Source organism: Lissotriton vulgaris, chromosome 8, assembly GCF_964263255.1.
Source record: "Lissotriton vulgaris chromosome 8, aLisVul1.2, whole genome shotgun sequence".
Classification (NCBI taxonomy): domain Eukaryota; kingdom Metazoa; phylum Chordata; class Amphibia; order Caudata; family Salamandridae; genus Lissotriton; species Lissotriton vulgaris.
In genome coordinates this window covers 1,424,431,705-1,424,720,062 of record NC_141696.1, presented here as the reverse complement: position 1 = coordinate 1,424,720,062, position 288,358 = coordinate 1,424,431,705, and the positions used below count along the sequence as shown (strand labels likewise).

Below are 288,358 nucleotides of genomic sequence, written 5' to 3'. Positions count from 1 at the left end.
AAAGTCATTGAGAAAACCGTCAACAGTCAGCTCGCCGCCTTCCTCGAATCCAACGGCTCCCTCGACCCTTCACAGTCCGGCTTCCGAGCCAAACACAGCACCGAGACCGCCCTCATCGCAGCAACAGACGACATTCAAACTCTACTGGATAACGGAGAAACAGCTGCCCTCATCCTACTGGACCTCTCCGCAGCCTTCGACACAGTCTGTCATAGCACCCTTATACAACGCCTCAGCAACGTCGGAATACAAGGAAAAGCATTGAACTGGATGATCTCCTTCCTCGCCGGAAGAACCCAGAGAGTCCGCCTCCCCCCTTTCAAATCGGAAGCCACCGAAGTCATCTGCGGCGTACCACAAGGATCATCACTCAGTCCCACCCTTTTCAACGTATACATGAGTCCCCTCACATCCATCGCGCGCCAACACAACCTCAACATCATCTCCTATGCAGACGACACCCAGCTGATCCTCTCCCTCACCAAAGACCCAAACACCGCCAAAACCAACCTACACAAAGGAATGAAAGAAGTAGCCGAGTGGATGAAGAACAGCCGTTTAAAACTGAACTCGGACAAAGCGGAAGTCCTCATCTTAGGATCATCCCCCTCCGCTTGGGACGACTCATGGTGGCCACCGGCCCTGGGCAACGCACCCAAACCAACGGACCACGCACGTAACCTGGGCTTCATCCTAGACTCCTCACTCTCGGTGACCAGACAAGTCAACGCCATTTCATCATCATGCTTCAACATCCTACGTATGCTCAAAAAAATCTTCCTTTGGATCCCCACCGAAACAAGAAAGACGGTCACCCATGCACTGGTCACAAGCCGACTGGACTACGGAAACACCCTTTACGCCGGAACCACAGCCAAATTACAGAAAAAACTCCAACGTATCCAGAACGCCTCAGCCAGACTCATCCTAGACATCCCCCACCATGCTCACATCTCCGGTCACCTAAGAGACCTCCACTGGCTCCCCGTCAACAAGAGAATAACGTTCCGTCTCCTCACCCACGCACACAAAGCCCTCTACGACCTAGGACCCAAATACCTCAACACGCGCCTGACCTTTTACACCCCCACCCGCCAACTACAATCGTCCAATCAAGCCCTCGCCGCAATTCCACGCATCCAAAGATCCACCATGGAGGGAAGATCCTTCTCCTACTTAGCGGCCAAAACCTGGAATTCCCTCCCCACCCACCTCCGCCTTACACAGAAACACCTCTCCTTCAGAAAACAACTAAAAACTTGGATATTCGATAAGTAACGCACCCCCCCTCCCTCAAGCGCCTTGAGACCCTCTGGGTGAGTAGTGCGCTATACAAATTTTAACTTGACTTGACTTGACTAAAATGGATAAAATATATACATACATAAAAACATTGACTAACAGACTCAACTGATGCTTCTAAGATACGCCTTCCCCAGTGTACCTGACCTAACCCTAATACGTGGGAAGGAGTAAGTAAGAAGCAGTTTTAAGTTAAAGTTAGGTTTTTGCCAAGTATCGCAATCAAGAATTCTCTCTAAGGTTTTAATCAGCTCCGTACCTTGGTTATAGAATGAAGGAGGTCTTGTATCTTGCTTCTCAGGACTCAATCTCCCAGCAACCCGCGAGGGTAACTTGGGAACACCGGAGCTGGATTTCTCGGCGTGAGGAAGGCAGCTTCTCCAGCGCATCAAAAAGGGAGGGGCGGCTTCCTTCGGCTCTGGCAACAGCTGGGCTCTCGGACAAGCAGAACGTCGCTCTGCTCCCCACCACCGTGTGTTTGCTTAAGGCAACGTTGGTATATTTATACCTGAAAGGTGCCGGGTTTGACGTAAGGTTGTACATAAGACGTCACTAAGAACTAACAGTTCTTTCTGGACTCCAGGAGTTCTTGTGCAAATCAAAACAAAAGCAGGGGGAATTCCCGGCCTGCTGGAGGCTTGGTTTGTTTAAAGAACGGGTTGTGCTTTCTAGGAGTCTATGGGAGTAGCCTTGCCGTGCTTTGGACTGTATGGGCTATTACTAAATTTGGATATGATTCTTATGCCTTTATAAGTATAATATTTATTATAACCACATAAGGGCATGAATGTGGAATATTGAATTAGGGTCCTAGATAGAAATACAACACCCACTCCACGTATTAATGTCCATCATTACTAAAAATAAGCAATATTAAACATACGATGCATGTGTGTTTTCCAACCCACGCCAAAATACATAATTGCATTTGAAATGGTGTATGGTTTATACACGAAAATGAGTATTGGTACTGTACGTTTTTTCAAGCAAGGTTATCATTCAGTTAAATGCATATATATATCAGCTGAACGAATTCCGAAAATTACAGATGAAATGGCTCTGTATACAGAAAAGAAGGTCAAGACCATTCCATCACATATTATTATACGATAGTGTACATGTGCTAGACGCTGAGGTAAAATATTGTCTCTAATGTCTCTAAAAATAGTAGCTCTGGGGCATATTATCAAGGGGGTTTATCTCCGCTTTTTTGGCTTTTAAAGCCAAGAAAGCGGAGATAAAATTATCTCCCTATTACCTAGCTGTCGCTAACACCAGTTAGCGACAGCTAGTAGGAGATAGCGACCATCTTGGGCCCCACTTTGCATGTCAGTGATATTTATCACTAATGACATGCAAAGTGGGCGTGCCAAGATGTTAGCGACTGGAAACAGTCGCTAACATCGCTATCTCCTATTACCAACTTTTGGAGATATTCGCGCTAAGCGCGAATATCTCCAAAAGCTAACACCTGCCCTGAGCAGTTCTTAGCCATGTTATCCAATGGGAGGTGGATAAAATGGCTAAGACCATTAGCTCGGTACTGCATGAATATCGCTGACTTTCAGCGATATTTATGCATTGCGGCCGATTTTTATCGCATTTGCAATAAACCTTGGTAATACCAAGGTTTATCTGCGATAAAAATCGCCGCAGCTCAGCGATAATTTTTTCACGCTGACCAAGCAATAGAAATAATTATCGGTATTGCTTGGTAATATGCCCCATCTGTTCTCTAAGAATAGTTCTACTTTAAGCAAAGTACCATGTGCCGGAAAAAATGGTAAATATTTTTTATTTGAAAGAAAAATAATTTCGCTTTTAGGAGAAAAAATAGTTCCAAATGTTTTCAGTTGCTTTGTTTAACAGAACTGAAGGCCAAATTCAGAGTTCAGGGAACGCTGTGTGCTTGTTGTTTTTAAAAAGTTATTCTCGTTGTTCAGAGGAGAACATCATATCAGATAGGCTTGCAAAAAATTGGTCTACAACATCAGGTGAAAGTTCGGCCAAGTTTGAAAATACTGAAACTGTGCAGTTCTGTGCGTGATTGCTATCATCGATGTTTGGATCAGCAATGCTCACAGAAGGTTGTACCTGTTTGGTGCTGCTTTCCTCTCGTACTTCACCGCCACCTACTCGTAGTGGTGAAGTCTCAACGAATTCCGTCATCAGAATAGGTAGCCGCTGGGGACAACACATTGCATGAGTCGTTACAGGACAAAGCAAAGTATCGATATCCATTGGTACTACTGATGGTAGTGTAAGACAGACGTCCAACACGCATTCTTCTCCGCATAGCAGACATTGAAGCACAGGTAAGATGCAATCCTGCCAGATTTCGGGCTGGACAGTTCCCATGAGGCACAGGGTCAGACTGATTTGCATATAGCCATGTCTGAACTGGGGTGGCAGAGTGGGCTAAAGAAAGGTGATGGATTAAACCCAGATCTTTTGACTGGGTGTGAGTGTTTGATTGATTCAGATGCTCCGCCCATCACCACCCCCTTTTGTACTGCAGATTGGTCTAAATGACAGAAACCAAGTTGTACTCAGATCTCTTAGCCGGGCCAATCCGAGGAATTTAGTGATACGGTCTTGGTATCGTATTGCTAGGATCGTTTCTTCCATCATTGCCGGAGTCTTGTCTTTGGATTGGCTTGCCATATCGGAGCAGAAGGAACAAAAATAAAATTCCTGCTAGGAGTCCCAAAATTAAAGGTAGGCCGCCAAAGACAGAATGGACAAAATTCGGGAAGATGCCCAGAACTGTTTCAAATGGTGTTAACAGTCCCGAAAAAATTGTCTTAAATACATGTGCGATGCCACTGGTATCAGACATGTTTAAAATTTGGCTTAACATTTCTGCGAAATGCACGGGGCAATTTGTCGATAAAAGGGTATGTATCTCTGCCGCAGTCCTTGCAACTTGCAGTTCATACATTTCTTTGGATGAGGTCAAAGGCACAGTTGTCTGTAAAAGAATAGACTTCATTCTGCTTAAAGTATCAATTTGAATAGAAGAGATATTCACATGAGGCCATATTGCCGCCTCCATGTCTGGATTGCTGTTTGGATACAATACTTGCATACAGCAAACGACCCTGGAAGTAACAGTTACAAGATAGCATTCTCCTGGCACCATTCCACAACAGCTGGGGTCAGTTATTACAACGTAGCTACCGTTGGAGAGTTGTCTGAAGAATGGTTCTATCTGTGTTGCAGGAGTACCTTGCAGGTGACATGAAAGGTTATTTGAAGACCCTTCGCAGGCTCCATGCAAGTTAATACCTTGACACAGAAGTGTACCGCTTAGTGATTTTTTACAATTATTGCCTCTAAGGAATACCTCCTTTTTCCCTTCACTATAACATTTGTGTGTGTAAGGTAAATCCCAGGTTGATTTGATGTAACCTTTACCCAACCTTTCATACTGGCCTGCTGGTATATATTCTTGGCAATATTTAAACTGGAAAGTTGTTATTGGCATTGTAAATGTTCCGTGTATTATCCATTCAATGACAGGTCTCTCTGACATTGTCAATGGTAATCTCTCAAGTTGTTCAATGCTCAGAATCGTATAATCTGCTCCTTTTTGTGCCAAACTGATTTGTTTATCAGTAAGGTTAAAGATAGAAAATAATGACGTTATGTTGATTAGACGCCATGGCACATAGCCTGAACGCAGGTTTTGCAACGTCCAGACAAGCTGTACAATAGAACGCAATTGGGACTGACCATGTTGTAACATTAGCAAGTCTTGCTCTATTATATCAAAGGCAGATGATACAATACTGTCCAGTGAATATATTCTGGAAGACAGAGTTGTTACCATATTGTCCACAACAGAAAGTGATTTTTCCAAATTTATACGATCAATTTCTTGTATTTTTTCTGCTGTTTCAATTTGCATTACTTTCCAAGCTTTGTTGTATGCAGCGTATATACCGGCCGCTATGAAACGTTTTTGACGCTGTTTGCGAGGTCCCATTATGAAATCTCGCAAGTCAGCACCTTCTTTAAGTAAAGTCAAGTGTTGCGTAATTTCAGCCAGTGTGGATTTCTGTAGCCACTCAAGGCATAATTTCCCTACACTGTATGTTGTAACTATCCCTGGATGTTGTCTCTGGGAATATATTGGGTCTGGTCTGGTCATTTTGAACCCCTGTCTTTTGTTCAGGAATCTATCTTGACAGTTGTTTGTGTCTGTGGGCCAGATCAACCATTTTTTCCAATCAGGATTTGTTCTGTTTTGGTGAAAAATATGGGATATGTCTATTTCCATATCCGTAGTACTATTGCCATCAGGTATGGGCTTCGGAATAGACGGTTTATTTAAGTCTTTTATCTTAGCTAAACCAAGACAAGTAGTTTGTTGAATGGTATCATTCAGGAATATTATTTGTTCTGGGACCATGCAGGCTCTAAATAATGATTCTAGACCTTGTACCTGCCAGTCTTTTGTTCCCCAGATAGTTTTTGTTTCAATGTTGTTTTTCGAAAAATCAAAACCAAATGTTGACATTTTGTCATTACATTTTTTAGAATAAATCAGTTTAGTATTTGTCAACATTGTTTTCATTCCTGTCTTATTTAACATTTTAAAATAAAACGTTTCTGCATCACTGGTGTTAAACCCTGAGAAGTATGGAAATTTCTCATAAAATGTTTTAGAACTTCCTTTTGGTGGAGTCGGACAATGTTCCCATTGATTATAAGTAAAAACATTTCTAGGTTGTGCAGATTTATGAAAACAGTAATGACCATAGTGATTGTAACAGTATAATTCTTCATAATTTGATGAACCCTGTAAATAATCATGTTCTGTAAATTTGGCTGACATTACTAAATCTGACATCATATTATTAATATTTTCAAAATCCCAATAATCAGAAAAAGATCTTGGTTTCACAAAATCACTTAAGGAAATTTTAAACTGGTGTGGATACTTCAAGAGCTCAATCGGGCCTAGTCAGTTCTGTCCCATGCAATACCCCCAGGTATTGGGTTGGCTGTGATGTTTACTGATGATAGTTCTCTTTTCTAGATGTGAGAGGATCTGTGAGACTTTAGGACCAAGTTGATGTTCTGACTTGCTGTGTCCATTGTACTATATTTTCCATCAATGAATCTACCCAAACATAAAACCATGATGAGCCAAAGCAGGAGGAAAAGTACACCTAACACAATCCAAAATTCAATCCATGGTGAAATCAGATATGTTTCTTTTAGTTGGTGAAACAGCTCGGTCATTTTGTCTTTGAAAGTTTTTGTTGCTGGCTTGTCTCCATGTTCACTTGGATCATCAGAAAAGTCATAAAAGTTGATAAAATAGCCAGATGCAGTTCTGTCAATTGGTGGGATCGCTTCCGGATTTCCATTGATCTTTGCATTTTCTTTTGTTACATTTGTACATTCTGATGCTACAGCGTTGTAGATTGGTGTATCATCACGAATTGTTGCAATTTGGGTTTCAAGAGGCACAAGTTCCATGGCTTTGTTGCATAGTCCCTTTTTATTTACTGCAGGTTTTTCGAATGTGATTAGTCTTTCAGTTTGAACCTCTTGGATTGTAGCAAAGTTTGGTCTTCTGCTATTTCTTGGTAGTCCACTGGGTCTGCTATTTATTATCGGCCACATGTTTGTGGTTTCACCAGATCGATGGAAACATTTCTGTTTTCCTTTTTACCAGCAAGTGGCGGTAGTACTACTGATCTTGTTCCACTGACAGCTAAGACAGGTACTGCTTTTCTGTAAGAAGGCCCAAATTTATTCTTCACTGGGATCTTTTCTCTGACTAGATCCCCAATCTTTGGAATCCAGACAGGTCTTGCTGGGACAGGTGGTTCTTCATTGGTTGTTGGCTTAATCTTTATGTTACTTAGACTCTTTCTTGTTTCATTCAAGTCCTGTAAAACAGCCAAACGATCTTTGATATCAAAAGTTTTTTCTTGTACCACTGAAGTTTGACGATCCAGATCCTGGATAATCATTCTAGTACCAAACAAAAGTTTGTACGGACTGATACCTCCCAGAGAATTTCTTGGCATGTTATTAAGACTGCGTTGGACACTTATTAAATGTTTGACCCGCCCATCACCCGAACCTAATACCCTCGCCGTTATGGATTGCTTTATGTCACGTTTTTTTCTTTCCACTACTGCATTTCCCTCAGGATGGAAGGGAGAAGAGTACCGCAATGCAATGCCCATGCTGGTCATGGCCTCTTTGTAAGCTCGAGAGCTAAACGCAGGACCCTGGTCAGAATGTAGCATGCCAATTGCGTATGTGCCGATAAAGACTCGCAAATCTTTTGTAACAGTTCTGGCGTCAGCCGAGCGCTGGGGTCTACATTTCTAGTGAATCAGGTCTTAATAATTATGGGACCGCATTTGTCCGGTGGGACTTTTGCGCATAGATAGCCTGATGCTATCCAATAGTGGTGTCTGGGCTGGTGTCTGGTCCGGTTCACAACTGCGATCTCTGTTGCAGTCCTCACAATTGTTTGCAAAATTGTAAATATCTACGCTCATTCCCGGCCACCAGTATTGTGATTGTAATTCTGTCAGAGATTACAATATCTCTTGGTGCCTTAGACCCAATCCCATGTGTGCTTCTTGTATCAAGAAGATTCTCCGGTTCGTGTTTGGAATTATTCTATCCCCCACTCCATGGATTTGAGCGAAAGAATGAATGAATGAATGAATGAATGAATGAATGAATGAATGAAAGTGAATTTATAACAGCGCGATTGCTGCCCTGAGGCGTCCAAGCGCTAAAAAAGGAAAGGAGGGAGTTTGCATCAATCATAAATGTATTACTGAGTGGATAGTTGAGAGGTAAGGCTGCATAATCGCCTTTTAACAACGCTTTTACCTCCAGCATGGTTTCTCCATCTATGTGTTTTTCTGAACGCTTTTTTGTGGCTACGAAAGGCGGTTGAACCGCTGCCGCTGTGGCTTTGTTAGCCAATGAATTCCCTGCAACGTGAACGCCATCACGTCGATGACTCAGTGCGTATATCACGTGAGTCTTTTGTAGTTCTTTCTGTAAAATAACTACTTGTTCCCAAAGCTTTTTATGGTTTATTGTGGCACCTGTGTTATCTTTGTAACCGTTTTGCTCCATGTCTGCATGTCAGTGTTATATGACTTGACGCAGTAATGCGAATCGCTCACTATTAGTGTGGGGAATTCGCGATCTGCATTTTCAAGCGCCATCTTTAATGATCTTATTTCAGCTCGCTGAGCTGAACAGTTTCTGAGTGATTCAGTTTTGGTTATCATTGGTTTGAATTTACCAGAGCGCCAGAGACCTTTAACAATAGCGCACGCTGCATTGTAGGATTTTTTCTCTACATCGTAATGGTGTGCAAATCTGTCCATATAGATCACACATGTATATTGTTCGAGAGGCAAAATTTCGATTGGCAGAGGATATTCTTGTTCATATTCTAGATCATCTAGTTTTTTCAGTTTCGGGTCAAAATAGTATTTCACGTCTTCTGTAGCAAGAGAATTTTCCTATTGTATCCATTTTGGATCTAATGCCACTGTATTCAGATTGCGTGGACTTGTTAATGCCTCAAGGGCTGATTCTGCTGTTATTCTCTTGCCTTGGGCTAGGGCTCTTTCACTTGCTACAGCAGTTTGAACCGCTGTCAGAATTTTTTCTGTAGAACTGAATTTCATTTCAGCCTGTGTGTACAAATGTGATTTGTAAGCTATAGGTACCGTTTCTCCCTCATTATTTATTTATTTATTTTATTTATGGCATTTGTATAGCGCTCTGTAACCCTACGGGCATCCTGGCGCTTAGATACGTAGCTAAAGCTTTGTGGGGACAGGAGCATGAACGAGATGCTGAGCCGGGAAGAATTATTTATTACGGAGGGTTTTAGGAGGGTTTTTTGGGAAAAGCCAAGTTTTTACCTTTTTCCGAAAGGTTAGAAGATCATTAGTTATCCTGATGTCAAAGGGGAGGTTATTCCAAAGGTGGGCTGGTATGTGAATCCGCATCTTCCTGGGATGACTCGGATTACAAGGTTGCATACGTTTTCACGAGTTTGCAGTTTTGTTTTAGCTAACATGTCTGTCTGTAATGATCTCAAAATTTCTGTGTGTTTTTGAGTCCAATGTATTGGTTTGAAATCAGGTTTTATTAATTCATAGAGAGGTTTAACCCTCTCCGCATAATTTAGAATGTATGTTCTCCCGAAATTCAGGAAGCCTAGTATTGATTGTAAATTTTTCAGCGTTTTCGGTGCTTGGAGTACTGCACACTTCTCTAAGAAGTTGTCTGCCAGGCTTTTGCCTTCACTTGATAATTCATATCCTAAAAATAGGACTGTTAGATGGGCAATTCTTGACTTTTTGAAGTAGAATTTGTAACCCTCTGATGCGAACCCAAGAATTATGGTGTTCACTCTTTTTAAGTGAGTCTCCAGGTCATCGTCTGTAAGATAGATGTCATCGACATATGATAATGCCTCATCATCATATATTTGTAGTAATTCTGTTACCCTTGTGAGGTGCATGTTTCAATCACCCCTTGATATTCAAGTTGATCTAAGCTCTCCCTGACTTGCTTTTTTGCTTCTTGTTTAACTGGGTACTGCCTTTGTGCAGTGGGTTGATTTTTCAACTGGATTTTGTGGGGAGGAGAGTCCTCATCCCATCCTACATGATTTTTGTATAATGCAGGGGCTTGGGCCACTGCCCATTTTCTTGCAAATGTGTATTTTTTATGAATCGGGATATTATTTGAGAAGGCAGGCATAATCATTTCTTCGCCATGAGGGCACTCCCTGACAAACTCTGGTGGCCAGTCTTTTTCAGCTAACAGTCTGTCATAGCTTTTAGAAAGATTCTCCCAAAAGAGACCTTTTATTTTCCTAGTTTTATCCCCCTCTATACGTAATTTTATTTCATATAGTTTATGGGACACGTTAACTTGTGTGTCTGTAGTTTCCACCTGAATGTATTCATTCGTGTCCAATGTCTCCAGAAGATTCATCAGGATCTTACGAGCTATGGTCACTTCTGCTGCACTGTCTAGCATTGTCTGGGCCCATTCTCCGTTTTTCAGTTGTGTCCTCAGAATCCTCGGCATGCCTAATTTTAATACTTGCTACCTTCTTTCTGGGGAATTGTGATTTTTTACTTTGATGAGCAGGTTCTTTGTCTTTCTACTTGACGTGCTCTTCCTTGTGTTCTGACCGTCCTCTTCTTTCTGATTTCTGTGAAGAAGTCTGAAAAGAGCGAGAGGGACGTGTATCAATATCTTGATATCTATCAGGTTTTCTCAATTTATCCCTATCTCTAAGATTGTATCTTATCTCAGAGGGTTCCCTTTGGGGAGACTTGCCTCCTCGGCCAGGAGATCTTTCTCTCCGTTGAGGAGACCTTCCTCTGGACTGGAATCATTTTTCCTTGGGAGTGGATTGTTTATTACCATCCCAACTCTTTTTTGGGGTATTTAGATTATTTTTAATAATTTTTTTTCAGGATTTTCAGTTAGTTGGGGTTTTATTGGTTTCCCACCCAAACTATCTCTTCCTAGTTAGGATTTTTCTATGATTCTGGCAAGTTCAAATGGTTGGTCTGTTATATCTGTCTCCTTCAATTTCTGGAGGTGCTTTATATCGTCCTTTGCCAATTGAACTAATTCTCTATATGCCTTTGTTAATTCTTTTAATTTAACTAGGAGTTCTTCGCTTGACATTGTTTCAATGTCTGGGTGTGTTGTGTAGCTGGCTAGAACCGGCCACGTGGCTCCTGGTCTACCTAGTGGACCGTGCCTGGTGATGTGATTTTGATGTTTTAGGGCGCCTTTAAACCAGAGCAGGTGCTCTTGGTATGTTAGTGGAATTTCAACATCCTCGAAAGGAGTGTATATATCCGGAGGTTCCTCTATTTTGTAATAGTGGAAATCTTTTGTCACAGCGTGTGCTGCTGGAAAATGTATCCATGAATAGAATACCTCTGTCTGCCGATATTCATGTGCCTCTATCACGAATATGACTGTACCACCTCTTGGTGATAGTCCATTTTCTATGAGTTTAAGAGTTATAGTTTTTCTTATATTGACCGGAATGATTATAGCATTCAGGTCATCTTGCTGGAGACTTGTGTCTTCCTCTCAGAGTCGAGTTGCTAAGTCTTCTCTATCTCTTTCTTCTTCACTTTCCGTCATTTTATTGAAAGAAAGTTTTTGTTGTTGCAGATCAAGTTTCAAGGAAACAAAGATTAGGTGCACAATATTTTGGAACACTGTATACTTCAACGTTGACTAAACCAAGAACTAATACATAGGATTCTCATCCTACTAAGTTCTGGCGGATATTAACCTTTCACCCACTCCAGACGTCTATTGGAGTTTTTACGGGAAAAAGGGGTCTGTGTGAAAAGCACAACTGAGTTACTCTAGTGTCTTGCGTTAGATTATCGCCTTACCAAACGTTGGGCGCCATGTAGTGCAGTTCCTATATTCCCAATAGGCTATGCGCATTGGAATAACATAAACAGCAGTGTAGACGTAGGACTGAGGTCATCTAGGTCTCTACTGACTATGTTAGACTTAATTAGTTTTGCCAGCTAGCTCAGAGGTCACTAGAAACTTTCTCGAATGTTCAGGAAAGGGTTAACCGTCCTGATTTAGACAAGAAGGGGTTAGTTTCTGACAACCGCATAAACATGACAACTTTGCTCCCTCAGAATAAAGAGTGTATCTCTAGAGTCGTGTGAAAACAATAGACAGCTATTTCACTCAGTCAATCGTGCATCTTAATTTCACCAGAGTGCAGAGAAATAGAGAGACGGGCGTTTTCAATAAAAAGGTGTTATTTTATTGAGCAGTCTTCTTTCTCATGCAAGAGAAATGAATTGCCACAATTGCAATACTTATCATAAAGTAAAGTGCGTACAGTAAAAGTAGTATTATGAAATAATACTGTAAAAGCATTGATATGGATTCTTAGCCATATGATACTTTAAAATGGATAAAATATATACATACATAAAAACATTGACTAACAGACTCAACTGATGCTTCTAAGATACGCCTACCCCAGTGTACCTGACCTAAGCCTAATACGTGGGATGGAGTAAGTAAGTAGCAGTTTTAAGTTAAAGTTAGTTTTTTGCCAAGTATCGGAATCAAGAATTCTCTCTAAGGTTTTAATCAGCTCCGTACCTTGGTTATAGAATGAAGGAGGTCTTGTATCTCGCTTCTCAGGACTCAATCTCCCAGCAACCCGCGAGGGTGACTTGGGAACACCGGAGCTGGATTTCTCGGCGTGAGAAAGGCAGCTTCTCCAGCGCATCAAAAAGGGAGGGGCGGCTTCCTTCGGCTCTGGCAACAGCTGGGCTCTCGGACAAGTAGAACGTCGCTCTGCTCCCCACCACCGTGTGTTTGCTTAAGGCAACGTTGATATATTTTTACCTGAAAGGTGCCGGGTTTGACGTTAGGTTGTACATAAGACGTCACTAAGAACTAACAGTTCTTTCTGGACTCCAGGAGTTCTTGTGCAAATCAAAACAAAAGCAGGGGGAATTCCCGGGCTGCTGGAGGCTTGGTTTGTTTAAAGAACGCGTTGTGCTTTCTAGGAGTCTATGGGAGTAGCCTTGCCGTGCTTTAGACTGCATGGGCTATTACTAAATATGGATATGATTCTTATGCCTTTATAAGGATATTATTTATTACAACCACATAAGGGCATGAATCTGGAATATCGAATTAGGGTCCTAGATAGAAATACAACACTATACTGAGTCCTACCATGTGTTAGTGGCCTTATTGCCAGTGGCAGACCTACATTTGCCCCTACCAATAACCCACTTTCCAACAAATCCAATGCTATCCATGGCCTAAAGGAAGTTTAAATGGCTAGCCACAATACATTTTTAAAAAATGATGAAAATTACAAAAAATCTAGTTCCAGCCACTGCAGTGCCCAACCAAACAAACAACACCAACTTACTTGTAAAACCTCAAATCCAAAAGTCCTCAAAACAAATGATAAATGATGCAGCAGACAGAAAGAGTGATCCTTCCAGCTCCAAATCCAAATGAAAAGTGAACAGAACATGGACAAAGCACTCGGAGGAGCCTGCTGGACAGGAATAGGAAGTTGGAAACTGGGGCACTTCCTTCCTCTCCCCAAAAAAAGTAAAAAAAGAAAAAAGACTCCTTGCACAAAAAAATACAGCCAAATGTCAATCTGAGGAGTTGTTTTCATCCAAATCTTCATTTTTGAGAACATTTTGCGTGTTAGGCATCGCAAGCTTCACTGAACTTCCGCCGGAAGTCAGATGGTGCATCTGAATGACGTGTTCGCGATCGCACACTCTCGCGGGACAGTGCGGCCAGCTACCAAATCTCGCGGTGCACGCGAACGGATAGGAAATCTCATCGGTGAACGCAGGGATCACGGTAAGTTGCTACCAAGTGCGTGAAAATGCATTTTGAAAGCACGAAGAAGAAAAAAACTTCGCTACGCTGCGGAGAGCAGAGTTTTCGTTAACTCTGCATTCTACACAGAACGCGGAGTTGCCACAAATCCGCAAACTCTGCGAGCAGTGCGGATTTGACCACCCTGAGTTATTAATTATGACAGGCCCCTTACTCCCACAGGTTTTTTGTCACTTTTCCACAAGTAATGCTAGCATTGTTCAGGTCTATTGCACATGTGACACTTTAACAGCACATATGGCAAAAGGTGTGCCCTGTGATGGCAGTACATACCACAGAAACTCTATCAGATGTAGTATGATATCCTATTAAGTAGTCCACATGTCCACTATCCCCAGAGAGGAAGCTCTCAGTGACACACATGCTGTAAATGTGTCTATACAATAATGCACAAGTAGCTTACCCTTCAAAAGGTCACACTGGTGTGTTGAATTTAATAATAACTCACATCACAGTATGTGTAGGATGGCCCTGGGCTACATGATATTAGTGGCCTGGCTTAGTCTCTGAAGGTCATGACTAGGTTTGAGGATAGCAGGCAGATGATGACAAAAGTGTGTATTCATGTCTTTGTAGTGCTTAGCTTGTTTTGATTACAAATGTAGTGTGTTTACTATCCATTAATGCATGTGTTAGGTGTATACAAAATGTGTGTCAACCAAACAGATTTCCTAAAACTTGTAGTTATAATCTGTTTCTTCATCTATTGCATCAATACAGGTCAATGTCAATCAGAAGCAATCTATTAGGAAAGCTATCGCCTGGGAGGTGCAGACCCTTTGGACCTATCACCAGTTCAACATTAATTACAGGAAAAGGTGGGAGGATTTGAGGAGCTGGAACTGGAAGATCACGGAGGTCCAGCTGGGGATGTCCTCCCAACATGGTAGGGTGCGTGACTACCCCTAACACTCCCTTATGGCCCGCATACTGGCAGTGGCCTACCCGGAGCTTCATGGGCAGTTGAGGGTCTAAAAGAAGCTATAATGTGGTAAGTTCTGTTCAGAGTCATACATGTTGGATTGCCAACTTTTTGTGTTACAGGCAGGCATTTTTGATTAATATTGGGGGTGGCCCATGTGCGACAGAAAAATAGTTATCGACAGAGCAGAGTCCAGTTCACTACCAATTCACTGTTTTGAACAGATACATGGCTGAGTAAAGTGATTAATCAGCTCGTATTGTTTGATATTTAGTGACACTTGCACCAAAGGGTTCACTTGTCTTCGGTGTGTTTGGACTGGAGGGATGCTTCCTCATTATTGTGTCTCATGTGATGGTAGCCCTATCACATATGACATAGCATGCAGTGCCCTATGGAAACATTCACTGAACAATACTTTCCCTCAGTAAGTGGGGATTGTACAGTAACATGAGATAGCAAACATCACTGGTGCATCAGTATTGCTGTTGACTCTATTTTTGTAAATTTGCACACTAGCATATTAGTTGAGGGTCACGCCCGACATCTCGAACATGAAATAATATGGTGAAATTTATTTCTTTAAACGTTAACGGATTGAATAATGTTCGTAAAAGGAATGCTACTGAGTGCTGGCTGAAAAACCTTTCACCAGATGTCATCTATTTACAAGAAACCCATCATAAAGACCATGCAGAGTCAGCTAAACTCTTCAAAAGCTGGGTGGGCTATAACATATCTGCCCCTGCTGGGATGGCTCAGAGAGGAGTTTCCATACTAATAGGGAGACATGTAGGGTTTAATCTTGAAGGGTCTTGCACGGACATTAGAGGTAGATGGGCAGTTGCACACGGTAAATTAAATAACGTCAGTGTTATTCTTGCTACAGTTTATGCACCAATTCTTGACGACCCTCAAGTTATTCTACAAGTAAAACAGGCAATAACTGGTCTGCCCGGGCCAATAATCTGGGGGGGAGATTTTAATTTATTGCAAAACCCGCGATTGGACTCGACTAAGAAAGATCGTCGTCAGAATAAACCCCAAGTTGCCTTAGCAGTCCAAAGTTGTAAAATAGATCTTGATCTTATTGACCATTGGCGAAAGTTAAATCCTATCAAGCGCGAGTACTCATGCCACTCAGCAAAATACAATTCAGCGTCAAGGTTAGATTTTTTTCTGTCATCCCATGATTTAGTATTATACAATTATGCCCATCTACCTAATGCTTTCTCGGACCATGCAGCTCTTTGTATTGAGGTCAATCTGGGGAATCATGAAACTAGATCTAAAAGTAGATGGTTTTTTAATAAACTCAATCTTCTTGACCAACAATGGTGCACAGATATTGATGAAAGGATTGAGCAATTTTTTATACAGAATAGAGGTTCAGCCCCATTAAATATAATCTGGGATGCTTTTAAAGCAACTCTTCGTGGAATAATTACATCTAAAGAAATCCCTAAGTTGAGGGCAAAAAGGGAGGAGAAAATCAAACTCCAAACTGAACTCTCACAGGCAGCCCAAGAGCATTTTAGGGTCAGATCTAAGATCTCTGGTCACAAACTTAACATGGCAAAATGCAAAATGAAGAACTTTTATTATGAATTAGGCGAGACAAATAGCAACCTATACGCACAAAAAATATATGAAGAGAGTGAATATACAGGAAAGCTTCTGGCCTGGCAATCTAAAGAAAAGCAGGTTCACAATAGAATAGATCAGCTATTAGATCCTATTACTAAAATACAAGTTAAGACCACCACCTCTATTGGCGATCTGTTTTTAAAACACTATGAAGGAATTTATCAAGTATCTGAAGGGGCTACATCTGACTCTACCTTGGAAAATTTTCTAGAACAACTTGAAATACCTAAATTAGATCCTGAGGGCATTAATTATCTTACTCAAGACTTCACATTATTGGAATTAGAGGAAGTGATAGAGTCTTTCCCCAACGGCAAGGCCAACGGTGAGGATGGCCTTCCCATCGAATTTTTTAAAAGATTTGAGGGAACACTACGCAAAGAACTTCTGAAATTAGTTAATAACTTACTCCAAGGTGGTCCCCCACCGGATTCCTTCCATATAGCGGTGGTGGTCAGTATTTTAAAAAAGGGCAAGAACAAGGAAAAGATAAATTCATACCGCCCGATTAGCCTTCTGAATACAGATTATAAAATTTTTACAAAACTTTTAGCAAACCGATTAAACAAAATAATAGGATCCCTGGTAGCTCATGACCAGTGCGGTTTCATCGCAGGCAGACATCTTCATTCCAACACTACATTTTTATTGGAGGCACTAGATTATTTTAAAACTAATAAGGTGAAGGCTCAAATTTGGTTTTTAGATGCGGAGAAAGCCTTCGATCTAGTCTCTTGGGATTGCCTGTTTGCAATTTTACGTAGTTTTAATTTCCCGAATGTTTTTATTTTTCTCTTACGACAATTGTATGTGAATTCTAGGGCACAAATTATCATTAATAATACAAATATTGGGTCCTGTAACGTCACTAGAGGTACGCGACAGGGATGTCCCCTGTCGCCAATTTTATTTGCATTATTTATCGAACCTCTTGCAATTGCCATCAGGAATATTAAAGCTGACACAGCCCCAATATTAGGAATGACAAATATAAAACTGTATGCAGATGATATTGCCCTTTTTATAGATTCTAAACCCTCTAGTCAACGGAGGATTTTAAAAATCTTCTCTGATTTTCAAAAGCTGGGGGGTTATAAAATTAATGTAAACAAAACGGAAATTATCCTGGTGAACTGCACTATAGACACTTTAGCTCCGGAATTCAGGCGAATATATAACACAAATCCCAAAAGATATCTTGGAATATTTGTATCAGATAGCCTAGACGACCTTTTTGCACTAAATTTTTTACCTTTATTAAAAAAGGTGGGCTCACTTTTAGACCGGTGGAATTTGTTACCCCTGTCTATTATAGGACGGGCATCGCTAATTCGTATGTCGGTATTACCCCTCTTTAATTTCCTTTTTTGTGCAATTCCCTGCGCAATCCAGGCCTCTTATTTTAAAAAAGTAGAAGCGCTGATTTCCTCTTTCCTATGGGCAAAAAAATCTCCCAGACTTGCACTGAGCACTTTGTATTTATCATCTACACAAGGAGGGTTGTCCCTCCCAAATATTAGAGAATATTATTTTGCGTCTTTTGCACATTATAGTCACAGGTTTTCTGTTTTAGATTTTCACGAGACGGATGATTTTTTTATCAAAAGGATGCTGCTGGAATTGAAAATTTATGACCCAGTAAGAATCACTAAAGATCCCAAAAAAGTACGCTATAAATCCCTGCAGTGGATCTTTAAGGTGAAAACTCCGTTTTTTAAGTTCTATGGATTACCTAATTTTAGCAGCAAGACAAATTTAATGAATTTTAGCTTAGGAGACGCTGGATGTATGGACAAATATATATTAACTATTTGGAAGGAGAATGGCTTCGAGAAAATTGAAGACTTCCTCTTGGGTAACAGATGGAAATCCTGGGATGAAATCAATAGTCAGTTAATCCATTCGCACTGCATGCTGAACTGGTCCTTCTTCAGGATAAATCCAAAATTTAGAGAACTCACTATAGGAAATCTATTTGTGAAAGAAAATATTTCCACTATCCTTAACAACAAAATACAAAAGAAAATGAGTATTTGGATTAAAACACTAAGAGAAGGTAAAGATCAGGACCTCTACAACAAGATTACTGAAAGATGGAAAAAGAAGGAAGATATTACAATTAATCAACAGGTATGGGACAAAATAAATAAGTTTAATAAAACCATTTTTCGAGGAGCAAATTTTAAACGTATGCAATTCTTTAACAAATGGTTGATATATAGAACTCCGTCCTTTTTGCATAATATCTTCCCCCAAATAGCTGACAAATGTTTCCGATGTGAAGAAAAAGGCACGTGGAAACACATTGTTTGGGAATGCCCCAAAATCCAGGTATTATGGAAGGAAATAGAAAAATATCTCTCAATTGTCCTTAAAACTAATATTGTCCTGGATGAATTGACTTCCGTCCTAGGTTGCTCTTCTATTCACACCCAACACGATGAGTCCCTTTTTATAGCTTCTTTAATAGCAAAATCCCTTATATTACAGTCCTGGAAAACAGACCTTGTCCCATCTTTTCAAGCATGGAAGATAAAATTACTCCGAATCCAGGATAGGGAAAGAAAATATGCTTTAAGATCAGGGGCTCTGAAAAAATATGATACATTTTGGAGTGGGTTTGATCCTTAAATTTGCCTTGCTCCTATTCAATCGGATTTAAAATTGGATTACTGAGTTCGTTATGCATATGCACGATGCACTTTACAAATCTAGACATGAAAAATTAATGGAGAAATCCGACAGGGAGTTTAAAGTTCCTATATTAGCTTAATTCTAACAAAATCGTCTGATTATTTGTGAAAGTCTGTTGCCTGTTTGCTTTTACACAATTTTGCACTCTATAATTTAAATGTTATAACTAAAAACTGTATGGTTTTCAAGATTTTTTTTTTTTTTTTTTTTTTTTTTTCTTCTTCTAGACTGTATTAATTGGATTTCAAATATGTTATGTCTCCTGTACTGTACTGTATTGTTATATATGAACTCTCAATAAAAAAAAAAAATAATAATAACTGGTGCATCAGTATTAGTGCCTACATATTGGCATGTGCACCTTTCCTTATTGTAGCATCCTCTGCACTACCATTTCTTGCATGATCTATTTGTGTCTTCATATGCTGATGTCTGATTCCATCACAAATGTATGTGTAGGCCAATCTGTATTTGTAAATAGCTATTTGTGATGGGTATGCCGTTAATGTGTTACCACAGACAGCCGTGAATAGACATTAGTGGTTAGGTCACCTATAACCTAAGCCAGTACCCAGTGTCATTAGACAGGTTCAATTGATGAAGCAATGAAGGAAATGAAAGGTAGACTTACAGTAATTTCTGACAATGTGAATTTCCATACAATTGATGTGAGAGTACTGTATTCAGTCATGTGAATTGCACATGTGGATTTGACAAGGTTCATTTGCTGACTGGTGACATACATCAGGGAGTAACATGCAGCAATGTAGGGATCATATGTGAGTGTTTACACTTAGTAATACAATTGAATTTGTGTTTGTGTGACAAAAAGGTACTGTGATGTGCCCTCCTATTAGGACACAGGTTAAACCACCTCTTCATGTAATGCAGATTCCCTGAGCCTCAACAACATTGGCTTTTAAGTATGCAAGGTAGGAATGGTGTTCTTACCTGTACCAATCTGTACTGGGGATTTCCCTAGGCCTGGCTGATTCAATATGCTGTGAATATTTATAGATTAATCTCCACGATATTTAGGACAGATTGACTCCAGTCTACTTTTTGAACTACATGTGATACACAGTGAAGCTACTTAAGCACAGCTTTCCTGAGACTATTCTGACAGTGGACATATGAGGAGGTTTCCATTAGGAAGTGTCAACAGTGTGAAATGGACATTTCTATGTCACCTTCTTCCAGCTACTGTACATATTGGTACAACATAGCTATATTAGTTGACCATCATTTCATCATGATGTGGTATTAGGTATATACCCATTTGCTGATTGAAGGGTATTGAATAAGATCTGTAGCGATTAATTTGTCATTGCCTTCCTATTTGATGACATCAGGTTACCAAGGTATACTAAAAGAGCCAGCCTATACAAGGTGATGATGTATCCTATTAGATACATGAGGATAGATATCAGATTACTTCACTCATGCAATTGGAGCTGTCTAAAGCTATGACTTAGCTGTGAGCAACTGTTTACAGGTTATGTAGCATGCATGCATGTGCTCATGCAAATGTTGAAGCCTATGTAGTGAACCATACAGCAGATGTGATCCGTGCACGTCTTTTATGTTGATATCTGATGGGCAGGTGTGGTAATGCCGTTGCAATAAACCAATGTTGTCTGGCATTTCAGATTCATCCTGTGCAAGCGAATGCAAAGGGGCCAACATCGTTGGTGACACTTCTGGTCATAGTGGTTCCAGTTGTGAGAGTACAGACATGGGACCCAGTGACCAAAAGGGTGAGGGGAGTGCCACGGAGGATGAACGTTTGACTTTTTCATCATCAGAGTCATCCTCCAGTGGACACTCCTGAGCAGCATCCAACCCCACAGGATTTGTTCCACCTTCATCCTTGTCGCCCACCCCCAGTTCCATCTCCACCCTCCCTATTGCTCCCCACCCAGTTAGCCAAGACCACTCCCTAAGAGGGCAGCCATCTCCTTCACTCCAGGCACCTCAGCTTCTGCCCCTGTTATCCCTGCTGCCCTGAGTAAGGAGGCTATTGACTTCCTGAGAAACATCTCTTTGGGTCAGTCGGCCCTATTGCATGCCACCTAGGGGCAAGGCACCCATCTGCAACAGATGGTGGTCTACCTGGATGGCACCCACAGTTCTATGTCTGTCAGCCTTCCACCCATCCAAAACTTCCTCCCCACCTCCTGCTTCTTCTCCATCCAAAGTCCCTATACCCATGCCTGTCACAAGCACACTCACATATACTCAAATACGCACTTCAACAGTCACAAGCAGCACATGCAAACAGAAACACCAGAAAACACACAAGCATGCAACCACTCACCTGACACTAACCCCTCTCACCAACACCCACCCAATAACCCTGCAGATATCATACCTGCACCACCAGACCCATCAACCACCTCAACAATTCTTCCAGACACCACACCTGGACCACCTGGCCTATCAACCACCCAGAGCATTCCCCCAGACTCTGCACCAGCACCATGAGACCAATCCACAACAAATAGAATACCCAGCACTACCACATCACACACACCAAAAAAACACAAACACGCACACTCACCCACACAACAGACACCATTAAAACACAAACAAGATACATCAGACACACAGACACCTGCACCAACAACACACCCATCTACACCTAACACTTCCAACCCCTAGTCTCCTTCCCGAGCATCCTAGTAATTTTCCCAATGAAAGTGTGTTATTTGCCCTTGCCCTTACCCATGTCGAATATGACCCTCCCAAAGCCTAAAGAACATCTTCCATGCTCCAACTCATCCTTTCCACAACCCAATCCACCCTAAGAAATCTGCTCCCCACCACTAAACCCAGCCGTACCCCTAAGAAAGACCAAAACCTCTCTCAAAACTAAAGACACCTCCCACAAAGTCAGGACCACCTCTCCCAAAACCAAACCCACCCCTCCCAAATGCTGACCCCACCCCTCCCAAGTAACATCATCAAGGTGCCTGTCATGTCCAATGGATGCCCCTTTGTGAGTAGGTTCCTTGGCAGTGTCATGAAGAACATATTTAGTGGCAGAACAGTGTGCTGGGCGACACATTTTGTACAAGGACTGGCCATTGGCCTTTGGATTACTCCATCTGTTTTTTTGGGAGAAATGCTAATATTTGGTTGGTTTATAACTTATTAGTCCTGCCATTACTTTTCTACCTAGGTAATGTTATTGGATACTTTGGGATGTGTCACTACAGGTGTGCTTGTTTCACCCTGATTGTTGATCCATTTGAAGTGGTTAGTATGGTCTAACCTTGGAATGTGTGCTGGAGTCACACAGGACAAGGGGGAAGGTTTAATAGGTGGATATGTGGAATAATCCCAATTGGAGCTGACGTTGCATTGGGTGGTATTTCATATGGTAAGTATTTCAGCTTGGCCAATGTTAACATCATGTAGCTAGCACTTCTCCCTATGATGTAGGCTGGATATGTGTTTGATGTGTGCAAGTTAGATATTTGTTTATCCACACATGGAGGGTGTTACATTGAAATACCTTTGTAGACATTTTTATGGACAAGTGTCAAATTTTCTGTGTGTACCTTACTCTTACTTTATATAAATGTGTGACAGATGCTGTTACTGATGTGTTTGCTTTCATGACTTGCACTAACACATTACCCATATATGCATGTCAATTGGTTATGTTATTGGTTCTCCCTGATATAATTCATTTTGCAGGTCCTGTGCACATAGAGGCTTTGAAATCAAAACAAGATGATGATGGATGGAGTGCTGAAACATTTCAGACACTCAACCCCAGTCACAGATCTGGGTTGAATCCATCATCGTTCTTAAGCTCACTTTCACCACCCCAGTTCAGACCCACCCATATGCAAATTAGTCTTGACCCTGTTCCTCATGGGAACAGTCCACACCAAATGATCAAACCAAGTCTTCCCTTGACCGGAAACAAGCCTCATAGGAACACTTTCGGGTAACACCCCTCATCAGACCAGCTAACTTGAATCCAGTGGCAAAGTGAGCACGGGCCCATATCTGGGCGTACCCTGCCAACTTAGGGTGAACAAAGTAAAGACAAGGAGATGATGGACGGAGAACTGAAACTTTTCAGACACTGACCCCCTGTCACAGATCTGGGTTGAATCCATCATCATTCTTTAGCTCACTTTCACCACCTCAGTTAATACCCAGCCATATGCAAATCAGTCTTGATCCTGTTCCTCATGAAAGCAGTCCAGCCCGAACTGCCAAGCCAGGTATTCCTGGACTGAAAACAAGCATCCTGGGCCCGGTTTTAGGTAGCAACCCTCATCAGCCAGACTAGCTTGAATCCACTGGCAAAGTGAGCAAGTGACCCACATCTGGGCATACCCTGCCAAATAAGTGATTACAAAGCAAACAGAAGGAGATGATTGACGGAGTGCTGAAACCTTTCAGACACTCACCCTGGGTCACAGATCTGGATTGAGTCCATCATTGTTCTTTAGCTCACTATGCTATCCCAGTTCAGACCCATCCATATGCAAATCAGTCTTGACCCTGTCCTCATGGGAGCAGTCCAGCCCGAACTGGCAAGCCAAGTCTTTTCTGGACCAGAACAAGCATCCCGCGACCTGTTTTGGGGTAACATCCCTCATCAGCCAGGCTAGCTTGATGCCAGTGGCAAAGTGTGCAAGGGACCCACGTCTGGGCATACCCTGCCAACTTAGGGCGAACAAAGCAAACACAAGGAGATGGTGGACGGAGCACTGAAACATTTCAGACACTCACTCCCAGTCACAGAGCCACCATCTTTCTTTAGCTCACTTTGCCACCACAGTTCAGACCCAGCCATATGCACTTCAGTCTTGACCCTGTTCCCCATGAGAACAGTCCAGCCCGAACTACCATGCCAGGTCTTCCCTGGACTGGAAAAAAGCATCCGGGGACCGTTTTCTCTGTAACACCCCTCATTAGCCAGGCTAGGTTGAATCCAGTGACAAAGTGAGCAAGGGACCAACGTCTGGTTGTACCCTAGTAACTTAGAGCAAACAAAGCAAACACAAGAAGGTAATGGACGAAGCGCTGAAACATTTCAGACACTCACTCCCAGTCACAGATCAGGGTTAAATCCATCAGCGTACTTTCGCTCACTTCGCCACCTCAGCTCAGACCCAGCCATATGAACATCAGTCTTGACCCTGTTCCTCATTGGAACAATCCAGCCCGAACTGTCAAGCCAGGACTTTCCTGGACTGGAAACAAGCATCCTGAGACTGATTTCGAGGTAACACCCCTCATCAGCCAGGCTACCTTGAATCCAGTGGCAAAGTGAGCAAGGGACCCAGGTCTTGGCATACCCTGCCAACTTAGGGTGAACAAAGCAAACACAAGGAGATGATTGAAATCATGACACTACAGCTTGCTGGATAATTGCACTTGTGACTGCCTGTTTAGTAGTAAAATATAGCAATATTAGTTTTTTAATGGAGTTCTGATAACTTGTGGGTGCGTTGCCACTGCACCTGCTGCACCATTCAAATAATGACCCAGTTCCCTGAAAGATAACTGCACTTGTTGGCTGTTTCGTAGAAAATATAGCAATATTTGGTGTTTAGTAGAGTTATGTCAAGATTTGGCCCCAGTGTCACTGCACCATTTAAATCAAACCCCTTTCAACTGTAAGGTAACTGTAATTGTGACGGCCTGTATAGTAGTAAAATATAGCGATATTTGTTGTTTACAGAAGTTCTGACAACTTTTAGGCACAGTGCCTCTGCACCTGCTGAACCATTCAAATCAAGACCCTTTTGTCTACAAAGTAACTGGGCTTGTGACTTCCTTTTCATTGGTAAAATATAGCAATTTTAGGTGTTTAGTGGGGTGTCTAGAGCTTTTAGTCCTGGTGTTACTGCACATGCTGCACCATTGAAATCATGACCCTGTTATCTGCAAGGCAACTGCACTTGAGACTGCCTGCTTAGTTTAAAATGTTAGTAATAATCTGGTTTTAATGAGGCCTCTAGAGCTTTTGGCCCCAATGCCATTGCACCTGCTGCACCATTCAAATCAAGTCAAGGTAACTGAAATTGTGACTGCCTGTTTAGTAGTCAAATATAGTAATATTATGTGTCTAGAGGAGTTCTAACAACTTTTAGACCTGGTGCCCCTGCACCTGCTGCACTGTTCAAATCATGACCCTGTTGTCTACAATGTATCTGCACTTGTGGCTTCCTGTTTAGTAGTAAAATATAGCATACCTCTTGTATAATAACTTTTTTTTAATGTGCAATTTTAATTACAACATTTAGAATTTGATCATGATGACCAATTAGATTACATTAGAAAATCAATCCGATAATGCCTACAAAGTGCAAAGAAAGGTACTGAGGAATGAATAGGAAATGCCACAACATTCTAAGGCTAAAGTGTCTGCCCCACACAAGTAAGTAATTAAAAGCAGGTATTTCTGTACTGCTGTTAGAAGCTGACTGCCTTTTCTGGAGGAAGAGATTTTATCTTGACAGTGAATGGGGCTTAAACAGTGTGAACAGCTTTAGTAAAAGTATTCACAAGCACAAAGCAAGCACTATGCAGGCAAAATCAAAAAAAAGGTAGCTCCCTGATGTAAGAAAATTACTCATTTTGCATGTTTTGCACTGATGCTGTTGATTTTTGGACTCTGTACACTGGGATCTTGCTAACCAAGCCCCAGTACACGTGCTCTGAACAATAAAATTGTCACATTTAACTTACCTGTAAGTCCTTTGTAAATGGTACCCAGAGTACTGAGGGCCTGTAAGTTAAATGTCACTTGTGAACTGCAGTTCCTATTGTGCCAATGCCAAAGTGACAATGCAAAGCATGTCTCTTGGCCTGCCTCTGAAGCCTGAGTGTGCAGTTGTAAACCTGCAAATTCAACCTGGATAAATGAATCTTTTGCCAGGCCTAAACCTTAATTTTTATAGCTTATTAGTCACCCTAAGTTAGGCCCTATAATGCCCAAAAAGCAGGGTGCATGATAGTCAAAAAGTAGGGCATGTGTACTTAAGTTTTTATGTCCTGGCCATGAAAAATCCCCAGAGTCAGTGTTTACTGTGGCAAGCTTTTCCATAGAAAATCACTGGATTACATTATACCACTGATGCATAACTTCAGTTACGGAATAACTAGAGCAATGACTTAGGGACTCAAATAAATAGCAATTTAAAATCCAAGTGAATAGTCAAGTTAGATTTTAAATCACTATTTTGGATATGCTACTTTTAGGAAGTTGACATTTTTCTGCCTAAGCCAACCTTACCTTTCTGCCACTGTCCACTATCACCTGACTGTTAATGACTCTCTTGTGGCTAGATTTGGAAAGCGGTGGGTGGAATATTTTGTATCACCTGAATAATTGGTGGTATTTTGGTCACTCAGCGTTACTCTTTAATGGTCAAATTCTACCAATTACCTGCATGAGGCTCCAGAAAATGTGAGCTTGTGAGTGTGAGAGAGATTTGGGGTCCCATGGGCGGACTTTCTAATGTGGGGGGTCGCAGATAAAGGGCCACTGTTTGAGTAGATTTGCTGCAGCTTGAGTAGATTTTCAACTCAAGCGACAGAAAAATCAACTTTAATGGCCTCATTCTCTTGCACAATGCATAGTGCCATTCACACTGATTTCCAGTGCTGCTCGTTCTACTGACGCTAAATTGCAGCGCAATATGCATATTTTCTGCCTGGCAGCGGAACTCAATGGAATCCCTCAGAGTTTTTGTTTAACTACATGGAATTCATTGGAGTGAAACCCAGCAAGTTCCACCAACCCCTAGAGGCTTCCAGAGAGATGACAAAAGGCTTGAGTGCGGGGAGAGGTTTTTCCCCCTGACATGATGCCTCCTGGGTTGTGCCCAGGAACCTAATTAAGCTTCAAAAGGTGCAACCCCGTCACAGTTAGATGGAGTTCACTCCTAGGCCTTCGCCTTCTCCGTCCTGATTGGCAATTTGGTAACAATCCCAAACGGAGAAGGGCTGCCATGGATTGGCATACAGTGACCCCAAGGGAGGGTTTGTCCATTTGAGTAGCCATGCCTCTGGGAGGACCCAGGGAGCTCCATCCAAAGGTTCGGCCATAATAGTTTTAGGTAGAGAGTGGCACTGAGTGATAACATAAAGTACAACACACTGGAAGTTGCTGCAACAGTGAGTAGGGGCTCCTCTTTAAACTTGTAGCCCATTGGTTAGAGAGTGGGCAAGGATTTCCCCTATCCATAGACTGACACTGGATATAACATTTTCACCCTCAATACCCTCTTCAGAACACCTCTTATACTGTGGAAGACAGAAGAAAGGACTGCACATGCTGTTGAACCTGTGGTAGAAACCCAAAGGGCTGGACCTGATCCCCACTTGCACCCTGGACAGAAGAGCGGACCCTTTATGCAGAGAAGAATGTGAGGGCCAGACAAGGAAAGGGGCTTAATTATTTCACTACAATAGCCGCCCAGCTCGGCCTCTGACGATGCCCGCTCTTTAAAGGCTTATGAAACAGCAATCAAAGCAAGGAAAGACAGCCTTAGATTAAAAGCCTGGGAGGATGTGCTGGAAGCCTCATCCAAGAAGGACTTCTGGAGTATTATTAACCACCCATTTCTCAACCGTGTACAAACTCAGATCAAATAGTAAAAGCCATCCACAAATGGGCTGCTTTTTCCAGGGCGGTCTACTCTAATAATAATGGCATTGGCTGTGTTGGTGATTCTTCAACACCAGCAAAGGGATGTTTTCTTCCAAAGTATTACCTATTGCTAGAAGAGGTGCTAGTGGCAGTTAGGACCAGCCCTAGAGGCAAGGCCCTGGGCCTGGACAGGGTTCCCTTAGATTTGTGGGCCCTTTAGCCATCAGCTCCTCTTCTAAGATACAGTCATGGTCTAACCCAGTAATAGCGCCTATCTTTAAAAAGAATAATTGTGAGGATGGGGATGGAAGATGAATGTCTCAATTTCTGCCTCTTTCTAGGGAAATACACTATTGCAAACTGTGGGATTTTGCACCTGGGCTTTATGGATCTGTGTAGTGCCTTTAATTGTTTTTACCTTTGTAGACTGTGGGGCATATTGGAAGACCTGGGCATTGACGGATCCATTATTAATACCATCAGAGAAATTTACTTTGACTCCAGGGCTGTTTTAAGTAAGTGGGTGAGTGGTCCGAGTGCTTTAGGGTGTGCATGGGTGTCAGGCAGGGGTGTCAGGCAAGGAATTGTCCTCGTGCATTTTCTATTCTCTCTCCAAGTTAATCATCTGGAGAGACAGCTTGTAGCTAGGTGCTGCGACATGCCTCAGATTGGGAAACGCCCAATACCAGCTCTATTGTATGCCGATAATGCTGGTATAATGGGCCGCACACCTGTTGCTCAGCAGCAACTCTTGGATGCTTTGAATCCTTTATGGATTGGCTTGACATGAGGATTAATATCAGCAAATCCTTTGTAATGTCCTGTGAATACAGGATGGCTGGAAACCAACTTTTGTGCTCCTCGCCATCCCTATCAAATATGTGTAGAACGAAAGCTATCTAGGGGTTACGCCGAACTGCAAGGTATCCTGGCAGCCATAGTTGGAAATTAGGAATAATCAATTGCCAAGGAGCACTAATACTGTCTTCTCCTTTTCAGCCAAATTAGGCAAACAATAACTTGCCCATATGCTGGCCATATATAGAGCAAAATGTGTTGGCGTAGAAAGATATGGAGCAGGAATTTAGGGCATACACGTGGCACCTACAATACAGATTACAGAAAATAAATTAACACGCAGTATACCAGCTCTACCATCGACCACCGCTTCCTTCATCACTCATAGGGAACTAGGGCTTCAACACATTGATGATGTCCCTAGAACCCACCCAATGTTTTATGGTGCACGTCCTGGATCAATGAAACCCTCTCTCATAATAGAATGCTATTTGAAAATTGTCTGACCCTGTCTTGAGGACGATAGACTTCGTGGTAGAGGGGGATTAGGGACCTGGTCATGGCCCTGGGCAGGCAGGAATTGTTTACAGACCCTCTATGATCCATGCTAACGATTGTCAAAAGAAAACACCCAAGGCCACATGTAATACTGATTTTTGTGTTCACAAGTGGGCCTATTCACAGAATCGGCCCGTTTGCGAACGCAAAAAATGCTTTTGACCTGTCACCGAATCACAAAAGGGGTTTGTGTTTCGCCATTTGGAAGGGGCTTGTTTAGGGCGTCTCTTCCAAATAGCAAATCCCAATGGTATGTATGAATGTTTTTTGACCTTGAATGCAGTCGCAAAGCATTTACATTCTGCCACCTACTTTGGGAATGGCAGCAAAAACTTCTTTTCGCTGCCATTTTTGCTTTTCAGAGCAGAGCGGGCAGTGGTCCCACAGAGACCCCTGCCTCTCTCTTAGAAAATGAAAAAAAAACTTTTCATTTTTTCTTTTTTAAATGCAACATGTTTTCCTTTAGGGAAAACATGCTGCATTTAAAAAAAAATGTTTGCTTTATTTTAAAGCAATCACGGACACACAGTGGTCTGTGGAACACAGCAGGCCACTATCCCTGTGATTTTAGCGAGTCGCAAATTGTGACCTACCCCATTAATATTCATGAGGTAGGTCTTTTCCCCTAGGAATCGCAGAAAGTGTTCCACACTTTCATACATGCCGTTTAGTGATTTCCTAATTGTGACTCGCAAGGAGTCACAATTAAGGAATTGCACAACGGTTCCTACATACATCTGGCCCTTAGAGCCATGAGTTATGCTCATTGGGAGGGAGAGAGATGGGTAAGGGTATTAGTACTCCTGACTCTGGACTCATACATGCAACTTACTCCATCGAGGGGCATTCAGCCATTCTTGCTGTATAACGCACCACATCACCAGCATTTTATCATTTGCAGGTTCTGGTTGAGTCTTTTCCATATATTAGTTACCTTTCCCCAATGCAATGACTTGACACATGACCTGTCACTCTGTCGATGCTATCAGCAATCAGCACAGAGCACTTTACATGTCATGTTTTTATGTACTTTTTATTCCCAATACAGGTCTTCTCTTTTAAGGCCCTTAGTGGTTAAGTACTCATTGCGTCATTGAACCGATGCACTGCACTTTCTTCAATCAGTGGTTCAGAGGAGATTATTAGTACAGTATACCCCTTCTAGAAGTTGATGTTAAGGACTAGGAAATTGCTTGGGTAACTCAATATTATAGCTGCACCCTTTTCGTATGCCTGGATGTAACATCAGTTTCAAGTTTCAAGTTTATATACTTTTTTTTTGTTTAAGAAGTTTTTAATTAAGTTTTAAATACATAAGAGGAGTATAAGCCATAATAAAACAGATCCAGTATAATAAAATAAAAGAATCAGGCAAATAACATGTGGTGAAAGAACAATATTATTAGAAAAAGAGAAAGGAAATAGAAGAGAGTAGAGAAAAAACAAAAGAAAGAGGAAGAGAAGAAGAGAGACAGAGAAAAGAAAAGAAAAGGAAGGATCAAAAAGGTGTGGGGAAAATATTATAGAGAGAAAGACGAGTTAATGTATAGAAGAGTGAGAGGAAAGATATGTAGTAAAAGGAAGCCAAAGAAGATCAGATTTAATTGAGGAGGAAACAGTAGAAATCCTGTGTTTATCACAGATAAAATTCCACCAAGTTAGTAAAGATGATAAAATAACTTTAAAAGCTAATGCAATAAAAAGGTGAAATAATCTGGAAACAGAAGATGCAACATTCACATCAGGTGATAAAGAACCTAGAAAAACATTATGTAGTGTTAAAGTAACATTAAATTTAAAAATAGACATGCAAGTATTCCAGACAGACCACTGACTCATTATCAGTGAAATTGCTCTCCCACCCTCGCAGCTCCACCATTAAGTGAGGTGCCCCTGCCCCTGCACTCTTGAGTGTTAGTGATCGAGGCCCTCCTCCACCCGCAGGTTTCCCTGCGCCTCATCCCTGGTGGTCCAGTGGACCTCTGTCTCCTTTCTCAATGTTTCAAGCTTTATTACAAATGTCACAAAAAGATGCTAATATTTCACTTCTGTTCTTGGATTTTCGTCACAATAAAATACACTGAACATAATCTTCATAAAAGTTAATTACAAAAGTTTAAGCTATTGCCATAAATTACAATAACTTATTTAAGTATTAATTATTAAAACAAATTAAAAGCCATTGTTATTTGTAATATCAATACATGTAAGTCACATAAATACAACACATATTGCATTGCAAATGCTATAGGTGTCACGTTTGCGAAAGTTAAAACTATTGGCATTGTAAATGACAAAGCTATTAATTTCGCTATTTTCAAAACCAACACATATAAAAAATTTGTCATTTACAATACCAATAGCTCAAACTTTCCTAATGCGAGACCTATGGCATTGCAAATGCTTGTTTAATTTGTCTGTCAAGTCTTTTAATGTTAGTTTAGAGGTACAAGTAGATCCATGCAGTATGAAGAAACGTTGTTCAGCCAAGATCCGATTGAGATTGCCACATCAATTTCTTGACTCAAGATGAGTTTGGCAATGTCGGAAGCATGCTACACTGCTGATCGACAGTTAAATAGGAGACCAGAGAGCAGAGAGGCAGAGTTCCCCGGGGTTGAGTCGTGGGTAGGGGTGGATAAGGGTATTTGTTTTAGATTACTGCTGATTATCCCTGTTTTTGCAACTAGAGGATCTGTTTGTGTTGATTGAGACCGTATTGATCTTTTTTCACCTTCCTTAGCTAGGGGATTAGAGGCAGCAGGTGTCACCTCATAGGATAGAAAAAGAGCTAGGGTATCATCCTCTAATAGATAGTGAATTTGATTGCGAGGGCAGTATTGTCTATTAGCCATCAACAGTGGTTGAAGAGAAGGTTTAACCCCTTTACTGCTAAGGCATTATTCTTCTGCTCATATAATTTCCATTGAAATCAATGGAAAGTCCATGACGAGTTACCCTTGTCATTAGCGGCGAAGAGGTTAATATGCGGGCAGAGTACTGAATTTAGACTATGCTTGAATTTAGCGAGGGAGTGTTACAGTAATGAGTGGGAGGTTCCTCAATTCAAGAGTCGCGTATGGATGCTCTGAGCTAGACTGGCTGTTCGGAGGTTCAGAGCTTCAGGTACGTTAGTTAATAGTGTACTAGTGGTGAAAGGACAAAGGAGTCAGGGCTTGGGGTGACATAGTTGGGGATCCTGGTAGGAGAATTGGAGTTCAGTTCTCAAGTGGCTGCGTTTCTGTATGGAGACGTGAGCAGAGGGCCTATTGTGCTATGCAAAGAGGTTGGGGTGCCTTTGGGGGGAGTAGGCAACAAATTCTAGATGGTCCGAGCGTTTTCCACTAGGGATGTGGGATGGAGACGACGAGCGATGGTGTGGTTACAGGCATTGCCTTTTTGAGGGGTTGAGGCGGTAATGGATTTATTGGAAGATGGAGGTGGTAGGGTAAGTGGTATTCCATTGGCTTTGGGGGAGAAGCTGCATTGAGTCTTGTGCTGCAGGGACAACTCAGTGGGGAGATTAGTGCCAAACCATTCTTTGGGAGAGGGTGATAAGGAGTTAAAGAAGAGAGTAGGAGTAGCTTGTGCTTTGGTAGATGTGGGCAGGAGGCTCCTACCCTCCGGAGCTAACTTTGGGCTGTAGTGGACACTGCTCCGACATGCTTTGGGTTGAGACAAGGGTGCGTTAAAGGGTGGGAGGCAAGTACCTGCCCAATTAGGGTGGGAGAATGGACATCATATTTTTTTGGATCCTTTTGAGGGGCTTGGATCAGAATAGTGCAATTTTTATAGATTGTGATGTTGAGGTCAGCTCTTAGGTTTAGGCATTGTCTTCCACCCACGTCTGGATCTTAGAGAGAGAGGAGCTTTGCAGAAAACCTTTTGTAGCGGGTCTATCAGACTTATAGACCTGTAGTTGCAGGCCTCTCCTCTATCCTCTTTTTTAATATATGTAGACCACCTCTGTCCCTTCCAGGACCCTGGGACTGGAGCACCACTCGCTATGGTATTAGCGAGGAGTAGAATATAGCTAGCCCAGTTGGCAATGTCAGAGAGGAAGAGATCCCCAGAATGCCATCTGGCCCTGGACTTTAGAGGGTACTATTCGGCCGATGGTACCCTGAATCTCGCACAAGGTGAAGAAGTAGCCTCCCGACGACTGAATAGGGCAGACAACTTTCTCCATCTGGTGAGGATAAGCATTAAACTAAAGTTTTCTGAAGTGTTCATATCAGGTTTGGGCTGCAATGTGGTTAGGGGGGTGTGCCACTAGATCGTCAACCCAAGTAAATAGGGCCTAGTGTGATCTAGAATCTTGGTCCGTGCAAGGTTCCTTAAGTTGCTTCCAACAAGACTCATCCCACACCCTTTTAGCATGGTGTAGGGTTTCCTTATAATGCCTTCTAGAAGTTCTAATTTGGTCAGTGTCTTTTGATTTGATGGCCAGGGCTTGTTTTAGATGTTCGGTTCTGCAGTACTTTGTGTACCAAGAAGCTGGCCCCCCTTTTGATTTGCTCGCCCTTAATTTACTTCAAGGGGCAGTGAAGGAGGTGCTTATTCTATTGAAGAGGCAGGAGTCTGCTGAATCTACTTCTGCCATTCCTCCTGCACTTTGGGCAAGAACGGTAGTTCAAGTTTGCCTACTACCAGTTCTTGCTGTATATCCATAATCTTATCTTCATATAAGACTACATTCCTCCATTTCAGTCTGCGGCAGTTCATCATCAAACCACGTTATTCGGTTACTGAAAACCATAAAAGTACTATTCATTAGATCACAATACATTACATAAAACACATACAGTACAGAGTAAAAACACATATATTACACCTATTCTTCAATAATAGGGCGATTTAAGAAAATTAGGGAGGGAATAAAACAGAATTCATGAATACATTAAATCTTCAGTATGGTTAAAACAATAAAGGCAATACACCATTACAATACAAAATAATTTAGTGATAAAAAGGCAAGTATTAAAAAAGTAGTAACATGGGCTTTAAAGTATTCTTATACCAGCATGGGGTGCTGGATTTTTCTAAGTCTCACTGCTGCGACAAGAAGGCTCGCAATATTAAAAATCTCCCATGGATTTTTAAGCTTTTGTGAAGTACAATAGACCGGGTTTAACCTGAATAAAGCCTCTCCCTTTTAAGATTGGGACTAAAAACCTCCTGAAGATAGCGCAATAATGATCACAAAACATAATAGAGTGCATTGTGTCCTATATCGAAAAATTATCACAGGTACAGGGACCTAGATCACACATCCTGCTGCAGCCTTGTGAATTTCCCTGATAAATAATGAATTAAGTTAAAACGGAATCTCGTTAGAAGCAGGCGGGAAAATGGTTTGGCAACAATCCTCAAATAGGGTTCAATCGCAGGTATCGTTTTTAACAGGAAATGGATTTTAACCGTAGGTTTCATTCGTTCAATCTCCTCCCTCTCTACCTTCATCCGATCCAATAAGTGTATTTTTACCCATACCAAATCATGTTTAGTTACATTTTCCGGAGAATTGAATAAATCTGGACGACCAAGCTTAGTTAAAATATTCTTGACATAATTCAGCCATGGAATTTTGTTGACTTTGTCCAGGGTGACACAATCCCTGATTATCTTATGGTTCAGCGTTAATTTGGGGTTAAGCCAGGTTTTAAGCCAGCAGACCACAGGAGCCTGCCTCAACCTGTCTGTCACATAGCCAACCCCTAATTCCCGGTGAATTGAAAAAGTAGGAGTGGATTGGGGTACAGACAGTAGGGAGCGTAGGAATTTATTTTTAACTGTTTGTATCTCCTCCATTGGTTTATATCCTCATTTGCTGAGCCATACAATGCAATCGCTATACATTTAGATTTATAGATATTAAGCATTGCATCCATCGGTTTAGCCCCCAGTCACTACGCAAAACCATTCACAGCAGCTGTTGACCTAGCCATCACATTAGCTTTAACTTTTTGTTGAGGTACCCAGGAACCCTTCCCATCAAAAAGTACTCCCAGATAAGTGAAAGAGGTCACCTTAGTCAATTATAGAGTATCACAAAGAAAAGTTTTTGGTTCTTTGGGTTTTTGGCCCATAGTCATTACATGAGATTTGGCTATATTTATCGCTAAGTCCAGAGATTTCATGTAGGCCCCTGAAAGCCTTTGGAGCTCTATTGCTGTACGGGTCAATAAGACGGCATCATCCGTGTAGAGGAGCACTGGAATGTGCCTGTCCCCTACCCAAGGTATGTCCAGACTAGCCATTTCTAAAAACTTGCCCAGATTATTAACATACAAAGTAAAAAGTAGTGGTGCTAAAATACATCCTTGGCGGACACCTCTGCCTGATGTAAAGTGTCTTGTGCATTTTCCTTCTTGATTGACCCTCACTCTTGCGGTGAGCTCCCTGTGTAGGTCGGCCAAGAAGTAGTAGACTAAACTAGGATCAATGCCAGTATCTAACAGGATGTGCCAGAGCTTAGACCTATTTACCAGGTTGAAAGCCGACGACAGTTACATAAAAGCCAGCTGAAGCATCCCTGCTTTAGCTATAGTGTATTTACCAGCTAGTAAACATAGATTAAGACACTGCAGCAGTTGGTGGATGGCAAGTCTTCCTTGGGAATGCTCGGGGAGTGAATTTGGTTAGGATGGCCGCCCCAAAGTGCCTTCATACTCAAACAAAGATGGTTATGGTCACTATCGGAAGTGCACCCCACAGTCATGTCGGCCACGCTTGAGCCTAAGATCTAGAAGAATGTAATCAACATGAAATGGGCTACTTATCCTATTTAAGGTATTCACACCCAGACTATCAGATGGCTTTCTCCTATTCGCAGCCCTTAATCCATGCTCTTGGTTTAGAGCATTTACCTGATGCACCAACTGCGTCCATTTCTTAACTGGGGGAGATCTAGGGAAGGAACGGCCCACTTAAGTTCAGATCATCTTTGCTTGTCCCTACTATGTAATCTTGTCTAAGGTTTCAAGGGTGGTTTTGAAGTCACCCGCTATTATTAGCCTTGATTTTGGGGGGCTCCTGACTAGTAGCTCCTCCAATTGCGTGAGTGTATCAGAAGGTATGCCCCCTCCAGTCCCCCTCATAAATATGTAAAATAACTCAATGGGTTTCCCCAGGGGGCACTCAATGAGCATTCCCAGAATATCCAAGCTACCAGTAACAAGAGTGGTAATTTGGCCACCCAATGTGATCATAACCCATATTATCAATCCCCCTGCCGGCTGTCCTGGATCACTGACATAATATTGAATACACAAATATAGAATTACCAAAATATCGAGGAAAAAATATAGAATGCAAAAATATCGAACTCCTATCTCCAAACAGGTAAGTACAATAATATCAAATCAAAAATATCGTTTTTAAAAATGTAGTCAAAATATCGAATTTTTTAAAATGTCTTAAAAGTAATTTAAAATTAATGAAATAATAAATATATTTAACTATAGAATACTTAAAAATACGTAAATAACCTTAAAATTATGAAATAATCCATTTAAGTCATAAAAAACGAACACTTTTTTTTAATACATATATATTTATATATTAACATAATATTAATACAAATGATACAATATTTTTACCGTAGGATAATGGGAGGGTAACATTTACTATTACCACTCCAGTGAGAGCAACAGTAGGGAAAACGTTGGATACCGGAGGGGTAAAAATTACTATTCCCACTCCAGTGAGTGCAACAGTAGGGAGAGCGTTGGATAGCGTAGGGGTAAAAATTACTATTCCCACTCCAGAGAGTGCAACAGTAGGGAAAGCGTTGAATAGTGGGAGGGTAAAAATTACTATTTCCATTCCAGGGAGTGCAACAATAGGGAAAGCGTTGGATAGCGGGAGGGTAAAAATTACTATTCCCACTCCAGAGAGTGCAACAGTAGGGAAAGCGTTGGATAGCCTTGGGTGTAAAAATTACTATTCCCACTCCAGAGAGTGCAACATTAGGGAAAGAGTTGGATAGCGTAGAGGTAAAAATTACTATTCCTACTCTAGTGAATTTAACAGTAGGGAAAGTAATGATTTAATATATTAATAAAAATAAATTAAATATCAATACCAATAAAACATTAATGAAAATTAATTGCCAATTTAATATCATGTAATAATTAATGAATTATAAATGCAAATACATATCAGTTATTAAAATTAATTACCTATTCATAATTAATCAAAAACGAATTAATTTTCAATAATAAAAATTAATACCAATTAATAATTAATTACCAGTAAATTAATTATTAATACGCCTAAATTATTTTTAAGATGTAATTAATTACAATTAAATTACTTCCCAGCCTGTTTCCCTATAAACCCACAATATGCTACAGAAAATAAATTAATACAATTATCATAATTATCAATTAATAAATTAATACAAATTAATTACCAATTAACAAATAATTAACAATAAATAAAAAATCAATACCAATAAATAAATAAAAATTATTTACTTAATTACAATGAAATTACTTCCCACCCTATTCCCCTATAAACCCACAACCCGCTACAGAAAATAAATTAATAAAATGAACATAATTATCAATTAATCAATTAATAAAAATTAATGACCAATTAAAAATGAATTAACAATTCATTCAAAATGAATACCAATAAATAAATAAAAATATTTAATTAACTACAATTAAATTACTTTCCACCCTATTCCCCTATAAACCCACAACCCGCTACAGAACTAAAATGCAAAATTAAATTAAAAATAATTAGTAATTTTTAAAAATTAATATTTAATTTAATATAATTATATTACTTCCCACCCTATTCCCCATTAAACCCACAAAAAGCTACAGAATTAAATTACGCAAAAATTAAATAACATAAAATTCATTACTTAAAATAAATCACAAAAATAATATACACTTTTCACACATATACTAACATACAAAACACTTTTAAAAAATGTGATATTATAAAATATTCTATATATTTTAATATATATATTATAAACTTCGATATTTTGACTTTCTATATTTTAAAAAATCGATATTATATTACTTACCTTCAATTCAATATTTTTGACCACTATATTCTGTCCATTCGATATTTTGTCCATTCTATATTTTGACTTCGATATTTTTGGTAATTCTATATAGTGAATTCAATATTTTGTCTTGTAAAAAATGTCAATTGATACTTGTATAGCGCACTACTCACCCGCAAGGGTCTCAAGGCGCTTGTACGAATACCGCTGTGGAACCCATCCTGGCTTTCCCTGTGAGGCGTCCACTCCGGGGCACCCCCAAGGTGGAGGCCAGGCATCCTTAGCGTTGTGGGGGCCGTTGTGGAGATTAAGCAAGCTATTGCCCAGAGTTGCAGAGTGGGACTCCATGATTGGAATAGGCATTGAGGCGAGAATTATCAGTTCTGTGGAATTTTGAGCCCAAGACCCTCCGAGGCGGGGAATTGAACCCTGGTCCCGGGCTAGACCTCTGTATCAGGGTCTGCCGCTCTAATCATTGAGCCGCACTTCTGTTACCGGTTGTCCTATCCCCGTTGTAGTTGCTGAGGTGCAATAACAGGCCTACCCTGTTTTGTATAAGGGGGCAAGGCTCCAGCTCTCCTGGAAGATGCATATATCAAATCCTTCAGTTAGTTTGTTCCAGTGAGGAAAGGACCGTTTGCTGCTTAGCCCTGCCATGTTACTGGATACTATGTTAAGCTGGCAATTGGATGCTGGGCTAGGATAAAGTATAATGCTCTGAATGGCTGGGGAGGAACTAGTGGGGGCCTGCGTCATTGCTGTTAGGCTTGGACCCCACCTGAAACTAATCCCCTATAGTTGTTCACTAGACCATGCCTTTTTGATTCTTGAGTCATGTCTGTCTCCCTCTTTTGATTTGAGAGCTGGGTGCCCTCTTGGCTGGCACTAACAATAGGTTTTATGGAATGAAAAAGAGGGAGCCTGTCCTGCTGATGATCCTTTGCTAGAAGTCAATCAATGGCCCCCAGGTGTGAACTGAAAGTTGTCCAATCAATAGTGAGGGGAGATTAGTGATTGGGCAGCTTCGGAGTTCTAGGGCAAGAAGGTTTTCAACTGGTCTGTCTCCTTTAAGGCGATACAAACAGTAAGCTGGTCAGTGGCTGTGCATCTTCTTGCCTTTACGATATCATAGCGGATCACACAGCCACATCCTCTACCATGGCGGATCCAGTGGATTGCTTTGTTAGTCAGTGAGTCTTCTCCCTCAAACCCCTTCCTCCCTCCCAGTTTGAGGAATTTTGCCATATGTTTTGGACAGGCAACGGTAGAGAGGGAGTTAGGTGAAGTACCTGCATCCTGTCTTGACATGCCGGGCTGCCCCCGATGTGTGATGTTGTTCTCCAGTAATTGCTTCAGTAGCCCTGCGAGGCCTTCAATCATGGATCTCATTGCCCCCACTTCTGCCCCTGGGTCACTAATGAGTTGATGGGTGCACTGGTCCCAACTGTGGGAATTCAGTGCTGGCTTATGAATTGCCTCAAGTGACTGGTGGATGTTATTGTCCTTCGGATCCTCTGTTGCTACATGGGGATGCTGGGACAGGCTGGTTTGAGGGATGGATGTTGATAGAGGGTGGGTGGATTCTTGCAATGTGTATTGCAGCTCCCTGTACTCTGTGGGTGGCACTCATGGTGGCACATCTTTTAAACATATCTGGGACGACCAGCACACTTCTAGGGCTGGTGTTATTGGTGGAGGTCTGACTAGCCACAGTGCATGGGGAGGTTGCTGATTACTCTAGAAGGCACTCGCAATCCCCTAACAGGGCATCAATGCGGTCTAAAACGCAATTGCTACCTGCGCATTTGGCCGATTTCTTGACTTTTTTCCCCTCTCCCCGCCCGCCACCCAAGCCCTCCACTACTTTCCTTTTCCCCATCACTATTTGTTACCCAGTCCAAAAATAAGCGATAGAGGGGTGCTGAACTTATATGTGCATGTCGCTGATCACAACTAATAGTCCACACTGCAAGAAATCCCCAGAATTCTAGAGTTGCAAGAATTGTATATTTAGTCTGTGGGGGCCACAGACCCAGGCTCAAACAAAAAAATAAAATTAAATTGCAATACCTCGTGGGATAGCAACTGAGTCCCAGGGTCCTCCAAAGAACGAATCGCAAAGGAAGTGGCAATGACGGGCAAGGATGGGCCCGCCCTTGGCCAGGGTTTGCTCTGGCGCATCATGCACAGCTGGGCCTCGTGGGTGCTTTTATGCACCTCCTGCCGCCAATTATGTAGCGGTGGAGCCTGGGGGCTGTAGTCTCCTGTCTCGGCTCGTGGAGTGATGGGTCCTATGCAGCGGGGCCTAGTGGGTGCTTTTATGCACCACTGGTGCCAACACAGTGAAGTGGTGCTGCCTGGGGGCTGTAGTCTCCTGCCCCGGCTGATGGCGTGATGGGTCCCTGAGCAGATATGTCCCTTTAGTATTCAGGTCTATTGCTTCATATATAAGTGCCAGGGAAGCCATAGAGAGTACATGGGCTGGGACCTGACAACTCGAGTTTCACTGTGCCATGATGGATTCACTGAACCCTGGGGTGTTTGGTACCAAACAGATCCTTGTAATAAATTCCCACTGATGCCAGTGTGAGATTTATTAAAACATGTACTCAGAGGGTACATCAGAGGCGCCCCTCAAAACCTACTGAACCTGGTGTGAGATGCTGACAGGCTTTAGGCAGCCTGCCACCCACAGATATGTTTTGGACCCCTGGATGGAGAGCCTCTGCTTGCTGGGACAAGAAACAATGCACATCCTGGACAGTTATCAAAGACGGAAGCTTCAAAAGCCTTCCGCCTTTGTACTGCAACCCCTAACCTCTGCTGCGAGCAGCAGATAGCAGCCCCTGATTTACACCCCCACTTCGGGCCGTAAAACCAGTGGGGAAACTTAGAAGAATAGTAGGTGTGCCCATCTCTGCCAATCCCAGCGGAGAAGCGAGGTGACATACAACTTTCAGTCCCTGCCATCTTGAAGATGAGGGGACCCTTCCGATCAGGGCTAGGTCTATGCCCCTCCCACAGGAGGGTGGCATAACAGTGGGTGTAGCCACCCCAGGTAAGGTACCCATTGACCCTAGCTTCTACTCCCTTAAAAAGTCCCTAAATATAGTATTTAGGTGGCTCCCCAATACCAAGAAATTAGATCTGCGATGACCTAAGAAGAGAGAAGACACCATGGAGCCGAAGCCAGAAGACAACAACTGCCTTGGCCCCAGCCCTACTGTCCAGCCTCCTGCTTTGATGACCCTACGGCCTGTCTTGAACCAGCGACCTCTGAAAACCCTGAGGGGACTGTCGCCTTCAATAATGACTCCAATCTCTCGTGGACCTGTCCAGAAGATTTGATGGACCAAAAGAAGAAGACATCAGAAGACGACAGCTGAAGGACCAGGAACTGATCCTCTGCAGGAAAACCAAGCTAAACCCCAGCCACCTGCGAACAGCTCGACCACTGGACCTGCTAGCCTTCCAGGAATGCTGCCATCCCTCCAAGAAACCCCAGAGACCTTGCAACCTTCCCCAAACTGCCAAGAACATCCCTTCTGACTAGAGGCTCCAGTCCCCGGCATCAGCCCGTACAACAACAACTGCAATGAGGAACGACACTTCTGTCGGCGTGACTCACTGCTATGAAAGAACGCCCGACTGCAATGGTAGTAGACCAGCACTTGTGTCGACGTGACTGTACCCTGCCAAAATAAAGCATCTCAGCCTCACGGCCTCCATGACGTCGAGGGATCTCTCGGCCCCACGACCCCAGCTGTGCCCAGCTCCATGTCAGAGAGCCTGTGCCCTCTTGCAGGGGGACCTGTCAGTCCCCCTTCGGTGCAGCCTGCATAGCTTGCCTGACCGAGACTGCTCCATCAGAATCCGGTGACGACAAAACTCCTCCATCCTATTCACAGCAGTCTGCTGCCGACAACTGTGACAGCAGCTGTGTTGGCAGTTTGCTGAATAGATATTGAATCCCGCACCTCTTGGGTGCCTGAGCTCCCGTTGACCTACATTAGCCACAGTGTTGGCCTGAGACACCCGCACACTGTACTGGAACTGTAAGTGGCATACTTGCTTTTTACATCACAAAATTATTGTTTTGCCCAGGATAATAGTATACTGAACTGTTCTTAGATTGTACTGTCAACTTCTGAACCTGAAAATCATTTCTAATTGAAAATGTACTCGCTGATCAAGAAGACCTTGGTCTTAATATGAAGTGCAAATACAGTTTATTTTTCAGAAATTTGTCTGGAACTCCTTCTTGAGACGTGTGTCCATTGTTTATCACTGTTGCACAATGAATGTCTTAGACCACACTACCACAAATAGAGCACTTTGGGTTTTACATTAAGCCCTGTACACTTTTTGGGAACCCCTGGACCCTGTGCACAGTGTTACCACCCAGTGGCAATATCATACACAGAGCCAGCTCCCTGTACTGTGGGAGAGAATGATAAGCAGGGCTGAATAGTAAATGAATTGGAATGAACGATTACTCTTGTAAAGGTGCTTCAATTTTACATTCATCTACTTGTTGCCTTAGTACATTAAAAAAAGATTTGGTTTATGTTGCTTCTTTTAATATATTTGAGCCTGTTCTGATTGATACTTCTAACTGCAGAGTTCTCACCGTGCAAATACTCTCATATGTCAGACTCTTTGTTCAGTAATGTCATTTTCTTCCTCTTTGCACTCTTCAATATAGACCCGAGGTGGTGTTTCCAACTTTGTTGGTTTTCCAACAACCTAATTCTACTACAACAGTGAGCCAGGAAAAATGTTTCCATCAATGATGACAGGCTTCAAGCCATTTTGGAGCAGTAGGAACCCTTGTGTCTCTGTTGCCTGGGCTCTGGTCACAACTGGAAATTATGGGACAAGTGTGCCTGTATGCACCCAAGGTCATCTGACAATGGATGGTGAAGCTCTATGTCACTGAACATAAGAAGAGGTTTCAGTCGAAGCACTAGTCCCTCTTCTGCTCCAAGTCTTTGGGCCACTTATAGCTTCAGTCTTGAGAAAGTAACGGGCAAATGTCAAATCCTGGTCAATGTAATCCAGGAGGTCTAATTTCGCAATGCTTTATGAACACAAAAAGTAAAGCTGGACTCAAACCCATCCCATCACTTGAATGCTGGCAGAAGGTGCGAGGAGGTCAAGCTAAAATTGTGAATCATCAACATATCATCCTTCTTGTAAGCTTCAATTCTCTTCATGTCCACCAATCTGGTTTTAGGCCTATAAACTCCACTGAGTAGGCCCTACTTGAGTTCTCAGAGACTATTAAAATGACCCTGGATGCTGGGAATGATGCCGAATTGATACCGTTGGACCTCCTCGCAGCATTCAACACCAAGTTTACACACCATCCTACTCAGCGAATCCAAGATGTATGGACCTCCCTCAAAGCACTATCCTGGTTTAAATCATTCCTTACTGATAGGAAACAAACTGTAGTCCCAAGAGAATTTTCATCCAACTAAAAACTAATCACTAGGGGTGTACTGAAGGGAGCATTCTTCAGTGCAGCTCTTTTAAATATCTATATTGCCCCCCTGATATCTCTGATTGACTCTGATGGAATCGCAACCACCTCTTAGGCTGGTAACACCCAGTTAATCCTCTTGCTAGACAAGAAGTCTACAGGTCCTGAATTTTGATTTCCAAAAATGTCTTTCCAATGTCATTTTATGGATGCAAAACAACCATCTCAAGTGTAATTCAAAGAAAATGGAAATTCTTCTCTTTGGAAAATCTAAACTTTTCAATCCTATACGTTGGTGGCCAAACTCAGTCCTCCCTCCACCAGACAAAGTTAAGGTAGCAAAGAATGCTGGGGTCAAATTTCACACCAAACTCACTGGCGTAACAAAACTTTAGTGGGGCCCCGCAAGGCACAGGGAGGGGTCCCATCTAGACTCAATCTGAAGATCTCCCGCCAGGGTACTGTGCAGAGGTGGCCCTTCACAGCTGAGGAGCCCACTGCACTCCTGTGGCTGCGGGGGCCTGTGTTACACCACTGACCAAAGTCTTTTTTCAACCTCGAGTGGCAGCGGTATCCCGGATGTGTTTCAATTTGATTAAATCTCTGAGAACCTTTTTTTGTTTCCTCCCTCCTATCACTAGGAAAACTGTAGTCTTTGCCCTCATTACATCATGACTCGAGTACTTCAACAGCCTATATGTGGGCTCCTCAAAACAACTAGTTTAGAAACTTCAGATGGTCCAACACACAGCAGCCAGAGTGGTGCTACAGCTCCCTAAACAGAGCTCTGCATCAGCTAGATCAAAACACCTTTATTGGCTGCCAATACATAAAATAATCTTGTTGCTAGTATTCTGAGCTTTCAAAGCTATGGGGCCCAAATACCTCATGGCCAGATTCAGCCACCACTAGACCTTGAGAACATTGAGATCCTCAAGTGCAAAATTACTGAAGCCCCCATCCTTCAGATAAAAAAAATCGAGGAGGATAGTCCTTTATGGTGCCAGGCACCAAAGTCTAGAATCAACTGCCATTGCACCTCCGATAGACATGGAAACGCATTTAAAAAAAATTGAAGATCTGGATTTTCAAGCCCTGACACACTCTGTACATACTCATTTATTTGATTCTACTGCTTAGAAGAGTACCAGAATGCTCGTCCATGAGTGACAATCTCACTTTAGAAATGCCCTATTTATTAATTATAAAGATCCTACCACTCCAATGTCACCCGAATCTGACCCAGTCCCAAATCTAGTCCATACTTTTCCAAATTCACAGGGCTGTTGTTGACCTTTCAGAAGACAGCAGCCTTGAAAGAGGCCATATTGTAAATATTAAGTGCTTCTAGCTCCCTCTGGTGTACATTTGGACCCCACACCGCGCAATCACCACCAGTTGGACTTCCAAAGGTAGGCCTTGACTCAATGCCAACTGGACCCTCGGAATCCCTTAACGGGGCTATACCAAAACCGGTTTAGACGGCCACACATCAACCTCTATGTTCAGGCCATTTCCTTGGCTGTTGACACCAACACCGACTCTTTTTCCACAATCCCAGGTCCAGAGCCGGTACCACTCTCTGACCCTGAATCAAGGTCTATGTCATGCAACAAGTTGACAAAAGTGCAGCAAGTTAATATGCAAGCAGACTCTCATCCTCACCCTCTGTGTCAGTGCCAGTATTACTAGAGGCTTGAGGCTCTCTTTGTTACTGATTTTGATGAGGTTCAGAACATGCATACTGTTCCTCATTGTAATTTACTTTCCTCTCATTACACAGATGATTGCTTATATTTGACCTACAAAATGCCAGTAGCCGGAGCACGCCCCTCGGATGGAGCTAGACCAGTGCCACCATTGAAAAAAGGGCCTAGTTTGTAGTACTGGTATGAGGTGCAGCAGAAACCTACGGGCCTGATTTAGAGTTTGACGGATGGGTTACTCATCATAAACGTGATGGATATCCTGTCCGCCACATTACAAGTCCATTTTATCCTAAGGCACTTGTAATACCGCAGATGAGATATCTGCCACATTTGTGACAGAGTAACCCATCCACCATAATGTAAATCAGGTCCTAAGTCTCAGTAGTCTTGCCCCCCATTCGGACAAAGGTGAATTCACTAACCTAAATTCTCCAACCTAGGTCCACTTTATCCAAATCAGTCTTGCCATTCAATCGAGCCCTTAAGGAAATTTTGATAATGACTAAGACATGTTCTCTGGCATCTGCAAGGCAAAATACGCTAGATCTAAATTTCTTAACTAGACTATCAACACCTTGAAGCCTTGTATGGTCAGGCTTGAACTAGCAAGGTCGATCCAAATTATTTTGGGAGTCAAAAAGCTTGGACCTCGGATTTCTCAATGCAATATGCCTTTGGGGTAGGTGCACCCATGCTTCATGGGTTATTGCTAGAACTGTTATGCTGGACATCCTGGGTGACCTCAGGACCTCATTGGAACAAACAATACAATATGAACAGGTCACAGTCTAGTATGTTCTGCGTACCAGCCAGGACATGACAGGCTGCATAGGGAGAACTATTGGCACCAGTGTAGTGCTGAGAAAGCATGCCTGAAAACCATCAAGCAAATTTTCAGGGGCCTTGCAAGTGTTGTTGCTAGATATGTTTTTTGATGGATCTAGATTGTTTAGTTCAAAGCCGGTTGAGCACTACATCAATTTAAGGTTAGGTAAATCACAGCACAATATTGAGATTATTGTCTCTTGCCAAGCAGTTTCACCAACAATACCAAAAAAGTCAGAGGCCATTCTAGAGGGCTGGCTCACAAATAACGCCACCACTTCCATCCTGTAGCACAGCAGACCGCATCATTTTGAGCAGGATGTGGCAGCAGCCGAGGAAGCTAGCACCAGCAGGGATAGTAACACTCCTGCATTGACCTAAAAGCCATTTTAGTTTGCACTCACGGGCACAAGACCTGCCGGCACAAGGAAGGATGCTTTATTTTTTCCATAGAGATCTATCACACCAGACAGGTGGGTCTTGCAATTTATTCAATATGGCTACACCCTACATTTCATTTCCTCCCTACCCATTTATTTCGTTCACACCAGGGTGACTTTTAGAGGATCACTCTGCAATCTTGATGCAAGAAGCAATGCTTTCTCTGTCCAAGGGTGCCAGTGAGCTGGTACTAGACTCGGACAGAGGAAAAGGGTGCACCTAGTATTACTTACTTGGTTCAAAGAAAGACGAAGGCCTTAGGAAAACACTTTGTCGCCAGCCACTGGATACCTTTTTAAGGAAATAGATGTTCAAATTACTCACTCTGTCTCATCTTCTAACCACTCTGGATCCAAGAGACTGAATGGTGTTTGTGGACTTGCAGAATGCTTACTTTCATATACCATCCTGTAGTCTTGCAGGTTTTATTTGCAGATCCTGGAGGGGTCGGAACACTTTCAACCTGTAATTCTCCCCATTGGCCTTCCCTTGGTCACTGTGGAAAAATGATGGCAGTGATTGCTGCCCACCTTTGGAGGTCAGGGATAAACGTGGTGCTCTAGCTCGATGACTGGCTTTACCAAGGCGGGCTTGCCACAGTTCGCTGAATGCTGGCTGGCTGATCCCTCAACATCTTTGGTGTTCTCAATTAAGGAATCAAGGTCCCACGTATGCCCCACTCAGAGGACACCCTTCACTGGGGCTGCCCTGAAACAATAGTGTTGAAGGCCTTCACACTAGTACAGTGAGTCCAGGACATTAAGGTTATGATCCCAATATTTCTGGCTCAATCCTGGGTCTTGGTAGGATCACTGAGGCATCTTAGGCTCCTAGCCTTCTGCATTCTCCTCATCCAAAAGCCAGATGGCATATGCAGACCATGTAGTGAAACCTCAGATGTCAGTGAATCCAGCATCAGGCTGCCTCTCACTCTCCATCCAGGTCCCACAGAGGACAGCCCAGGAACTCCGGGGCATATTATTAACAAATAGCGATATTTATCGCTAAGTAGGGTTAGCAGCAATTTTTTTATCGCCGCGCATCACAGGATTTTATCGCTGAGATAACGTGCTATTAGCAACGTTTATCTCAAAAGCGATAAAATTCCCGACGATAGCCGCAAAATCCGTGAATATCGCTGAGAATACAGCGATATTCACGCATTATCGCTAACAGGGTGTTAGCCATTATATCACCTCCCATTGGATATAATGGCTAAGAACTGGTCTGAGCAGGTGTTAGTTTTTGGAGATATTCACTCTTCGTGCGAATATTTCCATCGCTACGTCTGTGTTGCTAATAGGCGAAAGCGATGTTTGCGACTGCTTTCAGTCGCTAACAGGTTGGGTACGCCCACTTTGCATGTCATTAGCGATAAATATTGCTGACATGCAAAGTGGGCCCGAACCGCTCGCTATCGCCTACAAGCTGTCGCTAACTGCTGTTAGCGACAGCTTGCTGATAGGGCGGTAGTATTATCGCCGCTTAGCGGCCAAAAACATCCACTAAAGCGGCGAAAATTGCCCATCGCCCTCCTTGATAATATGCCCCTCAGTGTGTTCTGTGGTGGCAGAAAAATGACTACCTGACCTGTAACTCTCCCTCCTCCACCTAGACTTCATGGTTGTTACAGAAGCATCGCTGCTGGATTTGGGGTCACCTGAGAGAGGTGACGATCAGAGGCCTCTGGTTTCGGACAGACAGGTAGCTCCTCAGAAACCTTTTGGAGCTTCAGAAACTCCATCTGGCCCTGAAAGCCTTTCTGTCATCCCTCAAGGGGAGGGTGGTGCAGATCCTCATCGATAACATGACTGCAATGTGACACTGAAACAAGCAGCGTAGAGTGGGGTAATGGGTCTTGAACTAGAGGATCCTATGTCTATGTAAGTGGCTGATTCAGCTGAACATCTCTCTGGTAGTCAACCATCTGGCTTGATCTGTGAATGCCAGAGCAGATGAGCTGAACAGACTTCGGCTGGTGGATCACAAGTGGCATCTACACCTCAAAGTGGCAAAGGGTATCTACGGTAGTAGGTGCTTCCTAGGTTAGATCTATTTGCCATTGCTCAAGAATGTACAGTGTCTGAGGAAAAACAGGACAGTGTCAGCCCAAACCATCTTAATGGCCCCAAACTGGGCCAGAATATTGTGGAACCAAGAGTATACATTTTTGCCCTCTGAACTGTTACCACTTCCAGAGGATCTCCTGTCTCAGCAACACATAGCATACCATACACCTCAGTGGCAAATGAATGCTTGTAATATGCTGACTATGGTGATTGATGTCTTCCTTCTTACCAGACGCCCTCCCATGAAGTCCACCTAAGCTGGGAGGAATGTGTTGCCAGTTGTGATGCACGACACACAGTCTTTCAGCATGCCAAGTTATTAGAGGTTTTGTTATTTATTATTTTATCGGCCCAGCAAGGCCTTGTGGCGGGCATTATAAAAGGATATTTACACCCCCCTTTCACCTCTTTGATAGTGATGTGTCACATGAAAGTTTTGACTCAAATGTTTCTCCCAGAGGCATTTAGTATGCTGCAATGGGATTTAAATGTAATGCCGACATTTCTCATGTGCACAACCTTTGACCAATTGAATGGTGACTTGATGCAGCTTCTGATGCTTAATACTGTTTCCTCATTGTTATCACATCAGCCTGCCACATGAGCGAACTGCTGGTATTTTTGTTACTACTGCCAGACACCACCTTTTTAGATATGGCGTTAGCCAAGACCTTTTGGTTTACCTAAAATAATATGTATGATATACTTAAATGGACTTTCAGCCAGCTCTCTTCACTCATTGGTTGGAATAGTGTCATTCCCATTTTCCTTCTGCCTGCGAAGGCACACAGCAGGGGGTAATAGGGGTGCCTACTTCAGCCTCTGGTTAACGTCACTTTGAGGGACTGCCCTTTGCTCTTTCACCAGGTGCACATCCATGTACAACGGGCTCCATTTCCTCCCAGGGTTGTCTAATGTGACAGTAGGACACAATTAAAGTGAGCACATGGCACATTCCAACTTTATCAGTTCCTGTCTCTTTCACATACTGTGTAAATTCCTTTTGAAGTGGACAGCTGCTATTTCACACATACCCTTTTGTGTTCCTGGACCAAGGTTCTTTGAGAAAAGTTGTCCAAAAATATAAAACCAAACTTTATGGTGTTAAATTTGCAGCACACTTCATTTCATTTAAACATAGGTGGGGTGTAATTTGGGTTTTAGTATCCAGGGCCATTATTTATGAGAAAGCCACCTAGCTGCGCTGTGCTTCGTGATAGGTAATGGGCAGGAAAGGGCCATATTGTAAGAATAAGACACATTCCTGCCTTTGTCCCTGTGCGGGTGCTGTTTTGGCTGCCCGCGGTACAAAAGGGGGTGGTGATGGACGGAGCATCTGAATCAATCAAACACTCACACCCAGTCAAACGATCTGGGTTTAATCCATCACCGTTCTTTAGCCCACTCTGCCACCCCAGTTCAGACATGGCTATATGCAAATCAGTCTGACCCTGTGCCTCATGGGAACAGTCCAGCCCGAACTGCCAAGCCATGCCTTCCCTGGACCGGAAACAAGCTTCCGAGGACCGGTTTCTGGCATTTCAGCCGTCTTCAGCCGGGCTTGCTTTGGCTGCCCAGCGCAAATGCAGGCACCCGTGCACTGTGGTGCAAGGGTGCCTGCCTTGTAAGGAGGATTGTTTTGTGCGGTGGAGGGGCACTTTGCTGCACAAAAACAATCCCCTGAGGCATTTTCCTCTTCTGCAGGACATATGGAAAGAGGAAGTAACAAGGAGAAATCAAGATGTTTCTCCTTGTTATGCTTCACTGGGGGGATTGTATCTTTTTGGCGCATTCCCAGGTCTACCAGCAATGATAAATCTGGGAATACGTCAAAATCCATTATGGTTGCGTGGGAACACCCATTCAACACCCATGGTATGCATTCCCAGGGCAGAGGAACATTACACAGCGCCTTGTTCTGTGTTACATTACCCTGGATCTATGAAGCTACTCAAGGCAACGCAATGTGGCCTTACCTGGCTTCATAAATTGCATTTTGGGCTTGCGTCGTGTATGCGACACATCATGTGGTGCAAGACTGACGCAACCCCAGTCATAAATGTGGCCCCCAATATTTTATACTGCAAACCCTCCTTCCTTCCTTCTTTCCATCTTCTTTCTTTCCTTCTGTCTGTCTTTCTTTCTTTCTTTCTTCCTTTCATTCTGTCTTTCTTTCTTTCCTCTTTCATTCTTTACTTTTACATTTCCTTCTTTATTTCCTTCTTTCTGTATTTTTGCCTTCTTTTTTAATTCTTTATTTTGTTTTTGCCTTTCAATTTTCTTTCCTTCTAATTTTTGCCTTCTTTCTCTTTTTTCTTTGCTTCACTCCTTCTCTCTTCTTTCCTTCATTCTTTCATCTTTACCTTTTAATTCATTTTTCTCTTTTTCCTTCTTTCTTTCACTTTTGCTTTCCTTCATTCTTTTTGCTTCTTTCTTTCAATTTTGCCTTCTTCCTTTTGATCTGTCTTTACTTTGTTCTTTCTGTTTCTGCATTATTTACATATTTTTTCTTTCCTTCCTTTCTTTTTTGCCTTCAATCTGTTTGCTTTCCCTTTATTTCTTGCAATCTGGCCTTTTTTAGGTCTCGGCCTGACCGAGCGCATGCGCTGGCCTCGGCCGAGACCTTAAGTAGGGCTCTGAGAAATGGTACTTAGCTGGCGATTAACTTGCTAGAACGCGCACAAGAGCGCGCACATGCGCGTTATAGCAAGTTGATCACTGTCAAAGTAGCACTTCCGGTGACGCGCGTGCACACCACACGCGTCACCACTCGTGTTTTAAATTTTTTTTTATTTCACGGCCGAGATTTCAGCCACTTGCGTTTTTTTTTAATTTCATTGCCACTGGCCTGTTTACCTTGCTTTACAAAGTGTGTATCTCTGGCAGTGTTTTGGGTTGCATCTTCCCCCAGTGTTTGTAGTCTGTCCGTGTCACAGTTTGCTTACGTTGTTTTGTTCGTGAATAAGCTATTGGTTGGATGTGTTGTCACCCCCAGTGTTCTGTACCCAGGATTGTCCGGGTTCCTCCCACTGTGCCTACTTGTCCTTCTGAGTTTTAATTTGCAGATGGTTTAGAAGACCGTAGTGTTTTCAGGAATGTCCTGCAGGCGGCACATATTAACAAAGACTATTCGCCTCAGGGACTATTGCATCTCTGACTGTTTTATTTTGCACATTCATATTTTCTTGGCTGCGGCTGCCTCCTCCCTTAGTTCTACCCCTGTTGAAACCGTGTTTTTCATTAGAAGCAGATGACTAAACACCTGCTGCATGAATGATTTATTTTATTATGTTCGTCTTTGTTCACCGCTTCTTTCTTCCCTGCCCCGCTTCTGTCATCTCACTGTCCTGATGTGTCCATAAACATACCGTTCTTCAATTTCAATGTGAACTTAGATATCTGAACCGGAGACAGATATTATAGAAAATGTATAAAAACTTTCAAAATGTATATATGGTGTGGCACCATTATTTATTATTCCCACAGTGTCTCTACAGGTGTTTTACTCACTCATTATTTTGTTGTTAATTTTACAGGATCATATATTCAGTAGTAGTTCACAAATGGAATGATATTGTTCTGTTTTTTATTTTCTTCATTTATGCATCTTTTTTTTTTTAGGCCCAGCTCCCCCGCTCACTATCTGAATGCTGGATCACTCCCCTCCAGCACATCCTGCTCTGGTGCATCCTCCTGCATGTTCTTCTTTCTTTACATTTCTTGCTTCTTCGACCATTTGTGTCCTCACATGAGTGATTATGATTGTACTAAGTCTATGTGCACCAAAGTGGACTATTTTTAACCTTTTTATGCACTGTGTATATTTTATGTGTGCTGGTTTGCTTTTATAACAAATGAAATAAAGATAGAAATGAGAGGAGTGTCTCAGACTAGACCTGCTTTGCCCTGTAAATAGTGTGCCTCTTCTGAGCCTAACTGTTGTACCTTTGGTCATCTCCTTGTTAGCTGCTCAGCCAGTATGAATGTGACGTCTGCGTGGAATGTTGAATGCTGGATGACAGAGTGAGTGGAATGTTAGGGTTTTCTCCTGTATATCCTATTACCATCTTACTTGAATAAAGGAGCTTCAAGAAACTACATGACTATCCATCCTTTATTCACAACACTAACCTGCTGAGGAACTGGAAGCTCCGCAGGCCTCAAAGTCTGCCTAAGGCATGTTGGGCAAGACCCGTACTCTCCATGATGTCAATCAGATGTTTAGCATCCTTGTTTAGTTAGAAACATAACACCTGGTAGCACTATTTATATCACAGTTTTACACAGGTCACCTGTGCAGTCGATATAATCTCGCGCCTCGCTTTTCAGTGCTTGCTCACCGGCCTGCTCCTATGTGAGCGAATATTTGTCTGCGTCACATAACACAGGCATTGCTGTTGGATTAGTCATCAGAGCTAAGTGTGAGACAACAGTGCGAGGATATAAGAAAATGCGTCCTCCGAGTTCTGCTTAACAAAATAGAAGGAATGAATAAGACTGTCAATGCTCCTTGTGCATTTATGCGGGCACATTCTTCTCACCTGGCCTTTTATGGTGTAATTAAAACTATCACCTTCACGACCTGACCAGAAACTTGGGTATGAAGCCGCGGATGTTGTGTTTGTTACCATTACAATTTGTGGTGTGTCTTTCAACAAAGGGTCTGACAAGCTTGACTGGTAGGTAAAGAATTTAACGCTAATTATCTTAAGAATACCAGTGGAAATGGGACAGTGACATACTCGGCACATCAGTGAGTGGTTACTGGGAATGCCGTTGTATGCTCCAGTAACAAGCATGAATGGAGCCCCCGACCTCCCCAGCCCCCTACCCCCCCCAGCTGAGGTGTGAGGAGAATGGCACTGCAGGGCTGTCTGCACAATGGTGCACAACCCCACCCCCACACAACCCCCACACCCCCACACAACCCCCACACCCCCACCCCCACCCCCACATCCCCCACACACACAACCCCACACACACCCACAACCCCCACACACACACAACTACACACACACACACAACCACACACACACAACCACACACAACTCCCCCACACAACCCCCCACTCACAACCCTCCCACACACATCCCCCCCACACACACACAAAACCCCACACACACAACCCCCACACACAACCCCACACAGATACAACCCCACACACACACAACTACACACACACACAACTACACACATACAACCACATGCACACAACCACACACAACCACACACACACACAACCACAAGCACACACAGAACCACACTCAACCACACAACCACACACACAACCCCACACACACACAACCACACACACACAACCACACACACACAACCACAACCATAAACAAACACAGCCACACACAACCATACACATGACCACACACAACCTCACATAACCACAACCCTACACACAACCATCTATCTATCTATCTATCTATCTATCGCACTCACTGTATCAATCGCCCTCACTCTATCTATCTATCTATTGCCCTCACTCTATCTATCTATCTATCACCCTCACTCTATCTATCGCCCTCACACTATCTATCTATCCATCTATCTATCCATCTATCCATCTATCTATCGCCCTCACTCTATCTATCTATCGCCCTCACTCTATCTATCGCCCTCACTCTATCTATCGCCCTCACTCTATCTATCTATCGCCCTCACTCTATCTATCTATTGCCCTCACTCTATCTATCTATCTATCTATCTATCTATCTATCTATCTATCTATCTATCTATCTATCTATCTATCTATCTATCTATCTATCTATCTATCTATCTATCTATCTATCTATCTATCTATCTATCTATCTATCACCTTCTCTCTATCTATCACACTCACTCACTCTATCTTTCTATCTATCTATCTATCTATCTATCTCTCTGTCTATCTATCTATCTATCTATCTATCTATCTATCTATCTATATATCTATGTATCTATCTATCTATTGATCTATCAATCTATCTACCTTCGGCCCTATATCTATCTATCGCCCTCTATCTATCTATCGCCCTCACTCTATCTATCGCCCTCACTCTATCTATCGCCCTCACTCTATCTATCGCTTTACTCCATCCATCGCCTTCACTCTATCTATCTGTCTATCGCCCTTACTCTATCTGTCTATCTATCGCACTCACTATCTATTGCCACAAAATTGGCAGAATCTATAAGATTCATATCTTCCTTCCTTGGTGGATTGTCATGAGTTGCCAGAGCCAAGCATCTATCTATCTATCTATCTATCTATCTATCTATCTATCTATCTATCTATCTATCTATCTATCGCTCTCACTCTATCTATCTATCTATCGCCCTCCCTCTATCTATCGCACTCACTCTATCTATCTATCGCACTCACTCTATTTATCGCACTCACTCTATCTATCGCATCATCACAGCATCACTCAGCACCACCACAGCATCACTCAGGGGCACCACAACATCACTATGCGCTACCACAGCATCACTGAACGCCACAGCATCACTCGTCGCCACCACAACATCACTCAGCGCCACCACAGCATCAATCTGTGCAACCATTCAACAAAAACTTGTTCAAATATGTTCTCTGTTTCAAGCTTTATTACAAATGTCACAATAAGATGTTAATATTTCACTTCTGTTCTTGGATTTTCATCCCAATAAAATACACTGAACATAATCTTCACAAAAGTTATTTACAAAAGTTTATGCTATTGCCATTATAAATTACAATAACTTTAATTTAAGTATTAATTATTTAAAAAAAATAAAAGCCATTGTTATGTGTAATAGCAATACATATAAGTCACGTAAATACAACACATATTGCATTACAAATGCTATAGGTGTCACATTTGCGAAAGTTATAACTATTGGCATTGTAAATGACAAAGCTATTAATTTCGCTATTTTCAAAACCAACACATAAATAAAAAATGTGCCATTTACAATACCAATAGCTCAAACTTTCCTAATGCGAGACCTATTGCATTGCAAATGCTTGTTCTTTCTTTCCTTTTTTCTTTCAATTTTTTTGCCCTTTTCCTTTTTATTTGCATACTTTCTTTTCTTCTTTCTTTTTACATTCCTACCATTTTCCTTTCCTTCTTTTTTCTTTTTTGCTTTCTTTCTTTCCTTCCTTCTGTCTTTTTTGACTTCTTTCTTTTTTCTGTTTGCCTACTTCCCTTTGTTCTTTCATTTTGCCTTCTTTCTTTCTTTCTTTCTTTCTTTCTTTCCATCTTTCTTTGCTGGATTATTTTCTTTTTTCTTTCCTTCTGTCTTTTTTGCTTTTTTCCCAATTTACTTCTGTCATTCTTTATACCTTGCTTCCTTCAATATTTGTTTCCCTCACTATCTTCCTTCCTTTTTTCCCTCCTACCTTACTTTTATGCACTTCTTCCTTCCTTTTTGTCTGATTTTCTTCCTTTTTGTTAGCCTTCTTTCCTTTTTCCATCCATTCTTCCTTACTTTCTTCCCGTATTTATTGGCTTCTTTCTCAAAGCCAAGTCTGATGGCTTTTTTAGGTGTGCGTTAGCCAAGACATTTTGATTTTACTAAATGTATGTACAACACAGTTTTTTATAAGGTTTTCAGCCAGACTTCATGAATTAGTCTGTGATTGTGTCATTCACATTTTTCTTCCACCCGCACCAGCATACATAAAGGGCCATTTTTAACCCACTTCAGCCATAGACTTACTTCATTATGAGTTACTTCATGATGCCCTTTCACATGGAGCACATCCACACACAAGGTAGTTCCCTTTAGTGCCGGGTGCACCATGATAGTGTTTACTTTTTCAAGAATTTAAAACACTTTTGCCTTTAGCCATTGATTTCTTTTAGATTTAATGAGGGCCCACCAGCTTCCCAAACAATACCGTTTTGCAAAAATCCAACAAAACAAAACAAGAATTGCCTAAAGTTTGGTGAGCAAGGCCTAACACCAGACCTATTAGCTTTGCCATTGCTTGTTCCCAGTGGTGAAGAGCACTTGGAGGGGCCTTCTGATCAAAATGTATGATTTCTCATTGGCTAATCGGTTACTCTGACAACGTTTTCATCTGTCCTTCACAGCTCTCATAAGAGGACTAAAAATGTCATTGTCTCAAATATTGAAGGGCGCTGAGCTTCTACATTGCACAAACCAAGGACCATAATGTAGAAATTAGCTCTTCGTAGGGTTTTCTAGAGCAAAGCAATGGATGGTAGGGCAGAGCTTGTCAAGCTGGATAGTCCTCTACATCAAAATCTATTGCTCATTGGCCAATAAACAGCCTCTCAAAGGTTTGCAGGCTCATTCCTTTTGAGCCAAGGCTTTTATGGTGGCCCCATGTGAAGCAGTATCTGTATTAGACACCTGTAGGGCTGCAATATGGGCACGTGTACTCCTGAACACCATTTTAAGGTCCCAGTTTCGTTGTCATCAACATTTTGTAAGACGCGTCACGGGTCAGGTTGCAGGGGAGGCACTGTCACTTCTAGGGCGGGATAGATTCACTGCAAAGCCACATAGTTCCACCTTCCGATGCGCTAGAACTTTGCTGGGAATGTTCTCTGGATTAGGTCTGGCACTTGCGAATGTTCTAGAGGTGAGGAATCTGTAGTTAGATATCCACCCGAATTTTTTTTACGGAACTTTTTCTTCCTTCAGGGGTTTTCTGTACTGTATGAGTATAAGGTGTCTGTGCGTTTTGGGGGAGGGGGGTTAAAATATTAAACTGCATATGGAAACCTGTATGAACTTGTTTTTGCTCAGCCAATTCTCATGACATGATTTATCCTCTGTTGTAATATGATGTTATGTTCTAGTGAGTTGGGTAATACTGCAGAACGTAATGCTGTAGGCTAAGATAATGACCTAGTGATATACAATCTCGAGTTATACCTTTAAAAAAATATTGGAAGCATTATTTGTTGGGCGTCATGAAAATGTCCCTAGGCACCGTATTAACACTGCCCATATATTATCTGGTAACCAAATATTTTTATTTCCAAAAATCAAGATGAATTGAGGGTTCTGAACGGATGGGGGGTCTTTTTGACTTTGCATTTGCCTCTTTTTGTCAGTGCTTTGGCTGTTACTCACAAGCAATTGTGAAAACGTGCCATGCAAATGTACACCATCAGTTACTAGGCATTGACATTTGTTGCTCACTAGATGCCTCATTGTGCACAGCTTTACGATTCATTCTGAAACATATCCTTGGATATTTGATGTTGGGTCTGTGTGGTGCTGTGCATAGTGTACACAACACACTGCAACATATTGATCTCATTTAGAAGCATACATGATGGCACTTACCTAAAAGAAAAGAAGTGATCGAGACACAAAATCATCAACATTGAAGAAATATTCGGATACAAGGTAAACAAGGTGGGGTTTGATGCGTCTTCTGAATCTCTGAGGTGGGGACATGGATTCATGTAGTGATTCCAACTATTTGCCCCAAAAGAACACAAATAAAACACTTTCAGGATAGATCTCAAATTGAATTTTTATTTAATTCACTAGCCAATGAAATCATAAAAGCTGGTAGAGAGTAACAGCCTCAATCAGTTTCCATTGCACCTCATCGAACCCTGCAGATTGAGAAAACAAAAACAAAAATTAGCTGGGAATAACAGACCATCATAGTGTTGACAACAAAACATATTAGGTGTAACAAGGTAAGGTAATTTGGTCTTAGCCGATCTTGTGGTCAGTACTAATTGCGGTGAGCGTGCAGTTCATCTGCAGTATTGGGTATTTGTGGGTTAAATATTTTTATTATCATTTTCAGAAAATACAAGCAGCCTGTGTTAACCATCACAAGCCTAAAAATGTCCAATGTAGTGCATATATCTGTATTCTGTTAACATCCATAAATTCCAAATAACAGTATTAGCCTCCCTAAAATCCACCCCAAACATGCCGCCATCCGTTTAGATGTCCACGCCAACACTCATCCGATCTGGAGCATAATTTGTCCTCCTACCTGTCTTTTATGCATTCCTAATAACAACCCAAATTTGGTCTTTTTCCATAAATTCTATTGTTCTGATCAAGTTATTTAAAGCACTTTACGAAACTTGGACAAGGGATCTCCAACAGTTTAGTTGCCAAAATATTCACGTATAGTTTCCACATTTTTGCAAATTGTTCTCCCTTCCCTTCTACTGACATAGACATTTTCTCCATTTCTATGAGCGCCCAAATCTTTCTCAACCTTGTCCTATAACTAGCTCTACCCCAAACACCCAGGAATGCCTGCATACCTGCAGAGAGGGGCAGAGTAATCAGCACCACCTCAGACAATCAGCAGTGTATGATAAATTGTCTGACACCCCCAAAATGATGTAATCAGCAATCCAATCAATGGAGTGTTAAGCATTAGGGACCATATTTATGGGATTTTGGCATAAGGCAGCGCAGCGAGGCACCTTGCTGCGCTGCCCTACGCCACAGAGAAAGGGACAAAATTAACTCTATTTAAGCAATACAGTGCATTCCTGCCCTTTCTTCCTGTGCTAGTGCACCTTCCTGCACACATTTTTTTACCACACATGAGTAATAGGAAATAATGAACATATTTCTCCTCATTACACCTCATATAGGAAGGCGCATGGATTTGGAGCTTCCCACACATTTACATCACTTTGTAAATCTGGGCAGCGTCAAATTCCATGAGTGTTTTGTGGTAGACGCCACCACAATGCCCATGGAATGCCTCCCGGGCAAAGAGTAAGGCAACACAGCAGGTTGAGCAGCTTCACCTTACTCGTGATCTCCTGGAGGTCAACCCACTAGGCCCCACCTTAGTGTGGAAGTTGGGTATGACGCCTATTGTGATTGGGTTTCTCGTGCTTTAGATGCTCTAATCCCCGCCGCCTGGACTAAATGTCGTTCTAGAGAACCCAGCCCATGGTACGACAGTTCCCTGGCTCTGTTAAAAAAAGCCTGCCAACAGGCAGAAAGGGAATGGCGGAAACCCTATGAGACTGGGAAAAAAACTGCCTATCTCTCCAAAATTAAATCATACCACAGAGCGGTATGTAGAGCTCGTGCGGCTTATTACGCCCAGGAATTTAGAAATAGCCCCAATCCGTCCAAGCTAATCTTCAAAGTCCTTAAGGACTTGATGGCCAAAAGAGCCACGGCAGCAGAAGTCTGTTCTGTGGATCACTGCGAAAATCTGGCTGCTTTTTTTAGGGAAAAGGTTCAAGATATTTATCGCGCCTTTCCCACCAATAATCAGGGAGATGAGACCTCCAGTTCCACACTTACCATAGGTGAGGTTTTATCCTCTTTACCTAGTTTGTCGATGGAGGCATTTTACAAACTGGCTTCTAAAATTAAATCAGGCTCACCAGAGGACCCACTGAAGCCTGCCCAGTTTAGAGAATCTCGTGCTGTCTGCCTCCCTCCAATATGCCACCTCATTAATCTCTCCCTCACTTCGGGCACTGTCCCGATAAAATGGAAACAGGTCGTTGTGACACCCATACTCAAAAAGGCCACCCTAGACCCCCTTAAACTTGAGAGTTATCGCCCCATCTCTCTCCTTCCTTGGGCCGCGAAAATTGCGGAAGCCCATGTGAACGACGTGCTGAGTAAACATCTTGCGAGGGAATGTGTTCTGGATCCTTCCCAGAATGGGTTCCCTGCGGGCCACAGCACGGAAACTGCCCTGCTCTCTATGACGGAACATCTTCGTTCTGTGCTTGACTCCGGTCAGACTGCGGCACTGATACTTCTCGACCTAAGTGCCACGTTTGACACGGTTTCGCACAGAATTCTACTTCAACGTCTACGAGAGGCAGGGGTTGAGGGCACTGCTCTAGATTGGTTCCGCACCTTCCTATATGATCGGACCTTCAAGGTTGCCACTCCACTGTTTGAGTCCAAAGTCTATCCCCTGGATCTGGGTGTGCCTCAGGGTTCGTCATTGAGCCCCACATTATTCAATCTTTATGTGAGGCCGCTGGCTGATGTCGTCAAGCATTGGGGTCTGACCATGGCCTCTTACGCTGACGACACGCAGATGACGGTCACCCTGAGTGGGGACTCCGACCGTGATGCCCCCAGATTTCGGGAAGGACTCCTGGCAGTGGCCAGCTGGATGAATACCAACTGTCTACCTCTAATAAAAGAGAGAGGGACCCCGAAACCAAAGGGATAGGGTTCCACAATTGACGCAAGTCAGAAAGAAATTCCCTTTGGGCGAATTTACAATAGTACGTAGGTACTCACAAACATACAATAAGCTACCAACACCTCACATATCACAAGGAAGCAATGTAAACAGGTGAAAATTACAATATATGTGAAAACACTCTGGCAAAAATAAAGTATTAAAACAATTTATTGAACATACATTACATCAATTAAAAGCTAAAAATTGGGAAACACATACAATTTCTTTCTGACTTGCGTGAATACCAACTGTCTCCAGCTTAATGCCAAAAAAACGGAGGTCATGATAGTGGGTAAGCAAGCGGATCTCTGGGATGATAAGTGGTGGCCCCCTGAGCTGGGTGTAACCCCTACCCCAGTGACAGAGGTAAAGAACTTGGGAGTTTGGATTAACCCTGCCCTCAACTTTTGTGGCCATACGAAAAAAGTAGCGGCCACCTGTTTCGGCATCTTACGAGGGTTGAGACCTATCCTGAGGTTCTTTGATGCCTCAACCAGGCAGCTGGTCATTCAAGCATCTATACTATCACGGCTTGATTACGCCAGCTCATTATTGCTGGGTGCCAACCAGGCTGAAATCGCGCGGATGCAGCGCATCCAGAACGCTGCAGCCAGAGCCCTGGTGGGGCTACCGAGATTCTGCTCTGCTGAGAGTACCATCCGCTCTCTACATTGGCTGCCGGTGGCACAGAGGATCCATTTTAAGACACTGTGCCTGTCGTTTAAGATCCTCAGGATGGCCTCCCCCCCGATTCTTGACAATCTTTTGAAGCCTCATGTTCCCTCGTGCCCTTTAAGATCCATGGGCCAAAACTTGGCTGTGGTTCCGCGATTTAGATTGTGCAGAGCGGGAGGACGCTCCTTCCGAGTCCTGGCTGCGAAGCTGTGGAATTCTTTACCGCCCCACATCCGCGAAATTGATGTGCTGCTGAAATTCAGGAGAGCCATCAAAACGCATCTGTTCCCCCATTCCTCTTAGGATTCTGTTTTGTGTGCTTCCTCCATCTTTCTGTTGTGTTGTGTCTGGATTCCCTTCCAGAAGCGCCGGGACGCCCCTTTGCTGGGGCATCTGTGCGCTACAGAAGTGCTATTAACATAACATAGAAGTGTTATTAACATAACATTTATGGGGCCACTCAAAGCCATTCATGGTGGCTTCATCAATTGAAATTAAAGCCCTGTGCCACACATTACGTGGTGCAAAAGGGGCGCAGGGCACTCTTAAATAAGCCACAAGTTTATTTATTCAATTACTTCTGCCCATTATCTTATCCGCTTTGGGCATTTTGCAACAAACATAGCAAAGGTCCTGTATTTCCACACACCTCCAACAGACAACGCTTCGACCCCCATTCCACTGATGGATCCGTGCGTAGTGTAGTACCAATGTGCTGCTATGTTTAAAGGGTTTCAATCATTGCTTCCCTGAAAGCACTAGTTGCAGACCTGATGAAAATGCCCTTCCAATTTTTGCCAGTCAGGTATCGCCCCATTTCTTGTTCCCAGCTTTTCTGTCCTGTGGTTTCTTGGGTTGACGGCATCATATTTATGAATCGAAGACAGAACTCATTTCTCATCACTAGTATTCATCTCTCAAATGGAGTCAACCATTGAATTATATATTTAGTTGTAAATTGTACTTGTAGATAGTCACTGACGTCTATATTTATTGATGTAAATTATTTCTACAGTGAATTGCAGCACTGATGGTCTTTTGGGTGTCTGGACCATGTGTGATGCCAGGTAGAGTTAAGGGCAGTTTCGAGGCAAAGTTCTGCAACTTTTGGATGCTATTAATGAATGGTCTTGGTAGAGCGATTGTGGTATGAATAGGGCTCAGTCTCTCTTGTGAGCTTGGTGATGTCTGTAAAAGTGTCAAAGGATTCCATGCGGAGGGCGGTTTTCGGGGGATTCTTGTATGTATGTGGGTAGGTATATGGATTTACATAACACAAAACCAGCACCAAACCAATAGGGAAAATAGTAGATCAAGCAGAGGGGTGGATTGATTGGATAGAGGCAGGGAAACAGGTGAACTCAGCAGGTAGGTGTCTAAGTGTGATGACAGGAGTGACAGAACTGGGCATGGGGAGCTACTTCGAGCAGGGTTGAAAGAAACAGATGTGTCATGAATGGGCTAAGCTGTGCAGTAGATTCAACTGGTGTGCTTGAGAATCGTGGGCCACTTACATTAGAGTTGTTCTACCACATTTCTTGTACTTGGATCTGAAATAAATGATTAATTTAGAATTTCCAGACCATGGTTGTGGCTGCAAATCTACTGGGAAACAGATACCCCTTGCTGAGAACACTAAACAGCCTAGCATCGTTTAAGAGATGCATGACATTTAATAAGGCTCTGCTATTTCCCACACTGGAATCTTTTGGCATGGTATAGTATTTACAGATTGGTGGATAGGGTGCCCGGCCATAAATGTGGTGGAGTACCCTCTCCACCAAACTGATGGTCCACCCTCTCTAGTTAGAGTTGAATGAACTATCATAATTAGCGCTGTGAAGCCCCCCCGGAGAAAAACATTTGACTAATGATCCAACGGACATCCAGTTATCATTCTAAATATCTCAGACCATTCTCCCCATTCAGGGCAAAAAATCTGATGTATTCATTTCCCTGTCTGAGCCCACCAGGAAAAGCCTGGTGGGCCTACAGATTTTTTTAAATGATCACCCATAACCTGGGGTAATTTCCCAGAGAGTATTGCTCATTCGTTTTTGTTTCTCAAATACAAACTCCTGCTTTGAAAGTTAGTTTTAAAAACCAAAAAGTTAGCTCAGAGGCCGGCTGAAACATGGCGGCTGCTCAAAAACTTACAATGTCTTCTGAGCCCTCATGGTGGCGGTGGAATCTCTGAATGCACTGAGGTCTGCACCAGGCAAGCAAAGATCTCTAAATATGGCAGGCGGTTTTCTGCCAGGTTGGCTCAAGGTATGGCCTCTACCCTACTGATAGATGGCAGGCCACCCACCATAACTCTTACCAACACCCACAGAATGGGCGACTCAAAAAGAAATACTAACCTCTAGAGGTTTCCGAACCAAGCAGCTAGACTCTGCTTGAGTTAAAAGAAGCCAGATAATAACACGCTGCTTTAAACCCTTCCCAATTTTTGCTGATGTGTGGTTCACTTTTTCATTGACCCCTCATACACTATGTTTTATTTTTTATCCATCAAGGCCATACCAGAGCCTTATTATGTTCAATGTTATTGTCTATTTGCATGCTGAGGAGCACGATTCTTGGCAAAATGATTGGAAAGTTTTGACTACTCAAGACAGCTACCATTTGTTTTGAAAAGCAAAGGTGCGGGCCACGCCAGACTCCTATATTTTATCACTGTATTTTGGGTGGCGGTGCATCTTCCAGCTCTGGGGATCCTGGGAAACAGTATATGTTGCCAATGCACCAACTAGTACCGCAGAGAGTATATTTGATCAATAAGGTGGCCATGGCAATGGTGATTTGTTAACATGCTTCTGATGAGAAGAATTAAATCAATTTCCAGGGAAGGTCTGCCATAAACAATATGATTACTTAAACCTACTTCCATTGCGTTACTAAATTCTTACCATGCTGGAATGAGTTATCCAAGTTGGGTCTCATTTAGTTTCTGGACTTGATTGTGTCTGTCTCTGTGCACAGAAATAAGAGATTTGAATAAGTTAGCCCATGTTTTGTCAGTTGCCCAAAGCTTATAAAGTCCAACTAAGTCATACAATTATCATGTAGAGCTACCAAGAAAGGCTGACTGTAAAAAACAGCACCTGACAATGCAAAGCTATCAGAAAAGAAACAAACATACAGTAATGGAAATGCATTTACATTTTCCCTAAAATTACAAAATTAGGTTTCAACAATCTAAAATAATTGTAAATGATATTGAATATATTTCTAGAGTGTTCCTTATGCAAGAGCATCTAAACAAGTAAAATAATTTGCGTTGAAGGGAGCTGTTAGAGCCAGACACATACCAGTAAATAAGTTAAAAAAAAAAAGGAGGTGCAAATCATTTTGTCTGAGGTCATAATAGCACCTTTGAAATGAGTCCGAATTGCACTCACTCATGTGTTTGAGCACCCTTTTATCATCAGTTGTAACCTAGGCCCTAATTATGAGTGGTCCGTCAATGCTTCAGTCAGTGTGTGCGCCATAAGGGATGGAGGCCTCATGAGACCAAGACCATGTTATGCCAATAATGAAGATGAATTGTAAAGGTCAGTTTAATATATGTAGTTAGTCATTTAGAGTATGGCAGATTGTGTGAACGCTGTATTCGTTTTATTCTCATTTCTACGCATTCAAGCTCATAGTAAAATAACCTTTAAATTTAGAGGTGGAGGAATAGGATGGTTTCCACCAGAAGCCTTAGTTTATTTAACAGGTGAAAACTCTGTGGCTGATGGCCTGTCACAGCTACATGGTCATATTTTGGTTAGCACTGTGACAGTTCCTATTTAAGCCTCTTCTATTTTCATTCCGAGCTTGCTTTAAGACTCTGTTATCTCTTTTTAGGAAGGTGAAGGTTTTAAACACAAGCAGATATGTTGACATCATGCCTGCATGTTATGTATGCTAACATTTTTCATTGTTTTTAGGTTGGGCCTAGCACTGCAGCGCACGCGCTGCTCGCTCTGTGAGGTATGCAGTAGTCCAGTATGGGGAGACAAGCTTCCCTCACTATGCCCATATTTTTCATTGGCTTCTGTGTTTGTCCTTCCTAAATTCTGTCTTCTGATTGATAATGAGGTTTGTTAGTCCCGCCTTATCATGCCATGTTGTCATTTGTATCCTTCTGGGGCCACTGGCACCTTTACTTCGAGGGTTACACTATTATTTCCCGCTCCCCCACGCACACTCCATTGTCCTTGCCTTCTTACACCCCCGCCCCCCCATCCGCAGAAGCAGAAAACAAAAGTGTAGCGGCCAGGAGGCCCCTGACTGGACGATAGGTGCCTGGCTGCACAGGGGCCGCCGTCGCTGCTACTGCACAGGAGGAAGTGACATGAACCCGGGCCTGCTGCACACAACACCAGCGCCGCTGCTCAGCTGCAAGTAGGTCCCTTGTTCCTGCAGGTGCGTAGCGGCCCCTCTGTAAGAGCGCTTTATCTCTCTTGTTTTGTTGGTAGCTTGTTTTGGCGGAGAAGGGGTCAGCCTTCGGTTTTGGTTTACAAAACTGAGAAGGCAAGCGAGAAGGGTCAATTCTGTGTTGTTTGCGCATTGGTAGGAAAGTAGATAGACAAGTGTTCTGTTCGGGTCTGCGCTCAAACACAGTACAGCAAAGACCTGCTTTAGCTTTATTTCTGTCTAGGATGTTTCAAAGATGGCTAATTAGAGTGCTCTCAACACCTTTACTTTTTTATGACATGTACACCTTTTTGTTCATCAACATATTCAAATGGCACAGAAACTTTCGGGATTTCAAGAGAAGGGTCCGTCTAAATGTAATTTTTGCCAGGGGAAGAAAGCACTTATTTTCAAAACCCTGAGAAGGTGCAAAGCATTTGCTAGAGCCACCGCGTTCCCCGCAACCCACGTCCCACCGAGATCCAAGGCGTTTTGAAGAGATGAGTGCGAGGCCTCTTGTTTTTTGAAATTTCAGGACGCAAATACTTGGTATCCGATTTAAAAAAAAAAATGCAATAATCATACTGGCTTTGTGCAGATGTGAGTTTGTTTTGGGGGTTGCCATCTTGCCATTGCATTCACAGGACAATGGGCTCGTAGAAACACTACAGGCCTGTATGCTTTGCATGTGCGGTATGGGTACCGCCAGTCAGAATTTTACAGGCCAGCTGTTTCCTTAATACCATAACAAGTGGTCCTTACACAATCAGATATCTAGTACGATAATATAGACTGGTATCAGAGCTATATTTCATATGTCCAGCCGGACAGTAATTTTAATAATGCGAACAATTGGACAACCATAGCTGAGAACATTAATCAAGTGGGACACAATCCTGTATACTCTATGGAACATAACAGTTACAAAACATACAAAAAGACATTTCAGGCAAGACAGGTATAGCTTGTCAAGTCAAGTCAAGTCAAGTCAAGAAATACTTTATTGGGTTCAATTTTCAAAACCATAAAAGTACAAGACGCACATAAAAAATGGTCCAGAGATCACAATACATCATTGAAAAAAAAAAGGCAAGCATTAATAAAAACATTACAGAGTAAAATACTAGATTCAGTTATACAATAGGCAAAGTTAGTAATGGGTATTCTACATCCAATTGATCTTTTTACCCAGTCTCACTGCAATGGTTAAAAATTTGGCCACATTATAAATTTCCCAGATATCAGTTAACATCTGAAGGTATAATAAAGCTGGTTTAACCTGCCTGAACCCTCTCCCCTTTAACAGGGGAATGATGAATTTTTTCCTTATTGGCTTTGAAGTGGGTACAAAAGAACAGGTAATGGGCAGTGCCCATAATTGAGTAGCCATCACAATTACATATGTTCAGTTCAGTATAGCTTGTCAAATTCCAAATTCTATCAAGCTTAGTATAGACAGTCAGTGCACTTGTTTTACACAGTTGATTAATGCACAAAGCGGTCTAACATGGGTCGATGACGTTTTGATCCTTTCAACACGATAATAGGATCATCTTCAGGACAATGGTAAGTACATGCCGGATTCAATTAAGAAATTGCCTGTGGGAGAGGAGGAAGGGAAAGGAAATAGGAAATAGAATTAGGAAACCTAATGGCGAAATCTCAAAACCAAACCAAAAAGATACTGATGTCGCGATTATTACGTATCCAAACAATTGTGTTCGTGAGAATTGGGGTTTAAGACCAAGAAATGCTGTACCCAAAGTAGGTTTGTGAATGGAGTTGAGTGGTGTCAGGAGGGAAAAGTGTTCCAATTGTGAAGGCTGAGTAATTGCGGGTGGCAGACAAAAGTCGGGGGTGCCTAGGAGCACTAAGTGAAGGTAGTTGAACAATATTAATCATGCGCCTACTACAATTGTGTGAAGGGACGAATCTTAGTCATGCACCTACTTCAATTTTGTAAAGGGATGGATTAAAAGGGAAGAGAATCATGGCACCTACATTATAAGCATGGGTAAAATAACAATTGACATGCGCACAGTGGACAATCACCGTGTAACTCTTTGTAACGTGCCAAGTCTAAAAACACCATGATCATATGGTAATTTAAACCAACCTCAACATGTGAGGGAACCAACTTAAATCGTCCGTTATATCGGAGATCCAAGGATTAAGATATTCAGATGAATGGTAAACCTGTTCTGGCAAAAGAGAGATAAGGTTTTAGAAACCGTGTACTATGATAAATTCCAAAACACTGGGCGGAACGGGTGCAGGCTCACCTCGGTAAGCAAAACAATTCGGGGAAAGTGATTAATGAATCCAGAGCACGCATCTGCGTATTAGTGAAAATGCACTAAATGGGGGAGAGAATTACGACCCGCTTTAGAATACGCCCAATTTAAGGTGAGCTAAGCATATCAAAAACAAACTCAACAGCGTCTACAGCGTTACGGATAAAACAATTCCGGGAAAGTAATTAATGAATCCAAAGCCTGCATCTGCGTATTCGTGACAATGCACTAAACGGGAGAGAATTACAAACCGCTTTAGTATACGGTCAACTTGAGGTGAGCTGGGCATATCAAAACTAAACTTTAAAGCGTCTCCAGCCTTACCGATAACACGCAGCGTCCTCGCTGAAGATCGATGAGTGACAGTGTGTGAGCGGGATGGGAGTGATTTAATAGTAAAAACGCTGGGGCGTGTGCAAGGAATCCTGCAACGCCATCTTGGGTGAGGAAAATAGAGAGAGAAAAGATACTGGAGTTGAAGGGACCGGCTGGGATTGCCAAGGTTTCAATATTGCAATCATGCAGTTCGGGCTGGACTGTTCCCATGAGGCACAGGGTCAGACTGATTTGCATATGGCCATGTCTGAACTGGGGTGGCTGAGTGAGCTAAAGAATGGTGATGGATTAAACCCAGATCAGTTGACTAGGGGTGAAATTTTGATTTGCTCAAACACTCCGTCCATCATTCCCTTTTGTTTTACTTTGTTTGAGGCATACATTTATGAAGTGAACACATGTAGAAGAAGACCAGTGCAGGGACTTTAAAGCAAGTGCTTGAGAACATTCCACAAGAAACTGCAATCAATGATGATTATAAAGACTGAATAATTACTAGTCTTCTTAAAGCACGAGACTGCATAAGGAATGCTTGCATTATGTCAACATCTTTCACTCAAGCAGTCCTCTTTGCTAAGATCTTGACATAAAGCCCTTGAGGACTGACTCAATTTTGAGTAGGCCCTTACACCATCGTAGATAACGGGAGTTGCCATATTCTCACTTTTATGCAGAATGATTATCTTATCTGTCACTGTCGCAAATGGTGTCTGAGCTTATCTTTCTTAGAACCATGAAACTGTCAAGTCATTCAGCTGATGACGTAGATATAACATCTGATTTAACATCAGCCTCAGACAAGTGTCTACTGATCATCATGGCAAGGTCAAATAAGGAATAATACAGACATATAGCTAAATTAGCATAGTTGGAATAGAAGTCTGTTCACCTTATATTTGATATTTTTATATTTATGGGTATTTGTAAAGAGCAAACTTTCGCTCCGGGAGGAGCATCTTGGCGCTGAGCATGCGTGTAAGTGATATGTGGTGAGAATCTAGATAGCTGCCAGTACAGAGGTGTCTGATTGTTGATACACCCATGTCTTCAGGAGTTTCCTGAAGAGACTCTCCTTTTCGATTAGTCTGAGGTTAAAGGGCAAGTTGTTCCACGCCCTTGCTGCCAGGACGGTGAAAGTTTTCCCACCCCTAGTTTTATACTTGAACCTCGGGATCGTGATGAGATTGGTCCCTGAGGATCTCAGACATTGTGTGGGGTTGTAATGCGTGAAACGATTAGCAAGGTAATAAGGCCCTGTATTTTTCGTAGATTTGAACACAGTGAGTAGAAGTTTGAAAAGGATTCTTTTATGAAGTGGCAGCCAGTGGAGGAAGTTTAGTGCTGCTGAGGCTGATGACCTTCTAGGGAGTTTCAGTACCAATCTGGCAGCCGCGTGTTGTATACTTTGTAACTTCCTAAGAGTGGACTTCTTTACTCCAGCCATTAAACCATTGCAGTAGTCGAGTCGGGAGAGTATTAGAGCTACCGCGACCGATTTTCTAGCTGCAATGGGGAGGAAGTCGAAGAATTTCTTTAAGGATTTAATAAGTCCGAAGCAGCGCCCAGCAGTGATCCTGACGTGGTCATCAAAAGAGCGGGATGAATCAAATTGGACGCCTAGGTTCGGCGCGGAAGACACTGCACTGGGTGGGGCCTCTAATCCTATGGGCCACCATTCTTTCGGGCAGAAAGATAGGTCTTTACCCAGCGGTATGATTTCGGTCTTCGCACTGTTGCACCTCAAGTGGTTTTTGTTCAGCCACTGGAATACATCAGTGAGACAGTTCCGAAATCGCAAGTCTGCGCCCGTACACTTTTTATCGATGGTGACGACAAGTTGGGTGTCGTCGGCGTATGACGTGACGAGGATCCCATGAGACTCTATCACAGCGAGGAGGGGAGCCATATAGATGTTAAAGAAAAGTGGGCTTAATATGGACCCCTGGGGTACTCCTGATGTAATGGGTTTTTCGCTGGATAGGTAGGGACCCAATGACACAGTTTGGGACCTTTTAAACAGGAAAGATTTTACCCATGCCAACACTGTGTCGGTCACACCAATCTCTCGCATTCTATTAATCAGAATGACATGAGAGATAGTGTCGAACGCTGCTGTTAGGTCAAGCAGGATGAGGACGGCTTGCCTTCCCTCATCCTGCAGGAACTTGATGGAGTCGGATAGTTCTATCAAGGCTGTTTCGGTGGAATGTGTTACATTATCTCTGGTGGTGTTTCTTTAAAGATTAGAATGTTAATACATTCATGATCTGAGCCAGAATGTTGTCCTGGCACTTGAATCACGGCTGTTCTTGTATGAACATCGGTGTGGGGGGAAGACAAAAATATGCACGACAAAATCTTGAATGGTGTGTTACATAAACTTCAGTGTGCTGGTTTAACGGTTGCTGCTGAAAAATGTAAATTTGCTACCAATGAAATTGAATATTTGAGGCACACCTTGTCAGCGCAAGGTGTCAAGCCTAAGAAAAATTTATTAGATGCTATAAAAAATGCTCCATATCCGTCTGACAAAGATCAACTTCGTTCTTTTTTAGGGCTTGCTGAGTATTATTCTAAATTTGTGCCGAATTTTGCTTCCAAAGTTTTTTGTTTAAGATCATTAATGAAAAAAGGTGTTAAATTTGTGTGGAGTTCTGAATGCCAGTCAGTCTTTCAGGATGTGAAAAAAGAGATAATAGATGCTGTTGCACTTAAACCTTTTGATCCCAACAAGAAGTCGATCATTGTTGTTGATGCAAGTGCATATGGTTTAGGAGCGGTTTTGATGCAGGGTAAGGACAAATCAGAATGGGTTGTAGCTTTTGCTTCCTGTACTTTAAAGGGTGCTGAACCTTCATATTCAGTTATTGAGAAGGAAGCCTTGGCTTGTTTCTGGGGTGTAAATTATTTTAGGAATTATGTGTGGGGCACAAATTTTGAATTAAGAACTGACCACAAACCCCTTGTAGATATATTTTCAACCAAAGGTGCTGGGAAGGCTACTCCTAGAATTGCAAAGTGGATTTATAAACTACAGGAGTATGATTTCTTAATGAAGTATGTACCAGGCATTAAAAATGTTAATGCCGATTGCTTATCCCGTCTTCCTATTTGTGATGAGGATTCTGTATCTGACCAAGATGAGGAATGGTCAATAGCCACTGTACAAAACATTTGTAATGGTGCAATTGATGAGGTAGAGTGGAAAAAAGCAGTTCAAGATGACCTTATTTTGAAGGAAGTAATTGAACGGTTAACCTCACAGTGCAATAATTTCTCATGGAGTGATTGTGAACTATCTGAATATAAAACTGTGTGGCCAGAATTATCTTATAACGTAGAAACGGGTATTGTCAGGAGAGCAGATAAACTTGTGGTACCGTCTAGTTTACGGGATAGATTGTTAGACCTTGTTCATGTGGGACATTCAGGAATGGCATGAAAAGAAGGTGCAGGTGTGATTTTTGGTGGCCTGGTATGGATAAAGATGTGGAAAGGCGTGTGAGGAATTGTCCAGCATGCACGTGTAGTGATAAATCTCATGTTTCCCAAGAATCTAACATTAGTTCAGTTGTGTTTCCAGACAAACCATGGCAAAGATTAGCTATGGATATTTGCGGTCCGTTTAGCATTGGTAACATTGCTGGGAAATTCGCCATCGTCTTAATGGATTATTACAGTAAATGGCCTGAAGTAGCGTTTGTGAAGGAGATCAAAGCTTCCAATATTGTCAATTTTTGTGACGAATTGTTCCATAGGGAGGGTTTTCCTGAAACTATCACTACAGACAATGGTCCACAATTTGTAGCTAGTGAATTTCAAGGATATCTACGCTTATGTGGTGTGAAACACATTACTACTGCAGTTTATTGTCCAAGAGAGAACGGTATGGTTGAGAGATTCAACCGTGTGCTGAAGGAATGCATACAATTGGCCATGGTTGAAGGTGCTGATTGTAAAGTTGCGGTAAAGATATGATTTGGAGTTAAAGCAATACTCCACATTCTGCAACCTTGGTATCACCTTTCCAACTTCTTAAGGGACGTTCTGCGGGTAATAGGGTAACCCCTGCATGGATGCTCAAAACTTCTAAAAGTCTTATTCATAAAAAGAGTCTAAATGATAGGATGCATGTTTACCAACAGAAATATGTGGATAGACACAACAATAGAATCAAGAAATTGGAAAGACCTTTTCATATAGGTGATCTTGTAAGATCGTCTCGTTTTGGTTTGTCAAAGGATGGTTCCTCTAAGTGGTCTCATCCAAAGAAGGTGTTGGAGGTTATGGGAAATTGTGTGCTGTTAGATGATGGTCGCAAATGGAATTTGTGTAACATTGTTTTATGCAATGAGTTGGAACGAAAGTTATGGTTAAACAGAAACAGCGATATTTCTACAGCCAAACCCAATCCAAATGTTGTGTCACCTAATTCTCACACTATTCCTCCTGTGTTAACAGAAACATCTCCTAACAACGTTCAACAAACCTTTTTTCCAATTCAATCAAGAGAGATGTCCCTTGTTCAAGGAGATTATCTGGAAGGATTATTGTAAAGCCTGTCAAGCTCAATGATTATATGTTGTAACTATCAAATTCTATGATTATATGTTATGTTCTTGATTGTATTATATACTATGTTTTTATTTATTTTGTTTTTTTTAATTAATTTTTGGAAGGGAAGATGTGTTACATTATCTCTGGTGGTGTTTCTTTAAAGATTAGAATGTTAATACATTCATGATCTGAGCCAGAATGTTGTCCTGGCACTTCAATCACAGCTGTTCTTGTATGAACATCTTGGGGTCGTTTTCCTGCTAATAAACTTCAAAAAAGCATCTCTGTTCTGCTGTGATTTCTACTTTCAAAAGAATGGCCGGAGCGAAACCCCGACTGTTGAGGATGCAGGATGTTGTGAGTCTCTACAAATGTTTTTAACTCTCCGTGCACTAACTGTTCCGTGATCTTACCTAGAACAGGTAGTAGTGAAATGGGGCGCATGTTGGTAAGATCAGTTGGAGATTTGTTCTGCTTCTTCATCAGGGGCTTCACAATAGCCTTTTTCCAGTTGCTGGGCACTATCCCTGAATGAAGAGATTCATTGATGATGGCATTAATGCTGCGGTTTACTACCTAGATTAGATGGTGTAGAATGCTAGGAGGACAGGAGTCGGTTGGGGCTCCTGATTTGCAGGCCAGAATTGCCTTGCGTGTTTGCTGGAGGGAAACAGGTTTAAAGCTGCAAAGAGGGGGATAGTTATCAGTTACCTCATGAGGAGTGATCGAGGGAGGGGGAAAGTCTCTCTGAATATTAACAATTTTATCCACAAAGAAATCTGCGATTTGATTACACAGAATTTCGGACGGTGGGATTTCGGGCATGAGAGCTTTGGGGTGGGTAAAGGACTTGACTATTGAGAAGACAGTTTTTTGTTTTTGGTGAGCTTCATTTATAGCCTTAGCAAAATATTCCTTTTTAGCCGCTTTTATGCTGGAGAGGTATAATTTCCTCTGCTGAACATAGAGTGTTCTTGAGGCCTCATCATAAGTTTTTCTCCACTTCCTTTCTAGTATTCGGCAAAGGAGATGGCTATCGGTTAGGGTCTGGGTGAACCAGGGTGCATTCAGCTTTCTTTTGTGACATTTCGCATGGTGGCCATTGGAGTCGGAATTATCCGAGACGATTTGGTCCATCCTGGCATGGAAGTTGTGGGAATCGGCTACTACTTCTCCAACTAGTTTGGGGGCCAGGGGTTGGGTATCCAGCTTAATACGGTCAGTCACTTTTCTCCAGTTGACTGTGAAGGAGGGGTGGGAACGCTTAGTGCTGGGTAAGGCGTGGGCTTGTATCTCGATGTCAAATGGAATGAGACAATGATCAGTCCAAATTTGAGGAATCGGAGGGGACGTGGTCATGGTTGTAAGATTAGAGCAAATGCCATCGAGAGTATGGCCTGCACGATGGGTAGAAGCGGTAACAAGTTGGGATAATCCAAAGATGTTTAACGAGTGTTGGAAGCAGATGGTGTGGGGATCGACACACGATTCTAAATGTATATTCATATCCCCTAATAAAGTGAAGTTGGGATAATGTAGCATAAGTGCCCCGAGAGCATCATCTAAGGAGTCCAGAAAGGGAGTGGCATTGTTGGAGGGCGGTATATCAGTCCCCCCGAGAAGGAGGTGAAGGCATTCATTTTAATCGAGAAGCCAATAGGTCTGTCCCGCCTAAAGATAGTGAAGTCTGAAGGGAGGGCAGTTGCCAAATCAGGATTAGATGAGTCATTGAGCCAAGTTTCAGTAATAAAAAGAGCATCCAAATCGTGACATAATATTAAATCATGTATGTCTTGGCAGTGGCAGGATAGGGACCTGGCATTAATGAGACCTCCCTTAAAATTATTGGGATTACACTTTAATGGGGAAGACGTTTCATATGCTTCGAAAGCTGTCACAGGGGACATCCATTTGCAACGTATACGGAGCAGAAGGGACGTATTACCTCCCGATCAAGAACACTGCAATAAGCTCACCGAGATTAAATCAACCTCTTGGTCAACGCTGGGAAGAAAATTCGGTTTTATTTACTTCATCCCCACAAGAACCCCACTGAGGGTTGGAATTATCACCTCAAAATATATCTACGGAAAGAGTGGAGAATAGCCTTGAGAAAGTCGGGGGTTACATTCCCCAAACCGACGAAACACGTGTTGGCTGTGACGTCTCCTGAAAATAAAGCTACAAACCAACCCTGAACAAAAGGATTGTGAATCTAATTTTATGTGAACTGTATGGTGGAAACACATGTATATGATTGAATGTAATTTACCAAACGTGTGCTAAGGAGTTTCAAACAATTTTGTGGCTTTGCCTAACCAGAAGAGGGTAGTGGTTCTCTTCTCCTTGTAGCACCGTGTAACTATATCAATTGAGTACCCAAATCTTGGATAGGTCCCTTATTGGCGCCAATACCTAGTAAAACTACCACTATTCCAGTAACCAACCATTTGCAACGTAGGCATGAAAAGGGGCCCCAGAGGAGGTCGATAGGGGGGCAACCCTTACAGTGATCACCCGTTTCAGAGAGTAATGCGAGTAAATATAAGGAAATGTCCCGGACGTACACCTTGATGCACATAATCTATGTCAGATGTTCCTAAACCTATGTCAGAAATTCCAATCTCTGATGGGATTTACTATATAAAGACTGGTACTCAACCACTTGAGAGTAGAGGTCCTTTACCCAGATTTTCGCACAAAATGCAGTCTCACCTATTGGCAATGCATTTCAAAGATGCTGCATCTCGCCTGATGCTGATAAGGCTGAGTCACAGAAGAAGGTAGCTACCATAGCACATGTTTGTCTTTCACAGGGAACACTGCCTTCATGCATCCAATGATAAAGACATCTCTTGCTGTCAGCAGGGTATGCAGTGCGTTGCTTCTCCCTAAAAAACTCAAAATAGCGCGTTGTTCTACTCTCCATTTTCTTCTAGTGTAGCGCATCGAAGTAGGTTTTTTAACCATGTTTGAAATGTTCATGTTGATCTTGTTGTTTACAAAGTGCCTTCTTGCTGGTTTTGTGATATATTGTGTAGTTATTTTAGATGTGCTGAGAGACAGGTTTGTCCTGTTATAATAAATGCTTTTAGTTAAATCAGTCTATTCTTCTTAGTCCTTTGTGTGTATGTGTGTGTGTAATATTGTAAATAACGAAATAGGCTTGTTTTTCTTACCACAGTGCCACTGATCCTGTTGCAAAAGATTGTTAATAACTCAAAACCAATAACTCTATTTCAACATGTTTTGGGTGGGGACTGGGGTTGCTAAAATAACCTGTCTTTTACATTTAGCGCTGGTTCATTGAACAAAGTTTAACTGTGTTACCTGTGGGCTGGTAAGTAAACCTTGTAGAACTACGCCAAAGTTGTACTTTACACAACAATCTGTACTACTCTTTTGCTCACCTAAACATGGTATTCTGGGAGATAGCAAATGGCAAGTAAGGGGAAGTTCCTCATTTCCGGTTCTTAAAAGCATTATCTGCTCAAATGCCACAATTTAAAATTAAACATAGTTCTCTAACAAAGATGCAAATAAGAAATGTAAAGATGTTTAAAAAATTGTACAATGTGCACCCTCATTTAGAGAAGGTTGGAGCTAGGAAAACATTTTGTACATTGTACATTCAGTTGATAAGCTCACCTTCCATTGTATGGCATGGGAAAGCTGTGCTCCTTAATGTTAGTACAATGCTAGTGTTAACTTCAGATCATTAAATGTGAAAAACAGGCAGAAACACTGTTGCCACATGTCAATCTTATTTTAAACTTGATCCACATTAGTATCATGACTACTGGATGCGGAAACTCAATAACTGATTTGTGGATTTTTCCCAAATATTCCAAAATTCTTTAGCTATGGCCATAAGCTAGTGTAAAAGTGACATTTAGAAAAGACTAATCTATAAGAGGAACTCAAAGATCTAGGACCCTATTGAGTACGGGCCAGACAATCGTTCATGGGAAACCACTGCAAATGTTCACGTACCCTGCCTTTTGCAGTGCTTTCCTACCTGCTATCCCACCAAACTCCATCCGGCAGGTTTTTCTTTGGAGACGAAATAATTAGGTTATCTCGCTCCCTCTTGTGTGATTTGTGTCCTGGGATTTAGTTCTGTCACTCCTATTGCCATCACCCGGGCCATTTGTTCCGAGGATCCTTTGTGTTCCAGTAGATCATTCCCAGGGCCCTTTTATTAATAAGACCTTTTGTGCTGCCATAAACTATCCGAAGGGCCTTTTGTCTTTTGCCCATTTTAATCCGATCCATTATTAGGGCCTTAATCAGCCCCTATGACACTTTTTGCCTACTGGTGAAAAGGTCATCTAGTTGAGCAGTGTTTTGGAAAAGATCACAATATTTGGCCCACATCAGAGGGAGAATTCCACACCGTCTAAACATTCTGCGCACAGTAATCATTTAACCCCAAGAACGAAAGGTCTTGCCTATGTATTAGACTCAAGAGCTAAATCTCTCTCTTGAAATCTCCCAATAAATTACTCAAATAAAAAAAGACAAACTTGAACCTGTGTGAGCAGTCGATGGCTCAGAGCTCTCATCAGATATAATCCAATATCAAACTCTACCTTTTCGTTTGTGAAAATGGACACACACAAAGACTTTTGTCGTCATAGAGACTTTCACCTTCGGACGATTTTTGGTGGTGCCTTGGTTGCAGCTCGACAACCATCAAATTGATTGGACTCTGTGTCTCATGGCTTTGGGTTTGTGAGATTGTCAACCATATGTTATTCAACTGCTAAAGACCTAACGTCTCCTTTGACCTGTGCAGTTATTGACCAGGGAACTATCTCAAACCGATCCATCGAATATCAAGACATACAGGATGTCTTTGACAAAGAAAAGGCAACTCAGCTACCTCCCCATAGAAAGTTTTACTGTAGAATTGATCTAATTCCCAGGGCCATCCTGCTGTGTAGTAGAATTTACGTCCAGTCTGATTCAGAAACTCATCATCTAAAGAACTATCTAGATGAGTTACTAGACATTCATTTAATTCACCATTCTTCCTTACCTGTGTCCTCCCCATTGTTATTTGTCCCTTAAAATGAATAGAAAATTGTGTGTATATTGATTACAAGGAGCTTGGCAAACTCACTGTAAACAAGCATTGGCATAGCCAATAGGTCTTGCCTTTGGGGCCTTATAAGTATTTAATTATGAAGCACTTTATCCTTGGTGCAACATCAACTGTTGCATGGCTAAACACTGATAATGTCCCAAAGGCAAGACCTATTGGCTATGCCAAAGCTTGTTATATTAAGCTGTGCCTCATCAATTTTCACCCCTTCCCTGTTTTCAGCCTGGCTCTATCCTTGACATCGCACCTGCATAAACATTGGTAAAGAATCTAGATTGGGACATTGTAGGCTGCTCAAACATGCAAGGTCAGCACAAAAGAACAGCTGATGTCTGCACTGAGTTTTTTGAACAATGGTATAGCCTTCTATAAAGTTTGTTCAGATAGCCTATCTTGTTGTGCAGCTTCAGGACGCGAACGTTACACAAGACACCAAGGTTGTTGATTCTTACTGATTGTTTCATTTGTGTGTTCTTCCCAAAGGTCTATTTACCTCTGAGCGTCCCTTGTCTGTGATCTTTGCTACAAAAACCCATGTAACCATTTTTCAGGGGGCTCTCTTCTTGAGTATCTCTATGGTGCTTTTCGGACGGAGCCCCATTAATGAATGCGTAATAAAGGACCTATGGTATGAACTTCGCTCCAGTGTTGATTCCTTCTTACTTATTATGAACCCGTGGACGAAGTGGTGAGCCTGTACCAGTTGATTATTAGTTATCCACTCCACAAGTTCTAAGACTAAAAACAATGCTGTGAGATCAATACAAAACAGGGACATTTAGTTGTGATAGTAAAGCTGAATAAAGGTTTTGGGCCTTTACAAACTGCTAGGCTTTATGTTTATTTTTCACAGTTTGATATACCCTGAAGATGTGCAAAAGTCTTTGACAAGGTACTGACTGTGTGCGCACCTCGAGCCTACCCTTGATCCTCCACTGAGGAACTCCATCATAAGTTTGCTAAACACTTTGTGGACACACTTTTCCAACTTTGATATCCATCATCTGTCCTCACCACATTATGATGCAAGCTACCACTGACCTCTACACAAGTAATCACTGACGCTGTTTTAGGCACTTGACTAAAAGAGAAATGTCAACAAAGCGCCCCACTTCTCGTTGCTGCTGCAAGGCAAACGTTAGAGGAAAATTCTTCATAATGAAATCAAAGGTTGTCCAAGGTCCGGAGTGAAAATTTTATCCAGTCTGGTTTTTGTCTTTACTTATGGTCACTAGTAGTTTTGCTATTCTACTTTCGCTTTTAATTGAGGAGCGAATCAAACCTGATATGCAGCAAAGTTCAAACTCTTAATACAATTCTGTTTGTATTAATTATTGATAATTGGCATTCGTACAGCTCGCGACCGGGTGTTAATATGGCACTACAGCACTTGCACACATGCACAGGCTGTTGGAAATGCCAGTGCTCTGTGAATGTCCACTGATGCATAGATTCTTGATGGCGTATATACCACACCATATAAAAGGCGCACACCACAACCCTGAGGAGAGGAACGCATATTAATGATCGGTGGAAGCCGCTTTAGGAAGGAGGGCGGTTACTTCTCTCTGCTTTATTCCCCATTGGGCTCTCCCTGCATCCTGTACAAAGTAATTGTTGTGAACAAAAAAATGATGTGTCCGCCCAGATGCATGAATCTTTAATGGTGCTGCGCACTTAGCGAGAATGAGTATCGGCCTCGTTGCGAGACCATGGTCTTCTTAAGCACCTCAACCGCACTCTCACGCAGGCTTCCAGGCGACCCCGCAGGTCAAAGTCTGTCGTTCGCTTACGCTTGATTCAAGAAAAAAAATGCAGGTTTACAACTGCAACGCTGCAAAACATTCAACCTGTCAAAGCATGCCAGGGGAAGCACGTTCCAGCTCTGACTCACGCAACAGGAAGGGCGCACACACGAGAATGCGATGTTGAATAATGTAAAACGTTTTAGAAGTGCACAAACACCCAACAAGTGAAGATAACAATATAACTTCTCTCGCCGTGGGCACCTTGTGGGGCAACCAAACAACCCGCCAGAAAAAACATTGGTAACACACGTACCTCTGTGAGACAGGGAGACCGCTCTCCTCCAGATTCGTTCCTCCCAGTCACAAACTATGGGTGGCGGAACAACAAAACATAAGCAATCCGCCAAAAGTCTCATATGCCCCTGTTCGCAAATAGTCAAGTGGTGGGGGCAGAAAAAAACTTTCGAACATACCCGGCAAACTCTCTCTTAACCCAAGGGATGTGCTTGCGCGCCGTTTACTGTGACAGACAGGTCTTCACAAGCTCTCCTAATGCACAAGTCTATCGTTGACTTAAATACAAGCGGGTATAGGTGAAACAAGAGTTTCCACTGCTGCTCTAAGCACACGTAAGAACAACAAGTTTGACGAGGAGAGGAGGAGGCAGCAGGTGGAGGGGAGAAAGGAGGGACCTGCGCCTGTATCCATTGCGGGCGCGAGCAGGAACCATCTGTTAATTACAAGCAGATGGTTTCAAAGCTCGCTCCCGCAAGGGAATCGCCAAACGTGCACGCGTTGCCATTGAAAGCAATGCAACACATGCACATTTTTGAGCCAAAAACTGAATCGATTCCTAAAGGTCTCCTCCTATGTAGCGCATGCCTGCTTCGTAGGCGAGACCTAAAAATTAGTACCCTTTACCCTTGGTCCTGTGGGCTTACCCCCTCATCAGATTTAAAGAAGGCAATGAATGGAAGAGGGTCTTCCAAACTAAGTTTAGCCTCTTTGAATACATAGTAATGCCATTTGGACTCTGTAAATCCCCAGCGGCGTTCCAGTTCTTTGTTAACAAGGTCCTAAGAGACGTATTGCATATCTGTGTCATTGTGTACATAGATGACATCCTAATTTACTCCCAGAACCTGATTGAACACATAACTCACGTTGGGCTATTCTATAATGTCTCTTTAAAAACAATCTATTTGCTAAATTTGAAAGATTTACCTTCCACACTTCTATAGTAGAATTATTGGGTTATTTTCATAACTATGGATAAGAAAAAGGTAGCTGAAATTTTGGATTGGTGAGCACCTACTAAAATTAAGGACTTACAGGACTTCCTGGGGTTCACCGTTTTTTGTTTTTTAAAGGAGATTTATTACCCATTAATCTGAAATTATTACACACATTACCAGACTGTTTGAACAGGAAAGTAACTTTCCACTGGTCCGAGGAAGCTGATCAAACTTTAGCCTTGCTTAACGACAAGTACACACCAGTTCCGGTGCTTAGGCACCCTGATGCTATGCAACATTTTTTCATCAAAACAGATACCTTTCAAGTAGTGGTGGGGTGGAGGTGGCAGCAAGATAATTCTACAGGACATATGCATCCCATAGCTAAGTTATCTAAAAGCTGTTACCTGCAGAACAAAACTACATGATTGTTGAGAGAGAGTTAGTCACAATCAAGTTAGGTATTCAAGAATTGTAACATTACTTGTTGGGAGCTGCTCAAACTGTCATGATATTCATAAAAAACAAGATTTTGCATTTTTATTAATCTCTTAATGCTTTAACTCAATGAAAATTCTGTGGCTACTGGTTTTATACCAACCTATCACCCAGGGCCCCAAGAAAGAAAAGCGGATACCCTGCCACAGTGGGGTTATACCTCCCAAGATACATACATCATGCCCAGAAATGGTTCTAGGAGGTTGCCAAAAATAAACCTTTCTTAAAAGCGTAAGGCAGGACGCCCTTCAGATTGATAAGGGAAATGGTTGACTGATAATGGGAATAGAATACAAGATGGCCTCTTTTACAATAGAACAATGTATTTCTAACACCCCCAGAGCTAGTGCAGGAAATTGTATATCCTTCTCACTGGACATACTGGTATTTAGAAAACCATAGTAAAGTGCAAAAGATAGTTCTGATAGCCCGGACTGTCTAAGGACATGCACAACTATAATCATTCATGTCGAACACACATTCAAAATAAGATTCCCTACTCAGTGCCAAGGGCTCTTATATCTTCTCCCAGTATCTCCATACCCATGGCATACCTTAAGCATGTATTTTAGCACAGCCCTTCCCAATTTCAATGATCACACTACAATCTGGGTAACTGTGGACCTGTTTTCTAAAATGGCACACTTTGTACCTCTAATGAAAACTCCTCACATTGAAGGATTTGTTCTCTCATTTCTTTCAGATTGTCGCACTGCTTCATAGTCTCCCTTCTGTTATAATTTCTGATAGGAGAGCACAATTTATCTCTGAATTATGGCAGAGCTTGTGCACTTCAGTGGACATTTATGCTCAACTCTTGGTTGCCTATCACCCACAAACTGATGGGCAGGCAGAGCAAGTAAATCAGTAAATGGAACATATTTTTTGATTTTTGTTAGTCACTAATTCCGCGGAATGGGAACAGATACTCCCTTTAGTAAAATTTGCATACAGTAGCTCTCAGTCTTGTGCCACTGGTACTTCGCTATTTCACTGTCTACTAGGTAGATATCCACAAGCTCTATCTTCAGATCCACCAAGAACTCCAAACAATATTCCATCTATCCAGGACTATCATGATCTCTAATCTCAAGTCCAAAATACATTAAACAAGGGTTACAAGAGTTGAAGGAACACATGAAGTTGCAGACCAAGAACCATCAAAAACAGCAGCCTGAGTACAAAGAATGGAATATGATATGGCTGTCTTCCAAGAAGCCTAAAATGGAATGTCCCTGCGAGCTCCAGCCCAGGTATCAGGGACATTGGTCTATCTTCAGGGGCATTAACCCAGTGGCATCAACCCAGTGGCAATGACACTCCAATTGCCAGATGGTTTGGCACTGCATCCAGTGTTTCATGCTCCTTTGCTTCTACCTTATTGGTCTCAAACTTGGCTTAAGGGCCCCTCCTCTCTGATATGAGTACATGATCAAATGAAGTTTGAGGTCCATCGCATCTTGTATGCCAAGAGAGTCATGGGTTGTCTATATTATTTAGTGGATTGGAAAGGGTACGGGCCAGATATTGGTTCATGGGAACCGGCTGCCAATGTCTGCACATTCTGCCTTTTGTGATGCTTTCATGGCTGCTATCCCACCAAGTCGGCCCACCAGGTCACTGTTTTTGCAGGGGTAGTTAGGGATCTTGGTTCTTTCACTCCATCTTTTGTGATTTTTGCAAGTAATTTTGTTCTGTCACTCATATTGCCACCCCCACAGGTCATTCCTTCTAAGGGGCCCTTTATGTTCCAATAGATCATTTTCCGGGTTCTTTTAATCAAAAGACCCTTTATTCCACCATCCATTATCTACAGGGGCCTGCTGTCCCTGTTGCTCCAAGCCCCCCTTAAACCCACATTAATTCCTCAGGTCCTGTTTGCCTACTGATTGTCTGGTACACTCTCCCTAGGAAAAATCAATGCCACACAGTAGCAGTGGCCATCTTGCTTGACAGCGGTATAAATACTGCGCCCAAATGACAAAGCTCTGCATGACTTTATTCCTTTTGGAGAGAGGGATCTCTCTTCCTGTAGCTTGAAAATCTGCATTCCCGCCCAAAGATCTCCAGCCTGGAAGCTTGATAATCCCCACAAGCTTCTTACCTGAATATGTGCCTCCTTTCACCTCAGGAGTTCTTCCTGTGAGAGGAAAGGGAGAAAGAGCAGCATTAACGTGTATGTTAAGGATTCTGTACCAAGCAAACTGAACATTAAATAAAGACTAAGATTAGTGCACTAACATTGAAAATTCCTAAGAATTGAAAACATGGGGCTAACTCTTGGGAGACATTTTAATCTAATGTACTGAACTAACAATTTTATCCTCTCCTGCTCAGTATTGAGAAAGAGACTCTGATTAATAGCAAATTTCAAGCAGGGGGTTCTCTACCCAAGTAGTGGTTGCAGCGTATCGACCGTAGGCACACTGATATTTGTACTGAATGATTGTTTGTGTGAAAGGATATCTGATGTACAGTAACTTGAACAGATTGGGTAAACTAAGGTCTCTCTCTCCCTTGTGAATCGTTAACAGGTATAGACGGGGAACAGTCTGACAAAGCAAACACAGCAAAAACATTAAGAGAAGTCTTTCTGGAGGTTCCCCTATACAAGATCTTGATTAAGGATCTTTCTCTTTTTTCTTATCTTCCCCCATTCTCTTCTGGGACACCTGCTGATTTGGGGTTGTAGCCCTGGTCGGGATTTGTCCCAGAGGAGAGTAGAGGTCCAGCATCGACCCGCAGATAAATATCCCAAGTTAGAGGCCTTAACAGAAAGCCAAGGTACAACAACCTTTTCCACTTGGACAATATGGACCCTACTGATCATATAGACAAACAAGATTTAGCCCTAACTTCAATAAAGGAGGCCCCTTGTGCACTGGACCTGGTCTGAGCCCTGGCAGACATGCAAATTGAGGACCAGACCTTATGGAAGGTGAATCGGACATTTAGGGATGAGTTAGGGATCATTTGCGGAACACCCCATTGGTTAAGTAACTTTGGAGCAATGTCAGAAAAAGACACATTTTGCACACACTGATCATAAACCCAAGTCTTTCCCTACCCTTGGTGGGAAACAGTCTTTTAATGTGACCGGAGAAGACCATACCCCTGTCCCTCAGACCCCACCGAGTAATTTTATGGGGGCAGTTCCAAATGAGATGCCTTCTGGAGCTAATGTCTGTTGCACTTATTGTACAATCCTGGCGCATTCACTTCAGATGCAACCAAAGTAGCATTCATTATTCCCTGTCCGTCCAATTGCAGAGTGTGACTTGTCACCCTTGAGGCTATCCAGGAGCTGTCAGGGTCCAGGGTCTCAGTCAAAGAGCCAGGTATTTTAAATCCTACAGAACTCCTGCACAGTAGGGGAAGTCCCAAGGAACAAGGGCAAACCATTGTAGGCTTTGATTGTGAGGTAGGTGAGGGAGCATCCTCCTGCTCAGCTGCGTTAAAAGCAGGGGGTACGAGGCAGCATGAGTAAAGAAGAGTAAGGACGTCCATAGAGGGTCTGGAATTGTGAAGTGCCTTAAACATGCGAGTGAGGAGCTTAAACTGGCATCTTTCTAAAAAAGGAAGTCAGTGGAGTTTTTGAGGTGCGGGGTGATGTGGGTGTGACAAGGGAAAACCAGGATGAGCCTTGCTGCAGCTTTCTGGATTTTCTGTAGTCTTTGAAGTAGGTGGGCCTCGATTCGCACATAGAGGGTGTTTCAGAAGTCCAGTCAACTGTTGACGAGGGCCTGGTATCTCGTGTTTTGGGGAAGAAACTTGAAAATCTTACATAATATTGTCAGGATGAAGAAGCAGGATGATGACATTATGTTGCTTGGGACTTCATGGTGAGTTTGCTATCCAGGATGATACTGAGGTTCCTGGCATGCTTTGTTGAGGTTGGAGTGAGCCCCAGCTCTGTGTGCAACCAGGAAGCCTCCCACAGGGAGTTGTCACTGCCTAAGATCAAAACTTCCATATTGTCTGTGTTGAACTTGAGGCAGTTATTCTACAAACAATTGGTAACGTTGGTTATGCATTCTTTAAAGTTGTTTCAGGCAGCGGTGGAATTTTCAGAGAGGGAGAGGATGAGTTGCGTGCCATTGGCACTGGATATAATGTTGAGTCTGTTGGATCTGACTACATTGCCACAGGTGGATATGTAGATGTTGAAGAGAGTGGGTCTGAATGATGAGCCTTAAGGAACTCCGCAGAGGATTGGTTTGGGTTCGGAGGTGAAGGATGGAATGTACACTTGTTGTGTTCTGTTGGTGAGGTAGGAGGAGATCCATATGAGGTTAGCTCTTTGGATGACTATCTCATAGAGTCTTGCGATGGGCGTGTGTTGGAGTTGATGTCGTAGGCTGCTGAGAGGAGGATAAGGGTGGCTGTCTCTCGTTTGGCAAGGAGGGCCCAGATGTCGTCTTAGGCCGTGATCAGGGCTATCTTAGTGCTGTTGTTGCTGCACAGGCGCAGACAGGCGCACATGTGCTTGCCTTTTGGGCATCTTTGGTGTGCCAACAATATGCAAGCTGCGGGGCCTCACTGCAGCCGGCATTATGTAGGTCCTGGGAGGTATGTGGGCGCTAGGAGGCAATAGGCAGGGCTTGAAAAAAGGCGGGACAGAGAGGGGTATGTGGGAGGAGGCAGGAGAAAGAGGCAGGGCAAGGGAAAAAAGGGTCAAAAGCAGACTAAAATAGCCCAAAGAGGGCAGACAAAGGCAACATAGAGTAAAAAGGATTAAGGAACATGGTGAGAATGTAGCAATAGTGAAAATACTGAATGGGAGAATATGAAAAATGGGTGGGAAACAGGTGGGAGTAGCAGGAAAAAGGGCATGAAAAACAGCAGGAGCAGCAAACAGTGTGGGAAAGAGAGCACGAAGAGGCTTGAGAAGAGAGTGACATATAAGCAGGAAGAGGAATAAGAATGGAGCAGAGGAGAGGGGGCTTGCAAGAACACAGAGCCTGGAGCTGGCTGAGGGCCAACAGAAGTAGATGGAGAGCTGGACCAGGGCACCTGCTGACTGTAGACTGATTGTTGAGACCCAGTGTCTGGAAGAAATAAAGGCTTCTCTCTTCCATAGGGGCTGAGGGACAATTTAAAGGAGTCCCTAGATCATATTGTTGAACCCCAACAAATTGCTATGAGTTTATAGACCAGGGGCCAGATGTAGGTCGGCAAATACCAGTTGGTAACGGCCGATTTCGGCCGTTACCGACCAGTATTTGCTAATGGAGATGTAGGGGCCTTAAAACATACAGAATCGGTATATTTACAGATTCGGTAAATTTGCCAATTCTGTAAAATACACAATCGGTAAATTTACCAAATCGGTAAATACAGATGTAGGTGGCACTGAAAACAGTGCCACAAGGCATTACCGACTCGTTATTTACCATGTAATACTATTACATGGTAAATAACGAACTCCAGTGTACATGCACATCTGTGCATGTACACCTTTGCCATGTGGCACACAGACATGCCCTAAGGGCATGTCTGTGTGCCACATGGCACACAAGCCAGTAACAGGGGGGCAACAGGGTGTCAAAGTGACACCCTGTCCCCCTTGTAAAATCTGTAATTTTTCCGATTCAGTAATGACCAAATCGGTATTTGCTATTGAATCCTATGGGCTTCAAGGCCCATAGGAATCAATGGCAAATACCGATTCTGTAATTACAGAATCGGTAATTACCGAATCTTACCGATTCGGTATTTTTACCGATTTTTTTTACCTACATAGCAATTTCCGAATAGTGAATACCGAATCGGTAAAATTCGGTATTTACCATTCGGTAAGTTGCTACTTCCTACATCTAGGCCCAGGTTGTCAAATTTGATCACCAACTACATGAGAGAAAAGATGAATGACAAGAAGCAAGACTAAATTCCTTGTAGTAAAGAAAGACAGGAAAGAAGTGAGCAGTATTCTCCCTGTCACCCTAGAAACTATGCAGATAGGAGGAGTTCAAGGTCCCTTATCAAGTGAGGGAAAAGAGTGAAGACACAAGTTACATTTATGCCTCTATTACAGCAAGGCAGGGTACTTTACCTGGGACTACTTAATGGAGCCTAAAACTATGTGAAAGACAGTGGGAGTTGTCAATAAACAGATTCCAGAGAACTAGAAAGATCAGCACTGAAGAGGTTGCCTTCTCGAGCAGTATTTTGGAAAAGACCTCCCAATACTTGGCAAACACCATAGGAAGTATTCTATGTCAGGTAACCAGCCTTTGTTGCAGTAATCATTTGACCTCAACAAAGAAAGGTATTGCTTATGTTACTAGATGAGTGAAAGAGCTACTGACAATTTCTTAGATCTCACTCTTACAACCGCCTTAAAAATCCAATGAATTAAAGAAGACGAACTTGAACCTGTGTGAGAAGCTCAGTGCTCCCATCAGATATAATCCAATATCAAACTCTATCTTTTCTTTTGGTTTGTGAAAATGGTCACACCAAGACCTGATTTTTGACCTTATAGACACTCCCACCTTCATGGCAATGTTGGGGGTGCCTTATTTGTAGACCCACTACGCTCATGTTGATTGAGCTCTATGTCTTGTGACTTTGGGTTTGCAACATTGTCGATCTATGTTCTATAAAACCGCTCACGACCTTATATCTCCTTTGACCTGTGAAGTTATTGACCAGGGAATTATCCCGGACCTACCCACTGTATTTCAAGATTTCCATAATATGTTTGACAAAATAAGGTCCATAGGGAGTTTGACTATAGATAGAATCAATCTAATTCCTGGGGCTGTACCACCAAGGAGTAGGATTTACGCTCTGTCTGATTCAAGAACTATGTAGATGAGTTACTAGACATTTGTTTCACACACCACTCTTGCATACCTGTATCCTCAACTGTATCCCAAATATTCTTTGGCGACTTCAATCTCCATTGGAGCAACCACAACGATGCAGTGGTCAATAGTCTTAAAAATGTCCTTGATGCTCAAGACCTCACCCATATTTGCAACAGCCCTACACATAAAAAAGGCTCAATCTTGGATTTAATAATCTCCAAAAGTGATTCCATTCAGCTTGTCAATCCAACCCTGTGACTGGTCAGACCATCATAATATCACCTTCTTTATCAAGAAACAGTGAAACTTAACTCGGTTCAATCCACAAGACCAAAAGTATGGAAAAGAGACTTGAAAAAACTCAACGCTAACATATTACCTTCTTCCAGCTACAACCTACTTCTGCCCCCTGCAGGTTCTTCCGAAGTCCATGATCTCACCAACCACTACCTCAATTCCATGACCTCGTTAATAAACAAGGTAGCCCCCCTTCAACTAAAGAGAGTCTCCACAAAAGACTCTAAGCCCTGGTACAATCGTCTACTCAACAAGGATAGATGGTCTCTCAGAACCTCTGAATGCAATTGGAGATCAGTCTATCCGCCAATCACCTCAAGATATTATGGAAAAAGAGAAATGCATATTATCGAAAGATCAAGCGCACTAATGTAGACTTCTTCAGCCACCAACTAGACCATGCAAGAAATCGTCCCAAAATACTATTTGAATGATTCAAAACCCAATCCAAGGATGCACCTCAACATCTATAAGACATAGCCCGCCTGCAACCCAACTGTGAAGAATTTTCTGCCTTCTTTAATCAGAAGACTGATAACATCAAGAAGGATCTTCTCAATGACCTAATCTTACACTTGGGTCCTCATACGAAAACCTCCCCAGCACTCCCAATTGCGCCACAGCAAATCCCTACAAAGTTTGTCCTAAACAATGATGCAGCTTGGTCATCCTTTGCTAATAACACTGAAGAAGCTATATGCAAGATTCTTAGTGCCCTGAAGCCTGCCAATCACCTCACCGATCCCCTCTCCGCAAACACTGTTAAAGAGTTAACTCCACTGCTTCTGCCTCTCTGGACCAAGATTCTCCCTGTCACCCTAGAAACTATGCAGATAGCAGGAGTTCAAGGTCCCTTATCAAGTGAGGGAAAAGAGTGAAGACACAAGTTACATTTATGCCTCTATTACAGCAAGGCAGGGTACTTTACCTGGGACTACTTAATGGAGCCTAAAACTATGTGAAAGACAGTGGGAGTTGTCAATAAACAGATTCCAGAGAACTAGAAAGATCAGCACTGAAGAGGTTGCCTTCTCAAGCAGTATTTTGGAAAAGACCTCCCAATACTTGGCAAACACCATAGGAAGTATTCTATGTCAGGTAACCAGCCTTTGTTGCAGTAATCATTTGACCTCAACAAAGAAAGGTATTGCTTATGTTACTAGATGAGTGAAAGAGCTACTGACAATTTCTTAGATCTCACTCTTACAACCGCCTTAAAAATCCAATGAATTAAAGAAGACGAACTTGAACCTGTGTGAGAAGCTCAGTGCTCCCATCAGATATAATCCAATATCAAACTCTATCTTTTCTTTTGGTTTGTGAAAATGGTCACACCAAGACCTGATTTTTGACCTTATAGACACTCCCACCTTCATGGCAATGTTGGGGGTGCCTTATTTGTAGACCCACTACGCTCATGTTGATTGAGCTCTATGTCTTGTGACTTTGGGTTTGCAACATTGTCGATCTATGTTCTATAAAACCGCTCACGACCTTATATCTCCTTTGACCTGTGAAGTTATTGACCAGGGAATTATCCCGGACCTACCCACTGTATTTCAAGATTTCCATAATATGTTTGACAAAATAAGGTCCATAGGGAGTTTGACTATAGATAGAATCAATCTAATTCCTGGGGCTGTACCACCAAGGAGTAGGATTTACGCTCTGTCTGATTCAAGAACTATGTAGATGAGTTACTAGACATTTGTTTCACACACCACTCTTGCATACCTGTATCCTCAACTGTATCCCAAATATTCTTTGGCGACTTCAATCTCCATTGGAGCAACCACAACGATGCAGTGGTCAATAGTCTTAAAAATGTCCTTGATGCTCAAGACCTCACCCATATTTGCAACAGCCCTACACATAAAAAAGGCTCAATCTTGGATTTAATAATCTCCAAAAGTGATTCCATTCAGCTTGTCAATCCAACCCTGTGACTGGTCAGACCATCATAATATCACCTTCTTTATCAAGAAACAGTGAAACTTAACTCGGTTCAATCCACAAGACCAAAAGTATGGAAAAGAGACTTGAAAAAACTCAACGCTAACATATTACCTTCTTCCAGCTACAACCTACTTCTGCCCCCTGCAGGTTCTTCCGAAGTCCATGATCTCACCAACCACTACCTCAATTCCATGACCTCGTTAATAAACAAGGTAGCCCCCCTTCAACTAAAGAGAGTCTCCACAAAAGACTCTAAGCCCTGGTACAATCGTCTACTCAACAAGGATAGATGGTCTCTAAGAACCTCTGAATGCAATTGGAGATCAGTCTATCCGCCAATCACCTCAAGATATTATGGAAAAAGAGAAATGCATATTATCGAAAGATCAAGCGCACTAATGTAGACTTCTTCAGCCACCAACTAGACCATGCAAGAAATCGTCCCAAAATACTATTTGAATGATTCAAAACCCAATCCAAGGATGCACCTCAACTTCTATAAGACATAGCCCGCCTGCAACCCAACTGTGAAGAATTTTCTGCCTTCTTTAATCAGAAGACTGATAACATCAAGAAGGATCTTCTCAATGACCTAATCTTACACTTGGGTCCTCATACGAAAACCTCCCCAGCACTCCCAATTGCGCCACAGCAAATCCCTACAAAGTTTGTCCTAAACAATGATGCAGCTTGGTCATCCTTTGCTAATAACACTGAAGAAGCTATATGCAAGATTCTTAGTGCCCTGAAGCCTGCCAATCACCTCACCGATCCCCTCTCCGCAAACACTGTTAAAGAGTTAACTCCACTGCTTCTGCCTCTCTGGACCAAGATCATTAACAGTTCTCTTCAACAAGGTTGCATCCCGGACACCCTCAAAGTTGGACAGGTATCACCCATTCTAAAGAAACCCACGGCTGACCCTACGAACCTAAACAACTATTGCCCTGTATCCAATATTCGACTTGTTAGATCTGGGGGTCTCTAGTTGGCAATGGTATTCACATTTGTCCAAATAGGGACCCCATACTTCTAAGTCAGGATAAGGGTATTACACTCCTTAGTAACCCCTGCTCACCCCCTTGGTAGCTTGGCTTATCTCAGAGGCAGTGTGTTAAGCATTTGTGAATATACACAGTAATTCAGTGCAAACACTACAGATAGACACAAATCAGGTTTTATAAAAAATAAGTATTCTTTATATAGACTTAACACAAGACCACATACGACAAAAATCCACAATACTACACTTAGGATTTCTTAGTGATGATAAAATGTTGCTTAGTTCAAGTTGATGATAAATGCGACAAAGTTCTCAACAAAGTACCCGGATGCGTAACGCAAAGTAAACAAAAGGCTCACAAAAGGGGAGATGCATTGGTTCCGTGATCCGGGGAAGATGATGCATCGTGCCTCAATGCTTGCGCAGCGTAGGGGATGCGTTGTGACCCTTACCGGTGTGGAGGTGATGCGTAGATTCTCGGCCTGCAGGCCAGTTGCGGTGCGCAAGATGGCGCCTTGATGCGATGCGATGATCCAGTTGTGATGCAAGAAGATGGCACCCTTGATGCGGCGATGCCATGACGATGCGTAGATGTCCTGGCAGCCTTGCGATGACTCTGTAGTTTGGAGCCGCGACAGGCCATGCGACACGCTTTTTCAGTTATGCGATGGCGACTCTCTTCATGGCGTCATGCTTCTCCAGGGATGTGACAGCAGGCAGCTTCAATGAACACACGCTTCCAGGGAGATGCAGCGAAGGCTCGCTTCTCCGGCGATGTGACGATCTCGGCTACAGCGACGACACGCTTCCTCTCGATGCGTCGCGCTTCCAGCTCCCAGTGACACGCAAATGTCTAGAGTCGAGAATTCCCTGCAAGGAAATTCAGAGGAGAGCTGGAGATGAAGTCTTTTGTCCCTGAGACTTCAGCAGAAGGCAAGCACAGTTCAAGCCCTTGGAGAATATTCTGTAAATGATGAAAGTCCTTAAAAAGTTCCTTCTCCTTTCCTTGGCAATGAAGCAACCAATGCAGGCCAACCCAGCAAACAGCACACTGGCAGAGGGGCAATAAAGACTCCTGCAGCTTCCTTGGTTCTTCTCCTGGGCAAAAGGTTTCTTGTTCCAGAAGTGATCAAATTTCTTGGGATCAGGGTCCCAATATTTATACCCCAAAATCCTTTGTTCACTGAAGGCAGAGAGGCCTCTGCCTAGTCCAAACCAGTTCCTGAGCACTTTGTTTACAGGACTCGCTGTGCAGGGCTGAGACATCAGCCGCCCCACAGGATGTGGAGCGAGCACAGAGGAGGGAAGATACAGCTCTGGAGCACTTTGTTGACAATATTCCTTCTCTCCTTTCACAGTGCAGGGCAGAGACGTTAGACACGCCACAGTAGGTGGAGCAAGCATTGTAGAGGGAAGGCCCAACCCTATTCAGGTCCCAGGTGCAACTCCTCCCTCCCATCTAGATGCACATCTCTCTATTGACCACCGTGCTGCCCCAGCCTGAATCCTGGAATTCCCTAGCCCTGTCACTCACAAACCCAGACAAGGAATACACAACCTGGACAGTTAGGCAAGAAAATACCTACTTTCTAAAAGTGGTATTTTCAAACACAGAATATTAAAACCAAGTTTACTAAAAGATGTATTTTATCATTCTGATTTGAGGCATACCAAATTCGAATTTCTACCATGTTCCCAGAGTCAGTTAGGATAATAAGAATGTAATAATCTAACTGCCCATTTTAGCCTATGGAGAACAGGTAGCCTTCAACAGTGAAACACGAAAATGACTGTAATTCACTATTAGGACATGCCTACCTTATACTTACAATGCACCCTGCCCTTGGGCCTCCCATAGGGGTGTCTAACATGAAGCAAAGGGAAGGTTTAGGGCCTGGTAAGTGGATGCACTTAGCCAAGTCGACATGGCAGTGCTAGACTGCCCATGGGCCTTGCAATGGCAGGCCTGAGACACACTTTACAAGCTGCTTCTGTGGGTGGCACACCCAGTGCTGCAAGCCCACCAGCAGCATTTGATTTACAAGCCCTGGGCGCACATGGTGCACTGTACTAGGGGCTGACAGGTAAATCAAATAACCCTATCATGGAATCACCAATTAGTACATTAATCTAACATAGGGAGCACTTGAACAGATTAGCAGTGACACAGCGCCCAAAGCATAAAACCAGCAAAAACATATCAAAACAGAGGAGGCAACCCTTCAAAATGGAAGGGAGACTCACGCCAATGATGCCAGGTCTAACACCTACCTTGACCAAACTATTGGAAAAATATGCACACCATCAACTGACAAGGCATATCGATCACGTTGACCTTCTTAACAAAACACCAATCAGGCTTCAGAGCAGGTCACAGCACTGAATCAGCCATGACACACATAATTGACGACGAGCTACAAATCCTTGATCAGAACAGAACATGACTACTCATCCTGCTAGACCTCTCATCAGCCTTTGATAGGGTCAAACATGAGAACTTGATAGATCTTCTGAAACATAGAATGGGTCTATCAGGGTCAGTGCTAAACTGGTTTACCTCATTTCTCCAAAACCGGACACAAAAATTCAAGGTCAACATTACCCTGTCCAAACCCCATCCCAGTAACGTTGGGAGTCCCACAAGGGTCGTCACTATCCCAACACAGTTTAATCTTTTCATGGAACAACTCACCGAAATGCTACATGCGTCTTACGTGCATTTTCACATGTACGCTGAAGACCCAAAACTATACCTTAAGATCCACACCCTAGAAAATATTAAATTGCTAAACACAATGTTTAGGAATACCCAGACTTGGCTGACAGAAAACCATCTCAAATTGAACGCCCTAAAAACCAAATTCCTCCTAATAGCTCCGCCCACCAAAGTCCCCATAATGCTAGACTGGATCAAACATCTCAATATTCAACCAACCATTGTGGACTCTGCAAAATCACTGGGAATAACTCTTGACAGTAACCTCAATATGCAAAAACACCTTAGCAACGCAACAAAGGGAGCAAACCTCCATATAAACACACTGAGGAAGTTGAAATCCTGCCTGCCAGTCAATGACTTCAACTTGGCAGTACAAGCTCTAGTTATTCCTCAAGTGGAGTATGGAAGTGTCTATCTGTCTGGCCTTCCAAAAGCTACAACAGCACCTCAAAGAGCATCAATAAATGCTTCAGCCAGATTCATCACTGGTTCGAAAATAAGTTCCCACATCTCCCCAGACTTAAAATCCTTGAATTGGCTACCACTGGAAGCAAGACTTCATTTGAAAATAGCATGTATGACGCATAAAGCCATGCATCACAATGCACCCAGCTATCTGGCACAGAAACTGACGATCTCTGGTGGGATAATATCTTCAAGAAGTGCGGAAAACCTACTATTGAAGCCGCAAAGATTCAACAAGAAGAAAACATATAAACAAACCTTCCCAGGGATGGTGCCCATGATATGGAGTGCTCTACCCCCAGAAACCAGACTGAACTCTTCTACTGCATCTTTCCAAAAGGAAGTAAAATAGATTCTCATGGCAAAATTCACCTGAGCATAGACTAAAGAAATTTCGAGATCAAACGTACCCTCGCTACTAATCCTTACTATGACAAGGGTCCAACTTGACAACCTAGACATTATATCTATCCTTTACCTGGTTCAACTGGATTGTTCTGTGTTGTACCCTACTGCATTACTTTTACAAGATGTTATGTATACGTGTTTAACTTGCATTTATTTTTTGTATAATTAACCTTACTTATTGTAAAGCGCTCTGATATCCGGAAGGGTCTTGTTCGCGCTCTATGAAACTTTCAAAATGAATAAATACATTTTTATTTGTCCTTTAAAAAGAATGACAAATTGTGTGAGTATTGATCACAGGGCGCTTAGCAAAGTCACATTAAAAAATTGCTACCCTATACCCTTGATCCTGGTTCTATTTGATCAGGTCTGGAATTGAACCATTTACACCAAATTGGACTTGTGAGGGGCTTATCACATCATCAACGTTAAAGAAGGTAATGAATGGAAGACACTCTTCCTAATTAAGTTCTGCCTGTTTGAATATATTAGCAATGCGGTTCGAACTCTGTAAATCCCCAGCGGTGTTCCTGTTCTTTGTCAACGAATTCCTAAGAGACTTATTGCACATATGTGTCATTTGTACAATGATGACATACTCATTTATTCCCAGAATCTGACTGCCCATGTAACTCCCGCTGAGCAGTTCTACAACGTCTCTTTGAAAACAATCTGTTTGCTAATTTGAAAAGTGGGCCTTCCACACCTCTATAGGAGAATTTCTGGGTTATTTTCTCTCCCCACAAGGCATACTATGGATAAAGAAAAAGTAGCTGAAATTTTGGATTGGAGAGCACCTACTAAAAGTAAGAACATACAGGGCTCCCTGGGGTAAGTAGTTTTTTACCAGCGATTCATTACCCATTTTCTGAAAATAATACAACCATTACCAGATTTTTTAACAGGAAAGTACCTTTCTTCTGGTCCGAAAAAGCGAATTAAACCTTTGCCTTGCTTAACAACAAGTTCACATCAGGTCCGATGCTTATGAACCCTGATGCTATGCATGTCCTCTCTTTTCCTTCAGCTTGTCACGCTGCTTCATGATCTCCATTCTGTTACAATTTCTGATAGGAGGGCACAATTTTTCTCGGAATTCTGGCAGAGCTTGTGCACCTTGGTGGACATTGATACTCGACTCTTGGTAGCCTATCACCCACAAAGTGATGAGCAGCCAGAGCAAGTAAATCAGTCATTGAAACAGATTATTTGTTGTTTTTTAGTCAATAATTCCACAGAATGGGAACAGATACACCCTTTAGTAAAATTTGTATACAGTAGCTCTCAGTCTTGTGCCACTGGTGCTTTCCTATTTCACTGTGTAACAGGAAAGCATACACAGGTTCTACCTACAGATCCACCACGAATCCCAAGCAACATTCCATCTATTCAGGACTATCATGATCTCTAATCTCAAGTCCAAAAATAGATTAAAAAACAGTTGCAAGAGTTGAAGGAACACATGGAGGTGCAGACCAAGAACTATCAAAAACAGCAGGCTGGCTACAAAGAAGGAAATATGGTATGGCTCTCCACCATGAAGCCTAAAATGGAAGTACCTTGCAAGCTACAGCCAGGTATCAGGGTCCTTTGTCTATCTTCAGGGTCATCATCCCGGTGGCAATGAAGCGCCAAATGGCGGAAGATTTGGCAATACAACCTGTGTTTCGTGCTCCTTTGCTTCTACCTTATCGGGCTCAAACTTGTCTTAAGTGCCCCTCCCCTCCGATATGAGTAGAGGATAACGTGAAGTTTGAGGTCCATGGCATCCATGTATGCTAAGAGAGTCATGGGGCGTCTATTTTATTTAGTGGGTTGGAAAGGGTACGGGCCAGACGATTGTTCATTAGAACCCACTGCGAATGTCTGCATGCTACACCTTTTGTGATGTTTCCAGGCCTACTATCCCACCAAGTTCGCCTGACAGGTCCCTCTTTTTGGGGGCGGAGGGCAGTCAAGGATCTTAATTCTCTCACTCCCTCTTTTGTGATTTGTGCTCTGGAATTTTGTTCTGTCACTCATATTACCATCCCCCCAGAGCTATTCCTTTCAATGACCCTTGGGTTCCAATAAATCATTTCCCAGGGTCTTTTAATCCGAAGACCCTTTGTGCTGTCATACACTATCTCCCAGGGACTTTTGTCTTTTGTCCCAGTTGTTCCAAGCCCCCATTAAGTCCACATTCATTCTCTGGGCACTTTTTGCCTACTGATTGTCTGGCACACTCTCCTTGTGAAAAATCGGTGATACCCAAAAAATCTAGAGATTTTGGGCATTACACAGTAGTGGTGGCTATCTTCCTTGAGCACGGTATAAATACTACGCCCAAACGATGATGCCCTTAATGACTTCATTCCTTTTGGAGACAGTGGTTCTCTATTCTCGTCCTTGCTTGAAAATCTGCATTCCTGCCCAAAAACCTACAGCCTGGAAGCCTGATACTCCACTTGTAGTCCCCACAAGCGTCTTACCTGAATTTTTGCCACCTTTCCCTTTGTGAGTTCTTCCTATGAGAGGAAAGGGAGAAAGAGCAGTGTTAACATGTTTTTTTTAAGGATTCCGTACAGAGCGAACTAAAAATTAAACAAAGACTAAGATTAGTACACTAGCTATGTTATCGTGTTCAACTAACATTGAGAACTCCCAAGAATTAAAAACATGGGACTAACTCTTGTCATGCAGTCTGGCAATGAGCATGTTGTTGGAGATGGTGTTAATGGCTTATGAGAAATCAAGGAGGATAAGGGCAGCTGTCTCTCCTTTGTTAAGGAGGGCTCAGATGTAATCTGTGGCTGCAATAAGGGCGGTCTTAGTGATGTGGTGCAGACTGGATTGCCGTTGGCGCACTATTGGCTTGTCAGTGGTGTGCACATAGGGCAGCTGCACTGCAGCCTCCACTAAGTAGGTCCTGGGAGGTGGGAGTGTCACTAGGAGGTAATAGGCAAATAGGCTCGAATGAGAGGAAGAGGTGGGAGGAAATGGGAGAAAGGGGTGGGGAAAGGGCAAAAAGGGGCAAAAGCGGATTAAAAGGGCCCAAAGAGTGAAGCAAAAAGCAAAAAGAGAGCACAAAAGAATGTATGAACAAGTTGAGAATGACGCACTAGGGAAAAGACTGAAGAGGAGAGTAAGACAAATGGACGGGAAACGGGTGGGAGAAGAAGCAAAATGTGCAGGGGAAAGAGTAGGAGCTGCAAAAAGGGCAGAAAAGAGAGCAGGAAAAGGCATGAGAAGCGAGTGGTACAGAAGCAGGAAGAGGAAGAAGAATGCATCAGAGTAAAGGGGCCTGGAAGAACCCAGACCCTGAAGCTGGCCAAGGGCCCACAGAAGAATCTGGAGAGCTGGACTGGGGATCATGCAGATTGTGGACTGGTTGCTGACAACCAGTGGCTAGAGTAAAAAATAATTACACACTTCTATAGGAGGCCGAGGGACGTTTTAAATGAGTCCCTAGCTCATATTGTCGACCCCTCCAAATAATTGGTCCGAATTTATGGACCATGGGCCATATTATACAAATGGCACATTTTCATTGTTTGCGCCAGGCGTGCCTTTTAAAAGGGGTGCCCAGCGTAAACTAAAATAATGTGCTGAACTAACATGAATGCGCTGCCTCTAGGGCAGCCGCAAACCTGCGTTGCCATGGGAGTGGCTGCCTCAGAGCTTTGCCCTCTTCAAAGTGCAAGCCGTCTGCACTTTGAAGGGGGATTATAGATCCCCCTGCAGGCGGGTGTGGTGAGTGACTGCACCCGCCTGCAAGGGGATGTCTGGGGGTCTGTAGAACCCCTTTTCCCCCTACAGAGGGCTGCCATCAAGGGGAGCACTGACAGCTTCTTTGGCTCAGCACCCGCGCTGGTAGTAATGCATGGGCATGGAAGCAAAGGGATTTTCTCATTTGCAAAGGGACGTGCCCTTTTAATCTGGCAATGTTCCAATCATAGTACTTGATGTGGCGGCCAAGGTCTTCTTTGCTCATGAATGTTACAGTGACACCTTGATGGCACATTAATCTGGCTCAGACTTTCATGGGCAGAAAATTATTATACTCTAGCGTCTAGTGCTTGACCAATCTGGTAAGTAAATTGTGCTGCTCTTGCCAGGTGGTGTGTTTTTATTTCTGAAAAGCCCCAGTCTGATGCTTCCTTGCAAGTTCTAATGCCAAGAGCTCTGAGAATGGGATGAAGCAGCCACTGACGATCGCAGGTGAGTTTGGGGCAAGAGCTAGTAAGTGGAGCCAGGATTCTCGTTGGTAATTGCATAGGTGGCATGAAACGGCAACATCTGTTCGTGCCCATTCTGGATTGAAGTCCCTAATTCTAAGTGACGTTAGCCTCAAAAAAAGGATTTTTATGCGTGCCTGGGCCCCTAATACTTCACTTAGGTATGGTTGGGCTTTCCCCAAGGTGTAAGATTCGTCGAATGCCTTTGTATAGGTGTTGTGTCGCAGTGCAGTTAGATCCTTATTGTATGAAATGAAGCGGACCTGCCATCTCCTGATGTTTGACCAATTCTTAAGCGGGATGTCTGTTAGGGACAGACTGTTGGAATCTATATTTAGGGTCTCTGTTGCTTTACCCAGTTTGGTAAACCAGGGGGAGTCCTCTTCTCTAAAGATTGTTACATGATGGTGTTTGAGAGAGTTGTGTGGTGCTTTGAGGACTCTGATATAGTATTTTATTAGTTCTCCCTGGAGGGCCAGTTGGGGTCTGCAGAGGACTAATTCAAGGCATAATCTCGTGTTCCTTGAATTCCTAGGTGCTTGCAGCACAGTCTTGTGGGCTTTGACCTGCGCTGCTGCTATAAGTTTACCTAGAGCTCCTGGGAATGCCAAATGACTGTAATTACGGTCTTGATTAACTGTCAGGTGATTCTCCTTGTTATACTCCCCCAACTCTTTAAGTGCTCTTTGAGGCCCACTCTTGTGTGGTCCATCACTACAGTATGGTCTGCTTATTTTAGAATTGCCATGCTCGCCTTGCCCAGTCCCGGTGGAACTAGACTTGCCTTTTCAGGGCTCCCCCATATCTGCTGTATAAAGATTAAATAATAAGGGGGACAGGACGCAGCCCTGCTTCAGTCCGTTGTTGATTTCAACTTTTGCAGATAGAGCTGTGGGGCTTAATTTGACTTGTACCCAGGTCTCCTCATGAAGGGATATGATGGCTTTCAATAACTTGGGGGGCACCCCCCAAGATGACATTTTTCCCCAGAGTTTGCCCCTATCGACTTTGTCAAAAGCTGTACAGTAGTCAATAAAACAGCAGAACAGCGGAGGGTGCCTGACTTTAAAAGCATGTTTTGAGAGGTAGGCTAGGGCCATGATGTTATCAGGTGTTGCACTGTTTTTCCTGAAGCCAGTTTGAAAGAATGGGAATATTTCATGGTTATTAGCCCAGTTCTCTAGCTCTCTCAGTAATTGTTTGGCAAAAGCTTTGGCTTCTACATCAAGCAGGGCTATTAGTCCGTAGTTTGCGGGGTTGATGTGGTCGCCTTTTTTGTGAATGGGGAAGAGGATAGATCCTTTCCATGAGTGTGGAATTGTTGCTGTTGCATATGAAAAGTTGTATAAGGGGTGAGGACTATGGAAAAGAATGATTGGGCTGTTTTAAAGCCCATGGCTGGAATGCCATTTGGACCTGGCGTTCCGTCATTCCTCATTTTCCTAATCTCCATCATTATTTCAGCTTCCGTGAATCCCTCGTACTCAAACATCCTTTGGCCTCCCTCTTCTGTGTGCCTGGGGAGAGTGGCAATGTGGGAGCCTGTTTCCCGAATGTTCAAAGGGTCGTGCTGGGCAACTAGTGTACCTTTGGTATATAATCCCCTAACTTACTCTTCCCACTCGTTGCTTTCAATATTGTTCTCATTACTCCTGGGTTGAGAGCTCAGGCGGTTGATATACCTCCATAATTTAGCATCATTCTTTTCCTTTAGCAGGGCAAATACTGTAAACCATTTTTGTTCCATCTCTTTCCCCTTCTGCTCACCTACTTTCCTCCTGAAGGCGGCTCTTAGTGTTGCTATGGAGGCCCCCTCTGCCGGTGTTCCTCTTTTCTTCCTTCTTCTAAGTGCCTTCATTAGCGCACCTTTACTTTGTCTCAGGCTCTTCGATGTCTGTTGGTTCTTTGAAGAGTGAGCCTTATGACAGAGTTTTTTAAAGGGTTTTTCATCCAGCTTCCACCACAGATCTTCTGTCAGTTCCTCACAGCAGCCAACCAGCTCTATGTCAGTCTCCCGTGATCCCCGAGCCTGCCACATTAATACCCACTCCTGCATTTTCCCTTCAAGCATGGTTGACCATTTTATTCTTTAGATATCTCTGAAGCGTTTGTCCCATGTAGTTTCTCCCAACATTTTCTGGAGGTTTGTTGCTTCCATACCTAAGTTGAATCTTGCACATAGAGGCATGTGGTCACTTTCCCCTCTATCATCGACCTGGAAATCCTCCAACCTTTCCACTGTTTTCTCATTCATTAAAATATAATCTATGGTAGATATATTCCAGAACGATGGTTTGGAACACCACAAGGGTAATCTTAATTTCATCAGGAAGTGAGTTGAGTGGAGTTTAAAATTTTTAAGAAGACAAAGCAATGGGCCTGCCTTTTGCTGTTTATTTTGTTTTACTGGGGCGTTTTCCAAGCCTTTCAAGTTAAAGTCTCCTACAATGATTACGTTGTAGTGCTCATATTTTAATAATATATCTTCCAGCGTGTTGGTAAAAGATGTCATACTGGCCATAGTCAGAGCAGGGTTAATATAGCAGTTTATGAGCAGCAGATTAAACGACAGGTGGCCCTCCCGTAGCCCAGCGATTGTCATTGTTGCAGGTTTAGGGAGTTTACACTTATTTCTGTGGGCTTGAGCTTTCTTGTGTTGCTTATAAAGATAGAAAGACATCCGAAGATGGGTTTTTTTTTTTTGCATTAATCCGATGTTCGTGAAAGCCCACTATAGGTGTTGAGGTCATTGACCAAGTTCGCTGACAGCAGATAATGTCCCCTTTTGCAGAGTAGTCCTGTACTTCCTTGATCCCTGCTTTTTTTATTTAAGCCTGCAATGTTCCATGACATGAGGGTTAAATCTTGGTGGAGGTCCAAGATTTGGCCTTGGTATTGATCTTCCCGCACCAGCCGGTTTTTGCTAGGGCTGCTGTTGCCAGCTGTCACTTCTTGTTGGCTGATTCGTTTGACCCAATAGCACTCGTCGTAGGTTGTCTCTTCCACATATGAACAGTAGAATATTTGGGTTATTCTCTACCCCTCAAAGACATAACTATGGATAACAAAAAGGGAACCACAATCTTGGATTGGTGAACACCTACTGCCTTTAACGAAATACGGAGCTTCCTAGTGTTCACAAATATTTATAGATATGTACTACCAATTTTTCTGAAACTGTTACTCCCAATACCAGGAGTTTGAAGAAGAAAGTACCATTTTACTGGTCCAAGGAATCTGTCCTACCCTCGCCTTGCTTAGCAAGAAGTTCACATCAGCCCTGATGCTCAGGCACCCTGATACTATGCAGCCTTTATTACTCAAAGCAGATGCCTCTCACATAGCAGTGGAGGTGGAGGGGGAGGGTTATTTGAAAGTTAGATAATTCAATAGGACCCATGCATTTTATTGCTAACATCTAAAAAGTTGTTACCCGCAGAACAAAATACACGATAGCTTTGAGAGAGTGACTTACCATCAAGATGGTTTTTCAGGAATTGCACCATTACTTATGAGCTTCTCATATTTTCATGATATCCATAGACTACAGGAATTTACAGTTTTTTTAAATCTCTGAAGGCTTTACACCCGAAGAAAATTTGGTGGTTAATGTTTTTTTGTGAATTTGAATTTATAATAACCTATCACCCAGGGTCTCACGAAACAAAAGTGGATACCCTGTCACAGTGGGGATACACCAACTAAGATATGGACTTTGTGCCTCCACCAATCATCATCTCTCCAGAAAGGGTACTAGAGCCTGCCAAACAGAAGCCTTTTTCGAAAGAGTAAGACAGGAGGCACATCAGATTGACTGGGGAGAAAGGGTGACTTATGAAGGGAAAAGTACATAGGATGGCCTCTTTTACAATAAAAATGTATTTCTACCTACTCCAGAGCTAGTTCAGGAAGCCTTAGTTTGGTGTCTTGATACCCTTGCCACTTGGCATCCAGTATCTAGTAAGTCAATAATCATCAAAAATAGCAGCTTGATTACAAAGATGGAGATCCGGTTTGGCTCTCCACCAAGAACATTAAAATGGAAGGACCTTGCAAACTACAGCCCAGATATTGGGGTCCTTTGACTATCCTCAGTGTCCTCAACCCGGGGGCAATGAAACTCTAATTTCCTGATGTTTAGATAATGCATCCAGTATTTCATCCTCCTTTGCTTTTACCTTAATGTGCTCAAACTTGTCTAGAGGGCCTTCTCCTGCAATATAAGTAGATGATCACATGGAGTTTTAGGTCCATCGCAAAAGAGTCAAGGGTCGTCTATTTTATTTGATGGATTGGAAAGGGTACGGGATAAATGATTGTTCATTGGAACCTGCTGCCAATGTATGCACACTCCGTCTTTTGTGGCATTTTCATGCTTGCTATTCCACCAAGCCACCTGGTATGTCGGTCTTTTTCAGGTGAGGAGACTGTCAAGCATTTACGTTCTCTCACTCCTTCTTGTGTGATGTGTGCCTGGCATTTCATTCTGTCGCTCATATTGGTATCCCAGGCCATTCCTTTCAAGGACCCTTTGTGCTCCAATAGATGATTCCTTGGAGTCTTCTATTCCAAACAGCCTTTATACTGTGAAACCTTAATCCCCCGGGACATTTGTTTTATGTCCCTATTATTCCAAGCTTCCATTAAGGCCATATTCATTTCCCAGGGCCCTTTATGCCAAATGATTGTCTGATCCAGTCTACCTAGAAAAAATTGGTGACACCCAAAATTTCCCAAGAGTGTGGGTGTCCTGCGTTAGCAGTGGCCATCTTGCTTGAGTGTTGTATAAATACTGCGCCCGAACCACAATGCCCTGCATTCCTCCATTTCATTTGTAGAGAGAGTAGTTCTCTCTTTCCTTCCTTGCTTGACAATCTGCATTTATGCCCGAAGACATCCAGCCTGGAAGCCTCATACTCAGCCTAGAGTCCCCACATGCTCCTTACCTGACTGTCCATATCCTTTTGTTGGGTTATCCTCCCCACGTGTCGACATTCCTCCTGAGAGAGAAAATGAAAAAGGAGCAGCATTAACAAATTTTTGTAGGATTCTGTACAGTGCTAACTTAAAATTAAACAAAGACCAAGATTAGTGCACTAGCTTGCTCTGGCACGAGCATGTATAAACCCTTCTGCAATGAACACCAAACTATACCTTTGTCTTTGGTTTATGAAAATGGTCACACCGAGACCCTGACTTTTGACATCATAGAAACTGCCAGCTTTGTGACAAATTTGGGGGCGCCTTAGTTGCAGACCCACAACCCTCATATTTATTGAGCTCTGCGTCTTTTGACCTTGGCTTTGCAACATTCTCGATCCATGTGGTATAAAACCGCTCATGACCTAATATCTCCTTTGACTTGTGCTATTATTGACCAGGGAGCGAATCCGGATTTTCCCATCGAATATCAAGACTTACAGGATGTCTTTGACAAAAAAAGGCCACTCAGTAACCTCCCCATAGAAGTTTGACTGTAGGATCAATCTAATTTGTGGGGCCGTTGTACTGTGTGTTGTAGCATGTACGCCCTGTCGGACCCAGAAACTCATAATCTAAAGAGCTATCTATATGAGTTACAAGACATTGGTTTCATCCAACACTTTTTCTCACCTGTATCCTTCCCACTTCTGTTTTTCATTAAAAATAATGGTAAAATGTACACTTGCATTGATTACAGGGCCCTTAATAAACTTTTGGTGAAAAATCACTATCAATTACCCTTGATCTCAGTTCTGTTAAATCAAGTGTGGAATAGAACTATTTACAGCAAGTTGGACCTGTGATGGCTTACCACCTCATCAGAGTTTTAGAAGGCGATGAATGAAAGATATGTTCTTCCACATTAACTTCTGCCTCTTTAAATATACAGGAATGCCGTTAAAACTCTGTAACATATATGCAGAGGTACAGTTATTTATTAACAAGGTCCTATGAGACTTTTTAAAGATATGTGTAATTGAGTGAATAGATGAAGTCACTATTTACTCCCAGATTATGACTGACCATGTAACTCATGTTCAGGTAGTTCTATATTGGCTTCACGAAACATTCTATATGCTAAATTAGAAAAATATTCCTTCATACATATGATTGATGGATAGATTAATTGATTGATTGATTTTATTATTCACTGTTCGATTATTTAAAACCATTACAGTAAAAGCTAAAATTAAAACCCAACACCCTTACCATCCAATCGTCCCCCCCTCTCCTATGACCTCCTGTGAAATTTAAAACCCTGTTTCCAACAGTCAAACTTGTGTTGCACGGAACTTTCTGCCTTTAGTCCAGTAGCTTAATTTTAATCTGGCAATGTTCCAATCATAGTACTTGAGGTGGCGGCCGAGGTCTTCTTTGCTCATGAATGTTACAGTGACACCTTGATGGCACATTAATCTGGCTCAGATTTTCATGGGCAGGAAATTATTATACTCTATCGTCTAGTGCTTGACCAATCTGGTAAGTAAATTGTGCCGCTCTTGCCAGGTGGTGTTTTTTTTAGTTTCTGAAAAGCACCACTCTGATGCCTCCTTTCAAGTTCTAATGCCAAGAGCTCTGAGAATGGGACGAAGCAGCCTCTGATGGTCGCAGGTGTGTTTGGGGCAACAGCTAGTGAGTGGAGCCAGGATTCCCGTTGGTAATTGCATAGGCGGCATGAAACGGCTCCATCTGTTTCGGCCCATGCTGGATTGAAATCCCCAATTCTAAGTGACGTTAGAATCATAAAAAGGATTTTTTTGCGTGCCTGGGCCTCTAGTGCTTCACTTAGGTATTGTTGGGCTTTCCCCAAGATGTAAGATTCGTCTTTGTATAGGTGTTGTGTCGCAGTGCAGTTAGATCCTTATCGTATGAAATGGAGCGGACCTGCCATCTCCTGATGTTTGACCAAACCTTATGCGGGATGTCTGTTAGGGACAGACTGTTGGAATCTATATTTAGGGTCTCTGTTGCTTTACCCAGTTTGGTAAACCAGGGGAAGTCCTCTTCTCTAAAGATTGTTACATGATGGTGTTTGAGAGAGTTGTGTGGTGCTTTGAGGACTCTGATATAGTATTTTATTAAGTCTCCCTGTAGAGCCAGTTCGGGTCTGAAGAGGCCTAATTCCAGGCGTAATCTCGTGTTCCTTGCATTCCTAGGTGCTTCCAGCACAATCTTGTGGGCTTTGACCTGCGCTGCTGCTATAAGTTTAACTAGAGCTCCTGGGAATGCCAAATGACTGTAGTTACGGTCTTGATTAACTGTCAGGTGATTCTCCTTGTTATACTCCCCCAACTCTTTAAGTGCTCTTTGGAGGCCCACTCTTGTGTGGTCCATCTCTAAAGTATGGTCTGCTTATCTTAGAATTGCCATGCTCGCCGTTCCCAGTCTCGGTGGAACTAGACTTGCCTTTTCAGGGCTCCCCCATATCTGCTGTATAAAGATTAAATAATAGGGGGGACAGGACGCAGCCCTGCTTCAGTCCGTTGTTGATTTCAACTTTTGCAGATAGAGCTGTGGGGCTTAATTTGACTTGTACCCAGGTCCCCTCATGAAGGGATATGATGGCTTTCAATAACTTGGGGGCACCCCCCAAGATGACATTTTTCCCCAGAGTTTGCCCCTATCGACTTTGTCAAAAGCTGTACAGTAGTCAATAAAACAGCTGAACAGCGGAGGGTGCCTGACTTTAAAAGCATGTTTTGAGAGGTAGGCTAGAGCCATGATGTTATCAGTTGTTTCACTGTTTTTCCTGAAGCCAGTTTGAAAGAATGGGAATATTTCATGGTTATTAGCCCAGTCCTCTAGCTCTCTCAGTAATAGTTTGGCAAAAGCTTTGGCTTCTACATCAAGCGGGCTACTAGTCTGCAGTTTGCGGTGTTGATGTGGTCGCTTTTTTTGTGAATGGGGAAGAGGATAGATCCTTTCCATGAGTGTGGAATTGTTGCTGTTGCATATGAAAAGTTGTATAAGGGGGTGAGGACTATGGAAAAGAATGATTGGGCTGTTTTAAAGCCCATGGCTGGAATGCCATTTGGACCTGGTGTTCCGTCATTCCTCATTTTCCTAATCTCCATCATTATTTCAGCTTCCGTGAATCCCTCGTTCTCAAGCATCATTTGTCCTCCCTCTTACCCTAAAACCACACTCAGAGGTACCCTCATCTACAGACCACCAGTACCCCGCACACAATTCAGCGATGACATCACTGACTTCATCAGACCACACGCCCTCCCCTCCGAGAACTACATTCTACTGGGAGACCTCAACTACCACCTGGAAAAGAAAAACGACTCCAACACCACCACCCTTCTGGACAACCTGGCCAACCTCGGACTCAAACAACTTGTCAATACCCCCACCCACTATGCCGGACACACGCTCGACCCAATCTTCACCTCCAGCAAGCACATCTCCTTCAATCACACCACAGCCCTCCACTGGACAGCCCACAGCTGCGTCCACTTCAACTACAAAAAGACCATGACCCATAACCCCCCCTCCACAACCTATTCCTCGAAGAAACTGGAACAAAATTACCACCGACCAGGCTCTTCACATCGCTACACCAAAACCCTCCTGCCAAATCATCGGACCCAAACCAAGCAGCCACAAACTTCACACAATGGATCACCCACAGCGCAGATGAACTAGCACCCTTGAAAAACCATCAAATCAAACAAGGTAACAAGAAAGCCCCCTGGTTCAACGACAACCTTAAAAAATCCAAGAAGTTATGTTGCACCCTCGAGAAAGCCTGGAGAAAAAACCCTACCACTGACAACCTGGCCACCTTCAAGAACGCTACCCGCAAACACCACCAACTGATCCGATCCACCAAGAAATCAACATTCAAGGATCGACTTGACAACAACGCCCACAACAGCAAGGAACTATTCAACATCGTCAAAGAATTTACCAACCCCACCGCCGGCACCAACGACATCACTCCCTCCCAAGACCTCTGCGATTCCCTAGCCTCTTTCTTCTACAACAAAATCGCCCACATACATAACAGCTTTGAAAACCAGTCCGGGGATCGGTCCACTGCACCCACCTCCAATCCAACACCCCCTCTAACAACCTCTGCGCTTGGAACCCAATCACCACTGAAGACACCATCCGCCTCATGAACTCCATCCACTCACGATCACCAACCGACCCATGTCCCCACCACATTTTTAACAAAGTAGACTCCATCATCGCACCCCATCTCCGTGATGTCATCAACTGCTCCCTCAACTCCGCTACCTTTCCGGAAAGCTGGAAACATGCCGAACTCAGCGCCCTTCTGAAGAAAACCACAGCAGACCCCACTGAACTTAAGACTACCGCCCCATCTCGCTCCTCCCATTCCCTGCCAAAGTTATTGAGAAAGCCGTCAACAGTCAGCTCGCCGCCTTCCTCAAAACCAACAAATCCCTCGTCCCCTCACAGTCTGACTTCCGAGCCAAACACAGCACCGAAACCGCCCTCATCGCAGCAACAGACGACATCCGAACTCTTCTGGAAAATGGAGAAACAGCTGCCCTCATCCTACTTGACCTCTCTGCAGCCTTCAACACAGTCTGCCATAGCACCCTCATACAACGCCTCAGCAACGTCGGAATACAAGGAAAAACTTTGGACTGGATCATCTCATTCCTCGCCGGAAGAACCCAGAGAGTCCCCCTCCCCCCTTGTAGATCAGAGGTCTCCGAAGTCATCTGCGGCGTTCCACAAGGATCATCACTCAGTCCCACCCTCTTCAACATATACATGAGTCCCCTCGCATCCATCGCACGCCAACACAACCTCAACATCATCTCCTACACAGACGACACCCAACTGATCCTCTCCCTCACCAAAGACCCAAACACCTCCAAAACCAACTTACACGAAGGAATGAAAGAAGTAGCCGAGTGGATGAAGAACAGCAGGCTAAAACTGAACTCGGACAAAACGGAAGTCCTCATCTTAGGATCATCCCCTCCGCCTGGGACGACTCATGGTGGCCACCGGCCCTGGGAACCGCACCCATACCTACAGATCACGCACATAACCTGGGCTTCATCCTGGACTCCTCCCTATCGATGACCAAACAAGTCAACGCCGTCTCATCCTCATGCTTCAACATCCTACGCATGCTCAAAAAAATCTTCCGATGGATCCCCACCGAAACAAGAAAGACAGTCACCCACGCACTGGTCACAAGCCGACTGGATTACGGAAACACCCTTTATGCCGGAACCACAGCCAAACTACAGAAAAAACTCCAACGCATCCAAAACGCCTCAGCTAGACTCATACTGGACATCCCCCGTCAAGCGCACATCTCCGGTCACCTGAAAGACCTCCAATGGCTCCCCGTCAACAAGAGAATAACATTCCGTCTCCTCACCCACGCAGACAAAGCCCTCTACGACCAAGGACCCGACTGCCTCAACTCACGACTATCCTTCTACACCCCCACCCGCCAGCTACGATCATCCAATCAAGCCCTTGCCGCAATTCCGAGCATCCGTAGATCCACCATGGAAGGAAGAACCTTCTCCTACTCAGCGGCCAAAACATGGCACTCTCTCCACACCCACCTCCGCCTTGTACAGAACCACCTCTCCTTCAGAAACTTAAAACTTGGATATTCGATAAATAAACTCCCTCCCTCCCCAAGCGCCTTGAGACCCTCTGGGTGAGTAGTACGCTATATACATTTTTGAACTTAAACTTCTGTGTGCCTGGGGAGAGTGGCAATGTGGGAGCCTGTTTCCCGAATGTTCAAAGGGTCGTGCTGGGCAACTAGTGTACCTTTGGTATATAATCCCCTAACCTACTCTTCCCACTCGTTGCCTTCAATATTGTTCTCATTACTCCAGGGTTGAGAGCTCAGGCGGTTGATATACCTCCATAATTTGGCATTATTCTTTTCCTTTAGCAGGGCAAATACTGTAAACCATTTTTGTTCCATCTCTTTCCCCTTCTGCTCACCTACTTTCCTCCTGAAGGCGGCTCTTAGTGTTGCTATGGAGGCCCCCTCTGCCGGTGTTCCTCTTTTCTTCCTTCTTTTAAGTGCCTTCATTAGCGCACCTTTACTTTGTCTCAGGCTCTTCGATGTCTGTTGGTTCTTTGAAGAGTGAGCCTTATGACAGAGTTTTTTAAAGGGTTTTTCACCCAGCTTCCGCCACAGATCTTCTGTCAGTTCCTCACAGCAGCCAACCAGCTCTATGACGGTCTCCCGTGATCCCCAAGCCTGCCACATTAATACCCACTCCTGCATTTTCCCTTCAAGCAAGGTTGACCATTTTATTCTTTAGATATCTCTGAAGCGTTTGTCCCATGTAGTTTCTCCCAACATTTTCTGGAGGTTTGTTGCTTCCATACCTAGGTTGAATCTTGCACATAGAGGCATGTGGTCACTTTCCCCTCTATCATCGACCTGGAAATCCTCCAACCTTTCCACTGTTTTCTCATTGATTAAAATATAATCTATGGTAGATATAATCCGGAACGATGGTTTGGAGCACCACAAGGGTAATCTTAATTTCATCAGGAAGTGAGTTGAGTGTGTTACATTCTCATGTTATGTTCCTTTAATGCTTATTGGAATGTTTACACGTTCATGATTCTGGTGGGGAATGCTCCTGGTCACTTATGAAGTGGACTACGCGCTGTGAACTGCTGGGATCCTTTTTCCTTCAAATAAACTTCATCTGCTGTGCATACCTGGTTGTGTTTCTCCACTTTTTAAAAGTGGCGACGAGGATGGGATACAACCCAACACATTATCTTGGACCCTACGATCTTGCTACTAGATCTCGTTTTATTTTTTAAAAAAAAAAGAAGAAACGGTAAACTAAACCTTCTGCTGCAATGCACTAAAGAACTGATTCTGACTACGTTTCATCTGGATTCATTTGCGTGAGTAACCTGTTTCTTTATATTTATGGTTACACCGCACCGCAAAGCGCTTCAGACATTACCAAAACGACTTTCACACGCTTTAACTTCTGCGTTGGGCAAGCGTTGAGCGTTTTGATTGGCGGCAAAAGGAAAAGATAGCGAAACGTTCATCTTAGCGTTTCAAGTGTGGCACTTTCACAGTGTTCAATTAACGCCCGCATTTCTTGGATGTTAAAAAAAAAAAAAAAATAATACCGTTGATCCTTGTGAGTGTCCTGCAGTCGACGCTGGATTCCTCGCGTTGCTGAGCGCGCTAAGACTGGCATTTCAGCGGACGCATTGTTCAAGTTGTGTTCCTCGCGTTGCTGAGCGCGCTGAGACCGGCATTCCGGCAACGACATCTTAAACCTACGACGTCCTGTCTCCCGATGCATTGTGGGTCACGCTGTGCATTCTGGGACATGCTTCCTTAGCAACCACGCCGCAACCAATCTACATTGGCAATTTCTTTCGTTTTCAACCTGTTTTAAACTGGATTCATTCCTATTGCAGCGCTGCTTTAAAAAAAAAAATGAAACATGAAAAAGAGAAACCATCTACATTCTAGACAACGGTGACTACTTTTGTTTTGTTAATTTATTATTTTTTTTTCTCTTCAACCATTGTTTCATTATTATATTTTTCATTAATTTGTTAAATATGGAAAGTAATACAATTTTGGCTCCACCAAAATTCTTACAGGATCCTGGTGTTCCTCCTATGAATTGGGAGGATTGGCGTGAGTCTTTTGAGACATATTTGGAGGCTACAGGTGGAGAAGTATTTGTAGCTTCACGCAAATTAGCGCTTCTCAAACATAGTCTTGGTGTGGAAGGTAGAAAAGTGTTAAAAACATTACCTATAAAATCCATTAGTCTTCCTAAAGTATCTGTAGTTGGTGAAGATGATCAAAGTGACGAAGAAATAGTATTTGATTCTTCAAAGATTGAGACATTTGCTTCCGATGAATATCTTGATTCTTTGAATGCCTTAGAGGAGAATTTTGGTAAAAAAACAAGCATTGTCGTGGAAAGACATAAATTTTTCTCAAGAGCACAATTACCTGGTGAATCTGTAGAACAGTATGTCAATATTTTGAGAAGATTAGCAGTTACTTGCAAGTTTAAAGACTTACATGAAGAGATCATAAGAGACCAATTCATTAATAGAACCAGTAACATAAAAATACAAGAGAAATTATTGGATTTAAAAGATCCGTCTCTTCATAAAACCATTTCAATTGCCAGAAGAGTTGAAAATAATTCCCACTATGTTAAAGAATTGGGTGCACATAGCAAGGACTCTAAGTTTTCTGATACCAAAGAATCCAGTGGTGTATGTAGCGTAGTTCATAACAAATCAAAATCGTTTGATAATAGATATAACACTAAACGTGATGTTAGAACTAAACCTCGAACATTTTCTAGTGGCAATAAAAACACCACGTTGTATAACAAACCTTCTTCTAATAAGACACAAAATTTTAACAAACAGTTTTGTTTCAGGTGCGGAAATGCAAGACATACTTCTGAAAATTCCTGGTGTCCAGCATCAAATGTAACATGTTTTAAGTGTAATAAGACTGGTCATTTTGCCAAAATGTGTAGATCGGATAATCCTAACGCTTGGAAAAACTCTGTCAACTTTGTTACTCAACCCATTTGTTCCGATAGTGACTCTGACATTGAGGTCATGGCAATTTGGAATGAGGTTAATCATATTTCGGATGAAATTCAACCTCCCAAATGTGAAGTTACAATTAATGGTCATAAATTATCTCTTTGGGCAGATTCTTGTTCCTTATACACTATCATTGACAAAAACATGTGGGAAACTTGTGGTAAGCCAAATCTTTCATGTTCTCCAAGAACTCCTGTAGGTTATTTGTGTATCAAATTACCTGTGATTGGATGTTTTACATCTGAAATCATTTTCAAAGACAGGGACATTTTTGGAATTGTGTATGTAGTAGAAAAAGGCAGAGCTTTATTGGGATGGAAAGAATTGTGGAATTTGGGTTTAACCCTTGATCCCAACCATCCTGATCAAGGTTTATTATCTCCTAATTGGCACAAGAAACATTCTGATGAAGTTATGGTAACTCAAGAACATGTAAGTTTAGAATGGCATAAAAAATTCCCAGAATTGTTTAGTTCAAAGTTGGGGTGTCTTAAAAAATTTGAGCATCGCATTATTCTTAAATCTGACTCTATACCAGTTGTTCATAAGGTGCGCAATGTTCCTTTTGTGTTGAGATCACAACTTAAAGTTGAACTTGATCGTTTATGTCAACAAAACATTATAGAGCCCATCGAAGCTTCCGATTGGCTTAGTCCAGTAGTTTTGGCGCGAAAACCCAATGGCAAATTGCGCATGTGTGTCGATTTGAGAGATCTAAACAAGAACATTTGGGTGGATCGCTACCCTTTACCCAAGATTAATGAGATGGTAGCATCTGTTAGGGATGCTAAATATTTTTCGTCAATTGACTTATCGAACGCATACCATCAGATAAAACTACACCCAGAATCTCGCCATTTAACTTCCTTTGTCACTCCTGAGGGGGCTTTTCAATTTTTAAGGATGCCTTTTGGGTTATCTTCGGCATCAGCTGTTTTTCAAAGAGTCATGAGTAAAGTTCTTGAAGGTATACCTAACATGCTTGTTTTTCAAGATGATGTACTGGTGTGGGGGGACAGTAAAACTGTTCATGATGAAATTCTAAATATGGTGTTACACAAACTTCAATGTGCCGGTTTGACTGTTGCTGCTGAAAAGTGCAAATTTGCGACTAATGAAATTGAATACTTGGGGCACACGTTGTCTGTGGAGGGGGTTAGACCTAAAAAGAATTTATTGGATGCTGTAAAGAATGCTCCATCTCCATCCGATAAAGACCAACTCCGTTCCTTTTTAGGACTAGCGGAGTACTATTCTAAGTTTGTGCCAAATTTTGCTTCCAAAGTTTTTTGTTTGAGACTTTTAATGAAGAAAGGTGCCAAGTTTGTGTGGAGTGCAGAATGTCAGTCTGTCTTTGAGGATGTAAAAAAGAACATAATAGATGCCGTCGCACTTAAACCTTTTGATCCCAACAAAAAGTCAATTATTGTTGTTGATGCAAGTGCATATGGCTTAGGGGCTGTGTTAATGCAAGGCAAAGACAAATTGGAGTGGGTTGTTGCTTTCGCTTCCCGTACCTTGAAGGGTGCTGAACCCTCATATTCAGTTATTGAAAAGGAAGCTTTGGCTTGTTTTTGGGGAGTAAATTACTTTAGAAATTATGTTTGGGGCACTAATTTTGAATTGAGGACCGACCACAAACCCCTTGTGGACATATTCTCAACTAAAGGTGCTGGTAGGGCAACTCCCAGAATTGCGAAATGGATTTATAAGTTACAAGAGTACGATTTCTCAATGAAATATGTACCTGGCATCAAAAACGTCAATGCAGACTGTTTATCCCGTCTTCCTATTTGTGGTGAAGATTCTGTTTTGGATCAAGATGAAGATTGGACTATAGCTTCTGTAGAAGAAATTTGTAATGGTGCCATTGATGAAACAGAGTGGAAAAAGGCTGTTCAAGATGATCTTGTTTTAAAGGAAGTTGTAGACCGATTATCTTCACCATGCAATACTTTCTCATGGAGTAATTGTGAATTGTCTGAATATAAAACTGTGTGGCCTGAACTATCTTATGACATGGATGCAGGTATTGTTAGGAGAGCAGACAAACTTGTCGTACCTTCCAGTTTACGTGACAGATTATTGGACCTGGTCCATGTGGGACACTCGGGCATGTCCGGCATGAAAAGAAGATGTAGGTGTGATTTCTGGTGGCCAGGTATGGATAAGGATGTAGAAAGGCGTGTTAGAAATTGTACGGCATGCACCTGCAGCGACAAGTCTCACACTTCCCAAGAATCCAACATCAGTCCTGTTGTGTTTCCTGATAGACCGTGGCAAAGATTAGCTATGGACATTTGTGGTCCGTTCAGCATTGGTAATATTGCTGGTAAATTTGCTATTGTTTTAATGGATTATTACAGCAAATGGCCTGAAGTGGCATTTGTAAGGGAGATTAAGGCGTCTAACATAGTAAATTTCTGTGATGAGTTGTTCCATAGAGAGGGTTTTCCTGAAACCATCACTACTGACAATGGTCCACAATATATTGCTAGTGAGTTTCAAAACTATTTACGCTTATGTGGTGTGAAACACGTGACTACTGCTGTTTACTGTCCTAGAGAAAATGGTATGGTTGAAAGGTTCAACCGAGTATTGAAAGAATGCATACAGTTGGCCATGATTGATGGTGTTGATTGTAAGGTTGCTGTTAAAGACATGATTTGGAGTTATCGTAATACCCCACATTCTGTAACCTTGGTGTCACCTTTTCATCTTCTCAAGGGACGTTCTGCCAACAATAAGGTAACTCCTGCATGGATGATTAAAACTGTTTCTGGTCAAGTTCAAAAAGAGAAGTTGAGTGATAGAATGAATGTTTATCAACAAAAATATGTGATGAGACACAACAGTAAACTCAAGAAATCAGGAAATTCTTTCCTGGTTGGTGATATAGTCAGGACCTCTCGTTTTGGTTTGTCAAAGGATGGTTCTTCCAGGTGGTCCCATCCGAAGAAGGTGTTGGAAGTGATGGGTAATTGTGTGCTTTTGTATGATGGTTGGAAATGGAATATTTGCAACGTTGTCTTGTGCAATGAACTAGAACGGAATTTATGGTTGAACAAGAACTGCAGTTCTTCTGTTCCTGTACCAAAACCCAATACATCTATGCCACCCAGTCCTATCGCTATTCCTGCTGTTCCTCCGTGTAATGTTCAACAAACGTCTTCCAATTTAATTAAGGCGGATGTTCCAAGTTCGAGAAGGTTATCTGGAAGAATTATTGTAAAGCCCAGCAAGTTCAATGATTATATGTTATATTCTTAATGGTTTTTATCTTTGCAAGTACAATGCTTGTATGTTGTATTCCTATTTGTTTTTATTTTATTTTATTTTATTTATTTTTTGTTTTTGTTTTCGGAAGGAAGATGTGTTACATTCTCATGTTATGTTCCTTTAATGCTTATTGGAATGTTTACACGTTCATGATTCTGGTGGGGAATGCTCCTGGTCACTTATGAAGTGGACTACGCGCTGTGAACTGCTGGGATCCTTTTTCCTTCAAATAAACTTCATCTGCTGTGCATACCTGGTTGTGTTTCTCCACTTTTTAAAAGAGTGGAGTTTAAAATTTTTAAGAAGACAAAGCAATGGGCCTGCCTTTTGCTGTTTAATTTGTTTTACTGGGGCGTTTTCCAAGCCTTTCAGGTTAAAGTCTCCTACGATGATTACGTTGTAGTGCTCCTATTTTATTATTATATCTTCCAGCGTGTTGGTAAAAGATGTCATACTGGCCATAGTCAGAGCAGGGTTAATATAGCAGTTTATGAGCAGCAGATTAAACGACAGGTGGCCCTCCCTTAGCCCAGCGATTGTCATTGTTGCAGGTTTAGGGAGTTTACACTTATTTCTGTGGGCTTGAGTTTTCTTGTGTTGCTTATAAAGATAGAAAGATCCCCTGATGGACATCCGAAGATGTTTTTCATTTTCTTTTTTGCATTAATCCGATGTTGGTGAAAGCCCACTATAGGTGTTGAGGTCATTGACCAAGTTTCCTGACAGCAGATAATGTCCCCTTTTGCAGAGTAGTCCTGTTCTTCCTTGATCCCTGCTTTTTTTTTATTTAACCCTGCAATGTTCCATGATATGAGGGTTAAATCTTGGTGGAGGTCCAAGCTTTGGCCTTGGTATTGATCTTCCCGCACCATCCGGTTTTTGCTATGGGTGCTGTTGCCAGCTGTCACTTCTTGGTGGCTGATTTGTTTGACCCAATAGCACTCGTCGTAAGTTGTCTCTTCCACATATAAACAGTAGAATATTTGGGTTATTCTCTACCCCTCAAAGACATAACTATGGATAAGAAAAAAGGGAACCACAATCTTGGATTGGTGAACACCTACTGCCTTTAACAAAACATTGAGCTTCCCAGTGTTCACAAATATTTATAGATATTTACTACCAATTTTTCTGAAACTGTTACTCCCAATACCAGGGTTTTGAAGAAGAAAGTACCTTTTTACTGGTCGAAGGAATCTGTCCTACCCTCGCCTTGCTTAGCAAGAAGTTCACTTCAGCCCTGATGCTCAGGCACCCTGATACTATGCAGCCTTTATTACTCAAAGCAGATGCCTCTCACATAGCAGTGGAGGTGGAGGGGGAGTTATTTGAAAGTTAGATAATTCGATAGGACACATGCATTTTATTGCTAACATCTAAAAAGTTGTTACCCGCAGAACAAAATACACCATAGCTTTGAGAGAGTGACTTACCATCAAGATGGTTTTTCAGGAATTGCACCATTACTTATGAGCTTCTCATATTTTCATGATATCCATAGACTACAGGAATTTACAGTTTTTTAAATCTCTGAAGGCTTTACACCCGAAGAAAATTTGGTGGTTAATGTTTTTTAGTGAATTTGAATTTATAATAACCTATCACCCAGGGTCTCACGAAACAAAAGTGGATACCCTGTCACAGTGGGGATACACCAACTAAGATATGGACTTTGTGCCTCCACCAATCATCATCTCTCCAGAAAGGGTACTAGAGCCTGCCAAACAGAAGCCTTTTTCGAAAGAGTAAGACAGGAGGCACATCAAATTGACTGGGGAGAAAGGTTGACTGATGAAGGGAAAAGTACATAGGATGGCCTCTTTTACAATAAAAATGTATTTCTACCTACTCCAGAGCTAGTTCAGGAAGCCTTAGTTTGGTGTCTTGATACCCTTGCCATTGGACATCCAGTATCCAGTAAGTCAATAATCATCAAAAATAGCAGCTTGATTAGAAAGATGGAGTTGCGGTTTGGCTCTCCACCAAGAACATTAAAATGGAATGACTTTGCAAACTACAGCCCAGATATTGGGGTCCTTGGACTATCCTCAGTGTCCTCAACCCGGGGGCAATGAAACTCTAATTTCCTGTTGTTTTGGCAATGCATCCAGTATTTCATCCTCCTTTGCTTTTACCTTTTTGTGCTCAAACTTGTCTAGAGGGCCGTCTCCTCCAATATAAATAGATGATCACATGGAGTTTTAGGTCCATCGCAAGTGAGTCAAGGGTCGTCTATTTTATTTGATGGATTGGAAAAGGTACGGGATAAATGATTGTTCATTGGAACCTGCTGCCAATGAATGCACACTCCGTCTTTTGTGGCATTTTCATGCTTGCTATTCCACCAAGCCACCTGGTATGTCGGTCTTTTTCAGGTGAGGAGACTGTCAAGCATTTACGTTCTCTCACTTCTTCTTGTGTGATGTGTGCCTGGCATTTCATTCTGTCGCTCATATTGGTATCCCAGGCCATTCCTTTCAAGGACCCTTTGTGCTCCAATAGATGATTCCTTGGGGTCTTCTATTCCAAACAGCCTTTATGCTGTCATACCTTAATCCCCCAGGACATTTGTTTTATGTCCCTATTATTCCAAGCTCCCATTAAGGCCATATTCATTTCCCAGGGCCCTTTATGCCAAATGATTGTCTGATCCAGTCTACCTAGAAAAATCCGTGACACCCAAAATTTCCCAAGAGTGTGGGTGTCCTGCGTTAACAGTGGCCATCTTGCTTGAGTGCTATATAAATACTGTGCCCAAACCACAATGCCCTTCATTCCTCCATTTCATTTGTAGAGAGAGTAGTTCTCTCTTTCCTTCCTTGCTTGACAATCTGCATTTATGCCCGAAGACATCCAGCCTGGAAGCCTCACACTCAGCCTAGAGTCCCCACATGCTCCTTACCTGACTGTTCATATCCTTTTGCTCGGTTATCCTCCCCACGTGTCGACATTCCTCCTGAGAGAGAAAATGGAGAAGGAGCAGCATTAACACATTTTTGTAGTATTCTGTACAGTGCTAACTGAAAATTAAGCAAAGACCAAGGTTAGAGCACTAGCTTGCTCTGGCACGAGCATGTATAAACCCATCTGCAATGAACAGAGGTGTGGGAGGAGATAAAAAATATTGGAGCAAAAGTCTTGACCTAAGTAATATTAACATTATTATCCAAGGGACAGAGCAATCCCACATAGTTTTTGAACAGGGCTGGAGATCTAAGGCCAGATTCACTTAAGACAGACTTAAGTTAGGATTTTGTCTTAAGTCTGTCTTAAGTTTTTCTTAAGTTTGTCTTAAGACAAACTTAAGACAAAATCCTAACTTCTGTGAATACCAAAAGTAGTAAGATCATTCTGTGAATACCAAAATAGTAGTAAGTTTAGGATTGAGTCTCAGTTCATTCTGTGAATCAGGGCCCTAGAGTCCAAGGGTCAGCCCACACGTGTCCCTCTTCTGTGATCGATAGCTGCATTAAATTGCCTTTTGAAAGATGTTAGAAGTATTTATTTTGAAGTTTACAAACCTGTGCTGACACGCTGCTGATGATTAAAACCTTAGATTAATTCTCCTGAGCGGCTCAAATTGCAGTGCATTAAAATAGATAACCATTAGCTTTTAGGTACAATTTAAACATTTGTCAGGAGCGCAACCCTGATTTTAGGGATATGGGGGCATGTTACCAACAACTAGCGATAATTATCGCTGTGTTGGCTTAGCGGCAATATTTCTATCGCCGCCCTTCACCCTTTTGTATCGCTGAGATACCTTGCTGTTAGCAAGGTTTATCTCAGGAGCGATAAAAAACTGGCGAAATGCGTGAATCTGAAAGCATTAGCTGTATTGTCTTTTACTGAAAAAGTTTTCGCTCATAACGTTTTAAGAGCAAAAATGGATTATATTGTAAAAATGTAAAATGTTGGGAAAGTGTCTCTAACAGTAGAATGCTCTTCCTCACCTTGTCAGAAAAAAAGTATTGTATGTTGAGAAAATGATATACCCCCTACAACAGGTTTTGGTATTTAAATTCAAATATTTAATTGAAAAGGAGTAGTCAGGCAAAAAATACCCCCACTCGAAACACGTCAAGTTGTTTTGAGCAGGAAAAGTTCTCCTGCAAGAATTCTTGTGGTAAAATGTGGCCACGGTTTCATTCCGCTGAGCATCATAATACAGAGGTTTTTAATAAGCAACACACAGATGTATGCAAAGTTATCTGCCACAGATACGCTAACTCCTGAGCGACCACGCCGCCCCTCCTTCTCACCATGAGTTGTGAAACCTGGTGCACCAAGCACCCATACTGGCCAATCAACGTCAACTGTGTCTACTTCTCCTACGGCCCATACATTGTCCCAGAACTGCCTGGGAACCAGGACCTGACACCACTCTGAGCCAGTCTCTCATAGAGCTCTCATCCTCTTGTTGCAGATATCATATACCCAGAAAATGATATGCTTAAACCCGCTAAGCTAAATTGGACCTTCGGTTGAAAAGCCTTAAAGCAGGATTCTCTCAATATCGTCAGATATTTGCAGAAAATATTTTTGTTATAATGATTTCAATGCAATATGAAACTTGTAATGTTAGCAAGTATGCATCAGTTGTCACAGGCCAGGGAAGAGGTACACTAGCAAAGTTATTTCTATGGATTCAGTGCTATTCTAGCAGTTAGTCACCTAGGGGCATACTACCAAGGTGGGGCGATAGGCAATTATTGCCGATTTAGCAGCCGTTTTTAGCCGCTAAGCGGCGATAATTCTATCGCCCTATTAGCAAGCTGTCGCTAACTGATGTTAGCGACAGCTTTTAGGCGATAGCGAGCGGTTTGGGGCCCGCTTTGCATGTCAGCAATGTTTATCGCTAATGACATGCAAAGTGGGCATACCCAACCAGTTAGCGACTGAAAGCAGTCGCTAACATCGCTATCGCCTATAAGCAAGGCAGGTGTAGCGTCGGAAATTTTCACGCTAAGCGCGAATATCTCCAAATACTAACATCTGCCCAGACCAGTTCTTAGGTATGTTAGCCAATGGGAGGTTGATAACATGGCTAAGAGCATTTTGTCGCTAATGCTTGAATATCGCTGTGTTCTCAGCGATATTCACGCATTTCGCCGCTATCGCTGGATATTTCAGCGCAATGGAGAAAAACGTTGCTAATAGCATGCTTTCTCCTATAACATATCCAGCGATAGGCAGTGATAAAAAAAATCATCGCTAAGCCTATTTAGCTGTAATTTTTGCTACTTGTTGGTAATATTCCCCCTAGATCGGATGTAAGGCCATTGGCGTAGGTGTCCCAAAAGACAGAGTAGTCGAAATGTTTGAAGCAGTTTCTAGTTTTCTGCTCTCATGGCTCCCTCTGACCCCTCCTCCTTTCTCCTCATCCACAAGTTATTGATTGTTTTTTCAAGGTACATAAGAAGTCTTCCAAAAAAACAGAGGGAGGGATACCACACATTTAGTTATTCCAATAACTAAGTCTGTTTTCTCTCGATTTCTTGTCACATTACAGGCACACGTGGCTGAAGAGACAGAGGGAAAACTTGAACAGAGCTCCGATTCAGTGTTGGGTTTTGAACAAGACTCGGACATCCTTAGGAGCTGTTCTTCTGTTGCATGCCTTCTCTCGATCCCTGTGATCACCCCATGCTACCAACCTTTGCTCAGCCTTCACTGGTGTTTGTGATGACAAGTGCTGGTCCAGCCGGGTGCATCATCAGCATGTTACTGCTACAGTGCTAGTGATTCACTCCACCCCACTTCTTCTCCTTGTGAAAGATGAAAAACTCCATGGGGTTTCAGTGAGGAATGCACATGTGGACCACACCCCCCAAGAATTTGCTGTGCCTTAAGTAACCACTGCCTGTGAACCCTTGCTGGCTTCCCTGTTCCGACAAGTGCTGGGGGCATTAGAGGCTGTCTGATCCTCCCAGCGGACCCCGATAGCAGCCCTCCTGTCCCCGCTTCAGCTGACAGAGGAGGGGCCTTAGGACACTACTGCTCTTTTATGGTTTCACCACTGAAGTTCAGCAATGAGCTATTGTGCTAGCATCCTTTAAAGAGGATAGAGCGCACATGAGGCACTTGTTGACACCATGTTAAGAGGACTGGATATGTTGAATTTACTGCATTCCGTATAGAGCAGACTATTGGAAAGGAGAAGCAAAACTATGGACCTAGTCACATTGTTTTACACTGGGTGATGGTGCCATTCTGTTTCCTCATCTGTTTCCCCAGTATATCCATTCTCTTTACCACTTCATCAGTTTAAAATGAGAATAATGCAAAGCATGAAGATTAAAGAGGGCATACCCTGCCTTCAGCTTCTTTGACTGTGTGCCCACACTGGTAATATGGCACGGGGATGAAGGCTAAGGATTTTCTCATTTGCAAATGGCCACGTTCCCAAGCAAATTAGGGAGCAGTCTCTGAATATAGCGCCAGTCCTTTATGTCCGCCAGCACAATCGATAGTACAGATAGGACTGTACTAGTGTTTGCAGCCCCTTCTTTAAAAGTGCCCCGGCTGCATGCAAAGCAGGCGCAAACAACTGCTGTGACCCAGGCCACTTCCATATTAAAGCCTCAGCTTTTCAAATAAGATCACTGACTAAATTAGAAAAAAGGCAAACAACCCTGAGGCAAGACTGAATCCCTTGTAGTAAAGACAGACAGGGAAGAAGTGGACAGTATGGTCACTGATACCATAGAACCAATGAAGATAGGAAGGGTTTGAGGTTCCTTATCAAGTGAGGGCAAAGAATGAAGACAAAGTTAAATCTATGCCTCTTTTGCCGCAAGACGGGACGCTTTGCCCGTGACTGCTTAACGGAGCCTAAAGCTGTGTGCAGGACAGTAGGAGTTGTCAATCAACTGATTCTGGAAAACTAGAAAGATTGGCAATGAAGAGGTTGTTTTGTCGAGTGGAGTTTTGGAAAAGACCCCCAAATATTTGGCATTAGCATGGGAAGTATTCATGTCAGCTAACCATCCTGGTCACAGTAATCTTTTGTTCTCAAAAACGAAAGGTCTGGTTTATGTTAACTGATTCAGGAGCTACTGGCAATTTCTTAGATCTCACTCTTGCAATCTCTTTAAAAATCCCTCGAATAAGAAAAGTACCTGTGTGATCAGTCGACAGCTCAGAACTCTCATCAGATATAATCGAAGACATTGAATACCTTTGTTTTGGTTTGTGAAAATGGTGATAGAGACCCTGACTTTTGACATCCTACACTCCCAGCTTTGTGGAAAATTTGGGGGAGCCTTGGTTGCAGACCCACAACCCTCATATTTATTGAGCTCTTTGTCTTTTGACCTTGGGTTTGCAACATTCTCGATCCATGTGGTATAAAACCGCTCATGACCTAATATCTCCTTTGACTTGTGCTATTATTGACCAGGGAGCGAATCCGGATATACCTATTTAATATCAAGACTAGAAGGATGTCTTTGACAAAAAAAGGCCACTCAGTAACCTCCCCATAGAAGTTTGACTGTAGGATAAATTTAATTTTTGGGGCCTTTGTATCATGTGGTAGAATTTTCGCCCTGTCCGACCCAGAAACTCATAATCTAAAGCGCTATCTATATGAGTTACAAGACATTGGTTTCATCCAATATTTTTTCTCACCTTTATCCTTCCCATTGTTGTCTGATCATTAAAAATTATGGTAAAATTTACACTTGCATTGATTACAGGGCGCGTAATCAACTCTTGGTGAAAAATCACTATCCATTACCCTTGATCTCAGTTCTGGTAAATCAAGTGCGGAATAGAACCATTTACAGCAAATTGGACCTGTGATGGCTTACCACCTCATCAGAGTTCTAGAAGGCGATGAATGAAAGGTATGTTCTTCCACATTAACTTTGGCCTCTTTAAATATACAGTAATGCTGTCCGAACTCTCTAACATAAATGCAGAGATACAGTTTTTATTTACAAGGTCCTATGAAACTTATTAAAGATATGTGTAATTGGGTGAATAGATGAAATCACCATTTAATCCCAGAATTTGACTGAACATGTAACTCATGTTCAGGTAGTTCTATAATGCCTTCATGAAAACATTCTGTATGCTAAATTAGAAAAACATACGTTCCACAAATGAACAGTAGAATATTTGGGTTATTCTCTGTCCCTCGAAGGCATAACTATGGATAAGAAAAAGGGAACCAGAATCTTGGATTGGTGAACACCTACTACCTTTAACGAAATACGGAGCTTCCTAGTGTTCGCAAGTTTTTATAGATATTTACTACCTATTTTTCAGAAACTGTTACTCCCATTACCAGGCTTTTGAAGAAGAAAGTACATTTTTACTGGTCCAAGGAATCTGTCCTACCCCGCCTTGCTTAACAAGAAGTTCACATCAGCCCTGATGCTTAGGCACCCTGATACTATGCAGCCTTTATTAGTAAAAGCAGATGCCTCTCACATAGCAGTGGGGGGTCGAGGGGCATGATTATTTGAGAGTTAGATAATTCTATAGGACACATGCATCTTATTGCTAACATCTAAAAAGCTGTTACCCGCAGAACAAAATACACAACAGCTTTGAGAGAGTTACTTACTATCAAGATGGGTTTTAAAGACTAACACCATTACTTATGAGCTGCTCATATGGTCATGATATCCACAGACTACAAGAATTCACAGTTTTTTTTATCTCTCAAGGCTTTAAACCCAAAGAAAATGTGATGGCTAATGTTTTTTAGTGAATTTGAATTTATAATAACTACCACCCAGGGGCTCACAAAACAAAACAAAAGCAGATACCCTGTCACGGTGGGGATATACCAACTAAGATATGGACTTTGTGCCTCTAACAAACATCATCTCTCCAGAAAGGGTTCTAGAGCCTGACAAACAGAAGCCTTTTCGAAAGAGTACGACAGGAGGCATATCAGATTGACTGGGGAGAAAGGTTGACTGATGAAGGGAAAAGCATATAGGATGGCCTCTTTTACCATAAAAAAATGTATTTCTACCTACACCAGAGTTAGTTCAGGAAGCCTTAGTTTGGTGTCTTGACACCCTTGTCACTGGACATCTAGGTAATTAGAAAATGTAAGCAAATTGCAAAAGATGGTTCTGGTGGACCAGCCTGTGTAAGGACATTCACAACTATGCTTATGCTTTTCCAACACGCATCTGAAATAAGACACCCAACTCAGCACCAGTGGGACTCTCATTTCTTCTCAAAGTACCTCCATACCCATAATGTAACATGAACATGGATTTTATCACAGGGCTTCCCAATTTAAAATGGACACGCTACAGTATGGGTAACTGTAGACCTGATTTCTAAAACAGCATGCTTTGTACTTCTAAAGAAACTCCTGACATTGAAGCATCTATCCTCTCTTTTCCTACAGCATATCATGCGGCTTCATGGTCTCCCTTCTGTTATAATTTCCGATAGGAGGGCAAAATTCATCTCTAAATTCTGGCAGAGCGTGTGCACTTCATTATAAATTGATGCTCGACTCTTGCCTGCCTATCACCGGCAAAGTGATGGGCAGGCAGAGCAAATAAATCAGTCACTGGAACAGATTATTCGATGTTTGTTAGTCAGTAATTCATTAGAATGGGAACTGATGCTCCATTTTGAAAAATATCCAAACTATAACTCTCAACATTGTGCCACTAGTACTTCCCTTTTTTACTGTGTAACAGGAAAGCATCCAACGAGCTCGTACTGCAGATCCACCAAGGACCACAAGCAATATTCATCTGTTCAGGTCTCTCATGATCTCTTATCTCAAGTCAGAAATCACAATAAAAAATGGTTACAAGATTCAAAGGAACACATGGAGGTGCAAGTCAATAAACATCACAAATTGCAGCTTGATTACAAAGAAGGAGATCTGGTATGGCTCTCCACCAAGAACATTACAATGGAAGGACCTTGCAAACTACAGCCCAGGTATTGGAGTCCTTTGTCTATCGTCAGGTTCCTCAACCCGGGGGCAATGAAACTCTAATTTCCTGATGTTTAGGCAATGCATCCAGTGTTTCATGCTCCTTTGCTTTTACCTTATTGTGCTCAAACTTGTCTTGAATGCCGCCTCCTCCAATATAAGTAGATGATCACATGGAGTTTAAGGTCCATCGCAAGAGAGTCAAGAGTCATGTATTTTATTTGGTGGATTGGAAAAGGGACGGGCCAAATGATCGTTCATGGGTACCTGCTGCCAATGTATGCACACTCCGTCTTTTGTGGCACTTTCATGTCTGCTATTCCACCAAGTCACCTGGCATGTCGGTCTTTTTCAGGTGAGGAGATTGTCAAGGATTTACGTTCTCTCACTCCTTCTTGTGTGAGGGGTGCCCTGGCATTTCATCCTGTCGCTCATATTGGTATCCCAGGCCATTCCTTCCAAGGGTCCTTTGTGCTCCAATAGATGATTCCTTGGGGTCTTCTATTCCATGCAGCCTTTATGCTGCGATACCTTAATCCCCCGGGACATTTGTTTTATGGCACTGTTGTTCCAAGCCCCCATTAAGGCCATATTCATTTCCGAGGGCCCTTTATGCCTAGTGATTGTCTGATCCAGTCTACCTAGAAATAATCGGTGACACCCAAAATCTCCCAAGAGTTTGGGTGTCCTGCGTTAGCAGTGGCCATCTTGCTTGAGTGTTGTATAAATACTGCGCCCAAACCACAATGCCCTGCATTCCTCCATTTCATTTGTAGAGAGAGTAGTTCTCTCTTTCCTTCCTTGCTTGACAATCTGCATTTATGCCCGAAGCCCTCCAGCCTGGAAGCCTCATACTCAGCCTAGAGTCCCCACATGCTCCTTACCTGACTGGTCATATCCTTTTGCTCGGTTATCCTCCCCACGTGTCGACATTCCTCCTGAGAGAGAAAATGGAGAAGGAGCAGCATTAACACATTTTGTAGGATTCTGTACAGTGCTAACTGAAAATTAAACAAAGACCAAGGTTAGTGCACTAGCTTGCTCTGGAACAAGCATGTATAAACCCATCTGCAATGAACAGAGGTGTGGGAGGAGACAAACAATATTAGAGCAAAAGTCATGAACTAAGTAATATTAACATTATTATCCAAGGGACAGAGCAATCCCAGGTAGTTTTCGAACAGAGTCCAAGGCCCGCCCAGACCTGCATTAGATTGCCTTAAACATCGCTATTTTAAATCAGATTGCTCACAAACTTTTTTGTACGATGTCAGAAGTATTTATTTGGAAGTTTACAAACCTTTGCTGACATACTGTTGATGATTAAAACCTAGGATTAATTCTTCTGAGCAGCTCAAATTGTAGTGCATTCAAATGGATACCCATGAGCTTTTAGGTACAATGTAAACATTTCTCAGGAGCGCAACCCTGATTTTAGTGATATGAATTTTAAGGTACATTCACCATGGCAACATTGTTCATCTGCAAGCATAAGCTATTTTTTCGTTTACTGAAAATGTTTTTGCTAGTAACATTTTAAGAGCAAAATATGGATTATATTGTAAACATGTAAAATGATGAGAAAGTGTGTCCAACAGTACAATGCTCTTCCTCACCTTGTCAGAAAAAAAGTATTGTATGTTGAGAAAATGATGTACAACAGGTTTTGGTATTTAAATTCAAATATTCAATTAAAAAAGAGTAGCCAGGCAAAAAATACCCACACCTGAAACACGTCAAGTTGTTTTGAGCAGGTAAAGTTCTCCTGCAAGAATTCTTGTGGTAAAATGTGGCCACGGTTTCATTCCGCTGATCATCATAATACAGAGGTTTTTAATAAGCAACACACAGATGTATGCAAAGATATCTGCCACAGATATACTAACTCCTGAGCAACCACACCCCCCCTCCTTCTCACCATGAGTTGTGAAACCTGGTGCACCAAGCACCCATACCGGCCAATCAACGTCACCTGTGTCTACTTCTCCTACGGCCCATACATTGTCCCAGACCTGCCTGAGAACCAGGACCTGACACCACTCTGAGCCAGTCTCTCATAGAGCTCTCATCCTCTTGTTGCTTGATACAGATATCATGTACCCGTGAAAATGACATGCTTAAACCCGATAAGCTAAATTGGACCTTCGGTTGAAAAGCCTTAAAACAGGATTCTCTCAATATCGTTAGATATTTGCAGAAAATATTTTTGTTATAAGGATTTCAATAGAATATGAAACTTGTAATGTTAGCAAGTATGCATCAGTTGTCACAGGCCAGGGAAGAGGTACACTAGCAAAGTTATTTCTATGGATTCAGTGCTATTCTAGCAGTTAGTTACCTAGGGGCATACTACCAAGGGGGGGGGGGGCGATAGGCAATAATTGTCGATTTAGCAGCCGTTTTCGGCCGCTAAGCGGCGATAATTCTATCGCCCTATTAGCAAGCTGTCACTAACTGATGTTAGCGACAGCTTTTAGGCGATAGCGAGCGGTTTGGGGCCCGCTTTGCATGTCAGCGATGTTTATCGCTAATGACATGCAAAGTGGGTGTACCCAACCAGTTAGCGACTGAAAGGAGTCGCTAACATCGCTATCGCCTATTAGCAAGGCAGGTGTAGCGTTGGAAATTTTCACGAAAAAAGGCGAATATCTCCAAATACTAACACCTGCCCAGACCAGTTCTTAGGTATGTTATCCAATGGGAGGTGGATAACATGGCTAAGAGCATTTCGTCACTAATGCTTGAATATCACTGTATTCTCAGCGATATTCACGCATTTCGCCGCTATCGCTGGATATTTCAGCACAATGGAGAAAAACGTTGCTAATAGCATGTTTTCTCCAATAACATATCCAGCGATAGGCAGTGATAAAAAAAATTATCGCTAAGCCTATTTAGCGGTAATTATTGCTACTTGTTGGTAATATTCCCCCTAGATCGGATGTAAGGCCATTGGCGTAGGTGTCCCAAAAGACAGAGTAGTCGAAATGTTTGAAGCAGTTTCTAGTTTTCTGCTCTCATGGCTCCCTCTGACCCATCCCCCTTTCTCGTCATCCACAAGTTATTGATTATATTTACCTGATTGTGTTTTCAAGGTACATAACAATTCTTCCAAAAAAACAGAGTGAGGGATACCTCACATTTAGTTATACCAATAACTAAGTCAGTTTTGTCTTGATTTCTTGTCACAGTACAGGCAAACATGGCTGAAGAGACAGAGGGAAAACTTGAAGAGAGCTCCGATTCAGTTTTGGGTTTTGAACAAGACTCGGACATCCTTAAGAACTGTTCTTCTGCTGCATGCCTTCTCTCGATCCCTGTGATCACCCCATGCTACCAACCTTTGCTCAGCCTTCACTGGTGTTTGTGATGACAAGTGCTGGTCCTGCTGGATGCATCATCAGCATGTTACTGCTACAGTGCTAGTGATTCACTCCACCCCACTTCTTCTCCTTGTGATAGATGAAAAAACTCCATGGAGTTTCAGTGAGGAATGCACATGTGGACCACAACCCCCAAGAAGATGCTGTGCCTTAAGTAACCACTGCCTGTGAACCCTTGCTGGCTGCCCTGTTCCGACAAGTGCTGGGGGCATTAGAGGCTGTCTGATCCTCCCAGCGGACCCCGATAGCAGCCCTCCTGTCCCCGCTTCAGCTGACAGAGGAGGGGCCTTAGGACACTACTGCTCTATTATGGTTTCACCACCAAAGTTCAGCAATGAGCTATTGTGCTAGCATCCTTTAAAGAGGATAGAGCACACACGAGGCACTTGTTGACGCCATGTTAAGAGGGCTGGATATGTTGAATTTACTGCATTCTGTATAGAGCAGACTATTGGAAAGGAGCAGCAAAACTATGGACCTAGTCACATCGTTTTATACTGGGTGATGGTGCCATTCTGTTTCCTCATCAGTATATCCATTCTCTTTACCACTTCATCAGTTTAAAATAAGAATAATGCAAAGCTTGAAGATTAAAGAGGGCTTACCCTGCCTCCAGCTTCTTTGACTCTGTGCCCACACTGGTAATATGGCACAGGGATGAAGGCAAAAGATTTTCTCATTTGCAAATGGCCACGCTCCCAAGCAAATTAGGGAGCAGTCTCTGAATATAGCGCCAGTCATTTATGTCCGCCAGCACGATCAGAATTACAGATAGGACTGTACTAGTGTTGCAGCCCCTTCTTTAAAGGTGCCCCGGCTGCATGCAAAGCAGGCGCAAACAACTGCTGTGACCCAGGCAACTTCCATATTAAAGCCTCAGCGTTTCAAATTAGATCACTGACTAAATTAGAAAAAAGGCAAACAACCCTGAGGCAAGACTGAATCCCTTGTAGTAAAGACAGACAGGGAAGAAGTGGACAGTATGGTCACTGATACCATAGAACCAATGAAGATAGGAAGGGTTTGAGGTTCCTTATCAAGTGAGGGCAAAGAATGAAGACAAAGTTAAATCTATGCCTCTTGTGCCGCAAGACTGGACGCTTTGCCCGGGACTGCTTACGGAGCCTAAAGCGGTGTGCAGGACAGTAGGAGTTGTCAATCAACTGATTCTGGAAAACTAGAAAGATTGGCAATGAAGAGGTTGTTTTGTCGAGTGGAGTTTTGGAAAAGACCCCCAAATATTTGGCCATCAGCATGGGAAGTATTCATATCAGCTAACCATCCTGGTCACAGTAATCTTTTGTTCTCAACAACGAAAGGTCTGGTTTATGTCAACTGATTCGGGAGCTACTGGCAATTTCTTAGATCTCACTCTTGCAACCTCTTTAAAAATCCCTTGAATAAGAAAAGTACCTGTGTGATCAGTCGACAGCTCAGAACTCTCATCACAAATAATCGAATACATTGAATACCTTTGTTTTGGTTCGTGAAAATGGTTATAGGGACCCTGACTTTTGACATCATAGACACTCCCAGCTTTGTGACAAATTTGGGGGACCCTTGGTTGCAGACCCACAACCCTCATATTTATTGAGCTTTTGACCTTGGGTTTGCAACATTCTCGATCCATGTGGTATAAAACCGCTCATGACCTAATATCTCCTTTGACTTGTGCTATTATTGACCAGGGAGCGAATCCGGATATACCTATTTAATATCAAGACTAGAAGGATGTCTTTGACAAAAAAAGGCCACTCAGTAACCTCCCCATAGAAGTTTGACTGTAGGATAAATTGAATTTGTGGGGCCTTGTATCATGTGGTAGAATTTTCGCCCTGTCCGACCCAGAAACTCATAATTTAAAGCGCTATCTATATGAGTTACAAGACATTGGTTTCATCCAACATTTTTTCTCACCTTTATCCTTCCCATTGTTGTCTGTTCATTAAAAATAATGGTAAAATTTATACATGCATTGATTACAGGGCGCATAATCAACTCTCGGTGAAAAATCACTATCCATTACCCTTGATCTCAGTTCTGTTAAATCAAGTGCGGAATAGAACCATTCACAGAAAATTGGACCTGTGATGGCTTACCACCTCATCAGAGTTCGAGAAGGCGATGAATGAAAGGTATGTTCTTCCACATTAACTTCGGCCTCTTTAAATATACAGTAATTCTGTTCGAACTCTTTAACATAAATGCAGAGGTACAGTTTTTATTTACAAGGTCCTATGAAACTTATTAAAGATATGTGTCAATGGGTGAATAGATGAAATCACCATTTACTCCCAGAATTTGACTGACCATGAAACTCATGTTCAGGTAGTTCTATAATGCCTTCATGAAAACATTCTGTATGCTAAATTAGAAAAACATACATTCCACAAATGAACAGTAGAATATTTAGATTATTCTCTGTCCCTCGAAGGCATAACTATGGATAAGAAAAAGGGAACCACAATCTTGGATTGGTGAACACCTACTACCTTTAACGAAATACGGGGCTTCCTAGTGTTCGCAAGTTTTTATAGATATTTACTACCTATTTTTCAGAAACTGTTACTCCCATTACCAGGCTTTTGAAGAAGAAAGTACATTTTTACTGGTCCAAGGAATCTGTCCTACCCCGCCTTGCTTAACAAGAAGTTCACATCAGCCCTGATGCTTAGGCACCCTGATACTATGCAGCCTTTATTAGTAAAAGCAGATGCCTCTCACATAGCAGTGGGGGGTCGAGGGGGATGATTATTTGAGAGTTAGATAATTCTATAGGACACATGCATCTTATTGCTAACATCTAAAAAGCTGTTACCCGCAGAACAAAATACACAACAGCTTTGAGAGAGTTACTTACCATCAAGATGGGTTTTAAAGACTAACACCATTACTTATGAGCTGCTCATATGGTCATGATATCCACAGACTACAAGAATTCACAGTTTTTTTTATCTCTCAAGGCTTTAAACCCAAAGAAAATGTGATGGCTAATGTTTTTTAGTGAATTTGAATTTATAATATCTACCACCCAGGGGCTCACAAAAAAAACAAAAGCAGATACCCTGTCACAGTGGGGATATACCAACTAAGATATGGACTTTGTGCCTCTAACAAACATCATCTCTCCAGAAAGGGTTCTAGAGCCTGACAAACAGAAGCCTTTTTCGAAAGAGTACGACAGGAGGCACATCAGATTGACTGGGGAGAAAGGTTGACCGATAAAGGGAAAAGCATATAGGATGGTCTCTTTTACCATAAAAAAAAATGTATTTCTACCTACTCCAGAGCTAGTTGAGGAAGCCTTAGTTTGGTGTCTTGATACCCTTGTCACTGGACATCCAGGTAATTAGAAAATGTAAGCAAATTGCAAAAGATGGTTCTGCTGGACCAGCTTGTGTAAGGACATTCACAACTATGTTTATGCTTTTCCAACACACATCTGAAATAAGACACCCAACTCAGCACCAGTGGGACTCTCATTTCTTCTCAAAGTACCTCCATACCCATTATGTAAAATGAACATGGATTTTATCACAGGCCTACCCAATTTAAAATGGACATGCTACAGTATGGGTAACTGTAGACCTGTTTTCTAAAACAGCATGCTTTGTACTTCTAAAGAAACTCCTGACGTTGAAGCATCTATCCTCTCTTTTCCTACAGCATATCATGTGGCTTCATGGTCTCCCTTCTGTTATAATTTCTGATAGGAGGGCAAATTTCATCTCTAAATTCTGGCAGAGTGTGTACACTTCATTATAAATTGATGCTCGACTCTTGCCTGCCTATCACCGGCAAAGTGATGGGCAGGCAGAGCAAATAAATCAGTCACTGGAACAGATTATTCGATGTTTGTTAGTCAGTAATTCATTAGAATGGGAACTGATGCTCCCTTTTGAAAAATATCCAAACTATAACTCTCAACATTGTGCCATGACGCTGTGCATACCCTGGGATAAACCTTTCCAAAGTGGAACACTGAACTCCTGACCCTGCGAGAGCCTACTTCGCCAACGCTGCTCCCCGCGGACCCTGGTGCCTGCTGGTCTTAGTCCCCCTCCCGCCGCCGCAACAGTCATCTAGAAGCGGCCGCCGAGCGGAGGGGGGCACAGGACTACGTTTCCCGCCCTGCTTAGCGGTGGGAGACGACGCTGACATCGCGCCAGGCGGCGCATAAAGAGCGCGTCACCCCGGTGGAGCAGGTGACGCTGTGCATACCTTGGGATAAACCTTGCCAAAGTGGAACACTGAACTCCTGACCCTGCGAGAGCCTACCTCGCCAACGCTGCTCCCCGCGGACCCTGGTGCCTGCTGGTCTTAGTCCCCCTCCCACCGCCGCAACAGTCATCTAGAAGCGGCCGCCGAGCGGAGGGGGGCACAGGACTACGTTTCCCGCCCTGCTTAGCGGCGGGAGACGACGCTGACATCGCGCCAGGCGGCGCATAAAGAGCGCGTCACCCCCGTGTCGCGGGAGCGCGCGGGAGCGCCTGGGGCTAAGCCCGGGCAAAGGGCGGGCCCTCCGTGGCCCTCAGGGGACAGAAGGAGACGGGACGGGCCATCCCCCTTTCATCGCCATTACCCTGGGAAACAGCACAAGGTGACAGTGTTGTATCTGGTCTAATTATCGTATGTGTGGCCTGTTATAGCTGCTAAACCTTCCCCTTTACAAGCGTCAAGTACTTTATTTGTCCTCTTGGATACTTCCTACATGATGACTAAAGTCAGAAAGACCCCTGTGGCTACAAGATCGTCGACTAGAAATAAGACCATTCCATCTACACCTTTACCGTCTCTTACAGCCATTCACTTAATGCTACAAAAGACTATAGGTGTAGTAGCAGATGCTATACAAAATACGGAGAGGCGTCTTTCAATGACCCCAAATATGTGTTTTCTCAATCTTTCATTGCATACTACTGCCAATAACAATACTGCGGATTCCTCTATTAATTTGGAGGAATCACTTTTACTGCAATCCTTTACAGGGTTACCTAGTGGCCAAAGTAGTAGGAAAAATGCATCATTAGCCTCACCTATACCACTAATTAGCATAGAAGGTAGCCCTTTGTTTAATTCCAATTCTGGGGAAAATCTGTGCCTGTCTCACCTGGGAATCATGTCATTAAACTCCCCAAGGTCAGGGGATGTACTCGCTGAAAGTTCACCTCTTGCAAATATAACAGTAGCAGATAAATCACCTTCCCTAAAAAAGACGAAACGGCGATATGGGAAAAAAACTAAATCTATAGTGAGGAAAACATACCGACCATTAGGAAATCACAAGCCCTCAGCAAAGGATGTTTGGTCAAACTTCAGACTGGCCAAAACAACTAACAAAACACCTAACTTGAATGCAACATCTTCTAACCAGGGTGTATTACTATTGCCTAATAAAACACAGCCAGAGTACATTAAAACTTCCATAGACCAGACAAGCCAGACCGATAGGGCAAGTATGCCAGATAATCTATACCTGACTGAACTGGAACACCTAGTTAGATCCCTTTTGCAGCCTATAAGTGAAAGAATCACCAGCATAGAGCAAACTTTAGTGAAGTTTGAAAAGTCTCAAAAAGAGGACACTACGAGTATGTTAAAGATTCTTAGTGCACCTACATCGAAGGTCAGCCTTTTATCGGCCAACAGCACCCTTAAGCAAACTAACTCTAAAAAGACACGAGCTAAGAAAAACACTCAAAGTGATAGTTCGAATTCGTCATCTACTCCTTCCCCGGGAGCTATAGACCATAACATCCCAAACCCGCCTGTATGTGTAAACATTCATACGGCAGTAGCCCCGACACTGCCCACCATCCCAGATGGTTCCACAATTGGTAGCGATGAGAGTGAATGGGCCACGGAAGGTCTATCCCCTGATTCACTTGATGACCAGGTTGAGCCTCAAAGGCCAATACCAACACAAAACACAGCCATAAATACACGATTAGCGCAAACACCAAAGCAAACACAACCTAAAAAACCCATTCATATTAATCTCCCTCCGGAATCCCACTTATACACCATAGTAATGATTGGTGTACCACAATTAGAAGCTGGTAAGGTAGAGAGCTATGGGGACCTGAAAAAGAAAGTGAGTCACTGGCTAACCGCCCATAGACCGATTCCTCCCCACATAAGTGGCAAAATAACAAATGTTAGGAGGGTCGACCGGGTGGGGCACAGATTTAAATCTACTGAGGGTGACTGCATTGTTGTCAATTTCAAGGACAATCGTGTGGCAAGGCACATTACTAGCTGGAAGGATGGCCCGATTAGCAGTTTGATCCGTACTATGGATCTAAGTTATTTTTATCCCTCAAGTGATCACAGTCTAAGTAAAGTGTACCCATATCCCACACTAGAGCAGGAGAAAACTTATGATAACTTTAATCTATATCACGACGGAGTAATTCCAAGGAACCATGGACACTACACTACAGGAGATCAAAGACAGTATAGGAGAGATATATCTTGGGAGACCAGACAGGTTAACCACCCAGCAACCTATTATGAGAGACGGGAGGCCTCACACGGGTTGTATCACCATCGTGACCACTCGCAATTAACATACCCTAATATCCACTACAATGTACCTATTTCAAATAGGTTTGACGCTTTCTATGATCAGAGTGGTTTGGAGGAGGTCGACTGACTACATACTGCCCCAACCACACCAATGCATACTGGTTATATGCAAACTAATCCAGTACATGGGGTAATTAGGGCTATACAAGCAGTAACTGCTCCCTCTCCAGCCGTTGAATTAGACACCAATAGTCAGGTAGAGCTAGATATAGATCGCCTAATGGATAGCCCCGTATCACATGAGCACAATAGTACATTGCATGGCTTGCCCGAGGCTTTTAACCCTCTTCCTATCCATGCAGAACCAAACCCTCCCACAATAGAAACTCAGGGAGAACAACTTAATCGGCCGTTATTAGAACCTATAACCACAGAGCTTGTCACTGGAACAGAGCCTGTTGATGTTTGTAATGCGAGTTTAGTCTCCTGGAATATAGCGGGTTTGGCTGATAAAATATGTGATCCTGCCTGGTTGGCATTTGTCAAGAAATACGCAGTAATATGCCTCCAAGAGACATGGATGGAAGATAATAATGCCTTTATCGAAGGTTACCAAAGCTTCTTTAGGCCAGCAGCTCCCTCAATCAGTGGAAGAGCAAAGGGGGGCCTGGCTATTTTTATTAATCTGGCACTTACCTGTCAAGTAAGTAACCGGTATCATGTAAATCGGAATATTCAAGTGCTGGAATTGAAGAGAGGCAAACATGCCCTGACTTTAATCAATTTTTATAATGCTATAAATAGTCAAGGGGAATGTAATATACTGCTTTTGAATGAGATGTTGAGAGAGGGAGCAGGTATTCTGTCATGTAATCTGTTGATCGTAGGTGATTTTAATGTACACCCGTGTGGTAACCCAGGAGTTACCCCCATGGGATCTTTGGGGTGTAATAGTGTGAACGATTTTAATTTTGATCACTCCAGGCGTGGAATTTGTCTTAACGATTTGCTGAATGAAAATAATCTAACTGTAGCCATGTCCATGGTACCTGAGTCCAAGGTCTTAGATGCCTCCACATTTAAAGGCTGAGGCCAGGGGTCCTTTATAGATCACATATTATTAACTGCTGACCTTGCCAATCAGGCCTCCAGATTCACTATTCATACGAACATCTATAGAGATCATAGTCCCATAACCATTGGACTGGGTGGTGGAGTATTTGAACAGCGAATGAACTGTGAAGGTCGGGGAACCTTAAAATGCATAAATGGTAAACGTCGTTTGAAATGGTCAATGGTAAACCATGAAAACCTGTACACTGAAATTAATAGGTCATGTGGGGAGGAACTTGCGGTTTGTGTGTCATCAGCCACATCCCCAAAGCAAACTCTAGCTGTTTTTGAGGTTGTGGTGTCATCAGTAGGATCTATGTTAACAGTCCCAGTGAAGGGACAAACTAGAAGTAATCCTAAATGGTTTGACCACTCCTGCTCCAAGGCAAGCGGAGATCTGAGAAAGGCGCTAAAAACTAAACCCAGAGACACAGGCCAAATCAAAATTCTGTGATTGATTTACAACAAATCTCTTGCTAAACGAAAAAAAGAAATTAAGGCGTGTACCTGGGAGTCTCTGCTTGATCCATCAGTCCTGGGCAACAGTAGCAAATTCTGGGAAATTATTAACAAACCTTTGTTTGACAATCTCAGTGATACTGCACTTGGCACTAACATCCCAGAGGAGGACTGGGTCACTTATTTTAGTGCAATTTTTAAAAGCAATGAGCAACAGGCAGAAAATGGCTTTTTAACTCCCATGGAGAATTTGTTGTGCTTTTCAGTTAACGAAGTAGAGAAGGGTATTCAAGGGTTAACTAGTAATAAGGCTCCTGGCCCGGATGGCCTGCCTCCGGACCTTTTTAAATCTTGTATATCATTATGGGCCCCTGTCCTTACTGCTGTAGTAAATGCAGCTGCGGTCTCTGGATGCCCAAAGTCGTGGGGGTTATCGACTATAGTGCCCGTGTTTAAAAAGGGTGATCGTAGTAGCCCGTTATGCTACAGGCCAATATCTTTAATCAACTCTGTAGCCAAAGTGGTAGGGGGTGTAATCTTGAATAGATTAACTGCATGGGCAAATGAGAACAATGTTATATCCCCAATACAATATGGTTTCAGACCTGGTCACTCGACAGTTACCCAGTGCCTGAACCTGTACCTGATTATAGGTAAATACACCATGGCCCGGAAGGGAACAGTCCACATGGCTTTTATGGACTTATCGTCCGCATTTGATTGTGTGGAGAGAGGCAAATTATGGGACACCATGCTAAAGATGGGTGTAGAGCAGAATTTAATTAATTAACTGGCTGACCTGCACTCCGATACAAGAGCTAACGTTCGATATACCCAAGATCTGAAAGTGACGAGGGATATCAGAATTAAACGGGGTGTTTGACAAGGGTGCATTCTAGCTCCATTCCTCTTTAACTTGTATATTAACGAGTTAGAGGAATATTTGTTTAAAACCGGAGCGGATGTAGGTCGGAAAGGCGTTCCAGTTCTGCTCTATGCGGACGATGCTGTCCTTATTTCAAGGATTCAGAAAAAGGGGTGGTGATGAACAACAGAGTGTCTGAATTGAGCAGACCACTCTTACCCAGTCCAAAGATCAGGGCTTGATCCATCACCGTTATTTATCTCACTGCCCCATCCCAGCTCAGAACCTGGCTATGTGCAAATCAGTCTGTCCCTGGCCCAGTGCATCATGGGAACAGGGCAGACTAAACTACCAAGCCAATTCTTCACCAGAAAGGAGACAAGCTACCGGGGACCGGTTTCTGGCATTTCAGCCGTCTTCGGCCCGGTTTGCTTGAATCCTGATGGAGCAGTGAGAAAGGGACTCATGTCTGAGTATACCCTGCCACACCTATAGTGGCCAAAAACGATTCAGAAAAAGGGGTGGTGATGAACAGAGTGTCTGAATTGAGCAGACCACTCTTACCCAGTCCAAAGATCAGGGCTTGATCCATCACCGTTATTTATCTCACTGCCCCATCCCAGCTCAGAACCTGGCTATGTGCAAATCAGTCTGTCCCTGGCCCAGTGCATCATGGGAACAGGGCAGACTAAACTACCAAGCCAATTCTTCACCAGAAAGGAGACAAGCTACCGGGGACCGGTTTCTGGCATTTCAGCCGTCTTCGGCCCGGTTTGCTTGAATCCTGATGGAGCAGTGAGAAAGGGACTCATGTCTGAGTATACCCTGCCACACCTATAGTGGCCAAAAACGATTCAGAAAAAGGGGTGGTGATGAACAGAGTGTCTGAATTGAGCAGACCACTCTTACCCAGTCCAAAGATCAGGGCTTGATCCATCACCGTTATTTATCTCACTGCCCCATCCCAGCTCAGAACCTGGCTATGTGCAAATCAGTCTGTCCCTGGCCCAGTGCATCATGGGAACAGGGCAGACTAAACTACCAAGCCAATTCTTCACCAGAAAGGAGACAAGCTACCGGGGACCGGTTTCTGGCATTTCAGCCGTCTTCGGCCCGGTTTGCTTGAATCCTGATGGAGCAGTGAGAAAGGGACTCATGTCTGAGTATACCCTGCCACACCTATAGTGGCCAAAAACGATTCAGAAAAAGGGGTGGTGATGAACAGAGTGTCTGAATTGAGCAGACCACTCTTACCCAGTCCAAAGATCAGGGCTTGATCCATCACCGTTATTTATCTCACTGCCCCATCCCAGTTCAGAACCTGGCTATGTGCAAATCAGTCTGTCCCTGGCCCAGTGCATCATGGGAACAGGGCAGACTAAACTACCAAGCCAATTCTTCACCAGAAAGGAGACAAGCTACCGGGGACCGGTTTCTGGCATTTCAGCCGTCTTCGGCCCGGTTTGCTTGAATCCTGATGGAGCAGTGAGAAAGGGACTCATGGCTGAGTATACCCTGCCACACCTATAGTGGCCAAAAACGATTCAGAAAAAGGGGTGGTGATGAACAGAGTGTCTGAATTGAGCAGACCACTCTTACCCAGTCCAAAGATCAGGGCTTGATCCATCACCGTTATTTATCTCACTGCCCCATCCCAGCTCAGAACCTGGCTATGTGCAAATCAGTCTGTCCCTGGCCCAGTGCATCATGGGAACAGGGCAGACTAAACTACCAAGCCAATTCTTCACCAGAAAGGAGACAAGCTACCGGGGACCGGTTTCTGGCATTTCAGCCGTCTTCGGCCCGGTTTGCTTGAATCCTGATGGAGCAGTGAGAAAGGGACTCATGTCTGAGTATACCCTGCCACACCTATAGTGGCCAAAAACGATTCAGAAAAAGGGGTGGTGATGAACAGAGTGTCTGAATTGAGCAGACCACTCTTACCCAGTCCAAAGATCAGGGCTTGATCCATCACCGTTATTTATCTCACTGCCCCATCCCAGCTCAGAACCTGGCTATGTGCAAATCAGTCTGTCCCTGGCCCAGTGCATCATGGGAACAGGGCAGACTAAACTACCAAGCCAATTCTTCACCAGAAAGGAGACAAGCTACCGGGGACCGGTTTCTGGCATTTCAGCCGTCTTCGGCCCGGTTTGCTTGAATCCTGATGGAGCAGTGAGAAAGGGACTCATGTCTGAGTATACCCTGCCACACCTATAGTGGCCAAAAACGATTCAGAAAAAGGGGTGGTGATGAACAGAGTGTCTGAATTGAGCAGACCACTCTTACCCAGTCCAAAGATCAGGGCTTGATCCATCACCGTTATTTATCTCACTGCCCCATCCCAGCTCAGAACCTGGCTATGTGCAAATCAGTCTGTCCCTGGCCCAGTGCATCATGGGAACAGGGCAGACTAAACTACCAAGCCAATTCTTCACCAGAAAGGAGACAAGCTACCGGGGACCGGTTTCTGGCATTTCAGCCGTCTTCGGCCCGGTTTGCTTGAATCCTGATGGAGCAGTGAGAAAGGGACTCATGTCTGAGTATACCCTGCCACACCTATAGTGGCCAAAAACGATTCAGAAAAAGGGGTGGTGATGAACAGAGTGTCTGAATTGAGCAGACCACTCTTACCCAGTCCAAAGATCAGGGCTTGATCCATCACCGTTATTTATCTCACTGCCCCATCCCAGCTCAGAACCTGGCTATGTGCAAATCAGTCTGTCCCTGGCCCAGTGCATCATGGGAACAGGGCAGACTAAACTACCAAGCCAATTCTTCACCAGAAAGGAGACAAGCTACCGGGGACCGGTTTCTGGCATTTCAGACGTCTTCGGCCCGGTTTGCTTGAATCCTGATGGAGCAGTGAGAAAGGGACTCATGTCTGAGTAAACCCTGCCACACCTATAGTGGCCAAAAACGATTCAGAAAAAGGGGTGGTGATGAACAGAGTGTCTGAATTGAGCAGACCACTCTTACCCAGTCCAAAGATCAGGGCTTGATCCATCACCGTTATTTATCTCACTGCCCCATCCCAGCTCAGAACCTGGCTATGTGCAAATCAGTCTGTCCCTGGCCCAGTGCATCATGGGAACAGGGCAGACTAAACTACCAAGCCAATTCTTCACCAGAAAGGAGACAAGCTACCGGGGACCGGTTTCTGGCATTTCAGCCGTCTTCAGCCCGGTTTGCTTGAATCCTGATGGAGCAGTGAGAAAGGGACTCATGTCTGAGTATACCCTGCCACACCTATAGTGGCCAAAAACGATTCAGAAAAAGGGGTGGTGATGAACAGAGTGTCTGAATTGAGCAGACCACTCTTACCCAGTCCAAAGATCAGGGCTTGATCCATCACCGTTATTTATCTCACTGCCCCATCCCAGCTCAGAACCTGGCTATGTGCAAATCAGTCTGTCCCTGGCCCAGTGCATCATGGGAACAGGGCAGACTAAACTACCAAGCCAATTCTTCACCAGAAAGGAGACAAGCTACCGGGGACCGGTTTCTGGCATTTCAGCCGTCTTCGGCCCGGTTTTCTTGAATCCTGATGGAGCAGTGAGAAAGGGACTCATGTCTGAGTATACCCTGCCACACCTATAGTGGCCAAAAACGATTCAGAAAAAGGGGGGGTGATGAACAGAGTGTCTGAATTGAGCAGACCACTCTTACCCAGTCCAAAGATCAGGGCTTGATCCATCACCGTTATTTATCTCACTGCCCCATCCCAGCTCAGAACCTGGCTATGTGCAAATCAGTCTGTCCCTGGCCCAGTGCATCATGGGAACAGGGCAGACTAAACTACCAAGCCAATTCTTCACCAGAAAGGAGACAAGCTACCGGGGACCGGTTTCTGGCATTTCAGCCGTCTTCGGCCCGGTTTGCTTGAATCCTGATGGAGCAGTGAGAAAGGGACTCATGTCTGAGTATACCCTGCCACACCTATAGTGGCCAAAAACGATTCAGAAAAAGGGGTGGTGATGAACAGAGTGTCTGAATTGAGCAGACCACTCTTACCCAGTCCAAAGATCAGGGCTTGATCCATCACCGTTATTTATCTCACTGCCCCATCCCAGCTCAGAACCTGGCTATGTGCAAATCAGTCTGTCCCTGGCCCAGTGCATCATGGGAACAGGGCAGACTAAACTACCAAGCCAATTCTTCACCAGAAAGGAGACAAGCTACCGGGGACCGGTTTCTGGCAATTCAGCCGTCTTCGGCCCGGTTTGCTTGAATCCTGATGGAGCAGTGAGAAAGGGACTCATGTCTGAGTATACCCTGCCACACCTATAGTGGCCAAAAACGATTCAGAAAAAGGGGGGGTGATGAACAGAGTGTCTGAATTGAGCAGACCACTCTTACCCAGTCCAAAGATCAGGGCTTGATCCATCACCGTTATTTATCTCACTGCCCCATCCCAGCTCAGAACCTGGCTATGTGCAAATCAGTCTGTCCCTGGCCCAGTGCATCATGGGAACAGGGCAGACTAAACTACCAAGCCAATTCTTCACCAGAAAGGAGACAAGCTACCGGGGACCGGTTTCTGGCATTTCAGCCGTCTTCGGCCCGGTTTTCTTGAATCCTGATGGAGCAGTGAGAAAGGGACTCATGTCTGAGTATACCCTGCCACACCTATAGTGGCCAAAAACGATTCAGAAAAAGGGGTGGTGATGAACAGAGTGTCTGAATTGAGCAGACCACTCTTACCCAGTCCAAAGATCAGGGCTTGATCCATCACCGTTATTTATCTCACTGCCCCATCCCAGCTCAGAACCTGGCTATGTGCAAATCAGTCTGTCCCTGGCCCAGTGCATCATGGGAACAGGGCAGACTAAACTACCAAGCCAATTCTTCACCAGAAAGGAGACAAGCTACCGGGGACCGGTTTCTGGCATTTCAGCCGTCTTCGGCCCGGTTTGCTTGAATCCTGATGGAGCAGTGAGAAAGGGACTCATGTCTGAGTATACCCTGCCACACCTATAGTGGCCAAAAACGATTCAGAAAAAGGGGTGGTGATGAACAGAGTGTCTGAATTGAGCAGACCACTCTTACCCAGTCCAAAGATCAGGGCTTGATCCATCACCGTTATTTATCTCACTGCCCCATCCCAGCTCAGAACCTGGCTATGTGCAAATCAGTCTGTCCCTGGCCCAGTGCATCATGGGAACAGGGCAGACTAAACTACCAAGCCAATTCTTCACCAGAAAGGAGACAAGCTACCGGGGACCGGTTTCTGGCATTTCAGCCGTCTTCGGCCCGGTTTGCTTGAATCCTGATGGAGCAGTGAGAAAGGGACTCATGTCTGAGTATACCCTGCCACACCTATAAGGGCCAAAAACGATTCAGAAAAAGGGGTGGTGATGAACAGAGTGTCTGAATTGAGCAGACCACTCTTACCCAGTCCAAAGATCAGGGCTTGATCCATCACCGTTATTTATCTCACTGCCCCATCCCAGCTCAGAACCTGGCTATGTGCAAATCAGTCTGTCCCTGGCCCAGTGCATCATGGGAACAGGGCAGACTAAACTACCAAGCCAATTCTTCACCAGAAAGGAGACAAGCTACCGGGGACCACCCTAAGCGTGGAAGGGTATTCTCAGATGTGAGACCCTTGCTCATTGCACCATCAGGATTCAAGCAAACCGGGCCGAAGACGGCTGTAATGCCAGAAACCGGTCCCCGGGAGCTTGTTTCCTTCCCAGTGTAAGAATTGGCTTTTGTAGTTTGGTTTGCCCTGTTCCCATCATGCACTGGGACAGGAACAGACTAATTTGCATTCAGCCAGGTTCTGAAACTGGGATGGTGCAGTGAGCTAAAAAACGGTGTTGGATCTAGCCCTGATCTCTTGACTGGGTGAGAGTTTTCTGCTTAATTCAGAGACTCTGTCCCTCACCACCCCTTGTTGTAAATATTTTTGTCCACCCTAAGCGTGGAAGGGTATTCTCAGATGTGAGACCCTTGCTCATTGCACCATCAGGATTCAAGCAAACCGGGCCGAAGACGGCTGTAATGCCAGAAACCGGTCCCCGGGAGCTTGTTTCCTTCCCAGTGTAAGAATTGGCTTTTGTAGTTTGGTTTGCCCTGTTCCCATCATGCACTGGGACAGGAACAGACTAATTTGCATTCAGCCAGGTTCTGAAACTGGGATGGTGCAGTGAGCTAAAAAACGGTGTTGGATCTAGCCCTGATCTCTTGACTGGGTGAGAGCTTTCTGCTTAATTCAGAGACTCTGTCCCTCACCACCCCTTGTTGTAAATATTTTTGTCCACCCTAAGCGTGGAAGGGTATTCTCAGATGTGAGACCCTTGCTCATTGCACCATCAGGATTCAAGCAAACCGGGCCGAAGACGGCTGTAATCCAGAAACCAGTCCCCGGGAGCTTGTTTCCTTCCCAGTGTAAGAATTGGCTTTTGTAGTTTGGTTTGCCCTGTTCCCATCATGCACTGGGACAGGAAAAGACTAATTTGCATTCAGCCAGGTTCTGAAACTGGGATGGTGCAGTGAGCTAAAAAACGGTGTTGGATCTAGCCCTGATCTCTTGACTGGGTGAGAGCTTTCTGCTTAATTCAGAGACTCTGTCCCTCACCACCCCTTGTTGTAAATATTTTTGTCTACCCTAAGCGTGGAAGGGTATTCTCAGATGTGAGACCCTTGCTCATTGCACCATCAGGATTCAAGCAAACCGGGCCGAAGACGGCTGTAATGCCAGAAACCGGTCCCCGGGAGCTTGTTTCCTTCCCAGTGTAAGAATTGGCTTTTGTAGTTTGGTTTGCCCTGTTCCCATCATGCACTGGGACAGGAACAGACTAATTTGCATTCAGCCAGGTTCTGAAACTGGGATGGTGCAGTGAGCTAAAAAACGGTGTTGGATCTAGCCCTGATCTCTTGACTGGGTGAGAGCTTTCTGCTTAATTCAGAGACTCTGTCCCTCACCACCCCTTGTTGTAAATATGTCCTTATTTCAAGGACAGCAATCGGCCTCCAGACACTTTTAAACTCCTTCTTTGATTTCATGGAGTCTCGAGGCTTAAGTATTAATAATTCTGAGTCTTATGTTATGAAGACAGGCCTGGGGTCACGAAAACCCAATCTTTTTAACATAAACGGGGAAAAAATCCCACCCGACAAAACCTTTTCATACCTCGGGGTCCTTTTTGATCACCAACTATCTTAGGGGCCCGCTGTCCTTAAGAAGAAGGGCGAGGTAACCCGTGTCAACGCGGCTATACTTGATTTCGCGAGAAAAATGGGCAATAGTCCGGTGGCTGCCTTGCTTAAATTATACCAGGCAAAGAGCATTGCCGTTGCTTGCTACGGAAGCGAGCTTTGGGGCTATAGCCAGACACGGGACCTGGAGGTTGTAGAAAATAACTTCTTGAAGAAGATACTGAGGCTGCCAAGGGGAACTGGAAACTTCTCTGTACATGAGGAGCTAGGTGTGCCCTATTTAAGTGATAGAATAGCAGCTAATCCCCTATTGTGTTGGTTGAATTGCTGGCTAAATAATGATATACCTCTTACCCATGATATATTAAAGGAAGCCTTAACATGGGATGGTAGGTTTAAGGTTCCGTGTTTGAAGTATATTAATGATCGCCTCACTGAAATAGGACGGCCTGATTTGTTTTTAACCCCAAACTCTATCATTAAATCAGATGTCACCTTTGTGAAAAACACATTCATGACAACCAGGTATCTTGCCCGGGAGGAGGCCGAGCTACAGAAAGACAGTGTTAGGAAACACGCTTTACTTAAAACCTGTCTACAAATGGAACCATATCTATCATGGCCCATGACTGGCTATGAACGTCATCTATTAACAAGGTTCCGTTTTGATCTGTTTTATCTCTTACTGGCAGTACCGAGTGGGGCTCATCGAGGTCAAGTGTTGCCAGCTTGCGGCTGCGACTGAAAGTCTCCGCAAGATCCGGCACACTTTTTATTTATTTGTCCCTATTACACAGTACCTCGGAGGCTATATCTAAAACCATGCCTCAAAGAACTGAAATTTGCACAGATTAAACCAGCACTTTACTACCTTCAACTTCTGAACTGCGACTGCTCCTTATTTGTATGCAGTTTTCTGAAATTAGCAATCACTTTCAGGAAAAGTATGGAGGGATAATTATGCTGCTACTGTTAGGTATTTTTAACTTTTTTATCTTGCTGTACTTATTTATATTCCTAAAGTGTTTATTCTGCCTGCTACTCTTGTTTTATATTGTTTATGTAAATGTTCGTCTCACATATGAAATGGATTACCTGTTTTTAACTGTATGCTTATGAATTGTGCTTTTATGATTGTAATGTTAACAATCGAATAAAGTCATTTGAACTTGAACTAGTACTTCCCTTTTTTACTGTGTAACAGGAAATCATCCAACAAGCTCGTACTGCAGATCCACCAAGGACCACAAGCAATATTCACCTGTTCAGGACTCTCATGATCTCTTATCTCAAGTCAGAAATCACAATAAGAAATGGTTACAAGATTCAAAGGAACAAATGGAGGTGCAAGTCAATAAACATCAAAAATAGCAGCTTGATTACAAAGAAGGAGATCTGGTATGGCTCTCCACGAAGAACATTACAATGGAAGGACCTTGCAAACTACAGCCCAGGTATTGGAGTCCTTTGTGTATCATCAGGGTCCTCAACTCGGGGGCAATGAAACTCTAATTTCCTGATGTTTAGGCAATGCATCCAGTGTTTCATGCTCCTTTGCTTTTACCTTATTGTGCTCAAACTTGTATTGAATGCCGCCTCCTCCAATATAAGTAGATGATCACATGGCATCGCAAGAGAGTCAAGAGTCATGTATTTTATTTGGTGGATTGCAAAGGGGACGGGCCAAATGATCGTTCATGGGTACCTGCTGCCAATATATGCACACTCTGTCTTTTGTGGCACTTTCATGCTTGCTATTTCACCAAGTCACCTGGCATGTCGGTCTTTTTCAGGTAAGGAGATTGTCAAGGATTTACGTTCTCTCACTCCTTCTTGTGTGATGTGTGCCCTGGCATTTCATTCTGTCGCTCATATTGGTATCCCAGGCCATTCCTTTCAAGGACCCTTTGCGCTCCAATAGATGATTCCTTGGGGTCTTCTATTCCAAGCAGCCTTTATGCTGCGATACCTTAATCCCCCGGGACATTTGTTTTATGTCACTGTTGGCCCAAACCCCCATTAAGGCCATATTCATTTCCCAGGGCCCTTTATGCCTAATGATTGTCTGATCCAGTCTACCTAGAAATAATCGGTGACACCCAAAATTTCCCAAGAGTGTGGGTGTCCTGCGTTAGCAGTGGCCATCTTGCTTGAGTGTTGTATAAATACTGCACCCAAACCACAATGCCCTGCATTCCTTCATTTCATTTGTAGAGAGAGTAGTTCTCTCTTTCCTTCCTTGCTTGACAATCTGCATTCATGCCCGAAGCCCTCCAGCCTGGAAGCCTCATACTCAGCCTAGAGTCCCCACATGCTCCTTACCTGACTGGTCATATCCTTTTGCTCGGTTATCCTCCCCACGTGTCGACATTCCTCCTGAGAGAGAAAATGGAGAAGGAGCAGCATTAACACATTTTGTAGGATTCTGTACAGTGCTAACTGAAAATTAAACAAAGACCAAGGTTAGTGCACTAGCTTGCTCTGGCACGAGCATGTATAAACCCATCCATTAGTGGAGAAGTGTGGCTCACTGGTTAGAGGAGGCAGACCTGGAAGCAGAGGTCAGCACGGGACGACGGTTCAATTCCCGGCTCGGCGGGGTCTTGAGTCCTAAAATATCCATGGACTCGACATTCTCACTCCGGTGCCTACTCAATTCACGGGTTCACACTCTGCGACTCTGGGCAAAACCTTGCTTAATCTCCACAACGGCCCCTCGCGGCGGAATGCCTGGCTTTCACCTTGCGAATACCCTGCCGGGGTTATCTCACTGGGGAATACCAGGACGGGTTCCCTAAGCATGCGCTTAGAGACCGGTTGGTGATTTGCGCTATATAAATTCCTGTACATTTACATTTACATTTACATCTGCAATGAACAGAGGTGTGGGAGGAGATAAACAATATAGAGCAGACGTCATGAACTAAGTAATATTAACATTATTATCCAAGGGACAGAGCAATCCCAGGTAGTTTTCGAACAGAGTCCAAGGGGCAGCCCAGACCTGCATTCGATTGCCTTAAAAGTCGCTATTGTAAATCCGATTTCTCACCAACTTTTTTGTACGATGTTAGAAGTATTTATCTGGAAGTTTACAAACCTGTGCTGGCTTGCTGTTGATGATTAAACCCTAAGATCCATTCTTCTGAGCAGCTCAAATTGCAGTGCATTCAAATGGATAACCATTAGCTTTTAGGTACAATATAAACATTTGTCAGGAGCGCAACCCTGATCTTAGTGATATGAATTTTAAGGTACATTCACCATGGCAACATTTTTCATCTGCAAGCATTAGCTGTATTGTCTTTTACTGAAAATGTTCTTGCTCCTAACATTTTAAGAGCAAAAATGGGTTATATTGCAAACATGTAAAATTATGGGAAAGTGTCTCCAACAGTAGAATGCTCTTCCTCACCTTGTCAGAAAAAAGTATTGCATGTTGAGAAAATGATGTACCCACTACAACAGGTTTTGGTATTTAAATTCAAATATTCAATTACAAAAGAGTAGCCAGACAAAAAATACCCCCACCTGAAACACGTCAAGTTGTTTTGAGCAGGTAAAGTTCTCCTGCAAGAATTCTTGTGGTAAAATGTGGCCACGGTTTCATTCCGCTGAGCATCATAATACAGAGGTTTTTAATAAGCAACACACAGATGTATGCAAATAATTCTGCCACAGATACAGTAACTCCTGAGCAACCACACCCCCCCCTCCTGCTCACCATGAGTTGTGAAACCTGGTGCACCAAGCACCCATATCGGCCAATCAACGTCACCTGTGTCTACTTCTCCTACGGCCCATACATTGTCCCAGAACTGCCTGGGAACCAGGACCTGACACCACTCTGAGCCAGTCTCTCATAGAGCTCTCACCCTCTTGTTGCTTGATGCAGATATCATGTACCCATGAAAATGACATGCTTAAACCCGATAAGCTAAATTGGACCTTCGGTTGAAAAGCCTTAAAGCAGGATTCTCTCAATATCGTTAGATATTTGCAGAAAATATTTTTGTTATAATGATTTCAATGGAATATGAAACTTGTAATGTTAGCAAGTATGCCTCAGTTGTCACAGGGAAAAGGTACACTAGCAAAGTTATTTCTATGGATTCAGTGCTATTCTAGCAGTTAGTTACCTAGGGGCATACTACCAAGGGCGGGCGATAGGCAATTATTGCCGATTTAGCAGCCGTTTTTGACCGCTAAGCGGCGATAATTCTATCGCCCTATTAGCAAGCTGTCGCTAACTGATGTTAGCGACAGCTTTTAGGCGATAGCGAGCGGTTTGGGGCCCGCTTTGCATGTCAGCAATGTTTATCGCTAATGACATGCAAAGTGGGCGTACCCAACCAGTTAGCGACTGAAAGCAGTCGCTAACATCGCTATCGCCTATAAGCAAAGCAGGTGTAGCGTCGGAAATTTTCACGCTTAGCACGAATATCTCCAAATACTAACATCTGCCCAGACCAGTTCTTAGGTATGTTATCCAATGGGTGGTGGATAACATGGCTAAGAGCATTTCGTCGCTAATGCTTGAATATCGCTGTATTCTCAGCGATATTCACGCATTTCGCCGCTATCGCTGGATATTTCAGCGCAATGGAGAAAAACGTTGCTAATAGCATGTTTTCTCCAATAACATATCCAGAGATAGGCAGTGATAAAAAAATCATCACTAAGCCTATTTAGCGGTACTTATTGCTACTTGTTGGTAATATTCCCCCTAGATCGGATGTAAGGCCATTTGCGTAGATGTCCCAAAAGACAGAGTAGTCGAAATGTTTGAAGCAGTTTCTAGTTTTCTGCTCTCATGGCTCCCTCTGACCCATCCTCCTTTCTCCTCATCCACAAGTTATTGATTATCTTTTACCTGATTGTTTTTTCAAGGTACATAACAATTCTTCCAAAAAAACAGAGGGAGGGATACCACACATTTAGTTATACCAATAACTAAGTCTGTTTTCTCTTGATTTCTTGTCACGTTACAGGCACACGTGGCTGAAGAGACAGAGGGAAAACTTGAACAGAGCTCCGATTCAGTGTTGGGTTTTGAACAAGACTCGGACATCCTTAAGAACTGTTCTTCTGCTGCATGCCTTCTCTCGATCCCTGTGATCACCCCATGCTACCAACCTTTGCTCAGCCTTCACTGGTGTTTGTGATGACAAGTGCTGGTCCAGCCGGGTGCATCATCAGCATGTTACTGCTACAGTGCTAGTGATTCACTCCACCCCACTTCTTCTCCTTGTGAAAGATGAAAAACTCCATGGGGTTTCAGTGAGGAATGCACATGTGGACCACAACCCCCAAGAAGATGCTGTGCCTTAAGTAACCACTGCCTGTGAGCCCTTGCTGGCTGCCCTGTTCCGACAAGTGCTGGGGGCATTAGAGGCTGTCTGATCCTCCCAGCGGACCCCGATAGCAGCCCTCCTGTCCCCGCTTCAGCTGACAGAGGAGGGGCCTTAGGACACTACTGCTCTTTTATGGTTTCACCACCGAAGTTCAGCAATGAGCTATTGTGCTAGCATCCTTTAACCGCATCGATGCTGCGGCGATTTTTGCGCTGTGCGGCTGTTTTCCCTTTTCCGCGATACTTGACGAGCTCAGCTCGTCATCAGCACATGCCACCCGTGGGTGATGACGAGCTGAGCTCGTCATCAGCATCGAAAGGGTTAAAGAGGATAGAGCACACACGAGGCACTTGTTGACGCCATGTTAAGAGGACTGGATATGTTGAATTTACTGCATTCCGTATAGAGCAGACTACTGGAAAGGAGCAGCAAAACTATGGACCTAGTCACATTGTTTTGTACTGGGTGATGGTGCCATTCTGTTTCCGTATCTGCTTCCCCAGTATATCCATTCTCTTGACCACTTCATCAGTTTAAAATGAGAACATTGCAAAGCTTGAAGATTAAAGAGGGCATACTCTGCCTTCGGGTTCTTTGACTCTGAGCCCACACTGGTAATATGGCACGGGGATGAAGGCAAAGGATTTTCTCATTTGCAAATGACCACGCTTCCAAGCAAATTAGGGAGCAGTCTCTGAATATAGCGCCAGTCATTTATGTCCGCCAGCACAATCAGAATTACAGATAGGACTGTACTAGTGTTTGCAGCCCCTTCTTTAAAGGTGCCCCGGCTGCATGCAAAGCAGGCGCAAACAACTGCTGTGACCCAGGCAACTTCCATATTAAAGCCTCAGCGTTTCAAATTAGATCACTGACTAAATTAGAAAAAAGGCAAACAACCCTGAGGCAAGACTGAATCCCTTGTAGTAAAGACAGACAGGGAAGAAGTGGACAGTATGGTCACTGATACCATAGAACCAATGAAGATGGGAGGGGTTTGAGGTCCCTTATCAAGTGAGGGCACAGAATGAAGACAAAGTTAAATCTATACCTCTTTTGCCGCAAGACTGGACGCTTTGCCCGGGACTGCTTAACGGATCCTAAAGCTGTGTGCAGGACTGTAGGAGTTGTCAATCAACTGATTCTGGAAAACTAGAAAGATTGGCAATGAAGAGGTTGTTTTGTCGAGTGGAGTTTTGGAAAAGACCTCCAAATATTTGGCCATCAGCATGGGAAGTATTCATATCAGCTAACCATCCTGGTCACAGTAATCTTTTGTTCTCAACAACGAAAGGTCTGGTTTATGTCAACTGATTCAGGAGCTACTGGCAATTTCTTAGATCTCACTCTTGCAACCTCTTTAAAAATCCCTCGAATAAGAAAAGTACCTGTGTGATCAGTCGACAGCTCAGAACTCTCATCAGATATAATCAAATACATTGAATACCTTTGTTTTGGTTTGTGAAAATGGTCATAGAGACCCTGACTTTTGACATCATAGACACTCCCAGCTTTGTGACAAATTTGGGGGACCCTTGGTTGCAGATCCACAACCCTCATATTTATTGAGCTTTTGACCTTGGGTTTGCAACATTCTCGATCCATGTGGTATAAAACCACTCATGACCTAATATCTCCTTTGACTTGTGCTATTATTGACCTGGGAGCGAATCCGGATATACCTATTTAATATCAAGACTAGAAGGATGTCTTTGACAAAAAAAGGCCACTCAGTAACCTCCCCATAGAAGTTTGACTGTAGGATAAATTTAATTCGTGGGGCCTTGTATCATGTGGTAGAATTTTCTCCCTGTCAGACCCAGAAACTCATAATCTAAAGCGCTATCTATATGAGTTACAAGACATTGGTTTCATCCAACATTTTTTCTCACCTTTGTCCTTCCCATTGTTGTCTGTTCATTAAAAATAATGGTAAAATTTACACTTGCATTGATTACAGGGCGCGTAATCAACTCTCGGTGAAAAATTCAGTATCCATTACCCTTGATCTCAGTTCTGTTAAATCAAGTGCGGAATAGAACCATTTACAGCAAATTGGACCTGTGATGGCTTACCACCTCATCAGAGTTCTAGAAGGCGATGAATGAAAGGTATGTTCTTCCACATTAACTTCGGCCTCTTTGAATATACAGTAATGCTGTTCGAACTCTTTAACATAAATGCAGAGGTACAGTTTTTATTTACAAGGTCCTATGAAACTTATTAAAGATATGTGTCATTGGGTGAATAGATTAAATCACCATTTACTCCCAGAATTTGACTGACCATGTAACTCATGTTCAGGTAGTTCTATAATGCCTTCATGAAACCATTCTGTATGCTAAATTAGAAAAACATACCTTCCACAAATGAACAGTAGAATATTTGGGTTATTCTCTGTCCCTCGAAGGCATAACTATGGATAAGAAAAAGGGAACCACAATCTTGGATTGGTGAACACCTACTACCTTTAACGAAATACGGGGCTTCCTAGTGTTCGCATGTTTTTATAGATATTTACTACCCATTTTTCAGAAACTGTTACTCCCATTACCAGGCTTTTGAAGAAGAAAGTACATTTTTACTGGTCCAAGGAATCTGTCCTACCCCCGCCTTGCTTAACAAGAAGTTCACATTAGCCCTGATGCTTAGGCACCCTGATACTATGCAGCCTTTATTAGTAAAAGCAGATGCCTCTCACATAGCAGTGGGGGTCGAGGGGGATGAATATTTGAGAGTTAGATAATTCTATAGGACACATGCATCTTATTGCTAACATCTAAAAAGCTGTTACCCGCAGAACAAAATACACGACAGCTTTGAGAGAGTTACTTACCATCAAGATGGGTTTTAAAGAATAACACCATTACTTATGAGCTGCTCATATGGTCATGATATCCACAGACTACAAGAATTCACAGTTTTTGTTTATCTCTCAAGGCTTTAAACCCAAAGAAAATGTGATGGCTAATGTTTTTTAGTGAATTTGAATTTATAATAACTACCACCCAGGGGCTCACAAAAAAAACAAAAGCAGATCCCCTGTCACAGTGGGGATATACCAACTAAGATATGGACTTTGTGCCTCTAACAAACATCATCTCTCCAGAAAGGGTTCTAGAGCCTGACAAACAGAAGCCTTTTTCGAAAGAGTACGACAGGAGGCACATCAGATTGACTGGGGAGAAAGGTTGACCGATAAAGGGAAAAGCATATAGGATGGTCTCTTTTACCATAAAAAAATGTATTTCTACCTACTCCAGAGCTAGTTGAGGAAGCCTTAGTTTGGTGTCTTGATACCCTTGTCAGTGGACATCCAGGTAATTAGAAAATGTAAGCAAATTGCAAAAGATGGTTCTGGTGGACCAGCCTGTGTAAGGACATTCACAACTATGTTTATGCTTTTCCAACACACATCTGAAATAAGACACCCAACTCAGCACCAGTGGGACTCTCATTTCTTCTCAAAGTACCTCCATACCCATTATGTAAAATGAACATGGATTTTATCACAGGCCTACCCAATTTAAAATGGACATGCTACAGTACGGGTAACTGTAGACCTGTTTTCTAAAACAGCATGCTTTGTACTTCTAAAGAAACTCCTGACGTTGAAGCATCTATCCTCTCTTTTCCTACAGCATATCATGTGGCTTCATGGTCTCCCTTCTGTTATAATTTCTGATAGGAGGGCAAAATTCATCTCTAAATTCTGGCAGAGCGTGTGCACTTCATTATAAATTGATGCTCGACTCTTGCCTGCCTATCACCGGCAAAGTGATGGGCAGGCAGAGCAAATAAATCAGTCACTGGAACAGATTATTCGATGTTTGTTAGTCAGTAATTCATTAGAATGGGAACTGATGATCCCTTTTGAAAAATATCCAAACTATAACTCTCAACATTGTGCCATGACGCTGTGCATACCCTGGGATAAACCTTGCCAAAGTGGAACACTGAACTCCTGACCCTGCGAGAGCCTACCTCGCCAACGCTGCTCCCCGCGGACCCTGGTGCCTGCTGGTCTTAGTCCCCCTCCCGCCGCCGCAACAGTCATCTAGAAGCGGTCGCCGAGCGGAGGGGGGCACAGGACTACGTTTCCCGCCCTGCTTAGCGGTGGGAGACGACGCTGACATCGCGCCAGGCGGCGCATAAAGAGCGCGTCACCCCGGTGGAGCAGGTGACGCTGTGCATACCTTGGGATAAACCTTGCCAAAGTGGAACACTGAACTCCTGACCCTGCGAGAGCCTACCTCGCCAACGCTGTTCCCCGCGTACCCTGGTGACTGCTGGTCTTAGTCCCCCTCCCGCCGTCGCAACAGTCATCTAGAAGCGGCCGCCGAGCGGAGGGGGGCACAGGACTACGTTTCCCGCCCTGCTTAGCGGTGGGAGATGACGCTGACATCGCGCCAGGCAGCGCATAAAGAGCGCGTCACCCCGGTGGAGCGGGTGACGCTGTGCATACCCTGGGATAAACCTTACCAAAGTGAAACACTGAACTCCTGACCCTGCGAGAGCCTACCTCGCCAATGCTGCTCCCCGCGGACCCTGGTGCCTGCTGGTCTTAGTCCCCCTCCCACCGCCGCAACAGTCATCTAGAAGCGGCCGCCGAGCGGAGGGGGGCACAGGACTACGTTTCCCGCCCTGCTTAGCGACGGGAGACAACGCTGACATCGCGCCAGGTGGCGCATAAAGAGCGCGTCACCCCCGTGTCGCGGGAGCGCGCGGGAGCGCCTGGGGCTAAGCCCGGGCAAAGGGCGGGCCCTCCGTGGCCCTCAGGGGACAGAAGGAGACGGGACGGGCCATCCCCCTTTCATCGCCATTACCCTGGGAAACAGCACAAGGTGACAGTGTTGTTTCTGGTCTAATTATCGTATGTGTGGCCTGTTATAGCTGCTAAACCTTCCCCTTTACAAGCGTCAAGTACTTTATTTGTCCTCTTGGATACTTCCTACATGATGACTAAAGTCAGAAAGACCCCTGTGGCTACAAGATCGTCGACTAGAAATAAGACCATTCCATCTACACCTTTACCGTCTCTTACAGCCATTCACTTAATGCTACAAAAGACTATAGGTGTAGTAGCAGATGCTATACAAAATACGGAGAGGCGTCTTTCAATGACCCCAAATATGTGTTTTCTCAATCTTTCATTGCATACTACTGCCAATAACAATACTGCGGATTCCTCTATTAATTTGGAGGAATCACTTTTACTGCAATCCTTTACAGGGTTACCTAGTGGCCAAAGTAGTAGGAAAAATGCATCATTAGCCTCACCTATACCACTAATTAGCATAGAAGGTAGCCCTTTGTTTAATTCCAATTCTGGGGAAAATCTGTGCCTGTCTCACCTGGGAATCATGTCATTAAACTCCCCAAGGTCAGGGGATGTACTCGCTGAAAGTTCACCTCTTGCAAATATAACAGTAGCAGATAAATCACCTTCCCTAAAAAAGACGAAACGGCGATATGGGAAAAAAACTAAATCTATAGTGAGGAAAACATACCGACCATTAGGAAATCACAAGCCCTCAGCAAAGGATGTTTGGTCAAACTTCAGACTGGCCAAAACAACTAACAAAACACCTAACTTGAATGCAACATCTTCTAACCAGGGTGTATTACTATTGCCTAATAAAACACAGCCAGAGTACATTAAAACTTCCATAGACCAGACAAGCCAGACCGATAGGGCAAGTATGCCAGATAATCTATACCTGACAGAACTGGAACACCTAGTTAGATCCCTTTTGCAGCCTATAAGTGAAAGAATCACCAGCATAGAGCAAACTTTAGTGAAGTTTGAAAAGTCTCAAAAAGAGGACACTACGAGTATGTTAAAGATTCTTAGTGCACCTACATCGAAGGTCAGCCTTTTACCGGCCAACAGCACCCTTAAGCAAACTAACTCTAAAAAGACACGAGCTAAGAAAAACACTCAAAGTGATAGTTCGAATTCGTCATCTACTCCTTCCCCGGGAGCTATAGACCATAACATCCCAAACCCGCCTGTATGTGTAAACATTCATACGGCAGTAGCCCCGACACTGCCCACCATCCCAGATGGTTCCACAATTGGTAGCGATGAGAGTGAATGGGCCACGGAAGGTCTATCCCCTGATTCACTTGATGACCAGGTTGAGCCTCAAAGGCCAATACCAACACAAAACACAGCCATAAATACACGATTAGCGCAAACACCAAAGCAAACACAACCTAAAAAACCCATTCATATTAATCTCCCTCCGGAATCCCACTTATACACCATAGTAATGATTGGTGTACCACAATTAGAAGCTGGTAAGGTAGAGAGCTATGGGGACCTGAAAAAGAAAGTGAGTCACTGGCTAACCGCCCATAGACCGATTCCTCCCCACATAAGTGGCAAAATAACAAATGTTAGGAGGGTCGACCGGGTGGGGCACAGATTTAAATCTACTGAGGGTGACTGCATTGTTGTCAATTTCAAGGACAATCGTGTGGCAAGGCACATTACTAGCTGGAAGGATGGCCCGATTAGCAGTTTGATCCGTACTATGGATCTAAGTTATTTTTATCCCTCAAGTGATCACAGTCTAAGTAAAGTGTACCCATATCCCACACTAGAGCAGGAGAAAACTTATGATAACTTTAATCTATATCACGACGGAGTAATTCCAAGGAACCATGGACACTACACTACAGGAGATCAAAGACAGTATAGGAGAGATATATCTTGGGAGACCAGACAGGTTAACCACCCAGCAACCTATTATGAGAGACGGGAGGCCTCACACGGGTTGTATCACCATCGTGACCACTCTCAATTAACATACCCTAATATCCACTACAATGTACCTATTTCAAATAGGTTTGACGCTTTCTATGATCAGAGTGGTTTGGAGGAGGTCGACTGACTACATACTGCCCCAACCACACCAATGCATACTGGTTATATGCAAACTAATCCAGTACATGGGGTAATTAGGGCTATACAAGCAGTAACTGCTCCCTCTCCAGCCGTTGAATTAGACACCAATAGTCAGGTAGAGCTAGATATAGATCGCCTAATGGATAGCCCCGTATCACATGAGCACAATAGTACATTGCATGGCTTGCCCGAGGCTTTTAACCCTCTTCCTATCCATGCAGAACCAAACCCTCCCACAATAGAAACTCAGGGAGAACAACTTAATCGGCCGTTATTAGAACCTATAACCACAGAGCTTGTCACTGGAACAGAGCCTGTTGATGTTTGTAATGCGAGTTTAGTCTCCTGGAATATAGCGGGTTTGGCTGATAAAATATGTGATCCTGCCTGGTTGGCATTTGTCAAGAAATACGCAGTAATATGCCTCCAAGAGACATGGATGGAAGATAATAATGCCTTTATCGAAGGTTACCAAAGCTTCTTTAGGCCAGCAGCTCCCTCAATCAGTGGAAGAGCAAAGGGGGGCCTGGCTATTTTTATTAATCTGGCACTTACCTGTCAAGTAAGTAACCGGTATCATGTAAATCGGAATATTCAAGTGCTGGAATTGAAGAGAGGCAAACATGCCCTGACTTTAATAAATTTTTATAATGCTATAAATAGTCAAGGGGAATGTAATATACTACTTTTGAATGAGATGTTGAGAGAGGGAGCAGGTATTCTGTCATGTAATCTGTTGATCGTAGGTGATTTTAATGTACACCCGTGTGGTAACCCAGGAGTTACCCCCATGGGATCTTTGGGGTGTAATAGTGTGAACGGTTTTAATTTTGATCACTCCAGGCGTGGAATTTGTCTTAACGATTTGCTGTATGAAAATAATCTAACTGTAGCCATGTCCATGGTACCTGAGTCCAAGGTCTTTGATGCCTCCACATTTAAAGGCTCAGGCCAGGGGTCCTTTATAGATCACATATTATTAACTGCTGACCTTGCCAATCAGGCCTCCAGATTCACTATTCATACGAACATCTATAGAGATCATAGTCCCATAACCATTGGACTGGGTGGTGGAGTATTTGAACAGCGAATGAACTGTGAAGGTCGGGGAACCTTAAAATGCATAAATGGTAAACGTCGTTTGAAATGGTCAATGGTAAACCATGAAAACCTGTACACTGAAATTAATAGGTCATGTGGGGAGGAACTTGCGGTTTGTGTGTCATCAGCCACATCCCCAGAGCAAACTCTAGCTGTTTTTGAGGTTGTAGTGTCATCAGTAGGATCTATGTTAACAGTCCCAGTGAAGGGACAAACTAGAAGTAATCCTAAATGGTTTGACCACTCCTGCTCCAAGGCAAGCGGAGATCTGAGAAAGGCGCTAAAAACTAAACCCAGAGACACAGGCCAAATCAAAATTCTGTGATTGATTTACAACAAATCTCTTGCTAAACGAAAAAAAGAAATTAAGGCGTGTACCTGGGAGTCTCTGCTTGATCCATCAGTCCTGGGCAACAGTAGCAAATTCTGGGAAATTATTAACAAACCTTTGTTTGACAATCTCAGTGATACTGCACTTGGCACTAACATCCCAGAGGAGGACTGGGTCACTTATTTTAGTGCAATTTTTAAAAGCAATGAGCAACAGGCAGAAAATGGCTTTTTAACTCCCATGGAGAATTTGTTGTGCTTTTCAGTTAACGAAGTAGAGAAGGGTATTCAAGGGTTAACTAGTAATAAGGCTCCTGGCCCGGATGGCCTGCCTCCGGACCTTTTTAAATCTTGTATATCATTATGGGCCCCTGTCCTTACTGCTGTAGTAAATGCAGCTGCGGTCTCTGGATGCCCAAAGTCGTGGGGGTTATCCACTATAGTGCCCGTGTTTAAAAAGGGTGATCGTAGTAGCCCGTTATGCTACAGGCCAATATCTTTAATCAACTCTGTAGCCAAAGTGGTAGGGGGTGTAATCTTGAATAGATTAACTGCATGGGCAAATGAGAACAATGTTATATCCCCAATACAATATGGTTTCAGACCTGGTCACTCGACAGTTACCCAGTGCCTGAACCTGTACCTGATTATAGGTAAATACACCATGGCCCGGAAGGGAACAGTCCACAAGGCTTTTATGGACTTATCGTCCGCATTTGATTGTGTGGAGAGAGGCAAATTATGGGACACCATGCTAAAGATGGGTGTAGAGCAGAATTTAATTAATTTACTGGCTGACCTGCACTCCGATACAAGAGCTAACGTTCGATATACCCAAGATCTGAAAGTGACGAGGGATATCAGAATTAAACGGGGTGTTCGACAAGGGTGCATTCTAGCTCCATTCCTCTTTAACTTGTATATTAACGAGTTAGAGGAATATTTGTTTAAAACCGGAGCGGATGTAGGTCGGAAAGGCGTTCCAGTTCTGCTCTACGTGGACGATGCTGTCCTTATTTCAAGGACAGCAATCGGCCTCCAGACACTTTTAAACTCCTTCTTTGATTTCATGGAGTCTCGAGGCTTAAGTATTAATAATTCTGAGTCTTATGTTATGAAGACAGGCCTGGGGTCACGAAAACCCAATCTTTTTAACATAAACGGGGAAAAAATCCCACCCGCCAAAACCTTTTCATACCTCGGGGTCCTTTTTGATCACCAACTATCTTAGGGGCCCGCTGTCCTTAAGAAGAAGGGCGAGGTAACCCGCGTCAACGCGGCTATACTTGATTTCGCGAGAAAAATGGGCAATAGTCCGGTGGCTGCCTTGCTTAAATTATACCAGGCAAAGAGCATTGCCGTTGCTTGCTACGGAAGCGAGCTTTGGGGCTATAGCCAGACACGGGACCTGGAGGTTGTAGAAAATAACTTCTTGAAGAAGATACTGAGGCTGCCAAGGGGAACTGGAAACTTCTCTGTACATGAGGAGCTAGGTGTGCCCTATTTAAGTGATAGAATAGCAGCTAATCCCCTATTGTGTTGGTTGAATTGCTGGCTAAATAATGATATACCTCTTACCCATGTTATATTAAAGGAAGCCTTAACATGGGATGGTAGGTTTAAGGTTCCGTGTTTGAAGTATATTAATGATCGCCTCACTGAAATAGGACGGCCTGATTTGTTTTTAACCCCAAACTCTATCATTAAATCAGATGTCACCTTTGTGAAAAACACATTCATGACAACCAGGTATCTTGCCCGGGAGGAGGCCGAGCTACAGAAAGACAGTGTTAGGAAACACGCTTTACTTAAAACCTGTCTACAAATGGAACCATATCTATCATGGCCCATGACTGGCTATGAACGTCATCTATTAACAAGGTTCCGTTTTGATCTGTTTCATCTCTTACTGGCGGTACCGAGTGGGGCTCATCGAGGTCAAGTGTTGCCAGCTTGCGGCTGCGACGGAAAGTCTCCGCAAGATCTGGCACACTTTTTATTTATTTGTCCCTATTACACAGTACCTCGGAGGCTATATCTAAAACCATGCCTCAAAGAACTGAAATTTGCACAGATTAAACCAGCACTTTACTACCTTCAACTTCTGAACTGCGACTGCACCTTATTTGTATGCAGTTTTCTGAAATTAGCAATCACTTTCAGGAAAAGTATGGAGGGATAATTATGCTGCTACTGTTAGGTATTTTTAACTTTTTTATCTTGCTGTACTTATTTATATTCTTAAAGTGTTTATTCTGCCTGCTACTCTTGTTTTATATTGTTTATGTAAATGTTAGTCTCACATATGAAATGGATTACCTGTTTTTAACTGTATGCTTATGAATTGTGCTTTTATGATTGTAATGTTAACAATCATTTGAACTTGAACTAGTACTTCCCTTTTTTTACTGTGTAACAGGAAATCATCCAACAAGCTCGTACTGCAGATCCACCAAGGACCACAAGCAATATTCATCTGTTCAGGACTCTCATGATCTCTTATCTCAAGTCAGAAATTACAATAAAAAATGGTTACAAGATTCAAAGGAACACATGGAGGTGCAAGTCAATAAACATCAAAAATAGCAGCTTGATTACAAAGAAGGAGATCTGGTATGGCTCTCCACGAAGAACATTACAATGGAAGGACCTTGCAAACTACAGCCCAGGTATTGGAGTCCTTTGTCTATCATCAGGGTCCTCAACCCAGGGGCAATGAAACTCTAATTTCCTGATGTTTAGGCAATGCATCCAGTGTTTCATCCAATATAAGTAGATGATCACATGGCATCGCAAGAGAGTCAAGAGTCATGTATTTTATTTGGTGGATTGCAAAGGGGACGGGCCAAATGATCGTTCATGGGTACCTGCTGCCAATGTATGCACACTCCGTCTTTTGTGGCACTTTCATGTCTGCTATTCCACCAAGCCACCTGGCATGTCGGTCTTTTTCAGGTGAGGAGATTGTCAAGGATTTACGTTCTCTCACTCCTTCTTGTGTGAGGGGTGCCCTGGCATTTCATTCTGTAGCTCATGTTGGTATCCCAGGCCATTCCTTCCAAGGGTCCTTTGTGCTCCAATAGATGATTCCTTGGGGTCTTCTATTCCAAGCAGCCTTTATGCTGCGATACCTTAATCCCCCGGACATTTGTTTTATGTCACTGTTGGTCCAAGCCCCCATTAAGGCCATATTCATTTCCCAGGGCCCTTTATGCCTAATGATTCTCTGATCCAGTCTACCTAGAAAAAATCGGTGACACCCAAAATTTCCCAAGAGTTTGGGTGTCTTGCCTTAGCAGTGGCCATCTTGCTTGAGTGTTGTATAAATACTGCGCCCAAACCACAATGCCCTGCATTCCTCCATTTCATTTGTAGAGAGAGTAGTTCTCTCTTTCCTTCCTTGCTTGACAATCTGCATTTATGCCCGAAGACATCCAGCCTGGAAGCCTCATACTCAGCCTAGAGTCCCCACATGCTCCTTACCTGACTGGTCATATCCTTTTGCTCGGTTATCCTCCCCATGTGTCGACATTCCTCCTGAGAGAGAAAATGGAGAAGGAGCAGCATTAACACATTTTGTAGGATTCTGTACAGTGCTAACTGGAAATAAACAAAGACCAAGATTAGTGCAATAGCTTGCTCTGGAACAAGCATGTATAAACCCATCTGCAATGAACAGAGGTGTGGGAGGAGAGAAAAAATATTAGAGCAAAAGTCATGAACTAAGTAATATTAACATTATTATCCAAGGGACAGAGCAATCCCAGGTAGTTTTGGAACAGAGTCCAAGGGCCAGCCCAGACCTGCATTAGATTGCCTTAAACGTCGCTATTGTAAATCAGGTTGCTCACAAACTTTTTTGTAAGATGTTAGAAGTATTTATCTGGAAGTTTACAAACCTGTGCTGACATGCTGCTGATGGTTAAAACCTAGGATTCATTCTTCTGAGCGGCCAAAATTGCAGTGCATTCAAATGGATAACCATTTGCTTTTAGGTACAATTTAAACATTTCTCAGGAGCGCAACCCTGATTTTAGGGATATGAATTTTAAGGTACATTCACCATGGCAACATTGTTCATCTGCAAGCATTAGCTGTATTGTCTTTTACTGAAAATGTTTTTGCTCCTAACATTTTAAGAGCAAAAATGGTTTATATTGTACAACATGTAAAATGATGGGAAAGTGTCTCCAACAGTAGAATGCTCTTCCTCACCTTGTCAGAAAAAAGTATTGTATGTTGAGAAAATGATGTACCCACTACAACAGGTTTGATATTTAAATTCAAATATTTAATTGAAAAGGAGTAGCCAGGCAAAAAATACCCACACGTGAAACACAACAAGTTGTTTTGAGCAGATAAAGTTCTCCTGCAAGAATTCTTGTGGTAAAATGTGGCCACGGTTTCATTCCGCTGAGCATCATAATACTGAGTTTTTAATAAGCAACACACAGATGTATGCAAAGATATCTGCCACAGATATACTAACTCCTGAGCAACCACACCCCCCCTCCTTCTCACCATGAGTTGTGAAACCTGGTGCACCAAGCACCCATACTGGCCAATCAACGTCACCTGTGTCCACTTCTCCTACGGCCCATACATTGTCCCAGAACTGCCTGGGAACCAGGACCTGACACCACTCTGATCCAGTCTCTCATAGAGCTCTCATCCTCTTGTTGCTTGATGCAGATATCAGGTACCCATGAAAATGACATGCTTAAACCCGATAAGCTAAATTGGACCTTCGGTTGAAAAGCCTTAAAGCAGGATTCTCTCAATATCGTTAGATATTTGCAGAAAATATTTTTGTTATAATGATTTTAATGGAATATGAAACTTGTAATGTTAGCAAGTATGCACAGTTGTCACAGGCCAGGGAAGAGGTACACTAGCAAAGTTATTTCTATGGATTCAGTGCTATTCTAGCAGTTAGTCACCTAGGGGCATACTACTGAGAGAGCGCAAATCAAGTAAAATGTAGAGGTGCACCATATTTACAAGCACGTTGCACCAGTCTAGTTAAAGGAACATATAAGAGTGTCGAATTTATAGACTGCATACATATAAGAGTGTTTAATTAATACAGAGTGCATATATCAGTATGAAAAGCTAATGTAGGAGTGTTTAGAGATGTTAGAATGATATTAAATTCCATGTTATGTGGCTGTTGCAGAGGAGAATGTAATGCTGCTAAACGTAGAAATGTGTAGGCCTCATGGCAGTTCACTGAGAAAGAATACGTGCCTTTACAATTTCACATGATATGGATTACTGTTGTCATAATTCAAAGTATTATTGATCATAGAACTGAAAATATACGTTTTATAGAAGTGTTCCCTATAACCAGTTGTGTGTAATAAGTTAGAATACTGTTTAGGCTGAGAAATAAAGGTTCATAGTGTGCACATGCCCGTTTCATGTAATTCTAGTAGGCCTGAAGAGATAAGGTCGTTTCTTTTGATCTGCATGTGCTAGTTAGAATCAGGTCGTGTTAAGCATAAATCGTGGACCATGCTCGAAGGTTTATGACTAAGGAGATAAGCTGGAGGCCGGAATTTGGGGCCCACTTCATGGGTGTCTGTTTGCAGGTGCGAGGGGGTTCCAATCAAGTGAGTGATGAATAGAGCTCTGTTCTGGGAGACAGGCACAGGCCTGGAGGAGGGTTCAGGAATTTCCTTGGGGGGTACCGTCTTGCAGGAGAAGAGCCTGAGAAGCAAGGTCAACGCTAACAATGAGCCCAGAGGAGTGTCAGCATGGAAAAAGCCAGAACCAACACCACGTGAGGGGTTTACATGAGGGGCGTCTCTGAGGGGCGTTTCTACTGTAATTGTGATTTTGTAATAGGGACAGCACCCCTGGGTGGAGGTAGAGCAGATGGCCTGAGGAATCTAAGAGAGCGGATGGGTAGGCAGATAGCGCATAACTGCGATGCACAGATTTACAACAAAGACTAAGGGAAAGTGAGTGATCTTCTTTGGAAGTCACCACGGCTGACACCTTTTTAGGTTAAGATCTTGCTAAGTAGGGATGTCACTTAGTCTAGTGTAGGGACAGTCTAATTTGGATTTTCCTTCCCTTTTGTAAATGTCGCACAAGTTACAACTTGTGTCTATTCTTGCAACCTTGATGATCTTTGAATTAGTTTTGGTGATATTCTTCTGTCGCCTAAGAGCATTTAGAAAATTCATGTTTGTACTAATGCCAGTGTATCTTTTGAACCTTATATTGAGATGTTTGTATCTCCAGTTATCTTTGGCTTTATAATAAAACTTTTAAAACTTATTCGTAGTAAGTGGTTCTTCAGAGTTGTGCAAAGTCTTAAACTGATTAACCTAGTAGTGGATTGCTTTTTACTCTATGACAGGTAACAAAGGTTCAGTCGACCTGAGTTGGGATCTAGATCTATAGTGATCTGATAAGAGATCAAAAATCCCGCCGTAACAGTTGGTAGCAGATAAGGATGGTTACCTTCTAGAGGAAGATGATTTAGACTAGGTTAAGATTACCCCGAGGCCCCTAGAGATCGAGAGATGAGCAGCAGAAGAATCGCCTGCCGAAGAAGGTGCTTTTCGACCATTGTAATGGGGGTCATGAGGTACCATTGATCGCCCGCAGGACCGTGAAGAGGGGGAACGCAAGAGTGCGTGCATGGGTAACGGAGGCAGGTCGGAAGTTACTGTGTGTAAGTAACCTATCAGTCAAGGCGATTGTCTGGACGTTCACGGAAAGACATTTCGTCAGTTAAGGTGACAATTACAGTTAGACTGTGGGCGTACAGTCAAGGAAAGTGATCGCTTGGTCGGAAGTAATCATTTTTCAGGGTATGAATGGGACGCATGCATGACCGGGAGACGAGCTGAGAGAGGAGGGGAACTGCTGCGAAGGGGAGACGAGTGACGTCAGAGAGAGCCGCGCTGTGATAGGCCGGTTGACGCGAACCGCGCTGTGATAGGCCGGTTAGCGAGAGCCGCGCTGGGATTGGTGGATTGTCATCAGGAAGTAAACGAACGCAGGGAAATAGGGAAAAAATTGTAGATTTTGAACATGAAGTGTTTTAAATGCTTGAGAGCGATCTTTAAGAGAAAAAGGAGAGAATCTTATTACGGGGAAGAGGCCCCGCCAGAGGGTACACCAGCTCATTATATGGCTACGAATGTTGGGTTGCATACTATACTGTGGCTTGGTACTTGGAGTAAGATTACAGAAGGGAACGAGGAACTGACTTTTCCGAAATACGGAACGTTTAGATTAGAAGTGTTGCACCAGCTAAAAGCAGTTATGTCTTCATTGAGACCTTTGCCTAGACCAACACAGTTTGAGGCCCCTAATGCGTGGATTAGGGCAGCGCACGACAGGAATCAGAACAGGCATCAAGAAAGGGTGAGACGATCAGTAAGAGCAGTACAAGATGCCAAATGGGATGCGGAAACCAAGAAATGGAGGGTACAGACTATTGAAGTGGATAAGTTGTACCCAGTGAGAGAGGTTACAGGAGAAAAGAGAACCCCAGAGGAGGATGACGAGAGTGAGTCAGAGGATGGCCTAATAAGTAGGTTGTTGATAGATAGACCGCCTCCGTACAATAGGGAGATGGAAGGTATCGAGCTCCCAAGGGAAGATAGGTTTGGCATAGAGGAGAATAGACCACTCCCTATAACGGATTGGGTACCTACCAAAGGTGAGGAAACACCTCAACCTAGTCCTGTTGAGGAAATATAAATTTTTGGTCAAGTTATGTTCCCTAACGTGTACCCCACCGTCTCCATGTACGAGTTTAAAGTGCATGTAACTTCCCTCCTGTGCCAGTTATCAAGACGCAAATACATTTGCGTTCAACGTTAACATGTCCTCTCTCAGACCCGCCATGAACGGGTTCAATATTCAGTTCCTAAGTATGCTATGCCAACGTCTTTTTGTGGTGTACTTTACACGTTTTTCAGCTCTGGCGAAGCAGGCCCCGAATTCTGCCATCGAGCCTTTTCCTGTCTCCTGACTCCGAACGCCTCAGCCTGGGCTGTCTCTGTACCCGTGACCTCTGCCTTACACCCTGCGCGGCTCACCGCGCTTAGCTCAGCCTACTGCCTGCCAAGACTGTATTCAACCTTCGAATTATCTGTTCCGCTCCTCGAAAATGCATTCCTGCCTACTAGTTTAAGTAAACATTCCCCCAGCTGCAGAGCAAAGGGCTCGGCCCCACTGTCTCCGTGCAAGTAATTCATAGCCTCTGTTACCATGGAAGGCCCATGCCCCCACGCTCCTCATGCAGACACTTAGACGCTTATACACGCACTCACAGTTAGTATAGAATAGCTTCTGCCCCAGAGACCTTTTCCGCCCAGATAATATGGTTCCTAAACATCAGATATCAGATATGATAATGGTACAAGTTGATCTGACATGCCAGACTTCTGTCTCTTTCCGTTAGTGTAAATGTCAAGTCCCCTGCACCCTCCAGTCATACGTCATGCACACGTCAAGCAGCTGCGCGCGCATCCAGGCCTCAGATTTCTGCTGACATTGCAAGATTCTGCTTTTGTTGCCACCCACTTATGACACTTACATGTGACGTTTCTAGCACACACCTCTATGTTCACGCCTGGTTCACGCCTTCTAAGTACGTATCACTACCACTTGTGTGTCTTATCTTGTCTCTCTCAGCTGTTACGCCTACTGTATTGGTTCCTATAATACGATTTAAGTATAAAAGCTATGTATTGTCAATAAAATATTGCTCTATCCCTTCCTGCACCCCTGTGGTGGCAGGAATATGATATCCGGTTCAAGAACCATTCCTTTTTAAGGAATAAAACCCCTAAGAACTCTAACACCACGGACTCTGTCTCTTTCTTTCTGATTGAGTTATTATTGATTAAGTACTTACCTGCATAGAAATTAGGACGGTAAATCAAATATTATATACAATAATTTGGCGCCCGAACAGGGACCCCTCCCCCACCTCACGCGCCGGTTGGTGCGTTGCAAGCTCTGTCCCCTGACATCAGTTAGACGGAACTACGCGTACTGGCAGGATTTCCTGTATCTCCCTCTGGCCCACGGAGGTGACGAAGACTGCGATCAGCACCCAGACGAGGCGGTGAGGAGTGCGGAGGATCCCGACCAGAGCCTAGCCGAAAGAAGCAAGGTCCGAGGTGTGAAGAGGCCCACCAGTTTTCCGAAGTATCCACGTGTCGAATTGAGTCGAGTCCGGTCCAGTCCAGTCGAGTTTTCCGAGGCCTTCTGTTTCCGTGCTTCCCGGTGAGTACCATTGCTGGGACGTATCTAGACGGGTACATTATTATGTATCCGGTAAAGACGGGTTTGGGTACACAAACGCGGTCTGCACTGTTTTAGACAGTGTATCTGTACTGTTTAGCAGTATATCCGTTACGCAAGTTCTTGCACTGTCTTTGACAGTGTATCTGTGCTGTTTAGCAGTACATCTGGTTCCGAAGGTAGAGATATATGTTTCTAAATGTTCTCTCATGTGATCAATGTCGTGGTATGAGTGATTGTTTAATGTGCATTATTGTGTTTTTGTGTAACTAATTGTGTTCAGAGTTCAGGTAGAAAGGATCAAGTATCCAGTATTAAGTAGACAAGATGCCGTTTTTCAATAAGTTGAAACAGATAGGAACTAGGAAAGGGATGCTAGAGGAAGAAATTCCTATCCCCCCTAGGGACACGCCTGGAAATTACATGTACCACAAGCATGGCATAGACGCCATATTGTATCTAGATTTATGGGCCGATTATACTAAGCATCTAGAAGAAAAATACAGATGGCCCGCTACAGGAACATGGGATGCCGAGTGCATCCTGAAAATAGAAGAAGCATTATGGAGAAAGAAAGCTAGACAATCGCAGAAAGATGCTATAGAGTTATGGCGTAAGGAATCACATAAACGAGCCAAAAAAGAACTCCGAAGAGAAGATAGACTTAGAGAAGCGCCGGATAGAGTCCGAGAAAACAAATTAGTTAATGAAGGGATCCGAGTAAAAGCCGAACAGGTAGACCGTGCACGAAACAATCTTGTAAATGGTATGTACTTAGTGGCCTAGGGTTCGCCTGAAGCCCATTCAGAAATACCGAAAAATCTACCACCACCATTGGTTCCAATTAAAGTAAACCACAGGACTACTAAAGACATATTTTTGAATTCCTATCTAAACGATGTAGCACCCGCTTACACCAATCCACGTGCCCACGTCCCGCCTACTGACGGTGACGGAGATGGCAACCCGCCTCCAGACCATACCCCGCCATTACCGCAACAAGTTTCCCCCATCCGACAGCCTGTCGTTCCTCCACCTCCACCACTTCCCTCACCTAAGGTTAAGATACCAAATCCGTTTGCGCCTGATCCTACTAAGAGACAAGTTCAAATACAGATACAGACTCCACAGAGAGATAATGCTCAAACCTCAGCCTCAGGAGGTGCGACCGGGGGTTACCAGACCCCGCCAGCAACACACAGATTACACCTTAGGGACATGCAGAAGCACCCTATGCTCCAATCACCCCGTCTCGACATACTCAAAGAACCGCTTCAAGTTTGCAGATACGATCCCGTACCCGGTAAAGACGATAGGATGTTGATAGCATCACTACGTTTACGACAAGCTACAGATTACCTAGTGTTATTCTCAGGAATGAAAGAGCACCTAGATAGGATATATCATTTTGTCCAGACTGGGGAAAACCCTGAAAGTATTAAGGAGGCCATGGCACATCAGAAAGTTGACACTCAAGCATATATACTACGTTTTTTCATAAATTGCTTAATAAGAGAACGAGACAGGCCTGAGACAGAGCAGGATGAAATGGATGCCCTAACCAAGTGGGGTCAAAATATATCCGAAGGAAAGCATGATAAACAGAATTGCATAGCCAGTATGTACAGGAAAATAAGAAAAGCAGTAATAGAAGTACACGAAAAAGAGAAAGAAAAAGCTTCCTCTGAGGAGGAGGAAGGATCTGAAGAACCAGAAAAGACTACAGACACAATAGCGTATGTAGGTAAGGGAACTTACCTTAGAAAAGGCATTCGTCCAGAAAGCAAGAGAGTTTTTCTCTCTGGCATATCAAAACCGAATTCTCCTGAACATCAGTTCCAAGACACTGATAAAATGCTTCGAGAACGAATGGGGTACCATGTACTCAATTCTATGGATGAACAAGAACTAGCCCGGTCAGCAGTACTGTGGGCCGACAATCCTAATATATACAATGATGACACAGTAGCACAGACATTTCTGAACCTTTCCCCAGACGAGCAGAAATTAGCAGGTGTATACATGATTCAGCACCTCCTCACGTTATACAGAAATCAACATTCTGATCCAGGTCCCTTACACGATACATTAGAAGCACTACTCATGGATAGATGGAGAGGCCTAAGTACCAAGTTAATTCAAATAATTCTAGAACAACGGCACAGATATAACACTTTCTTAAGCTCACAATACGTTCCCGCTCCGCCCCCAGAAAGGAAAATGTATCATATGGAGCGTCTTCATGGCATTGAAAGTCAGAACCCATTACGAGAAGTACACCCAGTCATGGGTGCCGACCATACCCTGAAACGTGTGTATGTACACACACCTCTGACCAAGTTAGAACTATTGGAAATGAAGAAACTAGTACCCTGTCACGATAAAGACCCTGCAGGTTTTCACAGAGAACTTAAAGACATGTTACTGATGGGAGATTACACATATGCAGATATCATGAAAATGTTAAAAGTATTGTTGCCCACCGGCATCTACGAGAAACTGAAGGAAAGAGAGTGGGAGGTGGGAGACAAAAAGATTATATGGGCAGAAATAGAAGACGAGGAGAAACTTCGTACTCCAGGGCTAGGCCTTGGGGAGAAAACTAAAGCATTACCAGGTTTAATAGTGCAGGTTCTGCCAAGATTACTGACAACTAGAAAGGAAGACTGGGATGCAATCTCAGCCTGTAAACAGAAACACGATGAAGATACTAGTGACTTCTATTCAAGATTCGAGAAATGTTTTATTATTAATAGTGGCCTTAAACCAAGTAGCGAGTCGTACCCGCATCTTTTTGTATCAAAATTAGTCGAGAATTCCCTGGCACTAGCTAAGAACCGCGTATACAAAGTGGAGAGTACATGGCAGGCAAATACGCCATCCCAGATGTTGCAAATGTTACAATACCATCAGAACAGAATCAGAGAAGAACAGGATCATGAACAGAAACGCATGAAAGACACGAAAATGAAAATGTTAGTGGCCCAGTCGGTTCCAGCCGACGGCCAGAGAAAGGGTACGACCCAGACCCAGAATTCAGCAGCTCCCGTTAAAGGGACATGCAACTATTGCAAGCAGCCAGGTCACTACGTACATGAATGCCCAGTCCTGAAACATAATATATCAACAGGTAAAACTAAAGAAAGACCGCGTCCGCCTAGACAAGATCATGTTCAGCAACAGACTTCACAGAATATACAGCCCATGCAGAATACACAGCCTATGCATGCATCACCACATTCAGTACAGACCGTAGCAGTACCACAGTCACAGCCACAGCCTATTGCCGCGACTCAGCAAGTGTCACAGCAGATGTACCAGTATGCCCAATCTGTATCCCCGATTATCCACGTTACACATGAAACAGCCTAGAGAGGGAGTTTGGTTTGCCTCTTATTGAGATTCCTGTAGATCAAGAGGGTCCTTATGTACACAGTCAAGTATTGGGAAAAGACAGAAAGTTTTTAATTGACACAGGGGCAAGCCGCACAACAATCAGTCATAATGAAGTCCCAGGGGCACCCCTCTCAGGCTCACAGAATGTTTCACTTGGTTTTTCAGGACAGCCTATTGTAAATGAAGTATCGAAACCCGTCCCCTTAGCAGTAGGTCCATTATCACGTGTTACAGACTTGTTACTCACGAAATCATGTCCAGAAAACTTGTTAGGTATCAAAACACTAAAGGCTCTAGGAGCCGTAATATGCTGCTCTCCGGAAGGAGTTAGACTCTTCCTGCGAGACTTCAAGGGTCACTATGTATTACGAGAGTTTGATGTCAGATTGAAAAATGTACCAGAACACCTGTGGGCACAAGGCCCAACCGATGTAGGCTGCATGCATATTACACCATATCGTGTTACGCTCAAGCCAGGTGTTGTTTTACCTCGAATCAGACAATACAAGTTACCACCCGATGCTGTAGTGGCTTTACTGGAAATCATTGAAGAGCTTATTGCCCAAGGAGTGGTTGTAGAGACCGACTCCAATATCTGTAATTCCCCTATCATTCCGATTCTTAAACGTACTGATCCCAATGCACCGCCAGTATATCGGCTGGTGATTGATTTACGAGAGCTGAATAAATGTATTGTTCCACAGTACCCTGTGGTCCCCGATATCTCATCCTTATTGACTGCCATTGATTCAGAAGCAACGTTCTTTACTGTAATTGACCTCAAGAACGCCTTCTTCAGTGTGCCCATTGATCCAGAGAGCCAATATCTCTTCGGATTCAGTTTAAATGGACGAAGTTTCAAATTTTCACGCGCACCTCAAGGATTCACAGAAAGCCCCAGCATCTATAGCCAAGCACTGAAAAGACAACTTGATTGTATTCAAATGCCAGTTAACACTGCTTTACTGCAATACGTGGATGATCTGCTGATCACCGCACGAAGTGAGCCCGAATGTGAGCAAGCATCACTGACGGTTCTACATTTTCTGGCCGACAAGGGACACAAGGTGTCTCCTTCGAAGCTACAATTCTGTGTTCAGCAAGTTGTGTACTTGGGTCACTTGCTGTCCAAAGTGGGGAGACAGCTCACTCCAGATCGCATCCAGTTAATTGTAAATATGCCACAACCCCAGACACAAAAGGAAGTGCGGGCCTTTATAGGCCTCACCTCGTACTGCAGACAATGGATTCCCCAGTATGCATTTCTAGCTAAACCACTGATTCAGTTAACAACACAGGAGGCAGCGACTTCGACTGCCCTCCCTTGGACTCAGGAACATACACAGGCTTTTGAGGAATTAAAGAAAGCTTTATGTCAAGCACCAGTTCTAGCGACACCATGTTACAGCAAACCGTTTACACTTTTTGTTACAGAACGTGATGGTACAGCATTGTCTGTCCTCACTCAAGACCAAGCAGGTTCACATAAGCCTTGCGCTTATTTTTCAAGTACATTGGATTCAGTAGCCCAGGCACTCCCTGCGTGCTTAAAGTCAGTTGCAGCGACAGCCTTAGCAATCAGACAGAGCGATTCAATTGTATTAGGACATCCATTAACAGTTCAAGTTCCACATTCTGTAGAGGTTCTTTTAAACAGAACCCAGACTCAACACTTGACTATAGCACGACTGACAGGTTATGAATTGACACTATTCCATCCACACATAGAAATCAGACGCTGTAGCATCCTAAACCCCGCAACATTGTTACCTTCGAGTATGACAGATCCAGCCCCACATGATTGTATAGAGATCATTAATGCAGTAACAACGCCTAGACGAGACTTAACAGATGTCCCATTGACAAATCCAGACCTGACACTTTACGTGGATGGTTCATGCATGAGAACAAGTACAGGAGAATTAGTGGCCGCATATGCAGTGACCACTGAAACTGAAGTCAAAGAAACACATCGTATTGACACACTGTCTGCTCAAGCGGCGGAGCTCATCGCTCTGACCCGAGCCTGTATACTAGCCAAGAACAGAAATGTTAACATATACACAGATTCCCGCTATGCGTTCGGAGTCGTACATGACTTCGGAATGTTATGGCAAGAACGAGGTTTTTTGACCTCTCATGGTGCCAAGATCCAACACGGTCCCCTCATTCAAGCACTGTTAGAAGCAATACATCTGCCCTCGGGCATATCCGTCATGAAGTGTAAAGCACATACTAAAGTTACGGATTCTGTTTCCCAGGGTAATGACCTGGCAGACCAGACAGCAAAACATACAGCATTGACTCACACCCAGACTACTGATGTGACAAAGACAATAGTACCAACACAGTGTATGTCAGTTAGGGATCCCACCCTAGATGTAATCGATATCCAGACGCATGCCACTCCAGATGAAATCAAGAAATGGACTGAACTAGGAGGGATTCAGACAGATCAAGGATGGATGACGAAGGGAAAATCTACATGGTTTCTCCCTGACTCAATGGTTCAAATCATGATAAATACAGCACATAGTCCGGCACATCTAGGAGAGAAAGCTATGTTAGACAGTTTACAGAATCTCTGGTATAACAAACACTTACGAGCAGCAGCAAAACAGAAAGTGCGTACTTGCATGATCTGTTGTCAGTTCAATCCAGGAAAAAGCGTCCCTGTAGAGCAAGGTGGATTTCATCCTCCCGATCACCCTTTTGAAGTCCTCCAGATGGATTATATCCAGATGGACCGTTGTCGAGGATTCAAATATGTCCTCGTAGTTGTTTGTGCACTTTCCCGTTGGACCGAAGCATATCCAGTCCCAGATTACACTGCCCCGACCACTGCCAGGCAGCTGGTTCGAGAATTCTTCCCACGGTACGGCTTGCCTCGTGTCGTGTACTCAGATAACGGACAGCCGTTCTCATCCGAACTCATGAAACAGGTTTCCCTTCTGCTAGGATACCAGTGGAGATTCCATTGTGTCCGACATCCCGAAGCAGCTGGCCTTGTAGACAGGCACAATCAGACACTGAAAACACGCCTTGCAAAGATCTGTAAAGAGAAAGGGGTCGACTGGATAGTCACCCTACCAGTTGCATTGTTCTATATGAGGATGGTTCCTCATTCGAGATCAGGGCTAGCCCCGTATGAAGTGGTCTTTGGCAGACCACCGAATATGTGGGGGACGCCCATGCCTAAGAAAATTACAGATGTTGATTGTAATATGCTGACAGATTATCTTGCCTCCTTGATGTCTGCACTCCAATCATGTCGTTCACAGGTTGCTGCAGCCTTCCCTGACAACACTGATGTAAAGCCACACGATGTCCGTCCTGGGGATACAGTCCTAATTAGGAACTTCGACAGGAAAAGCCCGCTGGAGCCCCGCTGGAAAGAGCCGAAGACCGTCCTTCTTACAATGAGGACCGCGATCAAGGTGGAAGGCCGAAAGGGGTGGATCCACACGAGTCATATTAAAAAATGCAACGAACTGATGCCAGAAACAGACTCGTCCACCCCCTCCAAGGACTGCCTCGAATCTAGTGACTGTAAAATTCCTAAGCGAGAGAAAACTCCCCAAGAGGAATACCGAACAAAGCTTCGATCTAGCAAGTCAGACAGTTTAATTGTTTAAGTCCTCCCCTAGGTGAATCGGTTAAATAGTTTCTGACATGTATCCCCTAGATCGAGATAGAGAGAGAGAGAGACAACTCAAGAAACGTACATATTGTAAATCACTCCGCAGTCACTGTATAGTGACATTATTGATTATGTTTTTCCTAAGTCTTCTGATTATTGTTGCGAGTATATTGCTTCCCATATACTACCCTATCTTCAAGCGTGAACAATCTGCTTACAATGTTTCTGCTGAACATTCTTTTAGTGAATTACCGCCTCACGAACTGTCCTACAGACTTGCGCTGCGCAACAACACATTCATTAGTATGTTACATCACTCCCATCAGACTAACAATGCTACAAACTGCTGGATATGTGGCCGACTCCCTCCCTATCAGAAATACAAGGGAGTTCTGCCTCTTTTCCCGTACCCGTTCACTCACAATGGCTCCTGTGGTGCATGGTTTAGATTAATTAATTCCTTAGATTCTGATATTGCTGTTTTCGAGGGGAATTGGATTTGGGGAAACCTGAACCTAGGTCTGCTCAACGTCTGCTACCCTGACACGAAGGGACTTCCCATTAGGACAGGAACTGATCTAGAAAATGAAGTATATGGATTAGGTAATTATACAATTAACCTCATGATTCTTACTGTTGAATCCGAAGCTGCACCAGTTCTCCCTGCTATGTCAGTATTACCAGTCACAGGTGACTTATGTGTCAGAAAGAAGGGTTCAGTACACTTAGGTCATAGTAAATGCACTACCGTGGTCGAATTCAGTGATCATGGCAAGTCTTCCTTTAGAGCTACTCGTCATTCCTATTTTGTTTGTGGCCATACCGCATACATACGCTTACCTCCAGATTGGGATGGTACCTGTTACATTGCCTTGCTTCTGCCACCTGTTTTCCTAGCCCCTCCTGATTATCACAGAAATACAAATCTAGTAAAGAGTAGACTCATAAGATATCTCCCGATTGTCGACTATACTGAAACGGCATGGGAGCAATACACAGATTTCAATAAGGGATTCTTTTTCTTCACAGGCCCCGTCCAAAACAGTAAATTAATACGAAGATTAACCAGAACACTCGAAGCAGTAGTAAATGAAACTGCCTCCGCTCTAGGTAACTTAACAGAGGAGCAGTCTGCTATGCGGATTGTTGTCCTTCAAAATCGTCTTGTTATTGACGTCATCTTGGCAGATAGAGGTGGAGCTTGTAAGGTCATCGGGTCAAGTTGCTGTGTTTTCATTCCAGAAAACGCGCCAACTGTATACAAAGCTATTACACGTCTTCATAAGATTGCAAGTTTGATATATCAGAATCCAGGCACCTGGACTTGGTCCGGTTGGTTCTGGACAACGTTGACTGCTTGGGGATGGAAGATTCTATCCTTCCTAGGCATTGCCCTTGTCATAGTATTCAGTTGCTGCCTGTGCCTACAGTGTGGGCCAGCGATTTGTGGACTGTGTGCCACATCGTGCATTGAACATTCCAGTTTTCTCTCAAACCGCCAAAGGAAGAAAGAAGAGCAAATGATGTTACAAGAACAGACTGATCGATTCATGAGGATCGATATATCATGAAGGGTCCGTAGGGAACAAGGAGGGAATGAGGAAATATAAATTTTTGGTCAAGTTATGTTCCCTAACGTGTACCCCACCGTCTCCATGTACGAGTTTAAAGTGCATGTAACTTCCCTCCTGTGCCAGTTATCAAGACGCAAATACATTTGCATTCAACGTTAACATGTCCTCTCTCAGACCCGCCATGAACGGGTTCAATATTCAGTTCCTAAGTATGCTATGCCAACGTCTTTTTGTGGTGTACTTTACACGTTTTCCAGCTCTGGCGAAGCAGGCCCCGAATTCTGCCATCGAGCCTTTTCCTGTCTCCTGACTCCGAACGCCTCAGCCTGGGCTGTCTCTGTACCCGTGACCTCTGCCTTACACCCTGCGCGGCTCACCGCGCTTAGCTCAGCCTACTGCCTGCCAAGACTGTATTCAACCTTCAAATTATCTGTTCCGCTCCTCGAAAATGCATTCCTGCCTACTAGTTTAAGTAAACATTCCCCCAGCTGCAGAGCAAAGGGCTCGGCCCCACTGTCTCCGTGCAAGTAATTCATAGCCTCTGTTACCATGGAAGGCCCATGCCCCCACGCTCCTCATGCAGACACTTAGACGCTTATACACGCACTCACAGTTAGTATAGAATAGCTTCTGCCCCAGAGACCTTTTCCGCCCAGATAATATGGTTCCTAAACATCAGATATCAGATATGATAATGGTACAAGTTGATCTGACATGCCAGACTTCTGTCTCTTTCCGTTAGTGTAAATGTCAAGTCCCCTGCACCCTCCAGTCATACGTCATGCACACGTCATGCAGCTGCGCGCGCATCCAGGCCTCAGATTTCTGCTGACATTGCAAGATTCTGCTTTTGTTGCCACCCACTTATGACACTTACATGTGACGTTTCTAGCACACACCTCTATGTTCGCGCCTGGTTCACGCCTTCTAAGTACGTATCACTACCACGTGTGTGTCTTATCTTGTCTCTCTCAGCTGTTACGCCTACTGTATTGGTTCCTATAATACGATTTAAGTATAAAAGCTATGTATTGTCAATAAAATATTGCTCTATCCCTTCCTGCACCCCTGTGGTGGCAGGAATATGATATCCGGTTCAAGAACCATTCCTTTTTAAGGAATAAAACCCCTAAGAACTCTAACACCACGGACTCTGTCTCTTTCTTTCCGATTGAGTTATTATTGATTAAGTACTTACCTGCATAGAAATTAGGACGGTAAATCAAATATTTACCACACTGTACAGAGGGTAGTCGGAAGGTTTGTGGTGCAGAAGGTGCCAGCAATGGAGTGTGTTGAGTCTCATGGATTGCCAGATGCTCTTCAAGTACCCGTTACCATAGGTCCTATAGTGTCGGTTTATAACCCAGAGAAAGTGCGAGTGGAGGAACAGGTACGGCTAGACAGAGAAAGAGCTGAAATGGAAAGAAGGAACAACATGACAAATGCCTGGAGGCAATTGCCAGGACCAATAAAATGGAGCAACCCATTGGATTCAGCAGTGGATCCCATAACAGAACAGGGGGGGTCAGAGACGACCGATGGATCTGAGAGGACCACGGCCGAAATCCTTTAAGGAGTTGAGGGCTGACTTGAGGGAATGGGATGCTGCCACAGAAACACAGAGTAACAGGTCAAGAGCGGAAGCTGAATGGGGAAGTCGAGGCAATGGGACATTGTCTCACTGCGGGGCTAGCAAAAGCGGTCAGGAGTGGGACGGTAAGAGTCAGGAGAGTAGATGAGCTACCCGTTATATCCATGGTGGAAGTAGGCAGGAGCGAGAAGGTAGAAGTACAGAGTGTGGAGGGGCGTCTCGTCTCATTCACAGTGAGGGAGACCGAAGGACGCAAGAGTACAGGGATAGCTTTAAGTGCACCCTCCATGCACCTGGCGATAACATACAGCATTGGAATCGCGGGAACATGGGGAGCAACGAGGTGTCTCACCATGCGTCAAGCGATCATGGGCAGGAGCGGGATCGCGGGAACATGGGGAGCCGCGAAGGGTCTTGCCATGCGTCGAGCGATCATGGACAGCAGGGGAATTGCGAAAGCATTGATAATAATGGAGTGTCTTACCATGCACCTAGAGAAACCAGGCAGAATGGGAAATGTGGGACTATGAGGAGTAGAGAAGTGTTTCACCATACACCAAGAGAGGATAGAACTGCATGGGACCTGGAGAGATGGGAGCATGGGAGGACTCCCCATAACACGCCTGAGCCCAGACGTAGGACTCAGAGCTGTGATGGGAGAGATGTAAATGGGCTCTCATGAGACAGCACACTGAAAGCTGTGATAAAGGCAAAAAGGCTCGATGTGACCAGTTTAAAATCTGGCCTGGACGAGATAATAGATGGTGCGTTGCCTTTAGAAAGGATTGACATGTACGAGCAAGATGAGCTGCTGTTTATAGCAAAGGATATTACTCGAAAGGCAAGAGCAACTCACGAGAAATTGTCTGAACTGGCAGACAAGTATATGGTAGACATGTCGAGAACAAAGGCATTACAGGGTAACCATTGATTGCATTATTCAGATCAGGACCTGGATGAGAGGAGGACAACTGGATTAAAAACACACATAAGGGAACTGATCACAGGAATAAGAGCATGGAGAGATCTGGATAAATGGGAAGAAAGGTGGTCCAAGAAAGGGACTGTCAGGTGGAGCGCGATTGTGATGTCCCCGGAGGGAGGGCCACTGCGGATGGAGGCATTCCCTTTGCGAAAAATAGCAAATGGGAGTTATGTACATGTGCCCTGGAGTAGGGGAGATTTGGCTGTGTTTACCAATTCATTTCCGAAGTTAAGAGAGAATCCTGTAGAATGGTACAAACAGGTAGAGAGGTTTGTCAAGATTTCAAAAGTACTGTGGATTGATTTGAACACTTTATTCGACATTGTGGTCCCAGGAGACTTGTGGATAGCATGCAAAGTTAGTGTCGAATGGCCCACAGCAGAACCAGAAAGAGATGCTCGTACTAATGGTCCATCAGAAAGAGTAATGATAAAATATGAAAAGGTGATCACATGGCTGAAAGAGAAGGTGCCACGCAAGATATAGATTGGGTGAAAATAGACCGAACTAGACAGGAACCCAAGGAGACAGTCCATGAATTTTATGAGCGATTGCTGAAAACGTTCAAACAATACAGTGGATTAGATGTAATGGATCCCAAAGACATAGGACAGTTTGTATCGAAGTTCGTTTTGGGGTTGAGACCTGATATTTGTTTGATGATTCAGCAACACTTAATTTGCTGGCAAAACAAACCATTGGATGACATTTTGAGATACGCAAGGTATTGCAGTGATGAAATAGATTCCAAAGCAAAGAAATTTAAGGAGAAGTTGATGATGGTTCAGATGCAGTCGGCTGGAAAGGGTGGACAGCAGCAACAGGGAACAGGGACGATGGGAAGGAGATCAAATAGTCAGAATAGGGACAACGAGGAAAATCCGAGACCTAGAATAGACTTTGCTACATTGAAAAAGACGACAAAGTGTCACCAGTGTCACCAGGTGGGACATTGGAAACGCAAGTGTCCCTATAACCCTGAAAACGGAGAACTGGAAGTAGAGGAGGAGGAAGTTCAGACCGTTCCAGTCCAAGGGGTGACAGTACCAAAGGGTAAGGTGGCCAAAGGGGGGACTTCGGCTCCTCAAGCTCAGTTCCCGCAACCACCAAAGATTACGACAGGGGGCAAGACCTATAGACAAATTCCTCTTTTAGTAGGAGGAGAAGAGTGTTACTACGTTGATCCACTGACTGGACGGCGTGTGAGTAGAGAGGAGGACTGTACCCTCGGGACAGTTCTAGAGGTGGACCAAAGAGGACCGTTTGTTGAGGCTGAGGTGGCGGGGTGTCCTACAACATTCTTAGTAGATACCGGAGCTACTCGATCAACTTTGAGATCAGCCGTGGTTCCGGATCTGCCAATGTTGGGGGAAACAATTCAAGTAGTAGGAGTCGCAAATAGGAGAATGACTAACCCTTTGACGGAACCAGTGCTTGTGAGAATAGGATACTACAGCGATGAACATCAGTTTGTAGTATGTGATTCTAGCCCTGTGTGTCTGTTAGGAAGAGACTTATTGTGCAAACTAAATTGCACAATATACTGCACGCCTCAGGGAGTAGAGGTACAGACTAACGACGATGATGCCACCTTTAAAGTTGCAAATTCAAGAGTATGCGTAGAACTGTATCCTACCCTGACGGTGGAAGAGCTCCCTTGGGACTTAAGAGATACTGTGTCATCTGAAGTATGAGATTTCACTGGAGAAGAGATAGGATTGATTAAAGGAGTAGAACCAGTGAAAATCATGATAAAACCAAATGTTGAATATCCAAGAACGCCTCAATACAAATTGACCCCGGAGACGATTGCAGGAATAAAACCTGTGATCGACTCCATGATTAAGCAGGGAATACTGAAGGAAATCGTGGGTAGTCCATGCAACTACCCGATTATGGGTTTGCAGAAACCTAGCGGAAATTTAGAATAGTACAGGATCTCCAAAGGGTTAATAACATAGTTGTTTCATGTTATCCAGTGGTACCGAATCCATCAGTGATATTGTTTCAGATACCGTTCCAAGCTGAGTGGTTCACAGTGATAGATCTTTGCCAGGCTTTTTTTTCAATTCCATTAGATGAGGAGAGCCAGTTTCTTTTTGCATTTAAGCTCGAAAATTGTGTCCTAACATGGTGTTGTATCCCACAGGGGTATACAGAAAACCCATCGATTTTCAACCAGCTACTGAAGAAAAATCTTGAAAATCTAGTACTACCACAGAACTCGGTTCTAGTTCAGTACATAGACGACCTACTTGTTGCGTCAGGAACAAAAGAAGCTTGTAAGACAGACACCATCGCCTTGCTGAACCATTTAGCTGAAAATGGGCATAAGGTGTCTCCAAGCAAATTGCAGTACTGTCTGACAGAAGTACAGTACTTGGGTCACCGAATTGAAATAGGAACGCGGAAGGTGTCACCAGACAGGATAGAGGCGATCATGAAGATGATGAAGATGAATTCACCTACGACACAAAGAGAGGTCAGGATGTTCCTAGGAATGGTTGGTTATTGCCGACAGTGGATAGCTAACTTTTCCCTGAAAGCAAAACCCTTACAAAAACTGACGCACAAGGAGATGAGTGATCCGGTACCATGGGACAAGAATTGTTTGATGTCCTTCCTACAGCTGAGCCGTGCTTCAGCTTTGGGAATGCCTGATTATGAAAAATCATTTTCACTTTACTGTTGCGAAAGAGAAGGTTGTGCGCAAATTCATGGAAATGCCCGTAGACCAGTTGCATATTTTTCGGCTACTTTAGACCTAGTAGCCGCAGCGTTGCCCGGGTGTCTCAAATCCGTTGCTGCAATGGGTGTCAGCATTGAAAGGTGTGAAAGCATTGTGATGGGACATCAATTAGTGGTGTATGTACCTCATTCTGTAGAACTGTTAATGACCAGGACCAAGACACAGCACTTGACCAATAATAGGCTCACGCACTACGAGCAAGTTATTCTTGCTGCGGAGAACGTGACCCTTAAGAGGTGCTCTGTTTTGAATCCTGCCACTTTGATGCCACTTCCTAATGATATAGAAGACGAAGAATGTGAAGATCACGATTGCCTTGATGTGACTGAACTGTGCACCAAGCCAAGACCAGATATTGTGGATGAGCCGTTGACTGACCCTGATGAAATTTTCTTTGTTGATGGCTCATGTGTAAGAGACAATACTGGTCAGTTGAGAGCAGCTTATGCTGTTTGCACCATTACTGGAGTTGTGGAAGCCGCTTGCCTGTAAGGAGTACACTCCGCTCTGGTAGCCGAAATCATTGCATTGACACGTGCCTGTTTAGCAGGTAGCAAAATTTGAGTCACCATTTACACAGATAGCCAATATGGTTTTGGTGTAGTTCATGACTTTGGGCAATTGTGGTCTCAGAGAGGCTACATGACTTCTTCAGGTTCGCCTATTCGAAATGGGGAGTTTGTGAGACTATTGTTAGAAGCGTTACAAGGTCCGGCAGCAATTGCCATTGTTAAATGTGCAGCACACACCAAAGGTACAGATTTTGTGTCCCAAGGAAATCGTTATGCCGACGAGGTTGCTCGCTACTGTGCGGAGCAAGGATACTCTTTCACGGAAGTGGAAGTGGGTGGGACACAGGAAAAGACAGAGTTAAACATGATGCTAGAAACAGTTGATACTTGGGATGATTTAAAAGACATGCAAGAGAACGCATCAGATTTTGAGAAAAAGACATGGGAAACTGCAGGTTGTGTAAAAAGTGAAATGGATTTGTGGATTTCAGCAGATGGAAGGGCAGTATTACCAAATGAATTAGTGAGTCCAATGGCACGACAGATACATGGTCCAGTACATTTAGGAAGAGATGCCATGCTGCGGGTATTTAGGCAGACTTGGTATAACCCAAAGTTCAGAGTTGCCGCAGAAGCAGTGTGTCAAAGGTGTATAACATGTCAGCAATTGAACGTAGGGAAAAGGACACCAGTTACATTGAGTCACATTGGGAGGTCTGGTGGGCCTTTCAACCGAATGCAATTAGACTTTATTGAGATGCCAAAAAGCAACCGCCTCAGGTATGTTCTGGTGGTTGTATGCATATTTTCCAGATGGGTCGAGGCATACCCTACACGCAGGTGCGATACACTCACAGTAGCAAAGTTGTTGCATAGAGAGTTAATACCACGCTTCGGGGTGCCAACCTCTTTGGAATCAGACGGAGGGACACATTTCAACAGTGAAGTTGTGAAGATGCTTTGCTCTGCATTAAATATTGATCAGAAGTTGCACTGTAGCTATCGACCAGAGGCTTCGGGGATCGTGGAGCAGATAAATGGAACTATAAAATCCCGAATGGCCAAAGTGTGTTCATTGACGTCCTTAAGCTGGCCTGATGCCCTGCCCTTGGTACTCATGAGTATGCGTAGCACACCAGACAGGAGAACAGGCCTCTCCCCACACGAGGTTCTAATGGGGAGGGCAATGAGACTTCCATCTGTTCCAACTACAGCTTTGTTGAATATCACAGATGATCTGATCCTGGATTATTGCAAGGGACTTTCTGATGTCATTCATTCTGTGTCTCTTCAGGTGCAGGCTGCTGAAATTCCATCTTCCAGAGACCTATGTCATGACCTGTGCCCTGGTGACTGGGTGCTGGTGAAGAAGCACGTCCGGAAGAACTGCCTAGACGTGTGCTGGAAGGGGCCCTACCAGATAATTCTGACAACGAATACTGCAGTGAAGTGTGGAGGGCTGCCAAATTGGATTCACGCCTCCCATACTCGAAGAGTTCCAGCACCCCTGGAAGAAACATCTCCTCTCACAGATGAAAATCCAGCTGTGGACGGCGAACCACTAGAGGGGATCAGTCAAGCTGTGGGGGTGTCGGACGAAGCTGGGAGTGCTTCAGATCAAGCGGAAGAAAGACAAGGCGACAGTGAAACTGAAGTTGCCACAGAAGGAGAAAGTTGCTGTGAATACGGCTCAGACACTGATCAAGTCAAAAGTGATCAAGAACCGAGTGTGAGGACAAGAAATAGGAGAACAAGGCGTGGAGAAGCTAGTTGGCCTCAAAGGAAGACGAGGCTGAGCTTGAAGCCAACTCCAGAGAGAACTCTTGCTCCTATATCTGAAGACTCAGATCTGGACGAAGGTGCACAGAATCAAGAACAGGAGGGTCCAAGAAGACCAAGGAGGGTGCGAGCGCCCTGCAGAAGATACGCCACTCCTGAGTCTACCTACCTAGCAGCAGATGTCCAGTGCACGGAGATCCGGGAGGGTGAGGGAAGTGACAGTGACCAGTACTGACCCAATCATAACATTGGAAGTGGTGTTGTTGGTACCTGGACTTGAGATCGAAGGGTTGCTGACACTCATTGTCCCCAATCCTCCTTATCTGAGCAGAATAAGAGAACTGATTTTAAACAGAGTAGAATTTCCGACTTTTGGTCCAACGATACCAGCACTCGAGGAGATCATTCTTCGCTTAGAAATTTTAGAATACGTGATTAGAGCCGCTGGAACACGCATGATTACAGACTGCTAAAGACTTTGCAAATAAACAGATTAAGAGATAACCTAGCGCCAAGTGGAAGAAGAAGAAATTTAAGGACTTTTCCATTTAGTGGACGGAGAAGGGCTAGGGTTGTCTGTTGCTATAATTCAAAAGACTGATCTTGCAAAAGGGATTATCAGCTTCCAGGTGTGGTTCGAAAAGACCGAATAAGCAAAGGAAAAACTGTTGAAGGAGCAAAGAGAAGAGACTTTGTATTGTGGCAGAAAAATAGAACAACACTGTCTTGAGATCATGGAGGCCGGCAACCCGAACCGCAAGGCAAAATGTATAGTAGGCACACTTTTAGTGGGAGTAATTTTTCTTATAGTTTTAGTAGTTACTGTATCATATATAGTGGGACATGAAAATGAAGAGAAGGCAACAAAAGAAGCAAAAGTTGTAGTGACACCAAAACCTACTACTGCTGGTCAAAGCTGGACAATACAGAGAAAGATAAAGCTTTGCTAGCAGCAGAAACTCTGAGGGCTCTAGAGATGATGAAGCGAGGGAGCACTGCAACAAGTTCTGTTTGATTCAATTCATACCCTCAGGGATGGTGTTGTGATGGTGATGACCTCTAAAGGTCATCAAAGGGGGGAACTGAGAGAGCGCAAATCAAGTAAAATGTAGAGGTGCACCATATTTACAAGCACGTTGCACCAGTCTAGTTAAAGGAACATATAAGAGTGTCGAATTTATAGAGTACATACATATAGGAGTGTTTAATTAATACAGAGTGCATATATCAGTATGAAAAGCTAATGTAGGAGTGTTTAGAGATGTTAGAATGATATTAAATTCCATGTTATGTGGCTGTTGCAGAGGAGAATGTAATGCTGCTAAACTTAGAAATGTGTAGGCCTCATGGCAGTTCACTGAGAAAGAATACGTGCATTTACAATTTCACATGATATGGATTACTGTTGTCATAATTCAAAGTATTATTGATCATAGAACTGAAAATATACATTTTATAGAAGTGTTCCCTATAACCAGTTGTGTGTAATAAGTTAGAATACTGTTTAGACTGAGAAATAAAGGTTCATAGTGTGCACAGGCCCGTTTCATGTAATTCTAGTAGGCTTGAAGAGATAAGGTAATTTCTTTTGATCTGCATGTGCTAGTTAGAATCAGGTCGTGTTAAGCATAAATCGTGAACCATGCTCGAAGGTTTACGACTAAGGAGATAAGCTGGAGGCCGGAATTTGGGGCCCACTTCATGGGTGTCTGTTTGCAGGTGCGAGGGGATTCCAATCAAGTGAGTGATGAATAGAGCTCTGTTCTGGGAGACAGGCACAGGCCTGGAGGAGGGTTCAGGAATTTCCTGGGGGGGTACCGTCTTGCCGGAGAAGAGCCTGAGAAGCAAGGTCAACGCTAACAATGAGCCCAGAGGAGTATCAGCATGGAAAAAGCCAGAACCGACACCACGTGAGGGGTGTACGTGAGGGGCGTCTCTGAGGGGCGTTTCTACTGTAATTGTGATTTTGTATTAGGGACAGCACCCCTAAGTGGAGGTAGAGCAGATGGCCTGAGGAACCTAAGGGAGCGGATGGGTGGGCAGATAGCGCATAACTGCGATGCACAGATTTACAACAAAGACTAAGGGAAAGTGAGTGATCTTCTTTGGAAGTCACCACGGCTGACACCTTTTTAGGTTAAGATCTTGCTAAGTAGGGATGTCACTTAGTCTAGTGTAGGGACAGTCTAATTTGGATTTTCCTTCCCTTTTGTAAATGCCGCACAAGTTACAACTTGTGTCTATTCTTGCAACCTTGATGATCTTTGAATTAGTTTTGGTGATATTCTTCTGTCGCCTAAGAACATTTAGAAAATTCATGTTTGTACTAATGCCAGTGTATCTTTTGAACCTTATATTGAGATGTTTGTATCTCCAGTTATCTTTGGCTTTATAATAAAACTTTTAAAACTTATTCGTAGTAAGTGGTTCTTCAGAGTTGTGCAAAGTCTTAAACTGATTAACCTAGTAGTGGATTGCTTTTTACTCTATGACAGGTAACAAAGGTTCAGTCGACCTGAGTTGGGATCTAGATCTATAGTGATCTGATAAGAGATCAAAAATCCCGCCGTAACACTACCAAGGGGGGGCAATAGGCAATTATTTCCGATTTAGCAGCCGTTTTCGGCCGCTAAGCGGCGATAATTTTATCGCCCTATTAGCAAGCTGTCGCTAACTGATGTTAGCGACAGCTTTTAGGCGATAGCGAGCGGTTTGGGGCCCGCTTTGCATGTCAGCGATGTTTATCGCTAATGACATGCAAAGTGGGCGTACCCAACCAGTTAGCGACTGAAAGCAGTCACTAACATCGCTATCGCCTATAAGCAAGGCAGGTGTAGCGTTGGAAATTTTCACGCTAAGCGCGAATATTTCCAAATACTAACACCTGCCCAGACCAGTTCTTAGGTATGTTATCCAATGGGAGGTGGATAACATGGCTAAGAGCATTTCGTCGCTAATTCTTGAATATCGCTGTATTCTCAGCGATATTCACGCATTTCGCCGCTATCGCTGGATATTTCAGCACACTGGAGAAAAACGTTGCTAATAGCATGTTTTCTCCAATAACATATCCAGCGATAGGCAGTGATAAAAATATCATCGCAAAGCCTATTTAGCGGTAATTGTTGCTACTTGTTGGTAATATGCCCCCTAGTTCGGGTGTAAGGCCATTGGCGTAGGTGTCCCAAAAGACAGAGTAGTCGAAATGTTTGAAGCAGTTTCTAGTTTTCTGCTCTCATGTCTCCCTCTGACCCATCCCCCTTTCTCGTCATCCACAAGTTATTGATTATCTTTACCTAATTGTTTTTTTCAAGGTACATAACAATTCTTCCAAAAAAACAGAGGGAGGGATACCACACATTTAGTTATACCAATAACTAAGTCTGTTTTCTCTTGATTTCTTGTCACGTTACAGGCAAACGTGGCTGAAGAGACAGAGGGAAAACTTGAAGAGAGCTCCGATTCAGTGTTGGGTTTTGAACAAGACTCGGACATCCGTAAGAACTGTTCTTCTGTTGCATGCCTTCTCTCAATCCCTGTGATCACCCCATGCTACCAACCTTTGCTCAGCCTTCACTGGTGTTTGTGATGACAAGTGCTGGTCCAGCCAGGTGCATCATCAGCATGTTTCTGCTACAGTGCTAGTGATTCACTCCACCCCACTTCTTCTCCTTGTGAAAGATGAAAAACTCCATGGGGTTTCAGTGAGGAATGCACATGTGGACCACAACCCCCAAGAAGATGCTGTGCCTTAAGTAACCACTGCCTGTGAACCCTTGCTGGCTTCCCTGTTCCGACAAGTGCTGAGGGCATTAGAGGCTGTCTGATCAGCCCAGCAGACCCCGATAGCATCCTGTCCCCGCTTCAGCTGACAGAGGAGGGGCCTTAGGACACTTCTGCTCTATTATGGTTTCACCACCGAAGTTCAGCAATGAGCTATTGTGCTAGCATCCTTTAACCGCATCGATGCTGCTGCGATTTTTGCGCTGTGCGGCTGTTTTCCCTTTTCCGCGATACTTGACGAGCTCAGCTCGTCATCAGCACATGCCACCCGTGGGTGATGACGAGCTGAGCTCGTCATCAGCATCGAAAGGGTTATTAAAGAGGATAGAGCACACACGAGGCACTTGTTGACGCCATGTTAAGAGGACTGGATATGTTGAATTTACTGCATTCCGTATAGAGCAGACTACTGGAAAGGAGCAGCAAAACTATGGACCTAGTCACATTGTTTTGTACTGGGTGATGGTGCCATTCTGTTTCCGTATCTGCTTCCACAGTATATCCATTCTCTTGACCACTTCATCAGTTTAAAATGAGAACATTGCAAAGCTTGAAGATTAAAGAGGGCGTACTCTGCTTTCGGGTTCTTTGACTCTGAGCCCACACTGGTAATATGGCACGGGGATGAAGGCTAAGGATTTTCTCATTTGCAAAGGGCCACGCTCCCATGAAAATGAGGGAGCAGTCTCTGAATTTAGGTCCATCGCTTTTTGTACGCCAGCAAAATCAGTATTTCAGATGGGACTGTACTTGTATTTGCAGCCCATTCTTTAATACCAAAGTGCCTCGGCTGCATGCAAAGTGGGCACAAACACCTGCTGTGACCCTGGGCACTTCCATATTAAAGCCTCAGCTTCTCAAATTAGATCACTGACTAAATGAGAAAAAAGTCAAACAATGCTGAGGCGATACTGAATACCTTGTAGTAAAGACAGACAGGAAAGAAGTGGACAGTATGGTCCCTGATACCATAGAGCCTATGAAGATAGGAAGGGCAGTCTGGGCCCTGTGCCCGGGACTGCTTAACGGAGCCTAAAGCTGTGTGCAGGACAATACGAGTCGTCAATCAACTGATTCTCGAAAACTAGAAAGATTAGCAATGAAGAGGTTGTTTTGTCGAGCAAAGTTTAGGAAAAGACCTCTAAATATTTGGCCAACACCATGGGAAATATTCATGTTCGCTAACCATCCTGGTCACAGTAATCATTTGTCCTCAACAATGACAGGTCTTGGGAGGAGCCACGCACCTGACTGAGATGGCTGCGTGAGCTCTCAGCTCCTCCGGGACCCTACCCCGGCCTCAGCATCCTGCTCAATATCCTGCCACCTGAGCGTGGTGACCGATGACGGAAGGTGCACAATCAATCAATCAATCATTGAACTTGTAAAGCGCGCTAATTACCCGTGAGGTTCTCAAGGCGCTGGAGGGGGGGGGGGGTGCTGCTGCTGCTCGAAGAGCCAGGTCTTGAGGAGCCGTCTGAAGGTGAGAACTTCTTGGGTCTGACTCTGCGGCAGATGGGTGGGGAGGGTGTTCCAGGTCTTGGCGGCAAGGAAGGAGAAGGATCTGCTGCCGGCGGTTGTTCGTCGGATGCGCGGGGCGGTGGCAAGGGCGAGGCTGGTGGAGCGGAGCTGGGGGGCAGGGGTGTAGAAGTTGAGTCTGTTATTCAGGTAGGCTGGTCCGGTGTTGTACAGTGCTTTGTGTGCGTGGGTGAGGAGTTTGAAGGTGATCCTCTTGGTGATGCGGAGCCAGTGCAGGTCTCTCAGGTGGGAGTTGATGTCGCTGCGGCGGGGGCCGATGAGGATCAGGCGGGCAGAGGCGTTTTGGATGCGTTGTAGTCGTCGCAAGTGTTTGGCCGGGATTCCTGCGTAGAGTGAGTTGCCGTAGTCCAGCCTGCTACTGACGAGGGCTTGGGTAACCGTTCTTCTGGTTTCGGTCGGGATCCACTTGTAGATCCTGTGAAGCATGCGGAGGGTGTTGAAGCAGGAGGAGGAGACGGCGTTGACCTGTTTTGACATGGAGAGGGAGGAGTCGAGGATGAATCCTAGGTTGCGTGCGTGGTCAGTGGGTGTAGGGGCTGTTCCCAGTGTGGTCGGCCACTAGGAGTCATCCCACGCAGAGGGGATGGGGCCGAGGTTGAGGACATCCGTCTTGTCCGAGTTCAGCTTCAGGCGGCTTTTCCTCATCCAGTAGGCGACGGCCTTCATTCCCTTGTGGAGGCTGGTTTTGACGGTGTGTGGGTCTTTGGTGAGGGAGAGGATGAGCTGGGTGTCACCTAGAGCCTGGTTTGACTCCCCTGGAATGTCGGAAGCCTGTGATACAGGTGGCGCGACCTCAGGCCTGCTCCGGGACCGAAGCCGGGGTCTGGCATGTGAGGAGCAGCCGCCGCGGAGAACAACAACTGCAGGAACCCGGACCGGGAGTCGCCGGTCGAGTCCGCCCACGTGAGTCGGCAACTGCGGGAAGTGATGGTGGTGAGCGGTGCGGGATGAGCGGTGCCCGTAGGTCCCCCTCCCCACGTGGCAGAAGAGGAGAGGGTTGAGGAAAACAACTATCAGGCCCTGCTCCTTGGGTGGAAGGGGGTCCGTGAATGGGCCCTTGGAGGAAGTGAAGTGCCTCCTGCCTGCATACAGGCCTGTGTGGAGAGACCTGCAGGTGGAGGAGGAAGTGTTGCGATCGACAGTGCTGGTGCTAGAAGTGGAGAGGCGATCTTAGTCGGGATCCAGGCAGACAAGAGAGTTCCATATCGCTGCAGTTGTCTGCTCCTGGCCCCTCCCCTCGGCGAGTCACATGCTATTGATTTTGAGTGGACTGGTGGACACATCTGGGCAGATTTCAAAGGCTATATCCCGCAATTAATTCTCGGATCAAGGATAGAGAGAGGGGCGAGCAGCTCAAGATATGGCGACCAAGCTGGATAGCGAGAGGCACTCATCCAGGGTGTCGAAGGGGCCTAAGCACATCCAGACCAATAAATTAGACAGCTACACTATGCCTAAGGGTTCCCCATCTGATTTGCGGCATGGCACAGTGGGCGGGGGAGATTCATCGGGCCCGGTGGCAGAATTGACGCTGCTTGATGTCATGGGGGCAATAGAGAGGATTAAGTCTTCCCTCGGGACACAGATGGAAGCGCTGGACACTAAGCTGGACACGGTGTCGATAGAAGTAAACCTAATACGCGCAGACCTTACCAAAGTAAATGAAAAGGTCAAATCTCTGGACATTAAGACTGCCAGTCTGCTGGAGGACATGGCGCAGTTGCAGCAAGAAGTGCGTGATCTTAAACTGTCTCAGGATAAGGTGGAGCGTAAGCTGGATGAATATGAAGGGAGAGCGTGGCGCAATAATATCCGCATCCTAGGTGTGCCCGAAAAACCCGAAGGCCCGACCCGACCTGTTTGTGGAAAAGGTGGTACTCCAACATCTCAAACCCAAGCGGATTGGAAAATTCAATCGAGTGGGCACATAGAGTTCCAGGGGAAAGACGAGGCCCGGAGCTCCCCCGTGTTCCATGATCGCCAGGGTCGTGAATTTTAGAGACAGAGACGCTATCCTGTAGGCTGCCCGTGTGGAAGGTCCCCGACGTTACGAGAATGCCACACTCTCCACTTTCCGGACTTTACTCAACTAGTACAGAAGCAACGCCGGAATTTTCTGGCAGTCAAGAAAAAACTGCGAGAGATGGGGTACAAATACACCATGATGTTCCCGGCAAGTCTAAGGATGGAGGCCAGAGGAAGGGCGTGTTTGTTTGATAATCCGGACACCGTATCAGACTGGATTGACAGCCGCCCCCTCGATGGCCCAGGATCTCAAGTCCGAGAGGGGGAGGAAGCGGCTGAAGAACAGGATTAAGTCCGAATATGCTTGAATGGATTGTCTGGACTCTGTCAGGTATTGGATGGGTGCACGATCCCCTGCCTGGTAAGATCATCCCGGGGAGCTCAGAACTGTATCCAGACATGTGAGCTCAGATGGACAATTGTTGTTGTTTTTTGAGTGCGGGGTTGGGGGGTTGGGAACGGGGTGCCGGCACCTTCCTTTTTACTACCTGTTGTAGCTTTGTAGTTTTTGTGTGTAGGGCGACAGCACTATGCTAGTAGGGGATGGGTGTATGCCATGGGCAGGGGTGCAGAGAGGGGGGTGGATTGTAGGGGTGGCATTGCTTTTTGTGTTTATGTTAGTTAGGTTTGACTTTGTTTTTTTTTTCGACACTACTGGATAGCAGCACAGGGCTAGACTCTCATTTACGGAGGCATTGGGTCGCTTGGTTGCGACCTTGCAATAGACACATTGATGTGCACTAAACAAGAATTAGTGATCAGGGTGCTCGCTTGGAACGTGAATGGCCTGGGGGACGAGATGAAGAGAGGCATGGTTAACCAATTTATTAGAAGGCACACTCCAGATGTCGTCCTTTTACAGGAAACCACTTAGTTGGGAACAAATGTATGGCCTTACATAGAGGAGGGTATAAACTAGTAGCGCACGCAGGATTCACCTCGGGGTCACGGGGTGTTGGCATACTGGTTAAAAACTCGTTCCCCTTCACTGTCCAGGCATCGTGGGCAGACAAGAGAGGCAGATATATTGGGTGTCAGGCCAATAGGAAGGAAAGAATGTCACATTTATGTCGGTCTATGTCCCACCAGGCTTGCAGATAGACACATTCAAAGACATCAGTACAATTGTCCTCTCACTCCCGATGGGTCCTCTCATACTAGGGGTGGATTTCAATGCAGTGATGTCAGGAGAGCTTGATCGCCACCCACCGGAGGCACTTAGACCCGCGCTGAGTTGGTTAAAGAATTTCACAGAGACAACGGGGCAGGTAGATGTGTGGAGGATACACAACCCGGTTAGGTCACAATACACGCATGTGTCAAGCGTGTACAATAGTCTTTCTCGCATAGACTATGTTTTCGTCCCAGAGATGCAGGCACAGACTATCCGGGAAGTTCGGCACCTGGGTCGGGGCATATCAGACCACTCCCCAGTGTGGCTAAGAATCGGGATAGAACAGATGAGCGTTGGTACGGTGGCTCCTCTCAACCCCTGGTACATTAAGGACCCGCCCACTCGTGAGAAAGTAGTCAAAGCCGCAGACAATTACTTTCGGGACAATGTGGGCACAGTGGATTCCGCTCAAACCATGTGGGAGGCCTTTAAAACAGTCATCCGTGGTGAAACTCTCTCTCTAGTTGCGGGGAAAACGAAGAAAAGGCAGGCAGATCTTGAGAAGGCGGAGGAGGAGGTGGTGAAGCTGGAAGAAGAGTTAGCCAACACAGTAACCCCTGATAGAGTACACCTCCTCAAGCTCAGGCAAGACAAGTTTAACAGCATTGCCAGAGATAGAGCTAGGGCGCAGAGCAGAGAGGTCCAAGGTAGGATATATGAACATGGGGATAAAGCCGGAAAACTTATTGTGTGGTTGGACAGGAGGGAGTGGGCCTCGCAATTGGTGCCGGAAGTGCAGGTAATAGACTCCATTCCTACTACAGACCCGCAAGAGATAGCAGATACATTTGTGGAATATTATCAAGGGGTATATAGTTCGATGGGGAGATATACCGAGGAGGAGAATGGCAATCGGCTCAGTGATATAGGGTTGCCCGTACTCTCGGAAGAAAACGTCAGATACTTTGAATCCCCGCTGACAGATGATGAGGTGGCCCAGGCAATTAGGGGCGGGGGAGGGGGAATTCATGAAAAGCAACAGGACCTAACGGTATTCCCATTGAATTATACAAATTGGCTCCAAATAAACTAGCACCCCATATCCAAGCAATGTGGTTTGAAAGTAAAGACAAAGGAATACTCCCTTATGATCAACGAGTCGCCAATATAGTTGTAATATACAAGGACGGAAAACCCAGGACCTGCTGTGCCTCATATAGGCCAATTTCACTATTGAATGTGGAACCTAAGGTCCTGGCGAAATTGCTGGTGACACGTTTAATTCAACATCATAGACACCCTGGTGCACCCTGATCAATCGGGCTTTATGCTGCACCGTAACACGGCCCTTAACCAGCGTAGGTTGCACGGAGTACTCAGTAGAGCTCCCACAATACAAGAGCCGGCTGCAGTGATATCGGTAGATGCTACCATGGCGTTTGACTTGGTCGAGTGGCACTACTTATTCGCGGTCTTGTGCAAGCTGGGTTTTGGTCCGGAGTTTACTGGATGGATTCGCCTTTTGTATTCCTCCCCCAAGGCCCGAGTAGTGGTTAACAACCGCAAATACGCAGATTTTCAGCTCACAAGAGGGACAAGCCAGGGTTGCCCCTTGTCACCGCTTCTTTTTACGTTGGCTCTGGAACCATTGGTGGCCTGGATCAGGCAAGATTGGGTAATCCGGGGAATGAGGTGGTCGCTTGATAGGGAGGATAAGATATCTCTATATGCAGATGATATCCTACTCTACTTGACTTCCCCCAGGGTGTCGCTGATTGGCCTTCTGGATATACTGGCTATATTCGGGAAATACTCTGGGTTTGCTGTTAATTGCTCTAAGTCAGTGATTTATGTCATCCACGGGGACCCATCCAGGATTCCGTCAAACTGTCCAATCCAGAGTGCGCCTGAGGGCTTTCTGTATCTTGGCATATATGTGACGCTGGTCTCGAGGCTCCGATTTGCCAGTAACTTGGATACTCATCCTCATATGCAGCGCCTTAAAAGGGATGTGGTACGCTGGAGATCCCGCCCCCTCTCTTTGTTAGGTAGAGCGGTCCTGTTTAAAATGATGGCCTTGCTTCGCTTCCTATATGCACTCCAAAATGCGATGGACCCGGTCCCGGCGTCTTACTTTAGGGATGTGGAGAGCCTCCAGAGGCAACTCCTTTGGGGGGAAGGTAGTCCTCATATAGCCCTTTCTAAACTAACTCTTAATTGGTACGACGGGGGGATCAGCCTTCCAGACCATAGGAAATATTATTGGACGTCCCAGCTTGCGGCTATCAATCATGGTATATGTGGCCGTCCGAATGACCCGGGATATGTTATGGAAAGGTGGCTGCTCCCTGATAGTGACTATAATAGAATTTTGTATGTCAAGCTGCGTAGATTTTACCTGACTGGACCCACAGCTCATTCCACTCATGTATGGCATGCAGTTAATAGGAACATGTAATGGGAAAATAAACTCACTCTGGCTACACCACCGTGGGGTTCGAAGAAACTTGGGAGCCTTTGGCGTACTAAGGGGTTTGATAAGTGGGACACCATTGGGATAGCGCGGATAAAAGACATCTGGGGGTAGGGTACAGTCCTTCCCTTTGCCTCACTGAAACAACAATACGGTCTGGCAGATACCTAGCATTACAGATACCTCCAGGTTCGGCATGCCTTACTCTCCCAGGTAACTAGGAATGCCATGCTCTCGGAAGCTTCCCCTATGGAGGATAGTATATTAGACGGACACCTGCCTAAAAAGACAATCTCCTTTATCTACAGGAAACTAATTAATAATATGGCGGATCCGCTGCAGGCCCTCAAGGGGAAATGGAACAGTGATGGGTTAGAACTTGACGAGGAAGACTTGCGGGTGGCGCTATCATCCCCACGGGAGGTCGCAATTCCGTCCAGATTACGGTTAATATAGCTTAAAATACTCCACAGAACGTAAGTGACAGGTCCCCGTCTGGTCCAGATGGGGAAAACGGACAGTGCAGAGTGTAAAAGAGGGTGTGGAGAACCAGGGATGTTCCTCCACATACTGTGGGAATGTCCCTATATACAAGCATATTGGAAGCACATACATGACACCCTTCAGGTAGAATTGGGAGTACACTTGCAACCAGAGGCACGACGGTGTATTCTAAACGTTTGGGAACCCACTGATCTGAATACAAATAGCATGTGGTGGGTAACCCTGGCATACATGATCGCAAAAACAAATATTGCGCAGTTGGGGGGCGGGGGCGCTCCAACCGCCCCTCATAAGGGAATGGGAGGAAGATTTAGACTGGAGTATGTATTGGAAAAAATCTGTCTATGTGGCCAAAGGATGCCCTGGGAAATGGAGCAGGGACATTTGTGCCCCGCCAACAAGTTGATGTAGGCACTCTAGAATACCCTTGATTTACGTACCTCATTAATTCAGATTTTTATTGTAATTTCAATGTTAATAATGTGGAATGAGGGGTCACTGTCCTAAATGTAACTGTGATGTTATATGTCGGAAGTGTTTAATAAAAAGAACTATTAAAATAAAAACCAATGAAAGTCTTGCTTATGTTAACTGATTCAGGGGCTACTTGCAATTTCTTAGATCTCACTCTTGCAACCTCTTTAAAAATCCCTCGAATAAGAAAAGACAAACTTGAACCTGTGTGATCCAGCTCAGAACTCTCATCAGATAGAATCGAATACCTTTGTTTTGGGTTGTGAAAATGGTCACACCGAAACCCTGACTTTTGACATCATAGGCACTTCCAGCTTTGGGACAAATTTGGGGGTGCCTTTGTTGCAGACCCACAATCCTCATATTTATTGAGCTCTTTGTCTTTTGACCTTGGGTTGGCAACATTCTCGATCCATGTGGAATAAAACTGCTTGTGACCTAATATCTCCTTTGACTTGTGTTATTATTGACCAGGGAGCTAATCCGGTTTAACCCATCGAATATCAAGACTTACAGGATGCCTTTGACAAAGAAAGGCCACTCAGTATCCTCCTCAAGCTGGATACGTATGCATATTTCAAGGACTTCCCTGCATTACCGGAGAGACAGGCCCCAACGGAAACGGCCCAAATACCTGAGGGGTCTCCCAAATTCACGCTTGAGGATATAATGTCTGCCCTCAACAAAGTACAAACGATAGTGGGCTCGATCTCCTCAGCTGTCTCCTTCATAAGAGCGGACTTTCCGAAAACGGCCACCACAGTCACAGAGGTGGAAAAGGTGGTAACAACCCTAACTAAGGACACAAACGCCTTGGAACGGAAAGTCAGTCGGTTGGAAGCTGACAACAAGATCATGGCGGCCAAGCTGGAAGACCAGGAAGGGCATTCACAACGCAACAATGTCAGAATCACGTTCATCCCGGAGAAGGACCAGTATGTAGAGGACCATTCCACTGAGAAGAAGGGCTCTCCCCCTTCTTCTCTGTGGAAAGGGAGCACAGAGTCCCGGGGGCAAGCCCAAGCCAGGGCCCCCCCCCAGATCCATCCTGACTCGTATTTCCAATTTTCGAGACCGGGAAGTAATCCTACAGACAGCAAGGGTTTCTCCCCATTGCGCATACAGAACTCAGTGGTCTCATTCTTCCCTGATTAAACCTCAGCAGCCACTATGCAAAAGAGAAGCTTTCAGGAAGTATAGAAAGAACTCAGAATTAGAGAGCTAGCATACCCCATGCTGTTCGCGGCCAAGCTACGAGTGGTGGCAGATGGAAAAACGTTGTTTTTCGAAACACCCGAGGATGCCCAGGACGGGCTAGAGGGCTGGCGAGGGGTGGGAGGACCACGGAGTGCAGGAAGACACCAACAACACCTTCATGAGGGGGTCGAATCAAGGGATCACACAGCCGTGGACAAGGAGGACGAACCCCCTCACTCGGAGGATGGGAAGTGATGATGAAAATAGTTGAGCACTTTCTTGCCACATGAACCGGCCTGACACTGGCAGCAAACCTAAGAGTCTTCGAGCAGGGGGACGCCAGAGTAACCTCTCGGGCTTCCTCCCCCCACACGCAAGTACTGTTTATTGGGATTGAAGCACTCTATATTGTTGGGGAGGTGGGCAGTTGGGAATCCGTCCGGCAGGGAAGTAGGGAGTAGGGAGGAGGGTGGTGGGAGGGTTTGTTATTCTTTCTGGAGAAGGGTTTGTTTCCTGATCCTAGTTGTTTACTTTACATCACGCATACGAGAACATACACATCTGATGGAGTTAGAAATACAAATGTCACTAGGCATGCTTGGTACACCAATGGCTGAGACCCACTTTCATGCCTTTGTCACCAAACCCACAAGACTATGGCAGACAAGGCCTCTAGCTCACGGGTAAATAACGCGTATACACTGGGGTCGGCCTTAACTGTAGTCTCCTGTAATGTAAATGGCCTTGGCAACAAGATAAAGAAAGGCATGGTGTTGCAATATCTCAAAAAACATACCCCTTCAGTCACTCTGATACAAGAAATGCACCTGGTCGGCACTGCCGTCAAAGCATTGGGTAGATGGGGCTTTAAAATGGTGATACACTCGGAATTCACTTCTGGATCCAGGGGGGGTCGGGATCCTGCTCCGCAAGAGCTGCCCTCTGGTATTGACCGCAACCTGAACTGAAGATCAGGGCGATTTGCAGCGACTTCCTCTCAATGGGAGGACCGGGTTTTTGATTTTGTCTCTGTATACATTCCCACAGCACTACACACGATAGCGTTCCAGCCCCTGGGTAAGGTCCTGCTCGATCGGCCCCCCGGGGAACTAGTGGTGGGGGGCGATTTTAACACCACCATGGACGCCACATGGGACAGGCATCCACCTAGAGGTCAGGGAACAAGCCTAAGACACCTGCAGGATTTCACAGACACACTCGGCTTGGTGGACATTTGGCGCCTGCGTCACCCCTCTGAACACCAGTATATGCATCACTCAGGCGCACATAACAGTCTCTCCCGGATATACTATTTTTTCACCGCCCAAACGAGTTTAAACAACATACAGGAGATCAAACACCTCCCCAGGGGCATCTCCAATCATTCCCCGCTTTTATTAACGTACACGTCACGCCTCTTGGGTCGAAGACATATCTTCCCTATTCACCCGGGTTACCTCAAAGTACCACATATCAGGAAAGCAATGCATAAGACCTCGGAACACTTCTTTCGCGAAAACACTCATAAAGTTGCCTCTCCGATTGTTTTCTGGGATGCCCATAAGACAGTCATGCGGGGGGAGGTCATCTCCACGATCACTGCTCACATACATGCACTAGCGAAACAGGTATTGGAATTGGAACGAGTGGTAGATTGCGCGGAGGGAGCCCACGCAGCAGACCCCAGCGACACCAACAACCATGCTCTTAACTTAGCTAATGAAATTAAATGAAATGAAAATTATATTTATAAAGCACATTCTACCCTAAGACCTCGTAGGCTTACAGGGACCACATATGGGAGGCAGCCAGGGCAAGGATCACGAAGACACAACATACAATCTACGAAGTAGGGGACAAGGCATGCAAATTACTGGCATGGCTAGACAAAACGGAGATGGCCAGCCGCTGGGTGGCACAACTTAGGTTACCTATGGGAGAGATGATAACAGACTCGAATGATGTCGTAAAGGCATTTGCGCAATATTATGAAACAGTATACATTCGCATAGCAACTGCGACAATCGAGGAGAATCTAGAATTCTTACGAGACATACAGCTCCCACGACTGACACCACTAGACGCACAACTACTAGTAACGGACCTCACTTCTGAGGAAATCGCTGTAGCCATTAGGGGACTCCAACCTGGGAAGGTGCTGGGACCCAATGGGATCCCAATGGAATAGTACAAAAGAGAGACGGACACACTGGTACCACACTTGTTGAGAATGTACCAAGCCTGTATGGAAGAGGGAATGCTCCCAAGAGATCAGAGGGTGGCTACATTATAGCGATACGTAAGTCTGGCAAACCTCCTCAGGAGTGTTCCTCCTACTGACCGATCTCGCTCCTAAACTAGGAGGCAAAAATACTAGTGACGGCGCTGGAGGCCAGACTGTAACCCCATCTCACAATGCTCACACATCCGGACCAATCTGGGTTCATGCCGGGCAGAAAAACAGCGATGAACATTAGACGTCTGCATGGTTTACTAGCTAGCGCACCCTATATACAGGAGGATGCGGTCATCCTCTCGCTGCATGCCAGTATGGCCTCCGATCTGGTGGAATGGCCATTTCTCTTTGCGGTCCTGCAGCGTTTTGGGTTTGGACCCAAATTCTGTGCATGGACCAAGTTACTATACTCGCAGCAGGTAGTGGTCAATGGGCGATTGTCAGAAGAATTTCCGCTGGGGCGAGGGAGTAGGCAAGTCTGCCCCCTCTCCCCATTGCTTTTTGCATTAGTATTGGAGTCGCTTGCGGCGTGGATCCGGAAAGACCCAGAAGTAAAGGGATTGAAATGGACAGAGGAATGGGAGGACCGTTTCTCCCTGTACCATGTGATATTTTATTATACTTAACACACCAAGGGCTGTCCCTTGATGGCCTGTTAGACATTTGTGCATTATATGGCAGAGTCTCCGGCTATTCCATTAACTGAAACAAATCTGTGCTATACATACTCCAAGGCCCACCCCCACGTTTGCCCAGAGGGGCTAAAATACAGATGGCATCTGACGGTTTTAAATATCTTGGTATCCACATAACACCTCATCATGCGCAATTCACGGAACTTGAATATTTCCACCTTTGAAGAGGAGTTGGCACTTCCTCCCGCTGATGCTGTTGGGGAGGGCAGCGTTGTTTAAAATGATGTTTCTCCCCCGGTTCCTTTACGGGCTACAAAATACACCCATGCCAGTACCCGACTAGTACTTTAAAGCCATTGAGGCGGACGTGGGTCACCTGCAGTGGGAGGGAAAGCCTCATCGTATAGCTACGTGCAAATTGGTACGGAGCTGGTACGACGGCGGCATTGCTCTACCAAACATTAACCTATATTATTGGGCCTCCCAGTTTATAGTGATCGCCAATGGTTGCATGCCCCCCAGGACGAGCCGGCGCTGTGCATGGACAGGCACATGATGGGTGCAGAGGGAATCCTGGGCAGCCTGTATGATAAATACAAGAAAAACACGCTAATTGGCCCTAAGGCCCATACCGTGCAGGTCTGGTTTAAGGCGCAGCGCGCACCGAGCTGGAAGGGGGTGATAACTCAACACACGCCATTGTGGCACTCTCCCAAGTTGGGCAGGCTGCGTAAAAGCAAGGGTTTTACACAATGGGACCTCATAGGCATTTCCAAGGTGGGCGACCTATGGAGGCAGGGCGGGGTGATTTCTTTCGCACAATTGCTGGCGACATATCAAATGGCAGTAACAGAGCAATGCAGATACATGCAAATAAAACATGCCCTTACGAAGGCCATACCCCCGGGAACCGACCTATCCGAGTCCTCACCTGTGGAGGATCGTTTGCTGATGGACTCCCTTACCAAAAAGCAATCTCATTAACATACCAAAAGTTGTTTAATAATCAGAAAGAACCCACACAGACCCTTAGGAAGAGATGGAGGTGGGTGAGATGGACGAACAGGAATGGCAGGAGGCGCTGGCGTACCCGAGAGAAGTGGCGACTCTCTCCAGACTAAAGCTAGTGCAGCTCAAAATACTGCACAGAATATACTTCACAAGAGCGACACTTCAAAAAATGGGGAAAGCAGACACGCCATTTTGCCTTAGGGGCTGTGGGCTCCCGGGCACATTCTACCACACTATGTAGGAATGTCCTCTCGTTCAACAATATTGGAGGGCGGTCTTTGGGGTTGATGTACTCCCTGAGCCATGGAGGTACCTACTTAATGTGTGGGAGCCCACAGATCTCAATCATGCATCGCAGGTCTGGGCAGCACTGAGCATCGCACCCGCCAAGCAAAACATCGCACAACACTGGGGGGCCCCGACGGTCCCCTCCCATCGGCAATGGTGCTGCAACCTCGATTGCACCATGGTGGCGGAAAGAGGCAGTTTTTATTAATAAACGATGCCCCCGACAATGGACACGTGCGTGGTGGAATTGAAACACTTTCTGAGGAAACGTATGTTACCCTCTGCCAGAGGGCTCAGAATCGGACTCGAGCGACTATTAAGTCACAGGAGTGGTCACCCCTTGGAGTCATTACAATGGGGAGGGCTCGGTTTGAAAATGGTGTTACGAGGTATCTGGGCATGACCGTATTTCAATTTGGAACTCTGAATTTATGGTGACAACGCCTGTTATGTTGTGTCAGCAAAATAATGTATCAATCAAGTTGATGTACTGCTCTATTCATCGTACTTGTTAATTGATAATATTAACATTTTTATTTTGAAAAAAATGGGTTTTCAAGAATTGCAGCATTACTTATGAGCTGCTCATATGGTCATGATATCCACAGACTGCAGGAATTCACAGTTTTTTCAATCTCTCAAGGATTTAAACCCAAAGAAAATGTGGTGGCTAATGTTTTTTAGTGAATTTGAATTTATATTAACCTATCACCCAGGGGTTCACGAAACAAAAGCGGATACCCTGTCACAGTGGGGATATACCAATTAAGATATGGACTTTGTGCCTTTACCAAACATCATCTCTCCAGAAAGGGCTCTAGAGCATAGCTCTTCAAACTGTGGGGCGCGCCCCCCTGGTGGGGCACAGCATCCCCTCAGGGGGGGCGCGCACTCCACCCTACCACTTCACCTTTCATTGTTGATTCCAAGGCGCGCAACGCCTATTAGGCTGAAAGTGCTTCAGCAGCCCCCCGCTGTCGTGTGTCTCAGCCGGGCTGATGCTACAGCTCCAGCTGCTGTGTTTGTGCGCATATTTCAGGAGCCCCTTATGGGCTACTCAAGGTGTGAAGACAAGCGCTTCAACGCCTCAGTGGTGAGCGCTATATAAATGCAATTACATCATTACAGTACCATTTATAGAATTTGAAGCTGTCAAAAAACGCTTGGTGCAACGGGTCGCCAACTGTGAAGGACAAACAAATCTTTGCTGCCCTCTTGCAGGAGTTCAAGGGGGCTTGGTAAACTGTGCTTAGGCAAATAATGGCAGATAAAGAACTAAGTAAGTGGCTGGGTAAATAACACAGTGCCCTGATCGATGGGAAGCGCCACGGCCGGCGCTGCTGTTCATGCAAATATTTATGAGCGAGGAGGAGATGTTAACCCCAAAATAGAAAAGTCTTTTTTATGTTACCAGGAAAACCTTGCACTAGGGGGTGGGGCGCGGGGGGGGTGATTGTCACTGCAACAGTTTGTCATCGGTTTTATTAGTTTTATTGTTAGTAACTGCAATATTATTACTATCACATTATTGTCATCGATAGCAGTAGTATTGTCATTATTTTGTCATCATCATCTTTAGCGGTTTGTAATGCACTTGTGACAACACAACCTGTTTTGTTTGTTTTATACAGCAAAAACGCGACCCAAAGGCATCAGAGCTCTTTGCATGAGCACCAGTTACCAGCAGAAAGGAGGGAGTATGCGGGGATGCATTCAGGGGCGGAGGCGTTTAATGTGTGGCATGAGAAGTGGACACAGTATAATTTTATTATAACTTTTCAACATGATGCACAGCAACCACACTGCTCTACAACATAGCTTGAAGACATTGCATGTGTGGTAAAGGCATCTACGTGACTATGGCATGCTCTGACTAAACACTCATAAAGTCCCAAAGGCGAGACCTATTTGTTATGCCAATGCTTGTTAAATAAAGCATTTTTATTTTAAATGCAGCCCGTTTTTCTTAAAGGAAAACGGGATGCATTTCAAAAAGAAAACTTAAAAGCTACCTTTTCATTTTTAAAGAGAGGCAGTTGTCCATGGGACCACTGACTGCGCTTAAAAAACGTTAGTGCTCATATTCACAGAGGTGAAGGAGTCCCTTGGGGACCCCTTGTTTGCAAATGGGTTATCACCTCTTTCACGGAGTCAGTAAAATATATATATTTTGCGACCGCATTCCGGTCGCAGAACATTCATACATGCCTGTGACTCAATATTTGGAAGGGATGCCCTTGGCACGCCCCTTCCTCATACCAACTCGCAAACCCGATTGTGCGAGTCAGTAATAGGTTACTGACTCGCAAAATAGGGTTAGTACATGCTAGAAGCCATTTTAGCAGTTGCACGCAGCCAGGTTCTCCATTTGCGACTGCTAAAAATGGTAGTACATGTGCCCCTAAGTGCTTTGTTACTTCATTCAGTTCTATTTACTCATAGCTTCTGCTTTAGGGTTGGCCTTGCTAATCCAAGAAACAGTTGAATCCATACCTGTTTTCTGGATATCCACAATGAATATTTATGATGTTCTCATGCAGACCTGGGTTCTATTTCGTAAGGGGGAGGTTGGCGGGGGTGGAAGGCTAATTCTTCCACCAATAGGCAGAGTGGAGATGCAGGGCCTCTTTGAAGGGGTGAAAACCAACGAAGCATCATTAACAAGGAAATGGTCTTTTAAAGACCTGTGAAGTACTGAGGTGATGCTGTGTGTGTGCACCTGGGAAGCTGTCTCAGCCGGCTGACATACACAACGGGGGTGGGGGGCGCTGAGCCCAATGGGCATTGCGCACCTGCCACTCACACCCATGAGGTTCTAAAATCCGTCTTAACATCAACTTCAAAAATATGTCTACCATATAGCCTTCCTCAGTCTTGAATTCCTTCCAAATTCCTGTCCAGCTAGCCCACGCTGGACCAACACTGCATCCTCTTGCTTTTTGTTAGGGTCTCTCCTTCACTATTCTGTTTCTAACCTGCTCCCCCCTTGCTCAGTCTGGGCTCTCTCTTCCCATTTGCCTCTTGTGACAAAACTTAATATGCCAATAACCCCCCTGACCAACCAATTTCTAACATAGCCTGGCAGTCTGTGCCAGAGTGAGAGTTTGCCTTGGCTCCTCTGAGGGATTGTGAACATCCGTCTGTGTAGGCAATAGGGCTTTGCTCTGCTGAAGGACTGTGATAATCTATCTGTGCATGTGTGGGCTTCACACACATGCATAGATGTGCATGTGTGAGGGCTCAAAGACACGGACACATGTGTCTTTGAGCCCTCGCATCTCTGTGCTGAAAAGGTAATTCCTCCCCCTCCAAAAGGGACCTACCTTTAATGAGAACAACTCCAGACATGTTTGCTGCCTCTAAAACAAGTATTGGCAAAGCCAATAGGTCTCAGCAATCGGTGGTAATACATTTGTGGATATCAATAAAAACAGCCCCTGAGCCATACACAAATGCACTTATATTGCCATCGTTTGTAGCTATCTGATTGCTGAGACCTATTGGCTTTGCCAATGCTTAATCTGATATCTTGTCTAGGGCAAGGATGTGGCGCAATAGCCAGAGCTGATGACTGTGGAGCTTGGGAACCAGGTTCAATTCTTGGTGTCTGCTCAACATCCTGTGATTCTGGGAATATCATTTTATCGCCCTGTGCTTACAAAAAATGAATGTGTGCTTGTGTAATGTGAATGATGCTCCTGTAAAGCGCTCCAATACCTTTGGGTCATGTTCGCACTTTATAAACCTGCAAAAAATAGATTACAAAATTGTAAGCACTCCAGTTTCCAGGTACTACTCAAAACTGGAAGTGGATCTCTTTATTTCATATTATTTGCCCTTACCACCTGGGCTCTGCAGGAGGGAATGGTCATCAAAGATGACGAGTACCAGCTTCCAGAACTTTTTTGTCAGGTGGTGGTGGTGGTGGGGGGGCTCGACGTGTAAAAAGATTTTGATGGGGGGGGCTCAGCTGACAAAAGTTTGAAAACCTCTGCTCTAGAGTGTCAAACAGAAGCCTTTTTCGAAAGAGTAAGACAGGAGGCACATCTGATTGACAGGGGAGAAAGGTTGACTGATGATTGGAATAGCATATAGGATGGCCTATTTTACCATAAAAAAATTATTTCTATCTATTCCAGCGCTAGTTCAGGAATCCTTAGTCAGTTGTCACTGGACATCCAGGTAATTAGAATACCTACGCAAATTGCAAAAGATGGTTCTGGTGGACCAGCATGTCTAAGGACATTCACAACTATGTTCATTCTTTTCCAAACCGCTTCTGAAATAATGCTCCCCACTCAGCACCAGTGGGACTCTTATTTCTTTTCGAAGTACCTCCATACCCATTACGTAACATAAGCATGGATTTTACCACAGGCCTTCCCAATTTTAATGGACACACTATGGTTTGGGTAACTGTAAACCTGTTTTCTAAAATGTCATATTTTGTACTTCTGAAGAAACTCCTGACGTTGAAGAATCTATCCTCTCTTTTCCTTCAGCATATCATGTGTCTTCATGGTCTCCCTTCTGTTATAATTTCTGATAGGAGGGCACAATTAATCTCTAAATTCTGGCAGAACTTGTGCACTTCATTATATATTGACGCTCGACCCTTGACTGCCTATCACCGGCAAACTGATGGGCAGGCAGAGCAAGTAAATCAGTCGCTGGAACAGATTATTCGATGTTTGTTAGTCACTAGTTAATCAGAATGGGAACTGATACTCCCTTTCAAAAAATATCCAAACAATAACTCTCAGCATTGGGCCACTGGTACTTCCCTTTTTTACTGTGCAACAGGAAAGCATCCAACTAGCTCAAACTGCAGATCCACCAAGAACCACAAGCAAAATGTATCTGTTCAGGACTCTCATGATCTCTTATCACAAGTCAGAAATCACAATAAAAACTGATTACAAGAGTCGAAGGAACACATGGAGGTGCAAGTCAATAAACATCAAAAATAGCAGTCTGATTACAAAGAAGGAGATCTGGAATGGCTCTCCACCAAGAACATTAAAATGGAAGGACGGTGCAAACTACAGCCCAGGTATTGGGGTCCTTTGTCTATCATCAGGGTCTTCAATCCGGGGGCAATGAAACTCTAATTTCCAGATGATTTGGCAATGCAGCCAGTGTTTCATGCTCCTTTGCTTTTACCTTATTGTGTTCAAACTTGTCTTGAATGCCGTCTCCTCCAATATAAGTAAATGATCACATGGAGTGTGAGGTCCATCGTAAGAGAGTCAAGGGCCGTGTATTTTATTTGGTGGATTGCAAAGGGTACGGGCCAAATGATCGTACATCAGAGGGTGCTTCTATGAGCTGTTTAAACTGTATTTACTGGGGCCTGTACACTTCGTTTTTTGGCCAGCAGGGGGAGTAAAGCTCTATTCAAACAGTATGGTTAGATTTCGAGTTAGTGAAGCCTTTACCTGAAGAAGTCCAAAGTGTGGATTGAGCCTGTCTGTCTCCTAGGAGATTCTGAACAGGAGAAGCAGCTGCCCAGCCCCCACCCCCAGGCCAGCAGACCATTGGCTATTCAGCTACCAGGCAAGTCTGAGCCCTCCTCTCACACCTGCTGAGGCACCTTAAGGCCTTGCTGGGTGCACCTCGAATCATTCTCCTCCATCTTGTGAATTGCAGCCCACCTGTGCCCCAGATTGCAGTGAGCAGAGTCCAGGAAGTGGTAAGGAGACAGACTAGTGCTGTCTCTTCCCAAAATAAAAGTTGTTTAAAAACGATTTTCCCTTTCTGTGATTACTGTCTTTGCATGTGGTTGTTACAGTTTAAAATTGCAGTTTTGACCTGCCTGTGTTTGCATATTTTATCACCTGTTTTGTGTTTTAAACTTGTGGTTTTTCCCTGCCCATGATTGCTTGCATTTAACGTGTTGAATTGTGGGATTTGCTGTCCAACCTCTGTAGTTTGTCCCTCTCATTCCTTGGTGACAAATCTGTTTCCCTCCAAATTTCTCCCAAAGCTATATTCAAACAGTATGGTTAGATTTCAAGTTAGTGAAGCCTTTACCTGCAGAAGTCCAAAGTGTGGATTGACCCTGTCTGTCTCCTAGGAGATTCTGAACAGGAGAAACAGCTTCCAACTCCCTGGCTAGCAAACCATGTCTAAGGTTGCTGGGACCTTATATGGTCTGCTAGTGTTTAGCACATGTGTACACTGATTGGTGGTTGAATCTAGTGTTTCTATTGGGTTAGGGTTAATGTCCTCCTTGGTTGGGTATTTGAGGGTTCATATTGGTTTCTTGGTCTGTGATTCAATCATTGTAGGGTTGGGACTAGGGCTAGGGTTATGATTTCTATTGGAAGTAGGGACTAGGGCTTCCTATGTTATTGGTTGTTGGGAGTAGGGTGGGACTAGGGCTAGGGTTAGACCTTTAATTGGAAGTAGCTATTTAGGGCTTCTGGTGTGATTGGTTGTTGGACTAGTTGTGGGACTAAGAGTAGGGTTAGGCTTTCTATTGGAAGTAGGGACTAGGGCTACCTGTACCATTGGCTGCTTGGACTTGGGTTGGGACTACTGGTAGGGCTAAGGCCTTTATTGGATGTGGAGATCAGGGATTTTGAACTGATTGGGTGTTTGGACTAGGGCTAAGATGGGCTATAAGGTCTTGGTCTCCTATTAGTTCTAGATTTTAGGGCTAGTGTTGTGATTAGATAGTGTTAGGGCTAGGGTTCCCATTGGCTGAAAGGGTCACCTGATTACTAGGGCTATAAAAGGCCAGGGTTAGAGCATCTCAGCCCGGGCGTCGAGGCTAAGGGCGAGAGGACAAGGGTAGTTGCCTGTTTGAGCCTGTTAAGAGCGGAGAGGACAAAGATAGTTGCCTGTTTGAACCTGTTAAGGGCGGAGAGGACAAGGGTAGTTGCCTGTTTGAGCCTGTTCGAGACTGGTCGGAACTAGGGCCAGAAATGCTGCCCTTGTTCTCATGTAGCAATACCCAGCCCACACCATCCACTTCCACAAACAGAGCATTGTGCATCTATGTACCTTCCATGTACTTGGATCTGTGTGTCTGTTACTTTTCTCCTGAAAAAGCATATCCAATGCACTACCCTATTTCTCATCCTGTGCCTCTATCAATATATTTAATCTAAATATACTTACTCCCTTTAAGTATCTATATACTTTCAATGTACTTATGGATCTATATATTTATCACTTTCTTCTAATTTAGCATTTCCAATGCACTACCCTGTTTCTCAGCCTATACTTCGCTCAATATATCTTCTATCCCAACCCACTGACTCATCTCAAACTTCTTTCTACTACTCCTTCCAATGCACTACCCTATCTCTCATCCTATACATCTATCAACATATCCTCTGCATCCACTCTGTCATTTAGTGGAGAAGTGTGGCTCAATGGTTAGAGCGGCAGAACCAGATGTAGAGGTCTGTCCCGGGACCAGGTTTCAATTCCCGCCTCGGCGGCTCTCGGACGCAATTTCCCCAGACCTGATAATTCTCGTCTCAGTGCCTTGTCTAATAATGGGTCCCACTCTTGTACTCTGGGCAATAGCTTGCTTAATCTCACCCAACAGCCCTAGCAGCGCTTGGATGCCTGGCTTCACCTTGGTGGTGCCCAGGAGTGGACATCTCACAGTAAAGCGAGGAAGCGTTCCACAGTGGTATGAGTGCAGCGCCGGGAAGCCCCGTTGCTGAGACAGCCGTGCGCTTTACAAGTACAACTACATTTACATTTTCTCAAACCCCATACCACTACTATGATCGCCAAAATAACCCTTTCTAGACTCTCTCCTTCTCTACCCCTCCTTGCATCATCTGACACCTCTTTTTACTACACCGATCCCCTAAAAATGCACTTATATTGCCATCGTCTGTAGCTATCTGATTGCTGAGACCTATTGGCTTTGCCAATGCTTAATCTGATATCTTGTCTAGGGCAAGAATGTGGCGCAATAGCCAGAGCTGATGATTGTGGAGCTGGGGAACGAGGTTCAATTCTTGGTGTCTGCTCAACATCCTGTGATTCTGGGAATATCATTTTATCGCCCTGTGCTTACAAAAAATGAATGTGTGCTTGTGTAATGTGAATGATGCTCCTGTAAAGCGCTTCAATACCTTTGGGTCATGTTCGCACTATATAAACCTGCAAAAAATAGATTACAAAATTGTAAGCACTCCAGTTTCCAGGTACTACTCAAAACTGGAAGTGGATCTCTTTATTTCATATTATTTGCCCTTACCACCTGGGCTCTGCAGGAGGGAATGGTCATCAAAGATGACGAGTACCAGCTTCCAGAACTTTTTTGTCAGGTGGTGGTGGTGGGGGGGGGGGCTCGACGTGTAAAAAGATTTAGATGGGGGGGCTCAGCTGACAAAAGTTTGAAAACCTCTGCTCTAGAGTGTCAAACAGAAGCCTTTTTCGAAAGAGTAAGACAGGAGACACATCTGATTGACAGGGGAGAAAGGTTGACTGATGATTGGAATAGCATATAGGATGGCCTATTTTACCATAAAAAAATTATTTCTATCTATTCCAGCACTAGTTCAGGAATCCTTAGTCAGTTGTCACTGGACATCCAGGTAATTAGAATACCTACGCAAATTGCAAAAGATGGTTCTGGTGGACCAGCATGTCTAAGGACATTCACAACTATGTTCATTCTTTTCCAAACCGCTTCTGAAATAATGCTCCCCACTCAGCACCAGTGGGACTCTTATTTCTTTTCGAAGTACCTCCATACCCATTACGTAACATAAGCATGGATTTTATCACAGGCCTTCCCAATTTTAATGGACACACTATGGTTTGGGTAACTGTAAACCTGTTTTCTAAAATGGCATACTTTGTACTTCTGAAGAAACTCCTGACGTTGAAGAATCTATCCTCTCTTTTCCTTCAGCATATCATGTGTCTTCATGGTCTCCCTTCTGTTATAATTTCTGATAGGAGGGCACAATTAATCTCTAAATTCTGGCAGAACATGTGCACTTCATTATACATTAACGCTCGACCCTTGACTGCCTATCACCGGCAAACTGATGGGCAGGCAGAGCAAGTAAATCAGTCACTGGAACAGATTAATCGATGTTTGTTAGTCACTAGTTAATCAGAATGGGAACTGATACTCCCTTTCAAAAAATATCCAAACAATAACTCTCAGCATTGGGCCACTGGTACTTCCCTTTTTTACTGTGCAACAGGAAAGCATCCAACTAGCTCAAACTGCAGATCCACCAAGAACCACAAGCAATATTCATCTGTTCAGGACTCTCATGATCTCTTATCTCAAGTCAGAAATCACAATAAAAAATGATTACAAGAGTCGAAGGAACACATGGAGGTGCAAGTCAATAAACATCAAAAATAGCAGTCTGATTACAAAGAAGGAGATCTGGAATGGCTCTCCACCAAGAACATTAAAATGGAATGAATGAAATGAAATGAAAATAAATTTGTTAAGCGCGGTTGCTGCCCACGGGCGTCCAAGCGCTGAGTTAAGCAGAGATGTGACGGAACAGGGGAGATTAGGACTAGGAGGGTTTGGTGAACAGAAGGGTTTTCAGCTTTTTCCGGAATGAGAGCAAGTCAGGGTTGGACCGAAGTGAGAGGGGGAGAGCATTCCAGAGTTTAGCGGTGTTCAATGAGAACAGCCTACCCCCGGTCCTGGCTCTCTTCACTCTGGGAACAACTGCCAGGAAAGCCTCCGTAGACCGAAGGTTCCTGCTAGGGTGGTAAGGGGTGACGAGGTTGTTATTAATTGCTGATCCCGTCTTCCAAAAGGCCCGATGCGCAATACACAGCGCCTTAAAAGCCACTCTATGCCTCACTGGCAGCCAGTGCAGGCTTTTCAGCCCAGGTCTGGCTGACTGGGTTCGCGGAATCTGGAGTAAGATACGTGCAGCGCAGTTTTGTACCACCTGTAGCTTCCGAAGAGTCATCTCAGGGGCCCCTACGTATAGAGGGTTGTTTGAGTCCAGGCGGGACTGGATGAGGCCTTGTACTGCCACTTTTTTGGCCTCTAGCGGCAGAAGTGGGAGGACCTTCCTCAAGGTTCTGAGTAGGCCAAAACAGGTGGCGGACAGCTTAGTGGCCTGAGTGGAGAAGGAGAGCTTTTTATCTAACCATACTCCCAGGCTATTGACACTTTCCTTGGGGGTGGGGGAGTGCCCAGACCGCAGGGCCATAAGGAAGTGAAAGGAACTGGCGAGGCTGGGCCTAGGAGCATGAGCTCTGTTTTTTCTCCATTCAGCTTGAGGGAGGAGTTGGTCATCCACTCCTTGACTTCTTCTAAGCATTTCAGCAGACCTACCGGGGAATGCCTGTTGTTCTCTTGGGCCAATGAAACCACTAGCTGAGTGTCGTCGGCGTACGACACGATTTTAATGCCGTACGGTTCGACTACCCCAGCCAGCGGTTTCATGTATACATTAAATAGCACAGGGCTCAGGGAAGAGCCCTGCGGAACTCCGCAACTGAGAGGTTTGCTGGATGACATTCTGTCGCCGTCGAAGATCTGGAAAGATCTGTCAGACAGGAAGGAGTCGAACCACCTTAATGCGTCACCTGAAACTCCGATGTCATAGAGACGGTTCAGCAAGGTGGCATAGCTGACCGTATCGAAGGCGGCACTTAGATCAAGGAGGATCACTGCCACTGATCCTCCCTGATCCAGTATCGTTCGAGATTCTTCGGTGACTGCTAATAAGGCGGTTTCAGTCCCATGTTTTGGTCTGAAGCCTGTCTGGGACGTGTGTAATAGGGAGTGGTTCTCTAGGAACTGAACCAACTGGGCATTTATATATTTCTCTAGCACCTTGCTAGCCCAAGGAAGGAGTGAAATGGGGCGGTAGTTGGAGTGGTCATCAGGGTCCAGATTAGGTTTTTTCAACAGCGCCCGCACCATGGCTTGCTTTCAGGCTGTGGGGACTGAGCATGTGGATATGGACGAGTTTAGAAGTTCCAAGATTACAGGCAGGGTAGCTTCGCCTGCCTGCATCAGGACTTCTGGAGGAGCTGGGTCACGTGGAGAGCCCGACTTAACTTGGCGTGCCATTCTGCCAAGGGTGTCAAGGTCCATAAGAGGGAAATGATCAAGAGTTGGCTGGTCTGGGGAAAGAGGGATTCTAGGGGGGAGTAGATCAGTCGCATCCGGGGTTGAGGCTATTGTTGGGAAGGTGGAGTAGATTTTCAAAACCTTGTTATGGGAAAATTCCGCCAGCTCATTACATTGGTCCTGAGTCTTGATCGGAGGGGGAGCAGTGATGGTACTGGTGCATTGTTTTATTGTGTGGAAGATTTCCTTGGGCTTTGATTTTGCTTCCAGGATTTTATCAGAGTAGTAGGTTGCCTGGGCCGTCCTAACCCCTTCTCTGTAGGCTTTGATCGCCTCTTTGTAGGATGCCTTTTTTTCCGGGAGAAAGTCTAATCGCCAGGCTCTTTCTCGTTGCCTACAAAGGCGTTTTAGCTCTCGTAGCGAATCGGAGAACCAGGGAGCTGATTTCTGCGTTCTCTTTGAGGAGGATCTGCGGAGAGGGAGGATCGTATCTAGTGAGTTTGTGATCCAACCTACATAGTTTCCGTTTGCCACGTTGGGGTCTGGGCAGGGTGGCGGGCGGGTGGAGTCCAGGTTGTGCATCCAGGATTCCACGAGGAGTTTTGACCAGTTTCTCCTCGTTGTGACTTGAGGGGGTAGCTGGGGGGCTTTGTGGGTAGTCCATGTAAACGGAACCAAAAAATGGTCCGACCATGGGAGGGGAGTGGGTTGGTCAACAGTCAGATTGGTGCAGTTGCTAAAAGGGTCGAGTAGGTTGCCCTTTTCATGGGTCGGGGCTGTGACCAGTTGGGCCAGTTGAAGAGCTCCAAGGTCATCTATTAGCTCCTTAGCAATATGGTCTGAGGGGGAGTTAAAGTGGAAATTGAGGTCCCCTAAAACCGTATGATTGGCAGAAGATAAAATTCTTTTTGCTATAATCTCTGGGAGGGACCTATGGAACAATTTTGCAGGCTCGGGGGGCGATAGATCAAAGTGCCGGAGAATGAACTATTTGCGTGGAACTCTATGCAGAATTCTACACTGTCGCATTCAGGGATAGATTCTGCTGTAGTACGGCAACGGTACTGGTCCTTTAATATGATGGCCAGACCTCCGCCTCTCCCTTCCGGTCTGTCTAATCTGAGGATGTGGTATCCAGCGGGTAAGGCTGAGACTATATCCGGCTCCGATTGAGCAGTGAGCCAGGTTTCTGTCAAGAAAAAAGCGTCTGGCTTGTGTTCCTCGAGCAGCATGGCAATTTGTGTGCTATGCATTGGCAGTGATCGACAGTTTAACGCATACATGCAATATTTCTGGGCTGTGGTCAACGGGGAGGTGTTACGAAAGGAGTGTTTGCAGTCCGAGCAGCGGGGGGGGAGCTCTGTAGGAGCATAGATATGCATGCATTGGACAGCAGATGTTCTTCCTATGCTGTGTAAGGCTGTCGAGCTATATGTCCTGCTCTGGAACATGAGGGAACCAGGGTTTGTGGCCCCTGGTCCCGTCTGGTCGCGGACGGGCGCAGACGGGCTTCCCTTTGGCGCACCGCCGGCGTGCCCGCTGCGCCCGTCCGCTGCGCCTCCGAAACCAGCACATCCTTATATGACGATATAAGGGGGGTGTGGCCTATTCCAATGGGCGTGGCCCTGGTGTCCCGGCGATTCGCCTGCGACCCTCTGCAGCGCCTGACTCGGCTGCGCGGGGAGGGAGTCACGTGGGGAGCCAAGAGGTAGACAGTAGTTGTTGTTTTTAAAAAGCACAGTATCACAATAACACATTTTTAAAATTAGTCTTTAAAAATCCTGCTCTCGGCTTTCCGCCTCAAGAGCTCTACTTACACCAAGCACTGGCGAGAAGGGCGCGCTTTTGTAGTGCAAAGGGGGCGTGGCCTATTCCAATGGGCATGGCCCTGGTGTCCCGGCGATTCGCCTGCGACCCGCTTCAGCGCCTGACTCGGCTGCGCGGGGAGGGAGTCACGTGGGGAGCCAAGAGGTAGACAGTAGTTGTTGTTTTTAAAAAGCACAGTATCACAATAACACATTTTTAAAATTAGTCTTTAAAAATCCTGCTCTCGGCTTTCCACCTCAAGAGCTCTACTTACACCAAGCGCTGGCGAGGAGGGCGCGCTTTTGTAGTGCAAAAGGGGCGTGGCCTATTCCAATGGGCGTGGCCCTGGTGTCCCGGCGATTCGCCTGCGACCCGCTGCAGCGCCTGACTCGGCTGCGCGGGGAGGGAGTCACGTGGGGAGCCAAGAGGTAGACAGTAGTTGTTGTTTTTAAAAAGCACAGTATCACAATAACACATTTTTAAAATTAGTCTTTAAAAATCCTGCTCTCAGCTTTCCACCTCAAGAGCTCTACTTACACCAAGCGCTGGCGAGGAGGGCGCGCTTTTGTAGTGCAAAAGGGGCGTGGCCTATTCCAATGGGCGTGGCCCTGGTGTCCCGGCGATTCGCCTGCGACCCGCTGCAGCGCCTGACTCGGCTGCGCGGGGAGGGAGTCACGTGGGGAGCCAAGAGGTAGACAGTGGTTGTTGTTTTTAAAAAGCACAGTATCACAATAACAAATTTTTAAAATTAGTCTTAAAAAATCCTGCTCTCGGCTTTCCGCCTCAAGAGCTCTACTTACACCAAGCGCTGGCGAGGAGGGCGCGCTTTTGTAGTGCAAAGGGGGCGTGGCCTATTCCAATGGGCGTGGCCCTGGTGTCCCGGCGATTCGCCTGCGACCCGCTGCAGCGCCTGACTCGGCTGCGCGGGGAGGGAGTCACGTGGGGAGCCAAGAGGTAGACCGTAGTTGTTGTTTTTAAAAAGCACAGTATCACAATAACAAATTTTTAAAATTAGTCTTTAAAAATCCTGTTCTCGGCTTTCCGCCTCAAGAGCTCTACTTACACCCAGTGCAAACTACAGCCCAGGTATTGGGGTCCTTTGTCTATCATCAGGGTCTTCAATCCGGGGGCAATGAAACTCTAATTTCCTGATGATTTGGCAATGCAGCCAGTGTTTCATGCTCCTTTGCTTTTACCTTATTGTGTTCAAACTTGTCTTGAATGCCGTCTCCTCCAATATAAGTAAATGATCACATGGAGTTTGAGGTCCATCGCAAGAGAGTCAAGGGTCGTGTATTTTATTTGGTGGATTGCAAAGGGTACGGGCCAAATGATCGTACATCAGAGGGTGCTTCTATGAGCTGTTTAAACTGTATTTACTGGGGCCTGTACACTTTGTTTTTTGGCCAGCAGGGGGAGTAAAGCTCTATTCAAACAGTATGGTTAGATTTCGAGTTAGTGAAGCCTTTACCTGAAGAAGTCCAAAGTGTGGATTGAGCCTGTCTGTCTCCTAGGAGATTCTAAACAGGAGAAGCTGCTGCCCAGCCCCTACCCCCAGGCCAGCAGACCATTGGCTATTCAGCTACCAGGCAAGTCTGAGCCCTCCTCTCACACCTGCCGAGGCCCCTTAAGGCCTTGCTGGGTGCACCTCAAATCATTCTCCTCCATCTTGTGAATTGCAGCCCACCTGTGCCCCAGATTGCAGTGAGCAGAGTCCAGGAAGTGGTAAGGAGACAGACTAGTGCTGTCTCTTCCCAAAATAAAAGTTGATTAAAAACGATTTTCCCTTTCTGTGATTACTGTCTTTGCATGTGGTTGTTACAGTTTAAAATTGCAGCTTTGACCTGCCTTTGTTTGCATATTTTATCACCTGTTTTGTGTTTAAACTTGTGGTTTTTCCCTGCCCATGATTGCTTGCATTTAACCTGTTGAATTGTGGGATTTGCTGTCCAACCTCTGTAGTTTGTCCCTCTCATTCCTTGGTGACAAATCTGTTTTCCCTCCAAATTTCTCCCAAAGCTCTATTCAAACAGTATGGTTAGATTTCAAGTTAGTGAAGCCTTTACCTGCAGAAGTCCAAAGTGTGGATTGACCCTGTCTGTCTCCTAGGAGATTCTGAACAGGAGAAACAGCTTCCAACTCCCTGGTTGGCAAACCATGTCTAAGGTTGCTGGGACCTTATATGGTCTGCTAGTGTTTAGCACATGTGTACACTGATTGGTGGTTGAATCTAGTGTTTCTATTGGGTTAGGGTTAATGTCCTCCTTGGTTGGGTATTTGAGGGTTCATATTGGTTTCTTGGTCTGTGATTCAATCATTGTAGGGTTGGAACTAGGGCTAGGGTTAGGATTTCTATTGGAAGTAGGGACTAGGGCTTCCTATGTTATTGGTTGTTGGGAGTAGGGTGGGACTAGGGCTAGGGTTAGACCTTTAATTGGAAGTAGCTATTTAGGGCTTCTGGTGTGATTGGTTGTTGGACTAGTTGTGGGACTAAGAGTAGGGTTAGGCTTTCTATTGGAAGTAGGGACTAGGGCTACCTTTACCATTGGCTGCTTGGACTTGGGTTGTGACTACTGGTAGGGCTAAGGCCTTTATTGGATGTGGAGATCAGGGTTTTTGAACTGATTGGGTGTTTGGACTAGGGCTAAGATTGGCTGTAAGGTCTTGGTCTCCTATTGGTTCTAGATTTTAGGGCTAGTGTTGTGATTAGATAGTGTTAGGGCTAGGGTTCCCATTGGCTGAAAGGGTCACCTGATTACTAGGGCTATAAAAGGCCAGGGTTAGAGCATCTCAGCCCGGGCGTCGAGGCTAAGGGCGAGAGGACAATGGTAGTTGCCTGTTTGAGCCTGTTAAGGGCGGAGAGGACAAAGATAGTTGCCTGTTTGAACCTGTTAAGGGCGGAGAGGACAAGGGTAGTTGCCTGTTTGAGCCTGTTCGAGACTGGTCGGAACTAGGGCCAGAAATGCTGCCCTTGTTCTCATTCAGCAATACCCAGCCCACACCATCCACTTCCACAAACAGAGCATTGTGCATCTATGTACCTTCCATGTACTTGGATCTGTGTGTCTGTTACTTTTCTCCTGAAAAAGCATATCCAATGCACTACCCTATTTCTCATCCTGTGACTCTATCAATATATTTAATCTAAATATACTTACTCCCTTTAAGTATCTATATACTTTCAATGTACTTATGAATCTATATATTTATCACTTTCTTCTAAGTTAGCATTTCCAATGCACTACCCTGTTTCTCAGCCTATACTTCTCTCAATATATCTTCTATCCCAACCTACTGACTCATCTCAAACTTCTTTCTACTACTCCTTCCAATGCACTACCCTATCTCTCATCCTATACATCAATCAATCAATCAATCATAGGCATTTATATAGCGCACTACTTACCCGGAGGGTCTCAAGGCGCTAGGGGGGGGGGGGGAGTGCTGCTACTGCTCGAATAGCCAGGTCTTGAGCTTCTTCCTGAAGGAGAGGTGGTCTTGGGTCAGGCGCAGGTCGGTCGGTAGGGAGTTCCAGGTCTTGGCGGCCAGGTAGGAGAAGGACCTTCCTCCCGTTGTCATTCTTCGGATGCGGGGGACGGCGGCGAGGGCGTGGCTGGCTGATCGGAGATCTATCAATATATCCTCTGCATACACTCTGTCATTTAGTGGAGAAGTGTGGCTCAATGGTTAGAGCGGCAGAACCAGATGTAGAGGTCTGTCCCGGGACCAGGTTTCAATTCCCGCCTCGGCGGCTCTCGTACGCAATTTCCCCAGACCTGATAATTCTCGTCTCGGTGCCTTGTCTAATAATGGGTCCCCCTCTGTGACTCTGGGCAATAGCTTTCTTAATCTCCACAACAGCCCTAGCAGCGCTTGGATGCCTGGCTTCACCTTGGGGGTGCCCAGGAGTGGACATCTCACAGGAAAGCCAGGAAGCGTTCCACAGTGGTATGAGTGCAGCGCCGGGAAGCCCCGTTGCTGAGACAGCCGTGCGCTTTACAAGTACAACTACATTTACATTTTCTCAAACCCCATACCACTACTATGATCGCCAAAATAACCCTTTCTAGACTCTCTCCTTCTCTACCCCTCCTTGCATCATCTGACACCTCTTTTTACTACACCGATCCCCTAAAAAAAACCTTTCTAAACCCTCCCCTCTTACTCCTCCACTCCAAAACTCCTTTTTACCTATCCAAAAGCCTCTTCTTACTGCTAAGACCTAAAAAAAAATCCTTCACTTTTTTACCCCTCTACTATCCTTTTCAATCAAAATTAACAGACTAACATGTTCACTTCTCAAATTCCATATTCAACTATACTAATATACGCCCCAAATAACTGAATAACATATCTACTACTCAATTTACTTCATATTTATACTATACTAATTTTCAACACTAATCCTTTATGGGTTCCGGAGTGGCATGCTACTCGCCAGAAAAGCGCTTCAGCACCCATCAGGGGTAACACGTGCTATATAGTTTAGTTTAGTTTATGAATTTATAGCGCGCGTAATTCACCGGCGGACGGTCTCAGAGCACGAACAGATGTACCCAGACAAGAATGCAGTGTCAAGCGGAGCTCATGGGAGGTGATTTAGAATAACAATGTTTTGAGGCTTTTCCTGAAGGATCAGTAGTTATTATCAGCTCTGAGTGACAGTGGGAGGGAGTTCCATAGATCAGGAGCGAGTTTAGAAAAGCTGCGATCTCCATTCCTCACTGTGCGAACTTTAGGGACACATAGAAGGTTTTTGTCTGCCGATCTGAGGGTTCTGGTCGGAAGATAGCTAGTTAGTTTTTTCTTCAAGTAGGCAGGTCCCTGGGCATGAACTGACTTGTGTACCAAGCAGCAGATCTTACATTTTACCCTTTTCCTTACTGGCAACCAGTGGAGCTTAGTGAGGGTAGGGGCAGAAGGGGTGCGAGGCGGCAAGTTAAGAGTCAGTCTGGCTGCTGTGTTTTGCAGCACCTGCAACTTTGTCAGTGCTCCTTCGTTGATGTTCGCTAGCAGTGCATTCCCATAGTCAAGGCGACTAATTATGAGGCCTTGGATGAGGGGTTTGCGACAGTCTATGGGAAGCCACCTAAAGATCTTCCTGAGGCTTTTCATGATTCCAAAGCTCGTCTGGACTACCTTGTTAACGTGCGGTGACATAGATAGTGTATCACCTAATAGGATGCCGAGGTTCTTCACAGTTTCCTTGGGCATTGGGCACTGCCCTAGCTCGTTTGGCCACCAATCGGCTGACCAAGTCTTCTTTGCCGGGCCAAAGAGCATGATCTCAGTTTTAGCCGTATTCAACATGAGATAATTCTTAGCCATCCAGGTGTTTATGGCTATCATGCAGTTGCTAAATCTGGTTTGGACATCTAGCAAATTATGTCCCCACTTAATTAAGATTTGGGTGTCATCGGCATAAGATACCGTATCGAACCCAAAGCTTCTAATAATATTTGCTAGACGGGAGAGGTAAACATTGAGAAGGGTGGGGCTTAGTATTGAGCCCTGGGGGACTCCCTTATCATTCTCCACCATGTCAGATAGGAAAGGGCCTATTTTGACTCTAGATCGTCTATCCTTGAGATAGCTCTTGATCCAGCTAAGGGCAAGGCCCCCGACACCAATCTCTTCCAGCCTCTCTAAGAGTATGCTGTGGGAGATGGTGTCGAAGGCTGCCGACAAATCGAGCAAGATGAGAATCGCCGATTGCTTGGAATCAAGAGCTAGTCTGATGTTGTCCACTATCTCTACAAGATGCAAATCTTTTTTTCCCTTTTATCTCTACGCTATCCTTCTCACTCCAAGTAACAGACTAATATCCACCACTGAAATTACCTCATATTTCACCATATTAATTCACCACTAATCCTTTATAGGCTTCCTGAATAACGTGCGTCAAGAAGCGATAAATAAATACAAACCTTTGTCCTCCTCTATCCTTCTGCTACCATTCCAAATCCTAATAACTGACTAACCTATCCACCACTTAAAATGTACTTGCATGGTTCACTATAATAATTCAACACTAATGTAAATGTATGTGTCTTGTAAAGCCCACTGCTGCTCTGAGGCGTTGTGGCGCTGTAGACCGCTGGGGAACCCGTCCTGGCTATCCCTGTGAGATGGTTCCTACTGGGTATCTCCAAGGTGAAACCAGGCATATGTGGGGGGCCGTTGTAGAGATGAGGCAAGCTAATGCCCAGAGTTGCCGAGTGTGATCCCTGGTTAGAGTAGGCACCGAGGCGAGAATTATCGAGTCCGCTGACCCTGGTCCACGACCCTGCCGCGTCGGGAATTGAACCCTGGTCCCGGGCCGTTCTCTGCTTCCGGGTCTGCCGCCTCTAACCAGTGAGCTACACCACTCCACTAATCCTCTATGGGTCCCAGAGTAGCGTGCTACCTGCTGAAAAAAGCGCTTTGACGCCTCGTCAGGGGTAGTAAGCGCTTTATAAATGCAATTACAATACAATACAATACAATAATTTCATGGCTGCTATTCCACCAAGCCACCTGGCATGTCTGTCTTTTTCAGGTGAGGAGATTGTCAAGGATTTATGTTCTCTCACAACCTTCTTGTGTGATATGTGCCCTGGCATTTCATTCTGTCGCTCATATTGGTATCCCAGGCCATTCCTTCCAAGGACCCTTTGTGCTCCAATAGATGATTCCTTGGGGTCTTCTATTCCAAACAGCCTTTATGCTGCTATACCTTAATCCCCTGGACATTTGTTTTATGTCACTGTTGGTCCAAGCCCCCATTAAAGCCATATTAATTTCCCAGGGCCCTTTATGCCTAATGATTGTCTGATCCAGTCTACTTAGAAAAAATCGGTAATACCCAAAATTTCCCAAGAGTGTGGGTGTCCTGAGTTAAGAATGGCCATCTTGCTTGAGTGTTGTATAAATACTGCGCCCAAACTACAATGCCCTGCATTCCTCCATTTCATTTGTAGAGAGAGTAGTTCTCTCTTTCCTTCCTTGCTTGACAATCTGCATTTATGCCCGAAAGCCTCCAGCCTGGAAGCCTCATACTCAGCCTAGAGTCCCCACATGCTCCTTACCTGACTGGTCATATCCTTTTGCTCGGTTATCCTCCCCACGTGTCGACATTCCTCCTGAGAGAGAAAATGGAGAAGGAGTAGCATTAACACATTTTGTAGGATTCTGTACAGTGCTAACTGAAAATTAAATAAAGACCAAGATTAGTGCACTAGCTTGCTCTGGAACAAGCATGTATAAACCCAGCTGCAATGAACAGAGGTGTGGGAGGAGACAAAAAATATTAGAGCAAAAGTCATGAACTAAGTAATATTAACATTATTATCCAAGGGACAGAGCAATCCCAGGTAGTTTTGGAACAGAGTCCAAGGGCCAGCCCAGACCTGCATTAGATTGCCATAAATGTCGCTATTGTAAATCAGGTTGCTCACAAACTTTTTTGTAAGATGTTAGAAGTATTTATTTGGAAGTTTACAAACCTGTGATGACTTGCTGTTGATGATTAAACCCTAAGATCCATTCTTCTGAGCAGCTCAAATTGCAGTGCATTCAAATGGATAACCATTAGCTTTTAGGTACAATATAAACATTTGTCAGGAGCGCAACCCTGATTTTAGGGATATGACCCCCCTGACCAACCAATTTGTAACATAGCCTGACAGTCTGTGCCAGAGTGAGAGTTTGCCTTGGCTCCTCTGAGGGATTGTGAACATCCGTCTGTGTAGGCAAGAGGGCTTTGCTCTGCTGAGGGACTGTGATAATCTATCTGTGCATGTGTGGGCTTCACACACATGCATAGATGTGCATGTGTGAGGGCTCAAAGACACGGACACATGTGTCTTTGAGCCCTCGCATCTCTGTGCTGAAAAGGCAATTCCTCCCCCTCCAAAAGGGACCTGCCTTTAATGAGAACAACTCCAGACATGTTTGCTGCCTCTAAAACAAGCATTGGCAAAGCCAATAGGTCTCAGGAATCGGTGGTAATACATTTGTGGATATCACTAAAAACAGCCCCTGAGTCATACACAAATGCACTTATATTGCCATCGTCTGTAGCTATCTGATTGCTGAGACCTATTGGCTTTGCCAATGCTTAATCTGATATCTTGTCTAGGGCAAGGATGTGGCGCAAAAGCCAGAGCTGATGATTGTGGAGCTGGGGAACCAGGTTCAATTCTTGGTGTCTGCTCAACATCCTGTGATTCTGGGAATATCATTTTATCGCCCTGTGCTTACAAAAAATGAATGTGTGCTTGTGATATGTGAATGATGCTCCTGTAAAGCGCTTCAATACCTTTGGGTCATGTTCGCACTATATAAACCTGCAAAAAATAGATTACAAAATTGTAAGCACTCCAGTTTCCAGGTACTACTCAAAACTGGAAGTGGATCTCTTTATTTCATATTATTTGCCCTTACCACCTGGGCTCTGCAGGAGGGAATGGTCATCAAAGATGACGAGTACCAGCTTCCAGAACTTTTTTGTCAGGTGGTGGTGGTGGTGGGGGGGCTCGACGTGTAAAAAGATTTAGATGGGGGGGCTCAGCTGACAAAAGTTTGAAAACCTCTGCTCTAGAGTGTCAAACAGAAGCCTTTTTCGAAAGAGTAAGACAGGAGGCACATCTGATTGACAGGGGAGAAAGGTTGACTGATGATTGGAATAGCATATAGGATGGCCTATTTTACCATAAAAAAATTATTTCTATCTATTCCAGCACTAGTTCAGGAATCCTTAGTCAGTTGTCACTGGACATCCAGGTAATTAGAATACCTATGCAAATTGCAAAAGATGGTTCTGGTGGACCAGCATGTCTAAGGACATTCACAACTATGTTCATTCTTTTCCAAACCGCTTCTGAAATAATGCTCCCCACTCAGCACCAGTGGGACTCTTATTTCTTTTGGAAATACCTCCATACCCATTACGTAACATAAGCATGGATTTTATCACAGGCCTTCCCAATTTTAATGGACACACTATGGTTTGGGTAACTGTAAACCTGTTTTCTAAAATGGCATACTTTGTACTTCTGAAGAAACTCCTGACGTTGAAGAATCTATCCTCTCTTTTCCTTCAGCATATCATGTGTCTTCATGGTCTCCCTTCTGTTATAATTTCTGATAGGAAAGCACAAATAATCTCTAAATTCTGGCAGAACATTTGCACTTCATTATACATTAACGCTCGACCCTTGACTGCCTATCACCGGCAAACTGATGGGCAGGCAGAGCAAGTAAATCAGTCGCTGGAACAGATTAATCGATGTTTGTTAGTCACTAGTTAATCAGAATGGGAACTGATACTCCCTTTCAAAAAATATCCAAACAATAACTCTCAGCATTGGGCCACTGGTACTTCCCTTTTTTACTGTGCAACAGGAAAGCATCCAACTAGCTCAAACTGCAGATCCACCAAGAACCACAAGCAATATTCATCTGTTCAGGACTCTCATGATCTCTTATCTCAAGTCAGAAATCACAATAAAAAATGATTACAAGAGTCGAAGGAACACATGGAGGTGCAAGTCAATAAACATCAAAAATAGCAGTCTGATTACAAAGAAGGAGATCTGGAATGGCTCTCCACCAAGAACATTAAAATGGAATGAATGAAATGAAATGAAAATAAATTTGTTAAGCGCGGTTGCTGCCCACGGGCGTCCAAGCGCTGAGTTAAGCAGAGATGTGACGGAACAGGGGAGATTAGGACTAGGAGGGTTTGGTGAACAGAAGGGTTTTCAGCTTTTTCCGGAATGAGAGCAAGTCAGGGTTGGACCGAAGTGAGAGGGGGAGAGCATTCCAGAGTTTAGCGGTGTTCAATGAGAACAGCCTACCCCCGGTCCTGGCTCTCTTCACAACTGCCTGGAAAGCCTCCGTAAACTGAAGGTTCCTGCTAGGGTGGTAAGGGGTGACGAGGTTGTTATTAATTGCTGATCCCGTCTTCCAAAAGGCCCGATACGCAATACACAGCGCCTTAAAAGCCACTCTATGCCTCACTGGCAGCCAGTGCAGGCTTTTCAGTCCAGGTCTGGCTGACTGGGTTTGCGGAATCTGGAGTAAGGTACGTGCAGCGCAGTTTTGTACCACCTGTAGCTTCCGAAGAGTCATCTCAGGGGCCCCTACGTATAGAGCGTTGTTTGAGTCCAGGCGGGACTGGATGAGGCCTTGTACTGCCACTTTTTTGGCCTCTAGCGGCAGAAGTGGGAGGACCTTTCTCAAGGTTCTGAGTAGGCCAAAACAGGTGGCGGACAGCTTGGTGGCCTGAGTGGAGAAGGAGAGCTTTTTATCTAACCATACTCCCAGGCTCTTGACACTTTCCTTGGGGGTGGGGGAGTGCCCAGACCGCAGGGCCACAAGGAAGTGAAAGGAACTGGCGAGGCTGGACCTAGGAGCATGAGCTCTGTTTTTTCTCCATTCAGCTTGAGGGAGGAGTTGGTCATCCACTCCTTGACTTCCTCTAAGCATTTCAGCAGACCTACCGGGGAATGCCTGTTGTTCTCTTGGGCCAATGAAACCACTAGCTGAGTGTCGTCGGCGTACGACACGATTTTAATGCCGTACGGTTCGACTACCCCAGCCAGCGGTTTCATGTATACATTAAATAGCACAGGGCTCAGGGAAGAGCCCTGCGGAACTCCGCAGCTGAGAGGTTTGCTGGATGACATTCTGTCGCCGTCGAAGATCTGGAAAGATCTGTCAGACAGGAAGAAGTCGAACCACCTTAATGCGTCACCTGAAACTCCGATGTCATAGAGACGGTTCAGCAAGGTGGCATAGCTGACCGTATCGAAGGCGGCACTTAGATCAAGGAGGATCACTGCCACTGATCCTCCCTGATCCAGTATCGTTCGAGATTCTTCGGTGACTGCTAATAAGGCGGTTTCAGTCCCATGTTTTGGTCTGAAGCCTGTCTGGGACGTGTGTAATAGGGAGTGGTTCTCTAGGAACTGAACCAACTGGGCATTTATATATTTCTCTAGCACCTTGCTAGCCCAAGGAAGGAGTGAAATGGGGCGGTAGTTGGAGTGGTCATCAGGGTCCAGATTAGGTTTTTTCAAAAGCGCCCGCACCATGGCTTGCTTTTAGGCTGTGGGGACTGAGCATGTGGATATGGACGAGTTTAGAAGTTCCAAGATTATAGGCAGGGTAGCTTCGCCTGCCTGCATCAGGACTTCTGGAGGAGCTGGGTCACGTGGAGAGCCCGACTTAACTTGGCGTGCCATTCTGCCAAGGGTGTCAAGGTCCATAAGAGGGAAATGATCAAGAGTTGGCTGGTCTGGGGAAAGAGGGATTCTAGGGGGGAGTAGATCAGTCGCATCCGGGGTTGAGGCTATTGTTGGGAAGGTGGAGTAGATTTTCAAAACCTTGTTATGGAAAAATTCCGCCAGCTCATTACATTGGTCCTGAGTCTTGATCGGAGGGGGAGCAGTGATGGTACTGGTGCATTGTTTTATTATGTGGAAGATTTCCTTGGGCTTTGATTTTGCTTCCAAGATTTTATCAGAGTAGTAGGTTGCCTGGGCCGTCCTAACCCCTTCTCTGTAGGCTTTGATCGCCTCTTTGTAGGATGCCTTTTTTTCCGGGAGAAAGTCTAATCGCCAGGCTCTTTCTCGTTGCCTACAAAGGCGTTTTAGCTCTCGTAGCGAATCGGAGAACCAGGGAGCTGATTTCTGCGTTCTCTTTGAGGAGGATCTGCGGAGAGGGAGGATCGTATCTAGTGAGTTTGTGATCCAACCTACATAGTTTCCGTTTGCCACGTTGGGGTCTGGGCAGGGTGGCGGGCGGGTGGAGTCCAGGTTGTGCATCCAGGATTCCACGAGGAGTTTTGACCAGTTTCTCCTCGTTGTGACTTGAGGGGGTAGCTGGGGGGCTTTGTGGGTAGTCCATGTAAACGGACCAAAAAATGGTCCGACAATGGGAGGGGAGTGGGTTGGTCAACAGTCAGATTGGTGCAGTTGCTAAAAGGGTCGAGTAGGTTGCCCTTTTCATGGGTCGGGGCTGTGACCAGTTGGGCCAGTTGAAGAGCTCCAAGGACATCTATTAGCTCCTTAGCAATATGGTCTGAGGGGGAGTTAAAGTGGAAATTGAGGTCCCCTAAAACCGTATGATTGGCAGAAGATAAAATTCTTTTTGCTATAATCTCTGGGAGGGACCTATGGAACAATTTTGCAGGCTCGGGGGCGATAGATCAAAGTGCCGGAGAATTAACTATTTGCGTGGAACTCTATGCAGAATTCTACACTCTCGCATTCAGAGATAGATTCTGCTGTAGTACGGCAACGGTACTGGTCCTTTAATATGATGGCCAGACCTCCGCCTCTCCCTTCCGGTCTGTCTAATCTGAGGATGTGGTATCCAGCGGGTAAGGCTGAGACTATATCCGGCTCCGATTGAGCAGTGAGCCAGGTTTCTGTCAAGAAAAAAGCGTCTGGCTTGTGTTCCTCGAGCAGCATGGCAATTTGTGTGCTATGCATTGGCAGTGATCGACAGTTTAACGCATACATGCAATATTTCTGGGCTGTGGTCAACGGGGAGTGTTACGAAAGGAGTGTTTGCAGTCCGAGCAGCGGGGGGAGCTCTGTAGGAGCATAGATATGCATGCATTGGACAGCAGATGTTCTTCCTATGATGTGTAAGGCTGTCGAGCTATATGTCCTGCTCTGGAACATGAGGGAACCAGGGTTTGCGGCCCCTGGTCCCGTCTGGTCGCGGACGGGCGCAGACGGGCTTGCCTTTGGCGCACCGCCGGCGCGCCCACTGCACCCGTCCGCTGCGCCTCCGAAACCAGCACATCCTTATATGACGATATAAGGGGGGTGTGGCCTATTCCAATGGGCGTGGCCCTGGTGTCCCGGCGATTCGCCTGCGACCCGCTGCAGCGCCTGACTCGGCTGCGCGGGGAGGGAGTCACGTGGGGAGCCAAGAGGTAGACAGTAGTTGTTGTTTTTAAAAAGCACAGTATCAAAATAACACATTTTTAAAATTAGTCTTTAAAAATCCTGCTCTCTGCTTTCCGCCTCAAGAGCTCTACTTACACCAAGTGCTGGCGAGGAGGGCGCGCTTTTGTAGTGCAAAGGGGGCGTGGCCTATTCCAATGGGCGTGGCCCTGGTGTCCCGGCGATTCGCCTGCGACCCGCTTCAGCGCCTGACTCGGCTGCGCGGGGAGGGAGTCACGTGGGGAGCCAAGAGGTAGACAGTAGTTGTTGTTTTTAAAAAGCACAGTATCACAATAACACATTTTTAAAATTAGTCTTTAAAAATCCTGCTCTCGGCTTTCCACCTCAAGAGCTCTACTTACACCAAGCGCTGGCGAGGAGGGCACGCTTTTGTAGTGCAAAAGGGGCGTGGCCTATTCCAATGGGCGTGGCCCTGGTGTCCCGGCGATTCGCCTGCGACCCGCTGCAGCGCCTGACTCAGCTGCGCGGGGAGGGAGTCACGTGGGGAGCCAAGAGGTAGACAGTAGTTGTTGTTTTTAAAAAGCACAGTATCACAATAACACATTTTTAAAATTAGTCTTTAAAAATCCTGCTCTCGGCTTTCTGCCTCAAGAGCTCTACTTACACCAAGCGCTGGCGAGGAGGGCGCGCTTTTGTAGTGCAAATGGGGCGTGGCCTATTCCAATGGGCGTGGCCCTGGTGTCCCGGCCATTCGCCTGCGACCCGCTGCAGCGCCTGACTCGGCTGCGCGGGGAGGGAGTCACGTGGGGAGCCAAGAGGTAGACAGTAGTTGTTGTTTTTAAAAAGCACAGTATCACAATAACAAATTTTTAAAATTAGTCTTTAAAAATCCTGCTCTCGGCTTTCCGCCTCAAGAGCTCTACTTACACCCAGTGCAAACTACAGCCCAGGTATTGGGGTCCTTTGTCTATCATCAGGGTCTTCAATCCGGGGGCAATGAAACTCTAATTTCCTGATGATTTGGCAATGCAGCCAGTGTTTCATGCTCCTTTGCTTTTACCTTATTGTGTTCAAACTTGTCTTGAATGCCGTCTCCTCCAATATAAGTAAATGATCACATGGAGTTTGAGGTCCATCGCAAGAGAGTCAAGGGTCGTGTATTTTATTTGGTGGATTGCAAAGGGTACGGGCCAAATGATCGTACATCAGAGGGTGCTTCTATGAGCTGTTTAAACTGTATTTACTGGGGCCTGTACACTTTGTTTTTTGGCCAGCAGGGGGAGTAAAGCTCTATTCAAACAGTATGGTTAGATTTCGAGTTAGTGAAGCCTTTACCTGAAGAAGTCCAAAGTGTGGATTGAGCCTGTCTGTCTCCTAGGAGATTCTGAACAGGAGAAGCAGCTGCCCAGCCCCCACCCCCAGGCCAGCAGACCATTGGCTATTCAGCTACCAGGCAAGTCTGAGCCCTCCTCTCACACCTGCCGAGGCCCCTTAAGGCCTTGCTGGGTGCACCTCAAATCATTCTCCTCCATCTTGTGAATTGCAGCCCACCTGTGCCCCAGATTGCAGTGAGCAGAGTCCAGGAAGTGGTAAGGAGACAGACTAGTGCTGTCTCTTCCCAAAATAAAAGTTGATTAAAAACGATTTTCCCTTTCTGTGATTACTGTCTTTGCATGTGGTTGTTACAGTTTAAAATTGCAGCTTTGACCTGCCTTTGTTTGCATATTTTATCACCTGTTTTGTGTTTTAAACTTGTGGTTTTTCCCTGCCCATGATTGCTTGCATTTAACGTGTTAAATTGTGGGATTTGCTGTCCAACCTCTGTAGTTTGTCCCTCTCATTCCTTGGTGACAAATCTGTTTTCCCTCCAAATTTCTCCCAAAGCTCTATTCAAACAGTATGGTTAGATTTCAAGTTAGTGAAGCCTTTACCTGCAGAAGTCCAAAGTGTGGATTGACCCTGTCTGTCTCCTAGGAGATTCTGAACAGGAGAAACAGCTTCCAACTCTCTGGCTAGCAAACCATGTCTAAGGTTGCTGGGACCTTATATGGTCTGCTAGTGTTTAGCACATGTGTACACTGATTGGTGGTTGAATCTAGTGTTTCTATTGGGTTAGGGTTAATGTCCTCCTTGGTTGGGTATTTGAGGGTTCATATTGGTTTCTTGGTCTGTGATTCAATCATTGTAGGGTTGGGACTAGGGCTAGGGTTAGGATTTCTATTGGAAGTAGGGACTAGGGCTTCCTATGTTATTGGTTGTTGGGAGTAGGGTGGGACTAGGGCTAGGGTTAGACCTTTAATTGGAAGTAGCTATTTAGGGCTTCTGGTGTGATTGGTTGTTGGACTAGTTGTGGGACTAAGAGTAGGGTTAGGCTTTCTATTGGAAGTAGGGACTAGGGCTACCTGTACCATTGGCTGCTTGGACTTGGGTTGGGACTACTGGTAGGGCTAAGGCCTTTATTGGATGTGGAGATCAGGGTTTTTGAACTGATTGGGTGTTTGGACTAGGGCTAAGATTGGCTGTAAGGTCTTGGTCTCAATCAATCAATCAATCAATCAATCAGTGACACTTATAAAGCGCGCTACATACCCGTAGGGTCTCAAGGCGCTGGGGGGGGAGGGGGGAGGGGGGAGCCGCTACTGCTCGAACAGCCAGGTCTTCAGCTTCTTCCTGAAGGAGAGGTGGTCTTGGGTCAGGCGCAGGTCGGTCGGGAGGGAGTTCCAGGTCTTGGCGGCCAGGTAGGAGAAGGACCTTCCTCCTGTAGTCGCTCTTCGGATGCGGGGGACGGCGGCGAGGGCGTGGTTGGCTGATCGGAGGTGGCGTTTGGGAGTGTAGAAGTTGACTCGGCTGTTGAGGTAGCTCGGGCCTTGGTCGTGTAGGGCTTTGTGTGCGTGGGTGAGGAGGCGGAAGGTGATTCTTTTGTTGACGGGGAGCCAGTGAAGGTCTCTCAGATGTCCGGAGATGTGGCTGGTTCGTGGGATGTCGAGGATGAGTCTGGCTGAGGCGTTCTGGATCCGCTGGAGTCTCTTCTGGAGCTTGGCGGTGGTACCGGCGTAGAGGGCGTTGCCGTAGTCCAGTCGGCTGGTGACGAGGGCCTGGGTGACGGTCTTCCTGGTCTCGGTGGGGATCCACCAGAAGATCTTCCGTAGCATACGTAGGATGTTGAAGCATGCCGAGGAGACGTTGTTGACTTGCCTGGTCATGGAGAGGGAGGAGTCCAGGATGAAGCCCAGGTTGCGTGCATGGTCTGTCGGTTTGGGTGCGGTGCCCAGGGCGGGAGGCCACCAGGAGTCGTCCCAGGCGGAGGGTGAGGAGCCCAGGATGAGGACCTCCGTTTTGTCCGAGTTCAGTTTCAGGCGGCTGGTCGTCATCCACTCGGCTACCTCTTTCATCCCTTCGTGCAGGTTGGCTCTGGCGGCGGCGGCGTCGTTGGTCAGGGAGAGGATCAGCTGGGTGTCGTCGGCGTAGGAGATTATGCTGAGGTTGTGTTTGCGTACGATGGCCGCGAGGGGGCTCATGTAGACGTTGAAGAGGGTGGGGCTCAGAGATGATCCTTGGGGGACGCCGCAGATGACTTCGGTGGCCTCTGACTTGTACGGTGGTAGGCGGACTCTCTGTGTTCTTCCGTCGAGGAAGGAGATGATCCATTCCAGCGCCTTGTCCTGGATTCCGACGTTGCTGAGGCGCCGTACTAGGGTGCGGTGGCAGACCGTGTCGAATGCCGCGGAGAGGTCTAGGAGGATGAGGGCCGCTGTTTCTCCGTTGTCCATCAGGGCTCGGATGTCATCGGTGGCGGCGATGAGGGCGGTCTCGGTGCTGTGGTTGGCTCGGAAGCCGGACTGTGAGGGGTCGAGGGATCCGTTCGTCTCGAGGAAAGCAGCCATCTGCTTGTTGACGGTCTTCTCGATGACTTTGGCTGGAAACGGGAGGAGCGAGATGGGGCGGTAATTCTTGAGGTCGGTGGGGTCCGCTGTTGGTTTCTTGAGTAGAGCGCTGAGTTCGGCGTGTTTCCAGCTCTCAGGGAAGATGGTGGTGTCGAAGGATGTGTTGATGATGTCTCGCAGGTGGGGTGCGATGACAGCGTCGGCCTTGTTGAAGACGTGGTGAGGGCAGGGGTCGGTCGGTGATCCGGAGTGGATGGAGTTCATCGTGCGGATGGTGTCTTCGGTGCTGATCGGGGTCATGGTGTGCGTTGGTTGGTTGTTGAAGCTGTTGTGTATGTCCGCGATCTTGTTGTGGAAGTATGAAGCGAGGGAGTTGCAGAGGTCTTGCGATGGGGTGATGTCATTGTTTCCTGCGCTGGGGTTGGAAAGCTCTTTCACGATGTTGAAGAGTTCCTTGCAGTTGTGTGCGTTGTTGTCCAACCGGTCCTTGAATGCTGTTTTCTTGGCAGCGCGGATCAGCTGGTGGTGTTTCCGGGTGGCAAGTTTGAAGGAGGTCCTGTTGTCCGGTGTCGGTTCCCTTCTCCAGACTTTCTCGAGGGCTCGGCAGTTCTTCTTGGAGCTCTTGAGTTCGTCGGTGAACCATGGGGCTTTCTTGCTGCCGGGTCTGCTGGGCGGGGTCCTCAGAGGGGCGAGTTCGTCCGCGCAGTTGCTGATCCACTTCGTGAGGTTGTCGGCGGCCTGGCTGGGGTTCGCTGAGCTGGCAGGAGGGTGCTGGCTCAGGGAGGTGGCGAGCTGGTCTGCTGTGATCTTGTTCCAGCTTCTGCGGGCGGCCTGTTGCTGGTGATGGTGGGTCGTTGTTTTCTTGAAGGTGAAGTGGACGCAGCTGTGGTCCGTCCATTGAAGCTCTGTGGTGTGGCTGAAGTCGATGTCCTTGCTGGATGAGAAGACAGCGTCGAGTGTGTGTCCGGCGAGTTGGGTGGGGGTGGACACCAGTTGCTTGAGTCCCAGGTTGGCGAGGTTGTCGAGCAGGGTGCTGGTGTTGCGGTCGTTGTTGTTCTCCAGATGGAAGTTGAGGTCTCCCAGGAGGATGTAGTCAGCGGAGGGGAGGGCATGTGGGCTGACGAAGTCGGCGATGTCCTCGCTGAATTGTCTCCTATTGGTTCTAGATTTTAGGGCTAGTGTTGTGATTAGATAGTGTTAGGGCTAGGGTTCCCATTGGCTGAAAGGGTCACCTGATTACTAGGGCTATAAAAGGCCAGGGTTAGAGCATCTCAGCCCGGGCGTCAAGGCTAAGGGCGAGAGGACAATGGTAGTTGCCTGTTTGAGCCTGTTAAGGGCGGAGAGGACAAAAATAGTTGCCTGTTTGAACCTGTTAAGGGCGGAGAGGACAAGGGTAGTTGCCTGTTTGAGCCTGTTCGAGACTGGTCGAAACTAGGGCCAGAAATGCTGCCCTTGTTCTCATTTAGCAATACCCAGCCCACACCATCCACTTCCACAAACAGAGCATTGTGCATCTATGTACCTTCCATGTACTTGGATCTGTGTGTCTGTTACTTTTCTCCTGAAAAAGCATATCCAATGCACTACCCTATTTCTCATCCTATGCCTCTATCAATATATTTAATCTAAATATACTTACTCCCTTTAAGTATCTATATACTTTCAATGTACTTATGGATCTATATATTTATCACTTTCTTCTAATTTAGCATTTCCAATGCACTACCCTGTTTCTCAGCCTATACTTCTCTCAATATATCTTCTATCCCAACCTACTGACTCATCTCAAACTTCTTTCTGCTACTCCTTCCAATGCACTACCCTATCTCTCATCCTGTACATCAATCAATCAATCAATCAATAGGCATTTATATAGCGCACTACGTACCCGGAGGGTCTCAAGGCGCTAGGGGGGGGGAGGGGGGAGTGCTGCTACTGCTCGAATAGCCAGGTCTTGAGCTTCTTCCTGAAGGAGAGGTGGTCTTGGGTCAGGCGCAGGTCGGTCGGTAGGGAGTTCCAGGTCTTGGCGGCCAGGTAGGAGAAGGAACTTCCTCCCGTTGTCATTCTTCGGATGCGGGGGACGGCGGCGAGGGCGTGGCTGGCTGATTGGAGATCTATCAATATATCCTCTGCATCCACTCTGTCATTTAGTGGAGAAGTGTGGCTCAATGGTTAGAGCGGCAGAACCAGATGTAGAGGTCTGTCCCGGGACCAGGTTTCAATTCCCGCCTCGGCGGCTCTCGGACGCAATTTCCCCAGACCTGATAATTCTCGTCTCGGTCCCTTGTCTAATAATGGGTCCCACTCTGTGACTCTGGGCAATAGCTTGCTTAATCTCCACAACAGCCCTAGCAGCGCTTGGATGCCTGGCTTCACCTTGGGGGTGCCCAGGAGTGGACATCTCACAGGAAAACCAGGAAGCGTTCCACAGTGGTATGAGTGCAGCGCCGGGAAGCCCCGTTGCTGAGACAGCCGTGCGCTTTACAAGTACAACTACATTTACATTTTCTCAAACCCCATACCACTACTATGATCGCCAAAATAACCCCTTCTAGACTCTCTCCTTCTCTACCCCTTATTGCATTATCTGACACCTCTTTTTACTACACCGATCCCCTAAAAAAAACCTTTCTAAACCCTCCCCTCTTACTCCTCCACTCCAAAACTCCTTTTTACCTATCCAAAAGCCTCTTCTTACTGCTAAGACCTAAAAAAAAAAAATCCTTCACTCTTTTACCCCTCTACTATCCTTTTCAATCAAAATTAACAGACTAACATGTTCACTTCTCAAATTCCATATTCAACTATACTAATATACTGCCCAAATAACTGAATAACATATCTACTACTCAATTTTCTTCATATTTATACTATACTAATTTTCAACACTAATCCTTTATGGGTTCCGGAGTGGCATACTACTCGCCAGAAAAGCGCTTCAGCACCCATCAGAGGTAACATGTGCTATATAGTTTAGTTTAGTTTAGTTTAGTTTATGAATTTATAGCGCGCATAATTCACCGGCGGACGGTCTCAGAGCACGAACAGATGTACCCAGACAAGAATGCAGTGTCAAGCGGAGCTCATGGGAGGTGATTTAGAATAACAATGTTTTGAGGCTTTTCCTGAAGGATCAGTAGTTATTATCAGCTCTGAGTGACAGTGGGAGGGAGTTCCATGGATCAGGAGCGAGTTTAGAAAAGCTGCGATCTCCATTCCTCACTGTGCGAACTTTAGGGACACATAGAAGGTTTTTGTCAGCCGATCTGAGGGTTCTGGTCGGAAGATAGCTAGTTCGTTTTTTCTTCAAGTAGGCAGGTCCCTGGGCATGAACTGACTTGTGTACCAAGCAGCAGATCTTACATTTTACCCTTTTCCTTACTGGCAACCAGTGGAGCTTAGTGAGGGTAGGGGCAGAAGGGGTGCGAGGCGGCAAGTTAAGAGTCAGTCTGGCTGCTGTGTTTTGCAGCACCTGCAACTTTGTCAGTGCTCCTTCGTTGATGTTCGCTAGCAGTGCATTCCCATAGTCAAGGCGACTAATTATGAGGCCTTGGATGAGGGGTTTGCGACAGTCTATGGGAATCCACCTAAAAATCTTCCTGAGGATTTTCATGATTCCAAAGCTCGTCTGGACTACCTTGTTAACGTGCGGTGACATAGATAGTGTATCATCTAATAGGATGCCGAGGTTCTTCACAGTTTCCTTGGGCATTGGGCACTGCCCTAGCTCGTTTGGCCACCAATCGGCTGACCAAGTCTTCTTTGCCGGGCCAAAGAGCATGATCTCAGTTTTAGCCGTATTCAACATGAGATAATTCTTAGCCATCCAGGTGTTTATGGCTATCATGCAGTTGCTAAATCTGGTTTGGACATCTAGCAAATTATGTCCCCACTTAATCAAGATTTGGGTGTCATCGGCATAAGATACCGTATCGAACCCAAAGCTTCTAATAATATTTGCTAGAGGGGAGAGGTAAACATTGAAAAGGGTGGGGCTTAGTATTGAGCCCTGGGGGACTCCCTTATCATTCTCCACCATGTCAGATAGGAAAGGGCCTATTTTGACTCTAGATCGTCTATCCTTGAGATAGCTCTTGATCCAGCTAAGGGCAAGGCCCCCGACACCAATCTCTTCCAGCCTCTCTAAGAGTATGCTCTGGGAGATGGTGTCGAAGGCTGCCAACAAATCGAGCAGGATGAGAATCGCCGATTGCTTGGAATCAAGAGCTAGTCTGATGTTGTCCACTATCTCTACAAGATGCAAATCTTTTTTTCTCATTTATCCCTACGCTATCCTTCTCACTCCAAGTAACAGACTAATATCCACCACTGAAATTACCTCATATTTCACCATATTAATTCACCACTAATCCTTTATAGGCTTCCTGAATAACGTGCGTCAAGAAGCGATAAATAAATACAAACCTTTGTCCTCCTCTATCCTTCTGCTATCATTCCAAATCCTAATAACTGACTAACCTATCCACCACTTAAAATGTACTTGCATGTTTCACTATAATAATTCAACACTAATGTAAATGTAAATGTATGTGTCTTGTAAAGCCCACTGCTGCTCTGAGGCGTTGTGGCGCTGTAGACCACTGGGGAACCCGTCCTGGCTATCCCTGTGAGATGGTCCCTACTGGGTATCTCCAAGGTGAAACCAGGCATATGTGGGGGGCCGTTGTAGAGATGAGGCAAGCTAATGCCCAGAGTTGCCGAGTGTGATCCCTGGTTAGAGTAGGCCCCGAGGCGAGAATTATCGAGTCCGCTGACCCTGGTCCACGACCCTGCCGCGTCGGGAATTGAACCCTGGTCCCGGGCCGTTCTCTGCTTCCGGGTCTGCCGCCTCTAACCAGTGAGCTACACCACTCCACTAATCCTCTATGGGTCCCAGAGTAGCGTGCTACCTGCTGAAAAAAGCGCTTTGACGCCTCGTCAGGGGTAGTAAGCGCTTTATAAATGCAATTACAATACAATACAATACAATAATTTCATGCCTGCTATTCCACCAAGCCACCTGGCATGTCGGTCTTTTTCAGGTGAGGAAATTGTCAAGGATTTACGTTCTCTCACAACCTTCTTGTGTGATATGTGCACTGGCATTTCATTCTGTCGCTCATATTGGTATCCCAGGCCATTCCTTCCAAGGACCCTTTGTGCTCCAATAGATGATTCCTTGGGGTCTTCTATTTCCAAACAGCCTTTATGCTGCTATACCTTAATCCCCTGGACATTTGTTTTATCTCACTGTTGGCCCAAGCCCCCATTAAAGCCATATTAATTTCCCAGGGCCCTTTATGCCTAATGATTGTCTGATCCAGTCTACCTAGAAAAAATCGGTAATACCCAAAATTTCCCAAGAGTGTGGGTGTCCTGCGTTAACAGTGGCCATCTTGCTTGAGTGTTGTATAAATACTGCGCCCAAACCACAATGCCCTGCATTCCTCCATTTCATTTGTAGAGAGAGTAGTTCTCTCTTTCCTTCCTTGCTTGACAATCTGCATTTACGCTCGAAGCCCTCCAGCCTGGAAGCCTCATACTCAGCCTAGAGTCCCCACATGCTCCTTACCTGACTGGTCATATCCTTTTGCTCGGTTATCCTCCCCACGTGTCGACATTCCTCCTGAGAGAGAAAATGGAGAAGGAGCAGCATTAACACATTTTGTAGGATTCTGTACAGTGCTAACTGAAAATTAAACAAAGACCAAGATTAGTGCACTAGCTTGCTCTGGAACAAGCATGTATAAACCCATCTGCAATGAACAGAGGTGTGGGAGGAGACAAAAAATATTAGAGCAAAAGTCATGAACTAAGTAATATTAACATTATTATCCAAGGGACAGAGCAATCCCAGGTAGTTTTGAAACAGAGTCCAAGGGCCAGCCCAGACCTGCATTAGATTGCCATAAATGTTGCTATTGTAAATCAGGTTGCTCACTTTTTTGTAAGATGTTAGAAGTATTTATTTGGAAGTTTACAAACCTGTGCTGACTTGCTGTTGATGATTAAACCCTAAGATCCATTCTTCTGAGCAGCTCAAATTGCAGTGCATTCAAATGGATAACCATTAGCTTTTAGGTACAATATAAACATTTGTCAGGAGCGCAACCCTGATTTTAGGGATATGACCCCCCTGACCAACCAATTTGTAACATAGCCTGACAGTCTGTGCCAGAGTGAGAGTTTGCCTTGGCTCCTCTGAGGGATTGTGAACATCCATCTGTGTAGGCAAGAGGGCTTTGCTCTGCTGAGGGACTGTGATAATCTATCTGTGCATGTGTGGGCTTCACTCACATGCATAGATGTGCATGTGTGAGGGCTCAAAGACACGGACACATGTGTCTTTGAGCCCTCGCATCTCTGTGCTGAAAAGGCAATTCCTCCCCCTCCAAAAGGGACCTGCCTTTAATGAGAACAACTCCAGACATGTTTGCTGCCTCTAAAACAAGCATTGGCAAAGCCAATAGGTCTCAGCAATCGGTGGTAATACATTTGTGGATATCACTAAAAACAGCCCCTGAGTCATACACAAATGCACTTATATTGCCATCGTCTGTAGCTATCTGATTGCTGAGACCTATTGGCTTTGCCAATGCTTAATCTGATATCTTGTCTAGGGCAAGGATGTGGCGCAATAGCCAGAGCTGATGATTGTGGAGCTGGGGAACCAGGTTCAATTCTTGGTGTCTGCTCAACATCCTGTGATTCTGGGAATATAATTTTATCGCCCTGTGCTTACAAAAAATGAATGTGTGCTTGTGTAATGTGAATGAGGCTCCTGTAAAGCGCTTCAATACCTTTGGGTCATGTTCGCACTATATAAACCTGCAAAAAATAGATTACAAAATTGTAAGCACTCCAGTTTCCAGGTACTACTCAAAACTGGAAGTGGATCTCTTTATTTCATATTATTTGCCCTTACCACCTGGGCTCTGCAGGAGGGAATGGTCATAAAATATGGCGAGTACCAGCTTCCAGAACTTTTTTGTCAGGTGGTGGTGGTGGGGGGGGGGCTCGACGTGTAAAAAGATTTAGATGGGGGGGCTCAGCTGACAAAAGTTTGAAAACCTCTGCTCTAGAGTGTCAAACAGAAGCCTTTTTCGAAAGAGTAAGACAGGAGGCACATCTGATTGACAGGGGAGAAAGGTTGACTGATGATTGGAATAGCATATAGGATGGCCTATTTTACCATAAAAAAATTATTTCTATCTATTCCAGCACTAGTTCAGGAATCCTTAGTCAGTTGTCACTGGACATCCAGGTAATTAGAATACCTACGCAAATTGCAAAAGATGGTTCTGGTGGACCAGCATGTCTAAGGACATTCACAACTATGTTCATTCTTTTCCAAACCGCTTCTGAAATAATGCTCCCCACTCAGCACCAGTGGGACTCTTATTTCTTTTCGAAGTACCTCCATACCCATTACGTAACATAAGCATGGATTTTATCACAGGCCTTCCCAATTTTAATGGACACACTATGGTTTGGGTAACTGTAAACCTGTTTTCTAAAATGGCATACTTTGTACTTCTGAAGAAACTCCTGACGTTGAAGAATCTATCCTCTCTTTTCCTTCAGCATATCATGTGTCTTCATGGTCTCCCTTCTGTTATAATTTCTGATAGGAGGGCACAATTAATCTCTAAATTCTGGCAGAACTTTTGCACTTCATTATACATTGACGCTCGACCCTTGACTGCCTATCACCGGCAAACTGATGGGCAGGCAGAGCAAGTAAATCAGTCGCTGGAACAGATTATTCGATGTTTGTTAGTCACTAGTTAATCAGAATGGGAACTGATACTCCCTTTCAAAAAATATCCAAACAATAACTCTCAGCATTGGGCCACTGGTACTTCCCTTTTTTACTGTGCACCAGGAAAGCATCCAACTAGCTCAAACTGCAGATCCACCAAGAACCACAAGCAATATTCATCTGTTCAGGACTCTCATGATCTCTTATCTCAAGTTAGAAATTACAATAAAAAATGATTACAAGAGTCGAAGGAACACCTGGAGGTGCAAGTCAATAAACATCAAAAATAGCAGTCTGATTACAAAGAAGGAGATCTGGAATGGCTCTCCACCAAGAACATTAAAATGGAATGAATGAAATGAAATGAAAATAAATTTGTTAAGCGTGGTTGCTGCCCACGGGCGTCCAAGCGCTGAGTTAAGCAGAGATGTGACGGAACAGGGGAGATTAGGACTAGGAGGGTTTGGTGAACAGAAGGGTTTTCAGCTTTTTCCGGAATGAGAGCAAGTCAGGGTTGGACCGAAGTGAGAGTGGGAGAGCATTCCAGAGTTTAGCGGTGTTCAATGAGAACAGCCTACCCCCGGTCCTGGCTCTCTTCACTCTGGGAACAACTGCCAGGAAAGCCTCCGTAGACCGAAGGTTCCTGCTAGGGTGGTAAGGGGTGACGAGGTTGTTATTAATTGCTGATCCCGTCTTCCAAAAGGCCCGATGCGCAATACACAGCGCCTTAAAAGCCACTCTATGCCTCACTGGAAGCCAGTGCAGGCTTTTCAGTCCAGGTCTGGCTGACTGGGTTCGCGGAATCTGGAGTAAGGTACGTGCAGCGCAGTTTTGTACCACCTGTAGCTTCCGAAGAGTCATCTCAGGGGCCCCTACGTATAGAGCGTTGTTTGAGTCCAGGAGGGACTGGATGAGGCCTTGTACTGCCACTTTTTTGGCCTCTAGCGGCAGAAGTGGGAGGACCTTCCTCAAGGTTCTGAGTAGGCAAAAACAGGTGGCGGACAGCTTGGTGGCCTGAGTGGAGAAGGAGAGCTTTTTATCTAACCATACTCCCAGGCTCTTGACACTTTCCTTGGGGGTGGGGGAGCGCCCAGACCGCAGGGCCACAAGGAAGTGAAAGGAACTGGCGAGGCTGGGCCTAGGAGCATGAGCTCTGTTTTTTCTCCATTCAGCTTGAGGGAGGAGTTGGTCATCCACTCCTTGACTTCCTCTAAGCATTTCAGCAGACCTACCGGGGAATGCCTGTTGTTCTCTTGGGCCAATGAAACCACTAGCTGAGTGTCGTCGGCGTACGACACGATTTTAATGCCGTACGGTTCGACTACCCCAGCCAGCGGTTTCATGTATACATTAAATAGCACAGGGCTCAGGGAAGAGCCCTGCGGAACTCCGCAGCTGAGAGGTTTGCTGGATGACATTGTGTCGCCGTCGAAGATCTGGAAAGATCTGTCAGACAGGAAGGAGTCGAACCACCTTAATGCGTCACCTGAAACTCCGATGTCATAGAGACGGTTCAGCAAGGTGGCATAGCTGACCGTATCGAAGGCGGCACTTAGATCAAGGAGGATCACTGCCACTGATCCTCCCTGATCCAGTATCCTTCGAGATTCTTCGGTGACTGCTAATAAGGCGGTTTCAGTCCCATTTTTTGGTCTGAAGCCTGTCTGGGACGTGTGTAATAGGGAGTGGTTCTCTAGGAACTGAACCAACTGGGCATTTATATATTTCTCTAGCACCTTGCTAGCCCAAGGAAGGAGTGAAATGGGGCGGTAGTTGGAGTGGTCATCAGGGTCCAGATTAGGTTTTTTCAACAGCGCCCGCACCATGGCTTGCTTTCAGGCTGTGGGGACTGAGCATGTGGATATGGACGAGTTTAGAAGTTCCAAGATTACAGGCAGGGTAGCTTCGCCTGCCTGCATCAGGACTTCTGGAGGAGCTGGGTCACGTGGAGAGCCCGACTTAACTTGGCGTGCCATTCTGCCAAGGGTGTCAAGGTCCATAAGAGGGAAATGATCAAGAGTTGGCTGGTCTGGGGAAAGAGGGATTCTAGGGGGGAGTAGATCAGTCGCATCCGGGGTTGAGGCTATTGTTGGGAAGGTGGAGTAGATTTTCAAAACCTTGTTATGGAAAAATTCCGCCAGCTCATTACATTGGTCCTGAGTCTTGATCGGAGGGGGAGCAGTGATGGTACTGGTGCATTGTTTTATTATGTGGAAGATTTCCTTGGGCTTTGATTTTGCTTCCAGGATTTTATCAGAGTAGTAGGTTGCCTGGGCCGTCCTAACCCCTTCTCTGTAGGCTTTGATCGCCTCTTTGTAGGATGCCTTTTTTTCTGGGAGAAAGTCTAATCGCCAGGCTCTTTCTCGTTGCCTACAAAGGCGTTTTAGCTCTCGTAGCGAATCGGAGAACCAGGGAGCTGATTTCTGCGTTCTCTTTGAGGAGGATCTGCGGAGAGGGAGGATAGTATCTAGTGAGTTTGTGATCCAACCTACATAGTTTCCGTTTGCCACGTTGGGGCTTGGGCAGGGTGGCGGGCGGGTGGAGTCCAGGTTGTGCATCCAGGATTCCACAGGGAGTTTTGACCAGTTTCTCCTCGTTGTGACTTGAGGGGGTAGCTGGGGGGCTTTGTGGGTAGTCCATGTAAACGGAACCAAATAATGGTCCGACCATGGGAGGGGAGTGGGTTGGTCAATAGTTAGATTGGTGCAGTTGCTAAAAATAGGGTCGAGTAGATTGCCCTTTTCATGGGTCGGGGCTGTGACCAGTTGGGCCAGTTGAAGAGCTCCAAGGTCATCTATTAGCTCCTTAGCAATATGGTCTGAGGGGGAGTTAAAGTGGAAATTGAGGTCCCCTAAAACCGTATGATTGGCAGACGATAAAATTATTTTTGCTATAATCTCTGGGAGGGACCTATGGAACAATTTTGCAGGCTCGGGGGGGGGCGATAGATCAAAGTGCCGGAGAATAAACTATTTGCGTGGAACTCTATGCAGAATTCTACACTCTCGCATTCAGGGATAGATTCTGCTGTAGTCCTTTAATATGATGGCCAGACCTCCGCCTCTCCCTTCCGGTCTGTCTAATCTGAGGATGTGGTATCTAGCGGGTAAGGCTGAGACTACATCCGGCTCCGATTGAGCAGTGAGCCAGGTTTCTGTCAAGAAAAAAGCGTCTGGCTTGTGTTCCTCGAGCAGCATGGTAATTTGTGTGCTATGCATTGGCAGTGATCGACAGTTTAACGCATACATGCAATATTTCTGGGCTGTGGTCAACGGGGAGGTGTTACGAAAGGAGTGTTTGCAGTCCGAGCAGCGGGGGGGGAGCTCTGTAGGAGCATAGATATGCATGCATTGGACAGCAGATGTTCTTCCTATGTTGTGTAAGGCTGTCGAGCTATATGTCCTGCTCTGGAACATGAGGGAACAAGGGTTTGTGGCCCCTGGTCCCGTCTGGTCGCGGACGGGCGCAGACGGGCTTGCCTTTGGCGCACCGCCGGAGCGCCCACTGCACCCGTCCGCTGCGCCTCCGAAACCAGCACATCCTTATATGACGATATAAGGGGGGTGTGGCCTATTCCAATGGGCGTGGCCCTGGTGTCCCGGCGATTCGCCTGCAACCCGCTGCAGTGCCTGACTCGGCTGCGCGGGGAGGGAGTCACGTGGGGAGCCAAGAGGTAGACAGTAGTTGTTGTTTTTAAAAAGCACAGTATCACAATAACACATTTTTAAAATTAGTCTTTAAAAATCCTGCTCTCGGCTTTCCACCTCAAGAGCTCTACTTACACCAAGCGCTGGCGAGGAGGGCGCGCTTTTGTAGTGCAAAGGGGGCGTGGCCTATTCCAATGGGCGTGGCCCTGGTGTCCCGGCGATTCGCCTGCGACCCGCTGCAGCGCCTGACTCGGCTGCGCGGGGAGGGAGTCACGTGGGGAGCCAAGAGGTAGACAGTAGTTGTTGTTTTTAAAAAGCACAGTATCACAATAACACATTTTTAAAATTAGTCTTTAAAAATCCTGCTCTCGGCTTTCCACCTCAAGAGCTCTACTTACACAAAGCGCTGGCGAGGAGGGCGCGCTTTTGTAGTGCAAAAGGGGCGTGGCCTATTCCAATGGGCGTGGCCCTGGTGTCCCGGCGATTCGCCTGCGACCCGCTGCAGCGCCTGACTCGGCTGCGCGGGGAGGGAGTCACGTGGGGAGCCAAGAGGTAGACAGTAGTTGTTGTTTTTAAAAAGCACAGTATCACAATAACAAATTTTTAAAATTAGTCTTTAAAAATCCTGCCCTCGGCTTTCCGCCTCAAGAGCTCTACTTACACCAAGTGCAAACTACAGCCCAGGTATTGGGGTCCTTTGTCTATCATCAGGGTCTTCAATCAGGGGGCAATGAAACTCTAATTTCCTGATGATTTGGCAATGCAGCCAGTGTTTCATGCTCCTTTGCTTTTACCTTATTGTGTTCAAACTTGTCTTGAATGCCGTCTCCTCCAATATAAGTAAATGATCACATGGAGTTTGAGGTCCATCGCAAGAGAGTCAAGGGTCGTGTATTTTATTTGGTGGATTGCAAAGGGTACGGGCCAAATGATCGTACATCAGAGGGTGCTTCTATGAGCTGTTTAAACTGTATTTACTGGGGCCTGTACACTTCGTTTTTTGGCCAGCAGGGGGAGTAAAGCTCTATTCAAACAGTATGGTTAGATTTCGAGTTAGTGAAGCCTTTACCTGAAGAAGTCCAAAGTGTGGATTGAGCCTGTCTGTCTCCTAGGAGATTCTGAACAGGAGAAGCAGCTGCCCAGCCCCCACCCACAGGCCAGCAGACCATTGGCTATTCAGCTACCAGGCAAGTCTGAGCCCTCCTCTCACACCTGCCGAGGCCCCTTAAGGCCTTGCTGGGTGCACCTCAAATCATTCTCCTCCATCTTGTGAATTGCAGCCCACCTGTGCCCCAGATTGCAGTGAGCGGAGTCCAGGAAGTGGTAAGGAGATAGACTAGTGCTGTCTCTTCCCAAAATAAAAGTTGTTTAAAAACGATTTTCCCTTTCTGTGATTACTGTCTTTGCATGTGGTTGTTACAGTTTAAAATTGCAGTTTTGACCTGCCTGTGTTTGCATATTTTATCACCTGTTTTGTGTTTTAAACTTGTGGTTTTTCCCTGCCCATGATTGCTTGCATTTAACGTGTTGAATTGTGGGATTTGCTGTCCAACCTCTGTAGTTTGTCCCTCTTATTCCTTGGTGACAAATCTGTTTTCCCTCCAAATTTCTCCCAAAGCTCTATTCAAACAGTACGGTTAGATTTCAAGTTAGTGAAGCCTTTACCTGCAGAAGTCCAAAGTGTGGATTGACCCTGTCTGTCTCCTAGGAGATTCTGAACAGGAGAAACAGCTTCCAACTCCCTGGCTAGCAAACCATGTCTAAGGTTGCTGGGACCTTATATGGTCTGCAAGTGTTTAGCACATGTGTACACTGATTGGTGGTTGAATCTAGTGTTTCTATTGGGTTAGGGTTAATGTCCTCCTTGGTTGGGTATTTGAGGGTTCATATTGGTTTCTTGGTCTGTGATTCAATCATTGTAGGGTTGGGACTAGGGCTAGGGTTAGGATTTCTATTGGAAGTAGGGACTAGGGCTTCCTATGTTATTGGTTGTTGGGAGTAGGGTGGGACTAGGGCTAGGGTTAGACCTTTAATTGGAAGTAGCTATTTAGGGCTTCTGGTGTGATTGGTTGTTGGACTAGTTGTGGGACTCAGAGTAGGGTTAGGCTTTCTATTGGAAGTAGGGATTAGGGCTACCTGTACCATTGGCTGCTTGGACTTGGGTTGGGACTACTGGTAGGGCTAAGGCCTTTATTGGATGTGGAGATCAGGGTTTTTGAACTGATTGGGTGTTTGGACTAGGGCTAGGATTGGCTGTAAGGTCTTGGTCTCCTATTGGTTCTAGATTTTAGGGCTAGTGTTGTGATTAGATAGTGTTAGGGCTAGGGTTCCCATTGGCTGAAAGGGTCACCTGATTACTAAGGCTATAAAAGGCCAGGGTTAGAGCATCTCAGCCCGGGCGTCGAGGCTAAGGGCGAGAGGACAATGGTAGTTGCCTGTTTGAGCCTGTTAAGGGCGGAGAGGACAAAGATAGTTGCCTGTTTGAACCTGTTAAGGGCGGAGAGGACAAGGGTAGTTGCCTGTTTGAGCCTGTTCGAGACTGGTCGGAACTAGGGCCAGAAATGCTGCCCTTGTTCTCATTTAGCAATACCCAGCCCACACCATCCACTTCTACAAACAGAGCATTGTGCATCTATGTACCTTCCATGTACTTGGATCTGTGTGTCTGTTACTTTTCTCCTGAAAAAGCATATCCAATGCACTATCCTATTTCTCATCCTGTGCCTCTATCAACATATATAATCTAAATATACTTACTCCCTTTAAGTATCTATATACTTTCAATGTACTTATGGATCTATATATTTATCACTTTCTTCTAATTTAGCATTTCCAATGCACTGCCCTGTTTCTCAGCCTATACTTCTCTCAATATATCTTCTATCCCAACCTACTGACTCATCTCAAACTTCTTTCTACTACTCCTTCCAATGCACTACCCTATCTCTCATCCTATACATCAATCAATCAATCAATCATAGACATTTATATAGCGCACTACTTACCCAGAGGGTCTCAAGGCGCTAGGGGGGGGGGGGGGGGAGGGGAGTGCTGCTACTGCTCGAATAGCCAGGTCTTGAGCTTCTTCCTGAAGGAGAGGTGGTCTTGGGTCAGGCGCAGGTCGGTCGGTAGGGAGTTCCAGGTCTTGGCGGCCAGGTAGGAGAAGGACCTTCCTCCCGTTGTCATTCTTCGGATGCGGGGGACGGCGGCGAGGGCGTGGCTGGCTGATCGGAGATCTATCAATATATCCTCTGCATCCACTCTGTCATTTAGTGGAGAAGTGTGGCTCAATGGTTAGAGCGGCAGAACCAGATGTAGAGGTCTGTCCCGGGACCAGGTTTCAATTCCCGCCTCGGCGGCCCTCGGACGCAATTTCCCAGACCTGATAATTCTCGTCTCGGTGCCTTGTCTAATAATGGGTCCCACTCTGTGACTCTGGGCAATAGCTTGCTTAATCTCCACAACAGCCCCAGCAGCGCTTGGATGCCTGGCTTCACCTTGGGGGTGCCCAGGAGTGGACATCTCACAGGAAAGCCAGGAAGCATTCCACAATGGTATGAGTGCAGCGCCGGGAAGCCCCGTTGCTGAGACAGCCGTGCGCTTTACAAGTACAACTACATTTACATTTTCTCAAACCCCATACCACTACTATGATCGCCAAAATAACCCTTTCTAGACTCTCTCCTTCTCTACCCTTCCTTGCATCATCTGACACCTCTTTTTACTACACTGATCCCCTAAAAAAAACCTTTCTAAACCCTCCCCTCTTACTCCTCCACTCCAAAACTCCTTTTTACCTATCCAAAAGCCTCTTCTTACTGCTAAGACCTAAAAAAAATCCTTCACTCTTTTACCCCTCTACTATCCTTTTCAATCAAAATTAACAGACTAACATGTTCACTTCTCAAATTCCATATTCAACTATACTAATATACTGCCTAAATAACTGAATAACATATCTACTACTCAATTTACTTCAGATTTATACTATACTAATTTTCAACACTAATCCTTTATGGGTTCCGGAGTGGCATGCTACTCGCCAGAAAAGCGCTTCAGCACCCATCAGGGGTAACACGTGCTATATAGTTTAGTTTAGTTTATGAATTTATAGCGCGCGTTATTCACCGGCGGGCGGTGTCAGAGCACGAACAGATGTACCCAGACAAGAATGCAGTGTCAAGCGGAGCTCATGGGAGGTGATTTGGAATAACAATGTTTTGAGGCTTTTCCTGAAGGATCAGTAGTTATTATCAGCTCTGAGTGACAGTGGGAGGGAGTTCCATAGATCAGGAGCGAGTTTAGAAAAGCTGCGATCTCCATTCCTCACTGTGCGAACTTTAGGGACACATAGAAGGTTTTTCTCAGCCGATCTGAGGGTTCTGGTCGGAAGATAGCTAGTTAGTTTTTTCTTCAAGTAGGCAGGTCCCTGGGCATGAACTGACTTGTGTACCAAGCAGCAGATCTTACATTTTACCCTTTTCCTTACTGGCAACCAGTGGAGCTTAGTGAGGGTAGGGGCAGAAGGGGTGCGAGGCGGCAAGTTAAGAGTCAGTCTGGCTGCTGTGTTTTGCAGCACCTGCAACTTTGTCAGTGCTCCTTCGTTGATGTTCGCTAGCAGTGCATTCCCATAGTCAAGGCGACTAATTATGAGGCCTTGGATGAGGGGTTTGCGACAGTCTATGGGAATCCACCTAAAAATCTTCCTGAGGATTTTCATGATTCCAAAGCTCGTCTGGACTACCTTGTTAACGTGCGGTGACATAGATAGTGTATCATCTAATAGGATGCCGAGGTTCTTCACAGTTTCCTTGGGCATTGGGCACTGCCCTAGCTCGTTTGGCCACCAATCGGCTGACCAAGTCTTCTTTGCCGGGCCAAAGATCATGATCTCAGTTTTAGCCGTATTCAACATGAGATAAATCTTAGCCATTCAGGTGTTTATGGCTATCATGCAGTTGCTAAATCTGGTTTGGACATCTAGCAAATTATGTCCCCACTTAATCAAGATTTGGGTGTCATCGGCATAAGATACCGTATCGAACCCAAAGCTTCTAATAATATTTGCTAGAGGGGAGAGGTAAACATTGAAAAGGGTGGGGCTTAGTATTGAGCCCTGGGGGACTCCCTCATCATTCTCCACCATGTCAGATAGGAAAGGGCCTATTTTGACTCTAGATCGTCTATCCTTGAGATAGCTCTTGATCCAGCTAAGGGCAAGGCCCCCGACACCAATCTCTTCCAGCCTCTCTAAGAGTATGCTGTGGGAGATGGTGTCGAAGGCTGCCGACAAATCGAGCAGGATGAGAATCGCCGAATGCTTGGAATCAAGAGCTAGTCTGATGTTGTCCACTATCTCTACAAGATGCAAATCTTTTTTTCCCTTTTATCCCTACGCTATCCTTCTCACTCCAAGTAACAGACTAATATCCACCACTGAAATTACCTCATATTTCACCATATTAATTGACCACTAATCCTTTATAGGCTTCCTGAATAACGTGCGTCAAGAAGCGATAAATAAATACAAACCTTTGTCCTCCTCTATACTTCTGCTATCATTCCAAATCCTAATAACTGACTAACCTATCCACCACTTAAAATGTACTTGCATGTTTCACTATAATAATTAAACACTAATGTAAATGTAAATGTATGTGTCTTGTAAAGCCCACTGCTGCTCTGAGGCGTTGTGGCGCTGTAGACCGCTGGGGAACCCGTCCTGGCTATCCCTGTGAGATGGTCCCTACTGGGTATCTCCAAGGTGAAATCAGGCATATGTGGGGGGCTGTTGTAGAGATAAGGCAAGCTAATGCCCAGAGTTGCCGAGTGTGATCCCTGGTTAGAGTAGGCACCGAGGCGAGAATTATCGAGTCCGCTGACCCTGGTCCACGACCCTGCCGCGTCAGGAATTGAACCCTGGTCCCGGGCCGTTCTTTGCTTCCGGGTCTGCCGCCTCTAACCAGTGAGCTACACCACTCCACTAATCCTCTATGGGTCCCAGAGTAGCGTGCTACCTGCCGAAAAAAGCGTTTTGACGCCTCATCAGGGGTAGTAAGCGCTTTATAAATGCAATTACAATACAATACAATAATTCCATGCCTGCTATTCCACCAAGCCACCTGGCATGTCGGTCTTTTTCAGGTGAGGAGATTGTCAAGGATTTACGTTCTCTCACAACCTTCTTGTGTGATATGTGCCCTGGCATTTCATTCTGTCGCTCATATTGGTATCCCAGGCCATTCCTTCCAAGGACCCTTTGTGCTCCAATAGATGATTCCTTGGGGTCTTCTATTCCAAACAGCCTTTATGCTGCCATACCTTAATCCCCCGGACATTTGTTTTATGTCACTGTTGGTCCAAGCCCCTATTAAGGCCATATTAATTTCCCAGGGCCCTTTATGCCAAATGATTGTCTGATCAAGTCTACCTAGAAAAAATCGGTAACACCCAAAATTTCCCAAGAGTGTGGGTGTCCTGCGTTAGCAGTGGCCATCTTGCTTGAGTGTTGTATAAATACTGCGCCCAAATCACAATGCCCTGCATTCCTCCATTTCATTTGTAGAGAGAGTAGTTCTCTCTTTCCTTCCTTGCTTGACAATCTGCATTTATGCCCGAAGACATCCAACCTGGAAGCCTCATACTCAGCCTAGAGTCCCCACATGCTCCTTACCTGACTGGTCATATCCTTTTGCTCGGTTATCCTCCCCACGTGTCGACATTCCTCCTGAGAGAGAAAATGGAGAAGGAGCAGCATTAACACATTTTGTAGGATTCTGTACAGTGCTAACTGAAAATTAAACAAAGACCAAGATTATTGCACTAGCTTGCTCTGGAACAAGCATGTATAAACCCATCTGCAATGAACAGAGGTGTGGGAGGAGACAAAAAATATTAGAGCAAAAGTCATGAACTAAGTAATATTAACATTATTATCCAAGAGACAGAGCAATCCCAGGTAGTTTTGGAACAGAGTCCAAGGGCCAGCCCAGACCTGCATTAGATTGCCTTAAATGTCGCTATTGTAAATCAGGTTGCTCACAAACATTTTTGTAAGATGTTAGAAGTATTTATTTGGAAGTTTACAAACCTGTGCTGACTTGATGTTGATGATTAAACCCTAAGATCCATTCTTCTAAGCAGCTCAAATTGCAGTGCATTCAAATGGATAACCATTAGCTTTTAGGTACAATATAAACATTTGTCAGGAGCGCAACCCTGATTTTAGGGATATGACCCCCCTGACCAACCAATTTGTAATATAGCCTGACAGTCTGTGCCAGAGTGAGAGTTTGCCTTGGCTCCTCTGAGGGATTGTGAACATCCGTCTGTGTAGGCAAGAGGGCTTTGCTCTGCTGAGGGACTGTGATAATCTATCTGTGCATGTGTGGGCTTCACACACATGCATAGATGTGCATGTGTGAGGGCTCAACGACACGGACACATGTGTCTTTGAGCCCTCGCATCTCTGTGCTGAAAAGGCAATTCCTCCCCCTCCAAAAGGGACCTGCCTTTAATGAGAACAACTCCAGACATGTTTGCTGCCTCTAAAACAAGCATTGGCAAAGCCAATAGGTCTCAGCAATCGGTGGTAATACATTTGTGGATATCAATAAAAACAGCCCCTGAGCCATACACAAATGCACTTATATTGCCATCGTCTGTAGCTATCTGATTGCTGAGACCTATTGGCTTTGCCAATGCTTAATCTGATATCTTGTCTAGGGCAAGGATGTGGCGCAATAGCCAGAGCTGATGATTGTGGAGCTGGGGAACCAGGTTCAATTCTTGGTGTCTGCTCAACATCCTGTGATTCTGGGAATATCATTTTATCGCCCTGTGCTTACAAAAAATGAATGTGTGCTTGTGTAATGTGAATGATGCTCCTGTAAAGCGCTCCAATACCTTTGGGTCATGTTCGCACTATATAAACCTGCAAAAAATAGATTACAAAATTGTAAGCACTCCAGTTTCCAGGTACTACTCAAAACTGGAAGTGGATCTCTTTATTTCATAATATTTGCCCTTACCACCTGGGCTCTGCAGGAGGGAATGGTCATTAAAGATGACGAGTACCAGCTTCCAGAACTTTTTTGTCAGGTGGTGGTGGTGGTGGTGGGGGGGCTCGACGTGTAAAAAGATTTAGATGGGGGGGCTCAGCTGACAAAAGTTTGAAAACCTCTGCTCTAGAGTGTCAAACAGAAGCCTTTTTCGAAAGAGTAAGACAGGAGGCACATCTGATTGACAGGGGAGAAAGGTTGACTGATGATTGGAATAGCATATAGGATGGCCTATTTTACCATAAAAAATTATTTCTATCTATTCCAGCGCTAGTTCAGGAATCCTTAGTCAGTTGGCACTGGACATCCAGGTAATTAGAATACCTACGCAAATTGCAAAAGATGGTTCTGGTGGACCAGCATGTCTAAGGACATTCACAACTATGTTCATTCTTTTCCAAACCGCTTCTGAAATAATGCTCCCCACTCAGCACCAGTGGGACTCTTATTTCTTTTCGAAGTCACTCCATACCCATTACGTAACATAAGCATGAATTTTATCACAGGCCTTCCCAATTTTAATGGACACACTATGGTTTGGGTAACTGTAAACCTGTTTTCTAAAATGGCATACTTTGTACTTCTGAAGAAACTAATGACGTTGAAGAATCTATCCTCTCTTTTCCTTCAGCATATCATGTGTCTTCATGGTCTCCCTTCTGTTATAATTTCTGATAGGAGGGCACAATTAATCTCTAAATTCTGGCAGAACTTGTGCACTTCATTATACATTGACTCTCGACCCTTGACTGCCTATCACCGGCAAACTGATGGGCAGGCAGAGCAAGTAAATCAGCCGCTGGAACAGATTATTCGATGTTTGTTAGTCACTAGTTAATCAGAATGGGAACTGATACTCCCTTTCAAAAAATATCCAAACAATAACTCTCAGCATTGGGCCACTGGTACTTCCCTTTTTTACTGTGCAACAGGAAAGCATCCAACTAGCTCAAACTGCAGATCCACCAAGAACCACAAGCAATATTCATCTGTTCAGGACTCTCATGATCTCTTATCTCAAGTCAGAAATCACAATAAAAAATGATTACAAGAGTCGAAGGAACACATGGAGGTGCAAGTCAATAAACATCAAAAATAGCAGTCTGATTACAAAGAAGGAGATCTGGAATGGCTCTCCACCAAGAACATTACAATGGAAGGACGGTGCAAACTACAGCCCAGGTATTGAGGTCCTTTGTCTATCATCAGGGTCCTCAATCCGGGGGCAATGAAACTCTAATTTTCTTATGATTTGGCAATGCAGCCAGTGTTTCATGCTCCTTTGCTTTTACCTTATTGTGTTCAAACTTGTCTTGAATGACTTCTCCTCCAATATAAGTAAATTATCACATGGAGTTTGAGGTCCATCGCAAGAAAGTCAAGGGTCGTGTATTTTATTTGGTGGATTGTAAAGGGTACGGGCCAAATGATCGTACATCAGAGGGTGCTTCTATGAGCTGTTTAAACTGTATTTACTGGGGCCTGTACACTTCGTTTTTTGGCCAGCAGGGGGAGTAAAGCTCTATTCAAACAGTATGGTTAGATTTCGAGTTAGTGAAGCCTTTACCTGAAGAAGTCTAAAGTGTGGATTGAGCCTGTCTGTCTCCTCGGAGATTCTGAACAGGAGAAGCAGCTGCCCAGCCCCCACCCCAGGCCAGCAGACCATTGGCTATTCAGCTACCAGGCAAGTCTGAGCCCTCCTCTCACACCTGCCGAGACCCCTTAAGGCCTTGCTGGGTGCACCTCAAATCATTCTCCTCCATCTTGTGAATTGCAGCCCACCTGTGCCCCAGATTGCAGTGAGCAGAGTCCAGGAAGTGGTAAGGAGACAGACTAGTGCTGTCTCTTCCCAAAATAAAAGTTGTTTAAAAACGATTTTCCCTTTCTGCGATTACTGTCTTTGCATGTGGTTGTTACAGTTTAAAATTGCAGTTTTGACCTGCCTGTGTTTGCATGTTTTATCACCTGTTTTGTGTTTTAAACTTGTGGTTTTTCCCTGCCCATGATTGCTTGCATTTAACGTGTTGAATTGTGGGATTTGCTGTCCAACCTCTGTAGTTTGTCCCTCTCATTCCTTGGTGACAAATCTGTTTTCCCTCCAAATTTCTCCCAAAGCTCTATTCAAACAGTATAGTTAGATTTCAAGTTAGTGAAGCCTTTACCTGCAGAAGTCCAAAGTGTGGATTGACCCTGTCTGTCTCCTAGGAGATTCTGAACAGGAGAAACAGCTTCCAACTCCCTGGCTAGCAAACCATGTCTAAGGTTGCTGGGACCTTATATGGTCTGCTAGTGTTTAGCACATGTGTACACTGATTGGTGGTTGAATCTAGTGTTTCTATTGGGTTAGAGTTAATGTCCTCCTTGGTTGGGTATTTGAGGGTTCATATTGGTTTCTGGGTCTGTGATTCAATCATTGTAGGGTTGGGACTAGGGTTAGGATTTCTATTGGAAGTAGGGACTAGGGCTTCCTATGTTATTGGTTGTTGGGAGTAGGGTGGGACTAGGGCTAGGGTTATACCTTTAATTGGAAGTAGCTATTTAGGGCTTCTGGTGTGATTGGTTGTTGGACTAGTTGTGGGACTAAGAGTAGGGTTAGGCTTTCTATTGGAAGTAGGGACTAGGGCTACCTGTACCATTGGCTGCTTGGACTTGGGTTGGGACTACTGGTAAGGCTAAGGCCTTTATTGGATGTGGAGATCAGGGTTTTTGAACTGATTGGGTGTTTGGACTAGGGCTAAGATTGGCTGTAAGGTCTTGGTCTCCTATTGGTTCTAGATTTTAGGGCTAGTGTTGTGATTAGATAGTGTTAGGGCTAGGGTTCCCATTGGCTGAAAGGTCACCTGATTACTAGGGCTATAAAAGGCCAGGGTTAGAGCATTTCAGCCCGGGCGTCAAGGCTAAGGGCGAGAGGACAAGGGTAGTTGCCTGTTTGAGCCTGTTAAGGGCGGAGAGGACAACGATAGTTGCCTGTTTGAACCTGTTAAGGGCGGAGAGGACAAGGGTAGTTGCCTGTTTGAGCCTGTTCGAGACTGGTCGGAACTAGGTCCAGAAATGCTGCCCTTGTTCTCATTTAGCAATACCCAGCCCACACCATCCACTTCCACAAACAGAGCATTGTGCATCTATGTACCTTCCATGTACTTGGATCTGTGTGTCTGTTACTTTTCTCCTGAAAAAGCATATCCAATGCACTACCCTATTTCTCATCCTGTGCCTCTATCAATATATTTAATCTAAATATACTTACTCCCTTTAAGTATCTATATACTTTCAATGTACTTATGGATCTATATATTTATCACTTCTTTTCTAATTTATCATTTCCAATGCACTACCCTGTTTCTCAGCCTATACTTAGCTCAATATATCTTCTATCCCAACCTACTGACTCATCTCAAACTTCTTTCTACTACTCCTTCCAATGCACTACCCTATCTCTCATCCTATACATCTATCAATATACACTCTGCATCCACTCTGTCATTTAGTGGAGAAGTGTGGCTCAATGGTTAGAGCGGCAGAACCAGAGGTAGAGGTCTGTCCCGGGACCAGGTTTTAATACCCGCCTCGGCGGCTCTCGGACGCAATTTCCCCAGTCCTGATAATTCTCGTCTCGGTGCCTTGTCTAATAATGGGTCCCACTCTGTGACTCTGGGCAATAGCTTGCCTAATCTCCACAACAGCCCTAGCAGCGCTTGGATGCCTGGCTTCACCTTGGGGGTGCCCAGGAGTGGACATCTCACAGGAAAGCCACAGTGGTATGAGTGCAGCGCCGGGAAGCCCCGTTGCTGAGACAGCCGTGCGCTTTACAAGTACAACTACATTTACATTTTCTCAAACCCCATACCACTACTATGATCGCCAAAATAACCCTTTCTAGACTCTCTCCTTCTCTACCACTCCTTGCATCATCTGACACCTCTTTTTACTACACCGATCCCCTAAAAAAAACCTTTCTAAACCCTCCCCTCTTACTCCTCCACTCCAAAACTCCTTTTTACCTATCCAAAAGCCTCTTCTTACTGCTAGGACCTAAAAAAAAAATCCTTCACTCTTTTACCCCTCCACTATCCTTTTCAATCAAAATTAACAGACTAACATGTTCACTTCTCAAATTCCATATTCAACTATACTAATATACTGCCCAAATAACTGAATAACATATCTACTACTCAATTTACTTCATATTTATACTATACTAATTTTCAACACTAATCCTTTATGGGTTCCGGAGTGGCATGCTACTCGCCAGAAAAGCGCTTCAGCACCCATCAGGGGTAACACGTGCTATATAGTTTAGTTTAGTTTAGTTTATGCATTTATAGCGAGCGTAATTCACCGGCGGATGGTCTCAGAGCGCGAACAGATGTACCCAGACAAGAATGCAGTGTCAAGCGGAGCTCATGGGAGGGGATTTAGAATAACAATGTTTTGAGGCTTTTCCTGAAGGATCAGTAGTTATTATCAGCTCTGAGTGACAGTGGGAGGGAGTTCCATAGATCAGGAGCGAGTTTAGAAAAGCTGCGATCTCCATTCCTCACTGTGCGAACTTTAGGGACACATAGAAGGTTTTTGTCAGCCGATCTGAGGGTTCTGGTCGGAAGATAGCAAGTTAGTTTTTTCTTCAAGTAGGCAGGTCCCTGGGCATGAACTGACTTGTGTACCTAGCAGCAGATCTTAAATGCTACCCTTTTCCTTACTGGCAACCAGTGGAGCTTAGTGAGTGTAGGGGCAGAAGGGGTGCGAGGCGGCAAGTTAAGAGTCAGTCTGGCTGCTGTGTTTTGCAGCACCTGCAACTTTGTCAGTGCTCCTTCGTTGATGTTCGCTAGCAGTGCATTCCCATAATCAAGGCGACTAATTATGAGGCCTTGGATGAGGGGTTTGCAACAGTCTATGGGAAGCCACCTAAAAATCTTCCTGAGGCTTTTCATGATTCCAAAGCTCGTCTGGACTACCTTGTTAATGTGCGGTGACATAGATAGTGTATCATCTAATAGGATGCCGAGGTTCTTCACAGTTTCCTTGGGCATTGGGCACTGCCCTAGCTTGTTTGGCCACCAATCGGCTGACCAAGTCTTCTTTGCCGGGCCAAAGAGCATGATCTCAGTTTTTGCCGTATTCAACATGAGATAATTCTTAGCCATCCAGGTGTTTATGGCTATCATGCAGTTTCTAAATCTGGTTTGGACATCTAGCAAATTATGTCCCCACTTAATCAAGATTTGGGTGTCGTCGGCATAAGATACCGTATCGAACCCAAAGCTTCTAATAATATTTTCTAGAGGGGAGAGGTAAACATTGAAAAGGGTGGGGCTGAGTATTGAGCCCTGGGGGACTCCCTTATCATTCTCCAGCATGTCAGATAGGAAAGGGCCTATTTTGACTCTAGATCGTCTGTCCTTGAGATAGCTCTTGATCCAGCTAAGGGCAAGGCCCCCGACACCAATCTCTTCCAGCCTCTCTAAGAGTATGCTGTGGGAGATGGTGTCGAAGGCTGCCGACAAATCGAGCAGGATGAGAATCGCCGATTGCTTGGAATCAAGAGCTAGTCTGATGTTGTCCACTATCTCTACAAGATGCAAATCTTTTTTTCCCTTTTATCCCTACGCTATCCTTCTCACTCCAAGTAACAGACTAATATCCACCACTGAAATTACCTCATATTTCACCATATTAATTCACCACTAATCCTTTATAGGCTTCCTGAATAACGTACGTCAAGAAGCGATAAATTAATACAAACCTTTGTCCTCCTCTATCCTTCTGCTATCATTCCAAATCCTAATAACTGACTAACCTATCCACCACTTAAAATGTACTTGCATGTTTCACTATAATAATTCAACACTAATGTAAATGTAAATGTATGTGTCTTGTAAAGCCCACTGCTGCTCTGAGGCGTTGTGGCGCTGTAGACCGCTGGGGAACCCGTCCTGGCTATCCCTGTGAGATGGTCCCTACTGGGTATCTCCAAGGTGAAACCAGGCATATGTGGGGGGCCGTTGTAGAGATGAGGCAAGCTAATGCCCAGAGTTGCCGAGTGTGATCCCTGGTTAGAGTAGGCACCGAGGCGAGAATTATCGAGTCCGCTGACCCTGGTCCACGACCCTGCCGCGTCGGGAATTGAACACTGGTCCCGGGCCGTTCTCTGCTTCCGGGTTTGCAGCCTCTAACCAGTGAGCTACACCACTCCACTAATCCTCTATGGGTCCCGGAGTAGCGTGCTACCTGCCGAAAAAAGCGCTTTGACGCCTCATCAGGGGTAGTAAGCGCTTTATAAATGCAATTACAATACAATACAATACAATAATTCCATGCCTGCTATTCCACCAAGCCACCTGGCATGTCGGTCTTTTTCAGGTGAGGAGATTGTCAAGGATTTACGTTCTCTAACAACCTTCTTGTGTGATATGTGCCCTGGCATTTCATTCTGTCGCTCATATTGGTATCCCAGGCCATTCCTTTCAAGGACCGTTTGTGCTCCAATAGATGATTCCCTGGGGTCTTCTATTCCAAACAGCCTTTATGCTGCCATACCTCAATGCCCCGAACATTTGTTTTATGTCACTGTTGGTCCAAGCCCCCATTAAGGCCATATTAATTTCCCAGGGCCCTTTATGCCTAATGATTCTCTGATCCAGTCTACCTAGAAAAAATCGGTAACACCCAAAATTTCCCAAGAGTGTGGGTGTCCTGCGTTAGCAGTGGCCATCTTGCTTGAGTGTTGTATAAATACTGCGCCCAAACCACAATGCCCTTCATTCCTCCATTTCATTTGTAGAGAGAGTAGTTCTCTCTTTCCTTCCTTGCTTGACAATCTGCATTTACGCCCGAAGCCCTCCAGCCTGGAAGCCTCATACTCAGCCTAGAGTCCCCACATGCTCCTTACCTGACTGGTCATATCCTTTTGCTCGGTTATCCTCCCCACGTGTCGACATTCCTCCTGAGAGAGAAAATGGAGAAGGAGCAGCATTAACACATTTTGTAGGATTCTGTACAGTGCTAACTGGAAATTAAACAAAGACCAAGATTAGTGCACTAGCTTGCTCTGGAACAAGCATGTATAAACCCATCTGCAATGAACAGAGGTGTGGGAGGAGACAAACAATATTAGAGCAAAAGTCATGAACTAAGTAATATTAACATTATTATCCAAGGGACAGAGCAATCCCAGGTAGTTTTGGAACAGAGTCCAAGGGCCAGCCCAGACCTGCATTAGATTGCCATAAATGTCGCTATTGTAAATCAGGTTGCTCACAAACTTTTTTGTAAGATGTTAGAAGTATTTATTTGGAAGTTTACAAACCTGTGCTGACTTGCTGTTGATGATTAAACCCTAAGATCCATTCTTCTGAGCAGCTCAAATTGCAATGCATTCAAATGGATAACCATTAGCTTTTAGGTACAATATAAACATTTGTCAGGAGGGCAACCCTGATTTTAGGGATATGAATTTTAAGGTACATTCACCATGGCAACATTGTTCATCTGCAAGCATTAGATATTTTTTCGTTTACTGAAAATGTTTTTGCTCCTAACATTTTAAGAGCAAAAATGGGTTATATTGTAAACATGTAAAATGATGGGAAAGTGTCTCCAACAGAAGAATGCTCTTCCTCACCTTGTCAGAAAAAAGTATTGTATGTTGAGAAAATGATGTACCCACTACAACAGGTTTTGGTATTTAAATTCAAATATTCAATTAAAACAGAGTAGCCAGGCAAAAAATACCCACACCTGAAACACGTCAAGTTGTTTTGAGCAGATAAAGTTCTCCTGCAAGAATTCTTGTGGTAAAATGTGGCCACGGTTTCATTCCGCTGAGCATCATAATACAGAGGTTTTTAATAAGCAACACACAGATGTATGCAAAGATATCTGCCACAGATATACTAACTCCTGAGCAACCACACCCCCCTCCTTCTCACCATGAGTTGTGAAACCTGGTGCACCAAGCACCCATACTGGCCAATCAACGTCACCTGTGTCCACTTCTCCTACGGCCCATACATTGTCCCAGAACTGCCTGGGAACCAGGACCTGACACCACTCTGAGCCAGTCTCTCATAGAGCTCTCATCCTCTTGTTGCTTGATGCAGATATCATGTACCCATGAAAATGACATGCTTAAACCCGATAAGCTAAATTGGACCTTCGGTTGAAAAGCCTTAAAGCAGGATTCTCTCAATATCGTTAGATTTTTTTTTTCTACAATGATTTCGAAGGAATATGAAACTTGTAATGTTGGCAAGTATGCATCAGTTGTCACAGGGAAGAGGTACACTAGCAACATTATTTCTATGGACTCAGTGCTATTCTAGCAGTTAGCCACCTAGTTCGGATGTAAGGCCATTGGCGTAGGTGTCCCAAAAGACAGAGTAGTCATATGTTTAAAGCACTTTCTACTGTTCTGCTCTCATGGCTCCCACTGACCCATGATGGACACATAAGAAAGGTAGTTGGAAAAGGTTTTGGTGTGTTGAAAAAACTGCGTAAAACACTGGATCTTCTCCCGGTAGGGGCAAGATGTGTACATGCGCTCATAACGTCTCGCCTTGATTATGCCAATATACTATATCTGGGGGCAACGGACAAAAGTCTGGGACGACTACAGGTGCTGCAGAATGACGCTGCGCGGCTGGCCTTAGTCAGCCTAGTAGGGCGGCCTCTGAGAAAGCCCTTAATTCATTGCACTGGCTACCAGTAAAAGAAAGAGTCATGTTTAAGACTCTATGTACTTGTCACCATATTCTTAACAATGCTGGTCCATCCTATCTGAATGACTTGATCACCAGATATGCGCCAAGGAGGGTTCTGAGATCTACTGGCACCGGGCTACTGGAGATCCCAAAGGTGAAGGAGGCCAGGATGGGGGGTCGTTCTTTTAGGGTCCGAGCCGCTCAGAATTGGAATAGACTCCCCCAAAAACTCAGGCTGGAAAGCTCTGAGATCAAGTTCAGAAAGCTGCTTAAAACCCATCTATTCTCCAGCAGCATGTAATGTAATGGCCGGTTTGCTTCAGGTCACTGCTCCTCCCTCTCACTTAGCACAGGGACACGCCGAGATGGCGTAACCATGCGCTTTACAAATGTCTTTATTATTATTATTATTTGACCCATCCTCTTTTCTCCTCATCCACAAGTTATTTGCCTGATCTTTTTTTCAAGGTACATAACAATTCTTCCAATAAAACAGAGGGAGGGATACCACACATTTAGTTATTCCAATAACTAAGTCTGTTTTCTCTCGATTTCTTGTCACATTACAGGCACACGTGGCTGAAGAGACAGAGGGAAAACTTGAACAGAGCACCGATTCAGTGTTGGGTTTTGAACCAAGACTCGGACATCCATAAGAGCTGTTCTTCTGCTTCATGCCTTCTCTCGATCCCTGTGATCACCCCATGCTACCAACCTTTGCTCAGCTTTCACTGGTGTTTGTGATGACACATGTTGACCACAACCCCCAAGAAAATGCTGTGCCTTAAGCTGGCTCAGGTGGTGCAGTGGACTAATGCATCCATTACAGGAGCCCATGTTCGACTTCATGGTTGCAGGTTCAAATCCTGGCAGATCCTCTTAGCCTTTCATCCATATGAGGTCGATAAAATGAGTATCATTGAGTTGGGTAACAATAAACATCTGTTATTCAGTGCCAAGGTACCTCTGGGTGAACATGACCTTTACTTATGTTATGTTAAGTAACTGCTGCCTGTGAACCCTTGCTGGCTACCCTGTTCCGACAAGTGTCGGTGGAATTAGAGGCTGTCTGATCAGCCCAGCCGACCACGAAAGCATCCCTTATGTTCCCACATCAGATGACAGAGCAGGGGCCTTAGGACACTACTGCTCTATTATGGTTTTGTCACCGAGGTTCAGCAATGAGCTAGAGTGCTAGCATCCTTTAAAGAGGAAAGAGCGCATATGTGGCACTCGTTGACTCCATGTTAAGAGAACTAGAGACGTTGAATTTACTGCATTTCAGATGGTGCAGACTACTGTAAAAGAGCAGCAAAACGATGGAAATAGTCACATTGGGCCTCATTTAGGAAAAGTGACACATCGCTGCGTGAAAACAGCGATGCACCACTTTTTATTCCACCCTCCTTGCAACACCAATGATGCGTCATATTTACTGTATGACATATTATGATGTGAGGAGTTACAGATACGTCAGTATTTCTGACATATCTGTAGGCGCAAAAATGACGCATTGCTGGAGTGTGTCACAAAAGTGGCGCAACTCCAAAAATGGGTCATTACACATGGGCAAGTCCCATGTTCAATGTGCCTGCGTCGGTCTTAAGCCTGCCGCTAGGCAGGTGTAAGATATTGACGCATTTGAGTCTTAGAAGTGGCGCAGTGAAATCTCATAGATTTCACCGCATCACTTCTACGACCCTTTCTTGCGTCGGAACGCCCCCCTCCATACATTTTACCTGGCGCAGGTATAATGTGGCGCAGGGGTTTCCAAAGTAACGCATCTTCCTAAATGCTTCACTTTGTAAATATGACGCAACATGGTGCATTAATGACACCACTGGCGCGTCACAAAAAGTGACGCTCCGGTGGCGCAAAAGTGACGCAGGTGCTCATAAATAAGCCCCATTGTTTTGTACTGTGTGATGGTACTATTCTCTTCCCTTATTTATTTCCTCAGTATATCCATTTTATTTACCACTTCATCAGTTTGCTTCAAATAAGAATAAGGCAGTTTTTTATGACCAAAGAGGGCATTCTCTGCCTTCAGCTGTAATTTATTGGAGTAGATGTGTAGAGAAGGGGGATTCTACTTGCAGATACATGTCTTGTTTAAAGTTATACGTTTTGTACATGGCCTCCACCGGAGGTGATTTTGTGGAGACCACCCTTAACCCTCGGCACAGGGAGATTTGAAATGAATTACTAAATTAGAGCACACTTTTACACTACTAGCTGGCATGCTGTACCTAATAATAATAGGGAGTCTTATAGAGTGCCTGGGTATGCACACCGGCGTGTCCCCGCGCTATGGAAGTAGAACAGGCATGCCCCCCACTGTGCTCAAACCTGGTTGCAGTCATGGCATGTAGCCAGATCCATTGATCACAGGTCACTAATAGTCACCTCCACAGCAAGAGCCCAGCTCCTCTCCAATCACTGGGTCATTATATCTTTTCCTTGGTCCAGTGGAGCACTCTGCTGCCTTTTGACTAGGTTTGTGCTATAAAGTACCGTATAAATACAGACACATACACTGACAATGACAGATCATCTCATAAGGATTGAAAGGGTGAACAGCATAGTTCTTCATTACCTCCACTCTTGCTATTCAAATGCCCATTCAGACCCCAGTGCTGCAGGTTGTGAGTCAATGCTCTTGAGGGCTGCATCTGCTGTGTAACCAATACTGCCTTTTTTACATCTTACACTTTGCTGAATTGGAACCATTTTCAAGACTGAACAACTGAAAGTTTTCAAGAATGAATTGAAAGTTTGTCTAAATGTCATACTGCTAATGTCACATTGCGAAAAGCTTTCATAAAGTCATGAATCATGATACAGTTATCAGTTTTGGACCATGACAGAGCTATTAGCGGTCAATCATTTATTAGAGTGTTCAAATGTTTTTTGTTTTTCGCCAAAACATCCCCTGAACATAGTTTTTTTTGCTGATTCTTTCAGCGACATACTAAATCAAAGATCTCTCAGATGTTCCCTACCTTGAAATAAACACCTTTCGACTCTAAGCTACCCATGTGCCACATAGACAAAATGAAGGAATACATGATGTGAAAATAAAACCAAAATCTTATTCTGTTTTACAACCCGACTACATTTGTGTTCATTTTTTGCCCAAGAAAGGATGGGTCACTCTACAGATTTGCCTTGATGAACCTTATTTTCAAGTTGGCTGATCTACACAAAAATGGATACATCACCTTCGTCAGATTCAGCAGGCTCGCAATTCACAAGTATGACTCCCAAAAGAAGGGCTAGAGCCAGGCCATAGAACACCTTGAGAGCCATGGCTTAGTCCAGTCTCCTTAATTCAATCTGTTTGGCAGATTTCTGGACGTGGATTGCTCTCCGAGGTGTTGACGCCACTGTTATATCCTCAGATGTGTTTGTTTAATGGTTTGATATTTTTGCATCAGCATCATCTCTGTCACGAAAGCCACATAATATGGTAATAAAACTAGTCAGCTGTTGTTTTGTGCCAAACAGGAGGATGACTTTTACTGTGTTTGCTGATGGATCCCTCTGGCACTCTGTGTAGGGGACGAGGACTCTCTTGATCCTGATAAACAGCTTGTTGACAGCTCATTTATGCTGTGTAAACAGGGCGAGACATATGCGGCTCTCTTTGAAAAACAGTAATGGGCTGTCTGGCTTTGCTGCCAGAGAGAGATGATATGATGATGACTGTAGTGAGTTAGGGCTGTGTGTGGGGGGCGTGCTCAGCAAAACAGACATCGGAATGAGCCCCAATCAGGCCCTTTCGTTCAAGGCCTTAACTGTACAAGCAAACACAATGATTTCTTTATCATCAATGAGTACATCAACCCTTAAGGCAATCCATGTGAAATATACATTCACTGTTAATTTCACCCATTGATGAACAGCGCACATGTCCCTATTTCTTAAGAGTATTTTCTTTACCCAAATGCTGTGTATCTGCAGTTCTGTTCTTCATGTAAGATATTAAAAGTCCATATTGCATGTAGCATACTGCAAACAGAGTCAGGGGAGTTCAGAAAGTGGATGGGTGTCCATGGTCGCACAGCAGAGCGCTCTAGATTTGAGGATGAATGCAGTGTGAGGTTCTCACAGTGCCAGTATTTGGGACATACATTTTTGTTCCTCCTCCAGGGTCTTTCAATCCTTGAGTTTGCGAAGCTGACAGAAGAGATCTATAAACACAGATTGGGTGAAATTGCGAAGGAGGTGCATCTAACTTGACAACTGTTTTAAAACTTTGCTAGTTTCATGATTTTTTAAAAATTCATCTAAAAGGTGTACTCCACTTTACCATTAACTATTGTAAAGTTGTGGGCCCTAGGCCCACATAATAAGTCAAATAATGACACGTACACTAGTGTGGGTAGTACATAACTGGCCCAGGGCATGTGCATCTGGCCCCATTTATTAGTCAGGCCACCTGACTGGTGACGCCTGTGTTGGATGAGTGTGGGACAGATGTTAGCACTTCCCCTAGAAAAGGACTGCTGCATTTGTTCAACCCCCTATTAACCGTAATGAAAGCCAAGCTACTCCCAATAATAACTTACAGCAGTGTGTTACATCATGGAAAGAGTGCACAGCTTATAGACAAGATTCAAACGAAAGTCTACAAGCGTGTATTCGGCTTACCGCACAACGCATCACCTGCGCAAGTGCGACTGGAGTTCGGCCTGCAGTCCCAAGTATTGTTGAAAAATTATGAGACTGTTAAATTCTGGTATGACGTCTGGATGAATCAGGAAATTGAAGTCAATCATGCCATGTGGGAAGCAATTCATAACAGTCCGAACTCCCAGTACGCCAAATTTTTAAAACACTCCCTTAAAACCACCGAACTAGTAGCACTTTGAGAAACCAAGTTACCTGTACCAACGTTCAAACAGGTGGTATAAAAGGCTGCCAACAGGCATTCATTGTTTAATGACAAGACAACCCTGAGCCATCGCTTACATGTCTGGATGACAATACAATCATACAAAAAGTCTACGCCGGCAGCCTATCTAAAACTCGCATTTTCATCATATGTCAAACATAAATACCTTAGCCTAAGGATGGGCAACCTGCCAACAAATGCTGATCAACCTAAATGGAGGACCCAAGACATCAAGGAGTGTGACCTATGTGGTGCCGCAAAACAAGATTTCATTCATTTGATCTGCATTTGTACCGCACTGGACCAGGAACGCCAGAATAGGTTAAAAGCGAAGTTCAAGGAATATGGAATCCGCACCTGTCGATCAGCGATCATACAAGTCCTGTGCTCAGCGGACCCTGAACTCATCTGTAGAGCAGTTAAATTTATAACCAACTTTAAGGAAAAAAAAGGAACTTTGTCAAAGATCCAATTCACACCCTGAACTCACATTTCTTGTGTAACTGTTTCCTCTGTAACTGACTCAGCTTTTTGAAGTTCGAAGGACATTTTCATTCATAATTTTAACTTCTAATTATGTATGTATCTCTCGATCACTTTTAAATACTACTGCAGTTTATCTTTTGTAATGGTTTTTATTAACATGTCTTGCCCAGAAGGACACTACAACTATTACACAATTATACAGTTCTGGGAACGGCAGCTACTGGCTTTTTTGGTGGTGATGCTGTACTTCATGTCTCCAGTCTGCTGCCATAGTTTAATGGTTGAGACATCTGTCAAAGAAAGCAAGCATTTACAATGCAATAAGTCTTGAATTTGCGAGAGTTTGAGCTATTGGCATTGTAAATGACAATGGCTTTTATATATGTATTTTGAAATCTGCAAGCGCTGCGTAAACATGCACTTTGTACTTATAGTCCTTGCCTAGGAGAAGCAAGGCTGGTAGTAAAAGATGTGCTGTTACCCAGCCTTGCTTCTCATAAGCAACAACTATAAGTACAAAGTGTGTGTTTACGCACCACTTGCAGGTTTTCAAAATAAAAATAAAAGGTATGGTCAATTACAATGAAAATAGCTCAAACTCTTGCAAATACGAGACTTATTGCATTGCAAATGCTTGTCATTTTTGAAGCAATGTAGGAGGAAGCCTGAACATTGGATCTGGTTCTGCGCATGCTTGGGATGTGTGTGAGTAGGAGTCCGGCTGGAAGGTTTGTAAAGGAGACATGACTCGTCATGATGTTGTGTAGTGCTTTGAAAGTGAGGATGATGAGTTTGAACTGTGCATGCTCGTATATAGGGAGCCAGTGGAGATCTTTGATTTGTGGTGTGAAGTGTGTGCTGTGTTGGAGGCTGAGGGTTTTGGTTATGAGAAACTCAGCAGTGTTGCATGCAGTCCCATCTGAGATGCTGCTGTTACTCTAAGCTCTCTTAAGTGGGCTCTAGTCCGCCAGTTTGGTCTGCCTGTGCTCCCCACCACTAACCAAGTCAAAGTGCTGCAGAGGCGGAGTTGGTATCTGCATCACCAAGCTGCCTGGCGTGGTGTCATTCTACACAGCCTACTACCACCGTCTTGCAGCAAGAGATATCAGAGCTGAAATCCTAGCTGACTCAAAAGTCTTCTCCTGCTGACTAGTCCTGCTACGGCTTTCTCTCCTAATGTAGCTGGACTGCATTATTGTATGTATGTATGTATGTGGTATTTCTATAGAAGGAACCTAGCCACATGGCTGTGGAGAACTGTACATTGTCAAGCACACAATGGAAACCAGGTGCTGGGTAGATATTGACAGAAAGGAAAACACATAAGAAATAAGTAACTGACATGGAGACAGGAGATGCCCAGAGTCATTAGTCATGAATGGGAAAAGTAGGCCGATGCCTAAAGCTGAGGGACGTAAAGTGGTGTCTATACAGAAAATGAAAATGGGTTTCAGATGTGGATTGTCACTTCCACGTAACAGTAGATGTCCTGCCATTGGACAGATATGCAGCAACTGTGGCAAAGAGAACTGTTCTGTGATAATGTGCAAAGCAAAAGGAAAAGTGAGTGCATCACAGCGTGAAGATAAAATGGCTGACTGAGCGCTGCATCAACGATGTTCGACGAGCTCCCGCAAGTCCAAGCATTCACTTGAGACAAATCAACACCAAACTAAGGCGATTGTCATCTAAGTTATCGTCAAAGAGTTACTCAGTGGCGGTTTACAGTGAAAGTAACAATGATAACTGTGCATTGTCGATGTTTACTTCAGAGAGGCATGCGAATGTGGGACTAGTTGAATGTGAGACATACCCCAGACTACAGAAAAATTGACATGAAAAAACACCAAAGATTTACAAACATTGTCTGAAGATTAATGGGTGTTCGATACCTTTTATTATCGATAGGGGTGCGTCAACAAACATCATACCTCAAGAGAATTATTGTGAATTGTCTCCATTACCACAGTTTATGCGGTCACAAACTGAGGTATATACATGGGCTGCGTCAACACCTTTAAAAATTCAAGTTTCCTTTGTACCCACGATGAAACACAAGAAACTGTGGTATGATCACCTATCCATGTGCTTCCCAGCACGACTTCCAGTGCCTGTTTGCTTAGTTTTAACATTGCTGCTGAAATGGGACTGATCTCAGTGAACTACATATGAGTGCTCGTCATGAAATACTAAGTCAATGTCCTTCATTATTTCATCAGCTAGGAAAGCTCAAGGCTATGAAAGTACAGTTACTTATAAAGGAGAATGTTCATCCTGTTGCCTAAAGATTGAGAGAAGAAGCAAGAAGCTGTTGAAAGCAAAATTAATTGATTGCCCAAACACGGTATCATTGAACGCTCCACTGGTCCAACCCTATGGGTTTCCTCCATTGTAGTAGTGCCTAAAAGAGACAGTGAAGGAGTTGTACATCTTTGCATTGACATGCGTCATGCCAACAAGGCAATCGAGAAAGAAAGAAACCCATTTCCGCACATTGGTGATATGATAGCTCAATTGAATGGTGCTGTTTTTCTCAATTTGATTTAAACAAAGGATATCACTATTTGGAACTTGAAGAAGATTGCAATTACCTAATACTTTCTACACACATTGGGCTGTTTCACTATAAGCGACTGCATTTTGGTTTATCCTCCGCTGCAGAACTTTCCCAAGACGTCATTCGACATATAATGTAACCTGTTATGAATGTCTTCAACTATAGTGACAATATTGGTTTTCGGAGCATGACAAAGCTTTCATGCAGGCATGTCATTTGCTAAATAATGCTGGATTAACTTTGAATGCTGAGATATGTGAATTTCACAAGATCAGTTTGAAATTCTTTGGCCACATCCTTTTTGATGGGGGTATGACACCTGATCCAGCCAAAGTACATGCGCTATCTACTGCTCATCCCCCACTAGATATTTCCATGTTACGTTCATTCCATGGGATGGCAAGTTACTGTTCTAGATACATATAAGACTATGCCACAGTGAGGGCAAGGGCACGAAATCCCTCTGCTGCAGACAGCAGAGGGATTTCTATTTCTCCCCAGTGACCTTGGGAGCTAGGGAAGAGCTTCACCAGCTCCTGAGGCCCCCCTTCAAAACTACAGCTAGGTACTTTGCCAAAAAAGGGTAATTTTTCACTGTGAAATTGTGGTGTGTCCACGTTGCGCTTTGCGCCGTTTCCTGTTGCGGCCACTAGGTCTACCCACACAAATGAGGTACCATTTTTCTCAAAAGACTTTGAAGAATGCGGGGTGAGTGGAAATTTGTGGATACCTCAGATTCCAGAACTTTCCACCACAGAAATGTGAGGAAAATGTGTTGCTTTTTTTACAATTTTTTAGGTTTGCAAGGAATTCTGGGTAACAGAACCTGGTGTGAACCAGTCAAGTCATCCCATCCTGGATTGCCCTGGGTGTCTAGTTTATAAAAATGTATAGGTTTTCTAGATTTCCCTAGGTGCTGGCAGAGCTAGGGTTAAAAAACTAAGACTAGGTACTTTGCCAAAAAAGGGCCATTTTTGGCTGTGAAATTGTGGTGTGTCCATGTTGCGTTTGGCGCTGTTTCCTGTCACGGGCACTAGGCCTACCCATGCAAGTGAGGTACCATTTTCTCAGAAAACTTTGGGGAACGCGGGGTGGGTGGAAATTTGTGGATCCACCAGGTTCCTGAACTTTCCACAACAGGAATGTGAGAAAACTTTGGTTTTTGACATTTTTCTAGCTTTGCAAGGGATTCTGGGTAACAGAACCTGGTGAGAGCCAGTCAAGTCAGCCCATCCTGGATTCCCTTGGGTGTCTAGTTTTAAAAAATGTATAGGTTTGCTAGGTTTCCTTTGGTGCCGGCAGAGCTAGGGTTCAAAAACTACAGCTAGGTACTTTGCCAAAAAAAGGTAATTTTTCGCTGTGAAATTGTGATGTGTCCATGTTGCGTTTTGTGCCATTTCCTGTCACGGGCACTAGGCCTACCCATGCAAGTGAGGTACCATTTTTAGTGGATCCACGTACATTACAGGACTTTCCGACACACCACAGAAATGTGAGGAACATTTGTTGGGGGGAAATTGTTTTAAGTTTGCAAGGGATTCTGGTAACAGAACCTGGTGAGAGCCAGTCAAGCCACCCCATCATGGATTCCACTGGGTGTCTAGATTTTAAAAATGTATAGGTGTGCTAGGTTTCCCTAGGTGCGCGCAGAGCTGGGGTTAAAAAACTGCAGCTAGGCACTTTGCAAAAAAAGGGTAATTTTTCATTGTGAAAATGCGGTGAGGTCACGTTGCGTTTAGCGCCAGTTACTGTCGTAGGCACTATGCCTACCCACACAAGTGAGGTACCAATTTTATCGGGAGTATTAGGGTAATTCAGATTTGTAAAGCAACTGTTATTACCTATTGACTTTTGATTAATTTCTGCCTTCCAAATGAAAGACAATGTGTAAAAAATAAGTAATTTTGAAAAATGCTCGATAATTCTCATGCTAGTATGAGTATTCCCAATTTTGGAAATGTGCAAAAATCTACTGTTTCTAAACTCTATATTTTGTTCCCATTTAGAAATACATAGGTGTCTTTCATATCGATTTTTCCATGTATACATTTTCCCAGAATAATTGCTATTTACCCAGTACATAATAAAAAACCATTGCAAGTCGCTGCTCAGTTTTTGGCTCTGGGTTCGTCTGGTTCTTGGTGAACCTACAAGTCCTATATATCCTCTCAACCAGTAAGGTCTAGCGGATGTAACAGTATATTGCTTTCAAAGAGCTGTCATAATTAGAAGAAGTTGCTGGTGAAAATGTTGACACAAAAGGCAGTTTTTTTCAACAAATCTTCAATTTTTCCTATATTTAACTGTTAGTTTCAATAATGAAACCTTGAAGGATCTACACAAATTACCCCTTGCTGAGTTCAGAATGTTGTCTACTTTTCAGAAATGTATAGCTTTCCAGGATCCATTATTGCTTTTATACCTATGTCTACCATTAACTGGAAGGAGGTTGAAAGCACAGAAAATAGGAAAAATATGCCATGTCCCAGAATAATGCCAAAACTGTGTAAAAAATGTTGCTTTTATGACAAAAGTCTGTCATTCCCTAAAATATGAGAAAATGGTGATTTCAGCTGTATATCGGCTAATTTCTGGGTTCCCTCCAGGGGAATCCACAAACCTTGGATACAGTGGCGTAACAAAACTTGAGGGGGCCCCCCTGCAAACTACATGGAGGGGGCCCCCCTCTCATTCTCCGTGCCAGTCTAGATCTCTCAGGCCAGCGACCCGCTATACTGCAGGGGATGCGGGGCTATTGTTACACCACTGTCACCAATACAGCCGTTATAAGTAACACTGGATGGTGGAGTTAAAGGTTGGGCTTAGTCTGCCCGCAGGCTATCATAGGTGGTGGTCCATTCATTACAGGGCCCCTGCCATCAGTAATCCAGGGTAGTTTGCCCATTTTTAGGGGGGTTTCCTGATGCAGACTCCTGTCATGATATACAACACCAGGCCCACTCATCGTTCAGTTTTGACAAAAGTGCATCCACTGCTCCTTCTCATTTCCGTTTTAAAACATCAGACAATGCGTCAATGCAGTATTTCAAAAGCAGATGTAACTACAAAGAGCACATTTTGATAATACATTTTTATTATTAGACAATAGCAATCTTAAGAGGCATTGCATAGCTTCATACACACTTTGACCCCAATTCCATCACCGTCTCTCTCCCTTTATCTCTGTCAGTCAGTCTCTCTCTCTCTCTGTCAGTCTGTCAGTCAGTCAGTCTCCCTCTCTCTGTCAGTCTCTCTATCTCTCTCTTTCGTCAGTCTGTCAGTCAGTCAGTCTCTCTCTCTCTTTCTCAGTCAGTCTCTCTCTCTCTCTCTGTCAGTCTCTCTATCTCTCTCTTTCTGTCAGTCTCTCTCTCTTAGTCAGTCAGTCTCTCTCTCTCTGTCAGTCTCTCTCTCTGTCAGTCTATCTCTCTCTGTCATTCAGTCTCTCTCAGTCAGTCAGTCTCTCTCAGTCAGTCAGTCTCTCTGTCAGTCAGTCTGTCAGTCGGTCTCTCTCTCTCAGTCAGTCCCTCTTTCTGTCAGTCTCTCTGTCAGTCTCTCTCTCTGTCAGTCTCTCTCTATCTGTCAGTCTCTCTATCTCTTTCTGTCAGTCTCTCTCAGTCAGTCAGTCTCTCTCTCAGTCAGTCTCTCTTTCTGTCAGTCAGTCTCTCCCTTTCTTTCAGTTAGTCTCTCACAGTCGCTCTCTGTCAGTTTCTCTCATTAAGCCAGTCTCTTTCTCAGTCAGCCAGTCTCTCTCTCTCTCTCAGTCAGTCTCTCTCTCTGTCAGTCAGTCAGTCTCTCTCTGTCAGTCAGTCTTTCTCTCCGTCAGTCAGTCTCTCTCTCTGTCAGAGTCACAGTCTCTCTCTCTGTCAGTCTCTCTCTCAGTCAGTCTCTCTGTCAGTCTCTCTCTCAGTCAGTCTCTCTCTGTCAGTCTCTCTCTCAATCAGTCTCTCTCTTAGTCAGTCAGTCTCTCTCTTAGTCAGGCAGTCTCTCTCTTAGTCAGTCAGTCTCTCTCTATTAGTCCCTCCCACTGTCAGTCCCTCTCTCTGTCAGTCCCTCTCTCTGTCAGTTTCTCTCTCTGTCAGTCTCTCTCTCAGTCTCTCTCTCTCTCCCTCTGTCAGTCTCTCTCAGTCAGTCATTCTCTCTCTCTCTCTCGCAGTCAGCCAGTCTCTCTCAGTCAGTCTCTCTCTCTCTCTCTCTCAGTCAGTGACTCTCTCTGTCAGTCTCTCTCTCTGTCAGTCAGTCTCTCTCTCTGTCAGTCAGTCTCTCTCTGTGAGTCTCTCTCTCAGTCAGTCTCTCTCTGTCAGTCAGTCTCTCTCTTTGTCGGTCAGTCTCTCTCTCTCTCTGTCAGTCTCTGTCAGTCAGTCTCTCTCTCAGTCAGTCTCTCTGTCTGTCTGTCTCTCTCTCTCTGTCAGTCTCTCTCTCTGTCAGTCTCTCTCTCAGCCTGTCATTCTCTCAGTCTCTCTCTCTGTCAGTCAGTCTCTTCCTCTCCCAGTCTCTCTCTCTCTCCCAGTCAGTCAGTCTCTCTCAGTTAGTCATTCTCTTTCTACATCAATCAGTATCTCTCTCTCTCTCTCTCTCTCTCTCCTTCTCTCTCTGTCAGTCTCTCTCTCTGTCAGTCTCTCTTGCAGTCAATCAGTCTATCTCTCTCAGTCAGTCAGTCTCTGCCTCTCTCTCTGTCTCTCTCTCTGTCAGTCAATCTCTCTCTGTCAGTTATTATCTCTCTACTTCAGTCAGTCAGTCTCTGTCAGTCAGTCAGTCTCTCTCTCTGTCAGTCGGTCTCACTCTCAATCAGTCTCTCTCTCTGTCAGTCAATCAGTCACTCTCTCAGTCAGCCAGTCTCTCTCTCTCTCAGTCAGTTACTCATCCAGTCAGTCTCTCGGTCAGTCAGTATTCAGTCTCTGAGTCAGCCAGTCAGTCTCTACTCTCTCCTCTCTCTCTCTCTATCCATTCTCTCTCTCAACTCTGTCCACTCTATCTCCACTGCCCCCTCTCCACTCTCTCTTCACTTTCTCTCTCTCTACTCTCTCTCCATTGTCTCCCTCCACTCTCTCCACTCTCTCTCTCCACGCTCTCTCCCTTCTCTCTCTCTACTCTTTCTCCATTATCTCTCTCCACTCTCTCTCAACTGTCTTCCTCCACTCTCTCTCTCCACTCTCTCTCCAATCTCTCTCCACTCTCTCTCTCCACTCTCTCTCTCCACTCTCTCTCCACTCTCTCTCTCCTCTCTCTCTCCATTCTCTCTCTCTGTCTCTCTCTCTACTCTCTCTCCACTCTCTCTCCACTGTCTCCCTCCACTCTCTCTCTCCACCCTCTCCCCCTTCTCTCTCTCTCCACTCTCTCTCTCTCTCTCCACTCTCTCTCGCTCACTCTCTCCACTCTCTCCACGCTCTCTCCACTCTCTCTCTCTCCACTGACTATCTCCACTCTCTCTCTCTCTCTCTACTCTCTCTCCACTCTGTCACTCTCCACTATCTCTCTCTCCACTCTGTCTCTCTCTCCACTCTCTCTCTCCACTCTCTCTCTCCACTCTCTCCACTGTCTCTCTCTCCGCTCTCTCAACTCTCTCTCTCCACTGTCTCCCTCCACTCTCCCTCCACTGTCTCCCTCCACTCTATCTACTGTCTCTCCACTGTCTCTCTCTCCACTCTCTCTCTACTCTCTCTCTCCACTCTCTCTCTCTCCACTCTCTCCCCTCTCTCTCCACTGTCTCTCTCCACTCTCTCTCCACTGTCTCCCCAGCTGCAACATTTTATTTTATTACATATAGATTTATTATAAATATCCTAAATGAATTTATATTTATAGTTTATATTTCAATATTTACATTTTTTTTAAATTAAAAATAAGCTTTAATAATTTCCCTATACTTCCTCATAGCGAGATCTCCACTACAGTGGTGGAAATCACTACCTACAAGTGAAAAGTTACTAGTAGTTATTTTAGACTCATAAATCCTATTGAAGGAAAGTCCACTAGTGGGTGGAAACATGTAAGTTTACACTTAGGTGTAAATCTACAGTAGGAAATGCTGGACGGCAAAAAGGTTTAGATTTACACCTAGGTGCAGGGGTTTACAGGAGCAAATGCAGGGCTCGAGTCGGGGTATCACGCGTGTGAACAGCGTCCCCCCACTTATTTTACTGGGATCTCGATAACTGGAGCAAATGGAGCCACACATTCACTCTTTGGCCTCTCTGGGGCGAGATCGGAGCTCATTCAGAACGCTGCTCATGCGCAGGCTTCTCTGATGCAATTGCATCTAAGGGGTGAGCGAGGGGAGGCAATGAGTCTGATGGTGCAAGCCACCTTTCTTGACGTCACTTCCTGTCGTGACGACAGCACCCACACTTCTTTTTTAGGACTTGTGCCCTGAGTAAATGTACATGTGTAAACTTACCTTTGAGAAGAGGCGCCAATGAATTTCACAGCCACGTGTCTAATTGTCTTAATTGCTCCAACTGCTTCATCGAACCCTACTTAATGGAGATAATTGCTTTGGCTTTTGTGTAGTGAGAAGTTTATGGAATGAAGTAGGAATCTTAAGCTATAGCGCTATGACTGTACCTTTTCAAATGCATTCTGGGCACGGAGTTAAGGGGATTTCATGTGAAAACGTAGGCTAAAAAAGATAAGCTGCAAGACAGTGAACAAATATTAGTGCTGGCCAAGGAGTCTAAACCTTTCCATCAACTACCTGAGGGGGACTGACATACACATGAGGGCAGTGCACGGAGCTGGCACTGCTGGGCATTGGTGCACAGTGTGATATAGGTGGCATCACTGTACAGGAACTGGCCTTGGGCAGGAGTGTAGCAAACATTGGCAGTGTGAGCGGCTGGCACTGGTGGCAGACTGAGCGGCAGGCACTGGTGGTAGTGTGAGAGGCTGGGACTGGTGGCAGAGTGAGAGGCTGGTACTGGTGAGAGTGTGAGAGGCTGGCACTGGTGCAGAATGAGCGGCTGCACTGGTGGCAGTATGAGAGGCTGGCACTGGTGGCAAAGTGAGAGGCTGGCACTGGAGGCAGAGTTAGAGGCTGGCACTGGTGGCAGAGTGAGCAACAGGCACTGGTGACAGAGTGAGCGGCAGGCACTGGTGGCAGTTTGAGAGGCTGGCACTGATGGCAGAGTGAGAGACTGGCCCTGCTGACAGAGGGAGCAGCAGGCACTGGTGGCAGAGTGAGAGGCTGGCACTGGTGGCAGAGTGAGAGGCTGGCACTGGTGGCAGAGTGAGCGGCAGGCACTGGTGGGAGTGTGAGAGGCTGACACTGGTGCAGAGTGAGCAGCTGGCACTGGTGGCAGTGTGAGAGGCTGGCACTGGTGGCAGAGTGAGAGGCTGGCACCGGTGCAGAGTGAGCAGCTGGCACTGGTGGCAGACTGAGCGGCAGGCACTGGTGGCAGTGTGAGAGGCTGGCACTGGTGACAGACTGAGCGGCAGGCACTGTTGGCAGTGTGAGAGGCTGGCACTGGTGGCAGAGTGAGAGGCTGGTACTGGTGGGAGTGTGAGAGGCTGGCACTGGTGCAGAGTGAGCAGCTAGCACTGCTGGGAAGTGGGAGGGGCTGACACTGGTGGCAGTATGAGAGGCTGGCACTGGTGGCAGAGTGAGAGGCTGGCACTGGTGGCAGAGTGAGCGGAAGGCACTGGTGGCAGAGTGAGCGGCAGGAACTGGTGGCAGAGTGAGAGGCTGGCACTGGTGGCAGAGTGAGCGGCAGGCACTGGTGGCAGAGTGAAAGGCTGGCACTGGTAGCAGAGTGAGCGGCAGGCACTGGTGGCAGTGTGAGAGGCTGGCACTGGTGGCAGAGTGAGAGGCTGGCACTGGTGGCAGTGTGAGAGGCTGGCACTGGTGGCAGAGTGAGAGGCTGGCACTGGTGACAGACTGAGAGGCTGGCACTGGTGACAGAGTGAGCGGCAGGCACTGGTGGCAGTGTGAGAGGCTGGCACTGGTGGCAGAGTGAGCGGCAGGCACTGGTGGCAGAGTGAAAGGCTGGCACTGGTAGCAGAGTGAGCGGCAGGCACTGGTGGCAGTGTGAGAGGCTGGCACTGGTGGCAGTGTGAGAGGCTGGCACTGGTGGCAGAGTGAGAGGCTGGAACTGGTGGCAGAGTGAAAGGCTGGCACTTGTGGGAGATCGGAGTAGTTGATACTTCTCAGAGGAGCAGAGCCCTGTGGGGAATGCTGTCTCTGGGGCCCCCACCAGTGTTCCGGGCCTGCGGCTCTGTCTGAAGAAACAATGTAAGTTAAAACATTGTTTCTCTTCTCAGAGGGAGGGGGCGAGGGGCACAGAGCAGGCTGCAGACAGCCTGCTCCTGCTTCAGAGGGAGAGAGGCTTGCTTTTGCGCAAGCCTCTCTCATAGTTTCACCAAAGAGCTGAGGGGGGCCCGGGGCCCCCTTCATTTACTGAAGCCTGGCCCCCCCCCCCCGCACTGCGGGGCCTGCGGGGGCGTTTGTTACGCCCCTGCTTGGATACCTTTAGAATCCTCAGAATATTGGAAGAAAAGGACGCAAATTTGGCGTGGATACCCTATGTGGTCAAAAAGTTACAGGGGCCTAAGCACACACTCCACCAAATAGCCTACAAAATGCTTAGCACAGGGGTGGGGGGGCTGGGGGGAAGGCCTAGCAGCTAAGGGGCTAACATGCGGGGAGATGTAGTGTTGTGTAAATAAAGAATGGCATAACTCTTTTGGTTCTTGATGGACTCCATAGACATGTGACATAGGTATTGACAGCTAATAAAGTCAATGCTGTGTTCTTGCTTACACGCTGAAGAATAAAGATATGTATAACTACTTTCCATGTGTGGCGTAGTCATTGGGGAGTGCCTGGGCTATGTAAGGATCTACCCCATGGAGTGGTGCTTTTGCTGAAGATCCGTACTTCTGTCTTGTTGGTGTTGAGCATGAGACAGTGGCAATCATCTAGTTAGCGACTTTGGTCATGCAGGCGGTGAATTCGAATCCTGAGTTGTGGGTCTTGTCCAAGTCCAAGGGAGAGTATGAGTTGTGTTATCAGCGTTAGGGAGAATGTTGATGTTGAGTGCATGGATGATGCTGATCAGAAGTTGAGTTGAGACTGTGACAGGGTTCGGTTGATAGTCAAAGTTGATGTATATGGAAATGATTTTGTTACAGAAGAATTTAGATAGTTTGTTTCAAAGGTCTTGTGAGGCAGTGATGTTGCTGGAGGGGGCAGGAAGTGCAGTAGAATCTTTAATGATGGTAAAGACTTCCTTGCTGCTGTTAGTGCGGACATTAAGGCGATCTTCAAGAGCTGTGCACTTGGTTTTTCATATCTGCTGCTGGTAGAGTGTTAGGGATGATTTGAAGATGTTTTTATCTGTGGTGTCTCAACGCGTTTGCAATTTGTGATCCATTTGCATGGAGTTACGTTTCGTCAGTGCCATAAAAAAACCTTAGGACCCTCCCCCAAGAAATAGTGCGGGAGCTGCTGACAATGCCTGTGCCCTTGCAGTCACTAACCACCCTATAGAAGTACTTCATCTTTGCACCCTGCACCCACATGACATCTGCAGTTGCTTCCATGATACATTTAGCACCAAAGACAAAAAAGCTAGTCTTGTGGGATTAGCATGCCCTTCAAACACGCACTCTGAAAATGTTGTGTTCACTTTTTTATTATAATATTATTATTTTTGTTAATAAAATTGAACTTTAGGGACAGACTTAAGTTAGGATTTTGTCTTAAGTCTGTCTTAAGTTTGTCTTAAGACAAACTTAAGACAAAATCCTAACTTCTGTGAATACCAAAAGTAGTAAGTTTAGGATTTTGTCTTAAGTTAGTTCTGTGAATCGGGCCCGGAGTGTTTACATGTATCACTGTCGCTTAAATATGGGAGTAGGTTTAAAATGGATGTTCTGATTCAAATTAAAGCTCACCACCAAAAGGTGACGATTAAGCAGGTCATTTATATTTTGGCAGAGCGAGTTCATCTACATAAATTCATGAACCCCCCATTCTACTTGACTGATAGTTCTCCTTTCGATTTAAGGCCTTAGAGTTTGCGGGTATAGCACCTGGTAATTCCGATTATTCCACCGGAGTTGCCAGTAACTCTGGATGTCAGAGTAAAAAGGTACTAAACTTTTAGCCCTAGTCTGCCAGCAGTTTATTATAGGAGGTGGTCTACCACCATAGGGTCCCCGCCATCAATATATCAGGGAGGTCTGCACATTAGGTGGGTTTCCTGATCCATAGCCCAATCAGGGTTTGCCATGCCAGACATGTAAGATTGACCTCCACCTACAGGGAAAAATAACTCCCTTTATGTGGAAACCTTTATTTTTTTCTCAGAAACAATTAGATGACTATTTTTGTCACTGTCTGTGATGTGCTCAGTCACCATTGATGACATATCTTATTCTGTACTGAGTGGGAAAGGACGGGGTTAAGAGGTAGGTATTCTTTATGACAGATCCAGAGATGCTAGGCTCATCCTCCTTGGCCAGAAGACAAGAGGAACCAACCAGACAGCTTGTGACTGTGATGTCATGAGCAAGAATTAAACCACATAATTTATTCTTTTACATTTTTATAGCTGAAAGGAGAGCAAACAATTGTGTTTTGAATACAGTAAATCTCACTTGCACCAGCTATTCTCACTAACTTCAATTGGAATGTGTAAGTCGGTGCTTCGATCCTAGGTATCTGAGATGCAGCTATGGGGGTTGTATTGGCATGGCAATCTACCATGTGGGCATTTCATAGTAATATTTTAAAATATTATTTGAATATCTCCACCATAGTGGCCTTTATTCCGACTTATTTCAGATGACACAGTTAATTTGTCTCTCACTGATGAGGGATTATTTAAGAGTTTAACATTACCAGCTGTCATTAGACCTAGGGTATTTTTTATTTTTTTTATTTTGCTAAGTTTTATATAGCGCTGGCTAGACCCGGAGGTATCAGAGCGCTTTACATGAGGATCAGCGAGTTACAGGATACATAGTTACATCATTTGAACCAGCGAGTTACAGGTTACATAGTTACATCAATTTGAATCAAAGAATCACAGAGTGAGGAGGGAGGGAGACACGAATGGGGAGACGAGGAAAAACAATGTCAGATGACCAGCTGGGTAGCTGACGGCCAAGGGGCAAGACTCCTCTATAGCTGTATGGGACAGCTCCAACAGGCATCGGCCAAGGTTGCTCGGGCTCCGCGGTAGGTAAAAACAGTTTTGGGGTCCGCCCAGTGTGCGTCGTCATAGTTCCATCGAAGGGGGAGGGAAAGAGACACAAACGGGGAGACAAGGAAAAACAATGTCAGATGACCAGCTGGGTAGCTGACGGCCAAGGGGCCAGACTCCTCTACAGCTGCATAGGATAGCGCCATCGGGCATCGGCCAAGCTAAACCAGATAGCTCCATCGTGCATTAGACAAAATAGTTCAGTCTCAATACATTGAGAGAAGAGAGAAGGAGAGACATAAATAGAGGGAGGATGCGGGAAGAGACAACAGGAGAGAAAGTGTTAGCGGGGCTTGTGGACACTTTTGTAAAGTTACTGACGAATGAGCATGAAACATACCAAGTATGTTGAAGAGGGGTCTGGCATATCTCGAAGTCTGAATGTATGTGTTCTGTTTTCACTTGTTTTCCACGCTGTCTAGTAGTGCACTGGCACCAGCTATTCTCACTAACTTTAATTGGAATGTGCAAGTAGGTGCTTAGATCATAGGTGTCTGAGATACAATTATGGGGTTTGAAGTGGCATGGCAATCTACCATGTGGGCATTTCATAGTAATATTTTAAAATAGTATTTGAATATCACCACAAATGGTCAGTCTTGCTGAACGTGACAATTCTGCTACTTACTCCAAGGCCGTCCCCAGTGAAATGTCTCACGTTTTCTGATTTCTTTCCCCCTGGGCCTCCTGTTGGCAGGCAGGGGAATTTTTGGAGCCTTTGAATATTGCCCGGGAACCTAATGCCTATAAAACCAGGTAGGGCGGGCATGGTAGGCCTTAAGAGTGGTGCTAAGTATTTAGAAAGATGCAGTTAGAGCAGTGCTTCCCGGACGTTTTAGAACCATAGCCCAATTTTTAGAGGAAGAAACCTTTGTGACCCACCTACCTTTAACGAACATCAGGACGGCGTTTTTTTTTAATGGAACTAAAGCACTGTGCGGTAGCGTACTTACAGACAGCACATTTTCCATTGAAAGGCTCACTAAATTTGCACAGAAATACAGTTTTACTGATAAAACTATATTTCACACAAATGAGATTGTTTGGAAATTGGGTTTCAATTAATATTTCTCATTTGTCCATCATCAAGTAAAGTTTATTGATTTGTTTAGATCCTGTTAAAATCTTTGGTTCCATCACACTTCAGAATTACAAAATAAGTGTGCTTCATTTTTGTTTTTTTAAGTGCTGAATGTGTAAAGTTCATGTACAGGTATTTACATTGTGTTGTGAGTAATAAGCAAATTGCCCCCTACAGAATTTCTTTTAACACTCCATGTATTCCTGAAAGTTTGTCACAAAATTCACACTACTTTTCTTTCTCTGACTGCAAAGTCAGAGGACTTTGTAAACACCAATCCCCTTGTAAAATGAATAAGCTGCAATTTGTCAGAAGACATAGCTTGACATTTGACCTCTTTCTTTGAAGAACAGCAAACGTAGCACGATATAGGCAGAATTTAACGGTATCTTTTATTTATTGCTTGGACTTTCATGACTCACCAAAAATTGTCTTGAACTCCACTAGTGGGTCATGATCCACAGTTTGGGAAACGCTGAGTAACAGAGCAAGGCTCACTGTGTGTCCAAGACACACTCACTCCAGAACACACATTCTGCATGTTTACCCTACAGGCTAAGCGTATGTCATTTTTAAGCTTTGATATAGGCTAAGCAATTAATTTTGTGTCTGTGCCTCCTGTGGCCCTTGCTTATCCCACAGCCTCTAATGCATTTCGTTTGAAAATTACATTGTGCACGTTTAGCCCAACTGGGATTAGAGCTTTGTATCCTCTCGTGAGAAGGTGTTTCCTTGCAGTGTAGAGCAGTGAGGTAGCAGGGGTGTCATGCCAAAGTCTAATGCAAGCAAAGCCCCAAAGCCATTCCCTTTCCTTCCCATCTCTCTGTCATTTATATCTTCAATTTTTCTCTCCCATCAATTGCTATCTTTCCATTATGATATTCAGATCTCCTTTCCCTATTTCTTCCACTGTCTCTACTCTTCCTTTAGGCTATATTGTTCATATCTCTTGGTCAATGTTCTCCTGCTCTCCATATCTTCTCTGTTGATCTCTCTCCTTTTATCGCCTCCCTCTCTTCTCCATCACCTTTCCAGCAGTCTTTGTCCTTAAACCACCTTTTTTCACAAGTTGTGGGGAAGAGAAGACAATGAGGAGCAATGGATTGAAAGGGAGGCACAGGGGCCATCACCCCTTCACATCCTTTCTTCTATTTTCCTTGACAGGTATCAAGGGAGAGGTGGTATCAACTGTACAACATTGAGGAGAGGCACCCAGTGCCACTAAGGGGAGTGAAGGGAAGGCAATAGGTCACTCCAGAGTGGAAGTGAGCGGAATGTCAAGAACAGAGACCCAACACCCGATAAGTGCAAAGGGCCATTCCAGGTGGCAACTGGAGAGCACGCCAGGAGGTGGATCATTGGGATAGCCCCACAGTACAGACTGGGAGCACATGTTTTGAAAATACCCATATAAGCATGAGGGTCATGTCCAACCTCAGTTAGAGGATGACCAGCAAGGAATAGCAGGCCAGAGATGCAGCGTCTTCAAGGCCAATGATGTTAATTGCCGGTGTCTAATAGTTGCTCAGAAGCAGCCAGCTGCTGGTGCTATTGAATGTCAGAGCAGAAAACACCAAGTAGCCTGGAAGCCACTTCAGGCCTTTTTAATCAAATACCAGACACTCTCTGCCCCTTTATTTCACTTTTGCATGTTCCTGCTTTCTCCTTTCGTGAAGGCTTTTCCGTCTTTCTTTTCCTCCTTCTTTCCCATCTGTATATGCTTTCCTCTCTTGCCCTTTTCTCTTGAGGAAAAATAAAGGGGCAGATTTACAAGCCCCTTGCTCCCGTTTTACATCCGTTGCATCACTTTTGTGACGCAGCGGCGGTGTAAAAGATGCACCATGGTGCGGGGTACTTACAACGTGACGCATCTGAGAGATGCGTCACGTTGTAAAGCCCTGCGCCAGAAGGAGGCGTTCCTGCGCTGGGTGGGGGCGTTCAGGTGCAGGAACGCCTCCTAAAAGTGGCTGAGTGAAATCTACAAGATTTCACTCAGTCACTTTGGGGCCCATACTGTGTCAAAACCCTGTGCCTGCTTGAAGCAGGCGTAAGGATTGATGCAGCATTAACAAGATAGGGCCCCCCAGAGCCTTGCTGGAGCTGCGTCGCGCTTGCGACGCAACTCCAGCAATGCACCGCCTTTACGGCACAGATGCGTCACACATCTGTGCCGTTTTTGCCCATTGGTGCGCTGCACAAGTCTTGTGATGGTGGGATGTCGTTGGTGTTGGAGCTGGGGTTGGAGAGTTCTTTCACGATGCTGAAGAGCTCTTTGGTGTTGTGTGTTGTTGTTGTCTAGGCGGTCCTTGAAGGCGGTCCTCTTGGCGGTCCTGATGAGTTGGTGGTGTCTGCGGGTGGCGCTCTTGTGGGCTGTGTGTCTGCCTGGTGTTCGGTCGTGGAGCCATTTCTTCTCCAGCTTCCGACAGGTGCGCTTGGAGATCCGGAGGTCTTCGGTGAACCAGGCGCCATTCTTGTTGGTGTGGTTGGTTGTGGAGGTCCTGAGAGGGGCGAGGGTGTTTTGGCGCAGTTGTTGATCCACTTTTTGAGGTTGGCGGTGGCGGTGTCGGGGTCGGTGGGGTCGGTGAGTGGTCTCAGGGCGAGGGTGGTAGTCAGTTGGTCCTTGGTGACCTTGCCACAGCAGCTCGTGGCAGCTATTGGGTGCGGTGGTGTGTGGTGGCTTTCCTGAAGGTGAAGTGGACGCATCTGTGGTCGGTCCAGTGGGGTTTGGTGGTGTGGTTGAAGGAGACGTGGGGGCTTGTGGAGAAGATGGGGTCCAGCATGTGTCCAGCTGCGTGGGTGGGTGTCGTCACAAGCTGTTTGAGTCCGAGGTAGGTGAGGTTGACAATCAGGGCATTGGAGTTGGAGTCGTTGCTGTTCTAGAGGTGGAAGTTCAGGTCCCCGAGGAGGATGTAGTCTGTGGAAGCGAGGGCGTGGGTGCTGACGAGGTCGGCGATGGGGTCGCAGAACTGTGTTCTTGGTCCGGTTGGTCTGTAGGCGAGTGTTCCTCGGAGGGTAGTTTTGGGGTCGGTGTGGATCTGGAAGTGCATGTGCTCGGCAGTGGTGAGGGTGTTGTCGGTATTGGTTGAGGGTGTCCTTGTGGATGATGGCAATTCCCCCTCCAACTCCGTTGGTGCGGTCTCTGTGGGTGATCTTGTAGCCATGTGGGATGGATATGGCGATGTCTGGTGCCGAGGTGGCATTCATCCAGGTCTCCATCAAGAAGGCCACGTCAGGGGCAGTAGAGTCTAGGAGGTCCCAGAGTTCGATGGCGTGCTTGCGAGCGGAACGGGTGTTGAGGAGGAATGCAGCGGAGGTGGTTGGGTTCTCTGGTTGGTGGTCTGGATGCTGGTGAATCTGCAGGTCCGGCAGGCGAACGGCCCTTGGGTGCGCTTCGGGGTGGCCCGGTAGCAGAGTTGGTCTCGTCCGGTGTTGAGTGCGTGGAGTGTGCTGGAGTCGTAGTGCAGTCTGGCGTTGCAGAGGGCGCAGGGTCCAGGGGTTCTGGCGCTGGGCACGGTCCAGGAGCGGACGAGCGCAGACAGGCTTGCCTTTGGCGCGGCCGCTGCGCGTCCGCTGTGCGGTCTCCATATGAGGGTCAGCGGGAGGGAGGAGCAGCTGGGGGGTGGGAGCGGGGCGGCCAATGGGGGACAGGGGGGTGGGGCCGCAGGGAGGCAGCGGCGGGAAAAAACGGTGAGGACAAGAAAGACGGGGGAAAAGGAGAGGGGGCACAGGGCAAAACGGGCACAGGGGTAAGGAAGACAAACATGGACAGTGAGCACACAACAAGGAAGGACCAAACAGCAGCAGAGCACGGGGCAAAACGGGCGCAGGGGTACAGAAGAAAAAGATGGACAGTGAACACAAATCAAGGAAGGAACCAGACAGCAGCAGAGCAGACCTCAGAGGCGATGCAGGCGGGCGGCAGCGGATCACAGGTCACACAGGGGGCTGCGTAGCGGTGAGGGGAGCGACCTGCCTGGTGACAGGGTCAGAGGTTGCTCTCTCTACCGCTGCATGGCCTTCATATGAGGGTCAGTGGGAGGGAGGAGCAGTTGGGAGGTGGGAGCGGGGAGGCTAATGGGGGACAGGGGGCGGGGCCGCAGCGACGCAGTGGCGGGAAAAAACGGCGAGGACAAGGAAGACGGGGGAAAAGGAGAGGGGGCACGGGGCAAAACAGGCACAGGGGTACAGAAGAAAAAGATGGACAGTGAGCACACAACAAGGAAGGAACCAAACAGCAGCAGAGCAAGGGGCAAAACGGGTGCAGGGGTACAGAAGAAAAAGATGGACAGTGAACACAAAACAAGGAAGGAACCAGACAGCAGCAGAGCAGACCTCAGAGGCAATGCAGGCGGGCGGCAGTGGCTCACAGGTCACACAGGGGGCTGCATGGTGGTGAGGGGAGAGACCTGCCTGGTGACACGGTCAGAGATCGCCTTATGCATCGCTGCCATTGTGTGGAGAAACTCAGGACATTGCCTTCAGAAGCACGGCATCTCGGACCGTTGCATAACCTTTGGTCCATGCGGTTGGCCTGAACTTTTAACTTTGACCCAGTCCAGCACTAGAAGATATTCCAGGTAAGAGCTTATTGATTCTAAGCGCTATTTTACAGTTTACTCTTTAGAAATTGATCTCTCAAGTTCTAATTATTGGACTTCTCTAGTTTTGGTCTTGTTTTATTAATTAAACTAAGAGCTATTTTTCTAACCTGGTTTGGATTATTTTTGTGTGGTTTTTTTTACTATGCCAAGCTACCGGAGGGTGAGCATGTGTTAATTTAGGGTGTGTTTGTGACTTACCCTGTCTACGATTTTAGTTCCTGCTTGGACAAGGTGCATACCTCTGCCAGGGTGCATATATCTGCAAGTAGAAGCACAATTTGCAACAGTTAACATTCCACACACCCCATCCAGATGGGGCTGTTAGAGGGGCAGACAAAACCTTCACCTTTCCGTTGTTTAGATACAAATGGAACAATATACCCTCCTCATGTAATAGTCCCATCAGGAGGGTCACAACTTGAATTAATAAAACCTTCCAATCATAGGGGAACCAGAGAAACCTCTCATGAATTCTCCATATGGGTACATGAGAATAGCCATCCTTAAGGATTACTAACATCAGGAAGTACTTAAACCAAACCATCGTGATTGACTTGCTGCAATGTCTCCATATTGAACTTACACTGGGAATCCAGACACTGAGGGTCTTACGGTTGGGTGTCATCTTGAACCCTTGTGATGTTTTTTGCACCCTGAGGATTATGGAGCAGAATCATAATCCCCATTTCTCCAGTGTGATTGATACCAGGGACAGCATCTTCCCCATTTCTAAAATCCCCAAGTGCAACACCCAGGAGGCGATTTCATAACTATAGGGATTCCTAGGCCATCAATTGGACATCTGCCAGACTACTTTTACATTTAAAGTGATAGCCATTGGCTACAGTTGACAGCAACCATGGGCTTTTTCCATAACGTCCTGAACTGGTGAAAGTGACCTTCTCCACCAGAATCTCTGGCAGCAGAGGGGCCACATAGTTGGAATGTCTGCTACTGCCTGTGAGCCAGTGTACAATACATGGCTTTTTCACTATACAAACATGAACCTTATGGTATGGACCAGAATGCTTCCAAAAGAAGAAGCTGGCCGAGTTGTGGCTAAAAGCATGCAGCTTAGAGGACGGCAATTTGAATTTACCCTCCAATAGGCAGGCATATTTTCTATTTTCAAAAGTCTTATGGAACATCTCCCCCATGTCCAAACCAAACAATTTTCCACCTTGGAACAATTCAATATTAGTTTACATCCAGTAATCAAAGTGTAAAACATATAAGTTCATTTTTATACAACATAATGCCCTTCACATATAAACTTTAGATTCAGATGTCCTTCAGTTTTCATGCATCATTTATTATTCTTATTTTTTCCAAAGTATCTCTAAAAGTTAGATTAAATCAGAACTTTTTTAGCTATACTTTGGAATCATATTAGAGGATAACATCTCATTGGGGATATTGGCAATGGTTTGTCTAGATGCCAAGCCCTAAACCGGCCACATTCCTCTCTGGATGTTATGTGGCATGGAGATTGTGAAGCAAGTCCTAAGGAGTAGCACTGGTAATTAGAAGGGAGGGAAGAAAAACTTCTATTGACGAAACCCTGAGAATAACGAAGATGAGACTTGTCAACAATGTAGCAATAGTGCCATTGCGCTTAGATTTATTGATTTGTATTTTTCAGTGGGTTATGATTTAGTCTGCTTGCATCTTAATTAGGACATGCAATATTTTAATGGTGCTTTTGTTAAAATGATTCAAATGATATGACGGGCCAAATTCATAAATATTGTTACACTCATAAATTCAACTCAGGTGCACAAACACAAATTGTGCCAAGGCATAAAAAATATAGTGCAACACTCACAGACTCCGGAGTTGGAGAAATATTGATTGTGCACATTTATATACAATTTACAGCTGATGAAACTGTGCACCTGCTATATAATTCTGCTGCCAGAACCTGTGCCAAGCTTTGACACATTTAAGCATTCAAGAAAACCTTCAGCTGCAGGAGATTTTTTAGACTAGCATTGAAATTCTATGGGGCCAATTCACAGAACTAATCTGAGACAAAATCCTAAACTTACTACTTTTGGTATTCACAGAAGGCATTTAATAGTAGTAAAGTTAGGATTTTGTCTTAAGACCAAAAATTGAGACAAACTTAAGTTTAACTTAAGATAAAATCCTAATTGAAGACAAAATCCTGATTTAATACAAAATCCTAACTTTACTACTACTAAGGGGCAGATTTACAACTTCTGGCGCATCTCTGCTAATCAGCAGGGCTGCGCCACAAACGTTGCGACACGCCAAACCACCCGTGCGCCACCACTGATGCGCCACATTTACAATGCGGCGCACCGATTGGCAGATGCGTGTCGCATCCCCCGGCAGAAAGGCGGCGCATTGCTGGAGTTGCGTCTCAAGCGAGACACAGCTCCAGCAAGGCTCGGGGTGCCCTATGCCTAACATGCTGTGTTAATCCGTGCGCCTGCTTCAAGCAGGCGCAGGGTTTTGACACAGCATAGCCGTAAAAGTGACGCAGTAAAATCTTGTAGATTTCACTGCGTCACTTTTACGAGGCGTACCAGCGCGGGAACGCCCACCCTGCGCAGGAACGCTTTCATGTGGCACAAGGGTTTATAACGTGACGCATCTCCCTAGATGAGTCACGTTGTATATACGGCGCAACATGGCGCATAGTTTACACCGCCGCTGCGCCACAGAAGTGACGCAACAGTGGCGTAAATGTGGCGGTAGGCGCTTGTAAATCTGGCCCTAAATGCCTCTGTGAATACCAAAAGTAGTACGTTTAGGATCTTGTCTCAGATTAGTTCTGTGAATTGGCTCCTTAGAGAATCAAAACAAAATCCAAACCTGCTTAAAACATTAGGATAATCCTTACAGGAGAACATTTGTAACTTTGATCTACTATTTGTAAATCAAGACATTAGTTCACAATTTTTGAGAAAATTCTATTATGAGTATTTGAGATATATAAATAGAAGTTAAGAAGGAAAACGAAATTATCTGGGACTTAGTATTGTTTTATGTTTTGATCCCAGAAATAAGTTTATCTAATATGTGACAATGTTTCACCACTTGCAGAGCCCAGGGTTTTACTTGGGCATGGGTAGAGAGAATATTCCAAGAAACCTGGGTGCTCTAGACCTTCCAGCCTTTGTGGGATTCAGCAAACCTGCAAGCAAAACTCACATGCTAGGCCGCCCTGCTGAGGGCCAACTACGTAGCGGCTAAAATCAGTGTAAAAATAGAAGATTGACCACCCTAAACTGGAAGCTGTAAAGTTCTCTGAATGCTTATCAACTACTGCTTTACCCTTGTTGATCATAAATATCTACATCAATCCCTTACCAGCTAAAAAGCAAGACATAATCAACAATTTATTGACTTACATTCCTGCCTAAACAACTTAAATCATGGCTCCACTCAATTTTATGACCGGTGATTTCAATGTGAAATTACTGCAGGCATGATCAAGTGGTGGAAATACAT

The 288,358-nt window shown here is 44.6% G+C and overlaps 1 protein-coding gene across 17 annotated transcripts; it reads right to left on the bottom strand.

Moving 5' to 3' along the window:
- Window positions 1-58,047: 58,047 nt before the first annotated feature.
- LOC147698860 (uncharacterized) lies at window positions 58,048-263,488 on the bottom strand. 17 transcript variants are annotated; one of them, XM_086935448.1, is made up of 14 exons: window positions 263,277-263,479; window positions 258,246-258,299; window positions 249,970-250,023; window positions 237,460-237,513; window positions 222,169-222,222; window positions 162,954-163,007; window positions 148,095-148,148; window positions 127,145-127,198; window positions 119,238-119,291; window positions 104,425-104,478; window positions 97,733-97,768; window positions 83,706-83,741; window positions 64,332-64,394; window positions 58,048-58,150 (listed from the first exon to the last, which is right to left on the bottom strand). In XM_086935448.1, exons 1-13 carry the CDS (start codon window positions 263,362-263,364, stop codon window positions 64,366-64,368), a joined length of 675 nt encoding a protein of 224 aa, XP_086791574.1. In that variant the 5' UTR covers window positions 263,365-263,479; the 3' UTR covers window positions 58,048-58,150; window positions 64,332-64,365. The 17 variants fall into 17 exon arrangements, with proteins under 17 accessions (XP_086791574.1, XP_086791580.1, XP_086791579.1 ...); XM_086935454.1 differs by lacking the exon at window positions 249,970-250,023 and having other exon boundaries at window positions 263,277-263,484; XM_086935453.1 differs by lacking the exon at window positions 119,238-119,291 and having other exon boundaries at window positions 263,277-263,483.
- Window positions 263,489-288,358: the final 24,870 nt, after the last annotated feature.

Coding starts and splice junctions, on each gene's coding strand:
- LOC147698860 (XM_086935448.1), bottom strand. CDS start 263,364: ATGGCTCTCAAGGTGTTCTATGGCCTGGCTCTAGCCCTTCTTTTGGGA. Junction 258,300..263,276: donor GCCTGCTGAATCTGACGAAG/GTGATGTATCCA, acceptor TTTCTCTCTCAG/GAGGAATGTCGACACGTGGG. Junction 104,479..119,237: donor AAAAGGATATGAACAGTCAG/GTAAGGAGCATG, acceptor TTTCTCTCTCAG/GAGGAATGTCGACACGTGGG.